General features: G+C 39.9%; 2 protein-coding genes and 1 pseudogene across 2 annotated transcripts; 2 read left to right on the top strand and 1 right to left on the bottom strand.

Annotated features, from left to right (window-relative positions):
• The first annotated feature begins 3,983 nt into the window (after positions 1–3,983).
• Prelid2 (PRELI domain containing 2) lies at positions 3,984–4,550 on the top strand. Its single transcript, XM_038315685.1, is given in 4 exon segments — positions 3,984–4,161; positions 4,164–4,244; positions 4,247–4,351; positions 4,354–4,550. Coding segments are annotated over 4 exon segments (561 nt in total).
• Positions 4,551–58,955: 54,405 nt separating this feature from the next.
• Positions 58,956–59,784, bottom strand: LOC119805287 (annotated as a pseudogene).
• A 22,497-nt stretch (positions 59,785–82,281) lies between these two features.
• On the top strand, positions 82,282–275,296 carry Slc9a7 (solute carrier family 9 member A7). The gene is made up of 17 exons (XM_038316726.1): positions 82,282–82,609; positions 168,039–168,238; positions 169,709–169,786; positions 178,461–178,537; positions 182,419–182,531; positions 193,990–194,095; positions 194,989–195,130; positions 197,698–197,803; positions 197,940–198,028; positions 198,119–198,232; positions 201,199–201,310; positions 201,965–202,118; positions 213,613–213,654; positions 223,164–223,245; positions 265,349–265,431; positions 269,830–269,935; positions 274,229–275,296. The coding sequence occupies exons 1-17, from the start codon at positions 82,282–82,284 to the stop codon at positions 274,478–274,480; spliced, it is 2,184 nt and encodes a 727-aa protein (XP_038172654.1). The 3' UTR covers positions 274,481–275,296.
• Positions 275,297–287,787: the final 12,491 nt, after the last annotated feature.

Here is a 287,787-nt window from a genome sequence, read left to right as displayed (position 1 = left end):
TAAATGTAATGCTTTCATAATAGATAAGTTGATTTCTCTGAGGTATAGTATTTTGCCATCATGATAGGACATTAAATACTTATCAGTTCAGTTTCAAATTTGTTTATCTTTTTACTTTACCACACCTATCACATTTAATGTGAATGTGGATTTTAAATGAGCCTCTAACTTAATTTGGACATTAAGATTGTTCCCCATTTCATTTCCTGTCCTTTTTGCACAATCAGGAAGAAATTATAAATGACCAGAAACTGAAGTTTCAGATCTTGGTCAGTAAAGGCTGGTCATTACACGTTTTTTCTTCAGTGTCAGATTAAAGTTCTACGTGAAGATAGTTTTGGGTTAGAGACTTACTGCTGGTTTATGTTCATAGAATAGCAAAACTTTGATCGCTGCATAGTGCAGAATAAGAAGCCAAGATTCAGGAATGAGTCTGTGACCACAATGACAGTAATTGAGCAGGTACTAGAAAAACCCAGAGCCCGTGTTGTCCGGAGCTTTTTCCTGTCTTTATATTGTTTCTCTCTAATTCGTCAGAGACAAAGAAATAGAAATGCATCCCCACAGCCTTTTGGTGCCTAGGGGAGCTCTGTCCCTCAGGGATAATGTTCTACATGAAGATACTACTCGATAAAAATAATTTTAGAGAAATAATTTCTAAAACTCATTGCTTTAAAATATGTGCTCATGAGAAATTCAAACCTAAAATGAAACCTAAATCAACCTGTAATTTTTTCAAAGATCCTCAAATAAAAGTGAAGGTTAGGGCTCCTCTCTATTAACTCTGAGTCCACTGTCAGTCTAATCCCAAGTTAAATTAAACTAAAATTAAATTGAAATTGTACAAATTGTAGCTGGGTGTGGTGATATATTCTCAGCATTTGAGAGGTAGAAGCAGGAGGAAGTTCAAGACCAGCCTGGGCTACTTGAGGCACTGTCTCCTCCTTTCCACATAGCCCTCCACCTACCCAAGAAAACTCAGGACTCAAGAAAGCTCAGAAACAAAGGTAGGAATAGTGATTACCTCTGCTTTCTCTTGTTATCTCTTCTTTTTTTATCAAAGGTGCTAGAGATTGAGCCTAAGGCCTCGCATGTGCCATGCAAAGTGCTCTACCACTGAGCTCTATCTTCAACACCTTTCTGTACTATTAGAAAGTGCTTTAAAGTTTGAGATAGGGTCTGGCTACATTGCCTAGTAACCCACAGAGGCCTTAAACTGAGTCCTCCTGCCTCTGCCTCCCAAGTAGCTGGGATTGCAGGCCTTTGTCACCAGGCACATATCTCTCTTTCTTTTATTTTTCTCCCTGTCTCTCTTTAGCTCTTCCCACCATGAATTCTCATAGCGATTTTTTTTTTGCAAACTGGCTCTGTACTTCCTAATCAGCATATGCATAGCTGCCAACTGCCATTCTACCTTGAGTCCTTCTGGTTCTTCTGTCCCAGTGTATAATGAGCTCCTTATATGTTAATTCAGGCTCTAAAGGGAGTTAGCCACATAAATTTCTGGCCATTTAATTGTCTATAGATAGAGGTGCACACATGTTCTGATTGCTGCAATGGCAGGAATGTGTTCCATATTATAAAGGTAAGCAGTGAACTAGTCCTGCAAAGGTATGTGCTAGGCATAGACCTAAGTTCATTATACCTTCTGCCTGGACCCTTCCCACTAGTTACACTCCTGTTATTTCTTCCTGAGGAAAGCTTCCATTTGTATTTGGTTTTATACACATATTTATCTGTATTGCAATTTTGAGTTGTGGCTTTATGGCTAACCTATATGCCTAAGCTTGAGAGATAGTTCTAGTTCTTCTATGTCTTGACCACAGACGTGACACATTTACTTTCCAGAAGACAGCTTTGAAGCCACAGTATGAGTAAGTCAGTAATTCTAGCAATGTTAGATAGAAATTTCCCCATGTTGTCAAGACATGTCCTTATTCACTCTGCACCCACCTGAGGGGACACACTTCACAACAAGAGAAAGGAAGGAAGAGGAGGAGCACTTCAATTTTCTATTGATAACTTAATGGCTTAAGAATTGCTAGTTTTACTCCTGAGTCTGCATTTTAGGGAGGTATTGACAACAATAACTTAACTTTGATCCAGCGTACATCTATAGCCTAAGCTAGGTTAGCTCTAATAGTCAGAAGGCTAGTCAGGAATCACTCTATATGAAATCTCAGACGCTCTCTCTACCATCTCTCTAGCATAGTTGGATTCCGTTTGTTGTGCTTGGGCTCCAAAAGTGAGTGATCAAGAGACCAAGGCAAATGCTATAAGGGCATGTATGGCATCATCTCAGAAGCTGCACATCACTTCCACTGCATTCAATCGGCCACCTGAGGCCCACTGTGACTTATGAAGACTAGACAAAAACAATAAGTACAATAAATACTGTAAAGTACAGCTCTTTTAGGTGTTGTCTCAGTGGCTGACTACTGCAGTGAGAGTCAGTTCTGCTAATATTTAAGTATTGAAGAAGAGGATTAGAAGGTTTCAGAAAAAAGCTTGCACATGCAGGTGACTTTTGGAGCCAGCATTTCCTCTCATACTTTAACTCTCAAATAGTTCTTTTGGCTCTTCTTTCTTATTGACAAGTTTCAGCTATTTTTAAAAGCACTAAAAATGTGTGCTGGGACTAGAAAGATGGTTCAATAGGGAGGGAGGGAGAGAGAGAGAGAGAGAGAGAGAGAGAGAGAGAGAGAGAGAGAGAGAGAGAGAGAGAGAGAGAGAGGCTGGTTCATGTCCTGTGGACAGAGGCCCATCTGAAGAGGTGAAAGAAGTGGGGAGTGGGCTAATGTGGGTGGCTTGATTGCTAACCCAGAGCCAAGGTGATGTCTGGGCCTGGTTTCAGGCCCTGATGCAGCCACGGTTTCTGTTGATGTCTGCGGCTCCTGATATCACCAAAGGCAGAGAGGATAGGGCTGTACAGAGTTGGCCCCACCCCTTACTGATTGCAACTCTTTTCTTTCTTTTTTTTTCTCTTAAATTTTATTTTATTGGGGGGGGGTTGCAAGGGCAGAGGGTGGATATGAAGGGATGAGGATATGAATGGTATGCATGATGCATGATGTGAAAGACACAAAGAATAAAAAAAATTGTTAAAATTCTAAATTATTGTTTTTATTATTAGTATAATTAATATTATCTTGGGTAGGGAAAGCATATGTGTGCCATGGCACACATATGGAATTAAGAGGACAACTTTCAGGAGTCAGTTCTTCTTCTCCTCGACCAGGTGGGCCCCAGGAATTGAACTGAGGTCATCAGGGTTGTATGGCAAGTGCTCTTACCTGTTGAGCCATCTCACCTGCACCCAAACTATATTTTTCAACTGTTCTTACATAGGATGGTTCATCTACTGTTGTTAGTGGGAGTTATTATTTAGGCCAAGTGAAAAATGCTTTTCTATCAATGATCTGATTATCCAACCAGATTTTTCACTATGTGAGTATAGCTTGTATTCAACTGTTCTATTGCTGTGAAGAGACGCCACCATCAAGGCAATTTATAAAAGAAAGCATTTACTTAGAAACTTGTTTACAGTTTCAGACGTTTAGTTCATGATCATTATGGTGGGGAGTGTGGCGGTAGCAGGCAGGCATGGTTGTGGAGCAGTAGCCGAAAGCTTACATCTTGATCCCAAGCAGCAGGCAGAGAAGGGGTAGGAGAGGTGAGGGGAAAGGAGAGGGAGGAAGAGAAACTGGACCTGGCATGGGCTTTTGAAAGTTCAAAATCTAACCCCAGTGACGCACTTCCTCCAACAAGGCCACATACCTCCTAACCCTTCCTAAACAGTCCTAGAGGACTGGGAATCAAACATTCAAATAAGTATGGATCATTCTTACTCAAACCACTATATAATTATAGCAACTTTTTACACTGAAGTAGTTCCAGGGGCTGGAGAAATAGCTCAGTTGGTAAAGTGCTTGCCACACAAACAAGGAGACCTTGAGTTTGTTCCCCAGCACCCCCATAAAAATATGGATATAGGGCCAGAGCTTGGTGAGGCACCTGGAGGCATGTGCATGACATGGGGGTCATCCTGGACATCCACTAGGTGTTCCAGTACCTCTTCGAGCAGGTGGTCATTTGCTTTCCAAGAAAGTATCCCAACCCCAAGGATTAAAAATGCCATCTCTGTAAAAATTATGACAGAAAAGAAGATGAGTTAACAGGACTCATCTATGGAAAGATGATTACTATCTGTCAGAATTTTGTTCCAGAAATTTTAAGAAAGGTGAGTATTTAAACGTCCCTGATATTCAACTAGAAGGGGAACTGTGTCTCAGTCCTTGGCAAAGGAACATGGCTATACAGAGTCACTGCCTCACAAGTACACAGTATACATCCATGAAGAGTCTGTCTTCTGGGAAAGTGTGGGAAATCCAAATTGGACAGACTTCCTCCAGAGAGGCAGAATTTCAATCACAGGGGCATGGTTTCTCAACTGTATTTTGGAAACTTTTGAGAGTACATTCTTATGCCAGGGAGCCCAGGAGGGAATTAGAATAGTGGAGATACTGTTAACCAGAGTGGTGTCCCCTTAGTGGAATAAAGAATCATCAGGAAACTGCCGCTGTGTCCATTTTTTTTGAGAATCATTTCTTGCCCACAACATCATAGGCACAATTACTGGATGCAAGTTTCAAGACATAGACAGTGACTTAGAAAAGAGGAAACCTTTCTCAGACCACAGACTGACATTCTACTTGGAGCATGCTTCAAATAATGGGACCTTTTTCGTTGGAATTTTATGACATGGTCTCTTTACAATCTTGTGAATAAAGGGAAAAACATAGTCAGATGATAATTTTAAAAATCTGGATGTAGTGCTAATGCACATGTGCAATCCTAGTGAAAAAGAAGTGGACATCTCTGGGGCTTGCTGGACAGTCAACCTAGCCTATCAGGGATCCCCATGTCCTGGTGAGAGACACAGTTTAAAAACACGAGGTGAATGGCTCCTGATGAATGATACTCAAGGTTGGCCTCTGACCACCACATGCACGCACACGCACACGCACACACGCGCGCGAGCACACACACACACATACACACACACACACACACACACACACACACACACACACACACACCATGTATGTGCACAAAGTAGTTCCTGGTCAGGCATAGTGTCACATGCCTTTAATTGCAGAACTTGGGAGGCAGATAATTCAAGGCCAGTCTGGTCTACATAATGAGCTCTAGGACATTCTGAGCTATATAACAGAGAGATCTGATCCCCTCCCCCTGTTAGTTTCTGGGCTCAAAAAAACTATCTAGTGGGATTTCCACTTTCCAAATATTCATTTCAATGCTTTTCAAGGAAAGGACAAAAAATAAAACCATAAAGCAAATAAGAATGTGTTAGAAAATCTGTTTTTTAATTGAAAATAGATTATTCTCTTCTAAAATACATCCTGGCCACATTCCCCCCCTCCACTCCTTTCATCTCCTCCCACCTCCCCTCATCCCTGAATCCACTCCCTACAGAAAAGGGCAGATTTCTAGGAGACAATAACTAAACACAAAATAAAATAAAATAAGACAAGTCAAAAGCCCTCACACCAAGACTGGACAAGGCTATCCAAAAGGAGGAAAAAAGTCCCAAAAGCATGCAAAAGAGTCGAAGAAATACTCACTTCCACAGTTAGGAGTTCCACAAAAACACCAAGCTATTTATCAGAACATATATACAGAGGACTTGGTGCAGATCCATGAAGGTGCCATGCTTGCTACTCCAGTCTCTGTGAGTCTCTATGAGCCCTGCTTAGATAATTCAAGTCAAATCAAACATTTAGTTAGCCACTCCTACTTCTGTGCCACCATTGCTCTAGCATATTTTGTAGGCAGGACAGATTATAGGTGGACAGTTTTTTTTTTTTCTGGGTTGGTTTCTCTTTCAGTAGCCTATAGAGTACCTTCTCACACCAAAGAGACTAGAACTTAGGGTGAAGGCTTCCCAAGTTTTACCTCTCTACATTCAATGAGGCATGTGTATGTTGTCCATGACAATGGGGCCCTGGTGCCAGTTTTTGGAGAGCAACCCTCTGTCCTAGCATTAAGCCTGGGTTGTTTGGGGATCTCCACTGGACCCCTTCGGAGAACAACTCAACTGAATGCAGTCCAGTCCTGCCACTGGAAGAGAGGCCAGTTCAGATTCCATATCTTTCATTACTAGTACGACCATCCTCAGATTTCAAGAAGTTTCCACTGTACTAGGTTTCCTCATCATCCCCTAAATGCCCCTCCCCAATTCCAGCCATCTCTCCCCACACTCTCTCCCTCTGTCCTACCCTCCATCCTTACACTCCCATCCTCACAGGTCCCCATTCCACCCACAAAATCTATCCTATTTCTTCTTTCCAGGGAGATCTATGCATGCCCCCCAGGCCTCTCCTCTTTACCTAACCACTCTGTGTCTGTGAACTGTAGCTTGCTTATCATTTGTTTAATGTGTAATACCCACTTATAAGTGAATACATACCATATTTGTCTTTCTGGGTCTGGAGTACTTCATCTACCTTGGATTCAGTTTGCAAGTATTTTATTGGATGTTTTGCATGTATGTTCATAAGGGAAATTGGTCTGTAATCCTCCTTTTTGGTTAAGTGTTTATGTGGTTTGGGTGTCAGGGTAACTGTGGCCTCATAAAATGAATTTGGCAATTTTCTTTCTGTTTCTATTTTGTGTAATAACTTGAGGAGTACTGGCATTAACTCTTCTTTGAAAGTTTTGTACAATTCTTCACTAAAATTACCTGTCCCTGGGTTTTTTTGGTTGGAATAATTTTAATTACTGCTGCTATTTTACTAGCTGTTTTAGGTCTATTTAAATTGCTTATCTGATTGTGATTTAATTGTGGTGATACCTATTGCAAAAATTAACCATTTCTTTTAGATTTTCCAATTGGTGGAGTGCAGGTTTTTAATGTTCTTTTAATTCACTGAATTTCATTGGTGTCTGTTGTTATGTCCCTCTTTTTTCTGATTTTATTAATTTGGATATTCTCTCTCCACCTTTTAGTTAATTTGGATAAGGGTTTGTCTCCATTGAGCAGTGGATTGTTGTTCTGATGGGTCGTCTTTATATGTTACTTGGCACTCTTCCTTTGCAGTGTTTAATATTCTTTCTTTATTCTGTATGTTTAGTGTTTCGATTACTATGTGGTGAGGGGACTTTTTTTTTCTGTTCCAAATCTATTTGGTGCTGTGTGTGCTTCCTCTATTCTTAATATTCTTAGGTTTGGTCTTTTCATAGTGTCCCAGATTTCCTGGATGTTTTGTGTCAGGAATTTTTTAGATTTAACATTTTCTTTGACCAATGTATTAGTTTCCTTTATGGTATCTTCAGTGCTTGAGATTCTTTTTCATCTCTTGTATACTGTTGGTTATGCTTGCATCTGTAGTTCATTTGAATTCCTAATTTTTTTTCATTTCCAGAATTCCCTCAGTTTGCATTTTCCTTATTGCTTCTATTTCCATTTTCAGGTCTTGAATAGTTTTATTCCTTTTAGGTCTTGAATAGTTATATTCCTTTCCTTCAACTGTTTGCATTTTCTAGGCTTTCTTTAAGGGGTTTATTCATTTCCTCTAATTGTATTTTCCTTGCTTTCTTTACAGTATTTATTTCCTCCAATTGTTTGTGATATTTTGGATTTTTAAAAGGGATTTGTTTCCTCTTTAAGGATCTCTTTCATCTTCATATAGTCACTTTTAAGGTCTTTTTCTTTTGCTTCTGCTGTGTTGGAATATTCAGGGCCTGTTGTGGTAAGATAGCTGAACTCTAATGGAGACATAGTGCCCTGGCTGTTATTGATTGTGTTATTACACTATCATCTAGGCACCTGGGTTTGGGGTGATTATAGTTCTTTATTTGCTGAATGGGTATTTGGTTTCTTGGTTTTTGTTTCCTCTGGATTTTCAGAGAGTATGATGGCGGTATGATGGATGCTTTCATGCCCTTCTCAGCTGATGTGTTCACAGGGAATGCCTGATGGTGTTGGAGGCTGGGAGGCAGTGATGAGTGGGGGGAGGGAGGCCAGGAGGTGGATAATCTCTGGGATCCACAGGAGGCATGATGAGAAGAGAAGGGAGTCTCCAGCTGTTCTGTTGCCATACTAGGGATAAGCCTGAGGGATTGGGTCTGCTAGGGGAACAGAAAAAATAGAGAAGGTCTGCAGTCGGGCTACCCAGTCTTCTAGCAGACGTGACTTGTGCTTGAGCAGAGAGGGTGGCCACCAGAACTCAAAACTCTGTTTTTATTATCAGGAACTTACTTTATATAAAAAAGAGAGAGCTGATTCCCATTTCATTCAAGCTATAAATGATTTACCTAGTTTCTTCTTCCTATGTGTTTTAGTTAGGGTTCTCTAGAGTTAAAGAACTTATGGAATAACTCCCCCTCTCTCTCCCTCCCTCCCTCCCTCCCTCCTCCTCTCCCTCCCTCCCTCCCTCCCTCCCTTTCTCCCTTTCTCCCTTTCTCCCTCCCTTTTACTTCCACATCCTTATATAGGCTTTCAGCAGAAGGTGTGACCCAGATTAAAGGTGTGTCTTCCCGCCTCGAAGGTCAGGACTAGAAGTGGATTTATCTACTTCAAACCAAGCAGAAAGTCTATCACAAGTCTGCCCTCTATTTCTGGATTGTAGTTCATTCCAGAGATAGTCAAGTTGACAACCAAGAATAGTCATCACACCATGTATACTAAAATAAATTCTCATCTGACACCTAGAAAATCCCAGTTTTCATGATTGTCACCCATAAACGTTTATACAGTTTCAACATAATCTCAAAATAGTGTGTGTTAGGTAGAATGATTGAACAAAATAACTTATGTCATAATAGAAAAGTTTTAATTAAATATAATATAATAATATATATATATATATATATATATATATATATATATATATAGCCAAACACGGACATACATATAACCCCAGCAGACTAAGTACAGAAGACTGAGGCAGGAGAGTGACAAGGTCTAGTTCAGCCTGGATTACATAGTGAGTTCAGACTGTCTAAAATAGTTATATCTAATAACAATTCCAGAATCTTACATAAGAAAAATGTTAACATTATGTAGATAGTCAATGCCTAAGAAGACCCACGCCACTCACCTCTGCTGCTTATAAAAGTAGAATTTCTTTACTCTCCTTCCCTCTTCTTTGGTTTCCAGAGAAGCCAATAAACACCAGAGTTTATTCTAGACAAAAATGTTCCCTCAGAGTTTTTCTGCTAGGTTTGGTACAATTTTCACTTCCCCTCCTTCCCACCACAAAGCCCAGCTGCACAGTACATTCTCAGACAAGGATGCACATGTGCATCAGGAAGGGAAGTGACTCAATCACATCTATAGGGCATTCCTTGATTTGTGTGAGGCTGAGAATGGCATCAAATCAACAATAACTCACTCAAAGACAGGAAGAAATTCAAGATTTATAGATTTTGAAGTTTCTGTAATATGTATCATGTCTTTTAAATAAAAATAGTACAAAAATTATTAACATAAAATAACCAGGCCCTTTCCTCAAGCAAATGAAAACTCTGAAGTTTAAATTTCATTAGTTGTACTATAAAGCTGCCTATCTAGTCAGGCATGGTGATGCACCCCTTTAATCCAACACTTGGAAGGTAGAAGTAGGAAAATCTCTGTGAGTCTTGTGACTAGCCTGATCTACAAAACAAGTTCCAGGTTACATAGCTAGGACTACTTAGTGAGATCCTGTCTTTTAAAAAGAATCTGGGGTTGGAGAGATGGCTCAGTTATTAAGAGCACCTAATGTTTTTGTAGAGGACCTGAATTTGGTTCTCAGCATCTACATGAAAGCTCACAGGGAATCAGTAGTCCTCTTCTTGCTTCCTTAGGTGCTAGGCATGCACATAATATATATACATATGTTCAGGCAAAATTCATACACAAAATAAAAATTGAAAAATCTGTAAAATAGCCTGTCTGAATGTATCAGGGTTATTATTTCTTGAGGAATCAGGATCTAAATCTACACGTTATGCATTTTTTCACATACCATTTGGCTTCTGAATGCATCCATGTCAGCATAGCACATGAGCAAATAACAAAGACTGTTTGCCAAGCATGCCTCAGATCTGCTACATCTCACAAAAACCTCAAGAGGAAGAGAGAAGCAAATGGGTGTAGGCTGCTGAAAGTCAGTCAAAGATTTACTATGAGAGTCAGATATGCTCAAACAAAATCCTAATGCATGCATTATAGACTCATTAGCAATCAGCAAAGACAATTGTACAAATATTCTGACAACCATTGGCACACATTTAATCAAATACTTTGGACTGGCCACTAAGAAAGGTAAGATAGCACCATCAAATTTATGTGTAGGCCTAGTATTTCAGATTTAAATTAGTATGGCTGCAAGCTTTCCTTTTCTCCAAATGTTTACAAAGCTGACACTTACGCTTCCTGTTAAGCTAGTCTAAACTCTTACTGTAATTGCCATATTTACTAGCAGAAATAAACCCAGTTCCAAATTTTCTTATCCATACTTTGATTTTTGCCAATGGCATTTAATTTTACAGATAACCCATTTGCTTTCAAATTGATAAGAAAATTATACCAAATGTATTGAATTTACCAATCTAATGACACTCCTTGTTCAGAGACAGCTGAATCTTAGTTGGTCATATTGGATGGTGCTCCAGAACAACATCCAAAAGTCGTGCAAGGGTGGGGTTGGGGCAATAGCTCATAAGGTAAGAGTACAAGTTACATAAGCCCAAAGAATCAAATTTGAATTCAAGGAAGTCTCTAATTTCATTTTTTTAATTTCTTCCTCAACCCAGGGTGGTTCAGTAGTTCACACTGTTTCAATTCCATGAGTTTGTAGGCTTTCTGGGAGTAGTATTGTAGTCAAATTCTAACTTTAATCCATGGTGATCTCAATAAGATACAGGGGGTTAACTCCAATTTTTCTTGTATCTGTGGAGGTTTGCTTTGTTTCTGGGTATGTGGTCAATTTTAGAGAAGGTTCCACGAGGTTCTGAGAAGAAGGTATATTCTTTCCCGTTTGGGTGGAATGTTCTATAGATGTCTGTTAAGTCTATTTGATTCATGACATCTGTTAGTTCTTTTATTTTTCTGGTAAGTTTCTGTCTGGTTGACCTGTCCATTGCCAGAGTGGAGTGTTGAAGTTCTCCTACTATTAGTGTGTGGGGTTTGATGTGTGATTTAAAGTTTTAATAATGTTTCTTTTACATATTTGGGTGCTCTTGTATTAGGGGCATAGATGCTCCAGGATTGAGACTACATCTTGATGAATTGTTCCTGTTATGAGTATAAAGTGTACTTCTCCGTCTTTTCTGATTGATTTTAGCTTGAAATTTATGTTGTTAGATATTAGGATATCTACACCCGCTTGTTTCTTAGGTCCATTTGATGGAAAACATTGTCCCAACCCTTTACTCTGAGGTACTGTCTGTTCTTTCAGGTTGAGGTGTGTTTTTTGTATAGCAGCAGAAGGCTGGATCCTGTTTCATATTCATTCTCTTAGCCTGTGTCTTTTTATAGGTGAATTGAGTCCATCGATATTAAGTGCTATTAATGGCCAGTGGTTGTTAATTCCAGTTATTTTTTTGGTAGCAGTGCTTGTGTTTCCCTTCTTTGGGTTATCCTGGTGGGGGGTTATCAGATGCCTGTGTTTTTGTGGGTGCAGTTAGATTCCTTGGGTTAGGGTTTTCCTTCTAGTACTTTCTGTAAGTCTGGGTTTGTGGGTGGATATGTATTATTTAAATCTGTTTTTGTGATGAAATATCTTGCTTTCTCCATCGATGGTGAATGAAAGCTTGGCTGGGTATAGTAGTCTGGGCTTGCATCCATGGTATCTTAGTGTCTGTAGCACGTCTATCCAGGACCTTCTGACTTTCGTGGTTTCCATTGAGAAGTCATGTGATAGCTTTATTTACCTTTTTATGTTTACTTGACCTTTTTCCTTTGCAGCTCTTAATATTCTTTATTTTGTACGTTTTGTGTTTTAATTAATATATGACAAGGGGACTTTTATGATCCAGTATATCTGGTGTTCTGTAAGCTTCTTCTATCCCCTTGATTAAATTTATTCTTTTTAAATGATTTATTTTTATTTTATTTATGTGTATGTACATTTGTGGGTATCTAGGAAGGCCAGAAAAAGGTATTGGATCTACCTGTAGAATTACGCAGGCAGTTGTGAGTCATGGTAAGGTGAGTGCTGAGAACTAAACTCTGGTCCTTTGGAAGAGCAACAATTGCTGCCAGCCACTGGGCCATCTCTTCAGCTCTTAAACGTATTATGAAGTAAATTTTCTGACTGTGTGTATGTGTGGCTCTTGGAAATTCAATTGATGGAAATAATTTTTTGATTATTTTTTTGTGGATAGTTCATTGGTTTGTGGGTAGAAAGTGTTAACGGGTATTTCATTCTTGGTTTGTACCCCTTCAACTTTTTCTGAATTTAGCATCTTTGATAAGTTTTAGAGTTTGTATAACATATGATCTTGTCATCAGAAAGCAAACAATTTCACTTCTTCCTTTTTAGTTTGGATGCTTTTTTTCTCTTACCTAATTTCTGTGACAAGGACTTCCTGTAATTTCACTTACCAAAAGTTGACTTAAGGAAATGTTGAGATCAGGGATAACAACTTATAAACAAGACTTTTTTGGTGATATTTTAGATAATAGTTTAAAATGACATATTTTAAGTATTCATTAATATGAGATCAGTGGAAAAATATGAAATCTTATGTAGATATTTAAAATTATGTTGAAAGTTTTAAAATGCATAAACATGTTTATCATATATATCAGAAAACAGAATATGAATATAATATTTGCTATGAAAATATATCATTGTGTGATTTACATAGGCAAAAAGAAAAATATAAGAAATTACGTTGTAAGTATTGACTGGTAATGGGTAGAAAGAATTAAGCAAGCATCAGTATGTATATTCCCCAGGCCAAAATGGGTATATATCATAGATGTACCCTGCAATTATGTAAAGTACACATCTGTAAAAAATTCCATTCTTTGGACTGTAATGTCCTATGAGCATTGTAACATCATTTCCCAAAAGTCCACCCACTCCAGCTCCCACCCTTTAAAGAATTTTTTGTGAAGGCAGTAATAGGTTTCTTTCCAGGTCCACAGACTTCTAAAGAATAGACCTCTGCTCATTGTTTCTGCCACAGATTTAAAGTCTGTAAAGTTAATCTTTGTGGGCATAAGTATGAAATTAAAGATATATATAAAATATTAGACCAGTTGTTAACATAGTTTTACAATTGTAGGGACAGTAATTCAGATTTCTTTTGAGTAAGGATCACCAAAGCTTATACTATAAACAAAATTGATTAATAATGCAATTGTGTGCTTAATATGTGTTAGGCACTGTTCTGGGCACAGAATATACAGTATAGACTATATAAAAAATTTTCTTGGTTTAATGTACCTTATCTTTTTTAAATTTCATTTTGAAGTTTTATTTGATGTGTATGGATGTTTTATCTGCATATATTTCTGTGTGTCACATGTGTGCCTGATGCTGACAGAAGACAGAAGAAAGCATGGAATTTCCTGGAACTTAGCTGCCTTGTGGGTTCTGGGACTTGAACCCAGGGGATCGATCTGGAAGATCTTATCTTGGTGGTTTAAAAAATATGAAGGCTGGAGAGATGGCTCAGAGGGTAAGAGCATTGCCTGCTCTTCCAAAGGTCCTGAGTTCAATTCCCGGCAACCACATGGTGGCTCACAACCATCTGTAATGGGGTCTGGTGCCCTCTTCTGGCCTGCAGGCATACATACAGACAGAATATTGTATACATAATAAATAAATAAATATTTAAAAAAAAATAAAAATAAAAAATATGAAGGTTGGGTTAGTGAGATTGTTCAGAACATGAAGGCTCTTGCTGCCAAACTTGAATTTGATCCCTGGGATCCACATGGTGGAAGGACAGAACTGACAGAACAGATCTGATCTCCACATATACACCATGATACATAAATGCTCTCAACACATACAAATACCACAAAGTGTGCACGTGTATGCACAGGCGCTCTCTCTCTCTCTCTCTCTCTCTCTCTCTCTCTCTCTCTCTCACACACACACACACACACACACACATACGCACACACACACGCGCACACGCACACACACACAGAGACTAGATGAATAAATGCAAAAAATATGAATGACAAGTGGTGATGAACACAAATATATATAATCCACAAAGGTAGTCAGGGATACCATCAACCAATTCCTTTACTTTCTGCATATGCATGCTGCTGCTCTTCCCACCAGAAGGTAGAGTCTATTTTTTCCTGTCCTTCTACCTATCTGAGAAAAGGATTGGTAGTGTCAGACTAGGCAGGGGGAACAAACAGGACTATGAGTTGGACTCAAGAAGTTTCTGGAAAAAGGGTATGATATGGTCTGGTCGACATGTAATGTCTCACTTGGAAATGGAGAACAGAGGGAAGGCAAAAATGAAAGCAGTGAGAATGCTACTCCAGTGATCCAGGTCACAGTTGATACTGGGTTAGACAAGAAAGATAGGTGGAAAAATGATGAGAAATGTATTTTTTGTTAAAGGCAGAGTCTAGATGAAGTACTGATGGGTCTGAATAGGAAAGGCATAAATTATTTGAGGAGTTGGGTGGTGGTGGTGCACGTCTTTAATCCCAACACTTGGGAGGCAGAGGCAGCAGAACTCTGTGAGTCCAAGGGCTAGCCTGGTCTACAGATCAAGTTACAGGACAAGCCAGGACTGTTACGAGAGAAATTCTGTCTCAAAAAAAATGATTTGAGGAATCATTCATTAAAAAATTCAGTGAATGATTCCTAATGATATTCTGCTATACATGTAGACAGGAAGCCTTGGTATTACCATCATGAGAGAGGCTTCTTCCCACAACTGATGGAAAACCAAATGCAGAGACCCCACAGCCATACATTAGGTAGAACTGTGAGAACCCTGGCAAAGAGGCAGGAGGAAGGATTGTAGGAACAAGAGAGCAGTAGGGCAAAAAGCCCCAAAGAATCACCAAACCTGGGCTCATACAGCTCACAGAGACTGAACTGGACAACTAGGGGAGCCTGCATGGGACTGACATATACACTCTGTATACATGTTACAGTTGTATAGAACTTGGTCTTCTTGTGGGACACCTAATAGTGGGAAACAGGGACTGTCTCCTTTTTTTGCCTGCTTTGTGGACCCTTTCCTCCTACCAGACTGCCTCATACAGTGTTAATATGAGGGGAGGTTGCCCTAGTCTTATTGGCAACTTGATTTGCCATTGGTTTGGTTGCCCTGGGAGGCCTGCTGTTTTCTGAAGAGAAATGGAGGTGGAGTGGATGAGAACAGGGTGGGGGTGAAGGGGAGGTGGGGGGGACTGGGAGGAGGAGAAGGAGGGAAAATGTGGTCAGGATGTGAGGTATGAGAGAGAAACAAATAAAAAAGACAAAACAGTGATTTGAGCATGATTTATATTTACAGAGACAGGAAAGTATGAGGGAGGAAAAATTGAATGTTATAATGGAAGTATTTAGTTTGGTATATGGATTAGGTAACTAAAAAGGTTGACTATCTGGGACCAGGGTTCAAAGGAATGATAATGGACTTTGAGTTCTCAATTGAGGTAATCCATTCCATGATATTCCTCTCATTAATTTATATTAAATAATCTGCACACATTTGGTAAAAGAGTTTTGTAGTCATTAGACAACTCAGAAGTGTGCTGAAGTGAAATGTGGGGCTTAAGAAGTACTCTGGTAGCCAGACATTGTGAGCTATGCATATCATTCTAACACATGGAAAGGTGAGGCAGGAGGATCACCATGAATTCAAGGCTACCTTGTGCTATACAGTGAGTTCTAGTACAGTCTGGTCTACAGAGTAAGACCCCGTCTCAAACAAACAAGCAAAACCCAACAGTACAAGAGCAGCACCATAGTAGTTAGTTCTGTGCTTTGTTTTGTGTATATCCTTAATATCATGGACTGGGCAGCAGAAAGGTCACAAATCCAGAAATGTCAACAGGTACACAAAAATAATGTCTTCATAAAAGCTCACTCATTTCTGATTGCTAGAGGACCAAGTAAAGAGCAGCTTTCTCAATGGAGTAAGTTGATTCTACTTGTCCTGCTTCTTGTGTACATCATCAAGAAATCTATATCCTTCTTCCTCTTAACTAGGAAGTGGATGGAAAATTACCAAGAAAAGGGAAGTAAAGAAAGTAATTTAAAAAATCTGCCTATGAAATTCTGTGTTGACCTATTAGCAGCTCAAATGTGAAACTGAGCAGAAACAACAGAGAAATACTTGGGAATTGAACCCCACTTAGATTTGACAATAATTTCTGGGCAGCACATATGTGAACAGTGCTGCAGAGACTGAGAAGTAAAGTGTTTGTATTTGGAATCACCATCCCAGAAATGTGGAATAATATTATGTTTCTTAACCTAAAAAGATTGTCTTTCTATCCTAGAAGACCTCAAATGAGAAACCAGAATCTTTACACTATAATATGCAAATTATTAGAACATAATAAAAATTACTAACTCTACCATGAACTATGAAACTTTAAACTTGTGCAAGTGAAGACAATCAACAGTAGCCAACATCAAGATGACATAGCCTTGGAAATGTTTCACAATGATTTAAAAGTAATACCCATGTAAGTGATCCAACAAGTAGTCATGAACACTCTTTAAACCGCTGAAAAAATACAAAGTCTCATCAAAGAAAAAAGATATGATGTGGGCAGTCCTTTCTGTATATGTGTGTTGCTTTTACTGGTTAATGAATAAAGTTGTTTTGGCCAGTAGCTTAGCAGAATAAAACCAGGCAGGAAATACAAACAGAGATATAGAAAGAGAGTAGGTAAAGCCAAGGAGATGCCATGTAGCTGCCAAAGGAAAAAAGACATCATGTAGTTGCTGAAGAAGAATGAGGCAACAAACCACGAGCCTTGTGGTAAAATGCAAAATAATAGAAATGGGTTAATTTAAGATATAAGAGCTAGCTAGAAATATACCTTAGCTGTTAACCAAGTAGTGTTGTAATTAATATAGTTTCTGTGTGATTATTATGGTATGAACAACTGGGAAATGAGCACGCAGTCTCTGTTTACAAAGATACAGTTGTGAACCACACAAAAGGTTCAGAGCTGCAAAATACAACAGTTAAAATTAGAAGTCACCTTGATATGTGCAACGGCAAAATGAAGACAAAGGAATGAGCTGGCAAACTAAAGATAGATCAGTAGAAATTATACAAAATGAGAAAGAGAGAAAAGCATACATTTAAAAATAATGAATAGTTTTGGGGAACTAAAAATTTAAAAATTTAAAAAGCAGAAGTCTAAAAATTCAAGGAGTTGTACAAATCATAAAAATAGACCTTGGGGCTGGGGAGATGGTTTAGTCAATGAAGTGTTTGCCACAAAAACACAAAGACCTGTCTTCAGATCCCTAGCACTCATGTAAAGAGCTGAGCGGGTGGACACACACCAGTAATTCCAGAGTTGGGAGGTGGGAAGAGTATCCTGAGGGTTTTGTTGTCAACCAGTTTAAATGAAGATTCAAGCTGTCAGTTCAGTGAGAGATCCTGTCTCAACACTCAAGGTGGAGCCAGTTGTGATGTTATATTCCCTTAATTCCAGCACTTGGGATTCAGAAGCAGGAAGATCTCTATTAATTTGAGGCCAGTCTGATCTATATAGCAAGTTTCAGGCTAGTCAGGGCTGTATAATGAGACACTTTCTCAAAAACAAAACAAGGTGAAGAAGCAATGAACAAAAACACCTTTTTTCAGGGAAATCATAGTAGCAGGAGCTAGAGACAGCTGGTCACATTACATGGTAGTCAAGAAGCAAAGAAGAAGGAATTAATATATGCCTACTTGTCCTGAGCTTGTTTTCTCCACTCTTAGACAGTTAAGGATCTCCTGCCTAGGAAATGGTGCCACCTACTAGTAGGCTACTCTTCACACTTAAATAATGTAATCAAAATACTCCTCTACACACATGCCAGCCTCATCTACATAATCTTTCACTGGTATTCTCTTCCCATGTGATTCTAGATTCTGTCAAGTTAATAATTAAACTAACACTCTTCATAACACTATGGCCTTCATCCATAGATTAATACAATGATTTGCTTTATGTCTAAAAGTCACTTATGAGTGAGTACATATTATATTTGTTTTTCTGGCTCTGGGTTACTTCACTCAATATGATGTTTTGTAGATCCATCCATTTGCCCACAAATTTCAAGATGTCATTATTTTTTCTGCTGTGTAGTACTCCATTGTGTAAATGTACCACATTTTCCTTATCCATTCATTAGTCGAGGGACATTTAGGTTGTTTCCAGGTTCTGGCTATGACAAAAAATGCTGCTATGAACATGTCCTTGTGTAACAATTGAGCATTCTTTGCGTATATACCCAAAAGTGGCATTGCTGGATCTTGAGGAAGGTTGTTTCCTGATTTTCTGAGAAATTGCCATACTGATATCCCTTTGGTACCAGCTTTCAACCCCCACCAGCAATGAAGGAGTGTTCCCTTTACTCATAACCTCTCCAGCATGAGTTGTCATCAGTGTTTTTGATATTGGCCATTCTTACAGGTGTAAGATGGAATCTCAGAGTTGTTTTGATTTGCATTTTTCTGATGACTAAGGATGTTGAACATTTCCTTAAAAGTGTCTTTCAGCCATTTTAGATTCCTCTGTTGAGAATTCTCTCTTTAGGTCTGTACTACATTTTTTTATTGGATTATTTGTTCTTTGATGACCAATTTCTTGAGTTTTTTGTATATTTTGGAGGTCAGACCTCTGTCCTATATTGGGTTGGTGAAGATCTTTTCCCATTCTGTAGGCTGCTGTTTTGTCTTTTTGATCATGTCCGTTGCTTTACAGAAGCTTCTCAGTTTCGGGTCCCATTTTTAATTGTTTCTCTCAGTGTCTGTGCTACTGGAGTTATATTTAGGAAGTGGTCTCCTGTGCCAATGCGTTCAAGTGTACCTCTCACTTTCTCTTCTATGAGGTTCAGTGTGAATGGCTTTATGTTGAAGGCTCCATTTGGACTTGAGTTTTGTGCATGACAATAGATATAGATTTATTTTCATTCTTCTACATGTTAATATCCAGCACCATTTGTTGAATATACTTTTTTTTCTGTTCTATATTTTTTGTTTTTTGCTTCTTTGTCAAAAATCAGGAGTTCGAAGGTGTGTGGATTGATATGTGGGTTTTAGCGTCAATTCCATTGTTCCTCTTGTCTGTTTTTATGCCAATACCAGGCTGTTTCAGTACTGTAACTCTGTAGTGGAGTTTTGAAGTCAGGAATTGTGTTGCCTCCAGAAGTTCCTTTATTGTACAGGATTGTTTGGCTATCCGGGTTTTTTGTTTTTCCCATATGAAGTTGAGTATTGTTCTTTCAAGGTGTGTGAAGAATTTTGCAGGGATTTTGACAGGCATTGCATTGAATCTGTAGATTGCTTTTGGTAAGATTGCCATTTTTTTATAATCCTAATTTTTTTATTTTTTATTTTTCCATTCAATTATTTACACTTCCTTGCCTCCTCCCAATCCCCTCCTGCTCCCCCACACCCTCCTGCTCCCTCTCCCACCTTGCTTGAGAGAGGGCAGGGAACCCTGCCCTGTGGGAAGTCCAAGGCCCTCCCCCCCTACATCCAGACCTAGGGAGCTGTGCATCCATATAGACTAGGGTCCCAAAAAGCCAGAACATGCCATAAAAACAAGTCCCAGTGCCTTTATCAATGGCTTCTCAGTCAGCCCCCAAGATTGCCATTTTTACTATGTTAATTCTTCCTACCCAAGAGCATGGGAGATCTTTTCATTTTCTGGTGTCTTCTTCAATTTCTCAGAAACTCAAGTTTTACAGCAAACAGAAATAAACTTATTTTGACGATGTAACAAGATAACTTCTAATCTTTGCTTGTTTATTTATTTATTTGAGACAGGGTTTTAATGTGGCGAAACAATACCACACGAGTTAGGATTTAAAGGGGTCCTCTGTGTAACCCTGGATGTAGTAGCACTAACTCTGTAGATCAGGCTGGCCTCAAACTCAGAAATCTCTTGGCCTCCTGAGTACTGGGATTAAAGGAGTGTGTCACCATTGCCCAGTGATGGTTTCTAATCTTAAATGGAGCCAGGCTGGTTCATCACTACCATGAAGTAAGCAGATTTGACCTCATGTTTCTGCTTGCTTCAAAGAAATTCTGCCTTCCCTTAAGCCAAAAGCAAGCAAAGGATCCATCAACCTTGGTGTGAAATCTTGGATCAAACTAAATTTTTCTTCCTTTTATATTTCCTACAGTGCTAGCAATTAATCACACGGTCTCACTAACATTAGATAAAATACTCTATCACTGCCACAAACTGTACTGGCTGCTGGTGGTCGGAGGGGTTAGGAAATAACCACGATAGTCCTTTATAATAAATCAGTTTTAATACAAGGGAAAATAAGGGAACTTACAGAACCTAGGGTCCAGCGGAGCAGAAGGTACGCAGGGGAGAGCTAAACGGGGCTCCTCCCGGCGCCCCGATCCTATTTAAGGGGTATCCTAGTCCGCTGGGGCAGCCACGCCCCTGAACGCAGGGATTGGGCCAGCTGCCCCAACATCTCCCCCTTTTGTCTAAATAAGACAGATTCAGGAAACCAAATACAACTATATACAATGGGAACAGATCATATAAAATTACAAGAAGTAAACAATATCAGGCGAGGAGTATATAACAAAAAAATTTTTCTAATCACTCTACTTTGGGAAGTCTAAATAATCTAGAAGGTAGCTACCATTATCTAATCTTCAACCCCATCAAAGATCTGAGAAGGAGAGTAAAATTACCAAAGCAACTAGGAAGCACAATCGAGAAACTTCCAAAATGTGCAACAGAGACAGAGACAATTGACTACCTGGGCAACCACACGAAGTCTTGATAGCAATGTTGAGGGCACCAACTTTGGCTGAGGCCTGAAAAAACCTGACTATACCATTATACAATGGCAAGGAACCTTTAGTAGAACAATCCTATCCTGTCTTGGCAAGATAAGACAATTCTGTTTTATCCCACTTATGGTATTTTCGTAGTTTAGTCAGTAATGGAGGTATGGGCTTTTCTTTGCCCCAAGGCCAGTTCCTGCCAAGTAGAAGACAAACTCCCAGTGGAGTGTCTTTGGTGCTCAACGTTCTCTCGGGAGTAGAGGCATTGTTGCCAGGAGTGATTGTGTCTCATAAATACAAAAACTCTAGGTTAGATTAAAGGCCATGTTCTACAGCTCTTCAAAGAGGTTGAAGATTATGCTATCTATACTAAATACAACCTCTATGTGTCTAAAAAAAACCTGATTGTCCTAAATATAAATATGACCAACATATAATTCTCAACACTTATGTAACTGTATGACTAATAGAATAGACAACTGTGCAATAAATGAAGACAATGCTTTCCAAATGTAAACAGGGTCATTACATAAATAATATCTGAGGTAGAAATGTACATTGCAATATAGTAAACAATGTCATTACATAAATAGTATCAGAGGTAGAGATGTACATTGCAATATAGTAAACAATGTCAATATCACAACTGTTTCAAACAGAGGTAGTATCATACTCTCATACAATGTTCAATATATCAATATACAAGAATCAACACTCATATAGTTTTTTAAAAAACAATAACTCACAAAAATCAATTATTCCTTCAGATCACCAGTTAATCCCTCCCCCCTTTATATATATATACATAATTTATACCCCTGAGTCCATATAAAGCCTTCCACAACCCGACCACCCTATACCAGCCACCAATTAGTGTCCCTAAACCTGAGGGTAAACTTTGTTGGGAGGGGGGGGCGTCGTCAATCCAAGATTGCTTCCAGCTGACATAGGGCGACTTTTCTTCCAGAGGTTTTCTGTGAAAGCAAATGATGGTAGAATACCCAGGGTAATATTTCATCTAGGAAAAATGTGTCCAGCCTCTGAATTTTTTTAGAAAATGAGGCCAGAATGTTGTCAAAAATGTGCACCATTCAAAAGTGTTCTGTGCAATTGGTACCAAAAAACAGGCCAAATATTAGCGCTACAAAAACCCAGATGTACCGGCTGCAGGCGGTCGGAGGGGTTAGGAAATAACCAAGATAGTCCTTTTATAATAAATCAGTTTTAATAAAAGGGGAAATAAGGGAACTTACAGAACCTGGGGTCCTATTTAAGGGGTATCCTAGTCCACTGGGGCAGCCACGCCCCTGAACGCAGGGATTGGGCCAGCTGCCCCAACACACAACCCAACCTTCTAACTTTTGGGGAGTATTATTTCTCTCAGATATTTATCACAATGAGAGAAAGCTAACTAGCACAAATATAAGGGGATGGCAAAGGAAGTCTCTGTGGTCATGCCACAGTGTCTTAATGCAAATATGGTTGCATGAACATATACTGTGCATTATATTCTTGAAATAAATGCATGCAAAAATGGTGCAATCCCAATTATATCTGCAATGTCAGGTTTTGATTTTATAGTATGTTCATGTGAACATGTGGAGAGCTGGCTGCACAGGGCCAGTCTATAGCATTTGTCTTCACTCTATAGTATTTGTGTTGTTACTTTCTGAGATAAAATGTTAAAAACCAAATTAATGAGAAATTGGTGAAGTAGATGAAAAATAGAGAGGCCAAAAGAATAATCTTTTATATAGACTTACTTAACCTAAGATTTGTTTGCATGGAAGTTGTCAAGGATTTATGTGGTAAGGGTTCTGACACAGAGGTAGGGACAATACCATGACTGGAGTGTGTTTGAGACAAACCAGTAGAGAAAGCAGGAACAATGATTATAGGGTGGAATAGTGAAGGTGCTCTTTGTAAGAAGCACAATGAAATAAAGTAAAACAAAACAAAACAAAAAACACTCAATAACTTTCATTCCTGTTTCCATGGTCTCTAAGTTCCGTGTGTAAATTGTTCATTGTCATTAAATGCCTGACTAACTTTATTAGCAGGCTCTGGTGTTGTAAAATATGTTGTTCTTTCCAGCTTTGTTTTGTAGTTCTGAATTATGTCACTCTGAGGGCCTCTAAGGAATAAATTATACTACTTGTTAATAACCAGGGTGGCAAGGGACTGTCTTTGAAGATAAGATGGAAAAATAGTGCTGCCGATTAATTAATAATGTGATACATCTGGATGTTTTCAGCTCCTAGATTCTAGTGATGATACTGTGTCCTTGACAACTAGCAGTTTTTCACACCTCAAAAAACAAAAACAGAGTCTGCAGAAGCTTCGGTATAGTACATAGAACATTGTCTTTTCTCTGCAACAAACAAAAAGGCTCACTTTTATGGTTTTTTCCCATAACAGAATTTGTTATAGACAGATAAATTAAAAATGAAAGCCTTCTAAAAGATACAATTTAGAGATTTATGTGTCACTTTCAGAGGTAGAATTAACTAAGATCCTAAGTATAGCATCTGTGTTAGAAGAAAATAATCAAAATAAAAAATCATAAGCAAGGAATCATATTTAATCTGTCTGTGATATCATGATCTAATCAGGATCTGGAGACAACTTCACCTCATTGTTAAAATAAATGGGGTTAATAAATACCTAAAACCTTACTGTTAAGGAAGAAGTCAGCACCAATCCATAAATGTTTAAGTACTTCTATTCATTCATTTATTAATTCATATATTCATCAATTATGTGCACCTAGTATTCTAGACACTGGAGATATAAGTATGAACAAAGTGTGCCATCCTCATAGAGTTTGGAGTCTAGATGAAAAACATACAAGCAATTAGAAAACAAGATAGTAATTATTCCTATTTTTTGTGGTGCTGGTATCAAACCCAGGACCTCTCAATGCACTGTACCACTGAACAATATACCCCCCTTCATTTTGTTATTAGTAATATTTACTTTGTGATGTTCACAGTTGATCTCAGCACAATCACACATCAGCTGAAAAGTTTCTGTACCCTGATAAACCTCTCTGCCAATGCAATAATCTGAATCAGAACAAGTCAAACTGAATTAGAAAAAGGCCAAGCTTAATGGATACCAATGCTCACAGATGGTTTTCCAGTCCCCCATAGAGGATCCAGGGAAGGAAGACTGGAAAACCACGTTTGTTCTCTTGGGGGGGGGGGAGTCTTGTTTATCTCTCGTAAGAGGTCATTATTTGGCGGGCTTTCTTGGGAGCAAAGTCTAGACTGAGGCAATTCCCAGGCCACACCTCTTATTACTGTTGTTTTGGGGATTCAGTTTTGAAATTAATTTTTGGAAAGGATGTCATTGTTCAAACCATAGCATAGCACTCAACCAGTAAAACCATAACTAAAAATAAGAATGTTAAAATCAAGAGGCTAGAGAGATGGCTTGTGAGTCTCCTTTCCTCTGAGATTGGGATCTTTGGCCATCCATTCGAGAGGGGAGAGGGAGCAGAAGCAGGGAACAGGGTTCAGAAAGCTGTGAGCACGATGGATTTCCGGGAGTCTGCTTCAGTGTTACAGTTCAGCTTTATTCCAGAGTGAGAGGAAATATATAATATGGAAACAGCAGCTGGGGAATCATCACCTCATTTGCATTTGTCGGCAAAGTTTTATCATACAGCTGGAGCACACCTAGTTACCATATGTGGTAGCATGGTCCTACCATACAGCTGGGAGCACAAAACCTAATTATCATATGGGCAGCAGGGGAGAGTATCTGCAGGGATCTATGTTAAAGGCCTTGCTTGAGGTAATCAGGCATCCAGGCTTAGGGACAGCTTCCAGATAAGGTCAGACTTCTGAGCCTAGAGACATTATCCAGGTAGGGAGGGAGCCCTGTTGGAAATGGAGTCCTCCACTTTGCTGTCTGGACCTTAAAGAGCTGTCTGGACATGCTAGACTACAACCTTAAGTGTAGTGTACTCCAAAAACGACTCAGCAGCTAAAAGCGTGCACTGCTCTTACAGGACTGAAGTTTGCTTCCCAGCATCCATATTGGGATGCTCACAACCCACAATGGCCTATAACTCCAGTTCCATGTGATCCAATTCCTTCTTCTCGCTTCCACAAGCACTGTCACTCATGTACGCATACACGGACATACATATACACATAATTAAAAATGAAACAAATCTTTTAAAAAGTCAAATTCTAACATAGAATGAGAAATTTCCTACAACCTTGGTAGATAAGACTTTGCAATACTAAAAAATTAAAAGTTTTAGTATGGATGTGGTGTTCGTGGATGTTTAGGATGTATTTGGTGGTTCATGCTTGTAATATCAGCACTTGGGAGGGAGGAAGGAAGGAATAGGAAGATCAGGTAGGTTTGAAGCAAGCCTGGGCTACATGACATCCTGTTTCAAAAAGAGCTACAAGCTTGCAACATTCAAATTTAAAGGTGAGTAAGATTATAAGTGAAACCAGAAGCCACATTAAACAAACAGATTCCAAAATTGATATGAGAACAGTCTGAAGTATACAAAAGCAAAGATAGAGAGCCAGAATAAAATATTAAAGCATAAAACTTTACAAATGGAACGAGCTACTCACATGCTAGTGAGGAGGCAGACCAATGTATAAGAAGAGAAAGCCCAGAAATAGACACTGATGTAGAATTAAGTCTCTGGGGAAAATGTGAAGTTGGTGGGTTCCAATCATGGAAAGGAAAAATGAGAACGACTCACCCTAGCTACAAGCAACAAGAGTGTTCATTTTCTAGAGCATTCAAAATCATGATAGGGTGGGGAAGATGACTCAATGGGTAAAAACATTTGTTTTACAAGCCCGATGACTTGAATGCAATCTCTAGAATCCACAGTGAAAGAAGAAAACTGACTCCTGAAGTTATCCTCTGATCTCTCTATATATATACCATGGCACACAAATGCACCATGCCACACACACTGATAATAATAAAAAAATTTAAGTCAACGATAAGCAGTGTTTGGTGATGCACACCTATATATCCATAAGAATGTAACACCGACTAAATCAGCATGACTTTTACTCCATCCTGCATTAGTGCTGTTAAACAATACCAATGATATAGTCCCTCCAACTTCAGCTGTTTGGTGGACTGTCCAGATCATTCTTTGGATTACTACTTGAGTGGAATATTTAATATAACATATTGGGCAAGTGGATAGTACCAAAGAAAAAGACAAACTATTTTGAATAGACACCTCAGAAACATCTCAACTTTATCCTGAGCCAAGGCAGGATTGGAGTTGTCATAGGTAAGAAGACAAAACTCATACATGACTTTGGTCTTGTCCCAGGTTGCACACTTCTTTATTTGCAAGTGCTATCAAGTTTACAGCAAGAAAGTGTACAATAGATATAAATATTTTTGTTGGCGTTATATAGGACTATTCTCTGAGCCAAACTGCCACCGTCTTCAGGAGTATGACTGGGCCTACTCGCCAAAGATCACCACAGCTGGTTTTAATGATTGTTAATGTTGCCTTTTGGAAGGAGGGGGCTTGGAGAGACCTGAGACCCTCACCTGAGTACCCAGTCACTCCTCCCTACAACTATATACAACTCTGACCTAATTGCATATCATATGAGAGAAGCTAGAAAGGGCTAGAGGATATAGGTGAGGGAAAATGCGGGGAGGGGAATCCATATACAAGGCATGGGTGAATCCTCATCCATGTTGGATTCGGACTTTCCAGTGTGCTTTCTTTAAGTCACCGATGCTTCTTCCCCAAACCTCTCTCTCACTGCTTTGTAAGTAAGCCTAAGAAATTCACTGCTTTCCTAGAGTGCACTTTGGTGGAATCATACCTTGGTTTGTCATTGGGCTAAGGTGAAGGCTAAATTAAAAGGAAAAAAAGGAGACAGCAAGCTTAGTAACCAGCACTTCTCTCTTTGACAAGTTGTCTCATACTCCTACTGTCTCATCCACCATGATGGATTGTGTCACTTCATAAACTGTGAGTCAAAAATAAATTCTTCAATTAAGTTGCTTCTGTCACGTGCTTTGTCATAGCAATGAGAAAATAAACCAATATAACCACCTTCAAAAAATAGCATTTCTAATGCCATTGATCTCTGATGGATGTCTGTCAAAACATGGCATGGAAAAATAAATTTAAAGTGAAGTAGAAAGACAAAGGATAACCCCAAGGGAAAGATAAAGGAAATATGGAAATATACAAAGATGAGTTACAAATACCAGATTCTAGTCCTTTACTTTCCAATACCCAGACTTGTTGCTTCTGGGTTTTCATTGTTGTTGTTTGTTATTTTGTTTCATTTTTAGTGTTTCCAATTCACAAATTCATTTAATCCATTTTGCTAGTTAGCTGATGCTGTGACAACTACATGGACTAAAGGGATTGAAAAGGAGGATGGGTTTGTTCAGTCCATGGTCACTATAGCCTGTTGCTTTAGGTCTGTGGTAGCACAGTGAATTGTGATGGGAGTGCATGGTAGATAATGATTAGGAAGCAAAAGAGGGGCATAAGAAGGAGTCCCAGTCTTTTTCACAATGACTTAACTTCCTCTGAGAGGGCCACATTCCTTAAAGTTTCTACTGTGCCCCAAGAGCATCACAGACTGTTGATCATGCATTTAATAAATGGTTTACAGGGGACCTTCCAAATTCAAGCCATAATATCGATAAGTCCTCAAAACTACTTTTTAAAAATAAGATTTCACTATGTAGTCCTGGCTGGCCTGGAATTTGCTATGTAGATTAAGCCGGCCTCAGACTGAGAGAGATCAACCCACTGTGTCACTCATGGATGTCCTGGGTGATGTAAGAAGGCGGGCTGAGCAAGCCATGGGAAGCATGCTAGTAGGCAGCACTAGCTGGTCTCTGCCTCAGTTCCTTCTTCTAGGTGCCTTCCTTGTTTGAGATTCTGCTTCAGTTTCCCCTGAGAATGGACTGTGATTTGGACCTGGAAGCCAATAAATCCTTTCCTTTTTATTGATCATGGTCTTTATCATAGCAAATGAAAGCAAAATATTAAGATTATTCAATTCATCTTGACTATAACATAACTAATATCATAAAGCTAATGAAAAGTATTATATATACTAATATATATATATATACTCATATATACTCTTATCATTTTGCAAAATGTAGTGTTCAAGTAAGAGAGTGGATTTTTTTCTTTATCTTTCAGCAAGTGTGATTGAGAATCTCTATGACTTACACAAGGATTTTCTAAAAGGTATTCATTTTAAATACAGGGGAGTCAAAATATTGTAAGGCAAATTTTAATTATGTAGTTGAATGTCATATCCCATAATGGATAATATGCCACCTGAGGTCAGTGACACGACTATGGGAAGGATTTCCTTTGAATAAGAAACAGTCTCATTGGTGTCGATAGCCAGCAGGTGGCAGCAGGGAGCCAGTTCAGACTGTAACCTGGGCCTGTGGGCTTAGGAACCAGTATGTGGAGGGTGGGTAGAGAATATGGATCAGTTCCCAGCATAAACAAAAATGATGACAGGGTTCTCCAGAAACCTAGAATAAAAAGCTCAATGTCTAAAACAAAGGGCTCTGGAATTGTGGTGATTGACAGGGAACAGGGATGCGTGGAAGGTTAAGATAGGTAGGATAGTAGAGAGTGAAGCCACGCCCAAGGCAAGGAGAACACAGGTCAAAGAGAGAGATACAGGTTAGCTTGTGACACCCAGATAACAGTGCAGTGTAGGAAGCAGATCAGAAAGGGTGGAGGTCATTGCTTTTTGTATGGGGTACTGTTGGCATTGATTTTTAGAAGTCTAAGGGTAAGTAAAAATGTCAGAAATGCCTATGTATGGACATTTGTTCATATGTATAATATGTAGTATATCCATATAATGGTACTTTAGTTGCCTTAAAAGGGAAGGAAATTCTTACATTTGCTACAACATGGATTCATGCTGAGAACATTATCATAAATGAAATAGGCTGATCTGAAAACATAAGTAAGGTATGATCTTATTCATAAGAGGTGCCTAGAGTAGTTGAATTCATAGAGAAAAATATAGAGTTGTGGTTGACAGAGATTATAGGACAGGAGAGCTGGAAGTTAGATTTTAATGGGTGCAGAATTTTTGGTTTTTTTTCATCATCAAAAAGTTCTAGAGATGGATGATGGTGATGGTTAAACAATAATGTGAATAGAGGCCAAACTCTTCCCCTGTGTGGGTTATGAGTCTCGGCCCCAGTGCACTGGTTCCCGTCTCATCTCATCATTAAAACCTCGTGTGATTGCAGCAAACATGGTCTCTCGTGAGTTACTGGGGGGGGGGGTCGTGTTATCCTGAGACTTGAGTGAGAGTCTCCCCACACTGGGGGTCTTTCATTTGGGGGCTCATTTCCGGGATTAGCCCTCGTCTCCGAAGACCCACTTGGGGGTTGGAGGTGAGATATTTTATGTGTGTGTGTTTGTCTGTGTGCTGGCAGGTCCTTTATGTGTTTTTGTGCCAGTTGTGCCAGGTTCAGGTTTGTACATTCGAGTTTACAGTCGTGCCTTTGTGTGTGTTTCCATGCCAGTTGAATCCTGGTTCAGGTTCTGTACAGTCATGACTTATTTTGTGCTTCCATGCCAGGTCGGTTGAATTCAGGTTCAGGTTCTGTATTTTGAGGTTACGGCCGTGTCTGTGTCTTTGGGTTTCCATGTGAGCTGAGGTCAGGTTCTGTATTATCGATTTTGCAGTCGCTCATGTCTCAGGAGGAGACAGAGGGAATGATCAGCAGACATGCTAGATCACCGACCGCTGCCTAGGAGACGTCCTGGGAGGTGAGAAGGGACCCAGGGATGCCTGGGAGATTCCTGTCTGGGTGCTGGTGAGGATATGGAAGTTCTCCTGGATTGGAAGAACTATGTCTTCTCAGCCATCTGTACTTCTGGAATGGTTTTGTCTGTGCTGGCGAGGATATGAAAGTTCTCCTGGATTGGAGGAACTATGTCCTCTCAGCTGTCTGTACTTCTGGAATGGTTTTATCTCTCTCAGTGGAGACGGACATTTGTCTGCGTGTCTTGTGTGTCTTCAGTCTTTTGTTTCCTTACTTGTGACGTTGACCCTGGATCAATGGTTTTGTCTTTCTCAGTTTTGTTAGCCTTTGTCTGTATATCTTCAGTCTGCTTTGTCTTACACGCAGGTAGTGTGTTCAGTTGTCTGGTGAGATATGGTATGACACATGAGTGGTGTGATCAGTACTCTGTAGAGACATGCATGGATAGCGGTCTCATTTAGAAAGCAGGGTGGGTCACACTCGCGAAGCAGCTTGAAGCTGTGTCTTTGGTTTGTTTGGCGTCTTTGTCGTGTATGTCTGTATAATGTGTGTTGTGCTTTTGTCCTGACTTAGACTGATGCTGACGTACTCAAATCATGACTTCTTTGACTTTGGTATTGTGACCTCTTACAAGATTTTAGAAATAGGGCCATAAGCATGGGGGTATATTTTATTAAAAAAGTCAGCCTCGGCCCCAAGCACGTGGCTGCGGGGAAGCATGTTTGTATGGATGGCTAGGCTATTCAGCTTTGCTGTTACAAGGTATTGAGGCTGCCAGACACAGCTGTAGAAGGTGGATGTACCCCAATAAGATTTCAAACACCAAACAAAAAATTTGAGGGTAATCGCTATGGCCTAAAGAGGTTAGCAATCTTTTCCCCCAGTGCTATGTACCACTCTGCTCCCCCCCCATGGTGATGGATGAGTTCCCTCCGCCTGCCCTGGGAGCTGCATGCCTCAAACCTTTGGTCAAAGCTGACCAAAGCTTGGCTCCGCAGGTGAAGAACTCTTTCAGATCCTATGGGTTATAAGTATTTGTCATCATTTATAGGGCCTGGTTAAATGTTTAACACTGGTACAGGATTTTATGTGCTGTTCTTGTTTACAAATTATTGTTGGTTAATGTTAAAAAAAACCCTATTATTGGTCTCAAATGTTTCACACTAGTACAGGATTTTATGTGCTGTTTTTGTTTAAAATGTAGCCATACATCCCCACTGAGAAAAACCACCAAAAAAGACTTTGGTAAGAGTTTTTTTTTTCCTCTCTCAAGCAGGCCTTTTATAGCGTCTATAACCCTGAAAGGAAAGGGCATTATGAATCTGGTCTGTTTTGGGGATTTCCTGAGATTTCTGACTTGTTTACTTCTTGAATCTTTTTTTTTCTCATTTTTTTAATTAAAAATTTCCATCTCCTCCCCTTGGTAAGAGTTTATGTTGTCTAAAAGGCAAGAGATATTTTTGCTACGTTGTCTAAAAGGCAAGAGAGATTTTGGTAAAAAAATGTGTAAACAGATATGGGCCTTATCTAGTTCCCTGTGTATGCTTTCAAGGTCAAACTTAAAGTGGGTAGGAGCAGCTGACAGTTTATCACCGCAGGGCTCTGCCATATATGTTTCTTAAACGTTTAAAGGGGGCTTATAGATGTTATACTCCCTTTGACCCAACCTCTGAGGGTCAGCGATAGCTATGGCCTTCATAGAACAGTCAGCATCGATATTAAGAAAAGTTACAATGGTTAGAAGGGTTGCAGGATTATATCTTGCAGGATTTGGTTAAGGAGGCAGAGAAAGTGTTTCATAAGCGAGAGACTGAGGAAGAGAAGCAAGAGTGGGGGGCAGGAGGCAGAAGAGAGAACCGGAGGGATCATAGACAAGAGAGAAATTTGATAGAATTTTGGCCGCAGTGGTAGGAGACAAAAAGAAGATAGGACCTAGACAGATAAAACCTGGGCAACAGAAGACCAAAGATGAGTGAAGACGGACAGAGGCACCCTTGGACAAAGACCAATGTGCTTATTGCAAAGAAAAAGGATATTGGGTAAGAGAATGTCCAAAGAAGAAAAGAAGGGCCTCTAAAGTACTGGCCCTAGAAGAAGATGATTAGAGGGGACGGGGTTTGGACCCCCTCCCCCGCACCTAGGGTAACCTTGACTGTGGAGGGAATCCCTATGGATTTTCTAATGGACATAGGGGCTGAGCACTCTGTGCTGAAACAACCACTTGGGAAGCTAAAGAATAAAAAGACTATAATAATTGGAGCAACTGGACAGAAACAATATCTGTGGACCACCTTATGAACTGTAGATTTGGGGAGAGGACAAATGACTCATTCCTTCTTGGTTTTCCCTGAGTGTCCCACATATTTATTAGAAAGAGACTCACCGGCGGAGGTGATTAAAGCCTTTTGTTGACTGAACCAGTGACCTTCGCTCCCCCTGCTGTCCTCAATCCTGCTACTCTACTGCCTGAGACAGATGACACCTCATCTACGCATCACTGCACTGACATTTTGGCAGAAGAAGCTGGTACCTAAAATGATCTGAAGGATCAGCTTTGGCCTGGAAGTCCGAACTGGTATATGGATGGCAGCAGTTCCGCAGTTGAAGGTAAGCGGAAGGCGGGGGCAGCAGTGGTGGATGGAAAGCAAGTAGTCTGGGCATAACCTCCCTGAAGGACGTTGGCACAGAAAGCCGAACTTGTGGCTTTGATACCAGCTCTACGAATGGCAGAGGGAAAAGTCTCAATATCTACACTGACAGCAGGTATGCTTTTGCCATTGCCCAATACACAGAGCAGTATACAGACAAACAGGACTGTTGAAATTTTGAGCCTTCTCGAGGCCATACATTTGCCAAAGAAGGTAGCCATCATACATTGTCCAGGACACCAAAAAGCTCGAGATGCTGTGGCTAAAGGAAATCAGATGGCAGACCTAACTGCTAAACAGGCGGCCTAGGGAGCAATGATCCTGGCAGTCAAAGAGCCTAAAGATTATCATGATATCGGTGAAACCGACTTTAGATACATCCCCGAGGACTATCAGATTATGGGCAAATTAGGAAAACCCCATACAGGGCAGTAGAGACAGAAGGAGGAAAACTAGTCCTCCCAAAAAAGAAGGGCATAAATACGTTACCAACTTACATTACCTGACCCACTTGGGGGCCAAGAAACTAAAAGATGTGCTTATGTCCTCTGACTATTATGTTATGGGACTCTCTGACTTGGCAGAAGAGGTAGTCAAAAGCTGAAGGCCTGTGGTATAACTAATGCAGGACACTCCCGGGAAGAGGCTCAGGGGTGACCAGCCTGGGGCCTACTGGGAAATAGATTATACAGAAATTAAGCCAGCCAGATATGGTAACAAGTACTTATTAGTTTTTATAAGATACCTTTTCAGAATGGGTAGAAGCTTTTCCTACTAGGACTGAGACGGCCAATGTGGTGGCTAAGAAGATCATAGAAGAAATCTTCCCGAGGTTTGGGATACCCAAGGTAATCGGGTCTGATAACAGACCTGCCTTTGTTGCCCAGGTAAGTCAGGGACTGGCCACTCAACTGGAGATCAATTGGAAATTACATTGTGCTTACCGACCCCAGAGTCAGATCATGTAGAAAGGATGAATATAAATTCTAAAAAGAAACTTGCAGAAATGACTGGACAGCCCTCCTTCCTTTAGCCCTGTTCCGGGTTTGTAACACCCCAGGGCAATTTAAACTCACCCCTTATGAGATCCTATGTGGAGAACCGCCTCCGCTCACTGAGTGGGGTGGAATGTATAATCCTGATGCTATTCTTTCTAGACCTTTATTTTCCCGCCTAAAGGTGCTTGAAATGGTGAGATGCCAGATCTGGGAACAACTGAAAGAAGTATGCATCTCTGCCTGGACCCACGCCTCCCACGTGAAGTGAGCTCCTGGACTACCCAAATTGCAGTATCTGTTGTAGAACTTTAAGACAATTCTGAAGCCATTTCTGACAACTCTCAGTACTTCCCCTCCTCCCCTGGGAACCAAGGACATAACAGCTATGCATGCACGTACTGAGATGTTGGGAACTTTTCATCTCCCTGAATAGGGGCAAGATAACCCTTAGGTGTTGACTCAGTGACTGATGTTTTGACTTAGTCCCTGGCAAGGGGCAAAGTGACCCTCAGAAGTTTCCCTTTACTTCATCTGATCTAGCAACCACTCTCCAGCCAATTATTGGTAATAGCCTTTTTGAATAAGCCAATCATAATAGTTAAAGAACAACCCCCAGACACCCCTTCCTTCTGTGGTTTTTCCCTTTAAAAATAGCCTGTACCAGGCATTCAGGGTCTTCTAGCCTCCCGACTGCTGGAAGACCCTGTCATGACAGAATTAATAAAATCCTCATGCTTTTTACATTAACTGTGATGAGAGATGGTCTCTTGGAGCAACTCTTCCTCCTCAGTGTTTGGACACTAGGGTCCAACACTGTGACTTTTGACAACACTGCCAGTCAAGAGGCTTGTGTTTGGGGGACTAATCATAGGCTGACTCTTACTGGGGTTATTTAATGAGACTCTTAAGAGCCCTAAGACTCCTGACACCAGGTACTTGGTTCCTGGTTTAGATAAATGATGGACTTGTAACACAGGCCTGACACCTTGCGTGTCAACATTGGTTTTTAATGACACCAAAGATTACTGTGTGCTTATACAACTGGTACCTAGGGTCTTTTATCATCCAGCTAACACATTTAAAGATGAGTTTGACAAGCACCCAACTCGCTTTTGACGAGAACCTATTTTTCTAACATTAGCAGTAATCCTGGGCCAGGATTGAGGGGCATCTAGGTTGTTTCCAGGATCTGGCTATTACAAATAATGCTGCTATGATCATAGTTGAACAAATGCTTGAGACTTTGGTTACTACCATGCCCAAGGAAAAACAGAGGGATTAAATAGATCATGAGCCACTCACTCTTCCTTTTCTCTTCCATCCACCTGGCATTTGTCATTGTTAACTCAGTCATCCCCTACCTTTCAACTCAGCCTTCATATTGCCCCTCAATGGAAGAATGGATAAAGAAAGTGTGGAATATATACGCATTAGAGTACTACTCAGAGGTAAAAAACAATGACATTTTGAATTTTGCATGCAAATGGATGGAAATAGAAAACACCATCCTGAGTGAGGTAACCCAGACCCAAAAAGATGAACATGGTATGTACTCACTCATAAGTGGATTCTAGCCATAGAATTGAGCCTATATTTCTGGATCCTAGAGAAGCTAGATAGGAAGGTGAACCCAAAGAAAAACATGTAGTTATCCTCCTGGATATTGGAAGTAGACAAGATTGCCAGGCAAAAATTAAGAGCTTGGGGGTGGGGGCAGGATGGGGGTAAGGGGAGATGGGGAGAGAAAAGTGAGAAGGGGAGGATGGGGAGAGCTTGGGGGAATGGGACAGTTGGGATGGAGGAAGAGTGGATATAGAATCAGGGAAGTATATATCTTAATTAAGGGAGCCATTTGAAGGTAGGCAAGAGATTGGACTCTAGAGGGGTTCCCAGGTGTCCAAGGAGATGTCCCCAGCTTGCTCCTTGAGCAGCTGAGGAGAGGGGGCCTGAACTGGCCCTTTACTATAGCCACACTGATGATTATCTTGCATATCACCATAAAACCTTCATCTGATGTTGGATGGAGATAGAGACAGAGACCCTCATTGGAGCACTGGACTGAGCTCCCAAGGTCCAAATGAGGAGCAGAAAGAGGGGGAACATGAGCAAGGAAGTCAGGACCGTGAGAGGTGTGTCCATTCACCGAGACAGTGGGACTGATCTAATGGGAGTTCACCAAGGCCAATTGGACTGGGACTGATGGAGCATGTGATCAAACCAGACTCTCTGAATGTGGCTGACGAAGAGGGCTGGCTGAGAAGCCAAGGACAATGGCACTGGGTTTTGATTCTACTGTATGTATTGGCTTTGTGGGAACCTAGTCTGTTTGGATCCTCACCTTCCTAGACCTGGATGGATGGGGGAGGAACTTGGACTTCCCACAGGGCAGGAAACCCTGACTGCTCCTTGGACTGGAGAGGGAGGGGGAGGGGAGATGGGGGGAGGGAAAGGAAAATGGGAGGAGGGGAGGAGGCGAAAATTTGTAAAATTATATAATTTAATAAAAGAAGAAAAAAAAGAAAAAAAAGAAAAAAAATACTTACCAGAATTAACTTCCCACTTTCTTAGACCTGTCTTCCCTCTTGGACTACAATCATCACATACTTGCATCTTGAAACACACAGTTGATTCTAAAAATAATACTTGGAATCTAGAAAATTCTCCTTGTCAAATCTTCATATGGGAAAATTTCTCTGAACCATTTGCATCCTGCAGAGCCAGAGAATGCCTGAGAGCATACTCTGTAAGTCACAGTCACAGTCAGCTTTGTAGTCTCTCCATTCTGCTTACCATTGTTCAGAAACAAATTAGCCCCAATCTTAGTGGCTTCCAATAATCATTTACTCTTTCCATGAATTTTGTGGATCAGGAATTCAGATAGAGAGCAGTGGGAGTCATTAACTTCTGTTCCACAATGTGTGTAGTGTTAGCTAGGAAGATTTGATGGCTCTGGTGACTCAATGGTTGGGGAATGAAATCTTAAGGAGAATTCATTATTCATGCATATGGCTAGTAGCTGAGTATATTGTCAGCTGGACATGTTGATCAGCTGTCCTCTATATGACATGGCCTGCTTCACAGCATCGTGGCTTCAAGAGACTCAGACTTTGGATATGCTAAGTCTGTACCTCAAAAGTTAGTATCCCTTCCAAGTTTTCTTTTTTCTTTTTGGTTTTTCGAGACAGGGTTTCTCTGTGGCTTTGGAGCCTGTCCTGGAACTAGCTCTGTAGATCAGGCTGGTCTTGAACTCACAGAGATCTGCCTGCCTCTGCCTCCCGAGTGCTGGGATTAAAGGCGTGCGCCCAAGTTTTCTTTACTACATATTTTGAAATGTATACATATTTGAAGTGGTGGCCATGCCAATGATCACTATATATTGTATACTTATGCTAAAATGTCACTATTTCTGCCCTAGTTTACTCTATTGCTGTGACCAAACACCATAACTAAAAGCAACTTGGAGAGGAAAGAGTTTATTTGGTCTATATGTACATATCAAAGTCCATCCTCAGGGAAAGACAAGGCAGGAAGTCAATTAGGGCAGAAACCTGGAGACAGTAATTGAATCAGAGACCAAAGAATGTTGCTCCTCATGCTCACTCAGTGTACCTGTGGGTGACACTACCCATAGTGAGCTAGACCCTCACACATCAATCATTAATAAAAAATATTCTCTGCAGACTTGCCTACAGGTAATTCTGATGGGGGCATTTTCTCAGTTGAGTTTCCCTATTCCAAAATGTCCTTAATTTGTGTCAAGTTTACAAAAACTAACCAGAGCAGTATTCCATCACTATGTACAATTATTCCATGTCAATCAGTTTTTAAGTTCACATGACAGGGAGCAAGATAGAATCTGCATTGCCTCTTCTGACCTAGCTTAGGAAGCCACCAAGCATCCCCTCTGCCTCATTCTGTGGTTTATAATCCAATCATAATATTGGTCCAATTCAAAGAAATGGAAAATAAGTCCTTCTGTTCTTTTCGTGTGTGTGTGTGTGTGTGTGTGTGTTTTCTTTTTTCTTGAGACAGTGTTTTTGTATGTCTCTGGTGGTCCTGGAACTCACTCTGTAGACCAAGCTGTCCTCAAACTCAGAGATTCTCTTGCCTCTGCCTCCCAAGTGCTAGGATTAAAGGTGTATATCACCATCACCTGGCAAGATATTCTTTTTGACGGAAGGGAAATAAAAGGATTTGGGAACAATTACCACAACATACTAAGCTCTATCTCTACAGGATAATATGATTCTCAAACAACATGCCAGGGTGGACAAAAATGATAGAAAATAATAGAGTTCCAATTTTAGAGATGAATAGAGCTTCAGGAACATAGAAGAATAATTTTCAGAGACTGGGGTTGTTCTCAGGACTAAGGGAAGATTACTGGAATAGGTGCTGAAGCTTTTTAAAGAGAAGTTCTCAACCTGTGGGTCACAACCCCTTTGGGGTTGTCTTAGGGTTTTTATTGCTGTGAAGAGATACAATGTCTATGACAATTCTTAAAAGGAAAACATTAAATTGGGGTTATCTTACAGTTCAAAGGTCTAGTCTACTATGGCCATGGTAGTACATGGTGGTGTGCAGGAAGACATGGTACTGGAGCTGAGAATTCTGACATCTTGGTCTCACAGGCAGCAGGAAGTGGACTGTCTCACTGTGTGTGGTTTGAGCATATATGAGACCTCAAAACCTGCCTCCATAGTGACACACTTCTTCCAACAAGGTCACACCTACTCCAACAAAGTCATACCTCCTAATAGTGCCACTCGCTATGGGGGCCATTTTATTTCAAACCTCCACATTCCATGCCCTGGCCCCCATAGGCTTGTGGTCATATCATAATGTAAAAATGTATTCAATCCAACTTCAAAAGTCCCCATAGTCTATAACAGTCTCTAACTTACTTAAAACTGTATAGTTCAAAGTCTCTTCTGAGATTCAGTCTCTTAACTGTAAGCTCCTGTAAAATCAAAATAAAAAAGCAGAGCACAGACTTTCAACATATAGTGGTACAGTATAAGCACTACTATTCCAAAAAATAGGGAAGGGAGTATAGTGAGGAAATACTGGACCAAAGTAAGACTGAAAACCAGCTGGGAAAACTCCAAACACTGCATCTCCATATCTGATGTCAAAACACTCTTCAGATATCCAACTCCTGTCAGCTATGTTGACTGCAACACACTTTTCTCTCTTGGGCTGGTTCCACTCCTTGTGAGCAGTTTTTTTTCAGCAGGTATCCCATGGCTCTGGCATCTCCACCATCTTAGGGTCTCCAAGATCCAGGCTTCACAGTTTCACACAATGGCATTTTTAGGCTTCCATTGAGGAACACACCTGATATATGCCTGGCCTCAGAGGCTTTCCTTAGTTGCATAGGAAGATTCCATAAGCCCTTTCTTCTATCCTTGGCACACATGACCAAAGCTGTCAAGTTGTGCTGTTGCTGGGGCTGGAACATGGCCTCCTTGTTCAATTACATCTTTACCAGCTTTCTGTTTTCCATAGTTTCCTTCACTGCTTAAGTTTGGCTGTCCTGGAGCTTGCTTTGTAGACCAGGCTTGCTTTGAACTCAGAGATCTTTTAATTACATCTTCACCAGATTTTGGTTTTCAGTGGTTTCCTTCACTGCCTAAGGTTGGTTATTCTGGAACTTGCTCTGTAGACCAGGTTGGCCACAAACTCAGAAGTCTGCCAGACTCTGCTTTTTGAGTTCTGGGATTAAAGGAATACATCACCACACCTGACTCTAAGATTTTCTTTAATTCATTTTCACAAATTGGAAATTTAGCTGGATAGAATCTGGCCCTGAGGTCACCACTCCCTTTATTCAATTTCTTAATCTGTTTATCTCCGTGAACACAGGACATAGTTCCATTCCACTTCCTTGTGCCCCTTTTCTCCTCAAATTGTACATTTTGTATTTTTTTCTTTCTCAGCTTTAACACAGGATCTTGCAATCCAAGTTTAAAAAGTAACAAGAGGGGATAGCAGATATGATGTAAAAGAAGAGGGAGTGAACATTGAGAGCTAAAGGTTTAAGTGGGGATGGGAATAGGGGTTGGGGGAAAGGAATCCTTCTGTAGCTCTGCTAGTTTGCAAACTAATTAAAATCTATTTTTTTAAAAAAAAATTGCATGAAAGTACACATTAGTGAACAGTGCTGCTCCCAGAGACACTAGCTATTAAATGAACATCTCAGTGCTTGACATAGGTTGCCTTCCTGCAAGTTATTGGACAAAGAGTTCCCAGAGACACCCCAAATAGTACAGGCTATTGTTATTGCCGCTGATTGTACACCATAATTAGATGGTAAGACCCATTGCTGAGGACACCACACACTTTGGTTGCAAAGCAATGATAAATCAGTCTTAAATTGACCAGAAAACTCTCCATGCTGGCTAACCTTTATGGTGGTTGAAGATGCTATGTTGGCTATTATGGGGAGACAAAAGCATCAGTGGTCTTGTACAGTGCTGGACCCTGCATAATACAATACTGGCTTGTCAAGCAAGATGTGCCCACTGGTGTAATAATGACAATATTGTTTATTGGGATTACCAGTTGCTCTCTTGATTGGATTTGAGGCCTGTTGTACAGGAGGGATTTTATGTCTGGTATTGTAAACATAGTAAAAACCCATGGCTATGGAAGTCATACGCTCTAGGGGAAAGTTTATTGATGTTGTTTTTCTAAATGGCTAGAATTATTTGCCTTCTTTATAAATGTTTACATTTACAGCTGTAGATTTGTGCTACTCACAACCTTGGTCAGAGAAGTTTCTTATTGCCACAAGTAATGTTTGATGAAGAGATATATTACTGTTCAAAGTGCTGATAGTGACTAAGAGTGTTTAGTCATAGATGAGACATCTATATTTTAACTCACTCTCCCAAGATTCAGAAAACATTGTGGAACAGGGGGCATACAGACTATAAGAGCTGGAAGAAGAGGAGAAGTATTGTGAAATGTCTCCACCATAAGCATCCCACTGCAGAGTGGAATATAGTTACCATTAATGAACCTATGTAATTTTCATCACCCCAAGTCCATAGTTCACATTAGAGTTCTATTATGTTTATTATAAGGCTGTACAAAAATGCTTAATGACACATATCTACCATCACTATTCAGAAAGACTACTTTTACTGTCCTTAAATCCCCTGCCTGCTCTCTATTCATCATTTCTACTTGAACAAACTACTTGTTATCATCATAGTTTCCCATTTTTAGAACATCATATTGCTGGAATCAAATCTATGTAATCTTTTCAGATTGGCTCCTTTTATGTGACAATATGCATGATATTTTTCCTGTGGGTCTTGGTGGCTTACTAACTCATTTATCTTTATTACTGAATGATATCCCATTGTTTACATATACCATAGCTTATTTATTCACTCACCTACTTGAAGGGTATTTTGGTTACTTCTAAGTTTTGGCAATGATAAATAAACCTACTATAAATGTCTATGTGCAGGTATTTGTGTATATAGAGATGTTCTCCTCCTCCTCCTCCTTCCCCTCCCCCTCCCTCTCCCCCTCTTCCCCCTCTTCCCCCTCTTCCCCCTCTTCCCCCTCTTCCCCCTCTTCCCCCTCTTCCCCCTCTTCTCCCTCTTCCCCCTCTTCCCCCTCCCCCTCCCCCCCCTCCCCCTCCCCCTCCCCCTCCCCCTCCCCCTCCTCCTCCTCCTCCTCCTCCTCCTTCTTCTTCTTCTTCTTCTTCTTCCTCTTTTCTTTTTTGGCTTTGTGAGACAGAGTTTCTTTGTATAGTCTTGACTCTCCTAGTTTTGTAGACCAGGCTGGGCTTGAAATCACAGTGCTCTACCTACTTCTACTTCCTGAGTTCTGGAATTAAAGGCTTGTGCCACCACTGCCTTATTGATGCTTACTTCTTAACCATTTGATATGCTGTGCCTATCACATATTTTTGTATATTTAATAATTACATGTTTTTATACCATATGTCACTTAATATTATTTTTGTTTTATTATGTGTGTTACACGTCTATTGAGAGACAGTCTCATTGATGTAGCACAGTCTATCCTAGAACTCTTTATGTGGCATGGAACTCAGGCTGGTCTTGAGCTCACAATCTTTCTGCATTGCTTCCTCAGTGATAGGATTGTAGGAATGTTCCACGATGCCTAGTTTTATTACACACACACACACACACACACACACACACATACACATACACACACACACACACACACACACAGAGAGAGAGAGAGAGAGAGAGAGAGAGAGAGAGAGAGATTGACAGAGGTTATAGTATTATAGTTTGAATATGAAATATCCCTCACAGACTCATGTATTTGAATATGTGGTCCATTGTTTGTGGGACATTGTTCTGGTAGCATTTGAATGTTGGGACCTAGCTGGAAGAGGTAGGGTCTTAGGAGTCAGGACTGAGAATTATACTTCATCTCTGCTTCCTGATCCACTTAGATAAAACAAATCATGCTGTAAGCTCCTGCTGATATGAACAGTGCCATCTTCTACTGGTACCTGATATTATTATATTTTTTAAATTGTGAGAGTTTAAAGAACACTCTCCTCCTTTCAGTTGTATGTATCTCCTTTCTGTCTAGTATTTTGTCAGAGCAACGAAAAGAGTAGCTAATATAAACAGTATGTATTTTTAATGCACAAATAGTATTTTGGAGTATACATTCTGCACATCTAAATATGCCCAATGAACGCATTAACTATATTATAAATGCAGCCTTTTGCATTTAAATGTGCTTTTAATTCAGGGTTTAAATCTTTTAAAAATTTAATCAATTTATTTATTTTACATCCTGACCTCAGTTTCCAGTCCCTCATCTCCTCCCATTCCATACCCCCAGCTCCTCTCAGCCTCCCCCAATCCATTCCTCCTCTGATTCTGTTCAGAAAGTAGTAGGCATCCCATGGGTATCAACAAAGCATGGAATAGCAAGTTGCAGTAAGATTAAGCTCTTTCCTTATATTAAGACTGGCCAAGGCAAATCTAGTATGAGGAATAGGTTCCCAAGAGCCAGCCAAAGCATTAGGGACAGGCCTTGCTCCCATTGACAGGAATCACATAAATACACCAAGCTACACAACTGTCAGATATATGTAGAGGTCAGTCCCATGCAGGCTCCCTGGTTGTTGATTCAGACCCTATGAGTTCTTATGAGACAGATTAGTTGTTTTTGTGAGTTTTCTTGTTATGTCCTTAACCCCCACCCTTGCTCCTACAATCCTTCCTCCCTCTCTTCAGTAGGATTCCCCAAGCTTGGCCTAATGCTTGACTGGTGTGGGAAGTCCTTCTGTATATGTTTTGCTTTTATTGGTTAATGAATAAAGAAGTTGCTTTTGGCTAATAGCTTAACAGAGTAAATCCAGGCTGAAAGAAATAGAGAGAGAGTAGGCAGAGTCAGTGAGACACCATGTAGCTGCTGCTGAAGACAAACATGCCAGAACCTTGCCAGTAAGCCACAGCCATGTGGTTATGATGTAGGGGTGTTTCTATCTATCTGTTGTTTCATTGGTTAATTAATAAAGAAACTGCTTGGCCTGATAGGTCAGAACATAGGTGGGTGGAGTAGACAGAACAGAATGTTGGGAAGAAGGGAAGTGAGGCAGATGCCTCAAGCAATCGCCATGCCTCTCCTCTCTGAGACAGACGCCATGGAGCCAGCCGCCAGGTCAGACATGCTGAATCTTTCCCAGTAAGCCACCACCTCGTGGTGCTACACTGATTACTAAATATGGGTTAAAGCAAGATGTGAGAATTAGCCAATAAGAGGCTGAAACTAATGGGCCAGGCAGTGTTTAAAAGAATACAGTTTCCATGTAATTATTTCAGGTGTAAAGCTAGCCGGGTAGCGGGTCACAGCCAGCTGCTCCCATCACTACATGGCTACTGAGTGTTTAAATGGGGTCTATGAAAACCCCATTGTAAAGTGCTACAACTTGCTTAAAGCACACACCCACTGTGTGCCTAAAAATGGGGCTGTGAGCATGACCCTCAGAGGCAGCAAACATGCCTTCACCCTGTTGGACTGGGCAGAGCAAGCAGGCAGGGTTGCATTGGTCCTAGCCACACCCACTTAGCATTTGAAAAAAAGGCGCTTCTGGTCAGAAAATAATTACAGATACACAATAAAGACATAAAAGACCTCTAAATGAGACACAGTGTGTTTAAAAAATGTATATAGGCTTGGGAGAGAGAAGAAAAGGAGTACAGAGAGTTATAAAAAGAAGTAATTTTTTAAAAAAAATAAAAGTCTTTAAAGAGACAGAATAAGCTTGTAGAAAAAGTGATAGAGTAAGAAAAACAAGCCATGTAAAGATGGAATATACACAGAGAGTCTGGCTTATGTATACTATTACGTTTTATTTGAATTATTTGACTGCAGAGAGACATTTGCTTCTGGGGACTGTTAAGCTAAACCAACATATATACTTTAAAGGTATCTTGATTTCAAAATATGTGTCTAAGGATATGCTGTTTTGAAAAAGAGGTTCTACTTTTGTTTCTATAGAGGATGAGAACCTATGGAATCCTTCCAGACTAACATGGTTTGATAGACCAAGACCTCCCGAAAAGTCTCCATGAACACTCCCCAAATTACTTTGCTCAATAAAAAGCAGGAAGCAATTTGGAGAGAACTATGCCCAAATTCCCAAATATTGTTTATAAATGTTTGTTTACATTTAAAAGGGGATATACTAGAGATTTGCATTGGTATGGATCTTGGTTTATTGAGACAAAACTAAGGTCAATTTTGTTATATGTTTATCTCTGCTCCTGATTAAGGTATTGTGTTTGTGCAGTTCATTTAAAAATGTAATGTATAATTAAGAACTAAAGGTTAGGGGCTGGTGAGATGGCTCAGTGGTTAAGAACACTGACTGCTCCTCCAGAGGACCCGGGTTCAATTCCCAGCACCCACATGGCAGCTTGCAGCTGTCTGTAGCTCCAATTCAAGAGAATCTGACATCATTATACCAATGCACATGAAATAAAGTTAAATAAAATTTAAAAAAAGATATAAAGGTTATTAGATAATCATCTATAATAATCAAGCTTGTAGTCATGTTAGTTAGGTTTTCTAGATATACAGAAATATATTTCAGTTAGATAGATATTCTTCTGACCTTTCAAAGACCTATGGAATATGGCGCTTAAAATGTTTTTAAAACAAAGATTTTTTATGAAAATGCTCCTGGCACCACCAATCTACTTCACGAAGATGATGGGCATGGAAGAGACTCCTTATGGAGTTTATTAGGCATTTAGGCAAGAAACTGCTCTTGCCTGGACTGCTTGATGGCATGCTGTGTGAACTGGATATACAGGACCCACAGAAAAATGACTGCTGAAGCTGCCTAAAGAAGGTGAGACAGTCAGCCCTTTGGGGTTCCTGCTTCATAAAAGAATCTGCAAGGCATTCTGAAGGACACAGAAGAAAGTTGCTGACAAACTGTTAATATAGGCAGAACTATCTTCGAAATTTTCTGCTTCATGTGAAAGTCTGCCACTACTATGGGCCAGTAGGCTGAAGATAAATGCCTGCAGTGTTACAGAAGAACTTTGGCTGATGGTCCAGGCAGCTAGATGTCTCTGTCAATTCTAGAGTTTTGGAAGTTGCTTACAATGCACTTTCTGTTTACTGAGGTAATATTATATCCTTCTGGAATCTTTGATGGAGTTGAAGAAGAGATAGTTATAGTTTTCCTTAGTTATGATAAAAGATAAGGTAGATATAAATATTGTAACTGTAATTCTTGCTTGATACCTTTTTTGTTATATGTAATTTTACTATGTTAAAGTTAAAACCTTCTTTTTTATTTAAACAAAAAGGGGGAAATGATGTGGGAAGTCCTTCTGTTGCTTTTATTGTTTAATGAATAAAGAAGCTGCTTTTGGCCAATGACTTAACAGAGTAAAGCCAGGCTGAAAGAGATATATATAGAGAGTAGGCAGAGTCAGTGAAACACCATGTAGCCACTGCCGGAGACAGACGTGCTGGAACCTTGCTGGTAAGCCAAGCCATGTGGTGATACACAGATTTGCCACACCTGCACGGCCTAGAAGACCAAGAATTAGTGGAGGGTGTCCAGGTTGAATGAATGCACAAAGCACGAGGTTGAGGTGGAACAGCTTCTTTATTGTTCTGCTGGGGCTGGCTTTTATACCATGGTGCCAAATGAGGAGGGGGCTCCGAAGGGACTGTAACCTGACCCTGACAGGTCACCATGCACTCAAGATTCCTTCCCCCACTCCAGGAGCAGAGGGTATTTCTTATGTCAAACCTTGATTTATGAAGTGTTCCATATTAAACAACAACAAAAACCCCAAAGCAATTCTTCCTCTTAGAGTAGTTTAGACCAAGAACAAGCCACATTTGAATTTTCCACCTCTCTACCTGTGGCTTTTGTCTGTCTTGTTGTCTGTGACTTATATTCTGTCTGTTAGTCTGTCCCTAACAAAGAACTTTGCTTCATGTTTATTGAACAGCACAGAAAACACAGTATTGGAAAGGAATGAGGAATTATTTATTAGAGAGGTCTTTAACAAGTTTATAATGGAAGGCTCTTTATTGACCCCAGCTGATCCAGGATAGCACTCAGATCTCATCAACCTACACCTGTATGTTGTTTCTGTTTCCAACATTCACGGTAGATATTTGTTTAGCTTAAGGCTGCTTTCAATCTGTTGTCTACTTTCAGGAAATGATGACTGTATAAAGTGATGACATGAAAGTTCCAAGGTATGGTTGAAAGGAAAGGTTTTTTATTGTAAATAAAGAGGGAGAGTACAACATCTGGAAGAGTGAGTCCAGAGCAGGGAAAGAAGGTAGTATACCAGATATGGCCAGCAGATTGGATTTAGCCCTGAGGGGATACAGGAGTGAGATAGGAAGAGAAGAGATGACCATGAGAGAGAGAGAAGCAAGAGAGAGGGAGGATAAGAGATGAAGAGAAAAGAGATGACCAAGGGAGTACATGGACAGGTTTTTAGGAATGAAAAACTGGGAAGAGAAGCCTATGAGCTAGAGAAACTTAGGGTAGCAGGTAGGTTGAGAAAGAGCTGAGAAGAGTCACTGATACTGAGTGAGCCTGGAGGCTAGCATGTTCTCTGGTATGTTAATAGACACCACAGATAATCATCTCTTTTGACAGTGATAAGGAATGGCTACTTTGGTAGAGGGAAGCAGGCATCAGAATTTGAGGTAGAGGAGTTTCCTTTGGACATGACAATTATCACAACACACAAACATACATAATTTTGGGTTAGGATCATGAAAGGGTGCATAGTTTAAGATTAGATTTATGTATTTATTTGGTTTAGGTTGTAAAAGTTGATTTATGAGAAGTCCCAGAAATAGTAGGGTTGGTTATATTGTTTTCTAGAAAGCAAGTTAAACTTAAATAGTCTGAGCCCATGGTAGTAAATCGGGTTGAGTACATTGCTTCAAATGGTCTCTAAGGATATTATTAACTTGTTTGTAAAGTCTGGTAAAAGTTGATGTATTTTCAGAAAAAGCTGTTCCCAAAGCATGAGAAAATACAGAGTGGGAGGATCACAAGAATCTAGAGAATACATGTCTACTAATTGCATTCTAGTGGGAATAGTAATAAAAATAATTATAACAATATCAATAATATAATAAGTGTGCTAGTCAAATAAAACATGCTTATAGAATGGTTTTGACCAATTTGTCACCTCTTAGGTATGTTGATAGAAATTCGTACTTGATACACCTGTTGTAGGAAGCCGCTTATTTGTTTCCAGCTGCTCAGCCCCGAAATAACCACATAGAAATTATATTAATTAAATCACTGCTTGGCCTATTAGCTCTAGCTTCTCATTCCCTAGCTCTTACATCTTAATTTTACCATTTCGATTAATCTTTGTATCGCCATGTGGCTGTGGCTTACTGGCAAGGTTCTGTCCTGCATCTGTCTCTGGTGGGGCTACATGGCTTCTCCTGACTCCACTTTCTTTCTCCCAGCATTCAGTTTATTTTTCCCCGCCTAGCTCTACTCTGCCCTATCACCAGCCAAGGCAGATTCTTCATTCCTTAACCAATAAAAGCAACACATATACAGATGGACTCCCCATATCAATACACCCACCAGACAGATCAAATAAATGGCTGTGGCACATGTCATAGAACAACCTGCAGATAGGTCCATTTTACCTGGAAGTGAAATATATGCCTAATGCTCTGGCTTGTATTGTCTTAACTAAATTGATACATGATGAATCATCAAAAGAGTTATGCTGCCTTATCAGTTATGAGCAAGCTTGGCTATAAACAATGCCATCCCTCTAGCTGATAAGAGAATTTTTCTCTCCCATTTTTCTCAGTTAAAGGAAATCTGGAGTACACTCTATGAACTAACTCTACAGCATCATCATTGAGTTCTCACTCATTGGTGACCCATCTCTTCCCTTTTAATTTTATAATCTTTAGCTAATGACTTCTTTCTTCAAGGTTATTTTTTGGTCCAAGTTGGTTGGTGGTGTTTCAGGCCTCACATCTGTTTTTTAGGCTGGAAGAAAAGAACAAAAGGGAGAGAATAAAAATGTTCTTGTCACCTAAGGTCTTACCTGGAAGATTCATCCAATACCCCCACTCATATTTCCTTGAACACAGCTTTAAGACATGGTAATGCCTTGCTGAAAGGCAAACTGAGAAACGTAGAGGTTGTTTGCTTTTGTTGTTGTTTTTAAAGTTTATTTTATTTTTATTTGTGTGTGTATATGTCTTTGTAAGAATAATCCATGTACGCGTGTGTGCGTGCGTGCATGCGTGTGTGTGTGTGTGTGTGTGTGTGTGTGAACCTTTAGAGGCTAGCTAAGGTTATAGACAGTTGTGAACTGCCCCTGTGGGTGTTGGTCTTCTGGAAGGGCCACAAGAACATACAATTGTCAAGTTGGGAGCGTAGGCCCCAGCCCCCAGGCCTGGTCTGGATTCCAAATCCCAGCAGGCCAGGTCCTGACCTCTCCCTGGGGGTGGGGTCAGTACCACTTCTCCAGGTTATTTAAGTGATCTCCCGAAAGAGGAGTACGTGGTCTCCCTTTCTTCCTTCTGGTGGTCGCTTTTCATGGCATCCTGGTTCCCCCTGGGGCCACCTGAGAGCTCAGAACTTCCATTAAACCTGTATATTTTTTTTAATTTGGCTTGTTTTGATTCGGCTTGATTGGGAATTTTGTGTCGGCAGGGAGCTCCCGTTAGGAAATATTCCTAACAGTAATCACCGAGGCCTTTCCATTACATTATTTTTTTTCTTTCTTTTCCTTCCTTCCTTCCTTCCTTCCTTCCTTCCTTCCTTCCTTCCTTCCTTCCCTCCTTCCTTCTTTCCCTCCTTCCCTCCCTCCCTCCCTCCCTCCCTCCCTCCCTCCCTCCCTCCCTCCCTCCCTCCCTCCCTTTCTGCACATTAACTGGGTTTCAGTTACTAAGGAAGAAAGGAACAGAAGATGTTGAAGGCTCACTAATTTTATCTGCCTCAGTTGCAGCTAAGAGTCTCTCATTAAAACTAGTACTGTCATAATGAGCTTGTGTGAGATCAAAACAGGAACAATATATCTTGCAAGTTAATGGGAGACTAAAACAGGAAAAATATACCTTGCAGGTTAAGGGTTCTGTTTGCAGTTAAGACAGCTAAGAATAACTTCCTGTTTGTCCTGTGTTAAGTCCTTGCAAGTTAAGGTTTCTGTTTGTAGTTAAGAATACATTCCCGTTTCTTAGATCTGATATAAACTGCAAAACATGTTTTCAACTTCCTCTCAACTTGGGACCTCAGTCACATGACATCTATCCTTACCCTTGTTTTTTCCTTTCAGTGTATCTCTCTAACGTTGTCTAACAGCCAACTCTCTTTTCTCTGTAAACAGTTTGTCTTCCTATAAAAGGGACTGTAAGAGGCACGCAGGGGCTGCTCTCAAATCCCGACTTAGGGAAGACAACCAGCTGACCAAGTGCATCCCAAAGTACAGCTTGCTTTAATTGGACAATCATGGATTTGTTTTTTCTCCTTGAGAGTCTCAGGTTTAACATTTGTAGGAAGTAAAGTAAAAATGTGGCACAAAAATGATTTGCATAAAGCTGCTCTTATTTTTCCTCCAAGAGAAGTGAATGCTTTTTACTAAATGAAATTCATGTGACATAAAATTCATCATTGAAAGTGTATACTTTAATGGTAATAATCATCTCTATCTAGATCCAAAACACTTTCATGATAGGATAAAAAAACAAATTGCCAGCCAGGCGGTGGTGATGCACGCCTTTAATCCCAGCACTCGGGAGGCAGAGGCAGGCGGATCTCTGTGAGTTCGAGGCCAGCCTGGTCTACAAGAGCTAGTTCCAGGACAGGCTCTAAAAAAGCTGCAGAGAAACCCTGTCTCAAAAAACCAAAAACAGAAAAAAGAAAAAAAACAAAACAAAACAAAAAAAAAACAAATTGCCCTCTGCCTCTGATAACTGCTAATCAATCTGTATTATTTCTCTCTGGCCACATATGACAGTAGGATCTGAATGAAAATAAGGACATGACTGCTCTAAGGTATGGTCGAGGAGAAGGGTTTTAGTGTAGACATGAAAGTATAGTCAGAGGCACCTGGAAGGGTCCAGAGCAGGGAGAGAAGATAATGGACTAGACATACCCAGTGTGGAACCCTCACGCCTTATTCTCAAAGGGGCGAGAAGAAATTTCCTAGCAGAATATTTTTCCAGGAAAATAATGGCCTTCCCCTCTCCCTCCCAGGAGATTCCGAGCACAAGGTCACTTAGCTCAACCCAGCCAGCCACCTGGTACAGGCTGATAAAGATGGCCTAACTCAAGAACAGTGGCCTTGCTCTAAGAACAAGGAAAAAGCTGACTTAACAGAATGGGAGGGTGCAAAAGTCCTTGTACCTGTGCCAAAGCAGCTTCAAAGATTCTCTTTGTAGTTATGCCTTTAAAAGCTTACCCCACAGAGGAGATACAACTCCTCTCTCTACCTCGCTGTAACAGGGATGGAGATGAGTTCTAAACATGTTTGTATTATGGTGATTAAACCTTGCTTATTACAGTCTGGGCTTCTCTGGTGGTCTCTCTCTGGGGGTCGTAATCTGGGCACAACACTCAGTATACTGAACTTGGCCATAAGAGGAGAAGGTGCAGGAGAGTGAGAGAGGCAGACAAGAAAGAGAACAGGAAAGAGGAAAAGCAGACCAAGAAAGATGCTGAGAACCAAGAGAAGAACTAAGACAGCTCATGGCCTATGTGGTAGGGTTATACAGGAAAGAGAACCTGGGGGAAGGAAAATTAAGCCCCAGGACTGGAGAGGTTTAAGGTAGGGGGCAGGGGTGAGAAGTACAGAAAGGAGCCACAGGTACTGAGAGAGCTTGGTGGCTAACATGGGCTTTGGTATGCTAATGGGCACTTCAGTTGGCCATTTGTCATGGGTTTCTTTGTGATCTGACAGGATCCTTTTAGCAAGTGTGGTGTCATCTCACCATCTCACATTTTAAACAATAGTGCCAGCACAAATCAACTGCCTTCTAATTCATTGTACTGCCCCTGCACATTGAGGAGGCAGACCTTATCAGCTGCCTTCACAGCTAATAATCATTTCTTGGCTTTCTTTGAAGCAGCAGTGGCCTTTACCCAGACAATGGCTCCTAACTTTTCCAAATTCTTTGTGACTAACTTCCTCCTTGCTGTCTCAGATTCTCTTACAGCCAGAGGTACCCGCTTAACTAGCTCTGAACAGTGAGACCTGTGCACACGTTGACTGGGTTCCTGGGAGATAGGCTGGAGGAAACTTTGTTTTCTTGATTAAAGTAGAGAGACCACTTGAGTCTTTTCTGCTTCTTCATGCTTTGAAATTAGACCTCATCCTTAGACCTTTAGTACTTGTCAGTCAATTATAACATGTGGTTCTTACGTTCTCAAGACACTGAGTGTACTCTGGTAGTTTCCTCAAGAGAGAGAATGCCTGATGAGCAAGAAATCTTCTATTTGTTTAGCCATCGGATGAAGGTTCCTGCTACTTATAGTATAAGTACATTTAAGAAAGCTGCTAGGTTCCTTTTCAGTGATCACTTTGCCCATACATGATAGGTGAGAAAATGTACAGCCACCCTGGCAAAAAGGATACCGTCAGAAAAGACTACTAAGGTAGTCTAGCCATGAATAGAGTCTGAGGAGTGTTCCCTTTGCTCCACAACCTTGCCAGCATGTGCTGTCACTTGTGTTTTTGATTTTGGCCATTCTGACAGGTGTAAGACAAAATGCCAGAGTTGTTTTGACTTGCATTTCCATAATGGCTCAGAATGCTGAACATTTCTTTGACTGTTTCTCAGCCATTTGAGATTCCTTTTTTGAAAATTCTCTGTTTAGGTCTGTACTCCATTTTTAAATTGGATTATTTAGTTTTTTTGATGTCTAGTTTCTTGAGTACTTTATATATTTTGGATATTGGCTCTCTATTGGAGGTGGAGTTAGTAAAAAAATCTTTTCCCATTCTGTAGGCTGCTGTATTGTCCTATTGATGGAGTCCTTTATCTTACAGAAATGGAAATATTTCATGAGGTCCCATTTATTGATTGTTGATCTTAGCACTTCTGGTATTATAGGTGCTTTGTTCAGGAAGTTTTTTCCTGTGATTTGAAGGTTATTCCCTGATTTTGTTTCTATCAGGTTCAGTGTATCTGGTTTTATGTTGAGGTCTTTGATCCATTTGGGGTTGAGTTTTATTCAGGGTAATAGTTATGGATCTAATTTCATTCTTCTATGTGCAGACATCCAGTTAGACCAGCACAATTTGTTGAAGATGCTTTCTTTTTTCATTGTGTATTTCTGGATTCTTTATTAAAAATCAGGTATCCATTGGTATATGGATTTTGTCTTGTTTTTTGATTTGATTCCCTTGATCAATCTGCCTGTCTCTATGCCAATACTATGTGTTTTTTATTACTATAACTCTGTCATCCGGCTTGAAATCAGAGATGGAAATACCTCTGGAAGTTCCTGTATTGTACAATATTGTTTTATCTATTCTATAAGTCTTAGATAGGGTTTCTGTTGCTGAGAAGAGACACCATGACCACAGCAACTCTCATAAAGGAAAACATTTAATTAACTTACAGTTTCAGAGGTGCAATCCATTATCATCATGATGGGGAGCATGTGACATGCAAGTAGATATGGTTCTGGCTACATCTTGATCAGAAGGCAGCAGTCAATGTACAGTATGTCACACTGAGTAAAGTTTGAGCAAAAGCCCCTTCAAAGCCCAATCCCACAGTGACACACTTCCTCCAACAAGGCCACACCTACTTCATTAAGGCCACACCTTCTAATAATGCCACTGCCTTTGAGATAATGGGGGCCAATTACATTCAAACTACCACACTAGGTTTTTTTTGCTTTTCTATATGAAGTTGGGTATTGTTTTTGTTCAAGGAATATAAATAATTGTATTGGATTTTTTTATGTTTTTTCCCTCATTTTTCTATTAAAAATTTCCATCTCCTCCCCTCCTCCTCCCCCTTCCCTCCCCTCCCCTCCACCCATACCCCCTCCCTGCCTCTCCAGGCCAAGGAGCCATCAGGGTTCCCTACACTATGTATGTTAATTCCAAGGTCCTCCCAACTCCCCCCAGGTCTAGGAAGGTGATCAACCAAGCTGACAAGGCCCACACAGAGCCCGCCCATGCCATAGAATCCAAGCCCATCACCATTGTCCTTGGCTTCTCAGTCAGCCTCCACCGTCGGCCACATTCAGAGAGTCCAGTTTGGTCGCATGTTCTATCAGTCCCATTCCAACTGGAGTTGGTGATCTCCCGTTAGTTCTGTCCCACCGTCTCCATGGGTGGACGCATCCCTCATGGTCCTGACTTTCTTTCTCATGTTCTCCCTCCTTCTGCTCCTCATCAGGACCTTGGGAGCTCAGTCCGGTGCTCCAATGTGGGGCTCTGTCATTTTCTTCATCCATCGCCAGGTGGAGGTTCTATGGTGATATGCAAGAAATTCATCAGTATGGCAATAGGATCTGGCCTTTTCCGGCTCCCTCTCCTCAGCTGCCCAAGGAACTAGCTGGGGGCATCTCCCTGGATACCTGGGAACCCCTCTAGAGTCAAGTCTCTTGACAACCCTCAGATGGCTCCCTAAATTAAGATATATGCTTCCCTGCTCCCATATCCACTCTTCCTATATCCCAAGCATCCCATTGCCCCGAGCTCTCCCCATCTCCCCTTGGCCCCATCCCGCCCCACCCCCAAGTTCCCAATTTTTGCCCGGCGATCTTGTCTACTTCCGATATTCAGGAGGATTACTATATGTTTTTCTTTGGGTTCACCTTCTTATTATCTTCTCAAGGATCCCAAATTATAGGCTCAATGTCCTTTAATCATGGCTAGAAACCCATTATGAGTGAGTACATCCCATGTTCATCTTTTTGGGTCTGGGTTACCTCACTCAGAATAGTGTTTTCTATTTCCATCCATTTGCATGCAAAATTCAAGATGTCATTGTTTTTTATCGCTGAGTAATATTCTAACATGTATATATTCCACAGTTTCTTCATCCATTCTTCCACTGAAGGGCATCTAGGTTGTTTCCACATTCTGGCTATTACAAATAATGCTGCTATGAACATAGTTGAGCAGATGCTTTTGTAGTATGATTGGGCATCTCTTGAGTAAATTCCCAAGAGTGGAATTACTGGGTCCTGGGGTAGGTTGATCCCGAATTTCCTGAGAAACCGCCACACTGCTTTCCAAAGTGGTTGCACAAGTGTGCATTCCCACCAGCAATGGATGAGTGTACCCCTTACCCCACAACCTCTCCAGCAAAGGTTATCATTGGTGTTTTTGATTTTAGCCAATCTGACAGGTGTAAGATGGTATTTCAAAGTTGTTTTGATTTGCATTTCCCTGACAGCTAAGGAGGCTGAGCATGACCTTAAGTGTCTTTTGGCCATTCGAACTTCTTCTGTTGAGAATTCTCTGTTCAGTTCAGCGCCCCATTTTTTAATTGGGTTAATTAGCATTTTAAAGTCTAGTCTCTTGAGTTCCTTATATATTTTAGAGATCAGACCTTTGTCAGTTGCCAGGTTGGTGAAGATCTTTTCCCAGTTAGTAGGCTGCCTTTGTGTCTTAGTGACAGTGTCCTTTGCTTTACAGAAACTGCTCAGCTTCAGGAGGTCCCATTTATTCAATGTTGCCCTTAATGTCTGTGCAGCTGGGGTTATACGTAGGAAACGGTCTCCTCTGCCCATTTGTTGTAGAATACTTCCCACTTTCTCCTCTATCAAGCTCAGTGTTTTTTGATTAATTTTGAGGTCTTTAATCCATGTGGACTTGAGTTTTGTGCATGGTGATAGATATGGATCTACTTTCATTCTTCTACAGGTTGACATCCAGTTATGCCAGCACCATTTGTTGAAGATTCTGGGATCTTTTTGGTAGGGAGGTTTTTGATAACAGTTTCTAATTCTTCGTGACTAACAGGACTATTTAGATTGTTCACCTGGTCCTGGTTTAACTTTGGTATATGGTACTTATCTTAAAAAAGTCCATTTCTTTTATATTTTCCAGTTTTGTGGCATACAGAGTTACACCAAGATATTTTATGGTATTTATGGCTATTGTAAAGGATGATGCCTCTCATTTATCATATGTGTAGAAGTGGTAGATTTTGGGTTGTTTTTAGATTCTGTCTATGACAAAATAATTCTGCTGTAAACACAGTTGAGCACATGTCCTTATGGTATGGTTGAGCATCTTTTGTGTATAGACCCCAAAGGGGTATTGTTACAGGGATAATATGGAATCTCAGAGTTTTAAATTTGCATTTCTCTAATGGTTAAAATGTTATGCTGAATTTACAAATGGCTCTTCCAATGGAAGAACTTCATATATGGTTACTAATGAAAAGGAATTGTGGGGCGTGATATGGCTCCTTGAAAACAACTAAGAGGATAAAAGTTGCAAACAGATCTGCCGCAGACAGATCGGGCATGATGGCACCAAGGTGACCTTTGCTAAAGCAAGGTGAAAACTAGCCTTTGCAATGAATTATAAAAAGATCATATATATATATATATATATATATATATATATATATATACATTTGGGGTCAAGGATATGTTTATGTTCTTTTTTCACGGAAAGAAAATAAAGCTAGGTGAGATGACTGCATATACAGTAAAGGAATAGCGGACCTGATGACATCGTAGCTGCAAATTCCCCCATAGAGGAGTTGGAGAAAAAGAGTCCATGTGGTCCAGTCTTCCCTGCCCCCACAGAGATGGTTGCCTGATTGCAGGACCTGCTACTGACACTCTACACTGCAGGGTGCCATGCTGCACTGAGGAACAGATGCTGAGATGCTTCCAGATACTTGGGACACACACAGATCCAGAGGCCCTGCTGAGATGACCTGACCGCGATGACTACAGTTTTCTGCAGTTTGAATCCTGTTTGCTTTTGAGCTGAGATGCAGACTGAACATCTGACTGTTTTAAGCTTTAAGACACAGAATTCATTTTCATTAAAATATTGAACCTAAGAACTAAGACTTAAGCTTTCCCTCAGGGAAAGAAAGACTCAAAATAAGAAATGACTGAAACCCCTCCTCATTTAAGAAGGAGGCAGCCTAAGGATTTAATGGCTGCTAAGAGACTGGAACTAATATTTGATAACAGCAATGTCATTGTACCCTTAATGGTATTGACCTGATATTTGTAACTGCATGAAAGATGTTGAGAAAAGTTGGTATTGACCAATAATGCTGAAAATTATGGTACTGACCTGATAATGTTTGAAACTGCTTATAAGATGTTGAGAAAGGTTTGACACACCCTGCAAATGTTTGTGTTTAATGCATATGTTAAGAATTTTAGACTTGGATACAATGCGAGAAATTTAAGAGGTGCTCTAAACTAGCTGAAGAAGCATTCTCAACTCACTTTAAATAGGAGAATATAGTCTTTACGAGCATGATTATTCATAAAACATTATAATTTATCTTGACAAGAAAGTATGGCTCAGAGACATAGAGCCCAAAGGTATCTCTCTCCTTTAATTTCTTTTCTTCACAGAGATCAGCAGTCAATGTTGCGTTTGAAGCTTCTTCTCCCCAGATGCCTAAGACAGGAGCTTGCATATATAAATGCCTGTTCCAGAGATGGGAAAATTTGGGTAAATGGAGAAGTCTTTGCCCAAGCCAGGCATGATAATCTGTCCTGTTGCAGAAGCATAGGTTTTTATTAAAATTAATAAGAGAGAGTGGATTGTAGGCCCACATTTCTATGTGGTATGGCAGCCAGGCTCTAAGGATCACATAACTTTCCAGACAGGGTGTCAATACCAAACAAAGGGTCAGGATGTTGTTTTGATCCTTCTCTGTAATTTGGAGGATGCCTGAAAAGAGATGCTAATTCAGCCTACGTGACAAAGCTAGCATACTGACCAGGAAGACGATATAGCAATCACAGGTAGATGTGGACGTGACTAAAAAGCAATTCACCTGGTTACCTAGGAAACAGAATGCTAATGTATTTTCCCCTCAGTTTAGTTTTTGGTATAAAGGCTGTATGGAGAATAAACAAGAGAAAATTCTTCAGGATGTGAACTCAGGATTTCATGAGAGATCACTGAGAATCTCCCTCCTGATAAAGCTATGTGAGTTGTGTCTTTATTCCCGTGCCTCCACGCCGGTCCAAAGAGAGATAGTTTATGTTGGAGTCTGGTTCAGAAAAATAATTCATGGTCTGGGCTAGCACCAGAGCCTGACACAGACCTTCAATGACAATGTCATTTATTCGTACTTTTAATTTTGGTCTTTGTTCATTTATAGATGTTTGCCAAAATACTCACTTTATGGTTTCTTCTGATTGTTTTGTTCTCTCTTCTATAGCTGTTCTATTATACAGAACAGTATGGTTTCTTACTATAGGCATTAGGTTCTTTCATTGCTCTGGGAATGAGTTTATTTTTTTTCACTCTTGAAATACAGAATTTTATTTAGAAACTGTATAAAGTAGAAAAAACCCTGTCAAGAAAGACCAGGTGGAAAAATGGGTTCCCAATAAAATGGAATTTGGGGGCAACAGAAGTCTAAAAGGCCACAAAGGAGAAATAGCACCACTGTCATCTGAACAATGGCTAGTTACTTGCATTTTTTTGGCATTATTAAATTGGATTTTCCTCTGAATTCCACAGAGAGCATGCACTACATAACAATCTGTCATAAAATACCTGTTTTCTACACACAGCATAAGACAAGCTACCACCAGAAACAAACCAACACAAACACATCAGGGGCTGAACAACCTCAGTAGTGGGTAACATACATTTTGCAGAATTCTGCCAAATGAACTGAATAGGTCATGGGCAAAGCAAATGAGGGAGAGAATTAAGGAATGAAAGTATTTTAAATATTAATATTTCAGTCATGGTACTGTATATTTTAAAAAAACCATTTTAACATTTAGTAACACACTAGAGAATTTTATCTCCAAAGAGATTAGTGCACTGGCAAAGTATTTGGGTGACAATGGAGAGCTGTGGACAGCAGGCAGCGAACACCCCAGCCTCACAGAGCCCAAGGTGACACTGGCCTTCACTGATCACTCATTTGCCAGAGGTCCAGAAAGAACTTGCAGCACGCAATCACCAGCCTGCTGTATTTACAACGCTCAGCAGCAAACTTAAGGAGCCAGAGGCATCCCCAGAGGTCAAGGGGAGCAGAGAAGAGAACGTGGTAAATGTAAACTTAGAAGACAGTACAAAGGGACTCAGCGCCCATTCAAATCCCAGAGATATGGGCAGGTCCCAGAATCACAATACACAGGAACTTGGGGGACTGTTTGAAAAATCCTCAGAGGAAAGCTCAGCTCTATTCATCCAAGCTACCATGTTGCTTGTTTATTTTATAGTAGGGATGCAACTGGTCAATGACACCTAATGGCTTTACAGAAAAACTTTTCAAACTTTCCTTCTGGGCCAAAGACTACATCTATAAGATGTAGTCTGGAAAGGCCTGTATCAGCAGGTTCCAAAGGGTCTAAAGTCTGTCCCTTCCTTCCCAGACACAACATAGGACACACAAAATCTCCTGTCATGTTACATTTTATATTTTAAAATATGGAAGCATATTTTAAATACTCTTAAGGCATTATTTACTAAAATGTTCTCTGCCAGAATTTCACTTAAAATTCATATCAGTCTTTACATTTCTCTGAGTATTTGTAATACCTCAACGTATTTCAAAACCCCCTTCTCCATCAGTCAGTGTGACCAGCATCCACATGAAGAGCCCCATGGTTGGCCTCGTAGATGTTAATACTGCTCTGCTACAAGGCAATAGCTCCTAACCCAAACTCATCGGAAAGAGACTTCTGCAAAGTACACTTTGAAGAAGAGGTACTTTTTGCTTATGAAAAGAAACCAGTGAATTCTCTAAGAATAACAAAAGGGTGTATTTAACAGTTAAGCACATGATTTGGAGTGAAGAATTCGAATGTTGCTCTGCTGGTCCAGACTGCTTAATACTCTTCTTGTTCCTCCTGTGGGCCCCCTTCATCAGGTATCACAAAGCCTTCATCTGTGGCATAAAGAATATCTACAATCCTCTGCAGTACAAGGTCGTTCCCCCCCCATTCTCCTAGCAAATCAATTCAATGTTCCTTAGCTTTCCAAAGTAGAAGTCTCTCTCTTTCTCCAAGTCTTCAACAGTAAGCTTCAAAACTTTGACCTGCTGCACCAATTCAGCTGCCTCGTCATCCCCATTACCCACACCAGGATTCTTTCGCATCATCCCTGGACCAGCCTTAGGAGCTGCAGTAGTAGTTCTCTGTGTTGCAATGGGTCTCTGCGGAGCTGCATTACCGGAGCTGAGAGGTTTCTTCGGTTTACTCAGAGCTGGGGCGACAAGAGAAGGAGCCACTGCGGTTTCTTGACCTTGTCTGGCAGCTACAGGGTCATACTCTTTTCCATCATAATTTGCATCAAAAAACTTATTTAATCACTGAACGAATTCAAAATTGTCCTGAAATTTTCCTTTTACTAATTTATCCACAGGAATTATTTTGTCAACACCCGTCCTCTTGAAAGCTGCTTGTAGTAATTTGAAGTTCTGGATGTATTCATGTTCTAGCTTAGCTTGGAATTTCACTTTCTTCAAAGCAATGGAGCCAGGGAAGAGCATGTCCATAAACTGACAGTATGCAGCCCCTGAGCACAACTGTTCTATCTTTGTCAGATTCAACTGCAGAGATTCATTGATCCAAGCCAGCATGTCATGTCGACTTAGGTTATCACTGGTGACTGATGTCGAGTACACATTCACTGCCATCTTCGGCTCTCGGGGAACCCGCGTCCTCTAACCGCGCGCCCGGCTCCGGTTCTGTCTTCATCTCGTTCAAACCGTCGGACCCCACCGGCCAGCGCGCAATGACCTCACACGCACCCCGCCGTGACGCGCCGACACTGAATGAGTTTATGACAGAACTGGATTTGGAATAGGGGCCTGTGAGAGACCACTCACAGTTTCCCAATGGCAAATGATTACCTTGAATATTCCTCATTGTGCTCTATTCATTAGTCCACTGCCTGCCTTTGCCATATCTTCTGCATAATCCAGAAGGGAGGAGTTTCTGAATGAATTATTCTTAGAAAAAACATTGTTTCTAGGAATTCCCTGTCTACAATCCCTTTTAAGGTAACCTTGTTTGCCACAATTATAACAATTGACATTTCAATTTTTCCTTAAGCCTCTGGAAATTACCTCTCCTATCCATGCATCTTCATAGTCATGAGATTCAACATCAATTATATCTTGGATTCATTCTTCCAAAGTTGCTAGCCTTGCCTTAACAGCCTGATTATCCTTTTGCATACAGAATTTGCACTTTCAAAAGTCAGAGATTCAATTATTATTTCTCTAGCTTCTGAAGTTGCTATCATTCTTTTTTACTGTTGAGATCAATCATTGTAATAAATCCATAAAGGCTTCCTTTGGGCCCTGTATAACTTTAGTAAATGACTCAATTTTCTTGCCTATTTCTCCGTTTCTATCCCAAACACTCAGAGCTGCTGGGCAGCATAAATCCAGGGTGTGGTTATCATATATAGTCTGCCTTTCTATATTAGCATAGTCTCCTTCTCTAAGAATTTGACCTTGGGAGATTTCCCTACCTCTAGCTTTACTCTCTTGTTCAATAATTTTAGCCTCTTCTCTGAATCAGGTACCCTATTACCCCATTGTAATTGTGGATCAGGCTCCAGAACACCTTTAACCAACTCTATCCAGTCATTAAGGATAATTCTATTACAAACTTACCACGAGTTTAACTTTTTTTTTTGCTTCACAAAAGCTGAATCCTTGCCATATGAGACTATTGCTTCCTTGAATCTCCTTAAATCTTACTTTGGCACAGGAGTCCAGTTAGCTGCAACAGAGCCTCTGCCATTTGGCAATTCCTGTAAGGTTACTGGAAATATTAAGGTTGGTTATCCAAAAACCTTAGACTGTTCCTCTCTATTCTTATAATGTAACACTGAAATTGGTTAAATTAAATTTCTCTGTCTGGAATTGAATATCTCTGTGATCTGTTTTATTAGGCTTTTCTAAGTTCTGTATCTTAGCACTCAGATTAACCAACTTTTTAGTGATAAAACAAAAATGATAAAACTGATAGTTTACAATTGACATTACATAAATCCCATCTAAATTAGATATCCTCTCATTTCATCATTCCATTTTCAAACTGTTAACATATTATTATATTAGATAATTAACATATTATCATATTAGATAATTAACATATTAGAGACCAAAATTATCATATTACCATAAATTATCATAATTATATAATTATATAAATTATAAAATTATTGTATAAATTATATAACTTATATAAATATATAAATTATCATATTAGATAATTAACATATTAGAGACCTAAATCTCTTCATTGTAATGTGTTCAGAAAAATCACGTGTGATGGGGGACTGCCTGAAGTCAGAACCAGCCAGTCTATGGTGGATAAGTCCTGTGCCATTTGGAGCCCAGGTACTTCTGAAGTTTGGGTAGCACCTGAAAACTGTTTCAGAGTGGCTACAACAGGAATATCCCAAACTTGATCAGAGGCTTGGGGAAGAAAGAAAAGAAAACCTAATCTGGTGTGGCTAGAGCCCCATGTGCATCTCTGGCCTGTGGCAGTGTCTAAAATGCTACAGGCAAATGTCTTTTTCGTGAATTCATACCCCAAATGTTGGGCACCTAATGTAGCATGAATAATAAAAGCCCAGAGACAGATATTGGGGTTCAACCTGAAGATCAGAAAAGCAAAGCAATCAAGCCACTGGAGAGTTCTTACCTCTATGAAATCTTCAGACTGAAAGAGAGCCAGTTCCTCTCTCATCCTGCCTTATATTTCTCTCTAGTGCTGGAATTAGAGTTGTGCACCTCCACCACCAGGCCTCTATGACTGAGTAGTGTGGCTGCTGGGATTAAAGGCGTGTGCCACCCCTGCCTGGTTTGTGTGGCTGACTAATGAGGCTGCTTTGCACTGACCTTCAGGCAAGCTTTATTTATTAAAACACAAATAGTATACCACTATACTATACCACTATACTTTGTTTTATTGTCTTTTGTATTGTTCTCTTTGTTTCTATTTTATTGATTTCAGCTCTCAGTTATATTATTTCTTGCCATCTATTCCTTCTGGGTGAGTTTGTTTCTTTTTGTTCTAGAGGTTTAGGGTGTGCTGTTAAGTTGCTACTTAGTATCAGATTTCTCCATTTTTTTATATGAAGGCACACAGTTCTATGAACTTTCCTCTTAGCACTTCTTTTATTGAGTGCCTTAAGTTTGGGTATATTGTGCTTTCATTTTCATTGAATTCTAGGAAGTCTTTCATTACTTTTATTTTCTTCAGTGACTCAGTGGTTATTCAGTTGAGAATTGCTCAGTTCCTATGAGTTTGCAGGATTTCCGTTGTTTCTGTTGTTGAAATCCAGCTTTAATCCATGGTGGTCTGATAGGATACAGGGGATTAACTCAATTTTCTTGTATCTGTGGAGACTTGCTTTGTGCCTGAGTTTGTGGTCAATTTTATAGAAAGTTTTGTAAGGTGCTGAAAAGAAAGTATATTCTTTTGTATTTAGCTAGAATGTTCTGTAGTTATCTGCTAGGTCCATTTGTTTCACAACACCTGTTTGTTCCATTATTTCTCTGTTTAGTTTCTGTCTGGGTGCCCTGTCAATTGGTGAGGGTGTGGTATTGAAGTCTCCCACTCAGTGGTGAGGTGGTTGTGCGATTTAAGCTTTAGTAATGTTTCTCTTACAAATGTGGGTGCCCGTGCATTTGGGGCATAGATCTTATGAGTTGAGAGATTATCTGTGTGGACTTTTTCCTTTTATAAATGTGAAACATTCTTCCCTACCTCTTGTCTTAATGTCCATTTTATTGACTATTAGAATGGCTACACTATCTTGTTATGTTCATTTGCTTGGAAAATCTTTTCCCCACCATTTACTCTGAGGTAATGTTTGTCTTTGGTGCTCTGGTGTGTTTCTTGTATGTAGCAGAAAGATGGATCCTGTTTTTGCATCCATTCTGGTACTTTGTCTTTTCATGGGGGAATTGACTCCTCTGATATTGAGATATATCATGACCAATGATTGTTAATTTCTGTTATTTTATTGTTGTTGGTGGTGTTGATGGTGGTGGTGGTGGTGGTGGTGGTGTGTGTGTGTGTTTCCCTTTTTTGGTTTTGCTGGTCTGAGATTATTTCCTATATTCTCATGGGTATAGTTAACCTTCTTTGGTTGGATTTTTTCTTCTAGTAGCTTCTCTAGGACTAGATTTGTGGATAAATATTGATTAAATTTGACTTTGTCATGAAATAACTTGTTTTCTCCACCTATGGTGATTGAAAGTTTTGCTGCGTATAACAGTCTGGGCTGGCATCCATGATCTTAGTCTGTAGTGAGGAGCTGCAGGCAGGGCTGAGTTCCTGCCCAGCTCCTGGCTGCCTGGCTATCTTATGCACTGAAATAACAACACACAAACTATATTCATTTAAACACTGCCTGGCCCATTAGTTTCAGCCTCTTATTATCTAATTCTCACATCTTGCTTAACCCATTTCTAATAATCTATGTAGCACCACAAATGGTGTCTTATCGGGAAAGATTTCAGCATGTCTGACCTGGAGGCTGGCTCCATCGCGTCCGTCTCCGAGAGGAGAGGCATGACGATTGCCCGAGGTGTCTGCCTCACTCCCAGCATCCTGTTCTGTCTACTCCACCCACCTAAATCCTGCCCTATCAAAAAGCCAAGGCAGTTTCTTTATTAACCAATGAGAGTCCTCTATCATTAGTCTGCAAGATTTTTGACAGGCTCTTCTTCATTGAAAAGCTGGGTGTAATTCTAATAGGTTTGCCTTTATATATTACTTTGTCTTTTTCCTTTGCAGCTTATAATATTCTTTCTTCGTTCAGTATATTTAGTGTTTTGACTATGTTGTGCCAAGGGGATTTTCTCTTCTGTTCCAATTTATATGCTGTTTTGTATGCTTCTCTTACCTTTATAGGCATCTCCTTCTTTAGGTTAGGAAAATTTTCTTCTATGATTTTGTTGAAAATATTTTCTGAAACTTTGAGCTGAGATTCTTCTTCTCCTATTTCTATTATTCTTAGGTTTGATTTTTTCATAGTGTCCCAGATTTCCTGGATGTTTTGTGTTATGAAGTTTTTTTAGATTTAACATTTTCTTTGACCAATGTATCTATTTCTTCTATCATACCTTCAACACCTGGGATCTTATCTCCCATCTCTTGTTTTCTGTTTGTGATTCTTGTGTCTGTAGTTACTGTTCACTTACCTAAATTTTCTATTTCCAGAATTCCCTCAGTTTGTGTTTTCTTTATTGCTTCTATTTCCATTTTCAGGTCTTGAGTAGTTTTGTTTTCTTCAACTGTTAGTTTTTTCTTGGCTTCCTTTAAGGGATTTATTAATCTCCTCCAGTTATTTTGTCTTTTCCTGGATTTCTTTAAGGAATTTATTAATTTTCTCTTTAAGGACTTCTATCATCTTCATAATGTTGGTTTTAATGTCTTTTTCTTGTGCTTCATCTGTGTTGGGTTTGCTGTAGTAGGGTTGCTGAGCTCTGGTGGTGCAATTTTGTATTGGCTGTTATTGATTGTGTCCTTACATTGGTGTCTAGGCATCTAGATTTGGAGTGATTATAGGTCTACGTACAAATTTTTGAATTTGTTCTTGTTGGATGGGTGTTTTCTACCTTGGTTTTTGTTTCCCCTCTGGTCAGAGTGACCTGTGATTGAGTGGCCTGTGATTGAGACCCAAATTGGGTTGAGACCCAAGTTGGGGGCTGGACTTCTAATAACCAGTGTGGCATGTGGCAGAAAAGGAGTTTTTGGTCAGTGTTGTGATCTTTTGGTCAGAGTTCTGGAGGCCAGTCTAGCCTATTGTTCGGCTGGACGTCCTCTGATTGAGTTGGGGGCAGGGATATGGAGATGGGGAGGAGTGGAATGATTAGGGGTAGGCTGGGTAGGCACTGAGTGAGGCTAGTTCAAGTTCAGGTGGCCTAGCTTGAGTTCTGGTGTCTGGTGCATCCTCTCATTGGGGGGTGCTTTTGCTGGAGTTGGGGGAAGGATTCTGTGGCAAGGGAGAGAAGGTGGTTTGGGGTTGTGTGGGCAGTCACTGAGAGAGTAGGGGCAGTCCAAGGGAAGGCAGTCTACCTGGAGGTCTGCAGGCATCTCATCCTGAAGGATGCCTTCACTGCATTTGGGGGCTAGGATGTGGTGACAAGGAAAGGAGGATTTATTGGGAGTAGGCTGGGTGAGCACTGATAGAGTGAGGGCTGTTTGCTTGCAAGGTGCTTACCTGTGATTCTGGCTGCTGTTGTGGCCTCTGGCGGAACAGGACTTTCAAGGGAGTTATGGGTAGGTGTATGGTGATGAGAGAGTTTGGGCTGTTGAGGGTGGGCTTTGTTGATACTGGAGTTGGAGCAGGCTACCTGTAGAGGGCTTACCAGGGTACTGGAGGCCAGAATGACCTCTGGTAGAGCAGGGATCTTCTGCCAAACTATTTTGCTTCTTGAGAAGAGGATTCTGTATTTATACCTTAGTTAACACATCCATGAATTTTCCCTATGGACTGTTTGACCTAGTCTGCCATCAACAAAAAGTGGTGCACTGCAGTGGGACCTCTGCATGCAAGCCCAAAACTAGAGGAGGCAGAAAGGACTTTAAATATTCAATATCTATATTTTGCTTAATGTAGTGAGACAGGAATGGGCAGATAGAAAGAACAGCATGAACTATTTGTAAAATCTTTAATGAGCGTCTTGTATTCCTTCCTAATAAACTATTCTATTCTTGATTTTAAAATATTTTGTTAATAAGGGCATTATCTCAAGCATTGGCTGAAATATTTTACAATCACTTTAAGAAAATTAAATAAGAATCTGGAGACTTTTAAAAAATGATGCACAGAGGAATTTCAGTGTGTACAATGAGACACATAAAACAAAACTAAAAGTATCTGGAAGTGATATCTCAAATGAGACTGGATTTTACAGTTGAGTCAAAAGGGGATTTTGGTTTTTGTAAATACAATAAAGAGTAAATAGTTCTGACTTGTGGATGATAAGGCAGTTGAAGAACAAAACCTTTCATTTCATACTTTAAAGTTATTTAATTTGTTACAGGTTATAGGGCTACTTTAGTACTAAATATAAAAAGATATTAAAACTCTTACCCTTTCTTAGTACTGCTGTGAATTGTAACAATACATATTTACCCACACAGACCAGGAAAGTGAATTTTGATAGCATTGGATATAAGAAGGGGTACAGAATATATGCTATAAAAAGCAAATGATAATCTGTGAGTTTGAGACTAGCCTGGTCTACAAGAGCTAGTTCCAGGACAGACCCCAAAGCTACAGAGAAACCTTGTCTCGAAAAACCAAAAAAGCAAATGATAATTAAAAAGTCATAAATTCGAAATAAAGTAGATGATCAGTTGCCCATATGACATATGTTGGAAAAATGTAAGATGGCACAAATAACTCCCAATTAAATTGTGATATGCAACAAAGAATCCTGCTGAGCTGGCCAGAGGGTTAGCTAGCAACCCTGGTTAGCCATGAACACCCCCTGGGTCATATCTAGCCTAGCTCCTGAGTCAGCACTGGGCCTCTAATCCATCCTTTGTGTTACAGATACCTTTGGCTGCCCTATGTGAATCTTGTCTGAGAGTTTCCCATGGATACAAAGCCAATGCAAAGCTTGGTTAAGAGGGAGCCTGGAAAACTGTGGTACCTCATAAATCAGATATTTGCACTTAGCATTGTATTTTTGGAAGCTTCAGTCAGTTTTTTTGAGATATGGAACTCTACTAGCTAAAGTTTAAACAGAAAAAAATAAAAATAACAAGGGAGCGATTTTCAAGGGAGCAGGTCTGAACCAGAGACCTCTGCAGGACCAGGCCTAAGCCAGGGACCTCTGTAGGAGCAGGCCTGGACCAGTGACCTCCACAGGAGCAGGTACAAAGTAGTGACCACTGAGGGAACAGGCCCTAGTATGAGACCTCTGTGGAACTGGGCCCAAGCCAGGGACCTCCACAAAAACAGGCCTGACTGAGCCAGCTACATCTATAAGAACAGGCCTGAATGACCTCTGGGATTGCAGAGCAACCCACAGAAGCACTGAGCAACATTCAAGAACACCAAATAACCTCTAGGTTGATAGGAACCATGACCCTGACTGCACCATGAGGAGCAACCATCTGAGCCTGGAAGATTGATTATCAGAGACACAGCCCCAACTACACCAATCAGAGGAAAAGATGGTTAGTCAAGGTAAGAACACACTAATGCCACAAAGAGCAACACAACACCAACAAAAACTAGTGACTCTAAAACAGCAAGTCTTGAACACCCCAATATAGATGAAGTAGAAGAAAATGACCTAAAAATAACTTTAGGAAAATGTTTGAGGACCTTAAAGAGGAAATAAAAACTTCCCTAAGAAAATGGAGGTGAAGACAAAGAAAAATTTGGAAGAAATCAACAAATCCCTCAAAGAAAACCAAGAAAAAGCAGCAAACAGATGAAAGAAACTATTCAAGACTTGAAAACTGAAATACAGACAATAAAGAAAACACAAACCGAGGGAATTCTGGAAATGGGAAATATAAGAAAACAATCAAGAGCCACAAATGCAAGCATAAGCAGCAGAATGCAAGAGATGGAAGAGAGAATCTTAAATTCTGAAGATACACTAGAGGAAATAGACTAATTGGTTAAAGAAAACATTAAATCTAACAAAAGCTTAACCCAAAATATCCAGGAAATATGGGACACCATGAAAAGACCAAACCTAAGAATAATAGGAATAGAGGAAGTTCAACTCAAAAGCACAGAAAATATATTCGACAAAATCATAGAAGAAAACTTTCTCACCCTAAAGAAAGATACAAGAAACTTACAGAACACCAAATAGACAGGATAAAAAAAAAGTTCCCTTGCCACATAATAATCAAAACACTAAACATACAGAATAAAGAAAGAATATTGAGAGCTGCAAAGGAGAAAGGCCAAGTAACATATAAAGGCAGACCTATCAGAATTATACCTTACTTCTCAATGAAGTCAATAAACAGTGAAAAGCAGAAGATCCTGGTCAAGCATTATGCAGACTCTAAGAGACAATGGATGCCAACCCAGACTACTATATCCAGCAAAACTTTCAATCACCATAGATGGACAAAACAAGATATTCCATGACAGAACCAGATTTAACCAATACCTAGCCACAAACCCAGCCCTACACAAAGTACTAAAAGGAAAACTCTACCCCAAGAAAGTTGGCTACATCCACAAAAACACAGACAGTAGATGATCACACACCAGCAAATCCCAAAGAAGGGAAAAATACATACAATAACATCACCAACAATGAAAACTAAAATAACAGGAACTAGTAATCACTGGTCATTAATATCCCTTGATATAAATGGACTCAACTCACCTATAAAAAGACACAGGCTAGCAAATTGGATATGAAAACAGAATCCATCCTTCTGCTGTATTCAAAAAACACAGTTTAGTTGGGAGACTTCACTTCAGCCCCCTGACATCCATCATAAAATGTTGGGTGGAAAGTTCCATTTCAAAGTGTGCTCTCCTGGGAGTGGCCTTAGTTCAAACACCACCTCCGATAAAGCTCACCAAATGGTGACCCCCTCCCCAGGGAGGGCCAAGGCCACCTTCACAGGCTATTTAAACTGCCTCCCAGAGAATAAACACGTGTTCTCCCCTTTTCCCTTTCTAGTGGTCATTCCAGTTCTCCTTCCCCCACTTCACGTTTTCCCAGGGGTCACCTAGGAGTGCCGGCAGCCATTAAACCTGGGCATCTTTTAATTTGACCTGATTTAGTCTGATCGGGATTATTGTGTCTGCAGAGAGGCTTGTTGTTCGGAAAATACTTAACACATACCTCAACCTCAAAGACAGACATTGCCTCAGGGTAAAGAGTTGGGAAAAAATTTCCAATCAAATGGACCTAAAAAACAAGCTGATGTAGCTATTCTAATATCTAACAAAATAGACTTCAAACTAAAATCAATCAGAAGAGATGGAAAAGGACATTTCATATTAATCACAGGGGAAATCAATCAAGATGAAGTTTCAATCCTGAACACCTATGTCTGAAATACAAGGGCACCATCATATGTAAAAGAAACATGACTAAAGCTTAAATCACACGTTAAACCACACACACTAATAGTGGGAGACTTCAACACCCCACTCTCACCATAGGACAGGTCTAACAGACAGAAAATTAACAGAGAAATAAGAAAACTAACATGTTATGATTCAAATGGACTTAACAGACATGTATAGAATATTCCATCCAAACATAAAAGAATATACCTTCTCAGCATATCATGAAACCTTCTCAAAAATTGACCACATACTTGGTAACAAAGAAAACCGCAACATATACAAAAATTGGAATAACCCCATGATCATATTGGATCACCATGGCTTAAAATTAGAATTCAACAGCAACACGAATTTCAGAAAGCCCACAAACACGTGGAAATTTAACAATGCTCACCTGAATCGTTAATGGGTCAATGAAGAAATAAAGGAAGAAATAAAAGACTTTCTAAAATTCAATGAAAATGACCACACAACATACCCAAATTTATGGGACACAATGAAAGCAGTGTTAAGAGGAAAATTCATAACACTAAATGCCTACATGAAGAAGCTGGAAAAATCCCACACTAGCGAGTTAACAGAATACCTGAAAACTCTAGAACAAAAAGAAGCAAACTCACCCAGGAGGACTACTAGATGGCAGAAATAATCAAATTGAGATCTGAAATAAACAAAATAAAAACAAAGAAAACAATACAAAGAATCAATGAAACAAAGAGTTGTTTCTTTGAGAAAAATCAATGAGATAGAAAAACCTTTATCCAAACTAAACAGAAGACAGAGAGAGAATATCCAAATTAACAAAATCAGGAATGAAAAGCGTGACATAACAACAGACATGGAAGAAATGTAGAGAATCATTAGGTCATATTTCAAAAATCTGTACTCCACAAAATTGGAAAACTTAAAGGAAATGGACAACTTTCTCGATAAATATCACTTACCAAAATTAAATCAAGACCAGATAAGCAAATTAAATAGACTTATAACTGCTAAAGAAATAGAAACAATCATTAAAAGTCTTCCAACCAAAAAAGTCCAGGGACAGATGGTTTCAGCTCAGAATTCTACAAGATTTTCAAAGAACTAATACCAGTACTCCTCAAATTGTTGCACACAATAGAAACAGGGGGAACATTGCCAAACTCTTTTTGTGAAACTAGAATTACCCTGATACCCAAATTACACAAAGACATTAGTAAGGAAGAAAATTACAGACCAATCTCACCCATGTACATTGATGCAAAAAATAAAATACTGGCAAATGAAATCCAAGAACACATCAGAAAAATTATCCACCATGACCAAGAAGGCTTCATCACAAAGATGCATGGATGGTTCAACATATAAAATTCTGTCAATGTAATCCACCATATAAACAAACTGAAAAAAAAGAACACGTGATCCTCTCATTAGATGCTGAAAAAGCTTTCAACAAAATACAACATCATGATAAATGTCTTGGAGAGAGCAGTGATACAAGTAATATACCTAAACGTAATAAAGGCAATATACAGCCAACAGCCAACATCAAACTAAATGGAGAGAAACTCAAAGCGGTCCCAGTGAATTTAAGACAAGGGTGTCCACTCTTTACATATCTGTTCAATATAGTACTTAAGGTTCTAGCTAGAGCAATAAGACAATAAAAGGAGATCAAAGGGATAAAAAAATAAAAAAGAAGTCAAATTGTTTGCTGATGATATGATAGGTTACATAAGCAATTCTACCAAGGAACTTCTACAACTCATAAATACCTTCAGTAATGTGGCAGGATACCAGATTAACTAAAAAAAATCAGTAGCCCTCCTTTACATAGATGAGAAAGAAATCAGAGAAACATCACCCTTCACAATAGCCACAAATAGCATAAAATATCTCGGAGTAACTCTAACCAAACATGTGGAAGACCTGTTTAAATCTTCGAAGAAAGAAATTGAAGAAGGCACCAGAAAGTGGAAAGATTTCCCATGCTCTTGGGTAGGTAGAACTAACAGTAAAAGTGGCAATCTTACCAAAAGCAATCTGCAGATTCAATGCAATGCCCATCAAAATCTCAGCAAAATTCTTCACAGACCTCTTAAGAACATACTCAACTTTATATGGAAAAACAAAAAAGCCAGGATAGCCAAAACAATCCTGTACAATAAAGGAATCCTTGACTTCAAACTCTACTACAGAGCTACAGTTCTTAAAACAGTCTGGTATTAGCATAAAAACAAACAGGAGGTACAATGGAATGGAATCTAAGACCCAGATATCAATCCATACACCTATAAACACCTATTTTTTGACAAAGAAGAAAAAAATATAAAATGGAAAAAAGCATATTCAACAAATGGTACCAGCATAACTGCATATGAACATGTAGAAGAATGAAAATAAATCCATATTTATTACCATGCACAAAACTCAAGTTCAAATGGATCAAAGACTCAACATACTGAACCTCATAGAAGAGAAAGTGGGAAGTACACTTGAACGTATTGACACAGGAGACCACTTCCTAAATATAACCCCAGTAGCACAGACACTGAGAGAAATAATTAATAAATGGAACCTCCTCAAACTGAAAAGCTTCTGTAAAGCAAAGGACATGGTCAACAAGACAAAATGACAGCCTACAATGGAAAAAGGTCTTCACAAACCCCACATTGGACATAGGGCTGAACTCCAGAATATACAAAAAACTCAAGAAATTGGTCATCAAGGGAGCTGGAGAGATGGCTCAGTGGTTAAGAGCATTGCCTGCCCTTCCAAAGGTTCTGAGTTAAATTCCCGGCAATCACATGGTGGCTCACAACCATCTGTAATGAGGTCTGGTGCCCTCTTCTGGCCTGCAGACATATACACAGACAAAATATTGTATACATAATAAATAAATACATATTAAAAAAAGAAATTGGTCATCAAAAGAACACATAATCCAATAAAAAAATGGAGTACAGACCTAAACAGAGAACTCTCAACAGAGGAATCTAAAATGGCTGAAAGACGCTTAAGGAAATGTTCAACATCCTTAGTCATCAGAGAAATGCAAATCAAAACAATTCTGAGATTCCATCTTACATCTCTACAAATGGCCAAGATCAAAAACACTGATGACAACTTATGTTGGAGAGGATATGGATTAAAGGGAACACTCCTGCATTGCTGGTGGGAGTGCAAACTGGTACAGTTGCTTTGGAAATCATTATGGTGATTTCTCAGAAAATTAGGAAACAATCTACCTCAAGACCCAGCAATACCACTTTTGGGTATATATTCAAAGGATGCTCAATCATACCACAAGTACATGTGCTCAACTACGTTCATAGCATATTTATTTATCATAGACAGAGCCTGTAAACAACCTAAATGCCTCTCAACCAAAGAATGGATAAGGAAAATGTGGCACATTTACACAGTGGGGTACTATACAGCAGAAAAAATAATGGCATATTGAAATTTGCGGGCAAATGGATGGATCATATTGAGTAAGGTAGAAAGACAATTATCACATGTACTCACTCATAGGTGGTTTTTAAACATAAAGCAAAGAAAAACCAGCCTACAATTCACAATCCCAGAGAACCTAGGCAACAATGAGTACCCTAAGAGAGACTTACATAGATCTATTCTATATGGGAAGTAGATAAAGACAAGATGTCCTGAGTAAATTGGGAGCATTGGGATCATGCGAGAGGGAAGAAGAGGAGGGGAGAGGAAAGAGGGGAGAACAATTAAAAGAACAATTAAAAAAACAAAAAAATAAAAATGGCTGGAGGCAAAGGGAAAATCACTTCAGCTCACAGAGGCTACACTCCCCCTCGACCTAAAGCATAAATTAATTCTCAAGGTGTCTCTGTGTCTTCATTTCACGAATCAGCATGAACCCACACACTGGTGGGTGGCCGTGTTACCCAAGACACCTGGTTTAGAGGAAAAAGGCAATCCCAACTATGAACCTCTCTCTCTTCTCTTTATGGCTCCAGTCTGTGGCCTTCTAGTGCTACTCTTGCACTGCATTGTGACCTTGTTAACATCTCAGCTCTTCTATCACTTACAGACCCTTTTATCTGCCTTCAGTTTCCTCTGGTCGAAATACCCAAAGCAGTTGTAGACTTTCTTGTTAAATTCTGTGTAAATTAGTCCCTCTCTGCTTTGTCACAGAGCTTCCCGCCCCCCTGTTGGTTTTCCATTAGAGAAAAGCAGGCCCCTTACCACAGTCCTAGAATTCATGCTTGTGAATTTCATTATGTCCTGCTGCTTATGTGTGAATTTCAGGCTTCAGTTTTCCTCTTTACTACCTTCTGCCACACTTCATGCTTACTGAGGTTAGGGCACATCAGTAAAGAATTTCTTAAGGCCATTACTATCTATTTAACCCAACCCCAAATTGGAAACTACCTAAGAGTGTAATCAAAGAGAGGATTTGACCTATAACTACAGTTAGGTCAATTTAACACATGTGCTGATTCATATTACCACGGTCACAATTATGATACAGAACAGTTCCACTCCCACCTTCCTTGACTCATATGTCCTAATTATGCCTGAAAGATTTTCGGCAGGTCTCATTGCAGGTGAGGTACCGTGGGTAAGAAACAGAATTCGTCATGCAGAGAGAGCTTGGGGAGTATGAAATTTTATTTAGGAAGAGGGTATTGGGAGGGTTTGGGAGGATATCGGGGAGGAAGGGAGAGGTACAGAGTCAGAGAAAGAAAGAGCAAGAGAGACAGAGAGGGAGAAGGAGAGAGAAGAGGAATGGGGAGAGACAGAGTGCTGCCTCTTCTGAAGAACAGCAGAGTGTGAGAGAGGAATAGGACTGAGGCAAACTTTCCTCAGTGGGGAGAGAGAGGGAGGGAGGGAGGGAGAGAGAGAGAGAGAGAGAGAGAGAGAGAGAGAGAGAGAGAGAGAGAGAGAGAGAGAGAGAGAAGGCCATCATAATCATAACATTGCCCTCCCTCCTTTTCCATTAACTCCCTAGAAACTACTGGTCTGTTGGTCTGTTCAACAGAACAATAGTTTTGATTTTCAAGATTGTCTTCCTATTGGGGATGTCAAAGAGAAAAGAAGCAATGAATATGATCAAAGTATGTTATACTCACATATGGAAATGTCATAATGAAACACATTTTTTGTTTAATGAATATACTACAGTAGGATTCATTTAATATATGACCCCCTAAAAGAATCTTTTGAGCAGGGTGTGGTGGCACACATCTCAGCGCTTGGGAAGCAGAGGAAGGTGGATCTCTGATGGAGGAGAGTTATCTGTCTATGTTTCTTTCATTGGTTAATTAATAAAGAAAACTGCCTTGGCCCTTTAAGAACAGAAAATTAGGTAGGTGGAGTAGACAGAACAGAATTGTGGGAACAAGGAAGTAGAGTTGGAGAGACGCTTCAGGCAGTGACCATAGTGAGTCTCCATGCTGCTCCTCTCCGAGATGGACGCAGGTTAAGATCTCTCCTGGTAAGCCACACCTCGTGGTGCTACCCAGATTACTAAATATGGGTTAAAGGAAGATGTGAGAATTAGCCAATAAGAGGCTGAAACTATGGGCCAGGCAGTATTTAAAAGAATACAGTTTCCGTGTAATTATTTCGGGTGTAAAGCTAGCCGGGGGCCGGGTGGCGGGACACAGCCCCGCCGCTTCACACTACAGATCTCTATGAGTTTCAGGATACCAAGAGCTACATCATGAGACCCTGTCTCAAAAACAAAACAAAACAAAACAAAACAAAATAAAACAAAACAAAACAACAGCAACAACAAAAAGGATTTTTTGTTTCTGGGTATGGTGGTGCACACTTAATTAGCACTTGAGAGGCAGAGGCAGGCAGATCTCTGTAAATTCGAAGTTGTTTTGGTTTGCATAGTGAGACTCTGGATCAAATGGAAAAGAAAAAAATATTCTTTTGCAAAAGCTGAGCATGAGGGCTCATGGTTGTAATTACAGTCCTTCCTTGAAACCCTGAGACAGTGATACCCTTAAAAAGTAAGTAGAAAAATGTTCAAGTTTGATGCAGTCAAATCACCAACATTTGTGTTGGATAATTGTGCTTTTGGAGTCTTGTTTATGCACTCTCTAAGTAGCCCCAAGTTAGGCAGCTTTTTTTGTCTAAAAGTTTTACTGGTTTCCATGTTAGATTTAGATCTATAATCCACTGAAATTAAGTTTTGAATAAGGTATAGAGTTCGGCTCAAGGTATAGTCCTTTCTCATAGTTCCAAATACACTGATTTGATTATCTTATACATTATTGCTTTAACACTACTTTTAGAGTGAGTCTTAAATTGGTAGTTGTATTTTTTTTCAAAATTGTTTTGGCTGGTCTAGTTGCTTTGACTTTCCTAGTCATTTAAAGTTTCCCTGTTATAGCTACCAAAAATTTATTGCATTATGTATGTACATAACTGTGGGAGAGAATTCCTGTCTCTACTAAGTTTAGTTTTCCAATTCATTAACAAGGCATGTTTATTTATTTAAGCATCCTTTGACTTATGTAATTAGTGTTTTACAGTAATCAGCATATAGATTCTAAACATCTTTAAGAATTTTCTTCCATTTTATAATGTGAATGGTATGTTTAAAAACTTTCATCTCTAATTATGCATTGTTTGAATCTGGAAATATTACTAAATTTCACACCAACTTTATATCCTGAGATATTACTGAACTTAAATATTTACTTCTTGGATTATGTGGGGTTTTTAAAAAATTATCTGATAAGAAAAAAAATTCAAGTATCCATTAAAAAAATCTCTTCATTTTTTTCCTTACTCTTACTTCTATTTTTGGTTCTGTTTTGCCAATGAATCACTGAAATATCTATGTACAAGTTTTGAGATATCTTTTTGCCCTTTGCTTCCTTTTATCTTGCCTTACTGCACTGATTAGGATTACAGTATAATCCTGAACATGAGTGGTGATGTGGACTTTCTTGAATTTTTCCTGATTTTACCGGGAAAGATTTCATTTGTGTATCCCTAATCTATCCAAGACCTTTATCATAAAAGGGTGGTGAATTTTGTCAAATGCTTTTTCAGCATCTAATGAGATGATCATACTGTTTTTTTCCTTCAGTTTATTTATATGATGGATTACATTGATAGATTTTCGTATGTTGAACCAGCCCTGCATCTCTGGGATGAAGCCTACTTGATCATAGTGGATAATTTTTCTAATGTGTTCTTGGATTCGGTTTGCCAGTATTTTATTGAGAATTTTTGCGTCGATGTTCATGAGTGAGATTGGCCTGTAATTCTCTTTCTTGGTTGAGTCTTTGTGTGGTTTAGGTATCAGGGTAACTGTAGCTTCATAAAAGGAATTTGGCAATGACTGTTCTGTTTCTATATTATGAAATACCTTAAGGAGTATAGGTATTAGGTCTTCTTGGAAGTTCTGGTAGAATTCTGCATTGAAACCATCTGGTCCTGGGCTCTTTTTGGTAGGGAGGTTTTTGATAACAGTTTCTAATTCTTCGCGACTAACAGGACTATTTAGATTGTTCACCTGGTCCTGGTTTAACTTTGGTATATGGCACTTATCTAAAAAAAATGTCCATTTCTTTTACATTTTCCAATTTCGTGGCATACAGGCTTTTGTAGTAAGATCTAATGATTCTCTGAATTTCCTCTGTGTCTGTGGTTATGTCCCCCTTTTCATTTCTGATCTTATTAATTTGCGTGTTCTCTCTCTGCCGTTTCATTAGTTTGGATAGGGGTTTGTCAATCTTGCTGATTTTCTCCAAGAAGCAGCTTTTTGTTTCATTGATTCTTTGGCTTGTTTTCTGTGTTTCTATTTTGTTGATTTCTGCCCTCAGTTTGATTATTTCCAGTCTTCTACTCCTCCTAGGTGAGTCTGCTTCTTTTTTTCTAGAGCTTTCAGGTGTGCTGTTAAGTCTCCAATGTGTGCTTTCTCCGTTTTTTTTAAGTGGGCACTTAGTGCTATGAATTTTCCTCTTAGCACCGCTTTCATAGTGTCCCATATGTTTGAGTATGTTGTGTCTTTATTTTCATTAAATTCAAGGAAGACTTTAATTTCTTTCTTTATTTCTTCCTTGACCCAGGTGTGGTTCAGTAGTTAACTGTTCAGTTTCCATGAGTTTGTAGGCTTTCTGGGGGTAGCATTGTTGTTGAATTCTAATTTTAATCCATGGTGATATGATAAGACACAGGTGGTTACTAATTTTTTTTTGTAACTGTGGAAGTTTGCTTTGTTACCGAGTATGTGGTCAATTTTCGAAAAGGTTCCATGAGCCGCAGAGAAGAAAGTGTATTCTTTCCTATTTGGGTGGAATGTTCTATAGATGTCTGTTAAGTCCATTTGGTTTATTACCTCCATTAAGTCTTTTATTTTTTATTTATTTATTTATTTATTTATTTATTTATTTATTGGTTTTTTGAGACAGGGTTTCTCTGCAGCTTTAGAGCCTGTCCTGGAGCTAGCTCTTGTAGACCAGGCTGGTCTCAAACTCACAGAGATCCGCCTGCCTCTGCCTCTGCCTCCCGGGTGCTGGGATTAAAGGCGTGCGCCACCATCGCCCGGCTCCATTAAGTCTTTTAATTCTCTATTAGGTTTCTGTCTGATTGACCTGTCCATTGGTGAGAGAGGAGTGTTGAAGTCTCCTACTATTAGTGTGTGTGATTTGATGGCTGCCTTGAGTTCTAGTAATGTTTCTTTTACATAAGTGGGTGCTTTTATATTAGGGGCATAGATATTCAGGATTGAGACTTCATTCTGATGGATTTTCCTGTTATGAGTATAAAATGTCCCTTTCTATCTCTTCTGATTGATTTTAGTTTGAAGTCAACCTTGTTAGAAATTTGTATGGCCACACCCGCTTGTTTCTTAGGTCCATTTGCTTGATAAACCTTTTCCCAACCCTTAATCTGAGTAGATGTCTGTCTTTGTGGTTGAGGTGTGTTTCTTGTAAACAGCAGAATGTTGGATCCTGTTTTCATATCCAATCTCTTAGCCTGTGCCTTTTTATTGGTGAATTGAGTCCATTGATATTAAGTGATATTAATGACCAGTGGTTGTTAACTCCGGTCGTCAGATTTTTTTCTGGTAGAGTTTGTGTGATTCCCTTCTTCTATTTGTGCTGGTGAAGGGTCGCTAGATGTCTGAATTATTGTGGGCATTGTTGGACTCCTTGGTTTTTGATTTTCCTTCTATTACTTTCTGTAAGGCTGGATTTGTGGCTACATATTGTTTAAATTTGTTTTTATCCTGGAAAATTTTGTTTTCTCCATTTATAGTGAACGAAAGTTTGGCTGGGTATAGTAGTCTGGGCTTGCATCCATGGTCTCTTAGTTTCTGCAGTACTTCTATCCAGGACCTTCTGGCTTTCATGGTTTCCATAGAGAAGTCAGGTGTAAGTCTGATAGGTTTATCCTTTCTATACATTGAATATATCTGGACAGCTTTTGGATTTATCTTTTTTTTTTTTGAAGAGGCCCTTAAACTGGCAGGTTCATGTCTCTTGCTCAATTTGGAATAATTTTAGTTATTATGTATTCACATATTTTTCTCAACATTATTTACTCGCTCCTTCAGCATCTCTAGAGACAAAATGTTACGTTTTATTGTATCATCCTACCGATTATTGTGGCTCTGTATATTTATTTCTCACCTTTTCCCTCTCTATTGTTCAACTTAGCTAAATTCTATTGATATATCCTTAAATTTATTGTCTCTTTCAAATCCACTCTTCTATTGTACCCTGCAAGGCTCTTTAAAAGTTTCTATTACTGTATTTTTCAGTCTTACAATTTCAATTTTCTATTGCTTCTTACCTCTTTGCTGAAACTTTTCTTTTGGTTTTTCAAGACAAGGTTTCTGTGTGTATCCTTGGCTGTCCATGGACTCATATGTAAACCAAGCTGGCCATGAAATCACAGAAATTCGTCTGCCTCTGCTTTCTGAGTACCGGGATTAAAGGTGTGCACCACCACTGCCTGGTTTTTGTTAAAACTTCTAATGTTTACATTCATTTAAAGATCATTTGTCACCGGGCGGTAGTGACACAGGCCTTTAATTCCAACACTTACAAGGCAGAGGCAGGCTGAATCCTTGTGAGTTCGAGACCAGCCTGGTCTACAGAGTAGGTTCCAGGACAGCCAAGGCTACACAGAGAAACCTTGTCTCAAAAAACAAAACCAATTTTTATTGACACTTAAAATTTTGTTATATAGAAATATTTACATTTTTGTTTTAACTTGTAATCAACATGGTTTGGTTTAGAACACAAATTCTGACCTGCAGTGTGTGGATTATAGTGCTAAAGCTAATTCAAGTTTTGAAAATTATGCAGAACTCTCATATCTGTCTTGTATTTTTGTTTGTTCGGTTGGTTTTTTTGAGTCAGGGTCTCACTGCATAACCCAGTCTGACCAGGAAATTCCTATTAACCTAGGCAAATCTTAATCTCACTATCCTCCTGCCTCAGTCTCCTAAATGCTGTGATCACACACATATTTTAATCAGCAAGTTGTCTACAATCTGGAGGTTTCTTAATTATCAGTCTTTTGTATGCTGTTCTGTGTTCATTCAGGTTGTAGTGAATTTAGGAATTCATAAACAACTTTTCTTTTGAGATTCTTCTCCACGGTCTCCCTGGTATCTGGAGTTCCTTGGAGTGCCTTTATTGGGTTCTTAGAGAGAAATCTACATATTTACTTTTCTCTACTATTAAGTTCTTGCAACTTTGTCTGACACTAAGCAGTAGAAGAAAGGACAGATGAAGAGGGAGGGAAGAGGGAGGGGGGAGGAGGAAGACACACCCACACACAGACACAGATATACACAGAGAGACAGAGATGGAGACAGAGACAGAGTGACACACAGAGAGACAGAAATAGAGAAACATGCAGAGACAGAGAGACACACAGAGAGACAGAGATAGAGAAACACGCAGAGACAGAGAGACACACAGAGAGACAGAGACATAGAGAAATGAATACAAACCATTGGTGAACAGCACCCAGTGTTTTGGGATCACAGTCACTCTAGGCAGAGAGAAAGACAGTCCCCACTCCTGTCTGAGTGCATGAGGGTATGGCAATTTTTTTAACCAATGCAGCTGCCACGGTACAGGAAAGAACAAAGAAAAAATTAAATGGTATTTCTTCTATGTTCTTTGAACAATAGGAGACCTATTTCCCCCTCTTTCTGGAGTTCTTTTTGTCCATGTCTATTCACCCTTCTAAGTTTGCTTGAGTCTGGTATTGAGTTGGCTTCAACTCTGGTGTTCTTCATGAAATGACCTGTTGTCTTCATTTCAGAATGTTTAAATGGCTTTGCTGTGCGTTCTGCTCAGGTGTTTTGGGCTGCGTTGGATCTTGCCTTGTTGCCCATGCTAGCCTTGAAATTCCTGCTTCAATTCTTCTCACCCCAGCCTCTCGAGTAGCTGGGATTTATAGAGGTGTGCCACCATACCCAGAGAGAATCACACAGTTGAGTGTGTTGATCTGTGTTAATTGGAATCAGAATCTCTGGGCTGAATAAGATAGATTGCATATATAAATATGTATAGCTCACGAGTCTTTGGTGTATATGTGTTAATAGTAGGTGAGTTTTTTCATGTTCTTCCCGAGGCAAACACTTTATGTAATGATTAATCTTCTGGTTGTCTATTGCTGTGGAAGAAGCTGTCTTCAAATAGTAAGGTCTATGAAAATAGCACCAATCATTTCATTATCTCGGTTTCAGGCATTGCCTAGGCTCAGCTAGATAGTTCTTATTTGCAGTTTCTTTTGTATTTATGGTGGAGTAGGAAAAGATCCTGGCTAAAATCAAGATGAAGAGATTCCATGGTGTGAAGAAGGCACTAAGTAGTCTTGGCTAAATGCTCACCTAGAGGAGGGTGGTGGTGTTCTGAACAGATTTCCTATCTTCTTCAGCGAATCCTTTTGCTGCAAACTCCTCTGGAGGAGAGAGCATGGGCAGTTGGTGGGGATAGAGATTCAGTAAATGTGAATAGAGTGCTTGACCACAGGCAGTGACTGATGTGTTCAGCTTTCTTTTCTTCCTTGACTAGAGAAACAAGGTGGGTTGAAAACTCTAGTTATTAGGATTTCTTCCTAGAGGTTTTATCTCTGAAGACCTTGTCATAATTCTGAGTTGGGCTTGACCCTAATGTTCAACTAAAGACTCACCTGTTTTCTGAGTTAACAGGACGATAACATTAAAAGTATCATCATGATAAATTGCCCCTCCCACCCTCAGGGCTGACCATTGTCCACTTTTCTACTCAGAATGGCAAGAGTTCTTAGTTCCCTCCAATTCAATCCTCTTTCCAGCAAGGAATTAGTTGAAGTCTAATGATGGAGTTATTTATTTCATGGCTCTCACAGATTGCCATTACCTATCCTTATTTGAATAATGACTCCGAAAGGTGACAAAAAGGGGAGCGTTCTCTCTCTCTCTCTCTCTCTCTCTCTCTCTCTCTCTCTCTCTCTCTCTCTCTCTCTCTCTCTCTCTCTCTCTCTCTCTCTCTCTCTCTCTCTCTCTCTCTCTCTCTCTCGTGTGTGAACAGTAATATAAGGTTTTGTAACCCCTGGGAGGCCCCACTTTACTGAGCTCACAGAGGCCACACACCCGCGTGACACCAAACTCCTAGCGGTGGCGCTAGCTGATGTTCCTTGCCAGGAGCAAATGACCTCTGCAGTCCCTTTTAGGTAGCGTGAGGGCTACTACCCAGAAACTGGTTAGCCGACCCCAGAGGGTCTGATCAGGTACTCCTGGACAGGACGGTCAGCGCGGCGCCACCAAAGGGCTGGCTGCCCGCCTGGCGGAGGAGAATAGAGCCCGCCCCACCGGGACAGTCGGGTGGCGGTGCTCTAGGCCAGGGCGGGGGGGGGGGGGGGGGGGGGGGCGGAGAAGGGGAGACGACAGCGACGTCGAACAGGTGCGCGGGCGGTGGGGGGGGGCGGTGCTTGGGGATCCTGCGCACTGCGAGCGCCCCTCCCCCGCAGTTTGGCGCAGCCCCGGCCGGGCGCGAGCGGCAGAAGGAGGAGCTGTGGCTGTAGCCGCGGGCTAGGTCGGCACCGCGGGAAGCTGCCGACGACTGTGTGGGCTGTTGCTGGTCCCCGCGTGAAAGAGGCGCGGGCAGCCCCGGAGTCATGGAGCCTAGTGACGCGGCGCACCGCGGTCCAGGGAGGGCTGTTTGGGCGCTGGCGCCGCGGCTGCTGCTGCTGCCACTGTTGCCAGTGCTGCTGGGTCGGGGGCTGCGGCTCGGGGCCGCGGCCTCCTCCTCTGGGGCGGCGGCCGAGGACAGCAGCGCCATGGAGGAGCTCGCCACCGAGAAGGAGGCGGAGGAAAGCCACCGGCAGGACAGCGTGAGCCTGCTCACTTTCATCCTCCTGCTCACCCTCACCATCCTCACCATCTGGCTCTTCAAGCACCGCCGGGTGCGCTTTCTGCACGAGACCGGGCTGGCCATGATCTATGGTGAGTTCCCTGCCTCTGCCGGGCCAACATCCCTTGGGCGGCCGGCTGTGCTCCTCCTGGTTGCCGCACAGTTCTCCCGCTTCACTTCCCAAGGAGTTTCTTCTTTTGCGTTTCCAGCTGAGACGCCGTGGCTTTCCAAGGTCAACTATCTGCATTTTTATGACTTTTGCTGTGCTTAAAAGCATTTTTTGTCCCATTTCAACGTTTCTTTACCAGGAACCAAGATGAAAGACACAGAGGAGATCCCTTAGCCCCTCTGCTTGATTATGTCTCTCTTGTGCCCCACTCCATCAGCCTTGACCCCCTTTCCTACCCCAGTTTAGATCTGTAGAGGACACAGGGGCAGAGGTGGGTGATTTCTCAGGGAGCTGTGCCGTGCCAGGGGACAGGCCACAGATGGGTGAGAAAGAAGTCTGAATGTTAAGTCTTGACTTGGGCTGCCCATGATGGTCATTCCAGGTAGGGGCCCACTTCTGAGGTCTGTGTTCTTTTTATCTCTTATCTCTTGTCAATAATGTCCGAGGAGGAATGAAAGGTGAGTGTGGTCTAGGACTCATTGTAGTGACACCACTATGTCAGGCCTAACTATTGAGACAGGAATCCTTAATGTTCCTTGGGAAGTTATACCTATTTCCTTGCTTTCTGCAAACCAAGGGTAACTCTTCTACCCCTAAATTGGTAACAAGGAGCAACTTTGGAGAAACGTTTCTGAGTGTATGGAGGGAAAAGTGATGGTTTTGATTCTGGAGTCAGCCCCCTTTTGTTAAGGATGGGCTGATATCACTTTTCTTTCTGGATTGAATAGTAGACAGCATGTTGCGTGGACAGGGTTATGATGTGGATAATAACAGTCACAATCTGAGTCATCCTTTTTTCTCTCTGTGCCTCCTGTCATTCTCTCCTTACTCCCACGCCATTCACTCCAAACTGGAGCCAAGCATTCTTTTTTTAACTTAATTCAAGGGTGTGAAAGCCCCAAACCGGCATTCTCCAATGAAATAAAAGAGCCCCCCTTCAGAACTGTTTCCCAAGCCAGAGCGTTATTCTTCATCACAGTATACTCCACTCAGTTTTTACCCAGGGATCCCTGACAGAATAGAAATTAATCTTTAATTTCTTAACTTTAATGTGTGAATTACCCTTGGTCCTGGGCCTTTTGGGTCTCATGTTAGTTATTAATAGCCAGAGCTTATGGCTACCAAACCCTTTCAAACAAATTGTATAAGGGACTAGTTGGGAGTCTTTCAGTTTGGAAGTAGTGACTTAAACAGATTTTGAAACCATAAAATAAAAAATCTAGGTGGTTATGGGAAATCACAAGTCTCAGGACAGACTTTGGCCTCCATACTTGATCAAGGAGCCTCTGTAGTTTGTTTTAGTTGGTAACAAGTGGATGACAGAGGAAAGCATGTAAACCGAGATGTTTCCTGGGCAGATAGTGAATGAGGAATTGAAATATGCTGCCATCTTAGATGACTGCCTCAGAGTCATGTTGGAAATGAAGGACTGCCTTTGTATGTTTATACAAAGCTATGAGCATATATTTATCTTATAGGTCTCAGAACAAACTCCTTAAAGAACAGCGAGAAATAGGTAGTACATTTGACAGACTCATAAATGCATGCTCAAAGACAGAAAATAAATGGGGATAAAAATATGTGTTCTGAGGATTATTCTATGTTCATAGAATTCAGTAATTTTTATCTTTGGATTTTGTTCGAGACAGGGTCTTGCAGAGTAGCCTAGACTGTCCTGAAATTCACTGTGTAGCCTTGGTTGGCCTTGAATTTAGGGCAGTCCTCCTGCCTCAGCCTCCTGAGTACTGGGATTACGTATGAGCTACCACACCCAGCTCTAGTCATCTTTATCATAAGGCTTAAAAACAACAGTAGGCTTTTGTTACACTGATATATACTTCAAAAAGTCACCTCAGTTTTTTAGTAATTGGGACCACATGCCAGTGTGCTCTTTCATTTTGTGGATAGTCATGTTGTAAATCTCATGATTTACCTGTGTAGTTTTGTTCTATGTCTTTGGGTCTTCTTGCTGCTTTTAAATGTATTGAGAAATTTATTTTGCCAAAGTGTGATTTCCTGGGTTATTTCAAATATTAATATGTTGATTTGGGTTGTTTGTAATTGTGAGAAAACATTTCTTTCCAGGACATTTTATCTTCTGTTTCAATTCTCGATCAAAATCTGAATTCTAATTTTAATTGATTACTAAATTTTCCACTATGTACTTAAGATTGTTAGAGTAATAAGGCAGGAGACTCTGACCCCTGCAGATGTGCTTTAGTGTGCACACATGAACACACCTGTGCACACACATGCATCTGCCCACAGACAAAGAAATCTGCTTTTATTTCTCAGTAGCCATAGAGGAAGTGAGTAGTTGTCCTCTTGTCTCTGAGTAATAAAGGTCAGGAAGGCTTAAGGATATATTTGTTGAAGATCTGCTCTCTTCTGGGTATGCATATTAATTTCTGGAAGCTACAATTTAACTTCAGAAATTTTTTATGAATTAAAATGTTCGATTTTGAAATCTAAAACCCTTCAAATTTTTAGAAGTCTCTTTCCTGTCATCTATTTTATTGGCATATATTCATTGTACATAGTACTGGTTTTCTTAAGAACATTTGACACAAGTATTTAATGTAGTTTGACAGTGTTTTCCTCATGCCCTGCTATCCTCTACTTTTTTCCTCCTCCTGCTATTTCCCTTTCTTCCCCTAAAGCAGTGGTTCTCAACCTTCTTAATGCTGTGACCCTTTAATATAGTTCCTCACATTGTGGTGACCCCCAACCAAAAAATTACTTGTTGCTACTTCATAACTGTAATTTTGCTATTGTTATGAATTCTAATGTAAATATTTTTGGAGACAGAGGTTTGCAAAAGGGATCACAGCCCACATCTTGAGAACCACTGTTTTAGACATTCAGGCTTCTATTTTCATGTCATGCATATATACATGAGTTTTTGTTATATCGATAAAGTCTGGGATTCACAAATGAGAGAAAATATGCAATATTTGTCTTCTTGAGTCTGACTTAATTTATTTACTGTGATAATCTGCAACTGCACACATTTTCCTGCAAACCACATAATTTTATTATTCATGGATGAGTAAAATTCCATTGTGTGTATATAGCACATTTTCTTTATCCACTTTTTCTGATGACAGACACCTAAGTTGGTTCCATAGTTTAGCTGTTGTGAGTCCTGCTGCAGTAAGCATGGATGTGCAGGATCTCTTGTCTTGGAGTACTTTGAGTAAATACCCAGGAGTTTCCCACCTTTTTCTATTGAACTATATTTAATCTGAGAGGTGTAGCTTTAGTATTAAACAAATAAACTAATACAGTTATAAATATCTATGGAAGTGTATGTAATGGACTATTCATTGGTTTCCTTAGGGGACAGAACCTTGGTAGCTGTGACTTTTGAGTGGAAGGGAGATGTCATTATGTACTTATTTGTGCATTTTGGTTTTTGAACTGTAGAAGTGTAATTACCCAGTAGCATGTCTATGCCGCCTATCTGTATCAGTTGTGATGTGTGTGCTTCTTAAATCACTGAATGTAACAACCACTTCTCCCTATTTATATCGTGGTATGTCATCCCATTGTCCCCAGGGAGTAGTTATTTCATTAGGAATTTACACAAATAGATCTTGTAGTAGTAAGTATTTGCTTCAGTACAAAGGACCTAAAAACAGTAAGAGATATATTGTGAATGTTTAGCATTTGTAGTAAAAGACAAGTACTAAGGATAGTGCATTCATCCCTGACAAGAGGCCAAGGTAGCTACTAGGCACAGGATTCCCAGACCTGACTTTCTAGGGAGTTTGAAAGCAGTCCCAGGACCTTAACATGGCAGCTGTAGATATCTGGGTGAAGCATTAGCATGGCAGCAGTCTAACCTGTTCCATTAGACTAGGGAGCTTCCAGTTGTCTCTGTAGGTGATTAAGCACCATCCTGAAGTTACAGGGCCCTGCATGTCTGCACAGCCGGAATAACAAATTTTTGAGGCAGGGGAAGGTGGCATAAATAGACTGTCAGTTAATTGTGGTTCTCATGTTTACAGTAGTTCTACTTCCTCTATAGTGTTTTTGTGACAAATGACGTGTATCCAAAATAATATCTCTAGACTACACTAGCCTGCCACCTGCTTCTTAATTCTCCTTTTTCCATGTCTGCCAGCTTTCTGAAGACTTATTGGTCAGCCATTGCAAAGTTTTTTTGAGTTGTGGGTTCCTTGCTGCTGCTCTGTTGATTGTAGCTGGATTGCTAAGCACAGCCTGAGAGTAGACCTTCCAGACAAAGTATGAAAGGATCAAATATGATGTAGGAACATTAGACTTACATTTGGGCATCTGTGTTGGTGAGATTCTCATTGCTTTGACCAAATACCAGAGAGAAACAACCTTAAGGGAGAAGGATTGGTTTTATCTCCATGATTTCAGCCTGTCACAGTGTGGGGGGCTTAGTGGAGCACGGGTTTTCGTTATGTTGCCCAGGAAGCAGAGAGTGTGCCTGCTGCATTGGCTACTTTTCCCTTCCTCCCTTTTTATTTAATCCAGATCCCCATCCATGGAATAGTGTTGCCTACTTTCAGAGAAAGTCTTTCTTTCTTAGATTAACCTCTCTGGAAGCACCTTCACAGATACTTGCAAAGGTACACTTCAGTATTCTAGGTGTTTCTCTGTCCAGTCATATGATTGATTATAGTTAACCCTCCTTTACAAGTTTATTGGTTCAGCCACAGTACACAAACACATCTCTTTCATTCATAACATTGCAACACTAAGGGCTCATAACTCATACTGTAAAATAGATTTAGTCCCTCTCCAAACCCCCCAGTCTCAATAGTTCCAGCACTGCTTAAAAGTTCAGGTCCAAAATTTCCTCTGAACAATGAAATCAACTCTTAGCTGTGAGCCCCTGTAGAATAATGGCACAGAGGAGATTACCTATTCTAAAAAGGAGGATAGGGAAATAGAAAAGAAGGATCAGACAAGAGCAAGACTGAAACCCTGCAGGGAAACCCTCGAGCTTTATGTCTAGCACCTGTGGCATGTGGTGGTGTGTCATGTGTTGTGGTGTGACATGAGGTCGGAGGGGTTGGTAGCCCTACCCCTATAGCCTTGCTGGTTGTATATCACATGGATTTTCTCTTGAGCTGGCTGTGCTTCCTGCTTCCAACCTTCCTAGTAATCTCCAATATTCTGGGCTCTGCATTGCATCTTTTATTTAATTCTCCCAATTTCATACATTACCCTTTTGAGGGCTGCCTGCTGCACATTACCGAGCTTCCCAGGTATTTCTTTGAAGTCTGGGAGGAAGCTTCAATGACTCTGAAGCTCATTCCACTATACACAAAACTAGAAAAGTGACAAACTCCCTTTGAGACTCCAATTTTTTTTGGGGGGGGGTATGGTCAATTCCAAAGATACCCTCTGTACTTTTTTCTTATTGTTCTGTTACAAAATACGTGGATTCTTTTGAAAGACTTGTTTGTTTTGTTTTTTGAGAAAGGATTTCTCTGTGTAATAGCCCTACCTGTCCTGGAGCCTCATTCGTAGATGAGGCTGGCCTCGAACTCACAGAGATATGCCTGCCTCTGCCTCCCAAATGCTGAGATTAAAGGTGTACACCACCTCTGCTTGGATTGAAAGACTTTTAAAAATAGTTTTTTTTTTAAAGATTTTTGTTTTCAATGTGTATTTGTGTGTGTGTGTGTATGTGTGTCACATGTGTGCAGGTGTTAGAGGTGGCTATAAGAGTGTCGTATTTGATGAAGCTGAAATTGTGGGCAGTCTTGAGCCACTTGACATGGGTGCTGGGAGCTGAACTCAGGTCTTCTGGAAATACTCTAAACTATAGAGCATTCTCTTCAATCCCTGCTTTTAAATTATTTTAATCTCTTCAAACGTCATTCCTTTCTATGCTATATCTTTTCTTGGACCTTTAAGGTTTTCAGACATGTCTTTTTCTTCTGATCCTCACTGTAAACCTGGCTAGGAGCTTCCAGCAGCATCCATTCTACTTTCTGAATGCTGCTACTGCTGCTGTGCTGCTGCTTTAGAACCTCTTCCTTCAGATGAATTTGTTCATTGTTTTTAAAGACAGTTTTCCATAAAAGTCTCAGGACATGTATAAAAGTATAGACAACTTGTTTGCCAGCATGTAACATGAATGTCTTCTGATCCAATTGCTAATAGAATCTTTGTTTCCATCTGAAACTTTGTAGCATTCTGTATGCATCCTGGTCTTCTGAGCTCCCACTCTACTCAGCCCCAAACTCTGTTTACAGCAGTCTAGGCTTCTTATTCCACAGCTTCAAATGTTTTCATATTTCTCTCACAAACCCATTCCAAAGGCTTCTGAATCATATTACCAAGTAGTCATGGCAACCGCCCTACTTCTCTAGTACCACGTTTCTGTTAGTAAAACTTTATTATTGCTGGTTTTGAGAGAGACAACTTAGGGGAGGAAGTTTTTATTTTTAAATTTTATTTTTTGAGACAGGGTTTTGCTCTGTGATGTCCTTCTGTATATGTGTTGCTTTTACTGGTTGATGAATAAAGCTATTTTGGCTATTGGCTTAGCAGAATAAAGCCTGGTGGGAAATCCAAACAGAGAGAGAGGGACACACACACACACACACACACACACACAAACACACACACACACACACACACAGAGAGAGAGAGAGAGAGAGAGAGAGACTAGGTGGAGTTGAGAAGATGTCATATAGCCACTGAAGGAGAAAGATGCCAGAACATAACTGGTAAGCTACAACCTGGTGGTGATGCATAAATGAATAGAAATGGGTTAATTTAAGATGTAAGAGCTAGCTAGGAATATACCTGAGCCATTGGCCAAACAGTGTTGTAGTTAATATAGTTAATGTGTAATTATTTGGGTCTTGGTGGCTGGTAAATGAAAGTGCAGTCTCCTTTTACAGGGTTTCTTCTGTGTAATAACCCTGGCTGTCCTGGAACTTGCTTTGTAGACCAGTCTGGCCTCAAACTCACAAATATCCATCTGCCTCTGCCTCCTGGAATGCTGGAATTAAAGGTGTGCACCACCACACCCAGCTGAGGAAGGATTTATTTTGTGTTTCAGAAATTTCAGTTTATCACGGCAGGTGGTAGCAGCTTACAATATTGTGGCAGGGCAAGGGTAGAGACACTGCACTTGTGGGGTTTTTCCTTTTTCTTTAAAAAATATTTATTTAGCGTGTGTATGGATGTTTTGTCTGCATGTATATCTGTTTGCCACATGTATGCTTGGTGCTTGTGGAGGTCCAAAGAGGGCATCAGATCCCCTAGAACTGGAGTTACATGTGGTTGTGAGACACCATGTGAGTGCTGGGAAATGAACCCTGGTCCTCTGCAAGAGCATCCAGTAGTCTTAACCACTGAACCATCTCTCCAGCCCTTCCTTTTTCCTCTTTTATTCCATCTGGATCTTCATCCTATGTGGTGGTGCTACCCACATTCAGTGTAGATCTTAGTCCCTCTGGAAATGTGCTCAGAGACACACTCAGGTGTGCTCTACCTATCCTAGAGGCTTGTCAGTCTATTCAAGCTGACAATCAAGATGAAATATCTGAACCCATGAACAAACATGGCATACTTTCCTCCAGGTTAATCAAGTATTCTCTTTAAAAGAGCCTCTCACCTTGGCCCAAGTTTAGAGTAGTCTCACTTTGGTTACCAATGTCCCTGGGTTCAGGTGCTGGTTTGCTTCTTATAAAGCTGTATGACTTTAGATGGGTAAGTTCTCTGAACCTTAGTTTCCTCTTTTGGGAAGTGGAGATAAAATTGCTTACCCCATGGGGTTGAAGTATTCGAAAAGGTTAAGATACAGTATCTGATACTTAATAATTTGGTAAATATTAGTTTTCATTTTTACTTAAGACTTTGCGATTTCCTTGGAAAGCTTTGCTTTTTGAAGTTTCCTTGTTCAGAAGAACTCAGATATAATTTTAAGATCTGTGAAGGCATAGTTAATGGTGAGGATATTTGCATATTATTACATCTTTTGGTGTGCTATTTGCTAATACCTAGAAAAAGTTGCCATTTGCCTACCATTCCCTTTTATCTAGCAGTGTCACTTCTTGCCCTTTGTCCTCCAGAAATTTGTGTTAACATATTACATTGAATATTTGCTGCAGCAGAAAAAAAAGGAATACCAAGCATGGACTAGTAAAATGATGCTGCATGTCAATTAAAGAATACTATACAGTCATTGAAAAAGATGTGATGTTTTAAGATATTCTTATAAGGTAGCTGTTCTTATAATAGTGCTGTGGGAGAAGATTAGATAATATTATATGCAACATTGCCTTTTTTCTATCAATAATTACATAAAATACACACTTAAACACTATATATAATATGTGTGTGGTTCTTTTGAAAACACATAATTTTGGTTGTGAGTCTAGTGTATTAGGGCCACAGTGCTGCTGGGGGCAGTGGTGACATATAGACCCATCTTCTGCTGCAGGTCTGACCTGAAGTCTGGGTCCTGCACTGCCACTAGTGGTCATGGTTAGGGCCACCACCTGAGGCCTTGGTAGTGTCTGGCTACCACACAGGTGCAGGAACCATTCCTACCTGAGTGGCCATTCCCTCCACCCAGAGCCAGGATGTTATCCAGGCCTATGCTGCTGCCAAGCCGTGTTGGGGTCCATGGTCCAGCTGCAGCTTGGTGCTCTGTTGATGTTTGTGACCAGTGGTACCACAGAAGGCCTTAGGAATCATGTGAGGTGAAATCAGAGGGCTATACTGAGCCAGTCCCTCCCTTCACTGCCCTGAGAAAGCTGGCCTTACCTCTTGCTGCCAACTGTAGCAAGAGAGCTGGCCCCTGCACTCTGGAGAGAGGGCCCCCACATTTCACCACAGTGAGGATGTAGCTACCCTGAGGGCATGCATGTTGGGGAGCTGACTCCGTCTCTGCACCAGAGGCAAGTGGCCCCAGTGGCTCCATCTGGCCTGTCTACCTAACACCCAGGTCCCCTAATGGGCCTTGGGTTGACCCACCTTAGCATCTACCCCATCTAGATTCTGCTGGAGCTTGTGAAGGGACTGGTCCTGTGGAACAATACCCACAAGATCTCCAAGACACAGGTTACCCCAGAAGAACTCCGGTGAAGATTCAGTGAGGATGGTGTACCAAAAACCAGAGGCCTTGAATCAGACCAATGACATTGCAATGTACAGTTGCTCATCAAGCTGATGGGACAAAGGGATATACCATATGACACACTGAAGCCTCCAATGCCAAAAGGATGGATGAAGAGGTGATAGAGAGGCAGGAGAGAAGGAGAAGCTGAGATTTTGCTATTTCGGGTATGGCTTTTGTTCTTTTATGGTTTTTATTGGGTTTTTTTGTTTTGTTTTTATGCTTCTTGTTGGTATGATTTTTTGTTTGCTTGCTTGCTTACTTTGGTTTGTTTTCTTTCATGGGGGAGTGCAACAGGGATGAGGGAGGAATACGGGGGCGGGAGGTGAACAGAATTGAGATACATGATATGAAAATCCCAAAGATTCAATAAAAAAGTTTTTTAAAAAAAACCAGGCATAGAGATAAGTGTCTGCAACCCTAGTACTGGGGTTGGACTGAGGCTGGCACATGTCCAGCCATTTTAGTCCAATTATTGAGCTCTGGGCTCAGTGAGAGACCTCTGAAAACTTAGAAAGCAGTAGAGCAAGACAGCTGGCATGAACCTCTGGCATCCATGTGCTTGCACACACACAAGCACATTTGCACATATGCTGACATAGGAAGCATACTAAAATAAAAACCAATGAAAAATTGCCTGTGCTCTTCTTAGCATAAGTATTATTCCCATGTGATCCTTTTTCCTTTATCCATTTGTCAGTTGGAGGGGAGGATTCCATGGCCCTAAGGAGTAGTAAAGGCACAAGATGGTAGGTACCTGATCCCTGATAACAACATGAAGAGCCAGCTTCTCCTTCCTCTGGCCCATTACATGCATGAAAACGAACTTCTCTTATGTTAGATCATGAAAAAATGGAGTTGTTTTGTTTTAAGAATGAACATTACCATAACACAAATGTCCATACTGATTTATAGCCAAGTAGCATCCTTTAATTTAAGGATCAGGTACCTTCCATCTTATGCCTGATCAGCATGTTGCTGTGCAGTGAAAATTCTGTCACTAGTTATAGATATGCAACAAAGTTCTGGTTAGAAACAGAAGGCAAAGTAAAGTGTTGGATGGGGTTATACAAAATATTCTTATTTTATACATGCTATCTGTCTGATTCTTGGAGTGTTGATGTAACTGTTGGAGCTTCAGCAGCCACATTGGATCAAGAGATGACCTTGAGAACAGGAAACACTTCTGGCAATATAATAAATAAAGTAGGATTTTCCAGAGTCTTTGACATCATTGAGCTTTCATGCATACTTGTGTACTCTTTATGAGAGTGATGCAAGTTTTTTATTTGCTGCTGAACCTAATTGTAATGTTTATGTCAAGCTGTTAGTGTTACTTGAATTTAAATGTGAAACATGGGGTGTTTTGAGAAGCTGATGCAAATATTCATGGCTACCATGCATATGGTACTTCTTGGAGTTCTACTGGAAAATGAAGAGTAAACAGGAGTCCAGAGAAATAGTTTGAGGAAGGCTTCAGGTTTTAAGCTCCACTTAAAGCACATTTGGTAACTGTTTTAGGCATCTGACAACTACCTGCATACTAGGTGAAAAGGTCTAGAATTAAGACACAGTTTTACTCATGGCTGTGCCTTATCACAGTGAAAGGGGACACGGAAGGATCGGCAAGGGAAAAACAATGAGTGGCATCTGGAAGAGTTTAGTTTGAGCTTCTCAAGTACTTCCATAGGGGAGTTGAGTGTGAGTATGTAACTACAGCTGCACAGGACAAGCTTCATCCTCTGGCAATACAAACTTGCATTTCTGCTTAGGTAGGCTCTCTTGAGCCCTGCAGTGGAGGAAGTCTAATTCGGGATCGTGTACATTCTAGGCAGGTACCCTACAATTGAGCCCTCTCTCTGAAATTTCTGGCACTCAGATGGAAAACAGGTGTTTACTATAAATTGCATTTGTGAAAACAATCTTCCTAGGACAGTATAGCAGAATTTAGTGTTACAGGCACACAAAATCACTTTGTCTATCAACTAGCAGCATAGAGAACATTTCACAGACACATTCCCAGGAACTATTATAAGGATTTCTCATATAAAGTAATCCCTTCCAGGGCTAGCAACATCAGGCCTGTTGTATGAACATTTTTTCCTGTAGACTAAGGTAATGTCAGCTGACTGTTGTTAGATTTTTGTGTTTATGAGACTGCCTTAGTTTTATACCTATGCCCCCTTGATTTGTTATTGTTTTTTAGTTTTTAATTTTATTTTAAAAGTCATCATAAAGAAAATAAACTTTTTTAATATGCAGTTTTATGAATTTCAACATACATATAGATATGTGTAACCACAACTATAACAAAGTATAACAAAGATCACACAAGGCTAGTTCCATCACCTTTTTTTTTTAAAAAAAAATACATATTAAACTGGACCGATGGCTTAGTCATTAAGAGCACTTGCTGATCTTCCAGTGGAGAGTGTGGGTCTCAGCACCCACATCTAATAGCTGACAATTGCCCGTAACTCTACTCTCTTCTGATACCCCCAACATGTGATATTCTCTCTCTCTCTCTCTCTCTCTCTCTCTCTCTCTCTCTCTCTCTCTCTCACACACACACACACACACACACACATGCAAATTACAAGGAAACTGTCATAATATGTCAGACTATCACATGTATGCTTTTTATCACTTTAGTGTTGTGTTTTCAAGTGTAATATGTAAATGGAGCCAAATAGTATATAATGTTTGGGGATTAACATTGTCAGTGTAATGCCTTTGAGAATCACTCTTCTGTATGATTCTCTAATAAATGAATATTTATTGTCTAAATTTGGTTTTATTTATTGGAGTATTTGTTGTCTAAAATTGAAAAAAAGGATTAATTATTTTATAAAACGAGTATTATTGTCTAAAATATATTATGGGATTGTCTTTGGTGGATATACCACAGTTGAAGGATACTTGGATTATTTCCAATCTGGAGTGGTTATGACTAGGGCTACTATATTAGTTTTTGTATGAATGAATGTAAGTTTTCCTTTTTATAGTAAGTTATGAAGAACGAAGTTGCTGGGTAGAGGATTAATCATTGGTTTCATTTCACATGAAAACTGCCGAACTGTTTTCTAGAGCAGCTGTACAGCTCATCTAGCACCACCACTCCCAGCTTAACCATGTCCATTTTTAGAACTAAACTTTTATATTGTGATGGGCTTGGTAGCATTATCTGTTTGACACATGTCTAAAAAGTTATAGTTGACTAAACCCAGGTTTAAAAGATTGTCTCTTGTTTTCATCTAAATATTTTATACCTTTGCATCTAGATCTAGAATTTGTTTTCAGTTAGTTTTTGTAGATGGTATGACATTTTGGTTGAGATTCAAGTTTTTTGTGTGTAAGGACATTCAGTTGTCTCAGTAATTTTGTTGAAAGTGGCTGTTTCTATTGAGTTACATTTGCATCATTGTCAAAAATCAATTACCTAGGTCCCTTCCCAGCTTGCTCCCAGAAAACACCCCCCCCCCCCCCTTCATCCTCCCGTCTTTGGGGCCACAAAATCCCACAGCTCAGCCTGTTTGGGCACCCGGGACCTGGAATTGAGTGCACCCAGGCCAGTGGGAGGTCCCCTGCTTCAATAGCCTGCCTGCAGCAAGGTGGGCCCTTTGTCAGCGAGCTGCTTGGCCAGCAAGGAAACCTGACTGTCTACCAGAAGATCCATCATTCATTGGGGTGAGTGAATTGAATTCATTGGGGGTGAATTGAACTTCTAAAAGAAGACCCAAAGGGGATTATTCAGAGGAAGAAATGGGCAGGCACCAATGCAAGAATTCCTCCAACAATATGAAAAACAACATGAAAGCACCAGAACCCAGCGAACTTACAACAGGAGGACTTGAACACACTAATCAAGAAGAAGTAGAAAAAATTGACTTTATGAAAGTAATAGAGTCCCTTAAACAGGAGGTGAAAAACTCCCTTAAAGAAATGGACGAGAAGAATAACAAAAAGTTTGAAGAATTGAGTAAATCCGTAAACGATATCCTAGGAAACCAAGAAAAAAAGAATCAAACAGATAATGGAAACAGTGCAAGACTTGAAAACCGAAATGGAGGCAAGGAAGAAAACACAAACCGAGGGCCAGCCAGATATGGAAAATCTATGTAAACGAACAGAGACTACAGAAACAAGCATAACCAACAGAATACAAGAGATAGAAGAAAGAATCTCAGATTCTGAAGATACCATAGAGAAAATAAACACACTGATCAAAGAAAACAGCAAATCCAACAAATTCTCATCACAAAACATTCAGGAAATCTGGGACACAACAAAAAGACCAAACCTAAGAATAATAGGTGTAGAAGAAGGAGAAGAATTACAGCTCAATGGTCCAGAAAATATATTTAATAAAATTATAGAAGAAAACTTCCCTAACCTAAAGAAAGATATTCCTATTAAGGTTCAAAAAGCTTACAGAACACCAAATAGACTGGATCAAAAAAAATCATCCCCTCGCCATATTATAATCAAAGCACAAAACATACAGAATAAAGAAAGAATATTAAGAGCTGCAAGGGAAAAAGGTCAAGTAACTTATAAAGGTAAGCCTATCAGACTAACACCTGACTTCTCTATGGAAACCATGAAAGCCAGAAGGTCCTGGATAGATGTTTTGCAGAAAATAAGAGACCATGGATGCAAGCCCAGATTACTATACCCAGCCAAGCTTTCGTTCACTATAAATGGAGAAAACAAAATATTCCAAGATAAAAACAAATTTAAACAATACATAGCCACAAATCCAGCCTTACAGAAAGTAATAGAAGGAAATTCACAAACAAAAGAGTCCACCATTGCACAAAATAACTCAGACATCTAGTGACCCTTCACCAGCACATGTCAAAGAAAGGAAACACACAATCTCTACTACCAAATAAAAAATGACAACCGGAGTTAACAACCACTGGTCATTAATATCACTTAACATCAATGGACTCAATTCACGTATAAAAAGGCACAGGCTAAGAGACTGGATACGAAAACAGGATCCAACATTCTGCTGTTTACAAGAAACACACCTCAACCACAAAGACAGACATCTACTCAGAGTAAAGTGTTGGGAAAAGGTTTATCAAGCAAACAGACCTAAGAAACAAGCGGGTGTGGCCATACTAATTTCTAACAAAGTTGACTTCAAACTAAAATCAATCAGAAGAGATGGAAAGGGACACTTTAAACTCATAACAGGAAAAATCCATCAGAATGAAGTCTCAATCCTGAATATCTATGCCCCTAATACAAAAGCACCCACTTATGTAAAAGAAACATTACTAGAACCCAAGGCAGCAATGAAACCAAACACACTGATAGTGGGAGACTTCAACACTCCTCTCTCACCAATGGACAGGTCAATCCGACAGAAACCTAACAGAGAATTAAGAGACTTAATGGAGGTAATGAACCAAATGGACTTAACAGACATCTATAGAACATTCCACCCAAATAGGAAAGAATATACCTTCTTCTCTGCGGCTCATGGAATCTTTTCGAAAATTGACCACATACTCGGTAACAAAGCAAACTTCCACAGTTACAAAAACATATTAGTAACCACCTGCATCTTATCGGATCACCATGGATTAAAATTAGAATTCAACAACAATGCTACCCCCAGAAAGCCTACAAACTCATGGAAACTGGTCAACTACTGAACCACACCTGGGTCAAAGAAGAAATAAAGAAAGAAATTAAAGTCTTTATTGAATTTAATGAAAATAAAGACACAACATACTCATACCTATGGGACACTATGAAAGTGGTGCTAAGAGAAAAATTCATAGCACTAAGTGCCCACTTAAAGAAAATGGAGAAAGCACACATTGGAGACTTAACAGCACACCTGGAAGCTCTAGAAAAGAAAGAAGGAGACTCACCTAGGAGGAGTAGAAGACTGGAAATAATCAAACTGAGGGCAGAAATAAACAAAATAGAAACACAGAAAACAATCCAAAGAATCAATGAAACAAAAAGCTGGTTCTTGGAGAAAATCAACAAGATTGACAAACCCCTATCCAAACTAATGAAACGGCAGAGAGAGAACAAACAAATTAATAAGATTAGAAATGAAAAGGGGGACATAATCACAGATACAGAGAAAATTCAGAGAATCATTAGATCTTACTACAAAAGCCTGTATGCCACGAAATTGGAAAATGTAAAAGAAATGGACACTTTTTTAGATAAGTACCATATACCAAAGTTAAACCAGGACCAGGTGAACAATCTAAATAGTCTTGTCAGTCGCGAAGAATTAGAAACTGTTATCAGAAACCTCCCTATCAAAAAAAGCCCAGGACCATATGGTTTCAAGGCAGAATTCTACCAGAACTTCCAAGAAGAACTAATACCTATACTCCTTAATGTATTTCATAATATAGAAACAGAACAGTCATTGTCAAATTCCTTTTATGAAGCTACAGTTATCCTGATACCTAAACCACACAAAGACTCAACCAAGAAAGAGAATTACAGGCCAATCTCACTCATGAACATCGACGCAAAAATTCTCAATAAAATACTGGCAAACCGAATCCAAGAACACATTAGAAAAATTATCCACTATGATCAAGTAGGCTTCATCCCAGAGATGCAGGGCTGGTTCAACATATGAAAATCTATCAATGTAATCCATCATATAAATAAACTGAAGGATAAAAACCATATGATCATCTCATTAGATGCTGAAAAGCATTTGACAAAATTCAACACCCCTTTATGTAAAGGTCTTGGAGAGATTAGGGATTCAAGGGTCATTCCTAAATATAATAAAGGCTATTTACAGCAAGCCGACAGCTAACATCAAATTAAACGGAGCGAAACTCAAAGCCATCCCACTAAATTCAGGAACACGACAAGGCTGTCCACTCTCTCCTTATCTCTTCAATATAGTGCTTGAAGTTCTAGCAATAGCAATAAGACAGCACAAGGGGATCAAGGGGATTCGAATTGGAAAGGAAAAGTTAAACTTTCGTTATTTGCAGATGATATGATAGTGTACATAAGTGACCCCAAAAACTCCACCAAAGAACTCCTACAGCTGATAAACTCCTTTAGTATCATGGCCGGATACAAGATCAACTCCAAAAAATCAGTTGCCCTCCTATATACAAAGGATAAGGAAGCAGAGAAAGAAATCAGAGAAGTGTCACCTTTCACGATAGCCACAAATAGCATAAAATATCTTGCGGTAACTCTAACCAAGGAAGTGAAAGACCTATTTGACAAGAACTTTAAGTCTTTGAAGAAAGAAATTGAAGAGGATACCAGAAAATGGAAGGATCTCCCTTGCTCTTGGATTGGGAGGATCAACATAGTAAAATGGCAATTCTACCAAAGGCAATCTATAGATTTAATGCAATCCCCTTAAAGATCCCATCAAAATTCTTCACAGATCTTGAGAGGACAATAATCAACTTTATATGGAAGAACAAGAAACCCAGGATAGCTAAAACAATCTTATCAATAAAGGAACTTCTGGAGGCATTACCATCCCTGACTTCAAACTCTAGTACAGAGCTACAGTACTGAAAACAGCTTGGTATTGGCATAAAAACAGAGAAGTCGACCAATGGAATCGAATAGAAAACCTGGATCTTAACCCACAAACCTAAGAACACCTGATTTTTGATAAAGGAGCCAAAAGTACACAATGGAAGAAAGAGGGCATCTTCAACAAATGGTGCTGGCATAACTGGATGTCACCCAGTAGAAGAATGAAAGTAGATCCATATCTATCACCATGCACAAAACTCAAGTCCAAATGGATTAAAGACCTCAATATTAATCTGAACACACTGAGCCTGATAGAAGAGAAAATGGGAAGTACACAGGAGACCGCTTCCTACGTATAACTCCAGCAGCACAGACATTAAGGGCAACATTGAATAAATGGGACCTCCTGAAGCTGAGCAAAGGACACTGTCACTAAGACAAAAAGGCAGCCTACTGACTGGGAAAAGATCTTCACCAACCCTGCAACAGACAAAGGTCTGATCTCCAAAATATATAAGGAACTCAAGAGACTAGACTTTAAAATGCTAATTAACTCAATTAAAAAATGGGGCACTGAGCTGAACAGAGAATTCTCAACAGAAGAAGTTCGAATGTCCAAAAGACACTTAAGGGCATGCTCAACCTCCTTAGCTATCAGGGAAATGCAAATCAAAACAATGTTGAGATACCATCTTACACCTGTCAGATTGGCTAAAATCAAAAACACCAATGATAGTCTTTGCTGGAGAGGTTGTGGAGTAAGGGGTACACTCATCCATTGCTGGTGGGAATGCAAACTTGTGCAACTGCTATGGAAAGCAGTGTGGCGGTTTCTCAGGAAATTTGGGATCAACCTACCCCAGGACCCACTCTTGGGAATTTACCCAAGAGATGCCCAATCATTTTACAAAAGCATTTGTTCAACTATGTTTATAGCAGCATTATTTGTAATAGCCAGAACCTAGAAACAACCTAGATGCCCTTCAGTGGAAGAATGGATGAAGAAAGTGTGGAATATATACATATTAGAGTACTACTCAGCGGTAAAACAATGACATCTTGAATTTTGCATGCAAATGGGTGGAAATAGTAAACACCATCCTGAGTGAGGTAACCCAGGCCCAAAAAGATGAACATGGGATGTACTCACTCATAATTGGTTTCTAGCCATAAATAAAGGATATTGAGCCTATAATTCGTGATCCTAGAGAAGCTAAATTAGAAGAACCTTCAACTGGCGTTGGATGGAGAAAATGACAGAGCCCCACATAGGAGCACCGGACTGAGCTCCCAAGGTCCTGATGAGGAGCAAAAGGAGGGAGATCATGAGCAAGGAAGTCATGACCGTGAGGGGTGCGTTCACCCATTGAGACGGTGGGACAGAACTAACGGGAGACCACCAAGTCCAGTTGGAATGGGACTGATGGAACAGGGGACCAAACTGGACTCTCTGAATGTGGCTGTTGGTGGAGGAGGACTGAGAAACCAAGGACAACGGTGATGGGCTTGGACTCTACAGCATGGACGGGCTCACTGTGAGCCTTGTCAGTTTGGTTGCTCTCCTTCCTGTACTTAGGGGAGTTGGGAGGACCTTGGACTTAACATAGTGAAGGGAACCCTGATGGCTCTTTGGCCTGGAGAGGGAGGGAGTGGGGGTAAGGGTGGAAGAGAGTGGAGGGAAGCGGGAGGAGGAGGGGAGGAGATGGAAATTTTTAATAAAAAATGAGAAAAAAAATCAGTTACCTATAGTTATGTAGCTCTGCCTCTGAATTGTTTGTTATAGATCTACTAATTTGTGTATTTGTCTTTGCCAGTACTGCAGTTTTTTTTTTTTTTTTTTTTTTTTTTACTGCTCGTTTATAATGGGTCTTCCAATTGGATAGTGTGAGTCTTGATTCTTTCTTTGTAGGATTGCTTGGGCTGTTCCAGTTCTTTGACCTTTCCACATCAATTTCAGAGTCAGCTTATTTCTCTTTGCAAAATGTCTTGGTGGTGTTTTGATAGACATATTCAGTTGGTACTTAATTTGACGAGATTGATCATTATAGACACAGTTCTTCACTTACTTAGGGTTTCTTTAGAATTGGGGTTTCATCTCAGCATTGTTTTCTATTTTTTTTTCGAGACAAGGTTTCTTTCTATAGCCCTGGATGTTCTGGAACTAGCTCTGTAGACCAGACTGGCCTCAAATGTTTTCTAGTTTTAAATATACAGGTCTTTATATATTTGTTGAAGTGATATCCTTAAGTATTTTAGCTGGAATTACAATTGTTCTTTTCTATGATTTTAATTTCCAGTTCTTTGTTGCAAAGATATAGAAATATAATAGATTTTTGCACCTGAATCTTATATCCTGTAGTGTTGCTAAATTCCCATTTTAATTTCAGTAGCTTTTTGATTATTCTATCAGATTTTATACATATTCAATCATATTGTGAGTATTTATAGTTTTACTTCTCTCTAATCTGCAGGGTATTTCTTTTGCTCTCTCTCTCTCTTTTTCTTTTCTATGCAGTCCTCGCTAGCCTAGAACTCAGTCTGTAGACCAGGCTGGCTTCAAACTCATAGATATCTGCCTGTGTCTGCCTCCCATGTGCTGTGATTAAAGGTGGCATTTCTTTTTTGTTGCCTAGCTGTGCCAGGTAGAACATTTTATTACAATAGTAGAGCATATTAGAACTGGTGTGGTAAGTCTTTTCTTGAAACATTAATGTTAACTGTGTATTTTTACAAATATTTATCAAATAGAGGAAACACCTTTCTATTTCTACACTGCTGAGAGGGTTTAGCAGGAGTGGCTGTGAGAGACTTTTAAGTGTCCCTCATGTGGTTGTTGGGATGGTTGTATGGTTGTGTATTTTTCATTTCCTGGTTATGAATACAGTATAGTATATACTTTTGAATAGCAAACTTTGGATTACTGGTATAAACTCTACTTGGTTATGATGTATCACTCTTTTAATACATTATAGAAATGGTTTGTTAAAATTTTGGTTAGAATTTTTGTGCTTACAAATGATAGGGTCTGCTTTGGTGTGTCAGGGTAACATTAGCTTTATAGAATGAATTGAGTTAGTCTTTTCTCCTTTTATTTGCTTGTTTGTATATTTTAGTACAGTGTCTAAATATGTAGCCCAGACTGGGCTCAAAGTTGTGATTTTCCTGCCATAGCCTTCCAAGCGCTAAAATTATAGGCATGTGCAACCTTGCCTGGCCTGCGTTTCATTTTGGGCTGTGTCTATTGCTTTGCCCTCCAGTTAAAGTTTTTTTTCCCTGTAACTTGATTTGCCATGAGTGTAACCCAGTATGTTATTTTATTTCTTAAAATTCTTGTCCTTATACTCTGAAGTTCCATTTAGTTCTCATATCTCTGTTTAACTTTTTGAATATATGGAATATCTTATAATATGTTTTTAAATACCTGTCTTTGCTTTGTGCTTCTAGCATTTGGGTCAGTTTCACTTGACTATTTTTGTAGGTTTTATTTCCTCCCTTTTTACATGCCCAGAAGTCTTCAAGAGTTTTTCTTCGTTGCACACTAGTCATTTTTTGGCATCTATGAATTGCTAGGTGCAGTACATTTGCTTGGAAATGATTTGATCTTTTATGACTTGTTAGGTGTGTCTCAAACCGTCATTGCTCACAGGCTGTTTACCCTCACTTCTGAGGCAAGACCCTATTCCTTCTGTTGTACAGAGCCTTGTGAATCAATCATCATTCCAGTTTGTTTGATTAGAGCCACTCTTGCTGGGTATATTGTCCTCTTTACATCTGTTTTGCTCTCCCCTCTTATATGCATGTGAAAATCTGCCTTTAATACTTGAAGGAAAGCCCCTCTGTGGATTTCCAGAATTCTGTCCTTGTGTAGCTAGATCAAATTTCTCTGTCAAGTGAAATTTAGGTGGTTTTGTGTCTGTACTCTTGAGTTTCTTGACTTGGACAGCTGTCAGGCTTCACTTACTCCCCTGTCTGTCCTGTGACCCTCAAACTCAATACAGTAAGCTGGGCAGTCACAGAATTTGCCTCATATTTTTTTTATCTCCCAGGGATCATTGGCATCCACTACTTGATGGTTACTGTTTTGAAAACCACTATGTCATATATTTTGTGTAAAAAGCTATAAACCCTGTTCCATTTTCTATCTTGTCTGGAAGTAGAAGCTTTTGTTTATAAAGAAATTTCAATCTCTCAGTTTTGAAACCCTGTACATGTACATTATATCATTTGATATTTATTTTTTCTTTAATTGTGAACTTTTTATGTGTGTTTATGTGGTTAGATATGATTATGTATTTACAGGCACACTTGAAGCAAGCTTACCATGAACTGTCTTTTTCTAGTCTATGACTCTCTTGGCTATGGTTGTACATTTTTGCTCTGAGAGAACTAGAGAAAGAAGAGATGGCTTTCATTCAGAGGTAGTCTATGAACTAGCCAGAATCATTCTCTTCAGTAGTATGAATAAAATAATTGTTTTTTTCCAATGGCAGTACTGTTCAGATTGTTTATGATGGCATGGAAGAGAGATAGACAAGGTGGTAATAGTGTGATGACTTTTTTTTTATTTTTCAAGACAGGTTTTCTCTGTGTAATAGCCCTGGCTGTCCGGGAACTCACTCTGTAGACCAGGCTGACCTCAAACTCGCAGAGATCCTGTGGTGATTTTTATCTAGTACAGAGTAATATGGTAGAGGTCTGATGTGGCTGATGAAGACCTATCTGTCTAGCCAGGAGAAAAACCAGCAGGTAGTTTAGTAGGAGGCAACTGTTAGATAAAAAATCAGAAGAATAATGATGCCAGATAGACTGTTGAAGCAACTTAGAGAGATGATTACCAACCCCCGTACTAACACCAAAATAAGATAGTTGTTTTTATTAGAACTCAGGGATAAGGCCTCTTGTGAGGACCTGGAACACTAGGAAAGACATCTAGGAAAGTATGGGACCTGGAGAGAGGACTGTGTTGTGAGAGCTTCAGCTATAGAGAATATGTAGCCAGGGAGTTTGAGAGCAAGGCAGATGTGGAGACTGACAGAGAGGGAGAGAGAATGGAGAGATAGAGGAAGAATTACCTGCCTTGGCTTCTCCTTCCCTACCACCTTCTAGTGTCTTCCTCATGTCTCTCATTGAATGCATTTAGGCAGCCACTTGGAAGGGGACCTTAAAAACGTACTTGGCAGGAGTCCCCATGCCGTTTCTCCTTGCAACGTGTAGCAGAGCAAGAAAAGGCAGAAAACTGGCTGAGTCCCTTAAGTTCAAGGTGAGTATAAAATCCACCCTCAAGGGCTTTATCTGCTGTGCCATAGATTCAGTGTCTAGATATGACCAGTCGAGAGGAGAAAAGTTGTATGATCCAGGTCAGGAAGCATTATCCGTATTAGCAAACTTGGAAGAAAGGAAGTTGGGTGCTGAGACACTAGCTGCAGCTACTCTAGAAGTTTCTGTAAAAGGTGAAGTGAGGTAATTATAACAAACATCTGTTTGGGTTTAGTATGTTGAGTCCATGCATTAAAGAAAATTCACATGAGACATGAGAGGTTGGGGATATGTCTTTTTTTTTTTTTTTTTTTTTTTTTTTTGGTTTTTCGAGACAGGGTTTCTCTGTAGCTTTGAAGCCTATCCTGGAACTAGCTCTTGTAGACCAGGCTGGTCTCGAACTCACAGAGATCCGCCTGCCTCTGCCTCCCGAGTGCTGGGATTAAAGGCGTGCGCCACCACCGCCCGATATGTCTTAATCATAGAGCATGTATGTAAAGCTCTGGGTTTGATTCCCGGTACCACAAAAAGAAACAAAAATACTCACCTGAGTTATTTTTGTAAACTTACCTATCAATGCTATATTTTTTGAAATTTAGGGAGAGAATGTGGTGGTAGATAGAACAGAAGGAAGGACCTTTAATTTTATAAAGTAAGTAACCATGCATGCAGTTTCATGTTCATATTAATCTGAGGAAGCAGAATGATAGTCATTTCTGTTACAGTGGCTTTTTGTCATGGAGCCATGTTAACAGTGATACCCTGGTACTTCCAAATTACGAAATTACTCTGCTGGATGAGAGAGTCAGAGAGACTGCATGGGGGAAGGTACCAATCCCTTGGAATTGATGTTATTTGCTTTTAAAATGATGACTTCACATTTCTGCAGTACAGGGACTGCTAGAAGATTCCCTGGTTAAAGCTGATTTTCTTTGAGAGGCATCTCCAGAGGAGAAGGGCAGCTTAGTCCCTGCTGTTCTTAGGTTCCCCTATTGCTATGGAGGACCTGACTGGGCCAGTGATGCACTTCTCGATGTTAAGGTACAGGGTTTGACCATTTTGTCCCCCTATGATGCCAAATGGAAATCAAGAATTTTGTGTATTGCAACAGTATATAAGTTAATAAAATAAATGCTGTCTTTAATTGCAACTGGAACTGATCAGAATCCTTTATTAGATATTAATACTATTGGGCTTTCCAAATTTTTAATGTATGTCTGATTAGCAGAGCATTTAGTGAATTGTTATTTTGTACAATTTACTTATTACACTCTTTCATATTGCAATTATCCAACCTTTATGAGGAAACCTTATTGAGAAAACCTTATGAGAGACTGTGGATGTGGCTTAGCCATATAGCATTTGTCGTATATGTAAGGTCTAAATATGTATATGGACATACATACACACATATGTATTTGAAACTAATATACAGAAATCTGGTTTTGGCTCAGAGAGAGGTACAGCTAGAAGCTGCTGGATAAGTAGCAAATTAAAGACTTTCTTGAATCCAAGCAGAAACTGGGTGAGAGACACAGGTGGCACATCAGCATTTGCTTACCCAGGGTAGACACTGCTGAAAGCTGGGTAAACCATTAAGAAGGTTAAAGCAGGATTTTAAGGGCTTGCCAGAGATTGGGGGTGCAGAGATTCTCATTCTAGTGCAAGCTTTTCATCTAGGATTCCCACCAGGTGCTCCTAATGAAGGTCAGAGAGGATCCTGAGAAAGTTTGCCTACAGTAGTAGGGGGACAGCAAACACTGCCAAAATCTACTCAGGTGTCTCTCCCAGCCCATCCCTGCCAGCTCCCAAGAATGAAAAGTCTTAATCCTTTGGACAGGAAAATATGGAGGATTTTGGTGGAAACCCATTGGCCACTGGGCAGTACAATAAGTGAAATAATTTCTGCCTGACTCATCATTGCACGTGGGGGATCAAGGACATGTGTTTTGTAGGTTACCAGCCCAAGACCCAGATTCCATATCTGCCTAATGTTGAGGATTCATCAGAATGTCAGAGAATCCCCCTCACTACCTATTACCAAGCTAATAAACATCAAATAATAACAATAATGGAATTCAGGTGGCTGCAGGAGAGAGCTGGACAACAGTGCACAGATTTCAGAGTCAAGGGGAGATTCAAAGTCAAGGGAGGGGAGGAAGACACCGAGAAAAGTCTTGTGGCAATTTATCCTGCTCCATAAAGATGAGGCATTTGAAAACTCCTGTACTCTGAATGTAACCATGGAAACCAAGGCTTTCAAACCCAGCCTACACCCTAATTGTATTAAAAGAAAGATTAACAACAAAAAGACAGTTTAACAATGTTAAAATAGTCATTATAGGTTCATAATGTGTGGGTGCCTCTAAATAATATATTGTTTAGTTTTGCCTAAACAATTTTCTTAAATTTTTTTTGCCTTCCTTGAGTCTTTATTGCAATATTTTTTTTTGGGTTGAGGTTTTGCTATGTTGTCCAGGCTATCTCTGAACTCCTGGCTCAACTGATCCTTCTGCTTTAGACTTCTGAGTAGCTTGAAGAACAGGCATGTGACAGGACTATTTTTTTTTAATGTTATTTTAAAAACAGATAATACATGCACATGATCCCCATGTAAAAATAAATCCTCTTTATTTCTGCTTGACGCTGTCATTGGCTTCTTGTTCCAGTGGCTTTGTTGTTTTGTTTTTCATAAATGCAAGCAAATAAGTGCTAATTTCCACCTATTACATTACAAAAGGCTGATGGCCCTGCACGCTAATGTGTTTTTTTTCATTTAAGTTGTTCTGGTTTTGTCTTATTTCATCCAAGGAGTTGTTTCTCATCATTCTTTAAAGTTTCACGATTTTTCTGTGTGGATGAACTACAAATGAGTCCTCTTTTGGTGGCCACTAGGGTTGTTTCCAGTGTTACAATAAACAGTACCTTGTGGATAACCTCAAGGTTGTTATTTGTGTTCAGGTGTATCATGTGGTAGAGGTCTAGACCTGAGATTATTGTATTGAGGGAGTAATGGCTTATAATTTGGGATAAATATGGTATATTCTTTTCATTTTAGACTTTAGACTCTCACTAACAGCTATGCTGTCAAACTTAGGGATGTTTTTATTTTCATGATAGAATAGTATCATCCTGTTAGAATTTGCTTTTCTTTTATTAGCAAGAATGGATTTTTTTAAGTTTACAGGTGATTCATATATTTTCATGAAATAGGACAAAACCAGAACAACTTAAATGAAAAAAAAAACACATTAGCGTGCAGGGCCATCAGCCTTTTGTAATGTAATAGGTGGAAATTAGCACTTATTTGCTTGCATTTATGAAAAACAAAACAACAAAGCCACTGGAACAAGAAGCCTGTCAATTGCTTATAGTTTTTCTAGTTTTCATATGGGCTTTTTCTTTATTCTAATAGTTTTTTTGTACGTCAGGGAGGTTAACTCTATCCATTATGAGTTATACCTTCTCTTCAGTTGGAACCCCATCCATACACTGTTTATGTGTTCTGCTCCTCTAGACTTCTGTTGTTATCAGATTATTACATTTTCAAGTTTTAAATGATGTCTAGACTTTGTCATTAGATATTCTCCCACATGGTTACTCTTTGTTCTAACAGAGTAGCTAAAAAGTTCAGGTTGGCCTTACTAAAACAGCTATGTGCATTTCTAGGCTTCCCATCCTGGTCTGTTGCTGTCTAATATCACAATAGTTACTGTTGAGACCCTTAGATTACATATTAAATGTGCTTGGACCAGTGCCCTTTTCCTGCCCTTCTCTTTCCCCCCTGCATTTTCCTGGTTCTTGTTTGTTTGGTTTGACATGTGACTCTAGAATCAGTTTGCCTACCTCCTGGCCAAACATGTTTGGCATTTTTATTAGAAGAGCAGTGGATTTCTGAGCCAACATGGGTGGTATCATTTTTATGATTCTTTCTAGTCAGGGACCTTCTATGCCTTCTTCTGCTCTATTCTTGAATTTTCTTAAGTTTTGCACATTTCTCAAGTTTATTCATAGATATTTTATATTTTTGTTACACTTATGTTTTTTATATTGGATTACTTTATTTTGACACTTATAATTTTAATATTTATAAATGAGATCTCATCCATTATCCTTTATTTATTTATTGGGAGAGACAGGGTCTCATATATCTCTGGCTTGTGCATCTGAGGATAACCTTGAACTTCTGATTCTTTGGCTTCCACTTTTGGAATTACAGGTGGATGTGACCCCCTCTGGTTTATTCAGTGCTGGGGATCAAACCCACACATGCTAAGAGAACTGAAATATACTAGCTCTACCAAGTGATCTACATACATCTCCAGCCCATCCACAACCCCTTTAAACTGTATGACTATTCTGAATTTTTTTTGTAAAAGTTGATCTGAGTCTGCAGATTACATGAAGGCATGTGGAAGGTCCTGGGTTCCATCCCTAGCATCCCAGAACAATTAAGAATGTAAAATGAAAAGACAAGAAATCAAAGTCCTGCAAATGGATTTGGGTTTTTGTGTAAAAGTTACCAGTTTTGAGTTGAGCACAAGTCTTTGAAAACAGGGAAGGCTGAACCAAAGTATATCTTGATAGTCAATTGGTGGAGACTTGCCAACTATTACCTAGAGCTTGAAAAGATTGATAGCTTGGTCACTGAATAACTTTGTTAGGTAGATGTTGAATGGCAACATTAAAAATCAATATTTGATCAAGATCAAACCAAAATATCATCAACAGAAAGAATCTCTGAATTATAAAATCAGAAATTTTATTCAGAGATCCACTATTATTATATTAAAATGTTAATCATGTTTTGAAGTTTGAAACTGCAGAGTAAATTGCAAATTTCAGAATCATATTCTGTTAGATTGCATAAGTGTGATACTAAAGAGGGAGCAAGCACTTTGTGTTGTGTTGTAACGTTATAAATGCTAACATTACAAATGCACCAAACCCTTCTGATGAAATCAGATTTAAGTTGCAATATAATATACATTATCTTCTAGTTTTAGATATTTATCAGCTTATCCAGATACACTGTTTTCCTTAAGTTCTTTAACTACCAAGCTCTCAATTCATTAATTGATTCAACAGATATCTACTATTTACTTATTTTTTGCTTTATTCTTCTTTAAAAATGTATACTTATTTATTTATTTTTTTGTGTGTGTATACTTGCTTCTGTATGTTTATAAATGTATGTGTGTGGGCACATGTGCCATGGTACTTATGAAAGTTATAAGACAACTTGCAGTCATAGGTCATGTTCTTTATTTTCTTTCACCATTTGGCTTCTGGAAATTAAAATAGGTAGACCCCTTGCCAGCTGAACAATCTTGCTGGTCTTCAATATATTCTTTTTAAATAGACATGTTTATCAAGGAAGCAAGCTCCACAGGAACGGGAGTGGATCTACTTCAGAGACATTGGCAGACTAGGATTGAGCCAGCAACCTGGGCCAGAGCAGACCTGAGACAGCAAACTCCACAGGAACAGGTAAGCAACCACTGAGTGAGTGAGCCAGAGCCACTGAGGGTCTGGACATGAATCTGGGACCTTCAAGGGACTAGACCTAAGCCAGGACCCCTGTGTGTCTGGGTGTGAGTCCAGGACTTCTGAGGAACTAGGCTTGAGTCAGGTCCTCCGTGGGTCTGGGCATGAATCTGGGACCTCGGAGGGAGTAGGCAGAATACAGAGATCTATGCTGGTTAAGGCATGAGTCTGGGACCTCAGAGGGAGTAGGCTTGAGCCAGGACCTCTGTGGGTCCGGGCATTGGTCTGATACATCAAAGGGAATAGGCAGGAACCAGAAACCTCTGTGGGTTTGAGCATGAGTCTGGGACCTCTGAGGGAGTAAGCCTGAGCTAGTTCCTCTGTGGGTCTGGACGACCCCAAGCCTGGGAACTCCAAGGGGGTATAACGGAGCCAGAGACTTTTGCAGGACCAGCTCCAAGCCATGGACTTCTGCCGGAGTGGATACAGACCAGGATTCACAGAAACAGGTCAAAGTCAACAACCTAGGCTAGAGCAGGCCTGAAACAGCAAACGCCAAGGGAGTGGAGCAAAGCCCAGGAGCGCTGAGCGGCCTCCAGGAACACAGAGTGACCAAAGGGGTAACTAGAACCTTGGCACTAACTGTACAATGAAGAGCCTTGGATTCACTGGAACCCAGAAGATTAATCAACAGACTCTCAGACAGCCCCAACCATACCTATTAGAGGAAAAGATGAGTAGAAAAGGTAAGAACACATGCAACACCACAAAGAGCAACATGACACCAGTAAAACCTAAAGACCCTACAACAGCAAGACTTGAACAACCAAATATAGATGAAGCAGAAGAAAATGACTTAAAAATAACTTTAGGAGAATGTTTGAAACTTGTAAAGAGGAAATGAGAAATTCCCTCAAAGAAATGGAGGAAAAGACAAACAAAAAATTGTAAGACATCAGCAAATCCCTTAAAGAAAACCAAGAAAAATCAAACACATGAAAGAAACTATTCAAGACTTGAAGACTGAAATAGAGACAATAAAGAAAACACAAGCCAAGGATATTATAGAAACAGAAATCATGAGAAAATGATCAGGAACTCAAAATGCAAGCTTGAACAGCAGAATACAAGAGATGGAAGAGAAAAATCTCAAGCGCTGAAGATACAATAAAGGAAATAGTCTCGTCGGTCAAAGAAAACATTTAATCTACCAAAAACTTAACCCAAAATATCCAGGAAATATGGGGCACCACGTAAAGACCATACCTAAGAATAATAGTGATAGAAGAAGAAGAAGTTCAATGCAAAAACACAGAAAATATATTTAACAAAATCATAGAAGAAAACTTTCCCAACCTAAAGAAAGATATACCTATGAAGACACAAGAAGCTTACAGAACACCAAATAGACTGGATCCAAACAAAAGTTCCCTCGCCACATAATCATAAAAAAACTAAACATTCAGAGTAAAGAAAGACTATTAAAAGCTGCAAAGGAAAAAGGCCAAGTAACATATAAAGGCTGACTTATCAGAATTACACCTGACTTTTCATTGGAGACAATAAAAGCCAGAAGGTCATGGTCAAGCATTATGCAGACATTAAGGGACCACGGATGCCAACCCAGACTACTATACCCAGGAAAACTGTCAATCACCATAGAAGGACAAAACAAGTATTCCACGACAAAGCCAGATTTAACCAATCCCTAGTCACAAACCCAGCCCTACACAAAATATTAGAAGAAAACTCCAACTCAAGGAAATTGACCATACCAACAAAAACACAAACAATTGATGGTCACATAGCAGCAAATCCTAAAGAAGGGAAAAACTCACAAATTAACATCACCAACAATGAAAACTGAATTAACAGGACATAGCACTCACTGGTCATTAATATATCTTAATATAAATTTTCATTAATTTCTCTTAATATAAATGGACTCAACTCACCTATAAGAAGGCACAGGCTATCAGATTGGATATGAAAACAGAATCCATCCTTCTTCTGCATACAAGAAACACACCTCAACCTCAAAGACAGACATCGTCTCAGAGTAAAGGATTGGGAAAAATATACCAATCAAATGGACCTAAGAAACAAGTGGGTGTAGCTATCCTAATATTAGCAAAGGAGACTTCAAACTAAAATCAATCAAAAGACACAAAGAAGGACATTTCATATTAGTCACAGGAAATTCCATCTAGAGGAAATCTCAATACTGAACATCTATTCCCCCAAATAAAAGGGTACCCTCACATGTAAAAGAAACACTTCCAAAGCGTAAATCATACATTAAACCCCACACAGTAATAGTGGGAGACTACAACACTCCCCTCTCACCACTGGACAGGTCAATCAGACAAAAATGAACAGAGAAATAAGGGAACTAACAGATGTTATGACTCAAATGGACTTAACAGACATCTGTAGAATATTCCATCTAAACAGAAAAGAATATACCTTCTTCTCAGCACCTCATGGAATCTTCTCAAAAATCGACCACATACTTGGTAACAAAACAAACCTCAACAAATACAAAAAATATTGGAATAACCCAATGTACCTTATCAGATCACCATGGTTTAAAACTAGAAGTCAACAGTAATACTAATTCCAGAAAACCCACAAATACATGGAAATTATTCAGTGCTCACCTGAATCATCAATGGGTCAAGGAAGAAATAAAGGAAGAAATTAAAGACTTCCTAAAATTCAATGAAAATGACCACACAACATATACAAATATATGGGACACAAAGAAAGCAGTGTGAAGAGGAAAGTTCATAGCACTAAATGCCTACATAAAGAAGCTGGAAAAACCCCACACTAGTGAATTAGCAGAACATTTAAAAACTTTAGGACAAAAAGAAGCAAACTCACCTAAGAGAGCTAGATGGTAGGAAATAATCAAATCGAGAGCTGAAATCAACAAAATAGAAACAAAGAAAACAATACAAAGAATCAATGAGACAAAGAGTTGGTTCTTTGAGAAAAATCACAAAATAGACAAACCTTTATCCAAACTAACCAAAAGGCAGAGAGAGAATATCCAAATTAACAAAATCAGAAGTGAAAAGGGGGACAGAACAACAGACACAGAGGAAATACATAGAATCATCAGGTCATATTTCAAAAAATTGTACTCCACAAAATTGGAAAACTTAAAGGAAGTGGACAACATTCTGGATAAATATCACTTACCAAAATAAATCAAGACCAGATAAGCAAATTAAACAGACCTATAGCTGCCGAAGAAATAGAAACAGTCATCAAAGAAAAAAAAAAAGCCCAGGACCAGATGGTTTCAGTTCAGAATTCTACAAAAATTTCAAAGAAGAACTAATACCAATACTCCTCAAATTATTCCACACAATAGAAACGGAAGGAACATTGCCAAACTCTTTTTATGAGGCAATAATTACCCTGATACCCAGAAACATAAAGACATTACTAAGAAAAAGAATTACAGACCAATCTCACTCATGAACATTGATGCAAAAATACTAAATGAAATACTAGCAAATTGAATCCAAGAACACATCAGAACCATCATCCACCATCATCATGTCGGCTTTTTTCCAGAGATGCAGGGATGGTTCAACATACGATAATGGTGTCAACGTAATCATTATATAAACAAATTGAAAAATAAATCCACATGATCATCTTATTAGATGTCCAAAAAGCTTTAGACAAAATACAATATTCCTTCATGATAAAGGTCTTGGAGAGAGCAGGATACAAGAAACATACCTAAACATAGTAAAGGTAATATACAGCAAGTCAACAGCCAACATCAAACTAAATGGAGAGAAACTCCCAGTGATCCCACTGAAATCAGGAACAAAACAAGGTTGTCCACTCTCCCCATATCTATTCAATATAGTTCTTGTGGACCTAACTAGAGCAATAAGACACCAAGAGGAGATCAAGAGCATATAAATCAGAAAAGAAGAAGTCAAAATCTCACTGTTTGCTGATGATATGATAGTTTACATGAGCGATCCCAAAAATTCTACCAAGGACCTTCTACTATTCATAAACACTTTTAGTAATATAACAGGATAGAAGATTAATTCAAAAATATCAGTAGCCCTCCTGTACATAGATGATAAAAAGCTGGGAAAGAAATCAGAGAAACAACACCCTTCACAATAGCCACAAGTAGCATAAAATATCTCGGAGTAACTCTAACCAAACATGTGGAAGACATGTATGACAAGAACATTAAATCTTTAAGAAAGAATTTGAAGAAGACATCAGAAAGTGGAAATATCCCATGCTCTTGGCTAGGTAGAATTAACATAGTAAAAATGGCAGTCTTACCAAAAGCAATCTACAGATTCAATGCAATGCCTATCAAAATCCCAAGCAAAATTTATCACAGACCTCAAAAGAATGGTACTCAACTTCATATGGAAAAGTAAAAAACCCAGGATAGCCAAAATAATCATGTACAATAAAAGAACTTCTGGAGGCATCACAATCCCTGACTTCAAACCCCACTATAGAGCTACAGTACTGAAAACAGCCTGGTATTGGTATAAGAACAGACAGGAGGCCCAATGGAACCGAATAGAAGACCAGAATATTAATCCACAAACCTTCAAACACCTGATTTTTGACAAAGAAGTAAAAAAAAATATCAAATGGAAAAAAGAAAGCATATTTAACATATGGTGCTGGCATAACTGAATATCAACACATATAAGAATGAAAATAGACCCATATCCATCACCATGCACAAAACTCAAGTCCAAATGTATCAATGACCTCAATATAAAGCCAGCCACACTGAACCTTATAGAAGGGAAAGTGGGAAGTACACTTGAATGTATTGGCACAGGAGACTGAGCCCAACAACACAGACAGTAAGAGAAACAATTAATAAATGGGACCTCCTGAAACTGAAAAGCTTCTATAAAGCAAAGGACACTGTTATCAAGACAAAACAACAGCCTACAGAATGGGAAAAAATCTTCACTAACCCCACATCAGACAGAGGTCTGATCTTCAATATACAAAAACTCAAGAAATTCGTCATCAAAAGAACACAGAAAAGAACACATAATCCAATAAAAAATGGAGTACAGACCTAAACATAGAACTTTCAACAGAGGAATCTAAAATGGCTGAAAGTCATTTTTAAGGAAAAGTTCAACATCCTTAGCCATGAGAGAAATGCAAATCAAGACAACTCTGAGATTCCATCTTACACTTATAAGGATGACCAGGATCAAAAACACTGATGACAACTTATGCTGGAGAGGTTGTATGGTAATGGGAACACTTCTGCATTACTGGTAGGAATGCAAGCTGGTACAGCTCCTTTGGATGTCAGTGTGGCGATTTCTCAGAAAATTAGAAAACAGCCTTCCTCAAGACCCACTTTTGGGTATATATCCAAAGGATGCCCAATGTGCCACCAAGATATGTGCTCAACTATGTTCATAGCAGCATTGTTTGTCATAGCCAGAACCTGGAAACAACCTAAATGCCCCTCAACCAAAGAATGGATAAGAAAAATGTGGTACATTTACACAGCAGAAAAAACTAATGACATCTTGAATTTTGCAGGCAAATGGATGGAGCTAGAAAACATCATTTTGAGTGAGGTAACCCAGACACAGAAAGACAATTATCACATGTACTCACTCATAAGTGTTTTTTAAACACAAAGCAAAGAAATCCAGCTCACAGTTCACAATCCCAGAGAACCTAGACAACAATGAGGACCCCAAGAGAGACATACATAGATCTAATCTACATGGGAAGTAGAAAAAGACAAGATCTGAGTAAAATGGGAGCATGGGGACCTTGGGAGAGGGTTGCAGAGGGGGGGGGAGAGGAAGCAAGGGGGCAGAGAAAAATGTAGAGCTCAATAAAAATAATAAAAAAGACATGTTTATTGATGTATAGCTTACATATATAGTGACCTACTTTAATTACCATCGCTACAAGGATATAGAGCATTCCTTCATGTATTTTTGCTTAACATGTTCACTGTCCTACCTGAATTCTTGGCAACTCTGTGCTTTTGTCTTTTGGGGAAATATTGTGTACCTAATGTCTTTGATTTAGCATAAAGCTTATCAGAAATTTGTCTTCTTTTTGTATCTGAGTTGTCCATTTTATGAATGTTTCACAGTTTACTTATGCATTGACCATTTGTTGAACATTTTTTGTTGGTTGGTTTTACTTTGTGGGTATTATAAATAAAGGTGTAATGAACACTCACCTACATATCTTTGGATGGGCATGTGTTTGTGTTTTTCATTTGTACTTGTATGGAAAGTGTATGCTTAATTTTCCCAAAACCTGACAACCATTTTTAAGAGTGTGGATAATTTTCATTCCCAGGAACAGTGCAGAAGATGGGAGACCGGTCTACATTTTCACAGTGTTTGCTTTTTTTTTAAAGGAAGTTTTAATTTTAACCATTCTTGTGTATCTTACAGTTTTGGTTTTTAGTACATTTCTGTACTAATGAATGACAATGAACATTGTTCTGTTGCTTATTTATCATTCTCTATCTTCTTATATCTTTTACACACTTTGACCTATTATAGCCTTTTTTGTAGGTTTGTGTGTATTTTGAGGTACCAATTCTTTACCTGATAAATGTGCTTTTGTCTATTTTCTTGCTCCCTATGGCTTATAATTTCATTTCCTTAGTAGTGCCTTTTGTAGAATAGAAGTTTTAGATTTGGGTCAAGTCTAAGTGTTTCTATCTGATGAACCATCACCCCCTCAAGCATTTGACTGTTTATTGTGTAGGGACATAAGCCCCACTTTACAAAGATGAGTATGGGAGTACTATGCAGAAGAAGTTATTAGTAAATTAGCTTTAGGAGACTAGGATGTACCTTAGTGGTATAAAGTGTCTAGCATGTATGAGGCCTTAAGTTCCATTCCAGGAACTGTTTTGAAAAAAGATGCTAGCTTTAAGATCACTAAAGTGCCTGCCTCCTCATGACATTGAGAGAAGTTTAGATAACTCTTGTAGCCTTTTCCATGTCACTTTTGTAAGGATTACTGCCATTCAGACATTGGGGCTTTTAGAATCCTATAACTTTCTATACTGATATTTCATTTGCATTTTAATAAATAAAGCTTGCATGAAGATCAGAGAGTAAAACAGTTCCACTGGTCAGCCTTACAGTCAGGCAGTAGTAACACATACTTTTAATCCCAGTAGCCACACTTGCTTGCCATAGAAACCAGGCAGTAGTGGTGTACGCTTTTAATCTCAGCCCTAGAGAGGATTATAAAATGAGAGGAAAAAGCTCTCAGACACAGCCTCATCCTGAGTTTCCTGGAGGCAGGATTGCCAGTTTGGACTGAGGTAGAGGTAAGAGCCAGTGGCTGGCTGTTTTCTTTTCTGACCTTCTGGTTGAACCCCACTATCTGCCTCCGAGTTTTTATTAATTATGCTACATTTGGGTTTTTATTACTCGTACTACAGTTGGGAAGTTTTAATCTCTGATTTTCTTAGTTATGGCCTTATGGGTATACCTGCACAAATAAAAACAGACAATGCTCCAGCATATGTCTCTAAGAAAATTAAACAGCTTTATTCATCAACTAATAAAAACAACACATATACAGAAGGACATCCCACATCAACTTTTCTTCACTGTAGCTGAATAATAGTGATGAATTCATTGGTTGCTTAGATGCAATTGATATTTTGCCCAGTTTTTGTATTTAAACAAATATGCTTGATTGCTGGATGATAGAAAGAGAAAAGAAAACATTTCTGCCCCCAACAAGTGATATCCTAAGTGGGATAAACTGTGTATGGTTAACCAAAAGTCAAGGGATGTTATATGGCCACAATTAGGTATATGGTGATCAGGTATGTAAGATAAGGCAGGATTGTAGGGCCTTCAGTTGCCTTTTGGGGCCCGAAGCAGCATTCTTTTTAAAAAGTGGATTAACATTCATGATTGAAGTCTTGAGATGATTTGGGCTTGTCTTTGGATGATTTTGATCACCTGAATTCTTTGAAAATGGTAGAGTTGGGGCTGGTGGTATACCTACTTGGTAGGATTTTTGTTTAGATTATGAAAAGCCCTTGGTTTGATATCCAACACTGTCTACAGCAGACCTGTTGATACATGAATGCCTATACCCAGTACTTGGGAGTCAGAGGCAGAATGGTCAGAAGTTCAAGATCACCCTTGATTACATACTAAATTCAAGGTCAGTTTGAAATACATGAATACTATCTCAAAACACACCACACAATAGAGTTAAAGTATTTGGGGGCTTTGGTGTCTGCTTTGGTTTTTGTCTAGGGCTACCCTGGGTCAGGAAGCATGTTAGTTGGCTTGTCTGAGAGTGCAGGAAAGAGGCTGTGGGTTTTTGTTGTTTTGGTTGTTGTTGTCGTTTGTTAACAAGACCTACAAACATTTTTCCTGTCCTCTCGCAGTCATATGTGACCCATGTGAGTGAAGGGTAGATGGGAAGCTGCTTAGCCCTCACATTGAAATGTAGCTGCTATCCCTTGTTTATTTCTGTCTTCCATCCTTTGCAAAGCACAATAAATGTAACCAGCGGCAACCTACTGGACCCCATCACCACATCTATGTTGCTTGCTATGCCTCCTTAAGCTGAAGAGCTAGCAGGACAAAGTTGGATTGTGTCATAGGTGAGAGATCTGAATTGCGACTAGGACAATGAAAAAGTAGGAGAATGAGGAGCATCTTCTCTTAGGGCAAGCCACAGTGCTCCTGCTGGAAATCCAGATGAGGAGGGAGGATAGAACTTCAATTTCATCTCAGGTGAGGGGCCTAGGCAGGACCAGGAACTCTTCAAGTTGTCATTTTGTTTTTAAATATAAGCAAGAGTTCTTAATACAAATGTTGATAAACCCATCAAATGAATTGAATCTACCTAATGTCCTGCAACCCCCACCTTAGCCATTAGTGTACTTTAGGATGCCAGCTGTTCTCTTCATGGGCTCAGAGCTGACTGGGAGGTGCATCCCAGTACCCCGAGAGAGGATAGTTCTGCTACTCTGGGTAAAGATCCAAATTCAGAATACAGTACAAGTATAATTTCTGTGGGATACTGTCATTTCTCTGCTATTTTTGTTTTTATTTATTCTTTATGTCTTGATCCCATTCATTTTCAGTCCCTGCATATCTGCCCTCTGCCCTTACGGTGCCCCCCCCCCCCAATAAAATTTAAGAGAAAAAAAGAACAAAGGGCGGGGGGAGAGGAGGAATCTTCATTGTGGAAACTGTGGTGTGATATAGTGAGTCATGGAATATACCCATTAGTCCATACATGTTTACTTGCAAATGCTCATTGCAGAGAGTCATTTCATTGATCTGGTTCGAGCCTTTCTGGTTTCTGCTACATTTGCTGGACCTTCACTGGGACTCCTCTTGGTTATCCTGGTGTTGCTCTGTGTCATGGAGATCCTGCAGTTTTGGGTCTTCAGGACCAGTTCCTTCACATGCTCTAGCAGATCACAGATGGGGTGGATATTAGGGTGGGCCAACCCATAACCCTGGTTCTGGGCCTGGATAGTTGCAGGTTTTATTAAGAAATATTATAAGTTGAACTATTATAAGTCAAGGGGTGTGCTAAACCGTATTCTAGGAATTTTATAATTATTAACTTCCTTAATTCCTCATAGTACCTCAACACCATTTTAGTTTTTTGATGAGAAAATGAGAGACCTTGAGAGGTTTGTCCCGGGTCACCTAGCTTATTAAATGGTAAAGCAGAGCTTTAAAGCTGTCTGACTCACACTCTATGTTCTGAGCCTTTTGAATCCAGGAGCTATCCTCCATTCTTTCTCATACTATGAGAATGAGGGAACTCTCACGCAGGTTGCAGCTGCACTGGGTTGTGCCAATGCTCAGCTTGTAGGGAGCCTAGAGGAAGATAGCAATATCCTGCGCTTTACATTCCTGTTCTAACAAGGCAGGGCTGTACTATGGTTTATGTTCCTCCTATCATGTCTGTTGACCCTCTTTGTTACTGAGTTCTTTCCCCAACTCCTTGTGTCCAAAAGCACATTTCCCCTTCCTTTCAGCACCCTTGGCAAAGGCTTCTGCAGGCTTCTTCCTCCCTTGATTTTTCATAGGGAAATGAGCTTAGGAAGGAAATTGGGCTTGATCTATGGATATGCACTTGTGACTTTCTTGTGGATACAGACATGCCTCATCACACAGTTTTCCTTCATTTTAAAAGAAATCTCATTGTCAGTACCTGGGCTATTGTGCCTGGGCTCGTTAGATAGCAAAAGAAAGGAAATGGTCCTTTCTCTAAGATGAGCCTGGTGGCATGTGCATAATTAGTTCTTATTTAAGACACCAGACTCCATGCAGAGAAGATTATTTTGTGCCTATCTTTGCTAGCTGGGTAGAGTGATTTACTTTTTCATCATGGCTGCCATTTCTTGCTGTATAGCACTTCTTTGGTTTTTATGTCAGCATGGTAAGCAGCCTAATATTTTATTACAGCACTCCAGCTCCTCACAATTGCTAGTTGGACAGAAGCTGTGGAAACAGAACACATTTTTCTCCCTCCTATTATATTTTGCACAGTAGAGCAGCATGGCATATTCTACTGTGCCAAAAGCTGTGAGTGACAAATGGATCTGTGCAGTGACTGAAAATGACAGAATATTACATGCTAATTAAGAAAGTGCCTGTGTTCTGAACCTGTAATTGAACTAGCACAAAGCAGGTAGTATATTACAGACCCACTGTTACAATGGCCTGCAGCTACAAGTAAGGACTCATTTTGTCGCATTGCAATTCTCAGATTAGCAATTTAGTGTTATTTAAACATCCAGTTCTTATTTTGTTACTTTAATACTTCAATTCTTTATGTGTAACATAAGTGTGAAACAGCATAAATGACATTGATGAAAGGTCTTTTCCTTGCTACAGGTTTTACTAATAACCTTAGAATAATTCAGGCAACTAAAAAAATTTTGCTAACCCCTTTTCATTATTTTTCTTTTTTCAAATAGCCATATTATCTAGATTGTCTTAGAAACTGGTTCTCTTTGAAAAAAAAAACTATGTTTTTGTTTTGAGACTTATAAACTTAACTGATGTGGTACCCACTTTGTAGACCAGGCTAGCCTACTCATAGACATCATTCTGTCTGCTTCCTGAATGCTGGGATTAAAGGTGTGCTCTACCATGCCTGGAAGAATGTACTTTTAAAAAAATATTTATTTTACATCCTGACCACAGTTTTCACTCCCTCCTCTACCCCAAGTCACTCACCCGTTCCCACCCCATCATCTTCTGTTTCTGTTCAGGAAAGGGTGAGTCTCCCATGAGCATCAACAAAACATGGCATAGCAAGTTGCAGTAAGACTAAGCACCTTCCCATGCATTAAGACTGGGCAAGGCGACCCAGTATGAGAAGTAAGGTCCCAAAAGCCAATAAAAGAGTCAGAGACAGTCCCGTTCCCACTGTTAGAAGTCCCACAAGAGGACCAATCTACATAACTGTAACATATATTCAGAGTACCTAGGGCAGTCCGGTGGAGGGTCTATGGTTTTCTGTTTAGTCTCTGTGAAGTCCCTATGAGTCCAGGTTAATTGATTCTGTGGGTTTTCTTGGTGTTCTTGATCACTCTTGCTATGGAATAATCATTTTGTACACTGTGATGATGTGTCTTTGCCAAGGTACCTTCTGATTGGTTTAAAAAAGAACTGAATAACCAATAGCTAGGCAGGAAGAGCTTAGGTGGGACTTCCAGGAAGAGAGAGAGGAAATGAAAAAAATGAATTTAGGTGTGAGAGAGATGCCAAAGGACACTGAGGGGAAACCGAGGGGAAACAGGAGGTGCAAGGTGGAAGAAAGGTAAAAAGACGTGAGATAAAACATAGATTAATATAAATGGGTTAAGGTATAAAACCTAGTGGGATAAGCCTAAGGTATAGGCCAAGCTTTTTAAATTTTTTGGTTTCCCAAGACAGGGTTTCTCAGTGTAGCCTTGGCTGTTCTGGAACTTGCTCTGTAGATCAGGCTAGCCTCGACCAAGGTTTTATAATCAATTAATAAGTCTCTGTGTCATTTTTTTTTTGGTGAGCTGACAGCCCCAAGAAAAATCCATCTACACTCTCTGACTCCTACAATACTTTCTCCCCCTCTTCTGCAGAATTCCACAGAGACTACTGGAAGGGAAGTTATTTTAGGGTCAGGTAAAAACCTGGTGCAAGTGAATCTCCCAGGAATCTATAAGGAGGACCCCAGTTAAGACTTCTAGCAATAGTGGATATGTAGCCTAAAATGGCCATCTCCTGGGACCAGATTGTTGCGTAGCCCAATTGTCATCAGAGAGGCATCATCCAGTACTTGATGGAAACAGATGCAGACCCACAGCCAAATATTAGGTGGACTTCAGAAAGTGCTTTTTAAACTACAGATTGCTAATTTATATTTATAAAAATCTATAAATAGATACTTATTTTAAAATAGAATATTTTTATTTTTTGAGAATTTTATTCATGCACACAATGTATTTTGATATTTACTCCCTACTCTTCTCCTTCCACTCCTCCTAAATCCTCACTACAACTTCCTACCTACTTTGTTATTTCTTTTTTCCCCCTTTAAAAAAATAAAGTCAGTTTTTAAAAACTGAGTCTAATTATTGATGCCCATATCAGAGTGGATGTGGGGCCATTCACTGGAACAAGAAAACTCTCTCATAGCACCCTCCCCGCGTTTTTGCAAAACAAGAACTCTGAATTGAATCTCTTTTGGTTAGCTTTTCTCCTGACTATTATCTACAACAATTTGTAAACAACATTCTAAAGAAAGGCAAACATCCTTAATCCATTTTTTTTGGAATGTGGACAGAGTTTTCCAGGATACTTCCTGCTGATTGGGGCACTAATAATCTTATGGGGACCTAAAGAAAATTTTGAATTATGATCAAGTCCTGACTAGAAAATTCTGTGAGGCTTGATCATCTCAGCCAGCATTTTGATACTGTTCTGGATGTAGAACTCAGAGGAAACTCCAACAGAGGTCCTCTGAAATATAGGATTATATGAACCATCTGCTCTTATTGGAGATTCTTCAGGGGGGTCTTTCTTGATCAAACCTGATTTTTCTTAACCCAGAATGAATCCACAGCCTCTCATTTCCTGTGGAAACAAAAGCAAAATCTCTTCTCCAAAGTAACATACCTTTTGACTTAAATGTTGAAGTCAAGGCATTTTCAAAATATACATATTAGATTAATCCAACAGCATTTATAATCAAATGTCTTTTAGCAGCTTTTACTCCTTCAGCCATCAAACAATTTAAAGATAACACTCTCTGCGTATTTTTTTGCATTTTAAAGACATTTTTAATGATTTTATTTTCACTTTTTAAAAATTTATTTATTTTTTTATTAAAAATTTCCGCCTCCTCCCCGTCTTCCATTTCCCCCCCCCTCCCCACTCCTCTCACCCTCCCTCTCCAGTCCAAAGAGCAGTAAGGGTTCCCTGCCCTGTGGGAAGTCCAAGGTCCTTCCCCCTCCATCCAGGTCTAGGAAGGTGAGCATCAAAATAGGCTAGGCCCCCCCAAAGCCAGTACAGGCAGTAGGATCAAAACCCAATGCCATTGTCCTTGGCTTATCAGCAGCTCTCATTGTCTGCCATGTTCAGGGAGTCCAGTTTTATTCCATGCCTTTTCAGTCCCAGTCCAGCTGGCCTTGGTGAGCTCCCAGTACATTAGCCCCACTGTCTGAGTGGGTGGGCGCACCCCTCGTGGTCCTGACTTCCTTGCTCATGTTCTCCCTCCTTCTGCTCCTCATTTGGACCTTGGGAGCCCAGTCCAGTGCTCCAATGTGGGGCTCGGTCTCTATCTCCATCCATCGCCAGGTGAAGGTTCTATGGTGATATGCAAGATATTCATCAGTATGGCTATAGGATCAGGCCATTTCAGGCTCCCTCTCCTCAGCTGCCCAAGGAACTAGCTGGGGACATCTTCCTGGACACCTGGGAACCCCTCTAGAGTCAAGTCTCTTGCCAACCCTAAAATGGCTCCCTTAATTAAGATATAAGCTTCCCTGCTCCCATATCCACCCTTCCTTTATCCCAACCACCTCATTCCCCCAAGCTCTCCCTATCCTCCCATTCACACTTTTCTCTCCCCATCTCCCCTTAGCCCCATTCCACCCCACCCCCAAGTTCCCAATTTTTGCCTGGCAATCTTGTCTACTTCCAATATCCAGGAGGATAACTATATGTTTTTCTTTGGGTTCACCTTCTTATTTAGCTTCTCTAGGATCACGAATTATAGGCTCAATGTCCTTTATTTATAGCTAGAAACCAATTATGAGTGAGTACATTCCATGTTCATCTTTTTGGGTCTGGGTTACCTCACTCAGGATAGTGTTTTCTATTTCCATCCATTTGCATGCAAAATTCAAGATGTCATTGTTTTTTTACCGCCGAGTAGTATTCTAATATGTACATATTCCACACTTTTTTCATCCATTCTTCCACTGAAGGACATCTAGGTTGTTTCCAGGATCTGGCTATTACAAATAATGCTGCTATGAACATAGTTGAACAAATGCTTTTGTAATATGATAGGGCATCTCTTGGGTAAATTCCCAAGAGTGGGATTGCTGGGTCCTGGGGTAGGTTGATCCTGAATTTCCTGAGAAACCGCCACACTGCTTTCCAAAGTGGTTGCACAAGTTTGCATTCCCACTAGCAATGGATGAGTGTACCCCTTACTCCACAACCTCTCCAGCAAAGGCTATCATTGGTGTTTTTGATTTTAGCTAATCTGACAGGTGTAAGATGGTATCTCAACGTTGCTTTGATTTGCATTTCCCTGATGCTAAGGAGGTTGAGCATGACCTTAAGTGTCTTTTGGCCATTTGAACTTCTGTTGAGAATTCTCTGTTCAGTTCAGTGCCCCATTTTTTAATTGGGTTAATTAGCATTTTGAAGTCTAGTCTCTTGTGTTCTTTATATATTTTGGAGATCAGACCTTTGTCTGTTGCGGGGTTGGTGAAGATCTTCTCCCAGTCAGTAGGTTGCCTTTTTGTCTTAGTGACAGTGTCCTTTGCTTTACAGAAGCTTCTCAGTTTCAGGAGGTCCCATTTATTCAATGTTGCCCTTAATGTCTGTGCTGCTGGGGTTATACGTAGGAAGCAGTCTCCTGTGCCCATATGTTGTAGAGTACTTCCCACTTTGTTTTTTAAATCTTTATGTGGCTTTATTTTAAACTATTTTTTTTAGTTTTAATTTTTGACTTTTTAAATCTTTTTTATTGATTTTTATTGAGCTCTACATTTTTCTCTGTTCCCCCCCCTGCCTCTCCCCTCCCCCCTTCAACCCTCCCACAAGGTCCCCATGCTCCTAATTTACTCAGAAGATCTTGTCTTTTTCTACTTCCCATGTAGATTAGGTCTATGTAAGACTCTCTTAGTGTCCTCACTGTTGTCTAAGATTTCTGGGATTGTGGTTTCTAGGCTGGTTTTCTCTGGTTTATGTTTAAAAACCACCTATGAGTGAGTACATGTGATAATTGTCTTTCTGTATGTGGGTTACCTCACTCAAAATGATGTTTTCTAGCTCCATCCATTTGCCTGCAAAATTCAAGATGTCGTTAGTTTTCTCTGCTGTGTAGTACTCCACTGTGTAAATATACCACATTTTCCTTATCCATTCTTTGGTCGAGTGGCATTTAGGTTATTTCCAGGTTCTGGCTATGACAAACAATGCTGCTATGAACATAGTTGAGCATATGTCCTTGTGGCACAATTGAGCATCTGTTGAAGGGAGCAGCAGTCTGCATTCCCGCCAGGCTCCCAGCCGCCTGGCTCGCGTATGCCCTGAAATAACAACACACAAATTGTATTTTTTAAAACACTGTCTGGCCCATTAGTTTCAGCCTCTTATTAGCTAATTCTCATATCTTGCTTTAACCCATATTTAGTAATCTGCATAGCACCACAGGGTGGGCTTACCGGGAAGGATCTTAACCTGCATCTGACTCAGAGAGGAGAGGCATGGCAAATGCCTATGGCGACTGCCTGAAGCATCTGCCTGATTCTGCTTTCTTTCTCCCACAATTCTTTTCTGTCTACTCCTACCTATGTTCTGACCTATCAGGCCAAGGAGTTTTCTTTATTAATTAACCAATGAAACAACAGATATACAGATGACCCTCCTCCATCAAGCATCCTTTGGCTATATACCCAAAAGTGGTATTACTGGGTATTGAGGAAGATTGTCTTCTAATTTTCTGAGAAATCGCCACACTGACATCCAAAGGGGCTGTACTAGCTTGCATTCCTACTAGTAATGCAGAAGTGTTCTCTTTACCCCACAACCTCTCCAGCATAAGTTGTCATCAGTGTTTTTAATCCTGGTCATCCTTACAGGTGTAAGATGGAATCTCAGAGTTGTTTTGATTTGCATTTTTCTGATGTCTAAGGATGCTGAACATTTCCTTAAAAGTGTCTTTCAGCCATTTTGGATTCATCTGTTGAGAGTTCTCTGTTTAGGTCTGTACTCCATTTTTTATTGGATTATTTATTCTTTAGATGATCAATTTCTTGAGTTCTTTGTATATTTTGGAGATCAGACCTCTGTCCTATGTGGGGTTAGTGAAGATCTTTTCCCATTCTGTAGGCTGCTGTTTTGTCTTGTTGACCATGTCCTTTGCTTTACAGAAGCTTCTCAGTTTCAGAAGGTCCCATTTATTAATTGTTTCTCACAGTGTCTGTGCTGCTAGACTTATATTTAGGAAGTGGTCTCCTATGCCAAATGTGTTAAAAGTGTACTTCCCACTTTCTCTTTTATAAGGTTCAGTGTGACTGGCTTTATATTGAGGTCTTTGATCCATCTGGAGAAGTCGTGTTGGCAGGGCCTGAAAAGGGCAGGATATGGGGGTCATGCAGTACAGTGCTGTGGTATTGTCAGCAGGAATGGCAAGGTTCCACTCTTCATGAAGCACAGTTTGAGGAGCTCCCTTAGTCTTCCAGAGACCTGAACCCAAAAAATACCAGATCATTGGGCTCAAGGCAGAAAAGAATTTCTGTATAAGGCAGAATGAAGCAGAGCTGGGGCTTATTAAAAACAAAAAGCAAGTCATTCAGGGAATCAATTAGGTATACTGAGAGCATAGGTGTGGTCTTTTCAAAGTGTTTCAACTTACTAAAAGGTATTTTAACATAGGTTTTAAACATGGATTAGGAGATGGAGAGAATAAGTCATACCCAAGTGCTGTTAAGGGAGAGACACCCTTAAGTGTGACTTAGGTATTAGGCATATATACTATTTTGGTAACTCTCAAGCTCCATCTGAAAGAGTTAAGAAACATTTCCCCCTTTCTTTCTCTATTAAATAAGAGTATAGGATGGTTCTAGAGGATCCTTGGGTGAAATTACAATCTGATAAAAATAAAACTAGGAGCCACTAAGAGTGTACAAGGGGGTCAGGGCATGTCGTTTTCTGGTAAATGGGGTCTCTGGTAAGATTTCTAGAAAATTTGAGGTTAATAGTTAAGAGAGTAGAAAGTAAATATTGCTAATTGTGTTATAATTTTTAATTCTCAATTAGTGAGTTGCTTTGTCATCCAGACTTCTATGAGGAGTACCTTATATTCTTCCAATGGACCTATGATTTTCCCCATGTTAGCTCTCTTTCCTTGTATTCTCTCCTCATCTTCATCTCCCCTCCCTCTCCCGACTTGATCTTGTTTCAGACCCCAAGCATCCATAGCTATCTATTCTATTTCACTTCCCTGACAAGGTCTATCTGTTCCTCTTAATCCTTTACTCTATACTCAACATCTAAGGTTCTAGGAATTGCTTGGTGATCATTGACTCAACATCTTATATCCATATATTTGGGAATATATATCACTTTTCTCTTTTTAGGTTGGAAATACCTTGCTTAGGATGATTTTTTTCTAGTTCCATCTATTTACTTGTGAATTTCATGATTTCATTTTTTAAAACTGATAATATTCCATTGTGTAAATGTACCACATGTTCTTTATCAATTCTTCTGTTGAGGGACCTCTAGTCAATTTCTGACTCATGAATTGAGCAGCAATGAACATGGTTGAACAAGTGACTGCATGATAGGATCAAGTGTCCTTTGCATATATGGTCAAGAGGGGTGTAGATGGATCTTGAGGTGGATAGATTCCCGTCTTCCTTATGAACCATCACATAGATTTTCATAGTGGTTGTACTAGTTTGCACTCCAACCGGCAATGGAAAAGTGTTCCCCTTGCTTCATATCCAGCAGGAGCTGTCACTTATGTTATTGATCTTAGCTATTCTGACAGGTGTAAGATGAAGTCTCACAGTAGTTTTGATTTACATTTTCCTGATGGCTAAGTGGTTTCTCAACCACTTGATATTCCTCCACTGAGAATTCTCTGTTTAGATCTATGTCCCCCGTTTTAGTTATAAACTGATTGCCCCATTAGCTCAGGCTTCTTTTTTAAAAAAAATATTTATTTATTTATTATGTATACAATATTCTGTCTGTGTGTATGCCTGCAGGCCAGAAGAGGGCACCAGACCCCATTACAGGTGGTTGTGAGCCACCATGTGGTTGCTGGGAATTGAACTCAGGACCTTTGAAAGAGCAGGCAATGCTCTTAACCTCTGAGCCATCTCTCCAACCCCCTCAGGCTTCTTTTTAACTCTTATATCTTGTATTAGCCCATTATTCTTGTCTCTGCTACCATGTGGCTCAGTACCTTATTCAGCGAGGCAGTCACATTTTGCTGCTTCTTTGGCTGGATCAGGACTGCAGAAAAAGCTCCCTTCTTCCCAGGATTCTCATTGCCCTGCCTCTACTTCCTGTCTTGTTGTCCTGCCTATACTTCCTGCCTGGGTCCTGGCCAATCAGTGTTTATTTAAAATATAATTGACAGAATACAAACCATTTTCCCACACCACTTCCCCCTCTTTTTTTTTTTTAAAAAAAGCAAGAACTCTGAATCTAATATCCTTTCGTTAGCTTTTTTCCCTGACCATTAGCCATACAACTTGTAACCAACATTCTAAACTAAAGAAAATATCCATAGTCCATTTTTTGGGGAATGTGGGTGTAGTTTTCCAGGCTACTTCCTGCTGGTTGGAGGTGCTGATAATCTTATGGGGGCCTAGAGAAAATTTAGAATTATGATCAAGTCCTGACGGGAGTATCCTGTGAGGCTTGATCATCTCAGGCAACATCTTGAATCTGTTCTGGATGTAGAACTCAGACATCTGGGCCATCTGTTTTTTAAATTATGTTGTTTTCTTGATATATAGTTTTTGAGTTCTTTATGTATTTTGAATAATAACCTTCTATCAGATATGTAGCAGGTAAAAACATTACCCATTCTGCAGGCTGCCACTTTGTCCAATTGGCAGCACTCTTTGCCTTATAGAAGCTTTTCATTTCATCAGGTCCCATTTATTAAGTGTTGACCATAGTGCCTGTGCTAATTATGTTCTGTTCAGGAAGTTGTCTTCTCTGCCAATGAGTTCATTGCTATTCCCCATTTTCTCTTCGGTCAGGTTCAGTGTATCTGGTCTTATGTTGTTGAGGTCTTTGATAAATTTGGAGTTGAGTTTTGTGCAGGGTGATAAGTATGAACTTACTTGGATTTTTCTCCAAGCAGCCATCTAGTTTGGCCAGCACTATTTGCTGAAGACTTTGTCTTTTTCCCATGTATATTTCTTGATTCTTTATTTAAAAAGTCAGGTATCCATACATGTGTGGATTTATGTCTGGGTCTTCAATTTCATTGATCAATGTGTCTGTTTTTGTGCCAATACCATGATAATTATTATTATTACTATAGCTCTGTACTGCAGCTTGAAAGCAGGGATGGTGGTACCTCCAACAGTTCTTTTATCGTTCAAGATTGCTTTGGCTATCTTGTTTTTTGTTTCTATCTGAAGCTGAAAATTGTCCTTTTTAAGATCTATAAAGAATTGTGTTGGAATTTTGATGGGGCTCACATTGAAACTGCAGATTATTTTTGGTAGGATGGCCATTTTTACTTTATTAATCTTATCCTATTGATCCATGAAATCTTTCCATGTTCTAATATCTTCTTCAATTCCTTTCCTCAATGTTTAGAAGTTTTTATCATACAAGATTTTCACTTGCTTGGTTAGAGTTACTCCAAGATATTTTATATTATTGGAAGCTATTGTTTAAAGTATTGTTTCACTTATCTCTTTCTCAGTGCAGTTGTCATTTGTATATATGCGCGATGCGTATTATTTGACTTAAGTTTGTATCCCGTTTCTTTCCTGAAGGTGTTTATCAGTAGTAGTTCTCTGGTAGAATTTTTGGGGTCACTTATATATACACTGTCATATCATCTCCAAATAATCGTACTTTGATTTCTTTCTTTCCAATTTGTATCCCCTTGATCTCCTTCAGTTTTATTGCTATAACTAAAACTTCAACTACTAGATTGAATAGGTATGTAGAGAGTGGACAACCATGTCTTGGTCCTGATTTTAATAGAATTGTTTTGAGTTTCTTTTAAGTTGATTTCTATGGACTCGCTGGAAATCACCTTTATTAGGTTGAGCAATATCCATTGTTTCTCTTCAGAACTAATATGAAGGGGTGTTGGATTTTTATCAAAGGGCTTTCCTGCATCTAATGAGATAATCATATGTTTTTTGTCTTTCACTTTGTTTCTATGGTGGATTTCATTAATCAATTTAAGTATGTTGAACCATCATCCCTGCATCTCTGGGATGAAGCCTACTTTATTGTTCTTGGATTTATTTTGCAAGTATTTTATTGAGAAATTTTGCGCCTATGTTTGTAAGGGAAATTGGTCTGTAATTCTTTATTTATTGGGTCTTTATGAGGTTTGGGTATCAGGGTAACTGTGGCCTCATAAAGCAAATTTGGCAATGTTCCTTCTGTTTCTATTTTGTTATAATTTGAGGAGTATTGGCATTATCTCTCCTTTGAAAACCTGTGCTAGAATTCTGTGCTTCAACCATCTGGCCCTAGGTGTTTGGTTTGAATAATTTTAAAGAATGCTTCTATTTCACTAGTGGCTATGGGTCTATTTAAATTGTTTATCTCATCTTGATTTAACTTTGGTAAGTGGTACCTATCAAGAAAATTATCCACTTTTTTAGATTTTCCAATTTGGTAGAGTACAGGTTTTCAAAGTATATCTTTATGATTCTCTGGATTCCCTTAGTGTCTCTTGTTATGTTCCCTTTTTTGTTTCTAGTTTTGTTAATTTGGATAGTCTCTCTCCACCTTTTAGTTAATTTGAACAAAGGTTTGTTAATCATACTGATTTTCTCGAAGACTCAACTAGTTTCATTGATTCTTTTTTTGTTTGTTTCTATTTTATTGATTTACTGAGTTTGATTATTTCCTCTTGTCTACTCATTTTAGGTATGATTTCTTTGTTTTTGTTCTCACTTTCAGATGTTGATAGTATGAGATTGCACCATTTTTTCTTTAAATATTTATTCATTTAATGTATATGAGTGACCTGTCTTCACAAACACCAGAAGAGGGAATCAGATCCCATTATTCAGGACCTCTGGAAGAACAGTCAGTGCTCTTAACAGTTGAGCCATTTCTCCAGCCCCCCTGCACCATTTGTTTTTGAAAAATATAAACACTTAGTGCTAGGAATTTGCCTTTTAGAATTGCCCTCATTTCATTCCATAGGTTTGGCTATGTTGTGTATTCATTTTCATTCAACTCTAGAAAGTCATAAATTTCTTTATTTCTCTCTTGACCCATTTTTTATTCAGTAGAGAGTTGTTCAGTTTCCATGAGTCTGTAAGCTTTTTGTTGTTGATGTCCAGTTTTAATCCACTGTGACCGGATAGCATTTGGGATGTCACTTTGATTATCTTATATCTGTTGAGACTTGCTTTGTGTCCAAGTATGTGGTCAGTGTTGGAGAAAGTTCCATGAGATGCTGAGAAGAAAGTGCATTTTTTGTGTTTGGGTGTTATGTAAATATCTGTCAGGTCCATTTGGCTTATAACATCCATTAGCACAGCATTTGTCTGGTTAGGTTTTGGGAGAATTCAGTCTAAGACAAACTCAGATTACTTCACATTCATATTTACAAAGAGGGGGGCTGGAGAGATGGCTCAGTGGTTAAGAGCATTGCTTGCTCTTCCAAAGGTCCTGAGTTCAATTCCTGGCAACCACATGGTTGCTCACAACCATCTGCAATAAGGTCTGGTGCCCTCTTCTGGCCTGTAGACATACACACAGACAGAATATTGTATGCAGAATAATAAATAAATAAATAAATAAATAAATAAATAAATAAAAAAAGTTCCCTTGGTCATTGTGTCTCTTCACAGCAATAGAACAGTAACTAAGACAAGTGTCCTTCTGTTCTGATTAGTTTTGTTTGAAGTCTGTTTTTTTCAGGTATTAAAATGGCTACACTAGCTTGCTTCTTAGGTTCATTTGCTTAGATTTTTTTTTTTATCCTTTTAATCTGCGGTAGTATCTATCCTTGCTGTTAATGTGTGTTTCTTGGATGCAGCAGGAGCATGGATTTTGTTTTTGTATCCGTTCTGTTAGTCTATATCTTTTAATTGGGGAATTGAGACCATTGATGTTGTGAGATATCAATGACCAATGACTATTGATTTTCTGTTATTTTGTGTTGTTGTGATGGTAGTTGTGGTAGTGGTAGTATTGTTGTTGGTGTGGTGTGTGTGTGTGTGTGTGTGTGTGTGTGTGTGTATCCCTTGATTTGATGGTCTGGGATTATTTATATTTTCTCGGGTGAGGTTAGCCTCTTGAGGTTGGATTTTTTTCCTAGTGCCTTCTGTAGTGCTGTATTTTATATAGATACTATGTAAATTTTTTTTTATCATGGGATGTCTTATTTTCTCCACCTATTCTGATGGAAAGTTTTACTGGGTATAGTAATCTGGGCTGACATCTGTGGTCTCTTAGAACCTGTGGAACATCTGTCCAGGTCCTTCTGGCTTTTAGAATCTCCACTGAGAAAAGAAGATGGGCACTGTAATAAGCCTGCCTTTATATGTTACTTGTTCATTTTCCCTTGCAACTTTTAATATTCTGTCTTTGTGCTGTCCATTTAGTGTTTTGGTTATTATGTGCCAAGGGGGGGGTCTCTGTTTTCTAGTCCAGTCTACTTGGGGTTCTGTATGCTTCTTTTACCTTTATAGACATCTCCTTCTTTAGGTTAACAGAATCTTTTATGATTCGTTGATAATATTTTCTGTGCCTTTGAGCTGGGTTTCTTCTCTTTCCTCTATTCCTATTATTCTTCGATTTGCTCTTTTCATGTCCTAGATTTCCTGGATGTTTTGTTCCTGGATTTTTTGAGGTTTAACATTTTCTTTCATCAAAGTATGTGTGTGTGTGTGTGTGTGTGTGTGTGTATGTTTTCTATCCTGTCTTCAGTGTCTGAGATTCTTTTTTCCATCTCTTGTATTTTGTTGATGAAGCTTGCCTCTCAGGTTCCTGTTCAAGTTCCTAAATTTTCATTTCCAGATTCCACTCAGTTTTCTTTATTGATCCGGGTTGTCTTTATTGATTTTATTTCCATTTTCAGGTCCTGAACTTTTTCAGTAATATCCTTCCACTGTTTGTGCTTTCATATATTTCTTTAAGAGATTAATTCATTTTCTCATTATGGACCTCTATCATGTTCATCAAAGCTATCTTTGGGTCTTATTCTTGTGCCTCTGCTATGTTAGAATACTCAGGTCCTGCTGTGGTGGAGTTGCTGGGCTCTAGTGGAGACATATTGCCTTGGCTGTTACTGATTGTGTTTTTATGCTGGAATCTAGGCATCTGGGTTTTGCAAAATTATAATTCTAGGTGCTGATATCTGGTCTCATCTTTGTTGAGTGGTTGTTTTGTCCTTGCTTTATGCTTCTCTGGTTCTTAGGAGAGTGTGGCAGCCGTGTCTTTCCTAGTAGGAAATTCTTCTTGGATTTTGATAGATGTGCACTGGGGGTTCCAGATAAAATGTCTTTCTAGGAATTGGGACCGTTCGCTTAGGAATGGAGATGGGCAAGGAGTGGGATGCTGGGAAATCCACAGGAGGGAGGAAAGCAAGGTATTCTATCAGGAACTGCTTAGTCCCCAGAGACTGGGAGCCAAGTGAAGAGGGGCCACAGCAGGTGGTCTGTTGTCAGTCTGGGGATGAGACTGGGGAATGGATTTGGGAGAAGTAAATCTGCACTTAGCCTACCTGCTTCATTGGCTGAAGTGGCCTGTAGGTTACCAGGAAATGTATGCTGGAGTTGGAGGCTAGGATAAAACAATGAGTGGGTGGAGGGAGGTTAGGGCGGGAAGATAAGTGTGATCCACTGGAGGTGGGGGTAGAGGGGCAAGGTTGACCTCAGCAGGTGTTCTCTTGCAGAGCTATGGGAAAGACTTGGGGATTGAATTTGGAGGAGAAAAGCCTACCTGCTTCCCTGGCTGGAGTGTGACACTTTTTATTTCTAACACACAGTGTGATCTATCTTGGTTTTGCATCTGGCCACATACTAGAAGTATACATATGTTCTACGAAATCAGGAATTTGTCTTTGTTTCTTCACTTATATGTGTATCCAAACACTGGAACAGTGCCTGAGGCACAGAAGGATCTTAAAACATTTGTTGACTGAATGTATTTTTATGTAATTGTGGAGGCAATGGTGAAAGCTGGGAGATCAGATACTGGTGGGGATGGAAGTCTTTGTAGAGTAGGTAGGAAATAAGATTTTTCGAGGGAGTTCAGTCTGCCCAGATTATATCTACTAACATGCTTTGGGGAAAGACTTGGGGTTTCTATACAGTAGACTCATGTATTATTGACAAAGGTGAGTTAAATTTTAGCCATAATTTACTTGCCATCTGAATATCTGCAGCTATTAGAAAGTTTGGAATTGGAAGTATGTGAAATTAGATCTAAGCTCTATTTAGAGTTTGCCAGCCATGTGATTTTTTACATAGATTATTTACTCGTCAATACCCAGTTTTCTTAACTGGAAAGTGGTGTTAGTAATCCCTACATCATGAAGTTGTAGTGAGGATTAAGGGCTGTTATTATAAGTAGAATCCATAGTATAAACTGGGTGTTCGATATACTGTCCAAGATGATTTGAAACAGTACACAAATGTACTGATTCTCTTTGCAGGAAAATTCTTAGAGTAATAGGAAAAAGCATGAAGCATAAAGGGTAGTATATTGGGGTAAGATACTGTAGCCATAATTTAATTTTAAAATTTTTAAAGATTGAAGAGTCAGAAATGTTAATTTCTTTGACTAGGTCATTATGAACTGTATATGTGACATCCCATAAATGTTTGCAATTCAAATAATTTAAAATATGCTGAAAGAAAAAAACTACCAAAATGCATGTAAAAATGAGAAGGATGCTATATTTGGTTGTTCACAGTTGTGAAAAAAAAAGCCACAGAAATAACCAGTTTCTTTCACTTCTCTAAAATGGGTTGAAACCTTGAATTAATTACAGGAGACTCACAAAGCCTTTGACACCAAGGTACCTAATAGTGTGATCTTGTAAAATACCAAGCTACAAGGAAACTATCAAATTCTGGAAGAGTCTTGGTCCATTCCTCCTAGATGACCACTTCTTGCCAGAACTTACACTACATATGGGCATTAACCTGGCCCCGTATAGAAACTTTCCCCCTTATTTTATACTGTACTGGGTATGAAACCTAGGGCCTTGTACATGCTAGGCAAGCTCTGTACCACTGAGCTACATCCTTAATCTGAAAAACTGGGAACACTAAGTCCTTTACTTGTTAAGGGTAAAATAAGAATACTTCTAGATAAGTCTTGTCTTGTTTTATACAACTGGTTGTTAGTGGCATTAACTGTCCTGCTAACTGAGCTTTGTAAAATAAGACAGCGTTGCTTTAGAATATGGAATTGAGCAAACACTTAGCTATTTATTTACTCTTATCAGATGATGAGGAACGAATGGCACACCATGCTTCCTCTTTGTTTCAGTTGTCAAGAAACTCAGAACACCATGCAATGTTTAATTACAGTAGCAGAAACTCTAGGTGAACCACAGACTCATTTCTTCTTTTTATGTAATTCAGCATTGTTAAGTTTCTGTTTAACCGACTTGGTGTAGAGCCTTTAAAAGCTTTACAAAATAACAAGAGTGTACCTGAGACTGATCCATATAATTTAGCATTTAACTAATTTAACATTTCCCCTGAGGTGATTCAATTAGTAAATATATTGTGTTTAAAAGGCCCAGGTGTCTTGAAGTAGGGGCATGGTTGAATACATTGTGTTATATTCATGCAGCACAGTTAGAATTGAAATCCTCAATTCTAAAACAAACCTGTCACCCAAGCTCATATATGCACACAACTGAACAGCAATGCACATGCATGACTTTATATGTCTCACCCTGAGTAAGTCTTAAAAGATTGTATTCAGCAAAAAAGGGAGATGCTGCGAAACTTGTCTAGTAAATATGATTTCCAGTAATGAAATTTTAAAAGGATAAATGGCCTCCCAGAGAAAAGGAAAATTTTTTGTTTCTTTTATAGCCAGGTATGACCTTGTGACTAAGTATGTCTGAGTACTGGCTAGTAAGATGTATATAGAGTAGTGTATGCAAATTGGAAGTCATGCCCTTAAAAGGAAAGAGAATGCCTTTCTTTGTCCCCTCACTTCCTTCTGCCTAAATGACAATATGCCCAGACAGGGAGCTGGGGTTCATCCCAGGAATGCTTACTCCATCTTCTACATGAGGGGAAAAAACCCTCTGGACTGTTTAAGTTATTATTATTTTGGTCGTTGTTCCACAGCTACAACCTCCTAGTTTTAGAAAATACTATTTGTGTAAATTAAAAGCAGGAAAGGGGACTGGGGAGATGGCTCAATCAGTAAAGTGCCTACCATGCAGGCATGAGAACCTGACTTCAGATTCCAGAACCCATATGAAAAGCCAGACAAAATGGTACATACCTGCAACCCCAGCACTGGGAATGGGGAAGGGGAGATGGTAATTGGCAGGTCCCTGATGCACTTTGGACAGCCAGTATAACCAAATTCATGAGCTTCGGGTATAGTCAGACCGTGTCTCAAAAATAAATATGGAGAGTGATCAATGAGAGAGAACCAACAACTGCCTCTGGCCTCCATACTGGGGTACACATACCAGCATCCACACCCACATGCACATGTGCACATACCTATACAGTAAATGCACACGTTGCAAACCACTACAAAATACACACACCCAAATGAAAGATAAACAAGAAAATGACTTACATATTTATAGATAATCTTAGTAAATCTTAGACTAGGAATACAAACAAAATTGAAATAGTGGTTGTCTCAGAGGCAGAAGGAAAGTACTAGGGTTAAAAATGAGGAGGTGCAGTCTGTCTTCTCATTAACCCATGAGCAAGTCTCTCTTTTCTGTGTGTTATGTTCAGTCATGTTGAGTAGGCTAGTTAAGCAATGCATACCTAATTTTTTTGTGATTTCTTTATGTGAAGCTGTTTTCAGATGGCTTTTAATAGTGACATTTACTCTGTATGAAGTGATTGGATTAGGAAAAAAAAGGTCACAGTCAGAGGTAGCACTATAGAGTTAGCTGTCAAATAGAACAAGGAAAATAGATATTGCAGTTGTATGTTAAGGCCTGTAGCACACGTGCTGCAAGAGGCCACACAGGCAGCATTGTACCTGCCTTGGTAGAAAATTAAAACAATGACATTGCTAGCTCAAAAGCAGAAATGTCTGGCTTGGAGGATTGGCTTGAATTAACCAGGTTCATAACCTATGGCCAGTAGATTCATTTCTAATGAGATACTTACTGGGTAAGCCAGACAGAATGTAGGCTTAGATGGAACTGTGTTTTCTCTTATATATGCAAGTGGCAGGTTTTGTTCTTAAAAACTTGTTAGCTGATGTAGCTGCCAGCCCAGACTCGCGGAACACGTGTGATCAGGGCGGTGGGTGAACAGACACAGAAAATAGACATAAAGCTTTATTAAAGGAGAGAGGGAGAGAGGGAGACAGAGGGAGAGAGAGAGAGAGAGAGAGAGAGAGAGAGAGAGAGAGAGAGAGAGAGAGAGAGAGAGAGAGAGAGAGAAACAGAGAAGGGGGAGAGACAGGTGCATGTGCACACACAAAAGGGGACAGTGAGAAGAGAGAGGGAAGAGAAAAGATTCAGGATGACTCAGAGAGACCAGAGGTCGCTGGGAGTGGGCGTGGAAAGGGGCGGGGACCAAGAGAACAACATTTCCCGGTATTGCTTACAATAAAAAGCAAAAAATTAGACACCACAGTTTGAAGGAATTGGGGTGGCGAATTCTCAAGACTGCTTCCGGCTGATTGTGGGCATCGTCTTTGGGGGGGAACCCTAGAGAAGGCTGGGTGCTGGTCACATCCTGGCATAGCTGGTCTCCCTGCCTCTGACCGGTGTCTGTGGCATGAAAATGTCTGGTGTCCCTTATCCTGTTCAAGGCATTGGCAGAACAAAGAACAAAGCCAAATTAAGGGAAAAAAATTTAGACCAGGGAATTGAGCGGGTATCTGACCTGTTTAAGATGGATTCCTTAATTCGACTCCCTGGAACTCATAAGAACTCCTTGGGTTTGTGAAAACAGAAGTTTTAGGCATATAATGACTGCAGCATAAGAGATAAATTTGTCTTGAAATTTGTTTGGTGAGGTAACCTGGTAAAACCTCAACCTGGTAAAAACTCTCAGCTGTCAAACTGTCAGAGATCTTTCAGAAGGATAAGATTTTACTTGAGGGGGCTGGAGAGATGGCTCAGCGGTTAAGAGCATTGACTGCTCTTCCAAAGGTCTTGAGTTCAATTCCCAGCAACCACATGGTGGCTCACAACCATCTGTAATGGGGTCTGGTGCCCTCTTCTGGCCTTCAGGCATACATGCAGAGAGAATATTGTATACATAATAAATAAATAAATATTTAAAAAAAAAAGATTTTACTTGAGTTACCGATTAAAAAATGACAGAGAACTTACTTGGTTGGCATCCAGAGCTACTCTTTCTGGGTCCTCCATGGTCGCTGAAGGTTGTACTTGACCTTTGTTATTTAGTGCAGTCCTGCCAGGCTCCAGAAGACTCTGTGGGCTAAGAAATCTGTAGGAAGACAGGCCTACCTTGACCTGAGAAGCTAGGCTTGTCGATTCCAGTGATTCTGTCTACGTCTGGAGGTCTTTAGATGAAAGGCAGTCTTGCCCAATGGTCAGCGCTCGGCAGACACAGTAAAACTGTGTCTTAATTCTAGACCTTTTCATCTAGTATGCAGGTAGTTGTCAGATGCCTAAAACAGTTACCAAATGTGCTTTAAGTGGAGCTTAAAACCTGAAGCCTTCCTCAAACTATTTCTCTGGACTCCTGTTTACTCTTCATTTTCCAGTAGAACTCCAAGAAGTACCATATGCATGGTAGCCATGAACATTTGCATCAGCTTCTCAAAACACCCCATGTTTCACATTTAAATTCAAGTAACACTAACAGCTTGACATAAACATTACAATTAGGTTCAGCAGCAAATAAAAAACTTGCATCACTCTCATAAAGAGTACACAAGTATGCATGAAAGCTCAATGATGTCAAAGACTCTGGAAAATCCTACTTTATTTATTATATTGCCAGAAGTGTTTCCTGTTCTCAAGGACATTGTTCTGCGTGCGTCTGTCTTTTCTGGAGGGAGCAGAGAGCTGCTGCTAGGAGCCAACCTGTCTCTTTTTGTTATGAAAAGTTTTTAATAATTACTTAAATATCACATTCCCCAGATCTCTGAGCAATTGAGGGCTGCATTAAATATAGCTACAGCAATGGAAGGTTAATGTCAGAATTGATAATGTTAGAGAACAGCTTAAGGCATTTATTAAGAGACTTAAAAGTACATACCGGTTTAAAATATGAGACTTAGGATTTTGTAATCTGAAATGAGATGTAATGAACAATTATTATACATAGAAAGAGTGAACGGGAATTGGGCAACGTGGACATCTCTGATGGGCCCTATCAGAGACATACCATTTGCGCAAAACACATGTAGCAGAGTTAACAGGAGAATTTTAGTGAAGACCTGGTGAAGAGGCAGGGTGAAATTGGGAGAGCTTGGTCACCTGACCTGGCTCTCAGCCAAGATGGCGACGAGTCACTTGATCCACCTGGCCCTCAGCCACGTGTTGCGGTGGGGGGGAGTTACATTTTTGAGCTGTAATGAGAGGGACCTAAAGGCATGATCTGCTCTGTTGCTGAGCCGCCATGACATAACAGAAGCCGCAGAGGGGAGGGGCAAAAGGCTGAAACCGGAAAAAAAAAAACTGCACCACGCCACAGCTGGAATTAAAAAAGCCGGCTGGAAGTTCAAAAGCCAGAGAGCCGGTTGCTATCCAGAGCCAAAATCGTGAAAACCCGCGGAAAGCACCCAAGCCTATATCATGAATATTGCCCGTATAGAGACAATATTACCTTTCTCTAGAGTTATTTGAAATATAACAATGTTTAAAAAGCAACAAATCATGCTTAAGGCCTAAGCATTCAGGACCAGATATAGCCTTTTTCCTTTCCCAATTCTAAACTCTCAATTTTTAAAGGAATTTCACAAGACACTTCCCTTATAGTGAAAGGTAAGTCTCAATGCACTTGTGCAACCCTTGTGTCCTGTGTGGCTTTTCTTCATCTGATTGTAAACCTATCCATCTCACCTTAGGTACCACTCTTTGATCTCACTTACCAAGAAAAATTGCAAAGGGCAGAAATAAGTTCCTTAGAAACTCTTTGAACAATGTAATTTCATCTGTTGGACTACTAACACATTTAAGGGAAACTTTTTCTTGCGAAGTCCACACCCATGCTTTATGATGTACAATTCTTTCCCTCAGTGTCTCTTGTCAACGAAAGAAACAGCTCTTGTCCCCAGAGGAACAAATGAGATGGTTTATTCTGGAGCCCAATATGGCCTAGGAACATAGATTTATTCAAATACCATGTTCCAGTGTGGTAACAATTACATGTTTTTTTATAGTAACAGACACTTAAATCTTGAGACAAGACACTTTTTGAATATATTGGTAGGTATATCAGGTAGGTGGGTTACAGACCAACAGGGAAATATCAGCTATAGGTCTCAGATGCTGACAGCTTTTTTGGTTGATAGAAATGGGGGTGTGTTCCTGGTGATTACAAGGATGTTAAGTCGTATCCAGAGGCAGGTAATAAATGACAAGGGGAGATAAAGATATCCCCAAATAATTTAGCTCTTGACCTGCTACATTCCAACTTTTCAATATCACTGAAGTTCTCATTAATTAGCCTTTGTAGTCATAGCTTCCTTGCAGGAGCTCATATTCCCATTACTAACCTCTGTTTTAAAATCCATAGTAAATTCTTCCCCTCCACAAACACCATATTGTCTGTCAATCCTGAAACTCTCTGACCAAGTTTTATCTGGGCTTTGTCTGAAGAGAAGTCTCTGTACAGAACTCCTTAGGCTGCTGCAGGTGGCAGCATGGAACTGTGTCTCTCTCTGTACCATGCCCCACTGCCCCTGACAAAGTGATGTGACAGACACTGAGTATTGTTCAAGTAATTGATGTGGGCATCTTATTTTTAAAATCACTGGAAAATGTGACTGTTAGCAGAAAATTGAATGATAAGGAGCTGAGCAGCTGGCTCATATTTGATGCTGTATCATCTCTTTGTTTCCATTGAAACCTTTTTTCTGGCCTCTAATATTTCACCTTGGCATCTCCTCCAACTCTCCTTGTGCTATTTTACCTCCTTTATTTTCATCTTTTCCTGCTTAGCTTAGATATTTTATCTGAAAGGTTTTTTCCTGTCAGACTATGAGGCCTGTGAAGAGAGAGAATTTGTATACCCCTTATTGACTGCTACATTCATATTTACTGTGTGTATCATCTGGGGAAGTACTGGTTGCTGGGTTGTCACTAAATAGATTATTGTCACTGTCTTGGTCAGTTTTCTATTTCTGTGAAGAAATAACCCCGCCAGCAGGGTCAGCTATTCAGGGTCCTCTGAAGGGGCGCTAACCTGCAAGACATGGACTGAAGAAGAGGAATGGAGACCAAGCAAGATTCTATTGTCAAGGTCTCCATTTATTGGGGTGAAAGTTACAGCTTATATACCCTTGAATGGGGTGGAGGTAGGGGCAGGCAGGAACTCTACCGGGGTAACTGAAGGTCATCAGCCAGCACCTGGTGTAAGCCGAAGCATGTGATTCATTAACATTGGAGTAAGGGGTGGGTTCCGTTAACAGATGTGATCCATTAGCATTGGAGTAAGGGGTGGGTTCCGTTAATGGATAGCTCTCAAGATAGTGGGATGAGGGGTGGATTCTCTGTAAACATCCTTAGGGCAATGACCTCTGCTATCCCTGTAAGGACGATGGTCCCTGACAAATCTATCCTTAGGAAAATGATCCCTGACAAATCCCCCTTCCTTTTATTAAGGAAGGCAGCTAATAAGTGGAGAGCACTGGTCAGAATCTAACCACATTGTCATACCTATAGGAGAAGGGACTGGGACAAAGAGGACCCTCCTCTCGAGTGGTAGAGTCTCCTATCCTCTCCTGGGAACAGAGGGGTGTCTTATGGGTAGTATTAATTATTTTTTGGCCCTTAATGATGGCCTGTGATGAGGGCTCTTGTCTTAGGTCGAGTGGGGACCAGGTTTTTCTCCCCATTACCCGTCATAGGGTTCCCAGGGCCCTGTCTTAGGTTGGGGGCGGTCCCGCCATCAGTTGCCCATCCTTGAAGCTCCTCAAAAAGGTATCTAGCAAGACCAAAGTAAGCAGGTCTTTGACTGCAGGGTCCCTGTCTTAGGCTATGTGGAGGGCAATCCTCATCCCCTGACATCATGCCATGTTGAGCCGGCCTGTACGGCCTCTGTATGATGTGCTGTTCAGGGGAGGGCTCCACAATATTCCCGTCATTGAGCCTCTGTGTGGACTATTAATGAAAAGACTGCGAGGAGCTTCTAAAACAAAAGGTATAAAAGATATAATTTGGACACCAATGACCCCATCTCTGGACAAGAAAGGGCACCTTCCAAACCCAGGATTCACCTTTTAGTCTGGCCTATGGTATAAACTCCTTCCTAAGTTTCTACTCCAACATGAGATTACTAGTGCTGCTTGCCAAAAATATTTTTTTTTCAGGGATCCCAAGGTCTAAAGGGTTTGGAGTCTGTAACAAGGGTAGAGAGACAGAATGCATGGTCCCTGCAGAGCTTTGCCTCACACCCCTTTTGCTGGTGTGCATGTCTATCATGGACAGGCACACATATCTCTGGGTTTTATGTGGCAAAATCTAAAAATTTTTAACATATGCATTAAACCCAAACATTTTACAGGGTGTGTCAAACTTTTCCCAACCTCTATAAGCAGTTACAAATATCATTAGGTCAATTCCAGTAAGAGTACAATGACAAACATTGTTATATCAAAACACCATCAGTTCCAGTCTCTGAGCAACAGTTAAAATCCTGCTCTTTCCCCTTCTTAAGTGAAGAGGAGTTAAGATTTTAATCAAAATGAGTTTTGTGTCCCAAAGATTAAAACAGTCAGATGCTTAGTCTGCATCTTAGGCTAAAGCAAACAGGATTCAAACTGTAGAAAATTGTAGTCACCAATGGTCAGGTCATCTCAGCAGGGCATCTGTGTCTGTGTCTCAGGTCTGGAAGCAGCTCAGCGTTTGTGCTTCAGGGCAGGTGGGATTCCTGGGTGGGGTGAGCTGGATTCAGCTACCTGAAGCACACCTTGGCAATTATCTCAGCTGAATCTCTGGAGGCAGGATGTGTAGAGTGGCATAGCAGGTCCTGCTATCAGGCACTTCTCTCCATGGGGGCAGGGAAGACTGGATAAGGATTCCTCTCCAACTTGTTTCTCCTCAAACTCCTCCATGGGGTGTCCACAGCTACTACATCATCAGGTTCAGCTTTATTTTCTTTCTGTGAAACAAGGCACAAACATATCCTCGACCCCAAATATATATAGGTCGGGTTTTTCTTATAATGCATTGCAAGGGTTTTTTTTTTTACCTTGCATTAGTAAAGATCAGCTTGATGTTATCATGTCAGATCTGTTCGCATCAGGATCTGTTTGGAACTTTTTAAGTTGCTTTCAAGGAGCCTTGGTATCATAAATACACGCATGGCCTTTTCCCCAAATAAGCATAGGGTCAGGGCCAGCCCAGACTCCCAACAGGGGGTCCTTCCATAGGGCTTGTGCATAAGTAGATGAGGTAGAAGGGTGCCACAATCTGTCCAAAGCGGACTGCCCTTGATTGTCCAGTTAGGAAATTGAGCACAGAGAGAGCATGGGCCAATACTGTCCTGGCATTGCCTTGTATGGGGTAAAGGGTCTCTTGTGCCATTAATTTAGAGATGGTATGCTTCACTAAAAAGGGATAGAAGGGCAAAACCTTGGATGAGGTAGCAGGCGCATGTATCCAAAGAAGCGGCTGCTCCTCTTGCCACAGGAGCCCCGATGGCATATAATCAGTGGCAAATGTCAATAGATAAAGGATTTTTTTCAGGATCAAAATATCCTGAGCCTTGTTGAGAGATATCTTTTTTTACCCTTATAAGTGTGGCTTTAGTTTCTAATTTAAGACTTTAATATCTTAACTGGCAAAACTGGGAAGGTTTACCCAAAAGGAGCATTTTACTTTTTCATAAAACTGTTGTTGAATAAGTTTTACACTTAATACACATTTTGCCATAGCTGTAATATACTGTACTTATACATTATTGTACACTTTACCTGTTTAAGTAGAGTACCTGTTAGGCAGCTTCTTTAATCTTTCTATTGGAAATTGGCTCATTGTTTTTTGTAAGAATTTTACTTATTGGCTCAATATCTCCCATAAGAATATTATAACTAGGGCTTTAACTATTGTATATCTAATTGAAAGTTTGTAAGCTATCCTCTTAAGTTGTAAGTCTGCCTAGCAGATAGGAAAATGGAAAAAAGGAAGCATTTTTAACTAATGATCGACATGTAGAAGAATAAAAATAGATCCACATTTATCTCCATGTACAAAACTCAAGTTTAAATGAGTCAAAGGCCTCAACATATAAAAATTACATTGAACCTCACAGAGAAAAACTTAGTACACTTTGCCACATCTTAAACACAGCCTCAGTGGCACAAACATTGGGAGAAACAATAAATTATATCTCCTGAATTGAGAAACTTTAGTATAACAAACATAATATCAGCCTATAGAATGGGAAAAGATTTTTATTTATCATAAACCCATTCCAAAAATATATGAAGAACTCAGGAAATTAGTTATCAAAAAATTAATTTAATAAAAATATTTGTTACAGACATAAACTGAAAACTCTCAACAGACGAACTTAAAAGTGACTGAGAGACACTTAAAAAATGCTCAAACATAACATCCTTTAGCCATTAGAGAAATGCAAATCAAAAGATTTCATCCTATCCTTGTAAAAATGACCAAGACTAAAAATTACTACTTATGCTTAAGAAAATGTGGGTAAAGACAAAACTCCATTGCTGGAAGTACAAACTAGCACAGCCGCTTTTGGATCATAGTATAGTTAGGCAAACATCTACCTTAAAACTCAGCAATACCCCTTTTGGGCCTAAATACAAAAGTTTTTCAACCATACCATAAGGACATGTGCTCAGCTATGCTTATAGCAGAATTACTTTATAATAGTCAGAATTGGAAAACAACCCAAATGTATCTCTTTTACACCTAGGATGAGTCATCATCCTTTTAAATAGCCATAAATACCATAAAATATCTTGGAGTAACTCTAAGCAAGCAGGACAGAAGTTTTGGGTCCTGTCATCTCTGCTTGTGAAGGGGTAAAATTTTTTTTTTTAATTTTTAACCATTATCACTTGTTAGAGTATAACTCTGGTCCTTGATAAATTTAATAAGGCCTGAGTCTCAGCAGTCCACCCTGAAGCAACACGTGCCAGCAGGAAAGGACCACAAGCTGAGATAACTCGACTCCCACCCAAGAGCGGGCCATACAAATGGAAAAACTTGTAAGAACTTTAACTCTTAAGAAAAAATTAAGACATTAGAAAATAAAAAGATCTCCTTTTTTTGGGGAAAGTAGAAGAAACACAGCAAAAATGACAATCTCACTAAAAGCAATCTACAGATTCAGTGTAAATGTCCATTAAAAAACTATAGCAACATTTCTCACAGAACTCACAAAAACTTAGGATAGCCTAAACAATCTTAAAATCCTGTACAATCAAGGAACTTCAGAATGTATTACAATCTCTGACTTTAAACTTTACCACAGTACTGAAATCAATCCACCTTGGATACAAATTCACCTGCTTACAAACAGCAGATTTTTGACAAAGAAGCAAAACTGTGAAATGGAAAAGAAGCATTTTAACTTGCTTATCTCAGAGGCTACCTTAATTTAAACCTGTCTTTTTTCCTTTAGCTGAAGCTGCGCCGCACGGCAGGGGGCAGAACACAGGCTCACTTTGCCTGTTAGACTGCCTTTCCGAGCTCTGGCGGGCGGATTTTTAACTATCTTTTTTATTTTAGCTTGTAAATCATAAAATTAGGAGAATTTTTTAATCCTTTCCTCTGTTCTATAGACTGTGTGAGGTTAAATATGCTCTCTAAACTTACTCTTGCTTCTGCTTGCCTATTACCCGCAGGTGAGTTAGGTTAGCTGACTGTGTGCACGTGGCTCTTCACAAAAATCATTTTTTTTAACCTTTTTTACTCATTTAGCATGCAATAAAAGTTTCAATTCTACATCTATCACGCTTACTGATTCTCAATAACTCTGCCATTGTTCCTGCTCCATTCTTACACCCTTTAGTTACCAACATATATAACTGAATACTTTCCTTATCCCCATTATAACTTATTTACAAAGTTTTACTCCCTATTTAACTTTTGTCCCGCTTTTTTACATTTCTTTCTCTATGCTACATCTCTATTAAGAGCCCAGTAACTGAGGACAGCCTCCAGCATGGGGTCTCCATTTTTTAACATTTTACTAAGATCTTTCCCTACCATAGAGATCTTTCCCTACCTTGTCCCATGTCTGGGGGTGAATTCCTGGGCTGGTTAAAATTAACCAAGGGCATTTTTCATCTATAAAACAAAAGAATTCAGCTAAATCTCTCTTTTTTAAACTCTTACTCCTCTCTCCCTAAGTGACTGTTGAAATTCCTCTATGAATTTCTCTTCCTTTGGAAGCGATTGTCCCATGTCCTATAGACGACAACGAACCTGCGCCTACCTCCATCCTGCAGACCTGTCCGAGTATCACAGCTGGTCAGGACCTTATTTTCCTTCGTCCCGGGACTGCGCCTCGTCGTCCGGTTAGTTGGCCGTACTTCAGGGTCCCTGTTCACGCGCCACTGTAACCCCGCCGGCAGGGTCAGCTATTCAGGGTCCTCTGAAGGGGCGCTAACCTGCAAGACATGGGCTGAAGAAGAGGAATGGAGACCAAGCAAGATTCTATTGTCAAGGTCTCCATTTATTGGGGTGAAAGTTACAGCTTATATACCCTTGAATGGGGTGGAGGTAGGGGCAGGCAGGAACTCTACCGGGGTAACTGAAGGTCATCAGCCAGCACCTGGTGTAAGCCGAAGCATGTGATTCATTAACATTGGAGTAAGGGGTGGGTTCCGTTAACAGATGTGATCCATTAGCATTGGAGTAAGGGGTGGGTTCCGTTAATGGATAGCTCTCAAGATAGTGGGAAGAGGGGTGGATTCTCTGTAAACATCCTTAGGGCAATGACCTCTGCTATCCCTGTAAGGACGATGGTCCCTGACAAATCTATCCTTAGGAAAATGGTCCCTGACAAAGAAACATGACCACCACCACTCTTATAAAGGAAATCATTTAATTAGGGCTTGCTTACAGGTTGAGAGGCTTAGTCCATTATTGTCATGGTGGGGAGCCTGGTGACACAGTACTCGAGAGGGTTCTGGAGAGGGAGTCGAGAGTTCTATATCTTTATCTGCAGGTAGCAGGAGGAGCCCTGCTTGGGCTTCTGAAACCTTCCAGCCCTCCTACAGTGATACACTTTCTCTCACAAGGTCATATCCCCTAATCTCTCTCAAGTACTGCCACTCCCTAATGACTACTTTTTCAAATATTTGAACCTGTGTGTGTGTGGGGGTTATTCCCATTTAAACCACTATAGTCACCAATCCTAGATTTCTCTATGTTCTGTTTGGAATTGTTGAATCATATGGCTTTGAAGCCAGGGAGACATTTGTCATCTCTCTGTGAGCATAAATTTTAGTTTGGGGCTGAGCAACTGACAGGTATGTAGAAAGAAGAAACAGACACCATAATGGATGGGCCTCTGCTTTTGGTGTTATCATATGGCCTACCTTCTCAACACTTCCCATTTGCATTTTTCTTACCTTATTTGGGTACCTTTATGTGGCAGAAATTCATACTGGCTCAGCGCCAGAGTGTTAGCAAGTAATCCCCCCTAGCCATGAACTCCACTGGGTTGTTCTTGGCCTAGCTCCGGAGGCAGCACTCAGCTCCTAATCCATCCTTTGTGTTACAGATACCTTTTGTTGCCCGATGTGAATCTTGTCTGAGAGTTCCCCATGGATACAAAGCATTTACAAAAATTGGTTTAGAGGAAACCGGGAAAATCGTGGTACCTCATGAACCAGGTATTTGCACCTGGCATTGTATTTTTGGAAACTTCATCCAGTTTGAGATATGGAAATCTACTAGCTAAAGTGTAAATACAGGAAAAAATAAAGATGTCAAGAATCAAAGGGAAAGGCTTCAGTTCACCAAGACTGAGCCCCCTGAGTTCATTCTCATGTCTCTGAGTCTTCATTTCACGGACCCATGTGAACACACACCTGCACTGAGTTACACATGACACCTTTAAGAATTATGATTCATAGCTCTGTAATTCTCATTGTTGAGTGTTCCTTTTGCTGGTGTTTTATTTCTTTATGTTTTATGGTTAATATTTTTTTGTTTCTTTGGCTTAGATGCTGTTAGTCTCATACTGAGGAAGGTGCTAGTAGATTGTGTTTGATTTTGAGGCTTCATCATGTCATTTAGACTCTGATGTATGGCCATAGTTTGCTCCTCTGGCAACTGCCTTGGGTTCTTGTAACCCCGCCGGCAGGGTCAGCTATTCAGGGTCCTCTGAAGGGGCGCTAACCTGCAAGACATGGGCTGAAGAAGAGGAATGGAGACCAAGCAAGATTCTATTGTCAAGGTCTCCGTTTATTGGGGTGAAAGTTACAGCTTATATACCCTTGAATGGGGTGGAGGTAGGGGCAGGCAGGAACTCTACCGGGGTAACTGAAGGTCATCAGCCAGCACCTGGTGTAAGCCGAAGCATGTGATTCATTAACATTGGAGTAAGGGGTGGGTTCCGTTAACAGATGTGATCCATTAGCATTGGAGTAAGGGGTGGGTTCCGTTAATGGATAGCTCTCAAGATAGTGGGATGAGGGGTGGGTTCTCTGTAAACATCCTTAGGGCAATGACCTCTGCTATCCCTGTAAGGACGATGGTCCCTGACAAATCTATCCTTAGGAAAATGGTCCCTGACAGGTTCTAGCTCCTGAAAGACAAACCAGGTAGGCCTTGGCTTGGGCACAGTACTGAGAACAAGCTGGCTGGTGATGCTGGCTTTCTATATTGGCTGACTGGCCATTTTGCCTTAAGGGGTCCTATACTATGACTGTGGATGTTACATGCAAGATGGTTCTATCATTCATTAATCTGTTCCTAATTAGCTCTAAAACAGCTTTCACATCTTTTTTGGGAATTAAATTCACTTAGATGGTCGTGATTGAGGGGATCCTGCTTTGCTGCTGAGCAGCTGGGCTTTTGCTTTTGTTCTCTGGCTGGCAAGGAGTCAGCAGAGTCTTTAAGCTAGGTCAGTGGTGGTTCTTTTAGAGTTACAGACATTGTGGTGGTTTTGAGTTGACTGCTAAGCAGTGTGTGATGGATGCAGAGGGATGAAGAGGCTCTGAAGAAAAGTTCCAGAGAGAATGGCTGCCAATGTACAGAACCTTAATGGTGCCTGTGAATGTAAATGAGTTAAGAGTGACTCACAGGGAGCTGACTGTGGCAAGGACAGGGGATGGGAAAGAGAAACAATGCTGACCTGGAGGACTAAGAGGCACCTCTGGAACCTGTTGAGTTTGAGGTGCTAAGAGAGCTGGTGAGCAGGCAATTGGACAGAGGTTCAAGAGTGTGGGGTGGGGCAGGGGAATCTGTGCTCACCCTCTGGTTGCTAGAATAATACCATTAAAGCGTTATACTGGTTAGGTGATGTTTATATTGGTGAGTTTCAAATTTATAAAAGTAAAGTCAATAATATAATAAATGAAACCCATGAGTTACCATATTTCATTAATCACTAACTTGTAGTCCATTTTATTTCATTTATGCCTACCAACCAGCTTAGCCCATATATGATTTTGATCCAAATCCCTCACATTATATTATTTGATTTGTAAATATTTCCAGAAGACAAGGAATCTTTTAATAATGTGGCTATAATAGATAATTAACTCTTAAAATCCATACTAATTTTGTGATACTTGTCAAATATACAGTGAGTTCATATTTCTCCAGTTAACTTTTTGTTTAGTTTGACTTAAGATCCAAATTAGGCCCCCCAGTAGCATTTGGCTGATATATCTTGATTTATCGTAAATCTTTTATCGATAGGATTGAGTAGGTAACTTTTTAGAATATTCTGAGACCTGTTGTCTGAACCTGAACCACAGCCATCAAATGAATGAAAGAAGGCAGTCAGGATGTAGGATAATGGGGGACTCTTCAGCAGAGGAATGATTTTGACTCCCTACCCCTACACGGGATGGTTAGTTTTGTCAACTTGACCCAGTGAATATTTTCCTGGAAAGAGAGTCTCAATGAGGGGTTGTCTATATCAAGTTGGCTTGTGGGCATGTCTGTTGGGTATTGTCTTGATTACTTTAATTAATATGGAAGATCCAGTATAAAATTGGGTAGCACCCTTTAAGGAGGGGTAGCCTTTAACTATTTGAGGAAAAAAATGTGAGTTGAGCATAGCGGCCCTGTATATTTTATTACTCTCTATTATTGACTTTGGATGTGCTTCAGGTTCCTCTGTTGCCTTCCCTTTAGTGATGGACCTGGAAGTGTAAACTGAGTAAATCTTTTCTCTCCTAAATTGCTCTTTGTCAGGATTTTTTTTTTTTAATTCCAGCAACAGAAATGAAACCAGGACATCCTGAACCATATCTTCGGCATAGCTGCTAAAGCTCTTGTACTCATATCCTGTTTCTCCTGCTGTTCATTTTCAATATTGTTGCTATGGAACCTTCTAAAAGTCAGACTTGGTTGTATGTGCCCCTTTCTTGGCTCAGCAGTCATTGTGGTCTCTGTTTCCTGTGTGGTAAATGCTAATCTTGTGAGCCCGGCTCAAAAGGATGGAAGCTGCCTTCCACGTGACACTTGGACCCCACCCTTCCCTTTTCTCCCCAGCATGAGCCAACTCAGGCCCATCTGATATTCATTTACCAACCACATGCCATAAGAATTTTCTCTGAAGTCTAGTTTTCAGTCTTTTTCCTTCTCCTCTATACAGTTTAACTCCCCTTGTAAGGCCCAATTGAGAAGTCACTGTTTCTCTGGTTTTCTTCAACATTTTTTTTTCACATGAAAGAAATATTTATTCTGTATGCTGCTGTGTCAGCCTTTTGTGCCCTTTTTTGTGGTGCCCAGCACAGTTTAATTGGTTTTATTGTAATGCAATACAAGTGGTAATTGTAATACAAGTGGTACAGGTGTGTGTGTATGTCTGTGTGTGCCTGTAGTGCACTGTGTGGGGCAGGTTCTGTGTTAGTCAGCTTTTGATCTCCCTGTGAGTACCCAGTCCAGAGCCTTCCCCTCTCGGAATGAAGGGTCCAGCTATTGGGAATTACATTTTGTAGGATGAGCAACACTTTCCATTAAAGCAACTCCACTCTGTTTTGTTTTAAAATGATTTTATCAAGTAACCTGTTGCATCGACGTAGTTTTGAGCTAAGCTGAATTAAAGGCAGTTTGTAATTATATCTTATTCTGCCTTTTAAAGCACATGAAAGGTTTTGCTGGATGTATGATGTCAAGCATTTCTTGTGTCATTAATGTAACTTTGGCTGTTGACTTTGGTTGTTTCCCAGATATTAATGACTCAGGATATAACAGCAAAAATACAGAAATCTGTCATCTCAGTTAGGGATGGGGACTGGTGAGTTCCTTCCCCTTTCATACTAGAATATTGAATGGCTTGATCTTATCAAGGTCTTGTACAAACACAACTGCTGTGAGTTCATGAACTGTGCCATGTCCTGAAGATGCTGTTTCACCCTGGTCCTTCCTGACCTCTGTCTCTAGTCTTTCCACTTTCTCTTCTATGATCGTCCCTGAATACTGAGTAGTAGGGGTTGGGAGAATGCACCAGTTTTCAACAGGGAGAACAGAGATGTGTTAATTTCATGGTTAGTGCACTATGGTAATTTTTCTTTAAAAATGGAGTTCATGCCAGGAGGTCCATGTGACTAACATCTCTTTTGGAGGATCAAGAAACCTCAAGCAAGAAAGGCTAAAGCAAACAGAACATTTCTCAAGTGGTGGTTAGCGACACTCTTATTACATACAATTTGTCATCTATAAAGAAAATATTTCCTATTTCAAAGTGAGGCCTGAGTTAGCTGTAGGGATATTGTTGGTGGTCTAGAGAAGCTACCTGCATTTCCCCAAAAGATAGTATAGTAGTTGTCTTTGTTAGGGTTTCTACTGCTGTGAAGAGACACTATGGCCACAGCAACTTTTATAAAGGAAAACATTTAATTGGGGTGGCTTACAGTTTCAAAGGTTTAGTCCATTATCATCATGGTAGGACACATGGCACCATGCATGGTGCTGGAGAAAGAGCTGAGAATTCTACATCTTGATCTCCGGCAGCAGAAATGAAATGGCTTGAGTTTCTGAGACCTCAAAGACCATCCCCCATTGATGCAACTCTTCCAACAAAGACACACCTACTCCAACATAGACACACCTCCTAATAGTGCCACTCCTTATGGAACAAATACATATGAATTTATGAGACATTTCTCCAGTACTCAAAGGGGGCAAAATAGAAGTTGGCTATTCATCTTAAGTGATTGGACCAGAAGTGTTTCAGCTTGGGCATTTTGTTTTAGATTTTAGAAGATTTGAATAGATTGAACTAACCAAACATCCTTTATCCCAAACCCTGAACATCATTTATCCCAAATGTGAGATATTCCAAAACCTGGAACTTTCTGAGATACATGTCAGTGTTTGAAGAGTTTCCTGTTTTAAAGCATTTTGATTTTGGATTTTTGGAGAGATGTGTGACTTAAGAAAAAATATTTTTTATTGATTTTTATTAAGCTCTACATTTTCTTCTGCTCCCCTCCCTCCCTCTCCGCTCCTCCATTCAACCCTCCCCCAAAGTCCTATGCTCCCAATTTACTCAGGAGATCTTGTCTTTTTCTACTTCCCATGTAGATTAGATCTATGTAAGACTCTCTTAATGTCCTCATTGTTGTCTAAGGTCTCTGGGATTGTGGTTTGTAGGCTGGTTTTCTTTGCTTTATTGTTGGGACCAATTGAGTCCTGGCCTTCAGCTGCTCTTCCCTGTCTAGAGCCTTCTAATTGAAGTGACTAAAAGCTGTGCTTTGCCTATAGGATCAGAGGATGGGATTTTCACATGTTGGCCATTGACTGCAGGGTATTTAAGCCTCCATGGTGCTATTAAAGATGGGCTTTTGTAGCAATCTATAGATTCAATGCAATCCCCATCAAGGTCCCATCAAAATTCTTCACAGAGATTGAGAGGACAATAATCAACTTTATATGGAAAAACAGGAAACCCAGGATAGCCAAAACAATCTTATACAATAAAGGTACTTCTGGAGGCATTACCATCCCTGACTTCAAACTCTATTACAGAGCTACAGTATTGAAAACAGCTTGGTATTGACATAAAAACAGAGAAGTTGACCAATGGAATCGTATAGAAGACCCAGATCTTAAACCACAAACCTACAAACACCTGATTTTTGATAAAGGAGCCAAAAGTACACAATGGAAGAAAGAGGGCATCTTCAACAAATGGTGCTGGCCTAACGATGTCAACCTGTAGAAGAATGAAAGTAGATCCATATCTATCACCATGCACAAAACTCAAGTCCAAATGGATTAAAGACCTCAATATTAATCTGAACACACTGAGCTTGATAGAGGAGAAAGAGGGAAGTACTCTACAACAAATGGGCACAGGAGACCGTTTCCTATGCATAACCCCAGCTGCACAGACATTAAGGGCAACATTGAATAAATAGGACCTCCTGAAGCTGAGCAGCTTCTGTAAAGCAAAGGACATTGTCACTAAGACACAAAGGCAGCCTACTGACTGGGAAAAGATCTTCACCAACCTGGCAACTGACAAAGGCCTGATCTCTAAAATATATAAGGAACTCAAGAGACTAGACTTCAAAATGCTAATTAACCCAATTAAAAAATGGGGCACTGAACTGAACAGAGAATTCTCAACAGAAGAAGTTCAGATGGCCAAAAGACACTTAAGGTCATGCTCAACCTCCTTAGCTATCATGGAAATGCAAATCAAAACAACTTTGAGATACCATCTTACACCTGTCAGATTGGCAAAAATCCAAAACACCAATAATAACCTTTGCTGGAGAGGTTGTGGAGTAAGGGGTACACTCATCCATTGCTGGTGGGAATTCACACTTGTGCAACCACTTTGGAAAGCAGTGTGGCGGTTTCTCAGGAAATTCGGGATCAATCTACCCCAGGACCCAGCAATCCCACTATTGGGAATCTACCCAAGAGATGCCCAATCATACTACAAAAGCATTTGTTCAACTATGTTCATAGCAGCATTATTTGTAATAGCCAGATCCTGGAAACAACCTAGATGCCCTTTAGTGGAAGAATGGATTTAGAAACTGTGGAATATATACATGCTAGAATACTACTCAGTGGTAAAAAACAATGACATCTTGAATTTTGCATGCAAATGGAGGGAAATAGAAAACACTATTCTGAGTGAGGTAACCCAGATCCAAAAAGATGAACATGGGATGTACTCACTCATAATCGGTTTCTAGCCATAATTAAAGGACATCGAGCCTAAAATTCGGGATCCTTGAGAAGATAGTAAGAAGAACCTCCACCTGGCGATAGATGAAGAAAATGACTGAGCCCCACATTGGAGCACTGGACTGGCTCCCAAGGTCCTGATGAGGAGCAGAAGGAGAGAGAACATGAGAAAGAAAGTCAGGACCGTGAGGGGTGCGTTCACCCATGGAGACGGTGGGACAGAACTAACGGAAGATCACCAACTCCAGTTGGATTGGGACTGATGGAACATGAGACCAAACCAGACTCTCTGAATGTGGCCAAAGGTGGAGGCTGACAGAGAAGCCAAGGACAAAGGCGCTGATCTTTGCCTCTTCTGCATGGACAGGCTCTGTGGGAGCCTTCTCAACTTGGTTGATCACCTTCCTGGACCTGGGGGGAGTTGGGAGGACCTTGGTCTTACATAGAGTAGGGAACCCCGATGGCTCCTTGGCCTGAAAAGGGAGGGAGGGGGGTATGGGGGGAGGGGAGGGGAGGGAAGGGGGAGGAAGAGGGGAGGAGATGGAAATTTTTAAATATAAAAAATTAAACCAAAAAAAGATAAAGTAGAAAAAAAGAAGGGCTTTTGTGCCAGTGATTAGAGGCCCGTGTTGGTCTGTCTCTGCGTGTGTTTCCTCAACCTCCAGCCCCTTGCCCAAAGCTCACGAACTGGGTTCTAGCGCATACAGCACAGACTGGGGGCATGGTGCGTGGTACTTTATGTTTAAAAACCACCTATAAGTGAGTACATGTGATAATTGTCTTTCTGTGTCTGGGTTACTACACTTAAAATAGTGTTTTCTAGCTCCATCTATTTGCCTGCAAAATTCAAGATGTCATTGGTTTCTTTTTCTGCTGTGTAGTACTCCATTGTGTTAATGTACCATATTTTTCTTATTCATTCTTTGGTCGAGGAGCATTTAGGTTGTTTCCAGGTTCTGGCTATGACAAACAATGCTGCTATGAACATAGTTGAGCACATGTCCTTGTGGTACAATTGAGCATCCTTTGGATATATACCCAAAAGTGGTATTACTGGGTCTTGAGGAAGGTTGTTTCCTAATTTTCTGAGAAATCGCCACACTGACATCCAAAGGGGCTGTACCAGCTTGCATTCCCACCAACAATGCAGAAATGTTCCTTTTACCCCACAACCTCTCCAGCGTAAGTTATCATCAGTGTCTAATTTTTTTGAGTTAATCTTGTATTCTGCTATATTACTAAAAGTGTTTATGAGTTGTAGAAGTTCCTTGGTAGAGTTTTTGGGATCACTTATGTAAACAGTGAGAGTTTGACTTCTTTTCTGATTTGTATCCCCTTGTCACCTTTTGGTGTCTTATTGTTCTTGCTATGACCTCAAGAGCTATATTGAATAGCTATGGAGAATGTGGACAACTTTATCTTGTTCCTGATTTCAGTGGGATTGTCGGGTGTTTCTCTCCATTTAGTTTGATGTTGGCTGTTGGCTTGCTGTATATTGTCGTTATTATGTTTAGGTATGTTCCTTGTATCCCTGCTCTCTCCAAGACCTTTATCATGAAGGAATGTTGTATTTTGTCGAAAGCTTTTTGGGCATCTAATGAGATGATCATGTGGTTTTTATTTTTCAGTTTCTTTATATGGTGGATTATGTTGACAGATTTTCGTATGTTGAACCATCCCTGCATCTCTGGGATGAAGCCGACTTGATCATGGTGGATGATGGTTCTGATGTGTCCTTGGATTCAATTTGCCTGTATTTTAGCATCAATGTTCATGAGTGAGATTGGTCTGTAATTCTCCTTCTTAGCAATGTCTTTCTGTGGTTTAGGTATCAGTATAATTGTAGCCTCATAAGAGTTTGGCATTATTCCTCTGCTCTGCTCTGCCATGCTGAACTGTGCTGGTCTCAGGCAGGAACTATCGTAATTACCATAATAACAATGCAGTTAAGGTTTAGAGTGGGCAGGAAACAGGCAGTACCGTATTACTTCTACATGGCACAACTTAAGTTTTTAAGAAGTGCTTAACTTTTTAAGAAATGCTCCTGGATAGTAAAGAATTACAGATTCACAATAGGACAGATTCATACATAAAGACCTTTAAATGGGTCACAGTGTTGGATGAGTGTACGTATGCTTGGGAGAGAGAAAAAATATAGAGAGAATAAAGTTAATGCTTTAAAAAAGGGTAAAGTCTTTAAAGAGACAGAGTACAGATAGTTATAGATTAAAATAAGTAAAGAAAAATAAGCCACGTAAGAATGGAAAATTCACAGAGAGTCTGGATTCTTTGTATTATTGTGTTTTCTTTAAAATTTCAGACTGTGAAGGAGCTAAGTACAAATAGACATTTCATTATATGGGTTGCCAAGCAGAACCTGCATATATGTTCTAAGGTATCTTGACTTCAAAATTTGGATCTAAGGTTATGATGCTTTGGAAAAGTTCTTCTTTTGTTTTCACAGAGGATGAAACCCTGTGGATTGCTTCTATCCCAGTATGGTATGATAGACCACGCCCTCCTGAAAGGTTGCTGTGAACACCCTCAAAAAATTGCTTCACTCGACTGCCAACTGAGATGAACCTGGCACATAGGTTACACTATAAAAGACCTAAATAACAGCGCCCCCATTCAGCAGGAAGCAGTTTGGAGATAATAACTGTGCCCATATTCCCAAATATTGTTTATAAATGTTCTTTTACATTTAAAGGAGGATATGATATAGATATGAATAATTTGCATTGGTATGAATTTTAAGGTCAATTTTGTTATATGTATATGCATTTCTGATCTTGATTAAGGTATTGTGATTGTGTAGTTCATTTAAAAATGTAATGTATAATTAGGAAATATAGGTTGTTAATGGATAATCATCGATAATAGTCAAGCTTGTAGTCATATTATTTAGACTTTCTAGATGTGCATAGATATATTTTAGATAGGCATTCTTCACATCTTCCAAAGACTACAGAATATGGCATTTTAAATGTTTTAATAACTTAGGGCTTTTCATGACAATGAGACACGTCTGCTCCTGGCAGCACCAATCTACTTCAAGAGGAAGATGGGCATCGAAGAGGCTCCTTATGGAGTTGTTTAGTCATTTGGGCAAGAAACTGCTCTTGCCTGTACTGTTGCATAAACTGGACACAGAGAACCCACAGAGAAAGAACTGCTGAACTTGCCTAAAGGTGAGATGATTCTTTGGGGTTTCTTACTCATGAAAGATTCTGCGAGACATTCTGTAGGACACAGCAAATAGTGACTGAACTGCCTTTAAAATTTCCTGCTTCATGGAAATGTCTGCTGGAAACTATAGGCCTGAAGACTGAATATGGATGCCCCAACAGTACAGAGGAACTTTGGGTGACTGTCCAGGCAGCGAGTTGTCTCTGTCATTTCTAGAGTTTTTGAAGTTGCTTATTTCTTGTTTACTTAGGTAATATTATATCCTTCTGGAGTCTTTGATGGAGTTGAAGAATGGTTAGTTATAGTTATAGTTTTCCATTATTATGATAAAGATAAAATAGATATAAATATTGTAACTGTAATTCTTGCTTGATAACTGTTTTGTTATATGTAATCTTGCTATGTTAAAGTTAAAGCCTTCCTTTTTGTTTAAACAGAAAAAGGGGAATGATGGAGGATGGTCATCTGTCTATGTGTTACTTTCATTGGTTAATAAAGAAACTGCCTTGGCCCTTTAATAGGACAGAAAATTGGGTAGGCGGGGTAGACAGAACAGAATTGCGGAAGAAAGAAAGCAGAGTCAGGCAGATGTCTCAGGCAGTCGCCATACCTCTCCTCTCCGAGATGGACGCAGGTTAAGATCTCTCCTGGTAAGCGATCACTTTGTGGTGCTACACAGATTACTAAATATGGGTTAAAGCAAGATGTGAGAATTAGCTAATAAGAGGCTGAAACTAATGGGCCAGGCAGTGTTTAAATGAATACAGTTTCTGTGTAATTATTTCGGGTGTAAAGCTAGCCAGGTGGCGGGATGGAGCCCCGCTGCTCCTTCTACATAGGTCTGTTTAATTTGCTTATCTGGTTTTGATTTAATTTTGGTAAGTGATATTTATCCAGAATGTTGTCCACTTCCTTTAAGTTTTCCAATTTTGTGGAGTACAGGTTTTTGAAATATGACCTGATGATTCTCTGTATTTTCTCCATGTATGTTGTTATATCCCCCTTTTCATTTCTGATTTTGTTAATTTGGATATTCTCTCTCTGCCTTTTGGTTAGTTTGGATAAAGGTTTGTCTATTTTGTGTTTTTTCTCGAAGAACCAACTCTGTCTCATTGATTCTTTGTATTGTTTTCTTTGTTTCTATTTTGTTGATTTCAGCTCTCGATTTGATATTTTCTACCATCTAGTTCTCTTAGATGAGTTTGCTTCTTTTTGTCCTAAAGTTTTCAAATGTTCTGCTAATTCACTAGTTTGGGATTTTTCCAGCTTCTTTATGTAGGCATTTAGTGCTATGAACTTTCCTCTTAACACTGCTTTCTTTGTGTCCCACATATTTGTATATGTTGTGTGGTCATTTTCATTGAATTTTAGGAAGCCTTTAATTTCTCTTTATTTCTTCCTTGACTCATTGATGATTCAGGTGAGCATTGTTTAATTAACATGTGTTTGTGGGTTTTCCGGAAATAGTATTCACTTCTAGTTTTTAGCCATAATGATCTGATAAGGTACATTGTGTTATTCCATTTTTTTTGTATTTGTTGAGGTTTGTTTCGTTACCGAGTATGTGGTCAGTTTTTGAGAAGGTTCCATGAGGTGCTGAGAAGAAGGTATATTCTTTTCTGTTTGGATGGAATATTCTATATATGTCTGTTAAGTCCATTTGAGACATAACATCTGTTAGTTCCCTTATTTCTCTGTTAATTTTTTGTCTGACTGACCTGTCCAGTGGTAAGAGGGGAGTGTTGAAGTCTCTCACTATTAGTATGTGGGGTTTAATGTATGGTTTAAACTTTAGTAGTGTTTCTTTTACATATGAGAATGACGTTGTATTTGGGGCATAGATATTTAGTATTGACATTTCCTCTTGAAAGATTTTTCCTGTGACTAATATGAAGTGACCTTCTTTGTCTCTTTTGACTGATTTTAGCTTGAAGTCTATTTTGTTAGATATTAGGATAGCTACACCCACTTGTTTCTTAGGTACATTTGATTGGTATATTTTTTCCTAGCCCTTTACTCTCAGATGATGTCTGTTTTTGAGGTTGAGATGTGTTTCTTGTATGCATTGAAGGATGGATTCTGTTTTCATATCCAATCTCTTAGCCTGTGCCTTTTTATCAGTGAGTTGAGTTCATTTACATTAAGGGATTTTACTGATCAGTGATTGCTATCTCCTGTTAATTTAGTTTTCATTGTTGGTGATGCTAATTCGTGTGTTTTCCCCTTCTTTGGGATTTGCTGCTATGTGACCATCAATTGTCTGTGTTTTTGTTGGTACAGCCAACTTCCTTGGCTCTAAACTCAGGTCCTCATGCTTGCACAGCAAGCACTTTACTGACTGAGCCATCTCTGCAGCCTATAGTCCTTTATTTCTTCTGTAGAGAATAATCTTACTGTAGGAAAACTGGTAGAGGTGCTTATTTTCTGTTTGTTTACCAAGCTAGAGTGCTGCATGCTGATGCATCATATGGCTATATCATTTTATTACTGACTTTTGCCTACTTGTATGTCTGTGTGAGGGTGTCAGGTCCTCTGAAACTCGAATTACAGACAGTTGTGAGCTTCCATGTGGGTGATGAGAACTGAATCCGGGTCCTCTGGAAGAGCAGTCACTGCTCTTAACCACTGAGCCATCTCTCCAGCCCTATTACTGACTTTATGTTTTGATAAATCTATGGGACAATTTTCTAAAATAATGATCAGCATTTATAGAGAAATATGCTTATTCTCAAAATACTTCTCTGGTCAAAACCTTTTAGAATGGTAAATTCTTCTACAAATGTTCATTTTACTGACACTCATGAAGCTGGTGGTCAAATAAATTATGGCACCTGTCTCCTACATTGGACAGGGTGACTTCAATAAGAGATAGCCCTATAGCTGCCTCTCTGCAGTAGATTTCCTACTCTGCTCCAGCCCACACATCAACTCTCCTTCCAAATCCCTGATTCTCTAGTATGTGGAATGTAAGGATGTAAGCAAATGTAAGGGAAGTGATTCATCCAAAAGACTTGTAGAAAAGCAGCACCTGGGCAGCAGTTGGTACTTTGCATAGGATTTTGGCACAGTGCACTCATTCTTCCAACAGGCAGATCTTAGGAGGGAATAGTGGAGGTGCCTTGCTTCGTATGGCAACTGAGGTGTAAGTGATACGACACACCCGGGACTCCTGTGAAGCCCACAAAATTCTCCTTTCTGCTGCCTGGTAGAGCATGTTGTTAGGGTGGGTGATTCATAGCAACAAAATTGAACAAAACTCTTAAAAATAACTATTTAAAATATATAAAAAGGGACAGATAGTCAACTAACAAATTGGGGAACACGTATTAAAGAAAACTGCTGAACTTTAGCAAGGACAGTGGTCGCCTGTGGCTTTTAGCCTAGAGATGACGTCCACCTCCCCAGATATGTGTTCAAAAGACTTCCTTTAGGCAGGTGGAGGAGACTGTGATGACTCTCAGTTACTGCTCCCCACCCAGCTCATGTCAGTGATTAGCACAGCTGTATAAATAGCAGAGTGAGTAGAAGAAGACATTGAAGAGAACCATAGCAATTCATTCTCAAAGCCAAAGTCCTGCCAACCCTCCCTAACCCTGAAAAGTGATGGTTACTGCTAGAATCTATTGGGTTCTTTTTTGTTAAATTTGATGTGTTATTTGAGCATTCCTAAACTGAAAACTTAAAATCCAGGATCTTTTGAGTTCTCATATGACAAGTAAAAAAGATAAGGATTTTGGAACATAGTAAATTTTGGATTCCAGATGAGGGATACTCAATTTGATAAAGTCTGTGCAAGAATCCCAATCAAATGACTCTGAAATCAGAAACACCTCTAGTCCCAACCATTTCAGGTAACACATTCTCAATCTATAGTTATTTCTACTCTTTTGTGTGTGTGCATTCATGATAGTACACATATAGTATAGACATGTGTGCATGGCGTACACATGGATGCCAGATGGCAACCTAGGATATAGTTCTTTGCTTTCTACCTTATCTGTGGCAAGGTCTCTTGTTTGTTGCATGTATGCCTGATTAGCTGGCCTGTTAGCTTCTTGGGATTTTCCTTATCTCTTGCCACCTCATTGTAACAACACTGGATATCACTATTTTCAAATGCTTTGTGATTTGATGCTTTCTTATTATGTCAAATGAAGCTTTAGAGCTCAGAATCCTTATTATACACTACTCAGTAACATGGTGGTGGCCAAATCACTACCACGTAATGGTGATCCTTTACCCTCAGTAGCATGCATAAGTGATGTTCTCATTGAGTATAGAACAATACATTCATTTACCGGTTCCCTTCTTGCCTTTGATAAAGTCCTTTTCTTTTGAGGCAAGATTTCTTTTTTAAAAAAATATTTTTTATTATGTATACAATATTCTGTCTGCGTGTATGCCTGTAGTCCGAAAGGGCACCAGACCTCATTACAGATGGTTGTGAGCCACCATGTGGTTGCTGGGAATTGAACTCAGGACCTTTGGAAGAGCAGGCAATGCTCTTAACCGTGAACCATCTCTCCAGCCCAAGGCAGGATTTCTTTATGTAGATTTGGAGCCTGTCCTGGAATTTCCTCTTTAGACCAGGCTGGCCTTGAGCTCACAGATATCCTCCTGTCTCTGTCTCCAAGTTTTGGGATTAAAAGCATGTACCACCACTGCCAACCCAGCTAATAGAGTCTTATTAATGTTGGCATTTTTATAATGCAGCTGGTGGATGATTGTCTAGAATTACATCTCTCCCATTTCTACTTGTTCAACCATTCTCTCAACAGCCTCAGTTACGAAAGAGAAACTGACTCCACACCAATGGGGGTTGGCATCTTTATGACCCTCTGGAATTTGCAGTCACACTTGGCTCATATTCCTTTCTCATTCTACCAAAGTTTAGACGAGCACATGTATAAAATATCCATTCATATATACACACACATATATAGACATATATTCATATATAGAGACATATATACATATATGTCTATACATGTTCACAGTCCTTTGGCTAGATCTTAAAATTGGAAGAGCTGCCAATTATATACTGTAGATACAGTTGGGAAGTAGGTTTGTTCATACCCACAAGTTAAAGTCTTGAATTTTTGTACTTTCGAGTTCACCGTTTGCTTTCAGCCACATAAAATGTCAAAGTAATTCTATCTCTATTTGCTTTCTGTAAAATTTGAAATTAAATTATTTCCTGAAGTTAGTCATATGCCTGTGAAATCAGTGACCATCCATTCCTCAGCTGGTATCTGCTGTGATTCTTTTTTCACGGACATATTTTTTTTTCTGTAATCTAGAGCACTGTGCTGTTGAGTCAGTGTGATCAGTGCCTCCGTGGCTCTCTGTATTGTTTTTTTTTGTGTGTGTGTATACTGAACTTTTTGAGCTTTAAATAGAATTCCTTACATGTTTTTACTCTTTGCAGTTAAGGTCTTTTCAGAGTTTTCTATCAGAGGATGTCTTCAGATCTAGCACATGAACTAGGATGTTCATGTTGTATCCAGATTTTTAAAAAATCATTTATTCAAACGTAAAGCAACAACGAAAAGCCCTCTGCAGTCCTGATATGCTGCTTTTTCGTCATTCAGAAAACGCTCATTGTGAACTTCATATCATGGCCTGGAGTGTGATGGTAGTAAATAGAAATCTAAACTGAGGATTACTCAGTGTAGCGTGAGTGAGCAGTATACTCTGAGGCTTGGTTAGGTCAAGCTCTGAGCATGGGGCTAACCATTTACATTTGCTGTGCTTGGTTATGCTGCTATGTTTAACCATAGTGTCATTTTTTTTCACTGTTTCCCTTTATTTGTATGGGTGCATTGGGCCCAGAGCAGAGAAGATAAGATTTTCTAAATTGAAGCACCAGTATTCAACATCTACTAATGAATCTAGACATTTCCTGGAATAAAAGAATTCATATACAATTGTATGCCTCTTTTTTAAAGATTTATTTTACATATATATGTATATATGTGTGTGCTTGTGTGTGTGTGTGTGTGTGTGTGTGCATATGCATCTGTGTGTGTGTGACATGTGTGTAAGTACTTGTGGATGCCAGAAGAGGAGGCCGCTAAATACCCCGGAGTTGAAGTTACAGGCAGTTGTGAGCTGCCTGAAGACAGTATGGGTTCCAGGAGTAGTTCTTGGATCCTCTGGAAGAGTAGAATGTGCTCTTAATCATGTGGCCATCTCTCTAGCCCCTAAATCTCTTTCTTTGTCAACATTCATTGTGAGGACCTAGAAGAGAGCAGTTTACTTTCTTCGTTAGCTCAGCTGAGGAGGTTGATAAAGTCGAGAAGCAGTGACGAATGTAAAGCAAATTTTAATATAAGCAGATTTTGTAAATACTATGTTTTGGTTTTTCTTTTCTTTATGAACTTGTTTAATAGAAACTGTGTGACAGGCTACTTTTTTTTTTAAACAACAGCAACTAATTTCTTTCTTTTCAAAGACTGCAGTAAGTATCGGATAGAAAAGGGATGCGTAGTATTCCTATTAACACAGGCTTAATCCTACTCTTTGGAATATTAGCCTAGTCTTACACTACAGGAACATTCACATCCTTATTAGCTTAGTTTTTATTGCAAAATATCACCCTTTTGACCCAAAAAGGCTTCCACTCGAAGCAGAGGCTGATAACACTTGGCATAATTTTGCTGCTCCTCAATTTCTTCTGTAAGGATAGTTATTTTCCTTGCTTGCTGTACATTCTACTGCCCACTTCCATCTTCCTCCTTCGAAGCTCAGCCCCTTATGGGAACTCCCACTCAGCACTGATTTCCAGCATGAAAGGTACTGTTTGGTCTCTGCTCACTGCAGAGATGACTAATACATCTTTTTGGCTGTGACAGGTCACTTTTTAAGGCAATATAGACCATTGTGTATCATAAATGCTGAAGAGCTGTCAACTGCTTTGTCAAGTAAAACGTCATTAGAACATGACTGCCTAATCAAGGACTGAAATGAGACTAAAAGACTCTATAAAGATCTGGACAGTAAAGCCGTGAGAGCACCCAGCAGTCCCTACCCTCCTGCCCGCAGTGCTGCCAGCAGCCTTGGAAGGAAGTACTGTTGCTACAGCTAATCTTAGTCATTATCAACATGACCTCAACTATGAGTAATAAGACTGAGACACTCAGCATGGCACCATGGGCACAAACTGTCACTGTAATGGAAGTTTAAAAACAATAACATGCTTCTATATAAGAAGCATATGCTTCTGGGATGTGGCTCAGTGGGCAAAGCAAGTGTGAAGATCCAAGTTCAAATCCCCAGAACCCACATGAAAGCTGATCATGGTGGTATATCTGTAATCCCATTGCTTCTAGAGATGAGAGGTGGAGGGAACAGGTTTCTCAGAAGCTTACAGGCCAGCTAGCCTGGTGAATGCAGCAACAAAAAGAAAGGTCCCATCTCAAACAAAGTAGAAGGCAATGAGTGACACACAGTGTTGTTCTCTGATCTCCATGCATATGCATACCCCTGTATTCTCATTCATTCTCCCCCTCTCCCTCCCTTCCACTCTCTCCCTTCCGCCCCCTCTCTCACATACAGATACATGGTTTCACCCACAGGATACTAATAGATGTAACTTGTTCACGAGATTGTCACCAAGAAGAATAACTCCCAAGGAACATCCTTACAACAAAGAAGACAGAACATTTGTGGAGTTCTGTGTTGTTAAAGGAGAAAAGGGTGCACAGGCAGCAATGATACAGGACCTGGTGGAGTTCTAATGTTGGGATGTAAATGCATAACACATGGTAACCATGAGAGATATCATCTGTGGCATGGGACCTTCCACACAATCATCAGAAGAATGAACAGAATAATGTAAATGGGGCTATATAACTTTTCTTCACTTTAGATAGGGCTCTGATAAAAGCCAAAGAAATAATTTGGCTGGTGTAGCTTAGAGAGCCAGTGAGTTTAATTGGGGTTATTTATAGGATCATGAACGAAAGGCTTGCCTATATGAGCATGGGCAACTTAGAGACAGCTGCACTGGTGAAGAAGAGCCCTTCCCCTCCAGATAGTAACTTATTTTTGACCTAATCTTGTGAGGGTCTTGTATGAGTAATCACAGCTGCTCTGATTTCAAGATGGCGATTTCCATATCACACCTAGAGGACAGAGTTTCATAGCAAAGGGATGGCTCACTGCCCCGAGGACTGACTAGGAAACACTAGGACTGATTTCTACATGTGACATACTTTCTTCTTGGTCCATTCATAGGAGCCCTAAGTAGTTATCAGAGTTCTCAAAGCCTCCTATGAGGGAGAATTGATAGAAACTGACAATTTATCCTACCTTCCTTGCTGGAACAGGAATGAAGATCAAGGAAATAAAAAGATGTGACCAACAGCCACCTTTCTGTAGGTAGCTCACAACTTTACTTCCCAGCACAGAAACCCAGAAAGCCTGAAGCAAGATAGCCATGCCAGTGCCAGCTGAGAAGCATGCTCCCAAGGATGAGCAAATTCTGGCTGGCTATCTCTGCCATCATCTGACTTATCACCGGATGTGAAGAAATGAATGGAAATTCATTTATTAGAACTGGCTAGAAGATTGACACTGCCTGTTCACCAGATAACTCGAAGCATCTGCATTATGGGCGTCTTCGTTTTCTTTAGATAGCTCTTTTTTGGTAATGATAAATATACTTTCTAAGATTAAGTCTGCCTTTTCTTATACTTTTAAGGTTGTTTCACAAGTGATCAGGATGAGATTATTAAGAACATCATTTTAAATGTGTAGCCTCAAGAAGCAGCTCCCTGGACCCCAGATCATGACTGCTTAAGTTTACACTACAATGTTTAGCCTCCTAGTGGGTATAGTTACTTTCTCCATGATATTCAGTGCTTGGAATGATCTAAGAAAAACCATTTTGTTTTCCCTCTTCTACCTCTGGTGTGTGGCAAAGCATGTTCCATTTATAGCAACTAAAAATTCCAGTGGCTTTGTTCACCGTAGCAGATGACAGCAGGGCTGGTTTGAGAGATGCACTGGGGAAAAACAAAGGCTCAGTCATTCTTCCTTATTCTGAAAATGTTACACTGTTTCTCCACTTCATCCTTCTCTACTAAAAGTCTCAGAAATACGACATGAAGCACAAACAGGTATTAATTTTGTTCATGGGGTCATATTAACCACTATCCTGTTTAATCCTTCTCGTGACTGAGGGACTTAAATCAACAGTGGTATCACTTCCATACTTTCTGTTCTGCCACATGACTGGCCTTTTCAGAGTTCAACAATGTTTTTTATTAGTGTTTAAAACTCTAGAATAGGCAATCTGGAAATCTCACTCAGCATCTGCCCAGAGGAGGTAGATGGAGAAGAGGAAGAGAGAAAGCTATGTCTTTTTAAGTTAGGCATGGAAGTTGGGCAAGCAGGCACATGGCAAAAGGGAGGTAGCTTTGGAGTAAAAAAGAATACCAGAGAAAGCATACTTAGGCTCTGGCCAGTATCTGAAAGAGAGAAACCAAAAGGGAAAATGGCTTTTCTGAGTTATTCAGAAAGTGGGCAGGTTTAACTCAGCTGCACAGCTGTACCTCTGCAAATGACTGGACAGTTAACCAGGACTGATTTTTTTTTAATATGTGTCACCCTATTTCAGGGCTCATTGTTGGAGTGATCCTGAGGTATGGTACCCCTGCTACCAGCGGACATGACAAGTCACTCAGCTGTACTCAGGAAGATAGAGCCTTTAGCACCTTATTAGTGAATGTCAGTGGGAAGTTCTTTGAATACACTTTGAAAGGAGAAATCAGCCCTGGCAAGATCAATAATGTGGAGCAGAATGACATGCTGCGGAAGGTGAGCTGGTATCAGGGCTGTCTGGGACAAAGTTCCAGATTCCCTGGCTTCATCTTGACCTTGAGGAGAAAAAACCTTTCTAACTGCTGAAACTTCAGTTATATTCCTGGCTCACGGTTTTCTAGGGTGGCTTCCGTGTTAGGATGAGGAGAAGGAAAAGCCAGATTGTAACTTTGTCCTTCAAAAACCTTCAGCTTTCTGACCTTAACTGGCTAGAACCTATAGATATGGGCTGCTGCTTGTGCAACATGTTTGTACATCCCACTTGCCTTGTTTTCTCTTAACCTTGCTGTGCCTTAGAAAGGATGTTATCTTTCTTAAAATAATATTAATTCCCCTTTAGCTTAGTATTCTGAACTGTAATTCTTAATTCTTTATGGCTCTCTTTACATAGTCTGCAAATATTTGACTGCTTGAACTTATTAGTGACTGATGCCAAAGACTTACCTAATCTTCAAAGGAAGAAGGGCTTGCTTTAGGAAGAATTTAAGTGCAAGCATTGTTTTTCAATTTTAAAAAATCCATTTTTTTTTCTTTTGAGAAAGCCTCTTAAAATGTAGCTCAGGCTGATCTCAAATTTAGTCTTCCTGCCTCAGCCTCCTGAGTGCTAGAATTATAGGCATTCTTCACTATGCCTAGCTTAAGCATTGTTTTTCATTTGATTATGGAGTAGCAAAAATGCTTCAAAAAAGATTATAAGCCTCTCATGTAAGTGATTTCCAGGATAGACAAGAAATCAATATTAAAAAATTTATTCATGTGAGTAGATTAATTGACTTTTATTTCAGTTAATTATTTTAAATATTTAGCCTACATTTTCTCCCTCCTAAAAAGGTTAGCATGTTTAGAAATGCTTAGTTTCTTTGGCTGTACTATGATTGGCTCTGTACAAGTTTCAGTGTGAATTCCTTATATCAACAACTGATTTCAGTCTCTGTAGAGTTACTGAACTTCTGTTGATGATCAGGAAGCTACTGACTTCACTGATAACGTTGTCTAGGCCAAATAAAGGATTTCAGAAGGCTGTTTTCTCAAAAGAGACTTAAATGTAATAGAATTGCATCTAGAAAAGAGCGCATTAATGGTCTGAAAGTTAATAAAGACTCACAACAGCATTTTTATTGCAATTAAACCTTCATGAATATGTGATAAAAATCAAGATATTTTTCTTTTCTGTTGAAAAACATTGGCAGCAGATTTCTGTGAGTTCCTGAAATTGCCTCAAACTGTTAGGACTTACTATGTATTAAGACAGAACACTGGACTCTTATTCAGAAGTGCTGGGGGAGGGAGAGGTAGAGGAAGAACATACCGGTCAATAGGGAAATTGTGGCTTCACTGCTGTAATGATTTAACACATTGGTGGCTTTTGTTTTAATCAGGCACTGTAGTCAATGGCTTTCAATATTTAATAAATATTTTCAGTTTATCTTTATCTGAATTTTGACTTTTTTCTTTTTAAAATTTCAGGTAACATTTGATCCAGAGGTATTTTTCAACATTCTGCTGCCTCCAATTATTTTCCATGCTGGATACAGTTTAAAGAAGGTATGAGCATTTTGCCAGTAATTTCTTAAGAGATTTCTTAAGAGTCTCAATGTTAATTGACCTAAATAATTTTCTAGTGTTTCCCCTTAAACTCTCAGATTTCTGTGCTCTGTAGCCACTCAGAGATCATAGGTGGCTTCATCATCTGTGATTCATTTCTGTTTTAAAATCTAGAGCTCTTTCATACCACCAGCAGGAATGTAACATGATATAGCCACTTTGGCAAGCAAGGTGATAGTTTCTTGTAAAACTGAAGTTCAAGTTGTCTTAAGGGAACAGCTTCACTGCTGAGGATTTCTTGAAGAGAAAGTAAACTTACATTCACACAAAAACTTATGCCACATTCTTCATACTATCTTATTTGTAATACAAAACCAAAAAAAATGCCTTCCTGTGGGTGATGGTTAATCAAACTGTAGTAGATCCATACCATAGAAAAATCTTCAGCGATCACATGGAAAAAATGTTTGCTGTATAATCTGGATAGATTTATGAGGCATTCTGCTGAGTCAGACAATCCACATTCAAGGTTCTATGCTGCATTACTTTATGTAGCATTACAGAAATGACAAATTATACAACTACAGAACAAATTTGTGCTTGCCTGGGATTAGGGATGATGGTAAAGTAGAGTTTGGGGAGAGAGATCACAAGGGATATTTTTGTAGTCATGGAATATTTCTGTATGTCCAAGGATGGGATGCAGAGCCTTTCATACATGCTAGAGTAGTTATATAATCTGCACATCTGATAAAATTACACTGATATTGTACTAATGTTAGTTTCCTGGTTTTAGATACTTTCCTATAGTTACACATGTTACCATCAGTGGAGGAAAGTGGATGAAGGATACACAAACCCTTTCTATAGTGCCTTTGCAACTTCAGTAAATCCATTGTTAGCTCATAAATAAAAAAAAGTTTTAAAGAACTTGACTATCCCCCTTATTGAGGATCACTGTACTTGACAGCATCTTAAACCTAAACTACTGTTTATTTGAAAAAACAAGTATGTTTACAAAACATAGGTAGATCTTTCTTTCTCTCTCCCCCCATCCCTTTCTCCCTCCATCACCCCCTCTTTCTCATTGTGGTAGTATTGTGTGAAGATTACCTCCTCAAAGGCCTTCCTAGGGTAATAGCCCATTTCAACTCTAAAGGAAGACTTGAGACAAACCTTCCAGGTCTAGAGGAGAGAGATCTTGGCTGAAAGTAAACATAACATCTTTATGAACTAGAAAATAACTTCTAAATGAGGAAACTCTGGATAGATTAATTGGGAAAACTGTATTAGGAACATAAGAGAGGGTATCACTATAGAATGTTCTGACATTCAGCTGATAATAAAGGCGTACTCAGAAAAATTTCATGCCAGGAAATTGTATGGGGAGGGAGGAGTTAATCTCAGGTATGATTCAGGCACTGTACACCTCATTATTTTTGAGACAGGGTCTTTTATTGGCCTGAAACTCTGTAAGTAGACTAGACTGGCTGGTTAGGGAGTTCCAAGGATCTACTTTTCTCAACCTCCTCCGTACCAGGATCACAAGTGTGCACCATCATGTCCACCTTGGTTTTTTCTTGTGTGTGTGTGTGTGCATGTGTGGTATATACACATGAGTGAAATTACCTGGTGTGAATGAGAAGGAACCACAAAACACATAACAAACCCGTTTATGAGTTTATTAGAGGGAGCGTGTACAGGCCTGCGGAATCAGTGTGCAGAGAGAGAATGATGGTGAGTCCAACTTTTTAAAAGCTGCCTAGCGTGCATGTGCACAGGGGATTGGCGTGACTACGTTGTACGACACGGCTCACATGTGCGGAAGGGCTTAGCTGAGTCATATGTGGATCTTGCAGGGGGCCCTTTAATATCCCTTGGGTCCATTAGGCACTTCTTTTGCCTGAGGGCTTGTCTGTACTTGCATGACCCCTAGAACTTGGAAGTATCAGCCTTATGTGGCTGAAATCATTACAGTATGTACTTGTTTGCTTGCATGCAGAGGCCAGAGAAGGGTTTCTGAAATGTTTTCTTTTGTTGCTCTCTGTTTTGTTGCATTGAGATAGGATTTTTTTTTCATGGAACCAGAAACTCACTATTTGGCTAGGGTGGCTGATCAGTAAGCTCTCATGAGCCATCTGTCTTCCACCTCCTAATGCTGGGGCTACAGGAAGACACAGATTTTTCATGTGTGCTCTAGAGATTCAAATTCAGGTACTTGTGCTAACAAAGCAAGAGACTTTACACCTGAGCCACCTCCCCCTTTTGTTTTATGTGGCATCTTCCTAGCCCTTGCACTAGTAAATTTGACAAGTGAAATGAACAAATTCTCAAATTAATAAAACTGACCAGAGATAATATGGAAAATTCTATATTAAACAATAAACTGAATTAATAATTAAAAATCTACTACAAACCTACCTGGCTTCATTAGTGGACTCTACCAAGCATTTTTTTTTTTAGCTTGAAAGTTTTTGTTCCTTTATTGTTTCTATATGAACAACTTTACATAGGCAAAATAAGGTAATTATAAATTCAACTTAAAATTTTTTTCCTCATGGTTTATTTTTTTTTATATTTAAAAATTTCCATCTCCTTCCCTCCTCCTCCCCCCTCCCTCCCCTCCTCCTCCCCCTTACATCTTGAATTTTGCAGGCAAATGGATGGAAATAGAAAACACTATTCTGAGTGAGGTAACCCAGACCCAAAAAGATGAACATGGGATGTACTCACTCATAATCGGTTTCTAGCCTTAATTAAAGGACATCGAGCCTATAAATTTGGGATCCTTGAGAAGATAATAAGAAGGTGAACTCCCAAAAAAAGATATAGTAATCCTCCTGGATATTGGAAGTAGACACTACCAAGCATTTAATGAAGAAATAAAACTGTCCCTGCAGAAGCTCTTTCAGAAAATAGAAGACAGAACATTTCCCAATTCCCTTTAGAAGAGGATGCCTGCTCAACAGACTAGATTTTCTGTGAAAGCCACTCCTTGAATTTAAACCATTTATGGAGCATCAGTTAGGTACAGTTACTCAACATATTTATATCTCTTTATATATCTATATGACTTTTCATGGAAACTATAAAAATAATGATTAACATAGACACAAATTACCTCATGATTAAACAATTAATTTATGATTCAAAGTCTCTGGAAAACCTATTGGAGTATGAAATTTAGCTCTTAGCAATGGCTCCGTAAGTATTTCATGAATTGAAGACAGAAAGACATGGCATCTTAGCTACCAGCTCAGTCAGTCAGAGATAAGGAGGCTGAGATTGAGAGATCCTGGAAACTGCTGTGCAGGACAAAGGCTGCTTCTTTCACTCACAGTATGGAGGCTGTAGGAACAAAAACAATCATCCTGCCTAGTACAAAATAGTTAAGACTTCATGTCAAGGACAAACAGTGTTCCCTTTCATAGATCAAGCGAGCCCTCCTTACTGCATCACTCTGGGACAGGAGAGGAACATGAGAGGGCTGGGCTGATGGATACCTGAGGAACAGGAGACTGTGTGTTTCTACACACACATTTGAGAATGTAGAAAGGGTTCTGCATTTCATTGATGTTAAAAACACTCAGAATGAGTGATGCTGCAGGTGAGGGTATGCAGTTGATGCAGAACTAAATCAAAGCTAGGCCTTCTCTGTCCAACTTCTGGTCCAGGTGTTCCTTTGTGCTACACTGATTCTAGATGCAGGTTTTCTATATAAAACATCCTAAACATACAATTTTTCCAAATTATTTAAACAGTTGCCAAAGTAATCTGAATCTTCATTTATTGACACATAATAGATAGGAACTGTTTTGTATAGGTATGATATCATTTTTCCCTCAGAGGAAAATTTGGGAACTCTTCTTTGAATCAAATGGGTGATGAATATTTATTTTAAGTAATTAATCTTAACATACAAAGTCATGGTTGCTTTAAAATGAAAGCAAATCATAGGTTATGAAAGACTCTTTAATGTTTGAAAAACATTTTGCTAGAACCTTCCCTTCATCAGCTCTGCTTTCTTGAAAGAAACCCAAATAGCAAGCTTTGCCTGTTACTAATTTACTTGTTTTTGACACTCACTGGAGTCCATGTTACCAACCATTATTGTCTTTATGTTTTTTTAAAAAAATTCTTATAGAGTCACGGGATAGGTTGTTGATGTTGTGCTTGCCATCTCTGATTGTACCTATTCTTAATTAAATGGGTGATAACTATTTTACCATTTAATCAATGGTAAAATAAATATAAAAAAATGCTGTAAATAGGAGCATGGGCAGGCCTGCTTTTCATCTCACCCAGCTCCCACATGGCTAGCTTTATACCTGAAGTAACAACACACAAATTGTATTCATTTAAACACTGCCTGGCCCATTAGCTCTGGCCTCTTACTGGCTAACTCTCACATCTTGATTAACCCATTTCTATTAATGTGTGTAGCACCATGAGGTGGTGGCTTACCAGGAAGATTCTAACCTACGTCCATCTTGGGCTGGAGCTTCATGGCGTCTGCCTGACTCTGCTTTCTTTCTCCCAGAATTCTGTTCTGTCTTCCCCACCTACCTATGTTCTGACCTATCAGGCCAAGCAGTTTTCTGTATTAATTAACCAATGAAAGCAACATATAGATAGAAGATCCTCCTATATCAGTATATGAATACTATTTGGATCATTTGATACATGGTTCTACCTTGAAAAAGTTACTATTGGATTTGCCCTTGATTGTGTGCCACTGCTTGTGATTTGTTTATAGGGCACTAGTTTGGGAAAAAATCATCTAAGCAATTTTTTGTGACCACTTCACACACACATATTCACACATGCATGCACACACACACACACACACACACACACAGAGAGAGAGAGAGAGAGAGAGAGAGAGCACAGATAATGAGAATGTGAGAGAATTGTTTCCCCAGCAGTAGGGATATAAGGCTGAGAAGAGTACAGTACTAACTGGAATATCCAGTAGGTTTCACCAAAAGTGAACCTCATCTGGTCTGTGCTGTGTTTAGATTCTTTTTTTTTTAAAAAAATTTATTTATTATGTGTACAATATTCTGTCTACATGTATGTCTGTAGGCCAGAAGAGGGCACCAGACCTCATTACAGATGGTTGTAAGCCACCATGTGGTTGCTGGGAATTGAACTCAGGACCTTTGGAAGAGCAAGCGGTGCTCTTATCCACTGAGCCATCTCTCCAGCCCCTGTGTTTAGATTCTTGAAGACTTTACTTGGACTTGCTACTATCTCATCCCCCTTCCCCCTCATTTGTCATTCTGTGCCTGAGAAAGAAGAGTAGGGACCAGTTATGACTATATTGTAAACTCATAAAAGTAGGAAGAAAAGTCAATTCAATAACGCATGCCCTTTCTTTTTTCTCACAAAAGAGAGTGGTGGAGACTGAGAAAGCCATGCTCCTGAAGTCCAGATACTGGATCTCCAGTTCCTGGTCATAGTTTGTTAGGTATATGACTTTAGGCAACTTAAACCTTAGATTTTTCTCATGTAAAATGGTCCAAAAACTGGATATATCAGCTCATGCCTATAATATCAGCACTGGGGAGGCTAAAGCAAGGGGACTTATACTAGTTTAAAGGCAGCCTGGGCTACAGGGTGAATCCCTTTATCTAAAGAACAAAACAACAGTTGATGATTTAGCTCATTGGTGAAGCACTTATCTAACACCCAGAAAACCCTAAGTCAATCTCCAGTATGGCCAAAACAAACAATCAAGTAAATTAGAATGAAACCCCATTGGGTTGTTGTGGGAACTAGATGAGATAGTATATATGAAATACTTTGTATATTATGAAATGCTGATACATATGCAAGCCAAGTGGCATATTTTTTCAAAATAAAAATTTAGTTCAGTAGGGTTGAATAAGAAATGAATAATTTGTGTGTGGGGGAGAGGAAAGCTTAAGATACTGTATTGTTGCATAGCATGTATTTTTGTAGATTTACATTTCTGATTTTGTGCTTTAGCTAATATCATAAATGTAAATTTATCTAATCTGGGTTTCTATTAACCCTGGGAATAATTGCCTCACAGAAAGCTGTGTTCCTACTGTAGTTGACAGTGTGAACCTGGGAGAATGGAGCCTAAAACTGAGATAGACTAAAGTCTCATGTAATAGCTGACTTTATTTAAATAATCAGATAATGTATATTTGGAGGGTGACTGTGCTGCTAGTATTATGTTAACTTGACACAAGCTAAAGTTTTCTGAAAGAAGGGAACCTCAATTTTAAAAAATGCCTTTATTAGATCCAGCTGTAAGTCATCTTCTTAATTAGTGATTGATGTGGTAGGGCCTACCCTATTGGGGGTGGTATCATCCCTGGGCTGGTGGTCCTGGGTTCTATAAGAAAACAGGCTGAGCAAGTCATGGGGTAGCAGACCAGTAAGCAGCTCCCCTCCATGGCCTCTCATCAGCTCCTGCCTCCAGGATCCTGCCCTGTTTGAGTTCCTGTCCTGACTTCCTTCAGTGAAGAACTGTTGTATATATATATACCTAATTATAACCCCAGTAGCACAAACAGTTAATAATTTTGAGAGAAACAATTAATAAATGGGACCTCCTGAAAGTGAGAAACTTCTGTAAAGCAAAGGACACAGTCAACAAGACAAAACGGCAGCCTACAGAATGGGAAAAAATTTTCACCAACCCCACATAGGACAGAGGTCTGATCTCCAAAATATATACAAAGAACTCAAGAAATTGGTCATCCAAAGAACAAATAATCCAATAAAAAATGGAGTACAGATCTAAACAAGAACTCACAACAGATGAATCTAAAATGACTGAAAGACACTTAAGGAAATGTTTAGCATCTTTAGCCGTCAGAGAAATGCAAATCAAGACAACCCTGAGATTCCATCTTACACCTGTAAGAATGGCCAAGATCAAAAACACTGATGACAACTTATGCTGGAGAGGTTGTGGAGTAAAGGGAACACTCCTGCATTGCTGGTGTGAATGCAAACTAGTACAGCCCCTTTGGATGTCAGTGTGGCAATTTCTCAGAAAAGTAGGAAATAACCTTGCTCAAGACCCATCAATACCACTTTTGGGTATATACTCAAAAGATGTTCAATCATACCACAAGGACATGTGCTCAACTATTTTCAAAGCAGCATTGTTAGCCGGGTGGTAGTGGCATACACCTTTAATCCCAGCACTCGGGCGGCAGAGGCAGGTGGATCTCTGTGAGTTTGAGGCCAGCCTGGTCTACAAGAGCTAGTTCCAGGACAGGCTCCAAAGCCACAGAGAAACCCTGTCTTGAAAAAAAAAGCAGCATTGTTTGTCATAGCCACAACTTGGAAACTACCTAAATGCCCCTTGACTGAAGAATGGATAAGGAAACTGTGGTACATTTACACAATGGAGTACTACCCAGCAGAAAAAGAAACCAATGACATCTTGAAATTTGTGGGCAAATGAATGAATCTAGAAAACATTATATTGAGTGAGGTAACCCAGATCTAGAAAGACAAATATCATATGTACTCACTCATAAGTGTCTTTTAGACATAAAACAAAGAAAACCAGCCTACAATTCACAATCCCAGAGAACCAAGATAACAATGAGGACCCTAACAGAGACAAACATAGATCTAATGTACATGGGAAGTAGAAAAATACAAGATCTCCTGAGTAAATTGGGAGCATGGGGACCATGGGAGAAGGTTGAAGGGAAGGGGAGAGGCCAGGAGAGGAGCAAGAAAAATATATAGCTCAATAAAAACAATAAAAAATAATTGCTAACATTTTGATAATCTTTGTTTAATTGTGGGTGTTTGGAGGATTTTTGCTTGTCTATTCTCATTAAGTACTTCTGAATCTCAAATTCAGAAGTTGTTAAAAGATCTTATGAACAGGCATAACCTTCTCTTCATCAGGAGACCCCATGGACCTGAAAACTTGTAAGAAGTGAGCATGTGTGCATATGTGTTTGTGGTGTTCATTTTGAAGCTAACTTTTGAATATGTAGAACCCCATGAAAGGGATATTGTAATCTTGCAACTTTCTGAATAATCACTGCATCTTAACATTGATTATAAGTTTTTCCTATAACAAACATGGCCATCTTGAATCAAATTCATTACCATTCTCATTTATCCACTCCCATCTCTGTTGTCCATTTTTTCAGGCCCCAAAGAGTAAACGGATATCTCAATTCCAATGAGCATATGTTTAGGAGTCTGCTTTCTGCCATCAAATTAAGTAGGAAGTTTCTCAGATGATACCTTTCATTTATTTGTTTCAGATTTTTATCTTTAATGACCTTCTAAGAGCCCACTAAATTAGGGAGTACCTGGCAGGACTGTGAAATAAGCTGGCTTTTGTCCAGTCTCAAAAAATTGGTTTTCATATATAGACACTCAATTCAGTTCATTATTTTTAGCCTGAATTGTTTTGTCTGAAATTTATCAGGTTCTTGGTAACTTGCTTATTGATCGATAGTGCAAAGGATATTTTAAAACCACGCTGTTTAAGACTGAATAGCATTATTTAGAAGTGACTCATGATATTGCTAGATGTATAAACCGTGTGAAATATTAGGTTTTAGAGGCTTTTAATGTAAAGTTTTTGCTTATATATTTGATTTTTTATTTGGCTTGCTACCGATAATTACTATAATTCCTATTTTTTTGTTTCATTCAGAGACACTTTTTCAGAAATCTTGGATCAATTCTGGCCTATGCCTTCTTTGGGACAGCGGTTTCCTGCTTCATTATTGGGTAAGTCTTCCTTTGTGGTATAACCAGTCTAACATACTACCCAAAGGAATGAGATTCGTCAATATGGTGTAGAAAGCAGTATTTTAATATTGTATGAGGATGGCAATTAGTATAGAGCATTATCCTGTGTAATATGATAGTTATTAGCTGCATGTGGATATTAAATTCAAATTAAGATGCTCAACATCCTTAACCATCAGAGAAATGCAAATCAAAACAACTCTGAGATTCCATCTTACACCTGTGACCAAGATAAAAACACTGATGACAACTTATGCTGAAGAGATTGTGGGGAAAAGGGAACACTCCTGCGTTGCTGATGGGAATGCAAGCTGGTACAGCCCCTTTGAATGTCAGTGTGGCAATTTCTCAGAAAATTAGAAAATAACCTTTCTCAAGGCCCAGCAATACCACTTTTGGGTATATATTCAAAGGATGCTCAATCATACCACAAGGACATGTGCTCAACTATGTTCATAGCAGCATTTTTTTGTAATTGTCAGAACCTGGAAACAACCTAAATGCCCATCGCCCGAAAAATGGAAAAGGAAAATGTGGTATATCACACAATGGAGTATTACACAGCAAAAAAAATGACATCTTGAAATTTGTGGACAGATGGATGGATCTAGAAAACATCATATTGAGTAAGGGAACCAAGATCCAGAAAGACAAATATCATATATACTCACTCATACTTTTAAACATAAAGCAAAGAAAAACCAGCCTACAGTTCACAATCCCAGAGAACTTAGACAATATTTAGGAGCCTAAGAGAAACATATATGGATCTAATCTACATGGGAAGTAGAAAAGACAAGATCTCCTGAGTAAATTGGGAGCATGGGGATCATGGGGAGGGTAGAAGTATGGCAGGAGGAAGAGGAAAGGAGGGGAGTAGAGAAAATATGTAGTTCAATAAAACAAAAAAGTTAAGAAAAATTAAAATTAGTAAACCATAATTTCTTGTAGCATTCTATGATAAAAACATAGTGCCTCTTAGTCTAGGGCAGGAACATGAAATTTACATGAAGATGGAGTATCTTTTTTTCTGTTAATTTATTTTTAAGAAGCTGTCTTTTCTCAGTTTACATGCTAAATCCATTTCCCACTCCTTCCCCTCCTTCTGCACCTTCCACCTTTTCCCCCACCCCTCATTCTACTCCCCATTCACCCCTCAGTGAGGGTAAGACTTCCCATGTGGAGTCAACAGAGTCTAGCACATTGATTTGAGGCAGAACCAGGGCCCTCCCCACTATATCTAGGCTGAGCAAGGTATCCTTCCAGAGAGAATAGGTTCCAAAAAGCCAGAACAGGAAGTAGGGATAAATCCTGGCCTCACTGCCAGTGGCCCCATAGTCTGCTCCAGCCATATAACTGTCATCCACATTCAGAGGACCTAGTTTGGTCCTATGCTGGTTTCATCACTGTCAGGTTGGAGTTGGAAGGCTTCATTATTAGCTCAGGTAAGCTGTTTCAGTGGGTATCCCCATAATGGTCTTGACCTCTTTGTTCATATTCTCACTTCCCCCACTTCAACTGGAATTTGGGAACTCAGCCCAATGCTGATGGAGCATCTTCTAATACAGAAAGTAAGCTAACGCTCAAAGGACAGACAACCATAAAGATACAAGTCATGTCAAAGGAACTCACAAGCTAACCTGAAGTTCTCACCATAGCCAGAAACCATAAATATCTGAAACACATCAAAAATAAATAACTTTCAATTAGATTATCATACAGAATATAAAATAAATATTCCTGTGTATATACATAGAGAGATCATTTAATGAAGAAATAAACGAGAAGAGACATTTCACATGCCAAATTGTAGTTAAGTGTTATAGATACATTCCCTTCAAATGTTAGAACTTAGTCCCCCTATCCCCAGCTCTTCATTCCAACCTAGCTTTGAGTGTGGGCTGCATGTTGTGGCTTCTTATGATGAGGATGGTACAGAAAGTAGGGAAAAAAGAGAGTAGCCGAAAAATAGAAAGCATGGAAGACACTGCAGGCCTTGTTGTTATAATATATCCTTGAGATTTCGCCGCCCTGATCATTTACCCCAAACACATCCGCTTTATCTGGAAAAAAAGCCAGACAAATCTCAACTGAAGGGTACCCTACAAACTTTCTGTCCAGCAGTGTTCAGAATTGCCACAACCAAAAGGGGACCAGGAGATTTAATGACTAAATGCCATCTGGTAGTTTGGATGGGATCTTAGAATATAGAAAGGTGATATTTTTAAAAATGTACAAGCAAATCTAAATGTAATAAGGACTTTAACAAAAAAAATTAGTTGGAAAACTGATAATAAAAGCAAGGACCTTCTATTTTATTCTTTAAAAGGATGGTCTTGAAGTCTCTCCTTAATGGGGTGACAGATCACTGAAGGACACCAGGTTCTCTGGCATGCATTAATGATGATGGGAAGCAGCAAGATGGAGGTAAGGCTGGCAGACAGAAATGTACCACATAGGTATAGGTTTTTACTAAAAAGGAATGGAGAAGAAAGTCTACTTTTAAGAAATATTTGAAAGGTATGAATGTGAAAACCTTTGATAAGCAGCAAAGAACAAATCATATCTGTTCCATGGAGTGGTCATAGACTGAAGTTGAACTGATTGGAGCAACACCTGGGTACACACTAGGCAAGCATTAAGTTCTAGCTAATTCTTCTCATAAGGATTCCATTCTACAGTGCAAACAATTCTTTCACCACTAGCCAGTTCACTGTTCTAGTCACTAAAGACATAAGGAAAGACAGTGACATTGTCCTTACTATCACAAATCTTATTAAATGGTTGGCCTTGGCCTTAGTGTACATGGAGTTAATTCTATGTTATTTTTATTCTTTTAAACCTTGCATTTGCTGTTATTATTGGTACATGCACACAGATACATACACACATGTGTAATACATGATAGGCTATTTTTCAACACTCATTACTGTTTCCGATTATAATCTGCCATGTAGGAAGTTTGATCCAGCCAAACTGAAATATTGAACTTGGTGATCCCTGTTATACCATGTTGCATTCTGCCCAATATGAGAGGGGCTATAGCTAGCCTGCCTCACCCAAACAGAACAAGAGGCCAGATATATCAGTGGGGACACTGGTGATCTACTAGGACATTTCAAGAGGGTTGTGTTTTTACCTTCTTTGCACCACTTCTTGATGGAGATATTAGTAATATCAGTCTCTCTAGCTTCACCCAGGCCCTTAGTTTTTATGACTTGAGCTATACTATCTTATAAGTCTACATTGTAGTCATTTATTATACATTATTTGAGGCTCTACCTTCTATTCTCCTCTGTTACCCAGTTGCTTAAGATCTTTTAACTTCGTGACTCATCAAAGATCATACCTCACAGATGATATAGTTGTTAATGAGAACAACTTTTAAGAGTAAATATTCAGGGTTTGGGATGTAATTCAGTTAGTGCAGTTTACCTAAAAAGGTTTGAGTGGTGGTGGGTTATATCTCTAATTATAGCACTTGAAAGGTAGAGGCAAGAGAATCAGAAGTTCAGGGCCATCCTTGAGTGGATCAAAAGTTGAAGGTCATCCTCTGCTACATAGCAAGTCAAGGCCAGATTAGTCTACATGAGACTTTCTCTCAGAGCCCCACCCCCATGCATGCACAAAAAAGCAACAATAACATAAGAAGTATTTAGATACTTCCACAAGATAATAACTATAAACCATTCTTTGGTGTCAAAGTTCTATTTGCTTAGGTTCCTGGTAAGTGTCCAACCATAAAAACTGCCCATTGCTTTCTTGAATCTCCCTTAAAGTGCAGTGTTCTAATAGCACTCTATTACTGTTTATATGTCAGCAAAATTTTCCCCTGACACTGTTTACTTATCATCTTTCAGAAATCTTATGTATGGGGTGGTGAAACTCATGAAGATTGTGGGCCAGCTCTCTGATAAATTTTACTACACGGATTGTCTCTTTTTTGGAGCAATTATCTCTGCCACTGACCCAGGTAATTAGACATTTGGCTTGATCATTATGTTACTATATTATGTAAGTCTTACAAAGTTAAGAGCAGTTATTGACTTTTTTTTTTTACAGTAGAGAGACTGTGGCATTAAGAGATGATGGAGGAAGTGAATAGTAGTTAGACCTGGTCTGCAGAGCGAGTTCCAGGACAGACTCCAAAGCTACAGAGAAACTCTGTCTCAAAAAATCAGAAAAAAGAAATGGAATTAATTTATAGACCTTCTCTCCTGTACCTCAAAAACAAACAAGATAGCTTGACCCCAAGTTAGAATATATAAAGCAGAGCAGGGGACTGGGGAGATGACTCAGTTGTTAAAAGCACTTTCTGCTTGCGTAGAGGACCTAGGTTTGATTCCCAGTGTTCACATGGTGGCTCACAACCATCTGTAGCCCCAGTTACAGGAGATCCACTTGCAGGGAAAATACCCATACACATAAATTTCTAAAGTTTCCCAAAGTATCAGCTATTACGTTCTCTAATGTCAGCTATTACAACTGTGTTTTCCTTGTCTGTGGATTCAGATGCAGCTTTAAAAAAATCCACATGAATATATGTATTCATGCATACATATAGATTCCTAAATATAATATTCTGGGTTCATATAATGTAACTTGCATGTATGATTTCAGGGCTGTGAAAACAGAAATCATGAATTTGAAGGAGAGTAGGGATGGATATTTGGAATGAGAAAAGGAAGGGGAAAGTGGTGTAATTAAGTTGCAATCTCAAAAATAAAAAAACAACAATTGCACATGTACTGAATGTGTAAGAGAGTTCTTTTCTTGTCTTATTCCCTAACCAATATAGTATAGCAACTACTTACATAGCATTTACCTTGAATTAACTATTACAACCAGTTTAGCTATGCTTTCAAATGCAACAGGGTACACATAGGTTTTATATACACTTATCATTTTATATATGGGACTTCAACATTTATAGATTTTGGTATCTCTGTGAAGAAGTTCCTGGAGCCGGGCAGTGGTGGCGCACACCTTTAATCCCAGCACTTGGGAGGCAGAGGCAGGAGGATCTCTGTGAGTTTGAGACCAGCCTGGTCTACAAGAGCTAGCTCCAGAACAGGCTCTAAAGCTGCAGAGAAACCCTGTCTCGAAAACCCCCCCCCCAAAAAATAAAAAGTTCCTGGAACTGATTCCCTTCACATAATGAGGATTGACTGACTGTACATCTTAGAAATAAATTACAGAGAAAGGGTTGATCTAGTCCTAACAATGGAGATATAAAAATCTTGATGTTGGGGCTGGAGAGATGGCTCAGAGGTTAAGAGCATTGCCTGCTCTTCCAAAGGTCCTGAGTTCAATTCCCAGCGACCACATGGTGGCTCACAACCTTCTGTAATGGGGTCTGGTGCTCTCTTCTGGCGTGCAGGCATACACACAGACAGAATATTGTGTACATGATACATAAATAAATAAATAAATATTTTTTAAAAAAATCTTGATGTTTCTATTGTTGCTTAGATGTGCAGAAGCATGCATGTGTAAAATACTCTCTAACATTCTGAACTGTGATAATCTTTTATTTTTCTTTTTTTAAAAAGAAAGCAAATGATTTACAGGAATCCACAAGGATGACCCTGCCTAAGACCCTAAGCAATAGAGGAGAGGGGGCCCTACCTGGCCTTGCCCTATTGAATAGCATGATGCTAGACAGTTGTATAGTTCTGAAGAATCTCACTGTTCTAAAATTCAGTAACTTATTTTTTTACCACCACATATTATCATAGACTCTCTAAATAGGTATTGAAGGATTGACTGCTTGAGGAACTTGGTTTGTGAAAAGGTGAGATTGTGTGAGTCTTGGCCTTTGTGTTAAGCTTTCACTGGGCCAGTTACTGATCAGCTGTCTTGGGCCCACTGTCCTTTATTCCATTGGCAATCTCATCTAGAATGTAGAAGTAGTGGTTCCTGTTTCTAAGGCTCTTGTGAGAATGAAATGCAGCCATTCATATAAAGCACTGAGCATAATGTTTGGTGATTATGTTGACCTCTGTGCACATCAGACCCAGGCAGAGAGTTCTGCTTTCTTCATGTTTGTTTAAAAGATAAATAATAAATCCTCACTACTCAAGCATGTTTCTAGAAAACGCCCTGAAAGGTAACTTTATTTAAATGCTAAGCTGTCTGTGACTGTGTTCAGAGAAGAAGCTGTTGAGAAATAGATTCTTCATAAGCCCGAGAAGGGTGTTTACAGTGTCTGAACATATATTACTATTTATGTTTGTGTATAGCTTTATCATTATCATTTTATTAGTACCATCACCAAGTAATATGAGGTGAGTGTGGTAAAGATTACAGATATTGTTTTCTGAACTATTAGTATTGCTTCAGTTAATTGGATAAAAGGCCTATATTTCCAGATCACCTAAGTAACTGTTTATTTCCTTATAATGCATTTGTGCTATGTTATAAAATAATGGAAAATATTACTTTTATTTGCTATGTTATAAAATAACGGAAAGCATATCATTTTTATTTAGCCTCTGAAGATTGGTATAGTAAGAGTTCCATGTAAATAAAAGTTCTAGAAAATTAGAAGTTTAAACTTGTTAGATATTGGCACATTAACTTTAACTGCTTTTTGAATGGCTAGCTTTTAGAATGTAGGCTATTTGAAGTGTTTTACTAGCCTCCTAAAAATCTGCTGTTGGAAAACTGCCATAAAAGTGATTGAAACTTGAGTACAGAGTTAGAGGATGCTACTAAAAAACAAACAACAACAAACAAAAAAGAGCTCCATTTTTGCTTCCAGTGAAGTATGTCAGTCAATCCCTTAACCTATACATTTTACAAAACAGATTATTTACTGGGCAGCTGAGGGTGGAGGTGAAAGAAGCAAGTCTCAATCCTCCTCCCTGAGGATAGGAGTGGGGCTGTTTAGAGAAAGTGCAGCAGGGTGATTTAAGACACGGGGAAATGTGGCTGGAGGTGAAGTAATCAGTGGTCTAAACACATGTATAATCAGTCTTCATGGGACACATGTTCAGAAAATGGTAGTGCTAATATCATGTGGGAGACGACTAGGCACCTGCATAGGCCCAAGTGAAGACTTGGTGGTATGAACAAAAATGGCCTTGAAGTTAGTACTTAATCCTCTACTATTATTGTGACCTCCATGTGAGAAATATTACCTGCATGAAACTAGTATGGGGGTGAATAACTTACAATAATATAGTTTAGTTGTATGAATTCCAAAATTAGTGATTTTAAAACTCAACAGAGCCAGTGGCAGTGGTGGTGTTTGCCTTTAATCCCAGTACTCAGGAGGCAAGCCGGGCAGGCAGATCCCTGAGTTTGAGGCCAGCTTTGTCTATAGAGCAAGTTCTAGGATGGCCAGAAGTGTTACACAGAGAATAAAAAGAAAAAAAAACCAAAAAACAAAACAAAAACAAAAAACAAAAAAGGAGAAAACCTCAACTTAAAGGAAGTAACTAAGTGGGAATGTAGAGGGACAGAATGGGAGAAGTCAGTAAAAGGTGTTGGTGGGCGTAAAGGGAACTAGACCAGCTGCACGTGTTTGGTTGTTTGCTTTTGGAGACAGGGTTTCTCATTGTAGCCCAGGATAGCTTAGAACTCACTGTATAGCACAGACTGACTTCATTACTGTCTTGATCTTCTTAATGCTGGGATTACAGGTGTGAACTAGCACATCTAGCTGTTTGCTTAATGATTAAATTTGAGAGTCTGTTCTGCGAAGTCTTGGAGACTGAAGTTTTTTGATAGTCCTGAGAATGGTTCTTTCTCAAGAAAGCCACTGAGATGTTTTTGAGCAGCAAAATACACATGTTTACAACTGTAACCACTCTTTTGATAAATGCCCAACTGATGATTATGGCCCATAGAGCAAGAAGTTGGTTTTAAGGGGATGACTAGATCAAATTGGCTTTTTGTTCCTAAGTCATCAAACACAAATTCTAGTATGGAGTTGTATTGACTGACAGAAAAAAAAAGCTTCTTATCCCTGATTATACTGTACCTGACTTAACATATCAATCTTCGGTTTTCTTATTGAAAAATGACACCATATATGTGAGCTTACAGCCCTCTCCACTTCTGGTTGGTATCATGGGATCCATATTTTATCTTTTTAGAAGGCCATTTTAGGGCCAGGTGTTGGTGGCACACATCTTTAATCCCAGCACTCGGGAGGCAGAGGCAGGTGGATCTCTGTGAGTTCGAGGCCAACCTGCTCTACAAGAGTTAGCTCTAGGACAGGCTCCAAAGCTACAGAGAAACCCTGTGTCAAAAAAACCAAAAAAGGGCTAATTTAGGTTGATCTGTCATTGAGGAAAGGAAATATAGGATTCCATCTTCTAGTGTATCTGTAGAAAATGAATGCTATTTCTTCTTGTGACTCAGTATGAAATGATTCCCCTAGTCTTTTTTTCCCCCTTCGACACAGGTAACCCTGTTACCCTCCATTTTAATCCTGTTTCTTATGTACCCCTCAGAGTCAATCAGCATAGCAGATTTTAAAATCTCTGATCCAAATTAGTTGTTCAAAACTAATTCTCTAGTTGTACCACTCAGTTGTCACCTTTTGATATGTTTCCAGTGTGCTACCTACCTGGTCACTCTTCCTAGACCTCTTTTTTTGAGACAGGGTTTATAAGTAGCTGTGAAGCTAGTCCTAGAACTAGATCTTGTGGACTAGGCTGGCCTCGAATTCACAGAGATCCACCTGCCTCTGTCTCCCGAGTGCTGGAATTAAACAGATGCACCACCATGGCCCAGCTATTCTTCTTTATAGCTCTTGGAATTAAGTCCATTTTGTATATAGAGATATGGGTACTTTATAGTGAGCATTCACAAATATTAAATATTTCATAAACAAGTGATGTGTTCAAGAAAAGTCAATTGAATGAACAGATCAGGTTCTTAAGATGCCTTTCTTCTTCCTGTGATCCAGCTATTCTGTGATCTGTAAAGGGTCTTGCAGTGGTGGGATAGTCTGTTGCATACTGTATTAGTCAGCTTTGCATCACTAGAGGAAAATGTTGGAGACAGTAACTTAAGAAAGAGAAATGGATTTTCTTTGTTCATTTTGTTTTGTTTTGTTGTTTGTTTGTTTCTTTGTTTGTTTTTGAGACAGGGCTTCTCTGTATAGCCCTGGCTGTCCCAAACTTGCTTTATAGGCTGGCCTCCAACTCAGAGATCTGCCTGCTTCTGCCTCCTGAGTGCCGGGAATAAAAGCATGTGCCACCACCACCCACTTAAGAAACCTCACTTTGGGAGGTTTAGGTTGAAAATCAGGTATTCCACAATGCTTTGGCCATCTGGTAAGTGTGTAGGATGGCGATGGTGGGGGTATATACTTAAGTAGGTGGTAATATCCCAAGCCAAAAGCTCAGAAATGGTGAGAAACTAGGGTCCCCCAGAACACTAATTGAAGTCCCTTCTCTCAAAGTTCCTCAGCATCACCTAATGCTGCTTCCTAGAGGACCAACCCATTTTATGTGAAAGTTTACAGGACATTCAAATTACATCCCAAAAAGGGCAAACCCCTTCCTTTAGAGGCAACTTTCCCAGTCTGTTATCCCTACATCATTCTCTTTTGGATACTGCCATCTACTGTGGATATTTCCTCACTGTTGTCTGGCATAGATTTGTACCACAAAGTTCCTGACTTGCTTTCTAAGATGATAGCAGGAATAAAGAGGAGTTAAGATTTATACCAGATCTAGGTAGCTGTCTGTTGTTAATGGTATTAGACATGCTTTTATTGTCATGAGCAATTAACTATGTTTTGCTTTTACTATTGGTAACTATAACATTTTAGGCAAGCCATGTTTAAAAGTCAAAAAGGTTTTTTGAAGTTATATAATATAATCCTCTACTTTGTCAAATATGATAGTTATTTTTAACTACTCACTGATTGGTTTAAGAAATACTAGGGCATTAATAAAGAATACCTTTGAGTATGCCTATGAGGGTGTTTCCAGAGTAGATTAATGGAGGGGGTTAAGACATGCCCTGAATGTGGGTGGCACCACTCCATTGAAAAGAGACAAAATCAGCTAACATGAGCATTCATCTGTCTTTGCTTTCTGATTGTGAACACAGCATGACTAGCCACCTCATGCTCTTGGTAACATTCCTTTCCAGCAACGATAGCCTATATTGATTAAACCATGGGCCAGAATAAACCTTTCCTCCCCTAAGTTGTGCTTTTCAAGTCACAGGTATGAGAAAAGTAACCAGTCCACCAAATCTTTGGACTTTGCTGTGTGCTGAATTCTTCAACAGTTGATGGCTGTTGCATGTCTTCTGCTTGCCCCTTCACAATTACCTGCTACCCTTTCCTCTTCCTCGACCCTAGAGGCTGGCCTATATGGAACATGTCAAAGGTTCCTTTGCTTTCTGATTTCCCATTGGATTTGTCTAAGTGAATGCCACTGGAAGGAGGATGGAGGTATAGGAATCCTTCAGAACAGTTGTACCTCTTCATCAGAAGTAACAGCTCCTATCAAGGAACCCAGTCCCAACAACTCCAGGTTCTTTTAACTACTCCTTGTTCTTGAGCTTTCAGACCTATGGATATAAGTTCCCTGGTTCTGGCCTCTAGCACTGTCTTCTCCCTTCTGTTTTCCTGTACTCTTCCTACATTTTTATAAATAACCTCTTTATAAAGCTTTTCTTTTTTTAATTCTTGGTTTTTCCAGACAAGGTTTCTCTATGTAACAGTCCTGGCTGTCCTGGAACTCCCTCTTTAGATCAGGTTGGCTTTGAACTCACAGAGCTCTGCCTGCCCCTGCCTCCCAGAGTGCTGGGATTAAAGGCATGCACCACCATCTAAAGCTCTTCTTAGTTTGCTGTTTGAGTGTGCCATTTGTTTCCTTCTAAGACCCTCTCTGACTGATAGAGTCTGATGCCCAGGATCTCCTGCTCCTAGACTGCCAACTCTGGATACTGTTCATTTTTCTTTGCTTCCATCAGTGTTGAGTCCCTGAATCCTCAATGTAGCTGATGTGGATAGAGTCCCACACACAGCAGTCTACAGTGGACAGATGATGTAACTGAGGAATGAAACCTCTCATTTAATCATTGAGATTTGGTGGATTTCATTACTGAAGTGTAGAGAAGCCCGTGCATTGCAGAGTTTTGTTTTCTTACCCATAAATGGTAATATTAGCTGCTTCATAAGGTTTTATATGAACTGAATTAAATTAAAAAATGCTTAACATGGTTATCTGTTTTATGGTAAGTCATCAGCATTTGTGATTATCATTGACAAATTTTCTTCAGCAGCTGGATTTTTTTAAAAAGGCAATTCTTATAGTATATACTGGTAAACTACTAGAGTCAAAGTTTTGCATGAGGAGGCCATAAATGTAATTCATGTAATAAATTATATGGAACACAGCTTTTTGAAAAGTCTTATCCCTAATGGTTTCCATGTTGTGTAACCTGTCACATCAGGCTGAATGGGAGAAGTTGACTTTGTGTCTTGAGATAGCATCAGTGTTGTAAGAATATGTCCTCTAAGAAGCATTGCTGGCAGGCATATAGCCTGTTCCTACTAGTTTATGTCATGATAAAGAGGTTATTCTGTTATTCTTCAAATCCAAATTAGGTGTTTATCTTTTGTAAGTGAATTAAAATTTTTGAAAAGCAAAGCATGTTGGAGGGAATGTTACTTCGAGATGTCCTTTAGTCCCTAACAAAAATAGAGAAAATAGGACAGCAAAAGAAAAAACCCATAAAGGAAATAGCAGACTTGCAGCAGGAACAGTAAGGCTTGGATATAAAAATAGCACCTCTGCAGAGGAAAATAAGGGGTACTGATCATTTTGAGTGCTATGAAAGCCAGAAATTTCCCTCCAATATTTACTCACTAAATAAAGTAAGGGTCCCCACTGAGCATAAATACTATTAGCCTGTATGGTGACACTTGAAACGGAGAGGGAATTCAACGTTCAGATTTGCTGATGCGTATAAAGAGACTGAAGTAGGTCAGAGGCTGTGCGAGTGATCTGGGTTATGACCATCAGATTGTACAGTCTTTACAGAGTAAAGACTCTTGTACAAGTTTGGCAAATTGAGTTCCAAACCTGGAATCCTTGTAAAGGTGGGGAGAGAGAACTGATGCCATAAAATTGCCTTACAACCTCCACACATATGTGTGACACACAATAACAATTTTTTGAGACTGAGTCTTACTATGTAGTCTTGGCCAGCCTGAAACCCATTGTATAGACCAGGTTGGCCTCTAACCCATTGAGGTCCACCTGCCTCTGACTCTTGAGTGCTGGGATTAAAGGCATGTGACACTATACACAACTAATAATATTTTTTAAAAACAAATGCCCATGAAAGATATTTCTGGAAGAATTGACCCATTCCCCAAAGAGGAACTGCTGGGGCTATTGAGTTTGATTGACAGGCCATTAAAAGAGGAAGACAGATTGAATTCTAGTTGGGGTGGGATGGAAAATGCTGGAATCAGTGGATCTCAGAAAGTATTGGGGAAATGGTCATATTTAACAGTTCTAGGCAAAACTAGATTTATTAGTTGTTTGTAGCTGCTGTGAGAAAATTCCATAGCTGAAGGTAAAATAAGGAAGACAGAGTTTATTTTAGTGTATGATCCTAGAGTGACAGAGTCTGTTGATGCTGGGGAATGCATGGCATGCTAGCAGGAGCAGGAAGCTGGATAATTGCATTTTCTTTCTTTTACATTTGCATGTGCACCCAGGGAGTTGGGGGAGGGGAGAAGTGGAACAAGCCTGCAAACCTTCAAAGTTTGCTGCCCCAGTGATGTATTTCCAGCAAGATTCCACCTGGTAAAGGTTCCATAGCCTCCTCCAAACCACCATCTGGATACCAAGTATTTAAGTACATGAGCCTATGGAGGTCATTCTCATTCATTACACTGCATCAGAAAAAGGAACCCATACACTAACCTTGCCACACCTTCATTAAATCTAAGCAACACTATCAAGTTGAGGTTGAATAGCATGTAAACCTAAAGAAAAATGAAGTTAACCCCTTGAATAAGAAAACTACAGTAATGGGGTTAGACTATGAAAATATGATTCATCCTAATGGATGCAACTTTCTTCTGATTCCAAAAGATGCTAAGGTGAATTAAGAGAGTGATAGAGGGCTGGAGAGATGGCTCAGAGGATAAGAGCACTGCCTGCTCTTCCAAAGGTCCTGAGTTCAATTCCCAGCAACCACATGGTGGCTCACAACCATCTGTAATGGGGTTTGGTGCCCTCTTCTGGCCTGCAGGCATTCACACAGACAGAATATTGTATACATAATAAATAAATAAATATAAAAAAAAAAGAGAGTGATAGATAACCTGGTGTAGCTTCTATCCCAGTACTTGGGAGACAGAGGCAAGTGGTTTTCTATGAGTTCAAGGTCAATCTATATAGTGAGATCCCATCATCATCATCATCATCATCATCATCATCATCATCATTATTGCCAGGTGATAGTGATGCACACCTTTAATCCCATGACTCAGGAAGCAGAGGCAGGTGGATCTCTGTGAGTTTGAGGCCAGCCTGGTCTACAGAGTGAGTTTCAGGACAGCCAGAGCTACACAGAGAAACCCTGCCTCAAAAATCCCCCCTAATAGGAAGTAATAGGCATTACAAAAGAGCTGTCTATGCCCCTGGCTTGGAAGAACTGAAGAACTAAATCATAAGGCACCTTGAGAAAAGAGCTCACAGAAGGGGGTCAAGGAGGAACCTAGCAGAGAGAAAGAGGTTATTTTATAGTCCATTTTCTTTAAAATGGGCAGACTGAAATGATAGTTTCAGACAGTATGTGTTTGGGTTATTACACTATAAAGAAAGGGGGAAAGTCATTGTAAAATTTACACAATGGTTATTTTTGAGTGAAGGGGGCTTGAGATTGGGATGGGAAACATGTATATGAAGGGGGCTGGCAAATTCTTAGATTGGTAAGCAAACTGACTTTCTTCTAATTACTCACTGAACTAAGCATTTGGTTTAGTGTTCTATTTCTCTAAGTAGTAGTACTTTTGGCTACAAATACCAGAAAACCTGGCTGATGCAAGCTTAAACAAAAATAGATGTTTATCTTGAATCCCACCTGAGAGAACCATGAGTTCTTTCCTAGCTGGGGGCACCTAGGACCTTCTTCACCTTTCTATTATATTACTTAGGGTTTTCAGTGGTACTTCCATTGCCTTGTGGAGGTAAGCTGGATGCGTGTGCCTTTCTCTATTATCTTCTGCAGATAGAGGCCAGGGATATTGTACGCAGGTCAACCCCCACAGCAAAGCAATTATCTGGTCCCAAATACGAGTAAGGCTAAAGTTGAGAAACCATGTTCTAGCGGTAAGTCTCAGTGTGTATGGACTGAGAATATTTGGGGTTCCCCAAAACCCGTTCAAGGGGCCCATCAGGTTAAAAATGATTTCATAATAACAGCAGTACCTTATTTGTCTTTTTACTCTCATTGCTCCCATATGTACAATGGGGTCTTCCAGAGGCTGCACAAGAACATAGTATTATTATCTGTCCCTTAGATATAGAAAAAAATTGTGAGAAACATCTGGTAATCCAAGATTTTAAAGGGATTCCTTTTTTCCCCCCAGATTTTTATTTTAGAAAGTGTAGTTTTTATTAAAATATTTCATGTTAGTATATAAAAGTTATTATTTAAAATGCACAAATACTAATTTTTATGCTGTATTCAATAAATATCAGTATTAGGAGCACAGGTCTTAGAATATAAAGGAGTTTAGAGGTTAAAAGTTTCAGATACTGATCCAGAGAATCATTGGTTTTTAAATGCTTCAGAAATGTGAAAACTGGGAGAAGTGTAATTATGGCCTGGGCATGGCAGTGCATGTCTATAATCTCAACATTCAGGGGACTGAGGCAGGAGGGTTGTAAGTTCTACAACAGCCTGGGCTATATAAAAGACCCTTTCTTAGTTATTTATTCCCTAACAAGTATAATTACAGGTGGTTTGTCATGGAGAAAGCCTTTATCAAGTCTATTCTACACCCTGACTCTGTGCTGAGTTCTGGGAGTACTAAGATTTAAAAAAAAAAAAAGATTTCCATCTTCAAAAATTTGCCAACCCACAAAAAGAGACAAATTACATAAGTGGCTCTACCTCCCTCCCCCCAATTTCTATACAAGGTATTTTCAGTATATTGGCGGTATTAGGGCTGTGTACTTTGGTGCAGACAGCAGTGTACTTAGGTGCAGGGGTCATCAGACTCAATGATCACATCAAACCTCATCTAGATTAGAAGCTTAACATTTTCCCTTTTATCATTTACTAGACAGACCATCTGTCTTTGACTATTACTAGCTACCAAACCACCTTATACCTACCATCTAATAGACAAATAGCCTCTATAAACCTGCAATCTGTAGTTTAACGGGAGAAGCCAAAACTAATATCTGTACTTTGGGCCTCTATTTCAGTGACTGTGTTGGCAATCTTTAATGAACTGCATGCAGATGTGGATCTTTATGCTCTTCTGTTTGGAGAGAGTGTCCTGAATGATGCTGTTGCCATTGTACTGTCCTCGTAAGTAACTGGTTCTGCAGGGAGGTGGGGTAGGGGTAGGATAATGTTTCCGGATTTGTCCCTTAGCAGCATTCAGGATGCTGGTGCCAGCATAGCATGGTAGCTGCAGCTTAAATTAAATGTAGTTGCTCTGGGTAGTGCTTGGTAGACTCCATGTTTGTTATTTTCAGTTCCAGTGAGTTTCCTTATCCCTTGGGGATACAGTTTAAGACCCTTTGTGGATGCTTGAAACCATACTGAACCCTGTTGATGATTTTCACATACATACAAATACATATCTATAATAATAAAGTTCAGTATATAAATTAGACAAGTAGAAAGTTAGCAATAGCTAATATTAAAGTAGAACAATTAAAATGTTTCAGTTGTAATAAAATTATGCAACAAGCTTACTCTTTTAAAATATTATTGACCTTTTCACTAACGTAATAAATATTTTATGACTTCTCTTTGGCAGATCCAAATTTTCAGCAACACTACTTTTTCTTGTTGGAAACGTTATTAAGTAAAATAAAGGTTGTTTGAACATAAATGCTATAGTCTGATAACCTAAATGGTTTCTAATGGACTAATAGTCAATTAGCATATACCATGTGGATAAATTAGTCAAAGTAGTGATTCATGACATGAACAGGATCCAGCTGGATGGTTGAAGATTTCATCATACTGTTGAGAACAGTACATAATTTAGAACTTATAAATAGTTTATTTCTTGATTTTTCTATTTAATGTTTTTAGTTTGAGGTTGACCTCAGGTACTAAAAGCACAGAAGGTGAAATAGTGAAGGAGGGTCGGGATTGTTTAGTGTGTCATGATGTAAAACCAGTGTGGTCATCTTTTCAAAAATAAAAACAAAAACAAAACTTTCTCTCTCTTTGTTTTTAAACTCCAGGTCTATTGTTGCCTATCAGCCAGCAGGACTAAATACCCACGCTTTTGACGCTGCTGCCTTTTTTAAGTCAGTTGGCATTTTTCTAGGTATATTTAGTGGCTCTTTTACGATGGGAGCTGCAACTGGTGTTGTGACTGCTTTAATATCCTTTTAAAAAAAGTTTTGGTCCCTGCCTGGCTACACATACATGATATTGTGTTTGCTAAGAGAAAGTTCTCAGTTCCTCCTTTCAGCTCAGAATCTTAAATTGATTGTTCTCCTGAGATGTGGTACTTCCTCATCTGGGTCAGGCACAGTGGTTGAGCCCCTAAGTAATAATCTGAGAAAAAGACTGGGAAATTGGACTCTGAGAATTATAAAAGAAGAGGTATTTGAAAATGGGGGTGGGGATATGTTGAGGTATCTGAAGTGGGATGTAGGAAGTTGGGGTACATATGATCAGAATACATTGCTAGCATGCATGAAATTGTTAAAGAATAAGTAAAGCAAATTTTCCCAGGAGTGTGAAGGAAGGAAATACGATCAATGAAACATAAAATATACTAAATAAAGATGGGGAATTCAACTCTATATTTTGCTTTGTCCTTACCTTTGCCTCTTCTCTCCCTTTCTTATAACCCAGTTGGAACACTGATTATAGGGGATGAAGAGACTGAGGAACCCAGAGGAGGCTTGCAGTCAGTGACCACTGGTCAGGCTGTACTTTAGCTTCTGGTTACTGGTGCTGTCTGCTGTTCAGGGACTATGAACATTAAAGTAGCCATAACTAACCCAGAGTAATTGGTGAGAATTATTGAACTTTCCACTGTGTCTTCCATGACAAAGGATAGTATGATATTTAGTTTAAAATAACCAAACATAAAGAGAAAACAATGGAAAGAGCTCTCAGTCCCTCTACATATGTGCTGAATCACAGTACTCTCTTTGATTGGCATTACTAATGGATGTAATACAAACCACATCCATTTTATGTATAACCAGTATAGATAATATGGAAAATTATTAGATTTTTTTAGCTGTTTGATTTTTGTTCTAGTCTTTGAGATATGTATCCTTTGCTCTTTGCAAAATCTCAGCTGTGCCTAACGACATTTTAAATGTTGAGAGTAGCTAGCAGCTACTTTGTTATAAAACACACATCAAGCTAGCTTTGTTTAAAGGCCCGGGTACTGAGGGCTTAATTGCTCAGTGAACTTGTTTGTGAGTTGCTTCTATGTTGATGGCATATTGAATGGTTGTGGTAGGAGGAAGATTCCCTTTGTTCTCAAAAGGAGACCTCAGTACTTCATTGCTGTTCCAGGAATTATAGATTTCTTTTTTTTTCTGTCCCATACGTGGGTCAGGCCTTAATCATGGAATTTAGAGCCTTAGGAGCCTGTCTTCCCAGATCTGCCTAAGGCCTTCCCAGTCCTATGAGAACTAACCTGTCAGTCAAGCCTGCAGTCAGAAATTTATTCATAGAATCATAGTAATTCATTCGCTATAGAGTTCACCCATTTAAAGCATACAACTCAATTGTTTTGCATTCCTTATGTCATTAATATTGAAAAGCATGGTAATATATAATAAAATTTGCCTCAGTACACAGTTTAAAGTAAGTACAGGAACCAACAAAATGACTCAACAGGTAAGGAGTTTTTCCACCAAGGCTGATGACTTGAGCTTGATCCCTGGAACCCACATGGTAGAAGAAAACTACTCCCTACGGGTTGTCCTCTGACCTTCACTTGCTTTCTTAGCAGGCACACCCCCCCTTTCACACACACACACACACACACACACACACACACACACACACACACACACTATTTTAAGTTATTAAATACACATTTTAAGTTTTTAAATACATTCACAGTTTTGATTATCCCTTCCTACTGCCTGTTTTCAGAATGCTATTCCTCATCTCAGACAGAAACTCTGTACAAATTCAACAACTCTGCACTCCAGCTCTGACTCTGGTAACCTGTATTCTACTGTAAAGTTTCTTTTATTTTGTATGGTGGTGGGGTGATCAAACCCATGACTGAAAACATGCTAGGCAAGTGCTTACCATTCAGCTACACCACCAGCCCCTGGAAAGCTGATATTTTAAAAATTTTGTTACTTGAAAATTGAGCTCAGGGCTGGAGAGGTGGCTCAGCAGTTGAGAGCACTGACTGCTCTTCTGAGAACCTGGGTTCAATTCCCAGCACCCATATGGCAGCTCAATTCTGTCTGTAATCCCATTTCCAGGGTATCTGACACCCTCACACAGATGTATATGAAAGCAGAATACTAATGTACATACAATAAAAATAAATAATTTTAAGAAAGAAGTAAAATTGAGCTGTGTGTGGTGGTGCATACCTTTAATCATAGCACTTGGGAGGTAGAGGCTGGTAGGTCTCTGAGTTTGAGGCCAGCCTGATCTACATTGTGAGTTCCAGGCCAGCCAAGGCTAATTAAAGAAACCCTATCGAGGGTTGGGGGGAGAAAAGAAAAAGAAGAAAGAAAAAAAAACTAACAAAGCATGTGTGACAGAGTGGTAGAGAACCAGCCTAACATGTTCAGGGCTCCTAAGTTCCATCCCGACACTGTAACATTTAAAAAAGAGAGGTATACCAAGGAGGTATAGGGGATGGGTGGCCCTTTGAGAGGGCTAAAAGAATGGGGACTTCAAGTGTCCCTGCTGCCCATGCCCAGAGCTGCTGTCCTTAACCTGGTGCTGACGTGACCAAGTTTACTAAGCTGCACTGCTTCCCCCTGCTGGAGACAGCGCTCTTTTTCCTGATGTCCTGGAGCACGTTTCTTTTGGCTGAAGCCTGTGGATTTACAGGTAGGTTCTCAGCAGAGCCTGTGAGAGAGGAAGAGGGGAGGTAGGCTGTATGGCTCACCTGCTGTAAATTGTCTTGTCAGGTGAATTTTTTTCTTGCCTCTTCTTTCTCACTGATTTTTAGCAACTCTTTTGACAGGTGTTGTAGCTGTCCTTTTCTGTGGGATTACACAAGCTCATTATACATACAACAATCTGTCAGTAGAATCAAGAAGTCGAAGCAAGCAGGTAAGAGAGGCCCTTGAGCCTGATGGACTGCCAGGTAGCACAGCAAGAGGACTGCAGAGTTCATGGCCTCCTCTTTGCTTCTTCATGCAGCTTTTTGAGGTGTTACACTTTCTGGCGGAGAACTTCATCTTCTCCTATATGGGCCTAGCACTGTTCACCTTCCAGAAGCATGTTTTCAGCCCCATTTTCATCATTGGTGCTTTTGTATCCTTTTCTCATTTATTCCACATTGTAGACAGAGAGGTGACCTCTGTATAACCACTGAGAATAATCATTTGATTGCCATCTCTGTTTTGAATGGATAAGCGGGTCAGTTCTAGTTCAGGATATTTGGGGGGAACTTCTTAAAGCAGAATGTATTTCATTTCAAGTCTGGCTGTTTTTCTGGTATTTTCTGTTCTAATTTAGTGCTTGATAGGCTATTATTTGTTTTGTAGAGCTCTGTCCCGAGTAGATATAAAAGTCAATAACCATGTCCGTCTCCACAGTTATTTTTAACATGTCATTGCCATGTTAATGTAACCCAGGCAGATAGTTTCCTGATTTTAGTGACTAGAAGGTTCCAATCCTCTTGCTGTCAGCCGCATAATCCTGCTTGGCTAGCCATACCCCCATGCTGCCCTCTCATGTGAGTGGACAGTGACCATGCTCTCACCCAAGCTGCCCTGCTGCTGTGGGTTATTCTCAGAGAGACTCCTTTGGTTTTCTGAAGCAAGAAGGAAGGGAGGTTTGCGAGGAGGGAGAGAGGAGAAGAAAGAACAGATAAAAATAATTGATAAGATTAGAGGGAAAGAGGAAGGAGAAAAGAGAAGACAAAATAAAATACATAGTTCTTTGACTTTGGCTGTTGAGAATACAGTGTTTAGAGAGGGGACACTTTGGATGCTTGGCTTAGAAAGGACGGATGTTACTTGAGGGAACAGGATAATTGAGTTAGAGGAAGGGCAGAGATGAGAGCAAAGAAAGAGATATTTTGATTGAGGGAGCCATTATGGAGCTAGCAAGAAACCTGGCACTAGAGAAATTCCCAAGAATCCACAAAGATGACCTCAGCTAAGACCCTAAGCAGTAGTGGAGAGGGGGCCTGAACTGGCCTTGCCCTGTAGTCAGATTTAATGAATATCTTAAATATCACCATAGAACCTTCATCCAGCAATTGATGGAAACAGAGGCAGAGACCCACAATGGAGCACTGGGCTAAGCTCCCAAAGTCCAGTTAAAGAGTAGGAGGAGTGAGAATATGAGCAAAGGGGTCAAGGCCATGATGGGAACACCCACTGAAACAGTTTACCTGAGCTAATGGGAGCTCACCAACTCCAGCCAGACAGGGAAGGAACCAGCATAGGACCAAACTAGTCCTTCTGAATGTGGTTGACAGTTATATGGCTGGGCAGACTGAGGGACCACTGGCAGTGGCACCAGGATTTGTCACTACTGCTGGTACTGGCTTTTTGGGAACTCATTCTCTTTGGATGTATACCTTGCTCAGGCTAGATATAATAGGGAGGGCCTTGGACCCAAAGCAATATGACTTACCCTCTCTGAGGAGTGGATGGGGGGTTGGGGGACAGGTGAAGGGGGTAGGAGGAGGGGAGGAAGTGGAAACTGGGATTCGTATGTAAAATTATAAAATATACTTTGTTTTCTTTTTTAAAAAATAAAAAAGGATACATATAACCAAAAAAATATAATAAAAAAGAGAAAAAACAAAAAGGGCGGGTGTTGAGTACTTAGCAATGGCTCAGTGGCCAAGGGTTTGGCTCATTTGGTGTTAGATATTATTGTTTTCATTAAAGAAAGATTTTCTGGCCCTGGATTTCAAGATCCTATCCCCATTGTTGGACATTTGCTTTCTCTCTCTCTCTCTCTCTCTCTCTCTCTCTCTCTCTCTCTCTCTCTCTCTCTCTCTCTCTCTCCTTTTTTTAGGCCTCCTGGGATTCCTTAACTCTTAAAATGTTGTCTTCAAAGAGTATTTTTTTCCTCTGGGATTTTCATTTCATGTGCAAGAATGTGGGGGCTGTCCCTTCTTAACTGCTGGAGAGAGACAGTGCTGGCCTCCTAGTCTAGGGTCTTCTTAATGGCTTCATTAAGCTTAGAATCTGTTAGATTAGTTTTTCTTCACTCAGACTTAGCTTGTTGCTCTGATTTGTATTTCCTGCACGTCATAGTAGTAGAGATAGTGGAGGAAGGCCTTGTTTATAGATCAGGGCCTGTTGGCTGGGTGAGCCACATCCTCTGGAAATCCTAAAGGTTGCTGACCACTTGAGGATTTTTCCTTCACCTCTGAGATTAGAGTATGCTTTACAAGCACTACCCATTTCCTTTTGTTAAAAACAAAACCAAACAAGGAAAGGAAGAAAGACAAAAAAGCAGGAAAACAGTTTACACTTTACCCCGGAGGAAGATAGTTTGGCTCTGGTTTCTGTCTAAAACAGCTGTGGCTCCTGCAGCTGGTGCATTGCTTGGCGGAAGCTCTCTTTTTGCTGGCTCCTGCCTGCGTTTCCTTCTCTGACCAGGGGATTGTGCAGCTCTCTCTGTTGGGTGCTGTTTAAACTTGGCAAGGAAAAGATGACTGGTTTCTTTGAATTGTTTGCTTTTCACAGTAGAGTTCGTTTTTCACATTCATCCTTTTCTACTCCTAACATCCCCAAAGGACATTTAAGCTACATAGGAGAGACTTTCTCTGAGTTCATTTGTGTGAGTGAATGTCTCTTTGTGGTAAGACTGCTTGAGGGTTCCTCACATCTATTTTTGTGTGCTCCCTAGGCATTGATGTCCCTAATGTTTTCTTGCGAATGAAACTTGATGACTTTTTCCCTCTAGTAGAGCCCAACATAGTATATGCCTTGTTCAGTTCTCAATCTTATGGTACTTTAGATTACTTCTGGAGTTAGTTTTAGAGAAATTGGCAAGCCTGTCAATTGAACCAGTTCAATTCAGTTCAAAAGTTACAACCATGTGTTGATAAGCTGTATAATGACCCAAGAAATGGGAAAATTGACCAAATGACTGCCATTTTGTTGCTGAGAGATTTGCGGTGGTGAGTCCAGGCATTCTGACTTCTTTGGGCAGCCCTGCATCACAGCAGTCCTAAAGTTCTGTGCTCAACCAGAGTATTTGAAGTGCCGTTCTTGAAATGTGTTGGCTCCTTAACCTCGCCTGGTGGTCAGGTTGCCATCTTCCTGGGCAGGGCTGCACATATCTACCCTCTCTCCTTCTTCCTCAACCTGGGCAGAAGGCACAAGATTGGCTGGAATTTTCAACACATGATGATGTTTTCAGGTAAAATATATTTATATAATATATATAAAGAAAATAAATTTTATTTAGCAAACAATGATAATGCGACTAAAATATAATCAACTGGGCTTTAAAGCACACATCTGTAATTCCAGACTAAGAAAGGGGGAGGCAGAAGGATCAGAAGTTCAAGGTCATGCTTGGGTGCATATTGAGTTTGAGGCTAGCTTTGGCTAAATGAGACCCTGTCTCAAGATCCTGTTACACATCTTTCTACCCTTCCTTTACTAAGAAAAATACTGCCCTGCTTTCCACAAATGTACAGTTGCACACATTCATAATCAGCCAACATTCCTGTTGACTGTGTGGTATTTGTATAGAAGACTTAGAGCTTGTTATTATGCAAGTTTCTTTTTAGGTCATTAGGAGAAGAATCATTTAAAGAATAAGAGTGGTTAGTATTCTAGAATGTGCCATACAAAGTGGTGCTGTTTTTCTTCTTATGCTGGGAATTCTGTGTAAACCAGCTTCAAAGGGAAGAAGACCATACACCTTTAAAGTGCTTCTACCTGCTTAAGCAGCTGCACTCCCAAAGCATATGGCTAGGGTTCTATTATCCCCACAGTGGCAGCGCATTCTGAGGAATTGTCATCAGGTTCCCTCGTCACCAGAAGATCTTCCTGTTTGCTCCCATAGGCCTGAGGGGAGCAATGGCATTTGCACTTGCCATCCGTGACACGGCCTCCTATGCCCGCCAGATGATGTTCACAACCACGCTCCTCATTGTCTTCTTCACTGTATGGGTCATCGGTGGAGGCACCACTCCAATGTTGTCATGGCTCAATATAAGGTCAGTTTGAAACCAAGCCAATTTTGTGTCTCAAGGTACTGTGCAGTCTGTGATTGTGATAGATTTTCAATCTTTTGGTTTAAGCAATGTGTGTGTGGGGGTGTTTTAGTTTTTTTAAATTAAAATTTAGAGTATTAGGATTTTTCAGGATATAAAGTTGTCATTGAATTCTCAAAAAAAAGCAATTGAAAATAGGATTATCACTACATACAGAAAACTAGGATGAGCTGGCTCTTACTAGTGTAGAAGAAGCTCCTTAGCCAGCAATCAAAAGAGGCAAGTAGAGTTTCGCTTTTTTAGGATTTTGTATGCAGTGCCTTTTCTTGCTTCTGTGCAAAAAAAGAGATGGCATTTTCTTTTTTCTTTTTTTGAGCTTTTTTTTAATTAAAAATTTCCACCTCCTCTCCTCCTCCCATTTCCCTCCCACTTCCCCCACTCCTCCTCCTTCTCGGGTCCTAAGAGAAGACAGGGCACCCCGCCCTGTGGGAAGTCCAAGGCCCTCCCCTCTCCATCCAGGTCTAGGAAGGTGTGCATCCAAACAGACGAGGATCCCAAAAGCCAATATATGCAATAGAATTAAATCCCAGTGCCATTATCATTGGCTTCTCAGTCAGCCCCCATTGTCAGCCACATTCAGAGAGTCAGGTTTGATCACATGCTCGTTCAGTCCCAGTCCAGCTGGCCTTGGTGAGCTCCCATTAGATCAGTCACACCGTTTCAGTGGGTAGACGCATCCCTCATGGTCCTGACTTCCTTGCTCATCTTCTCCCTCCTTCTGGTCTTCATCTGGACCTTGGGAGCTTGGTCCAGTGCTCCAGTGTGGGTCTCTGTCTCTATCTCCATCCATCGCCAGATGAAGGTTCTATGGTGATATTCAAGATATTCATCAGTGTGGCTATGGGACAAGGCCAGTTCAGGCACCCTCTCCTCTACTGCCCAAGGACCTAGCTGGGGACATCCCCATGGACACCTGGGAACCCCTCTAGAGCCAAGTCTCTTGCCAACCCTAAAATGGCTCCCTTAAGATATCTTAAGGGATATATTAAGATATCTTCTGCTTCCGTATCCACCCTTCTTCCATCTCAACCATTCCACTCCCCCAAGCTCTCCCCAGTCCTCCCCTTCTCCCTTCTCTCTCCCCATCTCTCCTTCCCTCACCCCACCCCACCTCCACACTCCCAACTTTTGCCTGGTGATCTTGTCTACTTCCAATTTCCAGGAGGATAAATATATATTTTTATTTGGGTTCTCCTTATTATTTAGTTTCTCTAGGATCATGAACTATAGGCTACAGTTCTAATGCTTGGGAAGTAGAGTCGGGAGAATTAAGGGAAAATAAAAAATTAAACTCAAGTCAACATCCCTCTGTTGTTTGTTAGGCAAAGCTACAGACTACACACAAAAGATGTCATGGGGCTATAACAGATGAAAGTTACATAGAAAATGCCATATCCATCTATTTTGGTATGTCTCCCCCCACCCCCCACCCTAGACTGTCTTAGGGCTTCTATTGCTGTGAAGAGACATCATGACCACAAGTAATGCAAATGCCTGAAGAGTCACTCTCCAAAGAGCCACAAGGTGGCAGTATATCTTTCTCTATTGGTCTTTAGCTTGTTTTCCCTCTAGAATGTAGAATGCCAAAGACAGCTGGAGCTCCTACACATTTCAGAGGAAAGAAGCAGGATTTGGGAGAATGGCCTCTTCCACCTGAGGCTTTTATACTAATGGTATAATGGTAGGCAGGGATTCCTGGGTTTGGCCACTGCCAGCTATGCCATTTCTGGGCTAGTATGTCTCAGTCTGCAGATCAAGGCTTCTTGGTGACAATCAGGGTCCTCACTCATGCTTGCATTGCAGGTGCCATTTGCATTTCCATGCCTGTGTATTAAGATATGGTTCTCAGAACATTCCCATAGTGGAGATAATATTGCAATCTCTATTGTAGAGTTGGGCAAATGAGACACAGGGCAACGATTTGGCTGCAGATAGCAGAGTAATAAGAGGATGAGGTGGATTGGAATTCAGGAAGTCTTCCCAAGACTTGCTCACTGTGCCTTCCATCTATAAGAAGAGTTGTGGTGCTAAAGACTGCCTTCCCCATAAAATTTGGAGTGTTTAGAATTTCAACTTTCTAGCATTAATACTAAAGGTTGGATTAAATAACACAGTCCATCCTTGAGAATATAAACCTGAAGAAAGAAATTTTAATTCTGTGACATTTAAACCTTGAGACATCAGATAGTACTGTCCTTTGTTTTTTTTGTGGTAGCATGAGGATAAGACAGGTGGTTGATCCTGGGTATAATTGCAGGGTATAATTGAACCTGTGAAGTTACTTTTGCCAGATGAAGATTTTTGTAATAGTGATGCTCATTTTGTATAGAAAATTGTAGGCAACAAATAAAATTCATAACCTCCTAGGACTCTTTGATATTTGTATTTATCACGGGCTTTTGAAAATACTGAACAATACTATGTAGCTTATCAGGAGTTTTTGGAAAACTTTGAAGACTATTATGATTTATTTCTCATTAACACTCATAAAAATGTATTTTATGTATTCAGAAAACATTCACACTTATGCCTAACTTTATATGAATAATTTAAAGCAGATCCCTAAATGCTTATCATTTTTTTGCTATTCCCAGGAATTGTAATAAGCTGCATAAGAACATAGACTTCAAAGATGCATTAAAAACCGTAACTCGTCGTCATGTAACTAAGAACAAAGGCAAGATATCTGGGTTTTTAAATGTGCTACAAGTGATAGAACTAATGGTTTCAAGCATGCTAGGCAAGTGCTGTACCAGTGAGACACGTCCTCATCGTCTAACCTCTATAATTCTTTCCTTACCTACAGAACACTTATAACATCACAAATATTTGTACGAATATATAATTGGTTGTTTGAAAATGTTGTTCCAGGACTCTCTATGAATAATAAACCCTACAGATGCTCAAGGCCCTTATAAAAATGGGGTAGTATTTGTTCAGACCCATGCCCATCATCTTAAGTACTTTAAGTGGTCTCTAAAAGCCTTTGATATTTCCTACAATGTAAATGTTATATAAACAACTATAGTGCCACATTATTTGGGGAATCATGACAAGGAAAAAGGTCTATATGCTCAGTACAGAAGCAATTTGGGGGGCATATTTTTAATTTGGGACTGAATCCCTCCCACGGAGCTTGTACATAAGGAGGGCCAACTGAACACACAAAACAAAGAGGCATTACATGTTGGACATAGTGAGTGATCACAAAAAGACTCTTCAAGCAAGAACTGCTGGTTAGCAGACAGCTAATAAGCAACATTTTGTAATTTTCTCAGACTCTGTGATATTGGTTTTTATCATGGGCTTTTGAACATATTGAAAAATATTATATAACTTTTCAGGAGTTTATGAAAACTTAGAAGTCTGTCATAATTTCTCAGCTTATTCATAAAACTCACTTTTATATGTTCATAAAATATTCATATTTATGCTTAATTAATTAATTTATTTATATGAGTAATTTAAAGTGGCTCCCTAAACAGTATAAAAATCCTAGGCCCCTCAGGAATTGTCAGGTCACCCAGACCCCTGACTGTTCAGGGCCAGATTAAGTCATATCTAATTTCATAAGTCCTTTTCTTTTTTTCAACCCATAAACATATCTGGTACAAATAGAACCAAGTGATTTTCCACTGAGAGTAGAGAGTTGACTTTTTTTTGCACTTCCTCATGACCTTTTCAAAACGTGGGCCATGAAAATAGTCCTTCCCAGAGCTGAATATGTGGGCAGCTTTCTGTGAAGCATGTGATGGCTCAACTAGACTGGAGTTGGTAAGAAATTAGCAATTCTGTTGAGCAGAAAACCAACAGTTCCTATAACACTTCTTTTCTGCTTTTTTATCTGTCTACATTTTGGTCTTTTCACCATGCAATTTTGTCATATTATCAATAGATAATATATAGAAATAAAAATCTTTGGAGGATGGGTGATCAAAACTTGCTATTATATTAGTATTTTAGAAAAGATTCAGTTTCACTTTTCTTCATTGGTAATGTCATGTGAGTTTTTTGAATTGTCAAATTTGGAGAAATCTCAAGTTTCTTTGACATGTGAGCCAGAATATTTATGTTTCTGTGTGCTTCCATCTTGCATAATTCTATCGTATTACAGCCACGACCCGAAGTGGCACATGTAGTTGTTTTTGGTTTTTTGAGACAGGATTTCTCTGTGTAGCCCTGGCTGTCCTGGCACTCGCTCTGTAGACCAGGCTGGCCTCAAATCACAGAGATCCACCTGCCTCTGCCTCCCAAGATTAAAAGTGTTCTCCACCTCCACCCAACTTACACAAGTACCACTGTGTTCAAGGTTAAAGAATCCAAGGTAAATGCTCCAAGCAAAGACATCATCTCAGCTCCATCCTTTATCACACTCACGTCCTATCCTTACCATCCCTTAGGCCAACACCCTCAAATTTGTTCTCCATCTCTATAATTTTGTCATTTGATAATTAAGGAGCTCAAATCATAGCATATGATCTTTTGAGTCTGGCTTTTTCTTCCATTCAACATATGCCTTGAAAAGATCCATGAAGGCCGTTGTACATGTCAATTGTTTGTTTCTTTTTGTTTCTGGATAATACTCTATGACATGAATATATCAGGGCTTGTTTAATCCTTCACATCTTAAAGGTCATTTGCTTAGTTTCCAGTTTATGACTATTATAAATAAAGCTATTGCCAACATTTCTGGGTAAGTTTTTATATCAGTATAGGCTTCCATATACCTAAGATACATGTCCAGGACTATGCTTGCCAGATAAGATAGTAAATGCATATTTAATTTTCTAAGGAACTGCTTAACACTTTTCTGGACGTGGCTGTGTTAGTGGCATGTGAGAATCAGGTTTCCCGGTATTCTCAGCAGTGCTGCTTTGCATTCCCTAGCTTTTCTAATAGGTGTGTGGTGCTGTCTCATCCTGGTCTTAATTTGCTTCTCTTCTTTTGTGCTCTAATGATGTTGAATATCTCTCCATGTCCTTATCTATTGCTTTTCTGCTCAAGTCTTTTGTTTGCTTTATAATTGCAGTTAGTTGTTGTTATTGACTTTTAAAATGCGTTTATTCTAGATACTAATGTTCGAAAGATAACATGTTTGGTAAATCTTTCTCACTTTCTTATAGCTTGTCTTGAAGTCTTTTGGTAGAATATTCATAGATCAGAAGTCACAATTTGAAGTATTGTAATCTGTCTTTTTTTGGATCATATATTTGATGCCATGTCTCAAAAACTCACCAAACCCTCTTGAAACTTTCTTCTTTGTTGCTACCTTAAACAGTTGTATAGCTTACTTTTAAGTCTATGAGCTGTTGTTGGTTAATGTTTGTATGAGATGTAAAGTTTTGTCTTATTTGTCTATGACTATCCAGTTGTTCCAGTATCGTATAATAAAAACACTATAGATATCCAGTTGTTCCAGTATGGTATATAAAAAGACTGTGATATTTGATTGAATTGCTTTAGCTCATTTATTAGAAATGTTTTCTGTGTACCCATGGATCAGTTTCTGTTCTGGTTCATTGATTTATATGTCTGACTTTCCAAAAATGATGACTATAGTTAAACAGTATGTCTGAGCATCAGGTACACAGATTGCAACTACTTTTTTCCCCCAATGTAGCTATTCTAGTTTTATTCCATATAATTTTTTGAACAAGCTTGTCTATCTCTAATGTAAAATTTTTTCTATAGCCAGGCATGCTTGTAATTTCAACAATCAGGAGGCCAAGGCAGGAGTTCAAGGCTAGCCTAGGAGTTATAAAGAGACTCTGTCTCAAAAAAATTGAATAAAATAAAAGTAAACAAAATCTTTCTGTGCTTTTCATAGGAATTGTATTTTATATACTATCAACCCACGGAGATTAACATCTTTCCATCATGTTGTGTCTTCCAATTCATGAATGTAGTATGTTTCTCCCATTTATTTTGGTCTTTTTGTTTCTTATATTAGTATTTTATCATTTTTAGTATATAAATCATATGCAAGTTTTATTAGATTTATAATCCTGTAACTGTGCTGAATTCCTTTGTTTTTAGTTCTAGGAGGTGTTTTATTTTGGTTTTTATAGTCGTTGGGATTTTCTACACAGATAAAATTTTCTGGATTATCTGCATAATTATTCAAAGTTAAATAGTTTTATTTTTATTTTTCAATCAACAAATTTACCTTTGGCTTTCTTTTCATGTGTTATTGCTCTGACTGTCTTCAGTCCTATTTTTAATAAAAGTTAGTGCTAATGGATATCTTCACCCAGCTCCCAACACTAAGAGAGACATCTTTGCCCTTCATCATTGGGTGTCATAATAGTTTATAAGGATTTGTAGATAGTCATCATCATATTTAGTAAATTTCTATCTCATGTTAGTCTACTTTCTTTTAATTATATTTTATTTATTTGAGGGGCAGGGCACACATGTGTAGGCCAGACCACAGCTTTTTGGGGAGTCGGTTCTTTTCTTCTACCATGTTTGTCCTGGGATAGGACTTGGGGCTGCATCAGACGTGACAAGAAAATGCCTTTACTCATTGAGACATCTTTTTTAAAAAAATATTTTATTGTTTATTTAACTTTATTTTATGTGCATTGGTTGAAGGTGTCAGATCCCCTGCAACCTGGATCTTCAGAGAGTTGTGAGTGGCCATGTGGGTGTCTGGAAATTGAACCCGGGTCCTCTGGAAGAGCAGTCAGTGCTCTTAACCACTGAGCCATCACTCCAGCCCCCCTCACTGAGACATCTTGCTGGCCCTCATATTTATTTCGTAAAGTTTTTTGTCTTGGATGGGGCATGGATTTTTTAACAAATTCATTTTCTGCATCAGTTGGTGTGATCATGTGCTTTTTTTGTTTAGCTCTTTACTCTGGTGGATTACATTGTTCAATTCCAAATACTGAAAACCCATCTAGCTTTTCTGAAATAGATCCTACTTGATTATGGTATACTTATTTTAATACTGCTTAACTCTATGATAAATACTTTGCTTAAGAATTTTCTGTGTTCTCAGGGATATAGTCTGTAGTTCTCTTTTTTTGCATGCACTTTTCTGGTTTAGGTATCAGGATAACACGATCTCAAAACATGAACTGGAATGTGTTCTTCTACCCTTCTTTATACTTGTTGTTATTTTTCTTTTTACTTTTTGGTAGAATTCTCTAGTGGAACCAGCTAGGTCTAAAGACTACTTTTTCAAAATTCTTTAAACTGTGTAATTGATGAGGCTTTTCAAATTACATATGTGGTGAAAATTTATCAGTTTGACTTAGATTTTCAAGTTAATGTTATTCATATTTTTAATGTCGACTTAACACAATTTATAACTCGAACCATCATCAGAGAGGAGGGAGCCTCAGTTTGAGAAAATGCCTCTGTAATGTTCAGCTGGAAGACATTTTCTTAGTGATTGATGGACAGGCCCAGCCTGTGGTGGGGTGGTTTCCACCCCTGGGCTGGTGGTTCTGGGTTCTATAGAAAGCAGGTTGATTAAGCCAGGAGGACCAAGGCCAGTAAGCAGCACTCCTCCATGGCCTCTGCATCATCAAGCTCCTGCCTCCAGGTTCCAGCCCTGTTTGAGTTCCTGTCCTAACTGCTTGTTGAATGATGAACTCTTGTATAGAAACTGTGATCAAAATAAACCCTTTTCCTCCTCAAGTGCTTGGTCATGGTGTTTCATAACAGCAATAGTAAACCCTACACACATTATGGGTTTTTCCTGATTGTTCTTTAGATATTTCTGGGTCTGCAGTGATCTAATGTTTGTGTTTTTTTCTTTTACTTTTGCTCCTAATAATGTCTGTCTTTATCTTTTTTGTCAGACTTGCCTAGGGGTTTAGTAGAAGGGGTTTTGTTATTTTTTGTTTGGAACATAGGGTCTTATTATGTAGCCTAAGCTGTCCTGGAACTCACTATGTAGACCAGGCTGGCCATAGAACTCACAAAAAGCTCCGCCTTGTCTCTCGAGTGCTGGGTTAAAGGTGTATGCTACCAAGCCCACTATTAGATTTTTTTATTGTAAGCATTTTGTTGCTCTTTTAAAAATTACCTTTTATTTCCACTTACTTTACTATACTGTTTATCTGATTTTATTTTACTGATATCTGCTTCTGTATTTTGTTTCTGTCTTTCTTGTTTGTGCTCAGCTCTACCTAGACACCCAAGTGGAAACAACATATACTATTGTGGAAAAATACATATGGTGCCAGCTCATAGTATTTTCCAGATGTGTATAAATAATGATAAAGTTTAAGTATAGACACTGACATTTACAGAAATTGCATTAAAACAAGTTCCTTCCAAAATAAGGTAATGAGAGTGATTGGTTTCTCTTGGCTTGTGATGTTATTTGGTGGCCTCATGTAATTTCTGTAACACACGGTTTCTTATTTAAACTGACTCAGAAATCCCCTATACTTATTGGCAGTGTATGGAACCCTGAGAACTCAGTAGGATCGGAGCTTACTTTATTACTTGTTCCTTATTTCGTCAGCTGCTGATAGTGGTTAGGTAGCTGCTCAGAATAGGACCAAGGAAAGTCTGGATTTTCTACTGTAACATAACTGAGGTTAGCTGTGAATTCCTTCCCTCCTTCTTTCGCCTCCCTTCCCTTCCTCCCTTCCCTTCCTTCCCTTCCCTCCCTTCCCTTCCTTCCCTTCCTTCCTTCCCTTCCCTCCCCTCTCCTTCCCCTCCCTCCCCTCCCCCCCCTCCCCCCCCTCCCTCCTCCCCTTCCCTTCCCTCTTTCCCTCTTTCACTCCTTCCACAGTGCCTCTCTCTACATAGTCCTGGCTGACCTGGAAATCACTATGCAGACCAGGCTGGCCTTCAGACTCACAGAGATCCACCTACCCATGCCGCCAGAATTCTGGGTGGGGATTAAAGGTGTATGCCACTATGCATAGCTAGCTGTGATTTCTGACCATGACTAACTTCAAGTCTGTTTATGAAGAAAAAATGAATACAACTACAATTTCAAAGCCAGGTCATTTCTTTCCATAAGTCTAAATTATATTTTTAAATTAATGTTTTGTGATTGATATTTTAAAATGTAATGGGGAAATTCTCCAATATTTAGTTAATATCAAGCTGAAGTGTTTTTTTAGTCCTCTTGAATAATTGATGTTATTCAGCAAATGACATAATTTTGGCGACTTAGAGGGGTTATGAAATTAATATCAACAGATTGAACATAGGTATCCCAAACACATTATGTTGTGCGATGACTGTTTTCTTTGGAGTACATACATGAAAATGGTAAGTGAGGACTGGGTTGAGAGAGGTAGTGGAAAGGACATAAATCCACTAGCAAAATGAACAGCTAACCTTTGTACCCCCACAGGGAAGTAATACAATTATTCAAGGGCAAGTAAGAACACTCTGGTATTAATCTTATTAGACTGAGAATTATGGTAACATTCTCTTCAGGATAGCATAAAGAATAAAGATGAGAGAAACCCTGGGCTCTTTATGTAGGTAGTGTTTGTTACTTGATTTTTAAAATGATGCAACCTTATACTTAGAAATCTAGCAGAAATGACTGGGGTCCCTGAGTCTGCAGGTCCTATGTTTGGAATTGTGCCTGTACAGTTTCTACGTTTTGCTTATTTGTTGTGTTTGGTTGGGCTTTTTTTTAATTTAAGACAGGGTCTCTCTGTAATAAACAGTTCTGGTTGTTCTGGGTTCACTTTTATAGACCAGGCTGGCCTTGAACTCACAGAGATCTGCCTGCCTCTGACTCCCAATTGCTGGGATTAAAGGTGTGCGCCATCACCCACCGCCCTGCTCTTTTCTATTTTGTGACTGTAGGCAAATTGTTTTACCTCGAACTCTCAGTTTTCTCACCAATTAAATAGTGACAATCGTAATGTGTTGATTTGATGAAGAATTCTTGCACTAGTGCTACAGGGTGAAACTCAAGGGCAGAATGTTTGCCCAGCATGTGCAAGGTCCTCGTTTTTATCTCTAGTGTTATCACTACTACTTCCAGAACCCCCCAAACATTCTCTCATTAAATATGCTGTTTGACACATGATACTCTCTTTCTAAATTTTAGCTGTTTATATCATGTTATTAATATTATTATTACAATCCCCCAGCAATAATAAAACTGAAGTTAAGAAATCCTGGTTTGGCTTTCGGGTATTTTTTTTAACAGTTTTTATATGCTATAGTAATTTTAGAAAGTATAGCTTGAGCGTATTCTTATCTGACATGTAACTAATTGAAAAGCCATCATTTGATGAGACATCATTATCTCTCACATTTTTTCAAGGGATACAATGGAATGAGAATTTGAGCAGTGGCCTATCACAATATTTTTCAATTTTTCCATTAACTGTAGTGAAAAATTTAGTACCAGAGGTCTGCTATATCCTTTATATTTTATAGTGCTTTTCGATGGCTTCAAACTTACCCAGTATGTTTTTGTGTATGTCCCACAGGAACCAGTTTTACGCCCATAGGGATATTATTACCCCCACCAAAAGTACATGATTGAGTACAGTGTTCTGACCTAAGTGTGATTTTACTACCTGTGAGACATCTATGAATTTTTGGAGATCTTTTGAGGTGTTACATCCTGGGGCAGTTGGGGTTGTTGCTGTTGGCATCCTGTAAGTAGAAAGCAGGATCCCATGTGCACAGGAGAATGACTCCCCACACAAATAGTTATTGTGGATTCAAAAGCCCTTAGTGCTGAGTTTGTAGACCCATCTTGTAGCATGATGTAAAGTTCAATGTTGTCTGAATAATCCAGAATCATTAAGGAAAGTGAAAGGTCACAACAAGCCAGAGACCTCAAAGAAAAGAGCCAGAGTTGGGTTCTTGGCCTTCAGATTGAAGCTGTGGACAATGTGTTTTTTTTTTTTTCTGTAGAAAAAAAGTGGCCGTCTCTGTCTTCTAAGTAATCGTTTTGTTTTAGTAATACAGTGGGTTTGTTCTTCCTATTTACTATGTATAAAAATATACACATACTTTAAGTACATGTTCATTGTTTAGTAACACTTTTCTTGCTGCTTTCTTTTTTATGGATTCATCTTGGCTTTACAAAACTGATGAACTCCTGGAATTTTTGTAGATTAATTTATACACTAATACATTTATTCATTTGATTTTGTTGTATTATATTTCTAGGGGTTTGACGTCATTCTCAATCGTTCCTCATTTGATCTAGCTCTTAACATTGCTGTTTTAAATTTAGCAATTTTTTTCTGCCTCTTGGGTTTTAGAGAATGGGGACAACCAGATTGTTATGGCAGCTCCATTGTTGGCACGTACATAGTGTTTTCAAGACTTTGGGTTCCATCCCCAGCACTAACCAAAAAAGGGACTGTGAATTTCTGTTGAAGGTGAGATAGCTTTCTTCATGGACATGGTCCAGGTCGAATGCCAGAGCTCCTGGTACCTGTGTTGTCCCATCAAGTTCACATTTCCTTCTTCTTATGCCCAGAGTTGGTGTGGAAGAGCTCTCGGAAGAGGACCAGAATGAACAACCGCTGGCAGTACTGATTCAGGTGACGCAGACACTACTAAGAAAATAATTCAATAGGCTTTTCTTTTCTCTTGTAACTCGAATGGTTTCTCTTTACGTTGTTTACCTTTTCTTTCCTGAATGTGCCAATCCTCACTCCATGGGAAACAAGGAAATCAGTTCTAATCATTCTTTCCTTTCTTCCTCCATGTTGATTGGTGTGTCAATGTTATTGGGACTATGTGCTTTCCTCCCACATTTTGGGTCATGTGTTTTCAACCTCAGAGCCTGAATTAATGTCTTCATTTGGTACAGCTGAGCTTAGTGTTAAGGACAGCTTATTTTCAGAGTCACCTATACTTTTCCCCAGAAAACCCTCCTTCTGATCTGGTAAGCAAGGCTTATAACTAATTCAGAGAACTAGAATTTCATATTTCAGCCTTGACTACAACAGCATAGCTCACATGATCTTAATTAAATGCCAGTGTTGTGTATTTTTAAGCATGTATTTGTATATCTGTACTTTCTCATGATGGTTCAGATGACATGAAGATTTTTAATAAATGAAAGGATGAAGTTTCCACTAACGCAGTTTGTTTCTTGGTCTACATTCAACTGTGTGTGATGAAATTGTGGTTAAGAGTGGTGATGAAGGAGAAAAGTAAAAACCTCCAGTGTTCATTATTGCCTTTCTGGATCTCCAATTGATATATTTTCTTCCTGGTCTGATCTGTAGATACATTAAATGCAAAATCATCTTGAACTCAGATCTTGTGAAAATACTTTGTTTCCTGAAGACAGGATGAAAGAAACTATCTATCTATCTATCTATCTATCTATCTATCTATCTATCTATCTATCTATCTATATGGCATAGGGCATAGATTTTGAAATATAGCCCAGATATATGCTCTGTGCTCTAGTGGTATGCATCAAATTCATGGAAGTGTTGAAATATCTCACTGGGTTCCTGCTTCTTATTACCGTTACACACACACACACACACACACACACACACACACACACACACACTAAAATGTTTATTAGTGGAGTTGCAGAGGAACCTTTTCTACTAAAGTGTCCTGCCTTCAAGGAAGAAAGTATATTAGGTAAGTGTTAAGTTATCACACCAGTCCTTCTGTGCAATCCAGCAGGTCATAGATGAGAATCTGTTAGGGTGGGCCATTCCAAGGCCCAGGATGTGGATCTGGGTGGTAGCTGAACTGGTAGATCTGGGCCATTGGGACCACCCCCTGAGGTGAGGGGTGGAGCCAGGTCTCCTAGGCTCATGCCAATGGGCCAGCAGCTCTCATGCCTGTAGTGAGGGATTTTTCACCACATGCCTGTGGTGTGCCATCTCTCCCAAGTGCCGGGGGTCAGCTCGCCCATGGTAGTGGTGGGGAATTAAGTACTTTCTTAATTGAAGTTTCCTTCTTTCAGATAACTCTAGTTTGTGTGTCAAGTTGACATATGACTACTACATTGAACCACTTCATCCTTGGAAAGGACAATGCTTTGTCCTTACTGGACACTTATTCTGGTTATGGATTTGCATTTCCTGCAATATACTTCTGCCAAAACTACCATTCATGCACTTACAGAATGCCTTATTCACCAACATGATATTCTACACAGTACTGCTTCTGACCAAGGAACTCACTTCACAGCCTGAGAAGTGTGACAGTGGGCCCATGTTCATGGAATCCACTGACCTTATCATGTTCCCCACCATCCCGAATCAGCTGGCCTGATAGAAAGATGGAATGGACTTTTGAAGACTCAGTTACTGTGCCAGTTAGGTGGCAGCAGCCAGGAGGAGTGGGGCAGGGTTCTCCAGAAGGCAGTATATACTCTGAATCAACATCCAGTATATAGTACAGTTTCTCCCATAGCCAGGATCCATGGGTCCAGGAATCAAGGGTTAGAAAAGGGTAAATAATTCCACTCACTCTCACCGCTTGTAACCCACTAGAAAAGTTTTTGCTTACTGTTCCTACTACCTAGAGGTTTTGGTTCCAGAGGGGAGCATTCCTGTCAAGAGCCACAACAAACATCCCATTGAACTAGAAACCAGCTTCCCTCTGGTTACTTTGCCTTCTGATGCCCTTAAACCAACAGGCTAAGAAAGGAATAAAAGAGTTAGGAGGGATGATTGATCCAGATTACCCTGGGGAAATTGGATTGAGTCTCCACAAATGGTGATAAGAACGATCATGTCTGGAGTGTAGGAGATACTTTCGGGTGTCTCTTGGTGCTACCATGTCCTGTGGTTAAGTCAATGGGAAACTACAACAGCCTAAAGCAGACAGGATGACAAAGGCACAGACCCTTCAGGAATGACTGTATATGAAGGTATGGGACACTCCTCCAGGAAAAGAGCTTAGATCTGCTGAGGTTCTTGCAGAAGGTGGAGGGAATACAGAATGGGTAGTAGAGGAAGGTAGTTACAAACACCAGCTGAGGCTACATGACCAGTCACAGAAACGGGGATTAAGTTGACATGAGTGTGTCTGTTATATCTTGATAACAATGCATTTGTACAGATATTTGTGTTTTCTTTAGATTTCTTTATCATATGTTGTAACATCAACAAAGAGAATATCAATGGTTATATTTAAGCTTGAGCTACTAAAAAGATGTCCCTCAAGGAAAAGTGTCACCCATTATAAATTTATAATGCATGTATATTTGTACAAAGGATAGTTATATCATCTTAGGCTTCATTATGACCTGGTTAAATATATAATGTGTTTGTGATTATATGTGGTATAGTTATATATAGGAGTTATTATGACCTGGTTATTGTTTTCATTTGGAAATTAATCATGACATGAGGAGATATCATTGTGTGTCAAGTTGACAAGGGGTGGATTGTGATGGCTATATCTGGAATTAACTATAATCCAGAAATGGGGATACACCTGTGAGAGATTTTCTTCTTGTTTTTAAGTAGGCGAATATTCTAGTTTGGACCTTTGAGGTAGTAAGATATATACCTTTGATTGGGATCTTGGGGTGGGAAGACGTACATCTTAGATCTGGATTTTAAGGCTGGAACACACAGGCTTTAAATTCATATCTTGAGGCAAGAAGACATGTCTTTAACTCAAATCTTGAGGCAGGAAGGCATACCTTTAATATGGACTATACCTTCTGCTGGAAGTCTATATAAGGACATAGAAGAAGGAATCTTTTGCTCTTCGCCTACTTGCTCTTGCCTTGCTAGCACATCTATTCCTTCATTGGTATTGAAGCTCATTTCTTCCAGCACATACAGAAGGTCAGCTGAGACACCTAGCCTGTACAGCAGAACAAGTACTAGATTCTTGGACTTTCTGTTCACAGCTAGCCATTGTTGGACTAGCTGGACCACAACATGTAAGTCATTACAATAAATCCTTATACATATGGAGTGTGTGTGTGTGTGTGTGTGTGTGTGTAGAGAAAGATTCATTCCATAAGTTCTGTGATTCTAGGGAACACCGACTAGTACAGTATGGTAGACAAATAATTGTTCTAGAATGAAAGTTATTAACTTTGAGGTATTTATCCATTCCTGAAAACCACATCTATTCGGCTTCTTTGTGTTCTCATTTGGTACAGAATTTCCACATTTGTCTGATTCTTAATGAAACTAAAGATAATTCATTCTGGAAGAAAAGATGGCAGTGTCTGTTACAGTGTGCTCTGCCTAGGTGTATCTGAATGCTAAAATGTGACATAATAAATCTCCAGATTTCTGCAATGTCCCAGGTGTTAAAATCAGGAGATAAATACATTATAAACAGTTGCCAACCCAGGAATTCGAGGAAGCTAAGTATTATGGGACTCTGAATCTTTCATCAAAAGCCTGTGTCTGGTCTTTCTTGCTGTTTAACATCACTCCAAATGTCTTGGCCTATTGCTTTACTCTTGTTCACATTGGCTAGTTTAATTCTGGGCTGTGACCCAAGGGTGGAGTCCTTTATAGGAATCCCAGCATAAGTGTGTCATCCTTGGGGATTAGTCCAAGGGCCCATCCAGAGGCCAAAAAAGTAATTATTGAATCTCTCTAAAGTAAATATTCTCAAATGGGAAAATTCATGTTCATGCCCCATGTCTGTCTTCCAAGGGGTCGTTTATAAAGCCATGGTAAGCTGGAAAGCAGATATTGACTTCCCTTCTCGAATTTGCCTACTAAACACTTATAACATTAATTGGTACCTTCATGAGACCCCATGAGTCAGATTGGGAGAGCCAGGCAGTCCCCATAGTTCCTGTGCAGTCAAGCTCTGTGCATCTCAGGCATATGGTTGATAGCAAGTGACTCCAGTGAAGACTGGACCTTCCACACAGAAGACTGATACAAGTAAGGAAAGCAGGTGTTGAGTAGGACTGTCTCCAGAATTTAAGTCTCCAGGGAGTGAACAACCAGATCTGAACATGGCTACACTGCTTAGTACTTCATTAACTGTGTCTCATTCTACTTGAAACTTTCTCCATGTCCATTACTTTGAGGAGAAAGAGAATTTCAGCAAAACATTTCTGAAATTATCAAGAAGAAAATCTTGCATAATTATGAGAATCTTTAGTTTCCCATTGCTTGTCCTTATCAATTCTAGTACCTTATGTTAGGAACCTTTACAATGTCTGGTTTTCAGACCCTGAAATGTAACGAGCTTATAAATCATCAGTATTACTTAATTAGAGATAGGAAAATAAGCTGGTGTGCTTTTGGAACATCTTTACCAAAGTTATCATTAAATATTCTTAACTGTGGCATTTAAAATTCTTCCCCCAGAAGCAAAGAATGGAGCAGTGAATACCTAGGTACTAACTTGCACTCACCACATAACTAACATTTGTCATGTTTTTCCCACTTCAGAGTCAGGTGTCCTGAGTCCACTCCTAAATGCAATATCCTCAGTAACCACATCTGAGAAAAGCAAAATGAATTTTACACACTTAGGATCCAACAAAAGTTTATGCTTTATGGCATGCCTGTTTACTCTCTTTCTACAATCCAGTCAATTTTCATGTTTTCTTATAACATTTATTTTTAAGTATTCTTGATAGTTACTTAACAGAATGTCCTATCATCTGGATTTTTCTGATATATCATTATGACAAGAGGCAAATAATCATTTTTTTGTCAAAAAATACTGTAAAAATATGGTCACACGTTTCTTGCTGTATCCTTTCAGGTGGCACATGTTGTCAAGCTGTTCATTTTTTAGTGATATTCCATTTGATTAGTTAGCTAGCATAGAATACTGATCCTAGGTCTCCCTCTAGTTTCAAAGTGCCACTTTCCTTTATGCAATTAAAAAGTTATCAGTAGAGTGATTTTTTACCCACCATATGAATGACCAGATTCCTAATGAGCCAACAGTGAAATCATCCACTAGTCGTTACTCTGAGGACAGTAGCATTAAGATTTTCCTAATTCTCCCATTTCTTTAAGATTCATGTTCCCCATAAACTTAGAAACTTAGAAAGTTTGGGGTTTTATTTTGCATACTGATGAAGTTAACAGTCTTTTCATTGTCTAAGCATTCAGTTCAAAAGAGTTTAACTTACTGTGCGGTATTGGAATTGTGTTCCTACACGACCGTAACAGGAATCTGGGTGTTAGCACTGACAAAGAGTTAGCAAAAAGAAGAAAAAGGTGATGACAATATGGAATCTTGGTTGAAATTAGGGTTTATTCTAGAATCTACCCTTACATTGTCCACATATTTAAAGCTTTAATTAGTTACAAATAAGGTGTAAAATGTAGCTCCTCACTCATACTATGAGTGCTCAGTGACCTCATGTGGCCAGCAGGTGCTAATAACGACATTGCAGGTACAGAACACTGCAAAAAGTTCTGTTGTACAGTGCTGACTTAGACTCTCAGGTTCCCTCATAACAAATTGTGAGCATCATGAGCTTGTAGTCAAGTTAAGATGGTTCTAATTTCCTAGGTTCACCATAAAATGTTTTGAATGCAGTGTTTTAGGCTCTGGAATTCTGGCCTGCCACATGGGTCTAATGCAAATGGATGAGTCTCATTGGTATTTCTGCGCTTTGAGTGAAAATAGATCAATCTTAGTCATTACAAGTAGTTCTTTTAAAATAGAATCAATTTAAAGCTTTGCTGGAATTCAGGAGGCAGAGGCAGGAGGATTGACACAAGTTCAAGGTATGGTACATACAGTAAATTCCAGGTCAGTCAAGGCTAGCTACATAGGCTGCCCTGTACCCACAAGCTAAAATGATTTTGTTAAAGATTATTTTCTTCTTATAGTAAAGATTTGAGGTTAGCTAAATTTCCTCTGGCAGCTCTTATTACATTTAATTTCATTTTCTTCATGATGGTACAGTGTTCCCTGTAGGCCTCCTGTTTCATCTGGGCTGATATGCAGTAAGTTTGCTTCACCAGAACTGATGCAGAAGCCTTTTAAGAATCAAACTTCTTTCACAGTCGTAAGTGCAGAGCAGAGAGACTCTTAGTGGCAGACCTGAAGTGCCATATTCTTGGTTACCCCATATTCTTTAGCAGCCTTTCTGTCGTTTGGCTGAGGATAACATGCCACCTGCTTTTCTGAGAGGCACTGCACCTGAGTCTGCATCCAGCAGTTCACTTTCAGTAGATTTGTCTGGCACAAAGTATTTTTGTGCTGCTTCATAAGGTTTAATAATATATTATTGCCCATTGGCCTTATAAATGCTACCATAGATACCTTGTAGAATACAATCTAGGGGATGTTTCTGTATGGAATGTACATTAAAGTGCTCTAAAAACAGGTCAGAGTTGAAGAATAGCTAGGAGTTCCTAATGCGATCTTGCCTCCAGTTACTTCCGTATATTAGCTTATTTGCATGCCCTTAGGGTCTTAGGTAAGTTCTTTGGTCAGCTTTTGAGCCCCTGAAATAGATGGTTTTCTTGTCAAAATGTTGGTCTCTGAGATTTGATGTTCAAACATTACCAGATAAGGTCTACTTGCAAGATCCCAGATGCCAGAAATCTCTGCCAGGAAATAGCCTCTAACATATGTAGTGAGGAGCTGCGGGCAGGCCTGCTTTTCATGCCGCCCAGCTCCCACAGAGCTAGCTTAGCTCCAGAAATAACAACACACAAACTGTATTCATTTAAACACTGCCTGGCCCATTAGTTTCAGCCTCTTATTAGCTAATTCTCATATCTTGCTTTAACCCATATTTAGTAATGTGTGTAGCACCACAAAGTGGTGGCTTACCAGGAAAGATTCAGCATGTATGACCTGATGGCTGGCTCCATGGCGTCTGTCTCTGAGAGGAGAGGCATGGCATCTGACTAACTTCCCTTCTTCCCAGCATTCTGTTCTGTCTACTCCACCTATCTAAATCCTGCCCTATCAAAAAGCCAAGGCAGTTTCTTTATTAACCAATGAGAGTCCTCCATCAAACATAGAGCAAAATCTGTGTAATTCAGGGCAAACAGCCCATCTAGTCCCAGATTCACAGAGAAGAATCTGGTGCCAGGTCCAGTATTAAATTTTATCAAGTGTCCAGAACACTGCCTGGCCCTGAATGCAAATATGTACTGTGTATTTGAATTCATCTTGTGGCTAAAACTTTGCCTCCAACAGAAAATGAGGTAGCTGCTTCCTTTTATTCTGTCCCCCTTCCCAAGGGGACAAACTTGAGACAGGACAGAATAAATGTTGGCTTTGAGAGGCTGGGTGTGTCTGTGCTATCATTTACTTCTTAATTACATGTAGTCTCTTTTCTCTAGAAAGGTCCCAAGTGTTACAGGTGATGGGGAGGAATAAGAAAAGTAAGTATGTACTTAAGGCTTTGTATGTCCAGCCCAGAATCTGCTTGCTGGACTAGGACAGCTTGTACTCGACAACAGAGCATCCCTCTTCAAGCTTATAGTGGCCTAATCTGATGAAGGCTTGATGTTCTATTACATTTTATGATGCTGTCCATATTTTTGAGATACTGGGAGGTTGAAAGGAGTACAGGATTTTCTTGGTGTCTATTTTTTCTCTCATTGATCCATGTTATCTAAGTTATTTGTGTCACAATTCTCTGTCTCAGAATTGTAAGTTATGATATAAATAGTTAACAGATGCATGCAACAGTAGGTAGCATTTGGCAAAGCTAAGACAACCGTCCTAGTGTTTCTCAGGAATAAATTGTAAGTGAATTTTTGCCACTTGGTTTTTTTTCTTTTATTTTCAGTTCTTTTCAAATGTGCATGTTTTCTTAGATGTGTGAGTTCTCTGTTCATCTTTGATAAAGAGAGTGTGGGGACACAAGGACAAAAGCATACCAGGACTCCAGTTAATGATACTGATCAAGAAAGCATTGAGATACTTGTTAGGACAAGACAGCCTTTAGTCATGATCACTGTGACTGACATAGAGTTCTACTGTGATGGGGTTTTGCAGTGTGAGAGAGTGATAGGAATTGATGGATGAAATTTGCCAAGAGGAAATATCAGGGATAAGTGGGTATTCTTGCTAAAGGCTGGCTGTGGAGATCAGATATCACTTGAGAGATGGCAGGAGCATCAGGTATTGAGAGGGATTAGATATCAAAGGTGGGAGTTCTAGCTAAACCAGCTTAACGAAATTTTTGATAAAACTTGGTAATGCAAAGGGAAGAAACCCAAAAGTTAGGTCCTAATTGGGAAGGTGATTCAAAAAAACCTGACAAGTTTGGAAGAAGGAGAAATTCTATCATTATTCATACTAAAAATGTCAGGGAAGGGAGGCTTGGCAGATGGCTGTCAGTGAAGTGTTTGTTGTGCAAGTATGAGGACCTGGGTTTACTCTCCAGAACCTATATCAAAAGCTGGATATAGTGGTGCATGTCTCTAACCCCAGAACTGGGGAGATAGGCTTTGATGAGCAGCCAGCATAACCTAATTGGTGATTTCTAGGCCAAACAAGAGTACTGATCTTGAAAAACAACATGGCTGGCTTCTGAACACCTAAGTTTGACTTCTGGCCTACCACACATACACAGATGTTTGCACATGTAAGCACATGTACAAGCATACACACAAGAAAGTTAGAAGAAATACATTAATATCACTTCTGTATCTGTATCAAAAAAATAAGATGTGGGATGGAGAAATGGGAAGATGGTAATAAAGAACCTATAATAAATGGTAATGTAGAATCTTGGTGGCTCTGCAGGTGTTTACTACAGATTTCTCCCATGCTTCTTTGTATATCTGCCTAATTTCATAATAAAATATTGTGGGCATCAAAGCAGTTCAGGGAAGAAGTGAGGAAGCAGCCAAGCAGAAAGGACCTAGGATTTAGTAGTGGGGACTGCTTGGTACAGAAAGGCAGGTGGAAAACTGCCAGCTTATTTCCCAGAGGCCTTGCTAAGGGCATGTGAACTTATAATATCTCACTCTTTGGGATCTGCTGTGGTGTGGACCTGACTTCTGCATGATGGCCTTTCTCTCCTCGAAGCTAACCACTCCTGCTTTGGGAAGATAGTCGCTGACTAAGCCAGCAAGGCTGCCATGGCCTAAGCTAATGCTTTCTGTTTTTCTCTTTGTCTTTTTCCATGGTGACTTTTAGAGTTGGTGTTGACCCAGATCAAGACCCACCACCTAACAACGACAGCTTTCAAGTCTTACAAGGGGTAAGTCACAAATGGCTGTCTTCTGAGTAATATATGATTTGAAAATTACTAAAACCGAGCATCTGCTCTCCATGCTGTGCGTTGTATCTGGCTTCCCTCATTGTTGTCTTGACAACAATCTTTTAGTTTTCTGCCGTAAATTCTGGTTTATAGGTTAGAAACTGAAAATTGAGTCTTAAGTGAGTTACCTAATGCCAGATAATGAGAAAATGGTGCATTTTGTAAGTAAAAAAGTCCAGGAACAGCTAACTACCAAGATGAGGAGAGATTCCATCTAGATAGTTCTATACCTGTCAAAACAGCTCCATTCTCTGTTTCCACATTGCCTCTCCCTCTACACTCAAACACCTGCAAAAAGAATTAAATGAGGTGACTGGGTTGGTGTCGTGCAGCATTGTTTACTGTATGTCTCTTAAGACCTGCAGGCTGAAATATTAACAAGAGGTACAAGTCAACTTTGCTGGCAATGTAGCCCCAGGAGTCCCCATCAAGTCTTGGGACATGTACTCAGGTGCATCTAGATGTTTGACATCTACCATAGAAAAGAACTTGAGACTGAGTCCAACCAAGTTAGCAGGTTTTGTTGATTGAGCAGAAGACAAAATGGGTGAGAGGGGAGTCAAATATGAATGGTAGGAGATAAATACAGTCAAGTGACTCAGTAATAACTACATATGTGACTTGGTGGTTTTGAAGCTGCTTCATCTGCAAATGAGCTTAGCTATTGGGGACAATATATAGTTGGATACTTAGTTATATTTTCCACAGAATTCTGTCCTTGAAGTAGAAACTTCTTTGTAAATTTCACTGGCTTTCAGGTGGAGAAAGGGTAGAGAGAAAATAATCATCAAGGAATCCTTCTACAGATAGGTCACAAAGGGATTAGACTAAGGTACAAGTAATAAGTAATAAGGCACAGTTTTAACAGTTCCATGTATGAGAAACTGTATTCATTAAATCACTGCTTGGCCCATTAGCACTAGTTTCTTAGTGGCTAATTCTTACATCTTAATTTAACCCATTTCTATTAATCTGTGTATTACCATGTGATTGTGGCTTTCCGGCAAGATTCTAACCAGCGTCCGTCTCAGGCAGAAGATCCATGGTGTCTCTCACTCTGCCCTTCTTCCTCCCAGCATTCAGTTCTGTTTTTCCTGCCTACCTAAGTTCCGCCCTATCAACTAAGCCAAGGCAGCTTTTTTATTCATTAACCAATGAAAGCAACACACAAACAAAAGGAACTCCTACACCAGTGTGTCACAGCTTCCCTTGACCTCCTCTTCCCAAGTTTCACATTAAATCATGGAGGCATTTTCAGAGTCAGTTCTGCTCACCTTTTGAAATCATTTAAGGTTACTGTTAGGATGGGAAAAATTGATCAGACTTCCAATGTGGTTTCCCAGGTTCCTTGCTACGACTCAATCCCTACACAGAAAGGGCTTCCGATACATATTCTTTAGCTTTCTTGAAGCATACCCTGGGGCACTTAATGACCTTGAATGACCAGAGCATTCAGGGGCCTCTCATTTGTGGATGTAATCCTATGTTCTTGTTGTTTTCCCTGATATACCTTCCATGCTAGGTGATGTCATGAAACTTGAATTAGAGGTGGGGGAAATGCAGATATTTGTCCTCTTCTAGAAAGGGTAGTTCTCTTAACCTTGTTTTCTAAATGGATGCCTACAGGTAAAGACAGTGATGTAATATAGGAAGGAAAATCATTTTTCTTTTACAATAAAGACAGTTTCCTTACTGGTTCTAGAAGCCAGTTTTCTTGCAGGTTCTAGAAACAAAGAACAATGCAAAAAATCAATGAAGCAAAGAGTTGGCTCTTTGAGAAAATCAACAAGACAGACATACCTTTATCCAAAATAACAAAAGGGCAAAAAGAGAATATCCAATTTAACAAAACCAGAAATGAAAAGGGGGACATTAACAACAGAAACTGAGGAAATCCAGACAATCATTAGATCATTTTCAAAGCCCTGTACTTCACAAAATTGAAAAATTTAAAGAAATTGACAAATTTCTTGATAGATACCACTTGCCAAAGTTAAATCAAGATCAGATAAACAATTTAAATAGACCTAAAAGACCTAAAGAAATAGAAGCAGTCATTAAGTCTTCAAGCCAAAAGAAAAACAAAAACAAAACAAAACAAAAACACACACACACACACACACACACACACACACACACACACAAAACAAGCCCAGGGTCAGAATACTAGTTGACTTTCAAAGAAGAGCTAATACCAATACTCCTCAAATGATTCCACAAAATAGAAACAGAAGAGAAGGAACATCACCAAATTCATTTTCTGGGGCCACAGTTACCCTGAGACCCAAATAGCACAGAGGTACAAAAAGAGAATTGCAGACCAATTTTCCTCATAAACATTGACACAGAAATGCTCAATAAAATACAAACTGAGTTCAAGAACACATCAAAAAACAAGTAGGCTTCATCCCAGAGATGCAGGGATGGTTCAACATAGGAAAATTAGTCAATATAATCCACCATATAAACAAACTGAAAGAAAAAAAAACACATGATCTTGTGGTATGATTGAGCATCCTTTGGTATATGCACAAAAGTGATAGCTTGGCCCTCTTGTAAGACTCCTAACAGTGGGAATATGGGCAGTCTCCAAATCTTTTACTGACTTTTGGGACCCTACTTCTCATACTGGGTCACCTTGCCCAACCTTAATACATGGAGAGGTACTTAGTCTTACTGCAACTTGATATGCTTTGTTTTGTTGATACCCATGGGAGATCTGCCCTTTCCTAAACAAAAATGGAGGAGGAATGGATTATGGGGTGTGAACAGAGGGGCAGGGAGAGGGGTAGGGACTGGGAGGAGAAGAAGAAGGGGAAAAGGTGTCTGGGATGTAAAATAAATAAATTTATAAAATAAAAACAACCCCATGATCATCTCATTAGATGCTGGAAAAGCCTTCAACAAAATCCAACACACCTTCGTTATAAAAGTCTTGAAGAGATCAGGGATACAAGGAACATACCTAAACATAAGCATAAAGGCAGTTTACAGCAAGCTGATTGCCAGCATCAAATTAAATGGAGAGAAACTCAAAGCGATTCTGCTAAAATAAAGACAAAACAAGGCTGTCCATGCTCTCCATATCTATTCAGTATAGTATTTGAAGTTCTAGCTAGAGCAATAAAATAATAAAGGAGATCAAAGGGATACAAATTGGAAAAGAAGTCAAAGTATTACTATTCACAGATGATATGGTAGTATACAAAAATAACCCTAAAAGTTCTACCAGGGAACTCCTACAACTTTTCACCTTTAGTCAAGTGGCTGGATACAAGATTAACTGAAAAAAATCAGTAGCCCTCCAATATACAAATGTTAAATGAACTGAGAAAGAAATCAGGGGAACAACAATGTTCACAATAGACACAAATCATATAAAATGTTTTGGTGTAACTCTATCCAAGCAAATGAAAGACCTGTATGATAAGAACTTCAAGTCTATAAAGAAAGAAATTTGATATTGGAAAAAAAAGATATTAGAAAATGGAAAACTCTCCCATGCTCATGGATTGGTAGGATTATCATAGTAAAAATGGCCATTTTACCAAAATCAGTCTACAGTGTCAATGCAATCCCCCATTTAAATCCCAACACAAGTCTTTACAGATCTTGAAACAATATGTAACTTCCTATGGAAAAACAAACAAAAATAACAGGATAGCAAAAACAACTCTGTCCAATGAAAGAACTGTAAGAGGTATTATGATCCCTGATTTCTAGCTCTACTATAAAACTATAGTAATAAGAACTACATGGTATTGGCATAAAATAGAAAGATGGATCAATGGATTTGAATAAAAAACCCAGACATAAGTCCACACACCTATGGATACCTGATTTTCAACAGAGGCCAAAATTATAAAATGAAAAAAGTAAAGCATTTTCAACAAATGGTGGGGTCTAAGTGGGTGTTGGCATGTAGAAAAATGCAAATAGATCCATATATATCACCTTGAACAAAACTCAAGTTTATGTGGATCAAAGACCTCAACATAAATCTAGATGTTGTGGAAGAGCCACTTGTTGGTTTCCATCCACTCAGACCCAAAACAATCACACAGAAACTATATTAATTAAATCACTGTTTGGTTCATTAGCTCTAGCTTCTTATTGGCTAAATCTTACATATTAATTTAACCCATTTCTATTAATCTGTGTATTACCACATGGCGGTGGCTAAAGTTTCAGCGTCCGTCTCTGGCAGGGCTACAGGGCTTCTCCCTAAACTCTGCATTCTTCCTCCCAGCATTCAGTCCAGCCTTCCCCACATACCTCTGTTCTGCCCTGCTCTGCAATAGGCTCAAAGCAGTTCTTTAATAACATGGTATTCACGGCATACAGAGGGGAATCCCACATCATCCAGATACATTGAACCTGATAGAAGAGGAAGTGGGGAATAACTTTGAATGCATTGGCACAGGAGACAACTTCCTGAACAGAATACTAATAGTGTTGACACCAAGATTGACAATTAATAAATGGGAACTCCTGAAACTGAGAAGCTTTTGTAAGGCAAAGGACACTGTTTAAAGGACAAAACTGCAGTTTACAGAATGGGATGCACCAACCCCACATCTAACAGAGGGCTAATCTCTAAAATATATAAAGTACTCAAGAAACAGATATCAACAAATCAAATAATCCAATTAAAAATGGGACACAGATCTAAATAGGAGCCAGAGAGACCAAGGATATCACAAGAAAACTCACAGAATTAACTAATCTGGGATCATAGGTGCTCACAGAGTCTGAGTCTGAACAGACAACCAGGGAGCCTTCATGGGACTGACTTAGACCATCTGCATATATGTTACAGCTATATAGCTTGATCTTCTTGTGGGACTCCTACCAGTGTGAGCAAAGGCTATCTCTGACTCTTTTGCCAGGCCTGCACTTTTCTAAACAGAAATGGAGGTGGAGTGGATTGGGGGTTGGGAACAGAGAGGGGAAACTGCAGTTGGAATGTTAAAAAAAATAACAAAAATCCCAGAAAAATATAAAGACAGTTTTTCTTACTGTTTCTAGAAGCTCCAAGCTGTAAACAGTGTCAGAGCTACAAGCTACCATTAGCTCATGTGGGAGATAGGAAGGAGCAGTTGGCTGAAACTTTTGGCTCTGTGAGGGAAGCATATGAATATTGTGGGCAGACTCCAACTTTGTGTTTCTGGCAAGTTGGACTCATCAGAACAAAAACAAGGACTGAAAACACAGTTGTTTTTTTTTTTCTCTAGAGGTCTTGGCAATTTTGCAACCAAAACAAAAACAAGCTCAGCTGGAAGCAAGCTGCCTGGCCCCAGGGGTAGTAGCTTCTCATCCAATTAGAGAGGGGCTTTCCTGCCAGACCAGACATAGCTGAGATTTCTGTTGGCTAGACATGCTGACACACCATTCACTTCCTTTCTCAATGGAGTCTGGAAGTGTGTGTGTGTGTGTGTGTGTGTGTGTGTGTGTGTGTGTGTGTGTGTGTGTGTGTGTAAACCATTGAAAGTCAGATGTTTAGAGTTCCATTGACAGAGAACTTTGTGAGCAAGTTGGATTCATTTGTCCCTGAATGGAACCTCCCCCCCTGGCTAAAATCTGATACTTTAGCCACCGAAATTTTTAACTTCAAACAGTTGGTGAAGTCACTTTCTTCAAATTACTGTTCTCTGATCCCTTGCCCTACCCCATTTTTCAATTTTTCTTTTTCCTTCCTTACTCCCTCACAACCTCCCTCTCTCTCTCCTTCCTTTCTTCCTTGTTATAATACAGTGCAAAGTGGTACCCTGGAGGATAAGCCCAGGATAGATGAGGGACAAACATGATTGTCAGATAGAACTCAAGTGGGAAGGTTTTTGGGGGAAGGTAAAGGAGTAGGGAAAGTGAAGCAAGATAAGAGAAGAGGAGAGAGTGGGAGTGGGAGGGAGGGAGGGAGGGAGAAGAGAAGAGGAGAGAAGAGGAGAGAAGAGGAGTTAGGAAAAGTCCTGCCTGCCCCTTCAGAAGAGCAGTGGGGAAAACGGAGATTGGGAGTGGGTGGAGCTTGTCTCTTAAAGGGACTTTTGCACCTGTGTACAGACTAGGACCCTGGGATGACTAGGGCACTGCCAAAGTGCATCCTGCCAGATGATAGGGCAAGCCAGCATAATGCCTGAATCCTAACATTCCCATCTTTTTCTTATTATAAAAGGTGGGGAAATTAAAGAGGATAGACTGCTTTTTGCTGATTTGTAGGTGTTGAAATCTTGGAGGACCTGAGAAAGCTGGGATGCTGGCCATGTCTTAGGGTATCTGGTTGTTTCACTGCTGTCCAGGCTCTCTGGTGTTTCTTGGACCTGGAGAGGTGCTGGCAGAGGAGAGGGCAAGGTTAAGTTTATGGTAAATTTCTTTTTCTTTATATCCTGGTGATTGAGGGGGGAGGGTGCCAGGAATGGGGAAAGGTAGGGAGGCTTGGGGTCTTAGAGCCTGGTAATTGAGGGAGGTGTGCATCTGACCTGTTTGAGGTGAATCCTCCAAGTTGACTCCCTGGAACTTACAAGAATTCTTTGAGTTTGTGAAAATGTAAGTTTTAGACACATTAGCATTTTTATTGTTTATAATGTGTGCTGAAATTTGTTTTGTAGGAACAGCAGTATTCTCATGTCAGAAATGATGGTTGACAAATGATTTTGCACAATGAAAAGTATCTTTGAAGTCTATAGTTAGAAAACGAAAGGAGGGAGGGATTGCTGAGGGACGGCATGCTTGTTGAGGGTGGTGTGGAGAGGAAAACATTCCAGATTCCCTTAAGGTTATTACTCCTTACCAGACAGCTGCCGTGGAATGGTCCGTGATTTTACAGTGTACCTTAATAAATGATTATTTTCTTGCATTTAGTGAAGTCTAATTTCTAACCTTGGCTTATGACCAGATTGTCTTGTGAGAAGAGTTTTCAAGTGACAGGCACTGTGATGGCTCTTAGCTGCTCGACCTGTGCATATAATCTGGAGTGACACCTCTCAGGTGTCTCCAGAATGAGTGGAATGTCTAGGAGTTTCATAATGTAGATCTTACCTCCTGACTGGTCTGCCAGCTGATATTAGCAGATATCAGGGTTTAGGGGACACTTCTAAAGGGTTTCCAGGCTTTTGCATCCCCAACAAAAGTATTGAGCAGAGACATAGTTGCAGTAGAATCCGATGGTTTATTAAGAGAAAGCACACTTCCAAGGGAGGGAATGGGCTGGAGAAGGGAGAAAGTTTAGCACTCAAAGGGATCTGCTTTACAGAGAGTTGGGTCTTGTTTGGTACCTTAAGGATGGGTGTTTGCATTTGCATAGCGTGGGAGTTGGAACACATTTGCATAGTACAAGTTTTTCCACATGTGCTCTGTTCCATGTAGTTCAGCGTTTAACTTCATGCATTATATGTCTTATTGGCTTCTGAAATCTCCAGCAGGAATGTGCCCTTTAGCATTATAATTACTATGAGTTACTTTTGGACCCTTTGGACTGCATATGTGCCTGAGCCAGTGGTGCCAACCCACTTTAGTGGGCCTCAGCCAGATAGTTTCCAGCCTTCCTCTTTGTCAACTTTAGTTCTTGGTCTTCTGAACCTCACTGTACACCCTATCCTGCCTTAGTGGGACTAAGGTGTGGTGTCTTTTCTTTTTGATTGCTGGGGTTCATGTTTGGTTCCTAGAAGCCACTCTTATTTCCTGGCTTATGCCCCTTTTCCATCTTTAAAGCAAGCAACAGCAAGGCAAGGCCCTTGCCACTCTATTCCATTAAATTCTTCTGGCTTCCACATTTCTTATCCAAAAAGGGCCCATGTGATTGCTCTTAGCCACTTTCATAGCCTTACCTTTCTCCTCAAAGCCCTTCTGCCCTATGTATAACATACCTGCAGATTCTTGAGATTAGGATGTAAGAGGAATATGGTGGCCACTGTTCTACTTCCAGTGTCTGTCCTGGGAGAACAGTAAGCTTTCTCATTAGTGCACCTTAAAATGTCTAACATTATATAATAATATAATAAAATACAATTCATTAGTTCTAGAAAAATTATCTCAAATATAGTACTGCTTGTTATTGTTTATTGAATCAACTTTCAACTTTTTTTTCTTCATGATATTTGTCTCCCACTCTCGTGTGTGTGTGTGTGTGTGTGTGTCTGTGTGTGTGTGTTTGCTCTTTTCTGAAAAGAGGTAGATGCTAAGTTTTTCTTCTCTATGTATCTAGAACCCTGTATAATGCCTGGTACTTAATAAGCACTTAATGAATATATAAAAAGGGCTCTAAATATATAAGTGCTCTAAACAGGGTTAAAAGATTAATAATTCCTAGTATAAGAAGTTATATGAGATACCCCAATGAATTAATGACTAGATATTTTCCAACAAGTGTATACAATATCTAGTCATTATCTTTATGTGATACAAACTCATCAGATAATGTCTTAGGATCTCTTGTTTGTTTGTTAGCTGGTTGTTCTTTGGTTTGTTTTTAGATAGGGTATCACTGCGGAGTCCTAGATGCCTGGGATCCACTATTAGACCAGGCTGGCCTCAAATTCAAAGATCTGCTTGCCTCTACCTCCTTAGCACTGGAATTAAAGGTATATACCATCTCATCTAGCTGTGTGTTAGGTTCTTTAAAGATCATGTGGGCTCTAAAAAGAAAGACAAAACAAAACAAAAAACCAAAACCCACAAGACCTATTTTTAAAATCTGTACTTATGGTACTTCTAATACTAAACACGTTTTTCTTCATACTAATCTTCTCACTGTCAGTGGACACTAAACTGGGTAGGTAGGTGGAGAGTGGCCTAGTACAACAAAGAACATAGGTTCAATTCCTCAGCATGTCCTAAACTAGTCTATGGCATGTAGACAGGCCTGTCATCTCCTCAGGAGTTTCAACCAGGTTTGAGAAAGGATCTGTAGCCTAGGTGGACCAGGAGCTGCCTGAAGGCTAGAGGACCTTAGAACTCCTGATGACTATGTTAGATGCCTGCTTTTTGTCTGACCTTCTGTTCTTCAAAGCCCTCTAAGTTCTCATAATCAACTTAACAGCCAAGGCTGGATCAATTCTTCATTCTGTACTACTCTGTCTCCTAAGGGGGTATACCAGTTTTTTTTCCCTATCACCCTGTAAACTACATAACTTAAAAGCATACTCTTAATAGTTGGCATTGCTTATTTCTTGTTCTCATATCCCTTTTCTGCTTCCTATAGCAGAAAGGTACCATGGAGAAATTCCAGATGATGATCCTAATGGACATCAGATGTCAGTTGCAAGTCCCAGGTTGTGACTTACACTTCTGAGTGACTGGCAATAAACCAGGATTTTCCACAACTTCCTCCTCAGGTTCTCTGATTTACTACAATGGCTCACAGAGGTCAGGAAGGCACTCTGATTACCATTACTAGTTTACTATAAACAACACAACTTATGAATAAGCAAATGGAAAAAATAGATTAATAAGACTGGTAGGGAGGGCTACCTGGAGCTGCCATGTCCTTTGCTGATACACCACTCTTAGAATTTCACCAGCTCACAAAGCTCTCTAGATCCCATAACTTATGGGGTTTTTGTTTGTTTGAGGTTCTATTACACAGACATGGTTGATTAAATCGTTGTTTTCCAGTGACTGACTCCAGTACCCTTCTCTAAATGGAGGTTGGGGAAAGGATCAAAGGTTGATTCTTCCTATTTTGCTTTTTATTTTTTTACTTAATTTTTATTGAGCTCTACATTTTCTCTGCTCCCCTCTGCCTCTCCCCTCCCCTTCAACCCTTTCCCAAGGTCCCCATGCTCCCAATTTACTCAGGAGATCTTGTCTTTTTCTACATCCCACATAGATTAGATCTGTGTATGTTTCTCTTAGGGTCCTCATTGTTGTCTAGGTTCACTGGGATTGTGATTTGTGGGCTGTTTTTCTTTGCTTTATGTTTAAAAACTACTTATGAGTGAGTACATGTGATAATTGTCTTTCTGGGTCTGGATTACCTCACTCAAAATGATATTTTCTAGCTCCATCCATTTGCCTGCAAAATTCAAGATGTCATTATTTTTTTCTGCTATGTAGTACTCCATTGTGTAAATGTACCACATCTTCCTTATCCTCCATTCTTCGGTCGAGGGGCATTTAGGTTGTTTCCAGTTTCTAGCTATGGCAAGCAATGCTGCTATGAACATAGTTGAGCACATGTCTTTGTGGCACGATTGACCATCCTTTGATATATACCCAGAAGTGGTATTACTGGGTCTTGAGGAACGTTGTTTGAAGGCATAAGTCACAAAACAATCCTACACCAGTTTGGAATTATGATTAATAAAGGGGTTATTTATTTAAGGGGAAAACTTACAGAACACTGTCCTAGACAACAGCCCTCCGAGGAAACAGGAACAGAGCCTAGCAGCCAGAAGGAGCCCAAAGCAAGAGAGCAAGAACAGGGCTACCTCTGCTTTTTAAAGCAAAAGAGACCATGCCCAAGTGGGCTGGTATCTTGAAGGCTATTGGCTGAAGGAGCGGAAGGAGCTCCCGCAGCACCTCCCCCTTTTGTTTAAGTAAGGTCTTGTCTTTTTCTACATCCCATGTAGATTAGATCTGTGTATGTTTCTCTCAATACAAACTCAATACAAAACAATATATACTAGGAACATATATCAAGTATAAGATTAGAATTACAATCAGCATAAACAATATTAAGCAAGGAACATAGGCTAAATGTTTTAATAAACATTCTGTCCTAAGGAGTCTAAGTCTTATACTGAAAATGGCTTGGTTAAGAGGACGGTAACTATGACTACCTAATCTTCAACCCTTTCGAAGGCCTGAGAAGGGAGATAATATTACTTGAGCAGGCAGGAAGTACAATCAAGTAGCTTCCAAAGCAAGCAATATATGACAGAGACAGTTAGCTACCTGAGCAAATCACCCAAAGCCTCAGTTTACAACATTGAAGCAACCAACTTTGGCTATGGGCTAGCATAATTGGCAGACCGTTTTCAGAGGGAGGAAATATTTCAAAACCATTTTATCCTGTCTTGGCAAGATTTGACAGTCCTGCTTATCCATTTCTGGATATCATGTAACTTGTCACTGGTTGAGGCATTGTCAGTTCCTTGCCCAAAGGCCAGTTTTGCCAAGAAGAAAATAAGCTCCAAGTGGAGTGTCTTTGGTGTTCAACATTCTCTCGGGAATAGATTGGGGCTGTCAGAAGCAGTTATGCCTCATGTCAACAGAACCCTAAGTTATTTAAATGTCACATTCCACAGATCCTTGAAGTGGTTGAAGATTACCTATCTAGACAGAATACAATATCTATGTATCCAAAGAACCTAATTGCTCTAACCGTATGTACAACAAACATGAACAACTATTGATCTATAATAATTAATACCTGTATAACTTAGAGAGTAAAACTTCATGTCATAATATTAAATAATCTGTAAACAAATGTGTAACAAATGAGGACAATGACCTCAAAATGTAAACAATCTATATGTATCTTGATTAGAGGTAGGAGTAATATATAATGTTATATGAAAATATATTCTAAAAGTTGTATCAATATACAAGATGTCCTAAACAGAAATAAGAACATACATATATAAAATCTTTTTATTTTTTCTATTCAAAAATTTACACTTCCTCCCCTGCTCCCATTCCCCTCCCACTCCCCCACTCCCCCTCCTCTCTCCCCCTCCCTCCTAAGAGAGGGCAGGGAACCCTGTCCTGTGATAAGTCCAAGGCCCTCCCCCATACATCCAGGCCTAGGAAGCTATGCATCCAAATAGACTAGGGTTCCAAAAAGCCAGTACATGCAGTCGAAACAAGTCCCAGTGCCTTTGTCAATGGCTTCTCAGTCAGCCCCCATTGTCAGCCACATTCAGAGAGTTTGGTTTGATCCCATGCTCATTCAGTCCTGGTCCAGCTGGATTTGGTGAGCTCCCATTAGAACAGGCACACTGTCTCAGTGGGTGGATGAACCCCTTGCAGGTCCTGAATTCCTTGCTCACCTTCTCCCTCCTTCTGCTCTTCAACTGGACCTTGGGAGCTCAGTTCATTGCTCTGATGAGGGTCTCTGTCTCTATCTCCATCCATAGCCAGATGAAGATTCTATGGTGATATTCGAGATAAACATCAGTGTGATAGTGGAGCAAGGCCAGTTCAGGCACCCTCTGCTCTGCTGCCCAAGGACCTATCTGGAGACATCCACATGGATGCATGGGATCCCCTCAAGAGCCAAGTCTCTTGTCAACCCTAAAATGGCTTCCTTAATGTAGATATGTTCTTCCCTGTTCCTATATCCACCCTCCCACCCCCAAGCTCTATCCATTCTTTTCTTTCTTGCTTCTCTCTCCCCCTTTCCCCTTCTCCCACCCCCACTCTTACCCCCACCCCCATGCTCCCAACTTTTGCCCAGCAATCTTGTTTCCTTCCAATTTCCAGGAAGATCTATATATGTTTTTCTTTGGGTTCACCTTGTTATTTGGCTTCTCTAGGCTTGCAAACTATATAGGCTTAATGTCCTTTGTCTATGGCTAGAGTCCACTAATGAGTGAGTACATACCATATTCATCATTTGGGTCTGGGTTATCTCACTCAGGATAGTTTTTTCTATTTCCATCCAGTTGCATGCAAAATTCAAGATGTCATTGTTTTTTACTGTTGAGTAGTACTCTAATGTGTATATTTTTCACACTTTCTTTATCCATTCTTCCATTAAGTGGCATCTAGGTTGTTTCCAGGTTCTGGCTATTACAAATAATGCTGCTATGAATATAGTTGAACAAATGCTTTTTTGTAGTATGATAGGGCATCTCTTGGGTATATTCCCAAGAGTGGTATTGCTGGATCCTGAGGTAGATTGATTCCCAGTTCCCTGAGAAACCGCCACACTGCTTTCCAAAGTGGTTTGCATTCCCACCAGCAATGGATGAGTGTTACTGTTTCTCCACATCCTTTCCAGCATAGGCTATCAATGGTGTTTTTGATTTTAGCCATTCTGACAGGTGTAAGATGGTATCTCAGAGTTGTTTTGATTTGCATTTCCCTGATCGCTAAGGAGATTGAACAAGACCTTAAGTGTCTTTTGGCCATTTGAACTTTGTCTGATGAGAATTCTCTTTTCAGTTCAGTACCTCATATTTTAATTGGGTTAATTGGAATTTTCATGTCCAGTTTCTTGAGTTCTTTATATATTTTGGGCATCTGACCTTTGTCTGATGTTTGGTTGGTGAATGTCTGATGTTTGGTTGGTGAAGATCTTCTCCCATTCAGTAGGATGCCTTTTTGTCTTAATGACAATGTCCTTTGCTTTACAGAAGCTTCTCAGTTTCAGGAGGTTCCATTTATTCACTGTTGCTCTTATTGTCTGTGCTACTGGGATTATATGTAGAAAGTAGTCTCCTATGCTCATGTGTTGCAGTCTACTTCCCACTTTCTCTTCTATCAGGTTCAGTGTGGTCAGATTTATATTGAGGTCTTTGATCCATTTGGACTTGACTGCATAGTGGTAGATATGGATCTATTTTCATTCTTCTACAGGTTGACATCCAGTTATGCCAGCACCATTTGTTAAAGATGCTTTCTTTCTTCCATTGTATATCTGGGTCTTCGATTTGATTCCATTGGTCAACATCTGTTTTTATGCCAATACCAAGCTGTTTTCATTACTGTAGCTCTGTAATAGAGTTTAAAGTCAGGGATGGAAATGCCTCCGGAAGTTCCTTTACTGTATAGGATCGTTTTGGCTATCCTGGGGTTTTTGTTTTTCCATATAACATTGATTATTGTTCTCTCAAGGCCTGTGAAGAATTTTGTTGGGATTTTGATAGGGATTGCGTTGAATTTATAGATTGACTTTGGTAGAACTGCCATTTTTACTATGTTGATCCTACCCATCCAAGAGCATGGGAGATCCTTCCATTTTCTGGTGTCCTCTTCAATTTCTTTTTTCAAAGCCTTAAAGTTCTTGTCAAATAGATCTTTACTTCCTTGGTTAGTATAACCCCAAGATACTTTATGCTATTTATATACATGTGGCTATTGTGAAAGGTGAAGTTTCTCTGATTTCCCTCTCTGCTTCTCTATCCTTTGTATATAGAAGGGCTACTGATTTTTTTGAGTTGATCTTGTATCCTGACACATCACTGAAGGTATTTATCAGCCATAGGAGTTCTTTGGAAGAGTTTTTGGGGTCACTGATGTACACAATCATATCATCTGCAAAGAACGAAAGTTTAACTTCTTTTTTTCCGATTTGAATCCCCTTGATCTCCTTTTGTTGTCTTATTGCTATTGCTAGAACTTCAAGCACTATGTTGAAGAGATATGATGAGAGTGGACAGCCTTGTCTTTTTCCTGATTTTAGTGGAATGGCTTTGAGTTTCTCTCCATTTAATTTGATATTAGCTGTTGGTTTGCTGTGTATTGCTTTTATTTTATTTAGATATGATCCTTGTATCCCTAATCTCTCCAAGACCTTTATCATAAAGGGGTGTTGAATTTTGTCAAATGCTTTTTCAGCATCTAATGAAATGATTATATGGTTTTTTCTTTCACTTTTCTTTTCACTTTTCTTTCTTTTTTCTTCCCTGACCCAGGGGTGGTTCAGTAGTTGACTGTTCAGTTTCCATGAGTTTGTGGGCTTTCTGGGGTTAGAATTGTTGTTAAATTCTAACTTTATTCCATGGTGATCTGATAAGACACAGGTGGTTACTAAATTTTTTTTATCTGTGGAAGTTTGCTTTGTTACCGAGTATGTGATCAATTTTATATGATGGATTACACTGATAGATTTTTGTATGTTGAATCAGCCCTGCATCTCTGGGATGAAGCCTACTTGCTCACAATGGATTATTTTTTTTTGATGTGTTCTTGGATTTGTTTTGCCAGTATTTTATTGAGAATTTTTGCATTGATGTTCATGGGCCAGATTGGTCTGTAATTTTCTATCTTGGTTGAGTCTTTGTGTGGTTTTGGTATCAGGGTAACTGTAGCTTCATAAAAAGGGTTTGGCAATGACTCTTCTGTTTCTATTATGTGAAACACCTTAAGGAGTATAGGTATCAGCTCCTCTTGGAATTTCTGGTAAAACTCTGCATTAAAAACATTTGGTCCTGGGCTTTTTTTGGTTGGGAGGTTTTTTATGACAGCTTCTATTTCCTCACGACTTATAGGTCTATTTAAATTGTTCACCTGGTCTTGTTTAATTGTGGTATATGGTATTTATCTAAAAACAAGTCCATTTCTTTTACATTTTCCAACTTTGTGGCATATAGGCCTTTGTAGTAAGACCTAATGATTCTCTGAATCTCCTCAGTGTCTGTTGTTATGCCCTCCTTTTCATTTCTGATCTTGTTAATTCGCTTGTTCTCTCTCTGCCTTTTGATTAGTTTGGATGGGGGCTTGACAATCTTGTTGATTTTCTCAAAGAAGCAGCTCTTCGTTTCATTGATTCCTTGGATTGTTTTCTTTGTTTCATTTTGTTGATTTTAGCCCTCCGTTTAATTATTTTCAGTCTTCTACTCCTCCTGGTTGAGTCTGCTTCTTTTTTCTAGAGCTTTCAGCTGTGCTTTTAAGTCTCTAATGTGAGATTTCTCCATTTTTTTAATGTGGGCACTAAGTGCTATGAACTTTCCTCTTAGCACTGCTTTCATAGTGTCCCATAGGTTTGGATATGTTGTGTCTTTATTTTCATTAAATTCAAGGAAGACTTTAATTTCTTTCTTTTTTCTTCCCTGACCCAGGGGTGGTTCAGTAGTTGACTGTTCAGTTTCCATGAGTTTGTGGGCTTTCTGGGGTTAGAATTATTGTTAAATTCTAACTTTATTCCATGGTGATCTGATAAGACACAGGTGGTTACTAATATTTTTTAATATTTGTTACCAAGTATGTGATCAATTTTCAAGAAGGTTTCATGAGATTCTGAGAAGATATATTCTTTCCTATTTTGGTGGAATGTTTTATAGATGTCTGTTAAGTCCATTTGATTCATTACCTCCATTAGTTCTCTTATTTCTCTGTTAAGTTTCTGTCTGGTTGACCTGTCCATTGGTGAGAGAGGAATGTTGAAGTCTCCTATTATTAGTGTGTGGAGTTTGATGTGTGCTTTGAGTTCTAGTAATGTTTATTTTACATATGTGGGTACTTTTATATTAGGGGCATAGGTATTCGGGATTGAGACTTCATCCTGATGAATTGTTCCTTTTACGAGTATAAAGTGTCCATCTCCATCTCTTCTGATTGATTTTAGTTTGAAGTCAATTTTGTTAGATATTTATTGGGACTAATTTTCCTGGCTTTCAGCTGCTCTTCCCTGTGTAGAGCCTTCTAATTGAAGTTACTACAAGCTGTGCCTAGCTTAGAGGATCAGAGGATGGGATTTTTATCTGTTGGCCTTTGACTGCAGGGTATTTAAGCCTCCATGATGCTATTAAAGAGGGGCTTTTTGTTACCAGTGATTGAGGTCTGTGTGTTGGTCTGTCTCTGCGTGTGTTTCCTCAACCTCCAGACCCTTGCCCAAAGATCATGAACTGGGTTCTAGCATTTAGAGCACATACGGGGCCCCGCGGTATGCAGCAGATATTAGAATAGCCACACCCTCTTGTTTCTTAAATCTGTTTGATTGATAAAGCTTTTCCCAACCATTAACTCTGAGTAAATGTCTGTATTTGTGGTTGAGGTGTTTTTCTTGTAAGCAACAGAATGTTGGATCCTGCTTTCACATCCATTCACTTAACCTGTGCCTTTTTATAGGTGAATTGAGACCATTGATATTAAGTGATATTATTGACCAGTGGTTGCTAACTCTGGTATTTTTTTGTGGTAGAGTTTGTGTGTTTCCCTTCTTTGTGTTGTGCTTGTGGAGAGTTATTAAATGTCTAAGTTATTGTGTGTGTTGTTGGGTTCTTTAGGTTATGATTTTACTTCTATTACTTTCTGTCAGGCTGGGTTCATGGCTCTGTATTTTTTAAATTTGTTTTTTTTTCCTGGAATACCTTGTTTTCTCCATTCATGGTGAAAGAAAGCTTGGCTGGGTATAGTAGTCTGGGCTTGCATCCATGGTCTCTTAGTGTCTGCAGCACATCTACCCACGACCTTCTGGCTTTCATGGTTTCCATAGAGAAGTCAGGTGTAATTCTGATAGGTTTACCTTTATATGTTACTTGACCCTTTTCTTTTGCAGCTCTTCATATTCTTTCTTTATTCTGTATGATTTGTATTTTGATTATTATTTTTTTTTTTTGGTTTTTCGAGACAGGGTTTCCCTGTAGTTTCTAGAGCCTGTCCTGGAACTAGCTCTTGTAGACCAGGCTGGCCTTGAACTCAGAGATCCACCTGCCTCTGCCTCCCGAGTGCTGGGATTAAAGGCGTGCGCCACCACTGCCCGGCTGTATTTTGATTATTATATGGTGAGGGGATTTTTTTTTTGATCCAGTCTATTTGGTGTTCTGTATGCTTCTTGTATCTTCATAGGAATATCCTTCTTTAGGTTGGGAAAGTTTTCTTCTATAATTTTGTTGAATATATTTTCTGGGCCTTTGAGCTGTAATTCTTCTCCTTCTTCTACTACCCCTATTAATCTTAGGTTTGGTCTTTTAATGGTGTCCCAGATTTCCTGGATGTTTTGTGTTAAGAATTTGTTGGATTTGTTGTTTTCTTTGACCAATGAGTTTATTTTCTCTATAGTATCTTCAATGTCTGAGATTCTTTCTTCTATCTCTTGTATTCTGTTGGTTATCCTTGTCTCTATAGTCCCTGTTCGTTTACCCAGCTTTTTCATATCTAGCCATCCCTCGTTTTGTGTTTTCTTTATTACTTCCATTTCAGTTTTCAAGCCTTGAACTGTTTCCATTACCCGTTTGATTGCTTTTTCTTGGTTTCCTAACGTATCTTTGAGGGATTTATTAATTTCTTCAAACTTTTTGTTATTATTCTTCTCATTTATTTTAAGGGAGTTTTTCATATCCCATTTAAGGGACTCTATCACTTTCATAATGTTATGTTCAAAGTCTATTTCTTCTACTTCTTCTGAATTAGGATGTTCAAGTCTTCCTGTTGTAAGTTCGCTAGATTCTGGTATTATCATGTTGTTTTTCAGATTGTTGGAGGAATTCTTGCATTGGTGTTAGCCCGTCTCTTCTTTCAAATGCAGCCAGGAGAGTCTTGTCATCTTGGTCCAATCTATGCTGTGACTGACTCTTTGGGTGGATCTCCTCAGTGCAGGAGCAGGAACTGTTCCTGGGCCAAGGATCTTGCAGACAATAGGGCAGGCTTGGGGGAGGCAGGGTTGTGTGGAACAAAGAAGCCCCTGCAGCTGGAGCTAAAGGGGCCCTATGCTCTGTTCTTGGAACGTCTGCCCCGGGATGGCACATATTCACCAGTCTGGATTGATCTCTTCAGTACAGGAACAGGGGCTCCTGGTAGTCCAAGCACCCTGCAGAGAAAAGGCCATATATAAAATCTTATGAAATAACTTTGCATAGGTGTACAAATAATGTAAACAAAAATAAGAAATATAATTTGAAGTTTTATCAATACACAAAAAACATACCAATGTAAATTACCCATGAATAATAGCTCACAAGTATTCACTCTATTACACACTATTACTGTCCCCCATTTTTTTGAACAAACATAGTTTTCTTTTCAACCCTCTATCTAATACATGTAATAATCAACAACCCCTGAACAGTATTCCAAACCCTATGGACAAACTTTTTTTGGATGGAGGTGTCATCTTCTAGAATTGCTTCCCCCTGTCATGGGGGTGATCTTCTCTTAATGGGATACTACAAAATTAAAGTGATGGTTAAATTGTTGCAAACAATTTCCGAGCAGTCAATAGATAGTTTTTTTTCTTCAAAGTTCTTATTTGGATTTCTGGCCAGAATGTCATGAGAAGGTGTACCATTTCAGCAGCTGGTACCCCAAAAAAGAAGTGGTCTTATAGTAGTACTGTCTGCATCATGATGTCATCTCTACTAGGTAGAGTTGTTGCTGTGGGGCCCCATCTTCTTCAAAGAATCTTCAAAGATCACTGCAGGAAAAGGATATGTAGGAAAATCTTTTGTTCATCATGAAAAACTTAAACATCATTCATATAAACATACATTCAATGAAGCATACATGTTGAAAGTAAAATTTTTCCTAACGTCTTCCTTCTGTCCCATACCATATGGCTCCTGATATTATACAGAAACCCTGAATGTTCCTTTTAACAACATGCTTGAATTTAGAGAAGTACAGAGCCATTGTCTAACTCCAAAATCAGCTTAATCTATCTATCTATCTATCATCTATCTATCTATCTATCTATCTATCTATCTATCTATCTATCTATCTATCTATCTATCTGTCTGTCTGTCTGTCTGTCTGTCTGTCTATCTATCTATCTATCTATCTATCTGTGTGTATAATGTGTTAAATGGTATAAATTCAGCAGTTTCAATATGTAAGATAACTCTTTCTGCATATTGTGAATCAGTAACTATATTGAGAGGTTCTTTAAAATCCCCTTAGTTCCATAAGAATAGAATATAATTCTGCTGTCTGGACAGGATTATAAGGGCTTTGTTTTACCTTACGTAATTATTCTGATTTGTAACCCACCTTCCCTGATTTATTTGCATCAGTATAAAATGTATGGGTTCCAGTTATTGGTGCATCACGTACAATTTGGGGAAGAATCCAAGTTCTCTTTATAAGGTTAAGTCTATCACTTTTGGAATAATTACTATTAATTCCTCCAAAAAATTAGCATAAGCCCTTTGCAAGGTTCATTGTCTTCCCATAACTTTTTAATTTCATTAACAGTAAAAGGTACTATAATCTCTGCTGGGTGTGTACCTGCTAATTGACAAAGTCTCAATTTACCTTTTATAATTAATTCAGAGACTTTTTCCATATAAGTTTTAAATTTTTTACTTAGTTTATGTAGAAGGAAGCGGCAGCGGCGGGGCTGCGTCCCGCCACCCAGCCGCCAGCTAGCTTTACACCCGAAATAATTACACAGAAACTGTATTCTTTTAAAACACTGCCTGGCCCATAGTTTCAGCCTCTTATTGGCTAATTCTCACATCTTCCTTTAACCCATATTTAGTAATCTGTGTAGCACCACGAGGTGTGGCTTACCAGGAGAGATCTTAACCTGCGTCCATCTCGGAGAGGAGAAGCATGGAGACTCACTATGGTGACTGCCTGAAGCGTCTCCCCCCCTCTACTTCCTTGTTCCCACAATTCTGTTCTGTCTACTCCACCTACCTAATTTTCTGTTCTCTTAAAGGGCCAAGGCAGTTTTCTTTATTAATTAACCAATGAAAGAAACATAGACAGATAACTCTCCTCCATCATTTCCCCTTTTTCTGTTTAAACAAAAAAGAAAGGCTTCAACTTTAACATAGCAAAATTACATATAACAAAACAGTTATCAAGCAAGTATTACAGTTACAATATTTAAATCTATTTTATCTTTTATCATAACTAAGGAAATCTATAACTATTGAACCATTCTTCAACTCCATCAAAGACTCCAGAAGGATATAATGCTACCTAAGTAAACAAGAAATAAGTAACTTATAAAACTCTAGAAATGACAGAGACAACTCGCTGCCTGGACAGTCACCCAAAGTTCCTCTGTACCGTTGGGGCATCCATCTTCGGGCTTCAGGCCCACAGTATCCAGCAGACAATTCCATGAAGCAGAAAAATTCCAAAGACAGTTCAGTCACTTTCTGCTGTGTCCTGCAGAACGTCTCGCAGACTCTTTCACGAATCAGGAACCCTGAGAGACCATCTCACCTTTAGGCAAGTTTAGCAGTCCTCTTTCTGTGGGTTCCTTGTGTCCAGTTTATGCAACAGTCCAGGCAAGAGCAGTTTCTTGCCCAAATGGCTAACAAACTCCATAAGTAGCCTCTTCGATGCCCATCTTCCTCTTGAAGTAGATTGGTGCTGCCAGGAGCAGACGTGTCTCATTGTCATGAAAAACCCTAAGTTATTAAAACATTAAATGCCATATTCTGCAGTCTTTGAAAGATATGAAGAATGTCTATCTAACTGAAATATATCTCTACATATCTAGAAAATCTAATAACATGACTACAAGCTTAACTATTATCAATGATTATCCATTAACAACCTATATTTCCTAATTATACATTACAGTTTTTAAAATGAACTACACAATCAAAATAGCTTAATCAAGATCAGAAATACATATACATATAACAAATTGACCTTAAAATCCATACCAATGCAAATTCATATCTATATCATCTCCCCCTTTAAATGTAAAAGAACATTTATAAGCAATATTTGGGAAAATGGGTGCAGTTTTTTCTCTCCAAACTGCTTCCTGCTGAATGGGGGCGCTGTTATTTAGGTCTTTTATGGTGTAACCTGTATGCTAGGTTCCTCTCAGTTAGCAGTTGAGTGAAGTAATTTTTTGAAGATGTTCACAGCAACCTTTCAGGAGGGCGTGGTCTATCATACCATATTGGGATAGAAGCAATCCACAGAGTCTCATCCTCTGTGAAAACAAAAGAAGAAACTCTTTTCCAAAGCATCATGTTCTTAGATCCAAATCCTGAAGTCATACCGTTAAGATGTCCATTCTGGTCTAGCCTGGCAGCCCATATAATGAAATGTCTCTCTGTATTTAGCTCCTTTACAGTCAAAAAAATCAAAGAAAGCACAACAAAATACATAATCCAGACTCTCTGTGAATTTTCCATTTTTATGCGGCTTATTTTCATTCTATCACTTTACTTTATTCTGTCTCTTTAAAGACTTTAGCCTTTTTTTAGGCATTAACTTTATTTTTTTATATTTTCTTCTTCTCTCTCTCAAGCCTACATACATTCATCCAACACTGTGACTCATTTAAAAGTCTTTTATGTCTGAATCTGTCCTATTGTGAATCTGTAATTTTTTTACTGTCGAGAAACTTGTTTGATTTGAGCCTTTACATTGCTAAGCGCTTAAGACTCTAAGCTGTGACATTCCTAGGTCAAAAACAGGTACTGCAGGCTTGCCACGCCCAGTCCAACATAGCTGAGCCGCTTGTGACTCTGAATCGGTTGCAGCTCTGAGCTGTAGAGCTGCGGGCTGCTCTGGATGTTGGCTCCACCTCTCTCCAATTTCAAAATGGAGGACGTACCATTTTCTACTAGCTCTGGGGCCGCCAGGTAGGAGCCACACTCAGCACTTTTAACTCTGAGACTGAGCCTGCAGCACAAAAACTCTTTATCCAAGTTACAGTCAAATCTGACGCGCAGAGCACCGCGCAGTCTGAAAACATCTCTCTCTCTATGGCGGCAGGAATCCGCAAATGCTGTCCCGCTCGCCTAAGCCTGATTCCGCCATCTGCCCAGGTGCAGGCAGGGAGCAGTGAGCCATTGGCATGGTCTCAGAGTACTGTCTTTCCCAAGCGGGCAAGGTTTTTAAGTGGATTTATATGGTAAAAAGATCCATTATATGCCGGGCGGTGGTGGTGCACGCCTTTAATCCCAGCACTCGGGAGGCAGAGGCAGGCGGATCTCTGTGAGTTAGAGGCCAGCCTGGTCTACAAGAGCTAGTTCCAGGACAGGCTCTAAAAAAGCTGCAGAGAAACCTTGTCTCGAAAAATCAAAAAAAGAAAAAAGAAAAAAATCCATTATAAGATAATATTGTCCCTCTGCATTAAAATTCCTGTAGGAGAAATTCTGGAAGGCAATATGACTAGAATGAAATTAAGATTTGGATTCACCCTATCTATGTGTGCCTCCTGTAATTTCTCCTTGACAATTGTCAATTCCTTTTCCACTTCAGCTGTTAATTCTCTGGAACTATTCAAGTCTTTATCACCACCTAAGGTTTTGTTTAAATGAATTATTAGATCAGGTGTTATCCCAACAGGCAGTCATAGACTGTAAATGTCTCCTAATAATCTTTGAAGTGTCCACAACCAGTCTCTCCGAATGTGTGCCTTTTTGTTTTAATTTTCTGTAAACCTATTCTGTAACCTAGGTAATTAACAATCTCCTCTTTGAATCTTTTCAGGAGCAATTTGTAATCCCCATTTAGGCAAGACTTTCTTTACTTCTTCAAACATCCTTTCTAAAGTATCTATATTTGAATCAGATAACAAAATGTCATCCATGTAATGGTAGATTATAGACTTAGGAAATTGCTTACAAATTATTTCCAATGGCTGGCTGACAATGTATTGGCACAGGGTGGGGCTATTGAGCATTCCCTGTGGGAGGATGGTCCATTGATATCTTCTAGTAGGCTTAAATTATTATAAGTAGGCACTGTGAAGTCAAACTTTTCTCTATTCTTTCCTTATAAAGGTATAATGAAGAAACAATTCTTCATATCAATAACTATGAGAGGCCATCCCTTTGGTAACAGAGAAGGCAGAGGACTGTAGAGGGCCCATAGTTTGAATAACCTTGTTGATAGTCCTTAGATCTGTCACCAGTCTCCACTTTACTGATTTCTTTTTAACAACAAATACAGGGGAATTCCAAGGGCTGGTAGATTCTTCTATATGTCGAGCATCTAGTTGCTCTTGTACCAGCTATTCTAAAGCCTGAAACTTTTTTTTTCAGCTAGAGGCCACTGCTTAACCCATATTGGTTTTTCATTTAACACATTTAACCATTTTAAAGGTAGGGCTGTTGGTACCTCTGAGTGTTTATCATTGCTTTGTGTTCTTGTATAGCTTAAATGGCTGGTGTCTGTCATCTGTAATTTCTTCTAATATTTTCCTCAGAAACATAAGTTTTGGGGGCTGCAGGGATATTAATCTGGGTATTCCATTACTGCAATATTGGCTATATATGGCCTTAGGCTTCCTATTTGCCCTTCTGTCCCTATGCATTCAACCCATCTCATGCTTTGTTTTACCCAAGATAGGGTTCCAATTCCCAGGAACTGAACATCTACCTATTGAAGAGGTCAATTTAGATGCCAAAATTCTGAAGTAATGATGCTTACATCTGCCCCCATATCTAATAAGCCTTTGATAAAAATGCCATTTATACAAACTCTTAGCTTTGGTCCTTGATCATTTATAGAAGTCTACCAAAATATACATTTCCTCTCTCCTACTGGATTTTTTGACTCATCCTCCACATTCAACCCATCATTCAAACCAGGATTGCTTTTTACAGCAGGCATTGGATTTTTTAATTTTCTTGGTAAGACACATTCTCTACTGTATCTGGGAATGACTGGACCACATTCATCATAGGGGCTTTCGAGAGGCCCCCCATGGCATTTCTTGATGATATCGGGTTGCCTTGTCTATCGTTGACCTACATTCATTTGTCCAATGTTGGCCTTTGCCACACCTCCTGAAGGCTGAGTCCTCCTATTTCTGCAATTCCAAGGGGAGGTATTATTCCTAGGAATCCATTGTCTACAATCCCTTCTCATATGTCCCATTCTACCAAAATTAAACATTTGGTAGTTTGGTGTCTTCTCTTACATTGGAAATTGGTTCTCCTACCCATGCTTCAGTACCATAATCAAGTGTCATTGTATGTACCCATTCATCCATGGGTGCTGATCTGATATATTTAAAGGCCCAAGAATCAATTTGCACTCAATGCTGGCATTCTCATAAGCCAAAGATTCAATTATTATATGTCTAGCTGCTGGGTCAGTTACCCCTATTTGTACAGCCCTAGTCAGTCTTTGCAAAAAGTCACTAGAAGGTTCTCTCTGACCCTGTTTAACCCTAAGATATGATTTAACTGTGTTTCCTAGTTCCTGAATCCTGTCCCAAGCCTTTAAAGCTGCTTTGCTACATAGGGACAAAGTGTGGTCATCATAAATAGCTTGATCCTTATGATCAGAGTAAGGTCTTTCACCTAGAATTTGATCTAGGGAAATCTCAAGTCCATTTCTTTTTCTTGTTGCTCTAAAATTCTCAGCTCCTCTTTTAAATGGCACCTCCAAAGTAATTGCTGTCCACTTTCTAGGAGTGCTGAGATTAACTGAACTCAATCTTGAGGTGTTACTTAGTTACTGAAAGCTCAGGTTTTGACCATCTCCCTAACAAAGGATGAATATAGTCCATAAACTACAATTGCTTGTTTAATTTCCTTTAGATCAGTCATAGGTATGGGCTCGCATGTATATTATTTGACAACTTTAGGGTATCTGGGGCCAGATACTTTTTCTGTTGTTATTACTGGAAAGGCAGGCAGAACTCTGGGAAAGCTATCCTGGAGATTTTTACGTACCGACTAGGTTAAATTTTGCCTTTGTCATCAAATTCGATAATTTCCTCATTTTTAAAAATCTGTTTACCATTGCCTTTTGTAATGTCTGGATTTCCTGTCCAGTGTTCTGCTCTAATTGAGGATTCCAAGGTATGAAGTCTGTCCAGTAGAGATAATGTCTTTTCCTTGGACATAATCTTTATAGCATACATATTACCTTCCTGTAGAGACATTCTATCAGTCAATCTGTCATACCCCTTTGACAGAGTCCGATTAATACATTCAACAGTGCGAATTCTCTCAAATAATGTTTCAGTACCCACTGTCATTTATTGGTTTTTATGTGGCAAATCATCTGTTTCCTTTGCCAGAATGCTTAATCTTCTATTAAATAAAATCATGTCCTTCATTAGATTCCCAAACTCTTTCTTGAGAAACGTGGTTTCAGTCTGTAAAGACTGCACCATTTCTAAAAACACTTAATTCTTAGGCCTATTGTCAAACCATTTTTAAGAAAAAAATACTGAAGACAAATCTAATCCCCAGAATTAAGATTAATGATGTAGAAGGAACATCATATAAGTCTTGTAAAACATCACACATGCTGTAAGTAAAGAGGCTATTGAAACCTTGGATGGTTAGAATGTCTAACATATTGCCCTTTTAAATTAAGAACTTATGATCTATATTTAGGATATTAAATCTTACTGTGGTTTAATTAGCTGGATTAGGAGCAATAACTGTAACCTGCCAGTAGGTGTCACAGGCCACCTACAAAACTAACCCAGCTGGGTGTGGCATTGCAGTTGGAGTCACGTGACTGTATGAATCTGATTTTAGTGTAAAATGCTGAAATATATGCTTAGATCAAAAAATAGTTATTAATAGAAATCACAAACTGTGTACCGCGGTGGGCCCTGATCAGTCAGCAGCCACAGGAGCACAGGGATAACAAGATAACAGCAGGCACCCAGAAAAGCCTGTATCCTGCTTGAATTTCTATGCAGTGTGCAGTGGGGGGGAGGATTGAAAGCTGCTCTGAGGTGAGTAATTAGATAATATAAAGAACTGTGGCCAATCTGCAGTAAGAAAAGCCACCGCTTCATGAAAATTCTATGTCCAAATGAACTGCTGGCTCCATGCACAGGCCACAGCTGGCTGAGGGAGGGCCTAGCCAGGTGCACTCTGAGCTGGCGGTGGGTAGTAGAGCCAGGGGGTTCTAAAACCAAACATTTATTGGGCCCCAAATGAAGGTGTAAGTCACAAAACAATCCCACACCAGTGTGGAAATATGATTAATAAAAGGGTTATTTATTTAAGAGGAAAACACAGATCACTGTCCTAGACAACAGCCCTTCGAACGAACAAGAACAGAGTCTAGCAGCCGGAAACAGGAGCCAGAAGCAAGAGAGTGAGAGCAGGGCTACCACTGCTTTTTAAAGCAAAAGAGACCATGCCCAAGTGGGCTGGTATCTTAAAGGCTATTGGTTGAAGGAGGAGAAGGAGCTCCCGCAGCAGTTTTTTCCTAATTTTCTGAGAAATTGACACGTTGACATCCAAAGTGTCTGTATCAGCTTGCATTCCCACCAGAAATGCAGAAGTGTTCCCTTTTCCCCACAACCTCTCCAGCATAAGTTGTCATCAGTGTTTTCATCTTGGCCATTCTTACAGGTGTAAGATGGAATCTCAGAGTTGTTTTGATTTGCATTTCTCTGATGACTAAGGATGTTGAACATTTCCTTAAGTGTCTTTCAGCCTTTTTAGATTCCTCTGTTGATAGTTCTCTGTTTAGGTCTGTACTCCATTTTTATTGGATTATTTGTTCTTTTGATAACTAATTTCTTGAGTTCTTTGTATATTTTGGAGATCAGACCTCTGTCTAATGTGGGGTTGGTGAAAATCTTTTCCCATTCTGTAGGCTTTCGTTTTGTCTTGTTGACCATGTCCTTTGCTTTACAGAAGCTTTTCAGTTTCAGGAGGTCCCATTTATTAATTGTTTCTCTCAGTGTCTATGCTGCTGGGGTTATATTTAGGAAGTGGTCTCCTGTGCCAATGTGTTTTAAGTGTACTTCCCACTTTCTCTTTCTGTGAGGTTCAGTGTGGCTGGCTTTATGTTGAGGTCCTTGATCCATTTGAACTTGAGTTTGTGCATGGTGATAGATGTGGCTCTATTTTCATTCTTCTACATGTTGATATCCAGTTATGCCAGCACCAATTTTTAAATATGCTTTCTTTGTTCCATTTGGTATTTTTTGCTTCTGTGACAAAAGTCAGGTGTTTGAAGGTGTATGGATTAATATCCAGGTCTTTGATTCGGTTCAAAGGTTGATTCTTAGTCACATAATTGGTGCCTCTGGCAACCACTTCTCAGCTTCTAAACATGATCTTAATAAGATAAACTCAGGCATGGATGAACTCTACTTAATATAAATAGGAAAAAAGGATCAGCTTTGATTAGGAAATCCCACTTTTAAAAGGAGTTTTGTGCCAGGGAATAGTGTGAAGATATATATATATATGTATATATATATATATATATATATACATATATATATATATTTGTCGTATTGCAGTATCACAACCCCATAATGACCCCACAAGGTAGGTAGTTATTAATTGTTACTCCTTTTAAAGATATAAGGGAGGGAAGGCTGGTCCCTTGAGGGGTGGCAGTCCCATGAGGGGCAGCCAGTCCCATGAGGGTTAGTGGTGGGTGACCTGAGGCCTCAGCAGTTCCCCCAGGCCTTAACAAGTCCTGTGAGGCTTTGGTGGGTCACCTTGGCAGGTGGGAGACTGGTGGGTGAGAGACAGACAGATACATCATGCAGAGAGAGAGCTTGGGTATAGAATTTTTTAATAGGTTATAGAGGGAAAGGAAAGGGGAATGGGGAGAAGGGGAAGAAGAGAGAGATTCATGTCAGGGGGAAGGGGGGATAGAAAGAACAGAAGTTACCTCTTCAGGAGAGAGACTGGGGAGGGGAGAAGAGTACAGGCTGGAGGAGGTGGGAGATCAACTTGCCTCAGTAGAAGGAGAAGGTTGGGAGTGGGCAGGGCTTGTCTCTTAAAGGGACAGGGTACCCAGGTGACAGACCAAGCCAGCAGATCATAACATTCCCATCTCTTTCTTATAATAAAAAAGCAAGAAGTTAGGCACAACAGGTTAAAGGAACTGGAATGGCCTGTTCTCAAAACTGCTTCTTGCTTATTTGTGGGCATGATCTTGCGGGGAAGTACCTGAGAAAGCTGGGTGCTGGTCACATCTTGGGGTAGCTGGTCTCTTTACTTCTGTCCAGGGTTTGTGGTATGGAACTGTCTGGTGTTTCTTGGATCTGGCAAGGTGTTGGCAGAACAGAAGACAAAGTTAAGTTTAGGAAGAAAAATATTTCAGGACCAGGGAATTGAGAAGGGTGTATCTGACCTGTTTAAGGTGGATTCTTCAATTCGGCTCCCTGGAACTCACAAGAATTATTTGGGTTTGTGAAAGCATAAGTTTTAAACAGCAGCATATTTATACCATGATGCATTGTATAACAGTAGGATATTTATGTCAGAATTACTGTGACAGGTATTTTTGCATAATGAAAGGTATCTTTAAGACTATGAAAGGCAGTGTGAGAGAGAATTTTGATAACTTGTATTTGTCCTCACACCTTTATTACTTGCATGCACACACCTTAATAACTTGTATTTTACCGAAATTTGTTTGGTGAAGTTGTCCTTCTCAGCTGTCAAATTGCATCAGAGATCTCCAAGAAGGATAAAATTTTACTTGAGTTATTAATTAAAAATGACAGAGAACTTACTTGGTTGGCACCTAGAGCTACTCCTCAGCACCCTCCATGGTCATTGAGGGTCATATCTGCCTTTTGCTGTTTAGCGCAGGGCCTGCCAGGCTTTAGAAGATCATGTGGGTTAGAAATCTGTAGGAAGATAAGTCTACCTTGACCTGAGCAGCTAGGCTATTGAGTGTGATTGGTGTGATCACACGGATGTAATTCTGTTTCAAATGTATGTTCACATGGCTTCTATGTCTTTCTTGTTATTATTTTAAAACTCCTGTGACTCTAGAAATGTGGTTTCTCCATACAACATGTGACTACCACCATTTTGACTAAGGTCAGATGACCTTACCACCATCTTAAGTAAGGGCAGGTCAAGTGACTAAGTCCCACCATCTTTATGGAGGTATTCCTTGCCTATTCTTATGGTATACTTAATGTTTTTGTCTCTAAATTCCTTTTATTCTTCCCCCTCATCTCTCTCTCTCTCTCTCTCTCTCTCTCTCTCTCTCTCTCTCTCTCTCTCTCTCTCTCTCTCTCTCTCTCTCTGCCCTTCTTCTGGAGAGGCAACTTCTGCCTCTCTCCTTCCCCCATTTCTTACCTCCTCCCACCCTTATGTCTTTAAAAAAGAATAACATTAATAATTTCTAGTTAATAAGATCCCTGAAGCACAGAAATGTGAAGTAACTTGCCTAAAGTTACAAAGCCAGGGAGCAGCACATTCAGGACCTACCATCATTTGAGAGGACTTTTGAAGTTTATGTCTACTCTTATTGGAGTGCCTTATTACCCATGGAACAGTAAGAGAGGAAGAGGAAGAAAGGTGTGTACCATGCACTAGAAGGAGCCTGAGCTAAAGACATGATATGCACTCTTCTAGTGGACAATTATGAAAGGGTGTGGTGACAGAATCAAGTTTTGCTTGTTTTATGGGCAACAAAGGAATGGGAATCCCAGTCTCCAAGTACAGGGGAAGGAAGCCCCCCCCCTGTCTCCACAGTGGCTACCCCCCTCAGCCCTGGTCTGTTCCAAGTCCACAGGAAAGGTTCTCTCAACTTCTGTGTACTAAAGTAGTTGAAAATTACCCTGATTTCCTCAAAGCCACAATATGCATATTGAAGCTCTTCCTGTCTCTAATCATGCCCCTGGCACCATCTCTTTGGAGCTAGAAAGTATTAAACAACCATTTAAAAAAGTTAACACTATTATTTTTCCCAGTTTATACTTCTGACTCAGTTTCCTTCCATTTGAGTTTTCCTGTGGAACCTGAAGTCATTTATCTTTCTTGTAGGTTGCAGGCATATTGCTTTGTGACTTGTAAGTCCTTTTGTTAATTTGAGTTGCTGCCTTCAGTTTCATAGAAAAAAGTTACATGAATTTTGATTTAGGATTAGGTAGAATTTCCACCAGTTTCTGAAATGATCTTAATATACTTTTGCTGTTTTGTGCTATATATTTATGTGAAACAGCATTTTCTATATTAACAATAAAAAATTAATATTGACCTGAAAATTGTTTTAGATTCTGTGTCTATAAGTGTCAAATAATCACCCAAGATTTATATTTAAAAAAGTATACCCATTTCATTAGTATGAAAATTAATTTCATCTTTATTATTAGAAATGGTCAATTATATATAAATCAAAGAACTGTTTTAAGATAAGTTTATGATTTATTATCAGTAAATATTTGATTTTTCTATGCATCCAGGGCCATGTAAAATATTCTAAGGTAAAAAGAGGACACTGTTAGGAGCACTCTGTTGACGCAAAAATCCCAATCAAGCCAAATCAAAACAAACCAAATTAAGAGATAGCCAGGTTTAATTGGACTTCTGCACTTTCAGGTACCCCCAAGGGGAATGGAAAAGCCACCAACCGGGGGCAGAAAAAGAGGGAAAACCATGTGTTTATTTTGGGGGGAGCAGTTTAAATAGTTTGGGGAAGTAGTCTTAACCTTTTCTGGTGAAGGGTCGAGGTTTGGTGGGCTACCTTGACCCTCCTCGGGGAGGGGTCAAGGTGCAAGGGGCACAGGGGTAGGGCCTCCAAAGATGGAGGCCGGAGACTGGGACTTACATTCCAGACTGTTTGTACAAGGAGTGACAGGAAGCTGAGGTAATATTTATGACCAACATTTAGGCTCTCTTTGGATAAAGGGGCATCGACTCAAGTCTGGCTACTTCCTGCGGGCATGGGGTGATGCTGAGGAGGGGAGAGCTGGGTGTTGGTGGGTCCACACTCAGCGAGAGGTGTGGCTGGAAAGGCATCCTGTTTACTGTCATCCTGGAGATGCCAGGCATCTGTTCCTTGGGGGAGGTAAGAAGGCAGGTGACTGGAGAAAAAAAATTGTTATTACCCATCTTGTTTGTATCACCAAAGCTGAGTGTGCCAGGATAAGGAACAGGTAGGCTCTTCATTGTGGCATCCTGGAAAACCGGAGGGTGGAAGGTCCTGTCTGCTGGACAGACCAAGCGTCCTGAGAAGGTGCCCGCTTGAGCCTGGAGAGATGGTACCATCATGGGTGTCCCAAGAGCTTGGCAGCCGAGGGGATGGTGAGGATACCATGTGAGGTCCTGTCCATCAAGGTTCAGGAGACTTAGGATTTAAACTGTTTGTGGAGTACTCTGTCCCCTGGAGAGAGCAGGGCAGGTTCAGGGGCATTAGGGTCCACTGGTGTGGGGGCAGGTAGACAACTGTCAGCCTGTGAATGGAGAAGGGACCTTAAAAAGGAGAGGTAGGGTAGGTACACCACCAGTGGAGGAGTTTGAACTGGGAGGTGATGGTTAAGGAGAAAGGGCCTGCCATAAAGCAGCTCAAAAGGGGTCAGACTCATAGGGGAACCTGGGGTGGCCCTGAGGCAAGTAAGGGCAATGGGGAGAAGGGAGGACCAAGATAACCTGAGTTCAATGGAGAGCTTGGTTAGCTGTTGTTTGATGAGTCCATTGGTCCTCTCTTCCATTCCCGAGGATTGTGGATGGTAGGGGGTGTGGAAATCCAGGAGATGTTGAGAGCTTCTAACACAAGTTTCATGATCCTGGAAGTAAAGGCTGGCCCATTGTTAGTCTGGATGGTCCATGGGACACCAAACTGAGGAATGATGTGGTCCAGGAGTACCTGAGCCACCACATCTGCTGTTTCCCTGGAGACCTGAAACACTTCTATCCATCCTGTAAAAGTGTCCACAAGTGTTAAGAGATAACAGAGTTTTTTGTGAATAGGCATGAGTGAAATCAACCTGCCAATCCTTGCCTGGTTGGCGTCTGCAAAACTGGTGTAGAGACTGATGTATGTGGAGAGTTCCTTGTGGGTTGGCCTGGGCACATCTGGCAGGAGGAGTGAACCTGTAAAATAGAATCTCGGAGATGGGTGGGGTCAGAAAGGGACTCCAAGAAGCAGAACAAAGCTTTGGGGCCTATATGTAAGATCTGGTGGATGTCTAAAATGATTGACAATGTCTGGTCTTGAGGAAGGATGAGATGGTTATTTAATTAGAACCATCCATCTTTTGTTTTTGTGCCCCCCCCTTTTTATAAGCTCATCCCCCTCTTTAGGTTGGTAACAGGGCTGATAGGAGGGAGTTAAGAGCAAAATATATTATGTGGAATCTGAGGAGCTAGAGGCCAGCCCCCAGGCCACTGAGTCAGCCTTGGCATTGCCCAAGGCCACTGGGTCCTTAGAGGTTTGGTGTCCCCTACAGTGAATAATGGCTACTTCTGCAGGGAGCTGGAGGGCCTCCAAAAGTTTGTATATGTTAACTATGGGACCTGTTAACTATGGGAGTGCCCTTGGTAGTAAGGAAGTCCCTTTCCTTCCAGACTGCAGAATGAATATGGGCTATTAAGAAGGCATATTTAGAGTCAACGTAGGTATTAGCCCATTGGCCCTTGGCTATTTGGAGTGCCCTAGTCAAGGCAATTAATTTGACCTTTTGTGAGGAAGTTCCCATTGGCAGGCAGGTTGCTTAGTCAGTGGAAGTGACCACTGCATACACTGCCTGTCAGGTTCCTGATTTATCTATAAGGGAACTTCCATCAACAAACAGGGTGAGTTGGGGATCTGTAAGTGGCTGGTCTAGAAGACCTGGCCTGGGTGAGTTTAAAGCCTCTACAGCCTCTGAGCAAGAATGAGAGGAGGTACCAGAGTGGGAGGGAACAGGAAGGAGAGTTGAGGGAGTTTAGGGCAGGACTGGAGGCCAAAATAATTTGGGGGGTTTCTAGAAATAGTAAGTGAAAAGCCTGGACTTGTGAAGGTCCAAGGAGAGAGAGAGGGGAGTGTATCTCAGAAGGTCTGAGAGGCGGTGGGTGGAATATACTATGATTGGCCCAGACAAGGCCATCTTGAGAGCGTCCTGAGTGAGTTCAGCTGCTGCTGCCAGGGCATAGTTGCCATCCACAGACAGTGAGGTCCAGATTTTTGGATAAAAAGGCAACAGCCAGATTCAAAGGCCCAGCCTGTTGGGTTAGAACTCCTGTGGACACTCCTGAGGTCTGGAAGAGCAAGAGCAGGGGCTGAGCCCCTGTGGTTGGAGGCTGTAAATCCCACAGTGCCTGGACCCTGTCAGAGGTGAGAGTTTTAGACCACAGGCTAAGTTGAACACCCAAATATACCACTGTAGGAGAGCACAGCTGAGCCTTATTTGGTGAAACTCAATATTCCAGGGATCCGAGGAAGTTCCAGAGTTCAGAGGTGGCCTTTGGGACAGAGACAATGTAGGACTACAGAGAAGTAGGTCATCCACATACTGGAGGAGCATGCTAGAAACTGTGTCAAAGTTTGAGAGATCTCGAGCCAGACTTGTCCAAATAAATGGGGCCATCCCGAAAACCCTGAGGGAGAACAGTCCATGGAAGCTGTCTGGAGGACTGGGAGTCAGGGTCCTCCCAGGTGAAGGCAAAACGGAAGTATGATTCAGGGTGTAAAGGGACAGTGAAGAAGGCGTCTTTTAGGTCTAGAACTGTAAAGTAGGAGGTGGTAGGCGGGACGTTAGATAGGAGATTGTGAGTTGTTAACCAGAAGGTGAACTGGAATGACTACCCAAGGGCTTATGCACAGGAAGAATTGGAGTGTTGCAACGTGAGTTGTTAGGAATTAAAAGTCCTTGAGATAGGAGATGGGCGATAATAGGCTTAAGACCTTGGTGGTGGGTTTTAGAAATAGGAAACTGGGGTCTGGAAGGGAAGGACACAGGCTCTTTAAGGTGAACTAGGACTGGCTGGTGGTGAGTAACAATCACATGAGTAGAAGTGACCCACACTTGGGGATCTACTGGATAAGGGAGAGTAGGGACAGAATAGTCTGGGGTAGGAACCTGTGAGGCCTTTAAAGTGAGAAGAAAGTGTGACTCAGGAGAGTGGGGGTGGTTAATGTGAGCCCTGAAGCAGCTAAGGATATCTCAACCCAGTAAAGGTGCTGGGCAAGCAGGTATCACTAAGAAAGAATTTGAGAAATATTGTCCTGCAAGAATGCAGGGCAGTGGCAAAGTTTTAAGTGGGGAGGAATGGATCCTATCTATCCCTATAACTGAAATTGGTGAGGTGAACGTAAGGCCTAAGTGAGATGTTAAAACAGAATATGTAGCTCCTGTGTCTAAAAGAAAAGTAATGGACTTACCCGCTCCCTGCTGCTTTACCCTAGGCTCGGACAGGGTTACAGGAAACACCAAGTCTGGGCAGCATTAATCCTCTGCAAGGCTGAGAAGTTCGAAGGCTGGCACAGTCTCACTTGTCGATGTTGGTGAGGCTGGACCTCTGTGGAGTGACATAGAGGACAAGCCCGCACGGGGGCATTGTGATTTCCAGTGTCCAGGTTGCTGGCAGATAGGGCATGGCCTCGTAGGAGGTTTAGTGCAGTATCGTGCCATATGGCCATTTAGAACACACTTGTAACAGCTTGCCAGTGAGATTGACTTAGGCTGGGCTTCATCAGGGTAGAGCCTTGTGGTTGGCTTCCCTTGTCCCCCTTTTTGTGACCTTAGGGCAGCTGCTAAGGCCTGAGCCTGCAGATTAACTGCTTGTTGTAGCCTTGTCTGTCAGAAAGACTCAGCTGTTTCATCTTGGATGTTAAAAACTTTAAAGGCCATTTTCACCAATTCCTGTATAGGGGTTCTGGGACCCTCCTCAGCCTTTCTTAATTTTTTTCTAATATCTGGTGCTGACTGAGAAATAAAATGGGTAGCCTGGTATATTGGGCCATGGTAGTAGAAGCTTGTATGACTTAGTAGCCTGGTTAGATCATAGGCCTGGGACAAATAACAAAACTCTTTGATATAAGCAGAAGGATTAGTAGAAAAGGAACCCAGTTGCTTCTCTGAAAGAGATCTGTAAGAGAAAAGCATGGACTTTCATAATGCCATCGACTACTGCCATTTTCCGAAGAGGGCAGAGACAGGTGGAGTTATGGTGGGATCTGGTATGGAAGGAGACTGGGGAGGATTTGGAGGGGCTATCCCAGTGCCCTGAGGGGGTCCAAGGGTGGGAAGACGTGGTAGGAGTAGGAAGGGAGGGAGGAAGGTGGGTAAGGGGGAAGTTGACTTAGAACTTCCAGTTTGGCTAGGGAGGGAGTAGGTGAGGATAGGGAAGGAGAGGAATGTGGAGAATGTTGCTCCACAGGAGGTGGGGTAGGTAGTGAGGATTTGAGGGAGTGGGGGAGGGGCAGTGCCTCTGGCTGCATGGTCCAGGTAGAATTGTTGAGGTCTTAATTACCAGATGACCGGGAATTTGGAGGCATCATGATCCTAGTGACCAAGACCCGTGTTGCGAGGCACTGGCTATTGAGGGAAGGGCGAGAGTGCAGAACCCAAAATCCATGGACATTTGGAAGCTCTGTCCACTTATCCCCACAATGACAAATATTTTCTAGGCCTTGGAGGGACGACAGTAAGCTCAAGGCTTTTCTCTGGTGGCCAATGTGTCCCATTGTCAAGATTGTATTGAGGTCAAATCTTAGTCCACAGGGAAATTGGCTGTTTAGGACATATTGTATTGGACAAGCCCAATTTATAAAGATTTTGTAAGAGGCATCCCAGGGGCAACAGTGTATCTGGCTTTGAACTGCAAGCGCCATTTTAAAGTCTATGCCCAACTGCGTGGCCTAAGTCTATTACAGCGTTTCTGCCAAAATAGCTCTTAGACAAAAATGGGGCCGTGAAAATTGAATGCTAGGCCTATCTAAAACAAACAAAATTCACCTCAACTAAGCCTGGCTCAGCCACTGGGATTAGGCCCTTGGTGCGGCCCGTGTCTTTAGCAAGAGCCTGATAATCGACAAAAAGTGAACAGGAACGGGTTCCCCAAAACCCTATATCACAGACAAGAAAAAAGGGATTCATCAAGATGCATTTGCTGTAGTCCGGGAGCCAGTTTTAGCCTGGTATGAAGAGCTTGGGTTGTGGACAAGGTTGCTTTTGATGTGTGGCCGTAGGCCTTGGGAAAGGCTGCCCTACCTGGTGGGACCTCCAGATGTTAGGAATATTTTCTAACAGGTGCTCTCTGCCGACGCAAAAATCCCAATCAAGCCAAATCAAAACAAACCAAATTAAAAGATAGCCAGTTTTAACTGGACTCCTGCACTCTTGGGTGGCCCTGAGGGGAAGGAGAAAGCTGCCAATGTGAACACGGAGGATGGGGAGAGGGAAAAACCACGTGTTTACTTTTTGGAGAGCAGTTTAAATAGCTTGGGGGAGTGGTCTTGATCTTTTCTGGGGAGGGGTTAAGGTTTGGCAGGCTACGTTGGCCCTCCTTGGGAAGGGGTCAAGGGACAAGGGGCACAGAGGTGGGGCCTCCAAAGATGGAGGCCAGAGACCAGGATTTACAGACACAAATGGAAAAGTTTAAGACGCCCTGGTTGTAGTGTCCCTTATGATGTTTATTTTCCTATAGTAAAATTGTAAGAGAGAGGTAGCTTAGCAGACAAGAGCGCTTGCTTCTCTAAAGATCCTAGTTTAGTTCTGGGCACCTATATAGCATGGCTCACAGTCGTCTGTAACTCCAGCCGCAGAGGATCCAGGGTACCAGCGCGCGCGCGCTTGCACACACACACAGCGAGAAAGAGAGAGAGAGAGAGAGAGAGAGAGAGAGAGAGAGAGAGAGAGAGGCAGACAGACAGACAGACAGACATAGAGGTTATAAATCTTTTTTAAAAACTTAGAAACACGTAGATGGAACAGCGGGGCTGTGTCCCGCCACCCGGCTAGCTTTACCCAAAATAATTACACGGAAACTGTATTCTTTTAAACACTGCCTGGCCCATTATCTGTAGCCTCTTATTGGTTAATTCTCACATCTCCCTTTAACCCATATTTAGTAATCCATGTAGCACCACGAGGTGTGGCTTACCAGGAGATATCTTAACCTGTGTCCATCTCAGAGAGGAGAAGCATGGCGATTTACTATGGAGACTGCCTGAAGCGTCTCCCCACTGTCTGCTACCCAGCATTCTGTTCTGTCTACTCCGCCTACCTAATTTTCTGTTCTCTTAAAGGGCCAAGGCAGTTTTTTTATTAATAAAAGTAACACATAGACACTCCTCCATCATTTCCCCTTTTTCTGTTTAAACAAAAAAGAAAGGCTTTAACTTTAACATAGTAAAATTACATATAACAAAACAGTTATCATGTAAGAATTACAGTTACAATATTTAAATCTTTTTTATCTTTTATCATAACTAAGGAAAACTGTAACTATTGAACCATTTTTTAACTCCATCAAAGACTCCAAAAGGATATAAGACTACCTAAGTAAAAAAGAAATATGTAACTTTTAAACTCTAGAAATGACAGAGACAACTCGCTGTCTGGACAGTCACCCAAAGTTTCTCTGTACCGTTGGGGCATCCATCTTTGGCCTTCAGGCCCACAGTGTCCAGCAGACATTTCCATGAAGCAGGAAATTCCAAAGACAGTTCAGTCACTTTCTGCTGTGTCCTGCAGAACGTCTCACAGACTCTTTTATGAATCAGGAACCCCGAAAGACCATCTCACCTTTAGGCAAGTTTAGCAGTCCTCTTTCTGTGGGTTCTTTGTGTCCAGTTTATGTAACAGTCCAGGCAAGAGCAGTTTCTTGTCCAAATGGCTATCAAACTCCATAAGGAGCCTCTTTGATGCCCATCTTCCTCTTGAAGTAGATTGGTGCTGCCAGGAGCAGGCGTGTCTCGTCATGAGAAACCCTAAGTTATTAAAAACATTTAAAATGTCATATTCTGTAGCCTTTGAAAGATATGAAGATGTCTATTTAACTAAAATATATCTCTATATATCTAGAAAATCTAACTAACATGACTATAAGCTTGACTATTATCGATGATTATCCATTAACAACCTATATTTCTTAATTATACGTTACATTTTAAAATGAACTACACAATCACAATAGCTTAATCAAGATCAGAAAGACATACATATAACAAAATTGACCTTAAAATCCATACCAGTGTAAATTATTTATATCTATATCATATCCCCCTTTAAATGTAACAGAACATTTATGAACAGTATTTGGGAATATGGGCGCAGTTTTTTCTCTCTAAACTGTTTTCTGCTGAGTGGGGGCGCTGTTAATCAGATCTTTTATGGTGTAACCTGTGTGCCAGGTTCATCTCAGTCAGCAGTTGAGTGAAGTAATTTTTTGAAGATGTTTACAGCAACCTTTTAGGAGGGCGTGGTCTATCATACCATATTGGGATAGAAGCAATCCACACTGTGTCATCCTCTGTGAAAACAAAAGAAGACCCTCTTTTCCAAAGCATCATGTTCTTAGATCCAAATTCTGAAGTCATACCATTAAGATGTCCATTTTGGTCTAGCCTGGCAGCCCATATAATGAAACGTCTCTCTGTATTTAGCTCCTTTACTGTCAAAAATTTCAAAGAAAACACAATAAAATACATAATCCAGACTCTCTGTGAATTTTTCATTTTTACGTGGCTTATTTTTACTCTATCACATTATTTTATTCTGTCTCTTTAAAGACTTTACCCTTTTTTAAAGGCATTAACTTTATTTTTTATATTTTTTTCTCTCAAGCCTACGTATGCTCATCCAACATTGTGACTCATTTAAAAGTCTTTTATGTCTGAATCTGTCCTATTGTGAATCTGTAATTTTTTTACTGTCCAGAAACATGTTTGATTTGTGCCTTTACATCGCTAAGCGCTTAAGACGCTAAGCTGTGACATTCCTGGGTCAAAAACAGGTACTGTGTGCTTGCCCCACCCAGTCCAACATGGCGGAGCCGCTTGTGACTCTGAATCGGTTGCACCTCTGAGCTGGAGAGCCGCCGGGCTGTTCTGGATGTTGGCTCCACCTCTCTCCAATTTTAAAATGGAGGACGTGCCATTTTCTACTAGCTCTGGGGCTGCCAGGTAGGAGCCGCACTCAGCACTTAACTCTGAGACTGAGCATGCGGCACAAAAACTCTTTTCATCCAAGTTACAGCCAAATCTGACATGTAGAGCACTGTGCAGTCTGAAAACATCTTTCTGTATGGCGGCAGAAATCCGCCATGCTCTCCCGCTCACCTAAGCCTGATTCCGCCATCAGCGCAGGAAACTGCGTTTTTAAAACCGCACAGGTTTTCTCCTTTTAGGCGGCTGAGTCAGGAAAATTTCTCTGTGGCACGCCAGCAAACAGCAAAAGGCTGTGTTAAAGTCTGTCTCTCCTTTATTTAAAGCCCTCTCAGGTTTTTAAGTGGATTTAGTCCATCACGTTGGGCGCCAATCTGTAGATGGAATGGCGGGGCTGTGTCCCGCCACCCAGCTAGCTTTACCCAAAATAATTACACGGAAACTGTATTCTTTTAAATACTGCCTGGCCCACTATCTGTAGCCTCTTTTTGGTTAATTCTCACATCTTCCTTTAACCCATATTTAGTAATCCGTGTAGCACCACGAGGTGTGGCTTACCAGGAGAGATCTTAACCTGTGTCCATCTTGGAGAGGAGAAGCATGGAGATTTACTATGGAGACTGCCTAAAGCGTCTCCCCACTGTCTGCTACCCAGCATTCTGTTCTGTCTACTCCGCCTACCTAATTTTCTGTTCTCTTAAAGGGCCAAGGCAGTTTTTTTATTAATAAAAGTAACACATAGACACTCCTCCATCAGAAACATACTTAGTTTTTTTTCATAGAAAGGCTATCTGCCACTACTTTTCTATCATTGTCATTAGTAGTTAGCAATTACTCAGAGAAACAACTATCAGCAAATGGAGGCCTTTTTCTGTTCCTTTTCTCCCATATTTGTGTGTCCAGTTTCTCCTTATGTATATTTCTCATCCACAGAAGGGCATATTTAACTGGACCATTTCCATATCTTGGTAAGCATTCCTCAGATACCATGGCAACTATTTTTTAAAATAATTTTTGATGGTGGAATGTTGGAAGACATTGCTGGTTGGTCAGAGGTCACAGCCTCCCTATGGCCTAGCAGCTTATCTCAATAACCTCAGCAACAGGGAACTCCCTCCCTCCAGCAGGACTTCCTGCCTCTACCTGCCCTTATCTGGAGAATGTCCCTGGACTTGGAGGACTGACTTATGTAAAAGCTGTTCCTAAAGCATCTGCCTGATTTATATTTAGCTTGATCCTTGGCACAGATGCCTGCTAAGAAGATTTGCTCTAGGAGCTCTGTTCTAGGACCCTACTGCCAAATACTGAACCCTGTGATAGGAGCATACCACCCAATGCAAATTAGGGTTTTTCCCCAGACTCCTCAGTCCTATATATTCCTATATACACTCGAGAATAAAATTGAGCTGATTTACTGAAATCTGTCTCCTGGAGGGCTGTATTCGGCTGTGCTCATGGGCTGTAGACAAAGCTTTCTGCCTCTTTCCCCTCTTGAGCTGGTGGCCAACAGGCTGAGAGGGAAAGAGAACCCCCATGGTGGAATTTAAACAGTACTTGCACATACCATATAGAATGTTATTCTATATGTTCATCTGGCTAACTTTGTTATTGCTCTAGAATTACACTCACTGTGATTTAGAATTACTTGTAATTAGTTTTAGTATATATTGTTGATTGTTTCTCACTTTCAGACTTGTCTCTTTCTGTATTAAAGAGGGTGGTGACAAAAATAGGTGTGTTTCATCAACTGTTTGTACTTGGAGAACCTGTTATCTAGCAATATAGAATCCAAGCAGTGCCCTCAAACTGGTGAAGTCAATCTACTTTTTATATTAATTGTACTGTTTATAATATACTTGTATAGGAAAGACATCTTAAACCTCAAATAAATGTCTGATATATAGATAATTGAAAATTAATTGGTGAGGATGTTTGACAGAAATGATAAGGAGCTTGCTACTTTATAATAGATAGAAATCCTACAATTCCTAGCCTGATTCTCATATCCTTGGTCACTGGCCCCTAAAGCTAGTAGAGAGATATGTAATTATGTAACCTGAAAACCTGTGCTAAGACCACAAAGAGCTCTTAGGCTAGTTTGTCAGGAAATTTAGCATTGTCGTCTATCTAGGTCGACATTGGGAAAAATGAACTGAAAAGTTCATTTTGCACAGGCTTTTTTATTTTATTTTATTTTATTTTATTTTATTTTTTTATCATTGGCCATGTACAATTTTGTCCTGCAAGGATCTAGACTATGGTAAGGTAATTAACTCCTGAAAGGTACTTGGAGGTACTTTTATTAAAATAAAATGCCAAAGAGATTTTTATGCTAACATTGGTTTCATCTATCCACAAACATGACTAGACCTTTTTACTGTAGGAATTCAGTTTTTTCCTTTGGCGTTTGCTTAATTTCTGCTAGAATATTTCTTCTCAATATATCTCTACTTGTGTGGTTCTGGGCATTAAACTCAATACCTTGTGTATGCTACATAAATCTTCTACCATTGAGCTGTAACTTTGAAGCTATGGTAGTGTGTGGTTCTTCACTGTGAGCTCTAGCTCTGGGAAAGTTGTAGTTGTATGAACCCATGCATGTTGAGAGCAATTGTCTCACTTGTGCAAGGCTCTGAGGTCAATCTTAAGCACTGCAAAACACAACAGTTACAATTTTAAAACTAGCCTTTCCCCCATCTCTCATTATCCCTTTCCCTAATCAGCATTCTCTGGTTTGTTCTAGGATGGCCTGGATTCTGCTGGAGGAAGCCGGACAAAGCAGGAGAGTGCATGGATATTCAGGCTGTGGTACGGCTTTGATCACAAGTATCCTTTAGCCTTCTCCTGGGCTCAGGAGACATTGGTGATAACATCCACTGTCCAAGCCATACATGGGGGTGGCATCTGTTGGGGTCCAGCCTTGACAGGGTTCACACATTCCAGGGTAGGGGTGTGTAGATTAGAAAAATTAGGTAGGAGGAACAGAGATATGAAAGAAATACAGAGACATAGGCTAGAACCAGCAGGGCTATCCAGAGAATACTGAATACGCCTTTGTTTATTTTCCCTATGTTTATGTACCCCAATCCAAAAGGGGGGGAGGAAAGAAGACAAAAGTCTGCTTTAACATGACACAAAGGACAAACAGAACAATTACCTTTTTCAATGCTCGAGACATCAAGCCACTATTTCCTGAGTTAAGCATTCTGATGTTTTTTGTCAGGACGTGCAGTGACTATACCTTAGACCAAGTTCCCTGTAGGAAACCACTCCCTGTCTTATCCTTGAAAGAGCAGGAATAGGCTTGAATTCTCTGACGTTTGGTCAAGGTGGAGAGGATTCAGCTCTATGGGCCATTTTAATACCCAAAACACCCTAGGTCATGATATCTTGTTTGTAGCCACTCCTTAAGACACGTATAGGTTCTGTGTTAGAAGACAGTTTTCCAAGGTGGTAATACTATTTCACACATTCTTAGTATTCGAATGTTCTAGTTGCTCCATATGTGTTGTTGTTGTTGTTGTTGTTATTGTCAATCTTTTGATTTTTATTATTGTATATTTTACTATGGCTTTAATTTGTATTTCTGTGACAGCTCATGGGATTGAGGACTCTCTTCACACATTTACTGGCCATTAACTATGTTCCTTTATGAAATGCTTGTACATTTCTTGCCCTTTTGTCTATTGGGCTGTCTGTAATTTTTTTACTAATTGGTAAGAGTTTTTTATATAGCTGAAGTTATACCTTTTGCTGGCTATATATGATAAAAAATACTTGTCTATTCACTTTCCAAATTACGTCTTTTGAAGAACAGAAACTCTAAATCTGGTTGATTGATCCTGTTCTTGTTAGTGTCTTTTGTGTACTGCTTCAGAAATCATTGCATCTCAAAGTCATACACCCAGTGTCCTAAATTGTCTTTTTCTTGTGTATATGTCTTCTTTTCTGAGTGAGAAACATGAGCAAAGACAACATCTAGAGATAACTTGAGTTGCTCTGGATGATGTTTCTCCTTCAGAGATGATTTTAAGGATTTCAGTTTAGGACTGCTCCCTGTTAGCATCAGCAATAGGGATTCAAAATCACCTTAACCCAATCAGCAAGAAAGGTTAAAGATGGATTCAATTCCTGTGAGGGTTAGTCTCTCTTTTTGCATTTTCATCTAGGGTTTCAACCTAAAGCTTGGGCTGTTCACATCTTTCCTCAGTACGCCCTCCAGTTTCTGTCAGTCTCAGTCTGTTACATCTGAGTCTGCCAGATTCTCTCCTCAGCTTCTCAGGTGTCTGAGGGAACTGGGGCTCATAAAGTGTGGGGCTCATATGTTTGGTGTTTCCTTCCCAGAATTTAGCCCTCTTTACTGCCTTAGTCACTTTCTGAAGCCATCAGGCAAAGGGCTTTGCCTTGTTTCATTTTCTGTTTGTAGCTTTTCTCGTTGGTCTAGTTAATATTTCCTAATAACTGAAACAGAACTTCTAGGGATTTCTTTAAAGTCATGTGAATTTTGTCTAAATGGTAATTCAGAAAGCATGTTCTTCCTTAGGCTTGGAGAGGATAGAGAACATTGAAGAACAGCTGCAGGACAAATGCTAAAGTTGTAATTGATTGTTTGAAGAGAAACAGAAATGAGTTCCAAAATCCCATCTAAGTAGCATGAGAGTGTATCTCAAGGAAGAAGGGAGTTGATTTGTACATGAATGAATCCTACTGATTTACAGGACCTCCTCCCCGACAAGCCTTAAAATGGGGTAGACAGGCTTCCAGTTTAAGATGTGTCCACATACTCTCCCTTCCTTTTCCAGGCCTTACAGAAATCACAAAAGAGGTATTTTTGGTCACTTGAAAAGCCAAAGGAAGGTAGAGGAATTAGAGCAGGCAAAATAGAGTCAAAAACAGTCATGAGTTTTAGCCAGTTTGTTTAGCTGATTTCTTCAAGACTATTGTTGGGAACAGGTATAGCAGTTCCTTCTTGTCAACAGATTGACTAATAGCTGTTAGTTTTCCCCCAGTCCCTAAACATCTAGAGAAAGTAGAAACCCTTGATGGGGGGGAGATTAGTAGGGAAACAGATCTTGAGGACAACAGATTTTTCTGCCCAGAGTAGTCTTTTCTGGTTTTGATTTTTAATACCATAATAGGGGTCCCCATCCTACCTGATGAACCAAGATACTGAATAAATACATGAAGGAGTGGGGATGCTGAAATAATTAAACAATTGCAGATGTTTACTGTTAAGAAACCTTCAGCGAGGCATGATGATGTAAACCCATGTAAAAGTTCCTGACCAACACAGCCTATATAATGAGTTATAAGGCAACCTGGGCTTCAAGGTGTGAGACCTTATCTCAGAAGTCAAAAAGCAAACAAACAGAAACCACAAGAAACACCCAAAATATTTCCTGATAAAATGTTTAGAAAGAAAGGGGAGATTTTTTTTTCCAGTCATGAAATAAGGGCAAGTTATTAGAAAATAGTTCAAAAAGAAAAGAAAAAATCTTGGAAATTAAAAATTAGTTTTACAGCCAGGCACTGGTGGCACACGCCTTTACTCCTAGCACTCGGGAGGCAGAGGCAAGCTGATCTCTGTGAGTTTGAGGCCAGCCTGGTTTACAAGAGCCAGTTCCAGGACAGGCTCCAAAGCTACGGAGAAACTCAGTCTCGAAACACCAAAAAAAAAAATTACTTTTATAGCTGGGTATAGTGATGCATGCTTATAATTTCAGCACGCGAGAAACAGAGGCAAGAGAGTCAGGATTTCAAGGCCAGCCTGGACTTCATAAGACCCTGTCGCAAGTTTTTCAGAAAATAACCCCCCCCCCAAAATGTAATGAATAGTACATTGCAAAAACCAAATTGTTGATTTGGAAAATAAAGTTGAAGAAAAAACTTCAAGAATTAGCAAAAGTTTAGAGACATGTTGAGAGAAGAGTGTCCGCTCCAGATGGTTCACATCACTCAGCCTCCATGGGATTTACTTCTAATTCGCATGAATTTTTCCGTGTTTTAACGACAGGTATGTGTATAAAAGTATGTTCTCTAGTGAAAGTGTAAAATCCAGTGTGAAACTCTATAGCTTTAGAATGGCTATTCTAACCATACAGAAGTTCATTCTGATGAACTTTATTTTGGTGTGTGATATTTTTTATTTGCAAGTTCTTTATAATAAAGTTTTAATTAAAATAGGGAATAATAGAATATATATGACATGACAGCAAAAACAGGGACTATTTGGGGGAGGTAGGAAACCAGCAAAAAATAGGATAGGAGGGATGGGGGAAAGGGACAAATAGGAATGAAGTAAAATGATATACATGTATGAAAATGCCACAGTGAAACACATTACTTTGTTTACTAACTTAAAATATAAACCCATTTTAAGAAGCTATATACACATTTGCATATGAGTTTTTAAAGGGCATTGTTCCAGGACTTCTCAACATGAATTAAAAAGGGCTAGTCTTTGAAGTGCCCAAAGCAGGGAACAGAAAGGAAGCTTCTGGCTTGACCCTTGACATGGTAGAGATTGAAGCTCTTGCCACCTTCCTAACTAAAGACAGGAAAGAAATGACTGCCCTGTAGTGGCCCACATCCATCCTGCAGCCTGCTCTTAAAGCCAGCAATCACACAGCAGCATGTTTTGTCTGCAGAGAGCTCCAGCAGAACCCTTGTTTCTGTCTTTTAGCAAAGAGTTTTTCTATTATTTAAGAGTTAAATAATTCACAACTAGAAGCATACATTGGTTTCTTCTCCATAAAGCAACCAAATTAGGTAAGGAATATGTACTCTAATGAATCCAGTGTTCTTTTTGCTTGCTTGTTTGCTTGCTGGCTGACTTTGAATTGATTGTTTGGAGGTTTTATTATTTGAGACAAGCTCATAGTGTTGCCCAGGTCGCCATTAAACTCTTTATCTTCCTGCCTCAGCCTCCCAGGTGCTGGGATTCCAGATGTGTACCGTTGTGCTTGACTGAATTAATTCACTATTCTTCTAACTGACTATTAGCTATCATTACCCTAGGAGTTACCCACGTGCACTTAGACACCATGGAGACATCTTTTGTTCCTATAGATGTAAGGGTTACCTGTGTTGTACTGAGAAAATGGGAGGCAGGGAGACTATGTGGGTAGAATGTCAGATAATCTATTTTTCTTTGGGTTTTAAAAATGCATTCTGTTTTGTTTATATTTTCATTGCAGCCATTTTTCCTTAATTTCCTCTTTAAAGTTACTTGAAGCCCATTCTCACCCACAGTGGTCCCCCGCTAACCACCACTCTCCCAGCTTGGTGTGGCTTGCTAGCTCGATGTCTAACCAGTCCCCAGGTGTATGATGTAAGTACTGCATTTAGGTCTATGTTCCTGCTCAACAGGTAGTCTCTTCCTTAGGAAAAGCCACCACACTCTAAACTCCAGATCCATAGATTTGGCTCATCTAATAAGATAATCAGAAATGGTGTGTGTGCATATGTGCATGTATGTACGTATGTAAGTATGTGTGTATGAATTATGTGTGTTCATTTGTTTGGCACAATAACAGGGAAATCTTTTTAGCAGGGTTATATGGATTCCCAGTGTGGGCAGCTGTGGTTGGGAATTCAAGTGACCAGACTGCATTTCAAGCCCTCACAGGCTACTGAAAGTACTCTATACCCTTTTTCTTAATCGTACTATGGGCCTACTAGTGTCACCTGGTGTGAGCATTAAATAAGGTTCATCAAGACACACCACAAACCACAAAGTAGCACACCAAGTTAAGTATTCCTTTCCAGGTAGTTTATTTATGGGTGTGGTTAGGTCCTCTCTTTCCGTTTTTTGGTGCTAGAAATGGAGTCATCATGCTTAGGAAAAGAATGGTTCTGCCATGGATATCTCAGACTTAGGGCTGAACTTGAGTCCCCAATGTGGGTTGCAGGGCAGATAGGAAAGAGAGCAAGCAGCTGTCTATAATCAAAGTAGTAGAAAGGAAGTTAGAGCTTTCCCCTCTCCATTTCTCTCTCACCATCCCAAGATGATATTCTTTGCCAGAAGGAAAAGAGCCTCACAGCTGTCAAAGGCTTGTTTCATTCTCAGCACACTGCAAAGGAGCAAATACTGCAGCAATATAGTTGAGGAGAGCATATAATCTCACGGATAATGCAGGTTGTCCATGGCCCATGATTAGTAATGGACAAAACTGAGACCCTAAGACAGGTCTCCAAACAGTCTGCAGTTGATTTCATCAGTGACAAGAAAGTAAAGGCCAACCAAGATCTGAGGGAGCAGAGCCCTCAACAATGGGGTCAGGAAACGTGGTACACATTCAGAAAGGAGAAATAACAGAAAGGGATATGTATGCCATAGATAGCATAGTTGGGATATCAGATAAGTGCAACCATACCAAAAGACCCAAGATGAAAACAGGGTTCTTAGATGCCATGCTCTTCCTTTAAGAACAAGAATTACAGTTATCAAGTCACTGTGTGTCTGTAACTCAGTGCTGCTGTGCAATGGGAGAGGCCAACAGAAACTAAGGTTCTTACTTATCCCCCTTTGAGGAAGGCTACCATTGATAATGTGACAGATAGGCTGTCAGGAAATGCCTGCCATACAAGCATGAGGAATTCACTTTGGATCTCCAGCACTCACATAAAAAGCTGGGCATGATGCTGCAGGTCTATAACCCCAACCCTGGAACTCACTGGCATGATGACCTACCTAATCAATAAGTGAGCTCTAAGTTTAGTGAGAGAACTTGTCTCAAAAGATAAGGTAGAGAACAATCAAATAATCAACCACTGCCCTCCATGTGCAGGTGCACGCACACATGCATCATGAACACAGGTGACAGAACTTTGTGCTTGTAAAGCAGCTGGGTTGTCTCTTCGGGGGAGTGAGTTGTGCCATGGAAGAATATAATTCTGCCTCAGTCTTTTTCTCACATATTCACCTACTGTGAAGAGAACAACATTCATTCCTCCTTATCTTAAAGATATCTGAGCCTCCTAGCATCCCCAGATCTTCTTCCCATATTCAAGTGAGACTTTTGTGACCCCTGGAATAGACTACTTTAAGTTATAAGAAAAAGGCCTTTGAGGATGTAGCTCAGTGAAAGAATGCCTGCTTAGTGATTATGAAACCCTGGGTTCCATTCCTAGCACTGGGGGAGAAAAAGGGGGAAAGACTGTGAATGGGGCATTTAAACCCAAAGCTTCAGCCACTTAAAATAAACCTTCTCTGGTCTGAAGCTTATTAATTGCCCCCTTTCTCAGAGGTTAGGGATATTTGGAATAGTCTGACGACAGTATAAGCTCAGTAAGGTTCTTGCAGTCACAGAAACCAAGTGTCTTTCAGCACTTCAAGAGACTACTCAAGGTTTGCTCTAGGAATAATATTTGGGCTCTGGGTTCCACACACCCATCCAATCTTGAACTACCAAGACAAGAGCCACCCTTGTTGCCGATGCTGTCCATTTGGGCTGAGGTTCTTTGGCCCAGCATCTTAGCTACCTCCAGATATGGTGAGGCCTCCTGTTGAGTGAAAACAGTCTTATCAATTGTATTAGCAATTGATATGTGTTATAAATTGAGGAACCCAAAGTTGAGAAAGATAGAGGGGCTTCCTCTAGTTAGTGCCAGGTGAGAGTTGCCGACTGGGTGGGTCTCATGGCCATTTGACACCTGTTGTGTGGGTCCCTACTCATCATCTATATGCTTTTTTGTTTTTGTTTTTGTTTTTTTTTTTTTTTTGAGACAGGGCTTCTCTGTAGTTTTGGCTCCTGTCCTGGAACTAACTCTTGTAGCCCAGGCTGGTCTCGAACTCACAGATATCTGCCTGCTTCTGCCTCCCAAGTGCTGGGATTAAAGGCATGTGCCACCACCGCCTGGCTCTATAGGCTATTTTTAATAGGTGAAATTTATTTGGAGAGCTTTGAGGTGTTCATCATCTATTATTTACATTAACCGTAACTCATTTATGTCTCAAATATACCTTGTACACATAGCCTAAACTTAATTTTATATTTATAATAATTTCATACATGAAACAATATTTGAACCATGAGACTTTTGGCATTATGTCATGATGTTATGATAAAAACCTGTTGTTTTATACAATTAATAAAAACTGTAAAAAGGTGGAGATAGTACTCAAAAAGCTTGGATTATGGCTCAATTTAGGCTTGGGATTCTTATACTAAAGAAGCCTTTGTCAACTAAGCATCACTTAGGAAGACAAGAAGAAAACCATGGGTGTTATCATTGAAGTGGGGAGTCCACATGCCAACCGGGGGGGCACCCATAGTTTTGCACAGCATGACTTAAGGAGCCTGGATAGAAGAGGTTCTGATGTCAGACTACAGGACACAAGACTTCAGAAGAGTTTGGAAGGGCTGATGGGAAATGATAGAACAGACATCTCAGGTGTCCTGACACACTGCTTGCCATTTGAGAAAGCCCCTCCTAGTATTGGAAAGATAACAGCACAGACAGGAGCAAGGTCATGGTTTCTTTTGCCGCCGGAGAATGCTAAAGTCTGTGTGAACTCTCACTGTCTCTGGACTCTCTCCCCACTATCTGATAACTTCAAGGAGTTATGACCTTGTTAAGCCTGCCTTGTTTATTCTTATCCATTCTGAGTCTTTTTCTGACCCACTAATTTTTTCCACATCTTTTAAGTGGATCAAACTAGGCTGGAGGCAACACAAATTCTAGCTCTACTTCCTGTCAGCTGGACAACTTTTTGGCACATTCCATGAGTTCTCACAGCATGGGTTTCCTCCTGTGATGCTGGTGCCCATGCCCTTCATTGGCAGGCGAGCTTATGTGAGGCTTCCAGCAGGTGTTTAATAAAGGCTCATTAAAGTGCATTCTCCCTATCAATCAGTCACTTCAGCCAGCTGAAGATGTGGAGATAGTAGGGGGAAAGCAAGGAAGAAATCCTCACTATGCTTTAGTTCCGCCCACCCTTGCAGGCTAGGGGGAAAAGCTTGCTTACATGTAAACAGTCAGCAGACCCACCCAGAAAACCTGCTCAGTAGGAGAGAAGCAGAGCCCATTTGAAGTGTTTACTCACGACCTTCCTGGTAACATCATTTCTGTATGTGTGGGGAAGTTGAGAATGCAGCCAGCCCACTTTCTTCTCTTAGATAATAACCCCTGAACTATCAACCCCTGAACTATCATGCATCTGAAATCTAATCTGCCTGGTTTAGGCAACATTGCTTTGATTGAAAACACCATAGTGTCTATCCAGTGACTATACCAAGGGCATAGGTAAGCAAATTTCATAAAATCCTTAGGTTTTATTTTTTTTAAGATTTTTTTAATGTATGTGTGTTTGGGTATTTTTAGTATATGCGTATTTGTGTGCCTGGGTATATGTATGTATACAAACTAAATGTGTGCAGTTACCCACTGAAGCCAGAGGGTTTTGGATCCCCTAGAACTGGAATCACAGGTAGTTGTGAATTGCCTAATTTGGGTGCTAGGAATTGGACCTGGGTCCTCTGCAAGAGCAACAAATGTTCTTAACTGCTATACTGTCTCTGTAGTCCCCCAAAGCCTTGGTTTTCTGATATGAAGATTTGGGGTTAGGTTGCCCCAGCTCTGGAAACTCTCAGGCTCCTCTTTTATTGGTTGTACCTTTCAGAACCAAGAGCCACTGAGAGAAGATGACTCTGATTTCATCCTGACGGAGGGTGACCTCACTTTGACCTATGGAGACAGCACTGTGACGGCAAATGGCTCCTCGAGCTCCTACACAGCTTCCACAAGTCTTGAGGGCGGTCGGAGAACGAAAAGCAGCTCGGAGGAAGTGTTTGAACGAGACCTGGGAATGGGAGATCACAAGGTTTCCAGTCGGGGTACCCCCCTTGTGTTTCCACTACAGGAAAATGCATGACTTACCCTAAGTCCTGAAGGATCATGGAGGCTCTCATGAGGATGAGGATGAGGATGGCCAAATGCCCCAGTGTGTTTGAGGTGTGACATTGACTGGGTTAAACTAATGCTTCTATTTCATTGGGCCCTGAAACTATCATCACTTAAAACTTAACCCAAAACTCGGATGCTGAAGCTAAAACGTCTCTAAATTAAGACAAATGCAGACCTATTCCCACTTTTTCACATAGCAGTACACTGTTTGAGAGTTCAACAAAGTAATAGCATGCTTTAATGGTTTCTCACTTCACTTCCTGCAGCATCTGACAATGGTGGGCAGATACTGGGCTGTAGTGCCAGTCTAGCTGGCTTTAAGGAACATTAAGTTGGGAGGACAAGTTAGACAAAAGACGGTGAAGAAAGGAAACAGAAATCAGACTCAGTGGTGCTACATGCTGGTGTTACACCAGACAGTAGAGCCCCCGGCTCTGAAGACTTACACAGCTGCTTCCTCCTGTCAGAGTCCTAGCTGTTCCATCTGTGTTGCTCCTAGACTGAAGATTAGGAAGCATGTCCACAGGCTGGGCCATTAGCTCAACGGCAGAATGCTAGAGTGCTTGCCTACAGTGCATAAGACCCTGGGTTCCATCCCCAGCTTGCAAAAAGTGCGTGTGTGGTGGGGAGGTTCCAAGAGCATTCAGTATGGGGAAAAGAAGTCTAGTTCCTTCTCTGGAAATCCTTATAAAAGAGATACTGAAATGTTTAAAACTAAAGGCAAATCATGTTCTGTTCTTTTTAATGAATATGAGGACAGGAGGTGTTGAGAACCTGCTGACGATAGCACTGCAATACTTACTTGACTTTGGAGGCTACCATGTGAGCCCACTGGCTGGATGGTCACTGCTAGACTGAGGTGTATCTACCACACGATTTGAGAGAAGATGCATGCTGCTATTATCTAGAGAAGAGAAGGCAGGAAGAAACGCAAAAGGCCACAGACTGTGCTTAGAGGAAAGAAATTTCATTGTGAATAATAACCTGCAAAGAAAAGATAGAAATCTTTATTATTATTTTACATAAATTTCATTTTGAAACATCCAAAAGAGGTAATTCCAAAATCACACTCAATCGAATACAGAACTTGTTTTGTTATAAATTATATAAGTGTATATGTTCAAGTAAAGGCTGAGTTTCTAAAGCCACCTATCTTTAGGACAAAAACTTCAATATTTTTAATAATTCCTTTCCCCTTGGTACTATTTTCAATACCTAGAAGATGAAAATCATTCTGATGCTTTTTTTTATTTTTTTCTCATTTTTTTTTATTAAAGATTTCCATCTCCTCCCCCTTCCCTCCCCTCCCTTCCACCCATACCCCCACTACACCCCTCTCAAAGACAAAGAGCCATCAGGGTTCCCTTCACTATGTTAAGTCCAAGGTCCTCCCAGCTCCCCCTAAGTCCAGGAAGGTGAGCAACCAAACTGACAAGGCTCACAGTGAGCCCGTCCATGCTGTAGAGTTCATGTTCATTGCCGTTGTCCTTGGTTTCTCAGTCCTCGTCCACCGTCAGCCACATTCAGAGAGTCCGGTTTGGTCCCCTGTTCCATCAGTCCCATTCCAACTGGACTTGGTGGTCTCCCGTTAGATCTGTCCCACCATCTCAATGGGTAAACGCACTCCTCACGGTCCTGACTTCCTTGCTCATGATCTCCCTCCTTTTGCTCCTCATCGGGACCTTGGGATCTCAGTCCGGTGCTCCTATGTGGGGCTCTGTCCTTTTCTCCATCCAATGCCAGGTGAAGGTTCTATGGTGGTATGCAAGATATTCATGAGTATGGCAATAGGATCTGTACATTTCTGGCACCCTCTCCTCAGCTGCCCAAGGACCTAGCTGGGGGCGTCTTCCTGGACACCTGGGAACCCCTCTAGAGTCAAGTCTCTGCCAACCCTAGAATGGCTCCCTTAATTAAGATATATAATTCCTTGTTCCCATATCCACTTTTCCTATATCCCAACCATCCTATTCCCCCAAGCTCTTCCCATCCTCCACTTCACACTTTTCTCTCCCCATCCCCCCCTCCCCCTATCCCACCCCACCCCCATGTTCCCATTTTTTGGTCCGGCAATCTTGTCTACTTCCAGTATCCAGGAGGATAACTATATGTTTTTCTTTGGGTTCACCTTCTTATATAGCTTCTCTAGGATTTTTTACGAATTATAGGCTTGATGTCCTTTATTTATGGCTAGAAACCAATTATGAGTGAGTACATCCCATGTTCATCTTTTTGGGCCTGGGTTACCTCACTCAGGATGGTGTTTTCTATTTCCATCCATTTGCATGCAAAATTCAAGATGTCATTGTTTTTTACCGCCGAGTAGTACTCTAATATGTATATATTCCACACTTTCTTCATCCATTCTTCCACTGAAGGGCATCTAGGTTGTTTCCAGGTTCTGGCTATTACAAATAATGCTGCTATAAACATAGTTGAACAAATGCTTTTGTAATATGATTGGGCATCTCTTGGGTAAATTCCCAAGAGTGGGATTGCTGGGTCCTGGGGTAGGTTGATCCCAAATTTCCTGAGAAACCTCCACACTGCTTTCCAAAGCGGTTGCACAAGTTTGCATTCCCACCAGCAATGGATGAGTGTACCCCTTACTCCACATCCTCTCCAGCAAAGGCTATCATTGGTGTTTTTGATTTTAGCCATTCTGACGGGTGTAAGATGGTATCTCAATGTTGTTTTGATTTGCATTTCCCTGATTGCTAAGGAGGTTGAGCATGCCCTTAAGTGTCTTTTGGCCATTCGAACTTCTTCTGTTGAGAATTCTCTGTTCAGTTCAGTGCCCCATTTTTTAATTGGGTTAATTAGCATTTTGAAGTCTAGTCTCTTGAGTTCTTTATATATTTTGGAGATCAGACCTTTGTCTGTTGCGGGGTTGGTGAAGATCTTTTCCCAGTCAGTAGGCTGCCTTTTTGTCTTAGTGACAGTGTCCTTTGCTTTACAGAAGCTGCTCAGCTTCAGGAGGTCCCATTTATTCAATGTTGCCCTTAATGTCTGTGCTGCTGGGGCTATACGTAGGAAGCAGTCTCCTGTGCCCAAATGTTGTAGAGTACTTCCCACTTTCTCCTCTAACAGGCTCAGTGTGTTCAGATTGATATTGAGGTCTTTAATCCATTTGGACTTGAGTTTTGTGCATGGTGATAGACACGGATCTACTTTCATTCTTCTACAGGTTGACATCCAGTTATGCCAGCACCATTTGTTGAAGATACTTTCTTTCTTCCATTGTGTGCTTTTAGCTCCTTTATCAAAAATCAGGTGTTCATAGGTTTGTGGGTTAAGATCTGGGTCTTCTATTCTATTCCATTGGTCGACTTCTCTATTTTTATGCCAATACCAAGCTGTTTTCAATACTGTAGCTCTGTAATAGAGTTTAAAGTCAGGGATGGTAATGCCTCCAGAAGTCCCTTTATTGTATAAGATTGTTTTGGCTATCCTGGGTTTCTTGTTCTTCCATATAAAGTTGATTATTGTCCTCTCAAGATCTGTGAAGAATTTTGATGGGATCTTTAAGGGGATTGCATTAAATCTATAGATTGCCTTTGGTAGTACTGCCATTTTTACTATGTTGATCCTCCCGATCCAAGAGCAAGGGAGATCCTTCCATTTTCTGGTATCCTCTTCAATTTCTTTCTTCAAAGACTTAAAGTTCTTGTCAAATAGGTCTTTCACTTCCTTGGTTAGAGTTACCCCAAGATATTTTATGCTATTTGTGGCTATCGTGAAAGGTGACGCTTCTCTGATTTCTTTCTCTGCTTCCTTATCCTTTGTATATAGGAGGGCGACTGATTTTTTGGAGTTGATCTTGTAACCTGCCACGATACTAAAGGAGTTTTTCAGCTGTAGGAGTTCTTTGGTGGAGTTTTTCGGGTCGCTTATGTACACTATCATATCATCTGCAAATAACGAAAGTTTAACTTCTTCCTTTCCAATTCGAATCCCCTTGATCCCCTTGTTTTGTCTTATTGCTATTGCTAGAACTTCAAGCACTATATTGAAGAGATAAGGAGAGAGTGGACAGCCTTGTTGCGTTCCTGAATTTAGTGGGATGGCCTTGAGTTTCTCTCCATTTAATTTGGTGTTAGCTGTCGGCTTGCTGTAAATAGCCTTTATTATATTTAGGAATGACCCTTGTATCCCTAATCTCTCCAAGACCTTTATCATAAAGGGGTGCTGAATTTCATCAAATGCTTTTTCTGCATCTAATGAGATGATCATATGGTTTTTATCCTTCAGTTTATTTATATGATGGATTACATTGATAGATTTTCGTATGTTGAACCAGCCCTGCATCTCTGGGATGAAGCCTACTTGATCATAGTGGATAATTTTTCTAATGTGTTCTTGGATTCTGTTTACCAGTATTTTATTGAGAATTTTTGCATCAATGTTCATGAGTGAGATTGGCCTGTAATTCTCTTTCTTGGTTGGGTCTTTGTGTGGTTTAGGTATCAGGGTAATTGTAGCTTCATAAAAGGAATTTGGCAATGACTGTTCTGTTTCTATATTATGAAATACCTTACGGAGTATAGGTATTAGGTCTTCTTGGAAGTTCTGGTAGAATTCTGCATTGAACCCATCAGGTCCTGGGCTCTTTTTGGTAGGGAGGTTTCTGATAACAGTTTCTAATTCTTCGCGACTAACAGGCCTATTTAGAGCATTTACCTGGTCCTGGTTTAACTTTGGTACATTGTACTTATCTAAAAAAGTGTCCATTTCTTTTACATTTTCCAATTTTGTGGCATACAGGCTTTTGTAGTAAGATCTAATGATTCTCTGAATTTCCTCTGTGTCTGTGGTTATGTCCCCTTTTTCATTTCTGATCTTATTAATTTGTGTGTTCTCTCTCTGCCATTTGATTAGTTTGGCTAGGGGTTTGTCAATCTTGTTGATTTTCTCCAAGAATCAGCTTTTTGTTTCATTGATTCTTTGGATTGTTTTCTGTGTTTCTATTTTGTTGATTTCTGCCCTCAGTTTGACAATTTCCAGTCTTCTACTCCTCCTAGGTGAGTCTGCTTCTTTCTTTTCTAAAGCTTTCAGGTGTGCTGTTAAGTCTCCAATGTGTGCTTTCTCCGTTTTTTTTTTTAAGTGGGCACTTAGTGCTATGAATTTTCCTCTTAGCACTGCTTTCATAGTGTCCCATAAGTTTGAGTATGTTGTGTCTTTATTTTCATTAAATTCAAGAAAGACTTTAATTTCTTTCTTTATTTCTTCCTTGATCCAGCTGTGGTTCAGTAGTTGACTGTTGAGTTTCCATGAGTTTGTAAGCTTTCTGGGGGTAGCATTGTTGTTGAATTCTAATTTTAATCCATGATGATCCGATAAGATGCAGGTGGTTACTAATATGTTTTTGTAACTGTGCTTTGTTACCGAGTATGTGGTCAATTTTCGAAAAGGTTCCATGAGCCACAGAGAAGAAGGTATATTCTTTCCTATTTGGATGGAATGTTCTATAGATGTCTGTTAAGTCCATTTGGTTCATTACCTCTATTAAGTCTCTTAATTCTCTGTTAGGTTTCTGTCGAATTGACCTGTCCATTGGTGAAAGAGGAGTGTTGAAGTCTCCCACTATCAGTGTGTTTGGTTTGATGGCTGTCTTGAGTTCTAGTAATGTTTCTTTTATATAAGTGGGTGCTTTTGTATTAGGGGCATAGATATTCAGGATTGAGACTTCATTCTGATAGATTTTTCCTGTAATGAGTATAAAGTGTCCCTTTCCATCTCTTCTGATTGATTTTAGTTTGAAGTCAACTTTGTTAGAAATTAGTATGGCCACACCGGCTTGTTTCTTAGGTCCATTTGCTTGATAAACCTTTTCCCAACCCTTTACTCTGAGTAGATGTCTGTCTTTGTGGTTGAGATGTGTTTCTTGTTAACAGCAGAATGTTGGATCCTGTTTTCGTATCCAGTCTCTTAGCCTGTGCCTTTTTATAGATGAATTGAGTCCTTTGATATTAAGTGATATTAATGACCAGTGGATGTTAACTCCAGTTGTCATTTTTTATTTGGTAGTAGAGATTGTGTGTTTCCTTTCTTTGAGATGTGCTGGTGAAGGGTTGCTAGATGTCTGAGTTATTTTGGGCAATGCTGGACTCCTTTGTTTGTGAATTTCCTTCTATTACTTTCTGTAAGGCTGGATTTGTGGCTATGTTTAAATTTTTTTTTATCCTGGAATATTTTGTTTTCTCCATTTATAGTGAATGAAAGCTTGGCTGGGTATAGTAATCTGGGCTTGCATCCATGGTCTCTTAGTTTCTGCAAAACATCTATCCAGGACCTTCTGGCTTTCATGGTTTCCATAGAGAAGTCAGGTGTTAGTCTGATAGGTTTTCCTTTATATGTTACTTGACCTTTTTCCTTTGCAGCTCTTAATATTCTTTCTTTATTCTGTATGTTTTGTGTTTTGATTATAATATGGCGAGGGGATTTTTTTTTTGATCCAGTCTATTTGGTGTTATGTAAGCTTCTTGAACCTTAATAGGAATATCTTTCTTTAGGTTTGGGAAGTTTTCTTCTATAATTTTATCAAATATACTTTCTGGACCAATGAGCTGTATTTCTTCTCCTTCTTCTACGCCTATTATTCTTAGGTTTGGTCTTTTTATTGTGTCCCAGATTTCCTGAATGTTTTGTGATGAGAATTTGTTGGATTTGCTGTTTTCTTTGATCAATGCGTTTATTTTCTCTATGGTATCTTCAGAATCTGAGATTCTTTCTTCTATCTCTTGTATTCTGTTGGTTATGCTTGTTTCTGTAGTCTCTGTTCGTTTACATAGATTTTCCATATCCAGCTGGCCCTCGGGTTGTGTTTTCTTCCTCGCCTCCATTTCAGTTTTCAAGTCTTGCACTGTTTCCTTTATCTGTTTGTTTTTTCTTGGTTTCCTAGGATATCATTTACGGATTTACTCAATTCTTCAAACTTTTTGTTATTCTTCTCGTCCATTTCCTTAAGGGAGTTTTTCAGCTCCTGTTTAATGGACTCTATTACTTTCATAAAGTCAATTTTTTCTACTTCTTCTTGATTAGTGTGTTCAAGTCCTCCTGTTATAATTTCGCTGGGTTCTGGTGCTTTCATGTTGTTTTTCAAATTATTGGAGGAATTCTTGCATTGGCGCCTGCCCATTTCTTCCTCTAAATAATCCCCCTTAGGTCTTCTTTTAGAAGTTCAATTCACCCCAACGAATTCAATTCACTCAGCCCAATGAATGATGGATCCTCTGGCAGACTGTCAGGTCTCCTTGCAGGCCAAGTAGCTCACTGACAAAGGGCCTACCTTGCTGCAGGCAGGCTAATGAAGGAGGGGACCTCCCACCGGCCTGGGTGCAATCAATTCCAGGTCCCCGGTGCCCAAAGAGGCTGAGCTGTGGGATTTTGTGGCCCCAAAGATGCGAGGATGAGGCGGGGGGGGGGGGCGGGGGTTCTGGGTGCAAGCTGGGAAGGGACAGGAAGAGAGAGGCAGTATCCGGGGAGAATAACCCCTGCAGGAAGAGCCTGATGCTTTTATTTTGATCTGAACTTTTGTTGCTAAAGATAAATATCCAAAGCCTTTTAAATGATTTAACATTTCTGCTCTTCCAGGGAAGACAAGGAACTCCAGAAAAAAAATCAAACTTCTTAAAACTATTAGATGACTGGCATTCTGACCTCTGACCACACCTTTCTTTGTGTAGTCTGATATCTCCAGGAATCAAAGCTGACTCTTCTCTTTGTGTGTGAGAGGTGGTATTGGTGAAGGAACATCCCTGTAGCAACCTTCTCGTAGTCTAGGCCTTATTGCCATGCTCCATTCTGATTTTTGAAACTTTTCTTCCAGACAGCCTGATTTGGTTTACTTTCTTCAGGAATTATCTTTGGTATACTTAGCTATGTTCAGATATAGAGGATTATGTCTGGCTCAAGTCTGAAGTAGAAGGTGAGGAGGGCGAGGCTTTAGACAGATCCACCAGGCAAACTGGAGAACTTATGGACAGACTATGAAGTTTACTTTGATGTGGCCAATGACCATGCCCCAAGATTGTCCAAATCAGACCCTCTCCAGTTCTAGTGTTCAAAGGTAGTCCTATTTTTAAAATGTTGCTTTACTCAACTGGCTCTTTCTTCATGGGATGACTTTTCCTCCAATCACAGATGAAAACTGCCTTCTGGAAAGCTTCTTCATCTAAAAATTATTTTCCTGGTGGTGAAGTAGTACCAGCATCACATGCTGTAGTGAGTAACTGCTGGAAATGCTGCTCTTTTCATCAGTTTTTTACGTTGCTGAATCTGTAACTCCAGCTTCTTGAGTTTTTGAAAGTTCACAGTCCTGTCATGAGGTTACATCTTCATCATTCAGATCTTCTCAGTTTATCTTGTATAACTCGGTTATCAAGTTTTCAATGTGATTTCAATATTCTCTACTGCTTTCTTGTATTATTGTAAGCTGTTCTTGAGGTTTTACAGGGGAGGTCCCACATGTTGACCCTGGTCAGCTCTCCAGTGTGATCTCCTCTGTCTGAGGTAATAGTTTCTGTATCATCTGCCATTTTTTGTGTTTCCTTTGTGTGTGTGGAGGAATTCAGCATTTTCCATTAGAATTTGTTCCTGATGATCAATTTATAATCATTCGAGCAGTTTCCTTTTTGTTCCTGGATTCTGTTTTGCCCACTCACTAGGAGCCTATATATGCAGAATTTATAATAGCTGTTGTTGGTTTTCCTGTTCATAACAAGTTGATGGTTTCATGCTCTTGTTCTTTTCGTGTCGTGGTGGTACTGAGTAGCTTAGCCTGCAACATTAGTTTGAAAATTCTATACCTCATCTCATTTTTTGGGAGATTTTTTTTGAGATTTTATGGGTTTTTTTATATTTAAAAATTTCCATCTCCTCCCCTCCTCCTCCCCCTCTCCTCCCTCCCTCTCCAGGCTAAGGAGCCATCAGGGTTCCCTACTCTATGTTAAGACCAAGGTCCTCCCAGCTCCCCCCAGGTCCAGGAAGGTGATCGACCAAGCTGAGAAGGCTCCCACAGAGCCCGTCCATGCAGAAGAATCAAGCCCAGCACCATTGTCCTTGGCTTCTCAGTCATCCCCCACCGTTGGCCACATTCAGAGAGCCCGGTTTGGTCGCATGTTCCATCAGTCCCATTCCAACTGGAGTTGGTGATCTCCCATTAGTTCTGTCCCACTGTCTCCATGGGTGAATGCCTCCCTCACGGTCCTGACTTTCTTTCTCATGTTCTCCTTCCTTCTGCTCCTCATCAGGACCTTGGGCTCTCAGTCCAGTGCTCCAATTATGTGTTTTCACATTTTCCTAAGCTGCAAGGTTCCTCCTGTGAAATACAAGCAGCTTACCCAGAGTTCAAAACAACCTATACTTAATTATCTGTCTTTTTATTCTTAGATTTTTTTATATAATAAATGAAACTAAAAGTAGTCAACTCTTGATCAACATGTAGAATATTTTAGTCAATATTCTCTTCTGTGCATACTTGGTAAGAAAGGCATTTGCCATTGAGAATATGTTTGATTGAGATATCTTTATTTCCGAGGTATATTGAGAGCTATTTTTGCCTTCTGCCATCAGACCTGGAACTATTCCATTCATTCAGTTTCCAGAATCAGGGTACCCAAGGAGCCCATTACAGCAATGAAAGTCTTAGAGCACCTGCTTGTCATACAAACATCTCCATCAAGGCCCCAGAGCTGCAGAGTCAATACCGCCTTCTTTAGCAGTCCTATAGGCAGCACAGGCACCAAAGGAAATAGGAAGGAGCTCCCTTCTCTTACTGCACTGTCAACTCCTGCTCTACTCAGTGAGGCCAGTTGTGCTCCATAGAAGTCTTAGGACTTAGAACTTCCGACATTGAACTGATGCATGCTGCAATATTAGTGGCTACATGAGGAATCAGAAGCAAAGCAATGGAACATAATCCATTAGAAAATGCTGTCTTCTATAAATTTAGGAATTCATGTGTCTCTTGAGTACTATGCAAAGAGATGTCATTTTGTTTTTTGGTGGAGAGGCTACTGCACCAGCTTAATATGGACATGGTTTGAAATATGGCATTTCAGTTTAAATATTTTTTCTGGATGAGCTATCCTAATTTACCTACTCTTAGAGTAGGTAAATACTGAAAGAAATCTTAGAGTTTCTTTCCATGTCTTACAGTGCTAGCAGTTTTGGTAATTCAATTTCTAAAAGATGTTTTTATAATGTGGTGGTTTTTCTCCTCACTCCATACAAAATAGTGCCCACAAGCACTAGGACATCAACCTTATTGACCTTATTAACAGCCTAGTCTTAGCATAATACTGTTGTGTTCCTCTTAAAGAGTCTTGTAATCTTCATTATTTTGAAGAGTAGCCCTGATCTTTGCTTGCAAAATGTGGAGACTAACCCTGACTTCCCAACAGTTCTCAAAGATGAAGCTACTTGGGTTGGAGAGATGGCTCAGTGGTTAAAAACACTGATTGCTCTTTCAAAGGTCCTGAATTCAATTCCCAGCAACCACATGATGGCTCACAACCATTTGCAATGACATTTAGTGCCCTCTTCTGGCCTGCAAGCATATATGTAGGCAAAGGACTGTATACATAATAAATAAATAAAATCTTAAAAAAAGATGAAGCTACCTATAGAAGTTTTGCATTGAAGTGTTGTCCCCAGGCTGCATGGAAAAAAGAAGGGGTGCCGCAAGCCCTGAAACTGCCTGCTTCAAAGGCAGCTATCTGGAAACGAGACTGGAATTGCTGAGTAATGGTCAGGTTTCTCACAAAGTAATCCAAGTCATCTTTCAAACCTGTTCATTCTGAGTTGAGGGAGATGACAGCTTTGAGGACTGGAATATTCTAGATCAGGCATTCTGAACTCAGATTGCTGTTACCTTTGTCTGATCTTGAGTTTAAAAAATGCAGGGCCACAGGTTTGAATTAGCTGTAGAGCACTTCCTAGTATGCCAAGGCCCTGGGTTCTATTCCCAGGTACGAAAATAAAAAGGCCAGTTAAAGGTATAGGACCCTCAAGATTTGGATTCTGCAGCTTCAGGGTGGGGTCTGGCATGTGTGGTTTGTTTTGAAAGTTCAAGGATGTCTCCTGTGTAGAAGGTTGAGCTTTTTGCATGTTTACAAGGAACCCTTTAAAAGCTTAGTTAAAGGAATATTTGCTTAGTAATTGTTAGTGACAAAACTGGAACTGATTGCTAATACAGACTAGGCCTCTGGAAAACGTTCCTGCTCATTCTGCAGAATTCAAGGTTGTCTTCCACATGAAAACCAAGACTTGAAGGAGAGCTGAGAGTGACTTGAGTATGTGTGTAGAAGAATTTCACACTTGTCATCTTTATTGGCACTTGTGATTGGGGAAGGGAGTTTTTGTCTTTGATCTTCTGAGTAGTTCAACACAAAAGGATTCTGGGAAGCTGTCCTTTCAATTCGGTATGGAATTAATAGTTCATTTTTGTGGTCAAACTTTGTCTTGTTAGTCTACATGCCTTATCCACAGAATAACGGTAGGTCCATTTACTGCCAGCAGCATGGGGAAAGGCTGTGGTTACTCTGTTGTCAGCAGTGGTACAGCTCTGATAGATTTTTCATAATGCTCCCATGGGAATGACCTGGAAAGACTAAGCTTTCCTAGACAAGGAATTCTGGGACTTAAAAAAAAAACTTGTGTGTTTCTTCCTACCAACCCCGTAGAAAGGGCATACCAACTCTGTCATCCAGGGTACTTCTTAGAGTGACCATGATGCCCTGGAGCCAAACAAATCATGCTATGATATCAAACGTCTCATCAAGCAAACAGCAAGGTGCACTCTGGGTTGGATCCTCTAGACCTCTAACCTTGTAGTCTAACTGTATAGTCTAACCTTGTGGTCCTATAGAAAAATAAGATCTCTTTTGATAAAAAGGGAAAAAAAGGTTATCTTATCAGTATGGGAGCAGTTTCAACTAGAGCAAAGACCAGTTCCTTCCAAAACAAAGATCTGCTTTCCATTGCCCTCCACCGTCTCTCCCTTGCCTTGTCTCCAGTACAAGTGAATGTAATCATGTCAGATAGTTAATGTGAACCATTGGTACAGAAATACCACTGAGATCAGAGGAAAATTGAGCATCTCATCAGAAGTGCAGACCATCCTCTTATAACCTGCCTTGTTCCCTCTGAGTTCAAATAAAACTCAAAGTAGCCCAGAAATGACATCACCATTCATCTAAAATGTCATCTGCAAAGAGGGCTGCTGGGGTGGCAGCTTGCTGAGCCGATCCTTACAGCGGAGAAACTTGGGTACTTGAGAGCCTCACTCCTGCATTTTGATGTTGACTCTTAAGATAGGGCAGACCCTCTCCTGTGTGTTGAGTTCAGATGTTTTTTTTTTTTAAAGTGACTTTGGTTTGCCAGCATCAGCTGCTGTGTTCTAAGGCAGTAAGTTGAATGAAACTTGTGGCCAAGAGTTTACTGTAGAAACAACACATCTGAACCTAAAATGACTTCACCCCTTTTGGAAACCTAGTTTGACAGTCCATAGAAAAGTATCATAGGAATGAATGTGGTAGCATCAAACAGAAAAGCATTCTCTGACGATTCTTTCAAAACAGGACCAAAAACCAAACTTTATCCTCCTTTCAGTTTTCATACACATTTATCAAATTAGAAGATATATCTTATTACTAACTGCTGGCAAATTATAAAGAGCAAAACTAAAGCTTTAATGTTCATTTTATATTCCTAAGCAGGGCATGCTATAACTGTGGCCCATTTGAAACATGTGGGCAGCAAGCCTTGGGGAACATTAAAAGGAGGGTCTCTCTGTTGTGCTGCTTTTTGAGAAGGCCTAAAATAGGTATGAGAACACACATCATCATTAAAAGGGCACAAGAGAATCTCTAAATGTCCCAGTCTACCTTCAACTCTTGGCCAGTGAGAAATGTTTCTGACTATATATGCTGTATATGCTGAAGAAACTGAGCCGGCAAAAGAAGTGACTAGCATGAGGCACAGAGGGTTTTCTATTGAAAGCACTTTCAGAAAGTGGCCATCCTGGCGTTCGTGGATAGGTACATGCAAGGGCAGATGGGGGCTCATTATGATCATTCTACTTGCAGGCCATGGAAGAAGAGAGGATGGATGCTTTTCCATTTTGTGGGTATTCAATCTGTGGGTATATGTTAGTGCTGGAAGCACTTTATTTAAAATGTAACTTCACAGTAGGGCCATTTCCTTCTAGCCTTTCTTTTCTTTTTTCTTTTCTAACCTAAATCCACCTGATCCTTCTTTTTTGGCATGTTTTAC

The sequence above is a fragment of the Arvicola amphibius genome, chromosome X, assembly GCF_903992535.2.
Source record: "Arvicola amphibius chromosome X, mArvAmp1.2, whole genome shotgun sequence".
In the NCBI taxonomy this organism is placed as follows: domain Eukaryota; kingdom Metazoa; phylum Chordata; class Mammalia; order Rodentia; family Cricetidae; genus Arvicola; species Arvicola amphibius.
This window is presented reverse-complemented; position numbering and strand designations above follow the sequence as displayed.

Coding starts and splice junctions, on each gene's coding strand:
- Slc9a7 (XM_038316726.1), top strand. CDS start 82,282: ATGGAGCCTAGTGACGCGGCGCACCGCGGTCCAGGGAGGGCTGTTTGG. Junction 178,538..182,418: donor GTTTCCTGCTTCATTATTGG/GTAAGTCTTCCT, acceptor ATCATCTTTCAG/AAATCTTATGTATGGGGTGG. Junction 269,936..274,228: donor CCAGTCCCCAGGTGTATGAT/GTAAGTACTGCA, acceptor TGTACCTTTCAG/AACCAAGAGCCACTGAGAGA.